This window comes from Pseudophryne corroboree, chromosome 4 (assembly GCF_028390025.1).
Source record: "Pseudophryne corroboree isolate aPseCor3 chromosome 4, aPseCor3.hap2, whole genome shotgun sequence".
NCBI lineage: Eukaryota > Metazoa > Chordata > Amphibia > Anura > Myobatrachidae > Pseudophryne > Pseudophryne corroboree.
Window position 1 is genome coordinate 596,637,191 of NC_086447.1, and position 288,358 is coordinate 596,925,548.

At 44.8% G+C, this 288,358-nt stretch overlaps 1 protein-coding gene and 2 pseudogenes across 1 annotated transcript; 2 read left to right on the plus strand and 1 right to left on the minus strand.

The window, feature by feature from the left end:
- Positions 1-66,813: 66,813 nt before the first annotated feature.
- Positions 66,814-222,885, plus strand: LOC134910968 (chitin synthase chs-2-like). The gene is made up of 19 exons (XM_063919359.1): positions 66,814-67,020; positions 75,407-75,589; positions 90,945-91,975; positions 93,845-93,934; positions 104,981-105,148; positions 117,444-117,621; positions 120,911-121,018; positions 151,641-151,815; positions 152,781-152,981; positions 153,973-154,257; positions 156,085-156,264; positions 167,120-167,498; positions 171,907-171,959; positions 195,468-195,517; positions 195,992-196,096; positions 209,643-209,753; positions 210,142-210,359; positions 211,189-211,244; positions 222,810-222,885. The coding sequence occupies exons 1-19, from the start codon at positions 66,814-66,816 to the stop codon at positions 222,872-222,874; spliced, it is 3,843 nt and encodes a 1,280-aa protein (XP_063775429.1). The 3' UTR covers positions 222,875-222,885.
- On the plus strand, positions 70,095-70,213 carry LOC134913714 (5S ribosomal RNA; annotated as a pseudogene).
- A 52,616-nt stretch (positions 222,886-275,501) lies between the features above and the next one.
- LOC134912467 (5S ribosomal RNA) lies at positions 275,502-275,620 on the minus strand (annotated as a pseudogene).
- Positions 275,621-288,358: the final 12,738 nt, after the last annotated feature.

Sequence of the window (288,358 nt, forward strand, 5' to 3'; positions counted from 1 at the left end):
TCTAGTGTAGTCAGTGTATTGTGCTGCATCAGTCCAGCCAGTCACAGTGTTGGTGTCCTCTTCTGCCAGTGTAGCTGTATAAAGTGGTGCTGTGTTGTGCTGTCCAGTCCAGTGTAGTCAGTGTATTGTGCTGCATCAGTCCAGCCAGTCACAGTGTTGGTGTTGTCTGCTGCCATATATCCAGTGTAGCTGTATAAAGTGTTGTTGTGTTGTGCTGCATCAGACCAGTGGTAGTGTCCTGTTCATCAGTCATTACAGTGACGATATACGCTGCTGCTATATGTCCACTGCTGTCGTATAATAATAACAACAACAACAACAACCACAAGTCCCTTACAGTGTTGTTGTGTTGTGCTGCATCAGACCAGAGGTAGTATCCTGTCCATCAGTCATTTCAGTGATGATATACGCTGCTGCTATATGTCCACTGCTGTCGTATAATAATAATAACAACAACCACAAGTCCCTTACTAGCGCTGGAACTTGGAAATTGGAAGGCAGGACTTGAAACTGAATAGTATTGCTGGAAGACAGTGGACCAGTGAGAACAACAGGAACAAGTAATGAACTGAGGGCCTTATTCAGGTTTGTTAGCAAACCAAAAAAAGCACACTAATGGCCAAAATAATGTTGCATTGCAGGTGGGGCAGATGTAATATGTGCAGAGAGAGTTAAATTTGGGTGGGGTGTGTTCAAACTGAAATCTAAATTGCAGTGTAAAAATAAGGCAGCCAGTATTTGCCATGCACAGAAACAATCTAATCCAACCAAATCTAAATCTCTCTGCACAAGTTACACCTGCCCCACCTGCAGTGCAACATGGCTGTGCCCATTTGTGTGCTTTTTTGGTTTGCTAACAAACCTGAATAACACCACCCTTAATCAGCTAGAACTGAGAGACTGTGGTAATCAGCCAGAACCGATGGTCTATGGTTTTTGGATGGAACCGGGAAACTGGACTGGATGGGACCAGGTAACTGGACTGGCTGGAATCGGGTAACTGGACTGGATGGAATCAGGTAACTGGTCCAGCTGGAATCCGGTAACTGGACCGGCTGGGACCAGGAAGCCAGAGGTGCTAGATGGAATTGCACAGGATTCACATTGAGGGCTTCACACAGAAATGCTTTTTCCTCATGTAAAAAAGGCTGTGGAAACAGTGGCACTGGTAGCTTGAGAGTTCCTGGGATGCCCTATTTATCCCCCCCTGGCCTGTCGGGATTGGCTGCTGAAGTCAGCTGATTCAGTGTCAGCTCATGATTGGCAGTGGCCGGTCAGCTGACTGAAACCAACATGGCTGTTACCATGTCTGTGTTTGGAGGGGACTCTGGCGTCCAGTCTGGCAGAATATACTTGGAAAGGGTGTCACAGAACATGAGGAATATAGTCAGAATTGTCACAGTATGCTTCTAAAGGGTCATATATAGGTCTGGGGACACACAGCATATCCTGTCATAGACTTTTTATTTCAGAGTTTTGACTACAAAAATTATTAAAATAATACAAAGAAGATATTTATAATATATTCTTTGTATTTTTTTATATTCTTTATATAGTCAAAATTCTGGTGTATACTGGAGTATGACAGGTAAGGATCTGAATCACCTCACCATATGTCACTGGTGTGTGCTCACCTTTACTTACATTTGCATGCCTTCTACTGAAAATAACTTCCGTTCCCAGGGAGGCCACAAGTACAATTGACCTTTAACTTTAAATCAGCCTTATTTTACCATGTAGATGCAATAAACAGAGCTGATTTTTAGCTGATTTTTAGGATCTACATTTGCATACCTCCCAACATCCAGAGGTTTGAAGTTGGGACCCGTACACCGCCAAAAAAGGGTCATGGCCTGTTGAAAAGGGATGTGGCTTCACGTGAATGCAGAGATCGCGAGCCATGTCCCCCATTTTCGTCACAGTGGGGCCCGGCCGGCTCTGTGCTGGCCATGCCCCCAGTCTCTCTGGTCCACTAGAATAGACGCTGTGCACATGCGCAGAGCATCTATTCACCACTAAAGAAAAAAGTTCCTGCGCACTTGAAAGGGTATATAGCACACCTTATTCAGTGTTATCAAATCATGAAACCAATCTTTCTAATCATATGAAAAATATATTCTTCCAAACAATTCTCTCCAAAAATAAAGAAAAGTATTCTCCTGCGTGTTTAAGAGGATATATAACACACCTTATTTAGTGTTTTAGAATTATGACACCAATCCTTCTAATTATAAGAGGATAGGTTTATGTGAGAAATGTATTCTTCCAAGTAATTTTCACCAAGCAAAAATCTCTTAATTATAAAGCTTAAAATGTCCAAATAAAGTCAGTCAGTCCAATAAGAATGGAATAAGTCTCTTATCTGGTCTCCTCCTGAATACTCCAACCACTGGAAATATCCGATAGTATTTAAGCTTGTAATAAGTCGTCCCCACCGTGTATGATTCTTTGTCAAGCTCTTCAGTTAAGGTACATGCAAAACAAATAAAGGGGAATCATGGTGCAGACTTATACAAGTTTATTTTAGAAACAATATTTTTACACTTAAAATGTGTACCCAAAATGACCTTCCAGGAAGGCACAGTATATCGCATATAGGGGTATTTATGAAGCTCCCCCTATTGAGCTGTACCTTCACCAAGTCCTGGGCAGCCAAAGAACACCAACGCGTTTCAACCGATAAGGTCTTTGTCAAGGTGTAAATGATGTTAGGAGGACCAGATATTTATAGACAGACAGTAAACACACCCACTTCCTGTTTGCTTTTATCTATTCACCACTGCTCTGCTCTGAACTAAGCAGAACAGCGAGTGGTAGGGAACCTTCCAACTGCGGGACAATGCGGCCCACGAGAGGGACAGAGGGACATACCCAAAAAAAACAGGACTGTTTTGCGAAGATCGGGACAGTTGGGAGCAGGGCTACCGTTAGAAACTGTGGGTCCCAGGACTGACAAAATAAACAGGGCCCCTTCTCCCCCACCAAAAAAAAAGAAAGATTCTACCGCACTGCTTCACCCCTATGTGATGTCATACAGTACATTGTGACGTTACATATAGTTGGATCATTGCGGACCTACAGGAACGGTTCACAGAGAGCTGATGCACAGATAAGGCTTGTTTTAAGAAGTCCTCTGTGCACATCAGCCTGCTGTTAGTTTACATTAGAGATGAGCGGGTTCGGTTTCTCTGAATCCGAACCCGCCCGAACTTCATGGTTTTTTTCACGGGTCCGAGCAGACTCGGATCCTCCCGCCTTGCTCGGTTAACCCGAGCGCGCCCGAACGTCATCATGACGCTGTCGGATTCTCGCGAGACTCGGATTCTATATAAGGAGCCGCGCGTCGCTGCCATTTTCACACGTGCATTGAGATTGATAGGGAGAGGACGTGGCTGGCGTCCTCTCCATTTAGATTATAAGAGAGAGAGATTTACTGGAGCTTAGGACTAGGAGGAGTACTGTAGAAGTGTAGAGAGTGCAGAGAGTTTACTAGTGAGTGACCACCAGACAGTGCAGTTTATTTAATATATCCGTTCTCTGCCTGAAAAAAGCGATACACACAGTGACTCAGTCACATACCATATCTGTGTGCACTGCTCAGGCTCAGCCCAGTGTGCTGCATCATCTATATATATTATATATCTGTCTGACTGCTCAGCTCACACAGCTTATAATTGTGGGGGAGACTGGGGAGCACTGCAGTGCCAGTTATAGGTTATAGCAGGAGCCAGGAGTACATAATATTATATAGTGAGTGACCACCAGACAGTGCAGTTTATTTAATATATCCGTTCTCTGCCTGAAAAAAGCGATACACACAGTGACTCAGTCACATACCATATCTGTGTGCACTGCTCAGGCTCAGCCCAGTGTGCTGCATCATCTATATATATTATATATCTGTCTGACTGCTCAGCTCACACAGCTTATAATTGTGGGGGAGACTGGGGAGCACTGCAGTGCCAGTTATAGGTTATAGCAGGAGCCAGGAGTACATAATATTATATTAAAATTAAACAGTGCACACTTTTGCTGCAGGAGTGCCACTGCCAGTGTGACTGACCAGTGACCTGACCACACTGACCACCAGTATAGTTAGTAGTATACTTATATTGTGATTGCCTGAAAAAGTTAAACACTCGTCGTGTGACTTCACTTGTGTGTTGTTGTTTTTTTTATTCTATAAAAATAAAACTCATTCTGCTGACAGACAGTGTCCAGCAGGTCCGTCATTATATAATATATAATATATACCTGTCCGGCTGCAGTAGTGATATATATATTTTTTTTATATCATTTATCATCCAGTCGCAGCAGACACAGTACGGTAGTTTCACGGCTGTGGCTACCTCTGTGTCTGCACTCGGCAGGCAGTCCGTCCATAATTGTATACCACCTAACCGTGGTTTTTTTTTTTCTTTATACATACATACTACTACGACATCTCTTTATCAACCAGTCTATATTAGCAGCAGACACAGTACAGTACGGTAGTTCACGGCTGTGGCTACCTCTGTGTCTGCACTCGGCAGGCAGTCCGTCCATAATTGTATACCACCTAACCGTGGTTTTTTTTTCTTTCTTCTTTATACATACATAGTTACATAGACATCTCTTTATCAACCAGTCTATATTAGCAGCAGACACAGTACAGTACGGTAGTTCACGGCTGTGGCTACCTCTGTGTCTGCACTCGGCAGGCAGTCCGTCCATAATTGTATACCACCTAACCGTGGTTTTTTTTTCTTTCTTCTTTATACATACATAGTTACATAGACATCTCTTTATCAACCAGTCTATATTAGCAGCAGACACAGTACAGTACGGTAGTTCACGGCTGTGGCTACCTCTGTGTCTGCACTCGGCAGGCAGTCCGTCCATAATTGTATACCACCTAACCGTGGTTTTTTTTTCTTTCTTCTTTATACATACATAGTTACATAGACATCTCTTTATCAACCAGTCTATATTAGCAGCAGACACAGTACAGTACGGTAGTTCACGGCTGTGGCTACCTCTGTGTCTGCACTCGGCAGGCAGTCCGTCCATAATTGTATACCACCTAACCGTGGTTTTTTTTTCTTTCTTCTTTATACATACATAGTTACATAGACATCTCTTTATCAACCAGTCTATATTAGCAGCAGACACAGTACAGTACGGTAGTTCACGGCTGTGGCTACCTCTGTGTCTGCACTCGGCAGGCAGTCCGTCCATAATTGTATACCACCTAACCGTGGTTTTTTTTTCTTTCTTCTTTATACATATATAGTTACATAGACATCTCTTTATCAACCAGTCTATATTAGCAGCAGACACAGTACAGTACGGTAGTTCACGGCTGTGGCTACCTCTGTGTCTGCACTCGGCAGGCAGTCCGTCCATAATTGTCCATAATTGTATACCACCTAACCGTGTTTTTTTTTTTTTCTTTCTTCTTTATACATACATACTACTACGACATCTCTTTATCAACCAGTCTATATTATTAGCAGCAGACACAGTACAGTACGGTAGTTCACGGCTGTGGCTACCTCTGTGTCTGCACTCGGCAGGCAGTCCATAATTGTATACTAGTATCCATCTCCATTGTTTACCTGAGGTGCCTTTTAGTTGTGCCTATTAAAATATGGAGAACAAAAATGTTGAGGTTCCAAAATTAGGGAAAGATCAAGATCCACTTCCACCTCGTGCTGAAGCTGCTGCCACTAGTCATGGCCGAGACGATGAAATGCCAGCAACGTCGTCTGCCAAGGCCGATGCCCAATGTCATAGTACAGAGCATGTCAAATCCAAAACACCAAATATCAGAAAAAAAAGGACTCCAAAACCTAAAATAAAATTGTCGGAGGAGAAGCGTAAACTTGCCAATATGCCATTTACGACACGGAGTGGCAAGGAACGGCTGAGGCCCTGGCTTATGTTCATGGCTAATGGTTCAGCTTCACATGAGGATGGAAGCACTCAGCCTCTCGCTAGAAAAATGAAAAGACTCAAGCTGGCAAAAGCAGCACAGCAAAGAACTGTGCATTCTTCGAAATCCCAAATCCACAAGGAGAGTCCAATTGTGTCGGTTGCGATGCCTGACCTTCCCAACACTGGACGTGAAGAGCATGCGCCTTCCACCATTTGCACGCCCCCTGCAAGACCCAGTCCAGTTCCTGATAGTCAGATTGAAGATGTCAGTGTTGAAGTACACCAGGATGAGGAGGATATGGGTGTTGCTGGCGCTGGGGAGGAAATTGACCAGGAGGATTCTGATGGTGAGGTGGTTTGTTTAAGTCAGGCACCCGGGGAGACACCTGTTGTCCGTGGGAGGAATATGGCCGTTGACATGCCAGGTGAAAATACCAAAAAAATCAGCTCTTCGGTGTGGAGGTATTTCACCAGAAATGCGGACAACAGGTGTCAAGCCGTGTGTTCCCTTTGTCAAGCTGTAATAAGTAGGGGTAAGGACGTTAACCACCTCGGAACATCCTCCCTTATACGTCACCTGCAGCGCATTCATAATAAGTCAGTGACAAGTTCAAAAACTTTGGGTGACAGCGGAAGCAGTCCACTGACCAGTAAATCCCTTCCTCTTGTAACCAAGCTCACGCAAACCACCCCACCAACTCCCTCAGTGTCAATTTCCTCCTTCCCCAGGAATGCCAATAGTCCTGCAGGCCATGTCACTGGCAATTCTGACGATTCCTCTCCTGCTTGGGATTCCTCCGATGCATCCTTGCGTGTAACGCCTACTGCTGCTGGCGCTGCTGTTGTTGCTGCTGGGAGTCGATGGTCATCCCAGAGGGGAAGTCGTAAGCCCACTTGTACTACTTCCAGTAAGCAATTGACTGTTCAACAGTCCTTTGCGAGGAAGATGAAATATCACAGCAGTCATCCTGCTGCAAAGCGGATAACTGAGGCCTTGACAACTATGTTGGTGTTAGACGTGCGTCCGGTATCCGCCGTTAGTTCACAGGGAACTAGACAATTTATTGAGGCAGTATGCCCCCGTTACCAAATACCATCTAGGTTCCACTTCTCTAGGCAGGCGATACCGAGAATGTACACGGACGTCAGAAAAAGACTCACCAGTGTCCTAAAAAATGCAGTTGTACCCAATGTCCACTTAACCACGGACATGTGGACAAGTGGAGCAGGGCAGGGTCAGGACTATATGACTGTGACAGCCCACTGGGTAGATGTATGGACTCCCGCCGCAAGAACAGCAGCGGCGGCACCAGTAGCAGCATCTCGCAAACTCCAACTCTTTCCTAGGCAGGCTACGCTTTGTATCACCGCTTTCCAGAATACGCAAACAGCTGAAAACCTCTTACGGCAACTGAGGAAGATCATCGCGGAATGGCTTACCCCAATTGGACTCTCCTGTGGATTTGTGGCATCGGACAACGCCAGCAATATTGTGTGTGCATTAAATATGGGCAAATTCCAGCACGTCCCATGTTTTGCACATACCTTGAATTTGGTGGTGCAGAATTTTTAAAAAAACGACAGGGGCGTGCAAGAGATGCTGTCGGTGGCCAGAAGAATTGCGGGACACTTTCGGCGTACAGGCACCACGTACAGAAGACTGGAGCACCACCAAAAACTACTGAACCTGCCCTGCCATCATCTGAAGCAAGAAGTGGTAACGAGGTGGAATTCAACCCTCTATATGCTTCAGAGGTTGGAGGAGCAGCAAAAGGCCATTCAAGCCTATACAATTGAGCACGATATAGTAGGTGGAATGCACCTGTCTCAAGCGCAGTGGAGAATGATTTCAACGTTGTGCAAGGTTCTGATGCCCTTTGAACTTGCCACACGTGAAGTCAGTTCAGACACTGCCAGCCTGAGTCAGGTCATTCCCCTCATCAGGCTTTTGCAGAAGAAGCTGGAGACATTGAAGGAGGAGCTAACACGGAGCGATTCCGCTAGGCATGAGGGACTTGTGGATGGAGCCCTTAATTCGCTTAACAAGGATTCACGGGTGGTCAATCTGTTGAAATCAGAGCACTACATTTTGGCCACCGTGCTCGATCCTAGATTTAAAGCCTACCTTGGATCTCTCTTTCTGGCAGACACAAGTCTGCTGGGGTTGAAAGACCTGCTGGTGACAAAATTGTCAAGTCAAGCGGAACGCGACCTGTCAACATCTCCTCCTTCACATTCTCCCGCAACTGGGGGTGCGAGGAAAAGGCTCAGAATTCCGAGCCCACCCGCTGGCGGTGATGCAGGGCAGTCTGGAGCGACTGCTGATGCTGACATCTGGTCCGGACTGAAGGACCTGACAACGATTACGGACATGTCGTCTACTGTCACTGCATATGATTCTCTCAACATTGATAGAATGGTGGAGGATTATATGAGTGACCGCATCCAAGTAGGCACGTCACACAGTCCGTACTTATACTGGCAGGAAAAAGAGGCAATTTGGAGGCCCTTGCACAAACTGGCTTTATTCTACCTAAGTTGCCCTCCCACAAGTGTGTACTCCGAAAGAGTGTTTAGTGCCGCCGCTCACCTTGTCAGCAATCGGCGTACGAGGTTACATCCAGAAAATGTGGAGAAGATGATGTTCATTAAAATGAATTATAATCAATTCCTCCGCGGAGACATTGACCAGCAGCAATTGCCTCCACAAAGTACACAGGGAGCTGAGATGGTGGATTCCAGTGGGGACGAATTGATAATCTGTGAGGAGGGGGATGTACACGGTGATATATCGGAGGGTGATGATGAGGTGGACATCTTGCCTCTGTAGAGCCAGTTTGTGCAAGGAGAGATTAATTGCTTCTTTTTTGGGGGGGGTCCAAACCAACCCGTCATATCAGTCACAGTCGTGTGGCAGACCCTGTCACTGAAATGATGGGTTGGTTAAAGTGTGCATGTCCTGTTTTGTTTATACAACATAAGGGTGGGTGGGAGGGCCCAAGGACAATTCCATCTTGCACCTCTTTTTTCTTTTCTTTTTCTTTGCATCATGTGCTGATTGGGGAGGGTTTTTTGGAAGGGACATCCTGCGTGACACTGCAGTGCCACTCCTAAATGGGCCCGGTGTTTGTGTCGGCCACTAGGGTCGCTAATCTTACTCACACAGTCAGCTACCTCATTGCGCCTCTTTTTTTCTTTGCGTCATGTGCTGTTTGGGGAGGGTTTTTTGGAAGGGACATCCTGCGTGACACTGCAGTGCCACTCCTAGATGGGCCCGGTGTTTGTGTCGGCCACTAGGGTCGCTAATCTTACTCACACAGCTACCTCGTTGCGCCTCTTTTTTTCTTTGCGTCATGTGCTGTTTGGGGAGGGTTTTTTGGAAGGGACATCCTGCGTGACACTGCAGTGCCACTCCTAGATGGGCCCGGTGTTTGTGTCGGCCACTAGGGTCGCTAATCTTACTCACACAGCTACCTCATTGCGCCTCTTTTTTTCTTTGCGTCATGTGCTGTTTGGGGAGGGTTTTTTGGAAGGGCCATCCTGCGTGACACTGCAGTGCCACTCCTAGATGGGCCCGGTGTTTGTGTCGGCCACTAGGGTCGCTAATCTTACTCACACAGCTACCTCATTGCGCCTCTTTTTTTCTTTGCGTCATGTGCTGTTTGGGGAGGGTTTTTTGGAAGGGACATCCTGCGTGACACTGCAGTGCCACTCCTAGATGGGCCCGGTGTTTGTGTCGGCCACTAGGGTCGCTTATCTTACTCACACAGCGACCTCGGTGCAAATTTTAGGACTAAAAATAATATTGTGAGGTGTGAGGTATTCAGAATAGACTGAAAATGAGTGTAAATTATGGTTTTTGAGGTTAATAAAACTTTGGGATCAAAATGACCCCCAAATTCTATGATTTAAGCTGTTTTTTAGTGTTTTTTGAAAAAAACACCCGAATCCAAAACACACCCGAATCCGACAAAAAAAATTCGGTGAGGTTTTGCCAAAACGCGTTCGAACCCAAAACACGGCCGCGGAACCGAACCCAAAACCAAAACACAAAACCCGAAAAATTTCAGGCGCTCATCTCTAGTTTACATACTGGTGCATCTCTACAGGTACTGGCGGTAGGAGCCAGGGGTGGGCCCCCTCTCTTTAAGGGCCCAGGACACCAGTCCCCCCCTCATGGCTGCTGTGGTTGGGAGGTATACATTTGGACTTAAAATCAAACTGTTTTCTGTTTTTTTATCATACTTATACTACTGTATCTATTTGTTCAGTAACCTATAAAGTTATCATGCCATAAACTATTTTGTATGTAGTTAAATAAACATTTGTAAAAGTTCCCCATCAGTTTGTTTACATTGTTTATTTAAAAACTCTTCCTAGAGCAGCCACACCTTGCCATGATGGCAATATAATGACTGCAGGACAGATAAACCAGTCCTCACATTACTGTTCTCACTCATGCATAAAACAAGCAGTTTGTACTTCCAGCAGATAAAAGACAATACAAATACAACACCAATGGATTTTGAGATTAACAATGCTAGAAAGGAAAGAGATAAGTATGTTTCACTGTCATATTTACCAAATGTCTTTAATCAATTGGATCTTTGTTTCTACTTATGGAATTTTCATCTCTTAATATGATTAAATATTTACAGTAATACTAGTAATTAGTAATATATTACAGTTAATTCATTATTTATTAAGTAACTATCTGTAATTGTCATTGAAACGTAGCAAATTCCAAACATTTTGTTCTTTTTATTTTTTATTTTTTTTTAGCTGAAGTGATCTATAGTGGGGCTACTTTTAAGAATTAATATTATCCAAATCTACATACCTTTATATTTAAACTCAACAGCACTTACAAGAGTATATCAGTAACAATGGACTTTTGTGTAGCCATTTATAAATACATATGTACTGTACTTGAAATTTTTAAATAAACTACATCCTCATTTTAATACATTCTTATTGCATAACAATACAATCAAATATGTATTAAACCAAAGACAGTAAACTGTAGATAAGACTTTGCCATATTATGACTATTTGATTTAAGAGGGTAAAAAGGCTGAGAAGCTGGCGTATGATACTACTGTAGGTGTAATACAGTACTTGCAATAGTTGTAGCATCCTGAAGTTGACAAACTGACTATGAAAGATACAGCAGGTTTACTGTACATTCTATGCGCATAATTATACAGTATTCACATAGATTAAGCACAACAGAACAGATGTCTAAGATATACTCACACAAGTAAACATTCTATAAGGAACATTTAGTCAAGGAAAACTATGTTAATAACAAGGTGAACATAGAATTCTCACAAGAAATCTTCACTCTACATTTATAAATGTATCTGTACAGAATGTGTTTGCTCTACTTTTCAAGTGTAACGATCAGCGTTGATCTAAGTATATGACTACTGTATTTGGTCAAAGATGTAACTTTGAGTATCTAATCTGCACTAAGCTTGCGAGCAGGGCCCTCCTACCTCAATGACTGTTTATTTTTACCCAGTTTTGTCTAATTGTGTCCAGTTGTAAAGCGCAACAGAATTTGCTGCGCTATATAAGAAACTGTTATTAATAACAATAATAATAATAATAATAATAATAATAATAATAATAATATTAATAAAATCATTATTTATCTCTAACCATATTTAACAACTTATTTGCCAATTTTTCCCAAAAACAAACACTCAGAAATTGTTGGTGTTTTTTTTCTGAGTGAATTAGGTAAAGAACATTGATTTTTACCTTATACAAAATGATTTTGGTAAAAAAAATAATAATTATTTTTTATTATATATGTGTCAAAATAAAAAAAAAATTCATTTATTTTTTTTAAATTCAATAATTTTTATTTGATTTTTTGATTTTGCATTAACAACTTACACAAAAAACAAACTTAAAACTACAAACATACACAAAATACACATAAACAGCTGTACATTTATAAGGCACATGGTACATCAGCGAATAAAATGTCTCATAAGTCACACAGTCGCAAAGCGTCTGTGTCTGGGAGTAACACAACCCAAACACGTCACTTCCAATATAAGCAGAAGCATAGCAGAGTAAGCACAGTATATCGAAATACAACATAGCAAGGCTGGCCACGAGGGTATCCACCCCCAGAACATCCCAGAGTACAATAAGGAAAGAAATACAAATCTAGACTTTATTTATCCTTAAAATTTCTAGAGTCCACCACCTGCCCCATATTGTAAACAATTTCCTCTCCACCTTCCTAGCCAGGAACACAAATTTTTATTTTTTTTAAACATCTGACCAATCAGCAATGATTGGCAGCATGGCATACACTGGGGGTGGGTGCGGGTAGGCAAAAGGATTATCTCTGCAGCTGCAAACACTGTTTACTTGACTGATTACATCCTGTGTGAGCAGGTCAGATAAAGCACTTGCTGGTGTGGTCGCATCTGATGTGACCATGCCAGGCAGGGGTTAAACATAGATTTCCCATTTATTACTCTACAATTAGGCAAAATACGACATTTAATTAATATATTTATTTCATTTAGCTATGCGTTTATGCAGTCCTGGATTAAGGGGGGGATGGGCGGGGGGTGGGGGTGGTGGCCAGAGGGTAAGTACCCAAGGACCAGTGGAGCCTTGAGAGTAGATTCATCCCCAATGCCTGCACCAGTGCACCTGTGTCTGTACAGTAGTACCTTCATCCCCTTCATTGAAAGTACCGTCCAACTCATTGTCTACACTCTGGTGTCAGCGGCAGCGACAAGCAGACATAGCACTGCGTGTGAGGATAAGATAAGTTTATGAAATATGTATGGGGTGAGGGAGGAGGGATAGTTAAATATATATAGAGCGCGGGTGAGGAAGGGATAATTAAATGTATAAGGGGTGGCTTGGAGGAGGGAGATGATTAAATATTTAATATGAGTGGTAAAAAGACCATTAAATATAATGTATAAGTGGTCAGGGGGTCATTAAATATATTATACAAGGGATGGAGGTGATGAGTTGCTGGGGATATATATATATATATATATATATAAAACAGGGGGATGGGTATGAGCGACCAATGGTTGTCAATGACAATATTATGGCTAGTACCATTGGTCGCTCATACCCCCATCACCCTGTTTTATATCAGATTATTTGCACTGATTGACCATCTCTGTGCACCTGGGGTGCAGCGGACGCCCTTACATACCAGGGAGTGTCTTTTTCTCACTTTTTTTTGGTATTTTTATTGAGTTGAATCGTGATTGCAAGGACTATTAATTATCTGAGATTATTAGGCTCTTTACAAGTGGCGCAGTACTTTCTCATCTATCTATCTATCTATCTATCTATCTATCTATATATCTATATACAGGTTGAGTATCCCATATCCAAATATTCCGAAATACGGAATATTCCGAAATACGGACTTTTCTGAGTGAGAGTGAGATATTGAAACCTTTGTTTTCTGATGGCTCAATGTACACAAACTTTGTTTAATACACAAAGTTATTAAAAATATTGTATTAAATGACCTTCAGGCTGTGTGTATAAGGTGTATATGAAACATAAATGAATTGTGTGAATGTAGACACACTTTGTTTAATGCACAAAGTTATAAAAAATATTGGCTAAAATGACCTTCAGGCTGTGTGTATAAGGTAGGGGTGGGCAACAGGCGGCCCGCGGGCCGGATGTGGCCCGCGGACCGATCCTGCCTGGCCCGCTGTGCCCCACCAGAGTGCAATGACAAGCGGCCCGACAGGCCACTTGTCATTGCACTGCTCTCAGACGCGGCGCCGCTGAGGAAATCCCGGTCACGTCACAGAGTCAGCTGACCGGGATTTCCTCTGTTAGCTGGGCGGCACGGGGAGCGGGCACTGCAGTGACCAGGAGCGGCGGCCTGTGAGGAGGAGATTAAGCGGTGGCCAGTGAGGAGAAGCGGCGGGCAGCGAGCCGGAGCAGGAGAGGCCACATCAGTGGTGACTCCGGCCAGCAGCAGCGCGGATCTTCGGACAGCGGGGATCGTTTGTCACGGTGACAAACAGGTAAACCCCCTGTCCAGCCAACCCCTGGATCAGTGCTTAAGCTGCCATATAGGTTTAGGGGTGGGGAGGGAGGGGGATTAAAAACTGCAATATGGGTTTAGGGGAGGGGAGGAAAGGGGGGTAGGGACTGTCTGCCTTAATGTGTAAAAATGGGGGATGCTGTCTGCCGTAATGTGTAAAAATGGGGGATGCTGTCTGCCGTAATGTGTAAAAAGGGGGACGATGTCTGCCGTAATGTGTAAAAAAGGGGGACGATGTCTGCCGTAATGTGTAAAAAAGGGGGACGATGTCTGCCGTAATGTGTAAAAAGAGCACACTGTCTGCCATAATGTGTAAAAAGGGGACGCTGTCTGCCGTAATGTGTAAAAAGAGGGACGCTGTCTGCCGTAATGTGTAAAAAGAGGGACGCTGTCTGCCGTAATGTGTAAAAAGAGGGACGCTGTGTGCCGTAATGTGTAAAAAAGGGCACGCGTCTGCCGTAATGTGTAAAAAGGGGACTCTTTTTGAGTATTTTGTGTGTGGCCCTCGAATATTCGCTGGAAGTGTTAAGCGGCCCCCCAGCTGAAATAATTGCCCACCCCTGGTATAAGGTGTATATGAAACATAAATGCATTCTGTGCTTATATTTAGTTCCCATCACCATGATATCTCATTATGGTATGCAATTATTCCAAAATACGGAAAAATCCGATATCCAAAATAACTCTGGTCCCAAGCATTTTGGATAAGGGAGACTCAACCTGTATTAGTGATGTGCACCGGACATTTTTTCGGGTTTTGTGTTTTGGTTTTGGATTCGGTTCCGCGGCTGTGTTTTGGATTCGGACGCGCTTTGGCAAAACCTCCCTGAAAATTTTTTGTCGGATTCGGGTGTGTTTTGGATTCGGGTGTTTTTCTACAAAACCCCCTCAAAAAAAGCTTAAATCATAGAATTTGGGGGTCATTTTGATCTAACCTCAATACCCATCATTTCCACTTACTTCCAGTCTATTCTGAACACCTCACACCTCACAATATTATTTTTAGTCCTAAAATTTGCACCGAGGTCGCTGAATGACTAAGCTAAGTGACCCAAGTGGCCGGCACAAACACCTGGCCCATCTAGGAGTGGCACTGCAGTGTCAGACAGGATGGGACTTAAAAAAATTGTCCCCAAACAGCACATGATGCAAAGAAAAAAAGAGGTGCACCAAGGTCGTTGGATGGCTAAGCCAAGCGACCCAAGTGGCCGACACAAACACCTGGCCCATCTAGGAGTGGCACTGCAGTGTCAGACAGGATGGCACTTAAAAAAATTGTCCCCAAACAGCACATGATGCAAAGAAAAAAAGAGGTGCACCAAGGTCGTTGGATGGCTAAGCTAAGCGACCCAAGTGGCCGACACAAACACCTGGCCCATCTAGGAGTGGCACTACAGTGTCAGACAGGATGGCACTTAAAAAAATTGTCCCCAAACAGCACATGATGCAAAGAAAAAAAGAGGTGCACCAAGGTCGCTGGATAGCTAAGCTAAGCGACCCAACTGGCTGACACAAACACCTGGCCCATCTAGGAGTGGCACTGCAGTGTCAGACAGAATGGCACTTCAAAAAATAGTCCACAAACAGCACATGATGCAAAGAAAAATGAAAGAAAAAAAGAGGTGCAAGATGGAATTGTCCTTGGGCCCTCCCACCCACCCTTATGTTGTATAAACAGGACATGCACACTTTAACAAACCCATCATTTCAGCGATAGGGTCTGCCACACGACTGTGACTGAAATTACTGGTTGGTTTGGGCCCCCACCAAAAAAGAAGCAATCAATCTCTCCTTGCACAAACTGGCTCTACAGAGGCAAGATGTCCACCTCCTCCTCATCGTCCGATTCATCACCCCTTTAACTGTGTACATCCCCCTCCTCACAGATTATTAATTCGTCCCCACTGGAATCCACCATCTTAGGTCCCTGTGTACTTTCTGGAGGCAATTGCTGGTGAATGTCTCCACGGAGGAATTGATTATAATTCATTTTGATGAACATCATCTTCTCCACATTTTCTGGAAGTAACCTCGTACGCCGATTGCTGACAAGGTGAGCGGCTGCACTAAACACTCTTTCGGAGTACACACTGGAGGGGGGGGAATTTAGGTAGAATAAAGCCAGTTTGTGCAAGGGCCTCCAAATTGCCTCTTTTTCCTGCCAGTATACGTACGGACTGTCTGACGTGCCTACTTGGATGCGGTCACTCATATAATCCTCCACCATTCTTTCAATGGTGACAGAATCATATGCAGTGACAGTAGACGACATGTCAGTAATCGTTGGCAGGTCCTTCAGTCCAGACCAGATGTCAGCACTCGCTCCAGACTGCCCTGCATCACCGCCAGCGGATGGGCTCGGAATTCTTAGCCTTTTCCTCGCAGCCCCAGTTGCGGGAGAATGTGAAGGATGAGCTGTTGACGGGTCACGTTCCGCTTGACTTGACAAGTGTCTCACCAGCAGGTCTTTGAACCTCTGCAGACTTGTGTCTGCCGGAAAGAGAGATACAACGTAGGCTTTAAACCTAGGATCGAGCACGGTGACCAAAATGTAGTGCTCTGATTTCAACAGATTGACCACCCGTGAATCCTGGTTAAGCAAATTAAGGGCTCCATCCACAAGTCCCACATGCCTAGCGGAATCGCTCCATTTTAGCTCCTCCTTCAATCCCTCCAGCTTCTTCTGCAAAAGCCTGATGAGGGGAATGACCTGACTCAGGCTGGCAGTGTCTGAACTGACTTCACGTGTGGCAAGTTCAAAGGGTTGCAGTACCTTGCACAACGTTGAAATCATTCTCCACTGCACTTGAGTCACGTGCATTCCCACTCTTTTGCCTATATCGTTGTTAGGTACCTGGTGCTCAGAACAAGGAAGATGTTGCGTAGTGAGTCCAGAGCACCAGAACGTGACGCTGAAATTAGGTGTGGTGTGGAAATAGCCCCTAGCACCCTACCTCCGTTGTTTCACCCGTGTGGTCCGTTCACGCCTGAGTGACTATGGTTTCTAGGGCCCACAGCAGCCGCGTTTGAAGGGCGGATTAGGTCTGCCCAACTCCGATGCCCCCAGGTCTTAGATTGAGACAAGGCGTGAACCGAGACAGGATAATACCAAGGGGACCTCTAGCTAAAACAAACAGAAGGCTAGGGGCTACTAACAACCCTAAACCTAAATATATGTGCGGCACGCCGCCAAAGGAAAAGAACAACAAAGGAAATGCTGTCCACTCACTGACAAAACACCGTTGTGTACCGGCGGTGACAGCACAAGCAGAACCCTCTGCAAAACACCAGAAACAAATTATAACCAAAGAATACTGCGGCCTGAGCCGACGGACGCGGCAAAGCCGCTACTCACGGAACCGGTACAAGTACTGGCAAACGGACAGGAACCCCCAATGTAGCCGACACAGACTCTCAGAACTGGAGGACAGGCAGAATCCCAAACGACAGACCGGTGGACACCAAGAAGCCAGATATTCGACCAGGCACAGACAAAGCCACAGGACTCCTGGACAGGAATGCTTCACGGCAGGACACAGGATCAGACACTGGAATCGACACTCAAAGCAGCTAGACAGACACTGCTAGACAGGAGCTCAGGAACTGGCAGGGACTAGCTCAGAACTCAGAACTCTGGAACCCAGGAAACCTGGAAATCTGGAATTATCACCAGCGTCTGTGAATTGCACTGAGCCAGCATATAACAGAGAGTCTTAATTAATTATATCGTGCAGCTGCCCTGCTGCACAACTGAGAGGTGCAATCAACAGACAGGTGCGGCTGAACACATGGGAACAAGCTGCAATCACACAGACTCACCACTGGCAGCAAACAAGAATCTTCTTAAACCAGAGCAACGGAAAATCCTTTCCTGCAAGACTACTTATAAACATAAAATAGGAATGAACCACTACCTGTGGTTCATAACAGTACCCTCTCTTTAAGGGTGGGCTCCGAACACCCCATGACACCCACGGGGAACAGAAACAGAAGTATAACATAAAATACATAACCAAAAATGCAAACAGGAATGAGCCACAGCCGTGGCTCATAACATTACCCCCCCCCTTGAGGAGGGGTCAAAGGACCCCAAAATTCAGACTTTCCAAAACAAGGGATACAAAAAAAACCTGACACACTGGTCTAACAGAAACAAGCTGTGACAACAGCTTGTAACGGTGCCCCCCCCCTTGACGGTGGACACTGGACACAAGACAAGGAAAGGAAAAAAAAATCTTTTTTTTTTTTTTCAACAAGGCAAGAGTCAATAATCATTTCTTTTTCTTCTTATTATTATTTTTACAAAGTTTTTGCGGTCTGACCAAGGTAATTCCCCAAACATTGTCTGAACTGATGGTACCTCCCAGCAAGGCTGGGTTCAAATCAGAGATTGGTTTCTTAACCTTGGGAGCTGAACTTTCAGGCAAAGTACTACTATTAGAAGAAGAGAGAAAAGCACATCCTGCAGTCAAAACAACGGGCTGAGACTTTTGTGCTGAATTTACAGAATACGGTGAACTCTCAGCAGATAAGACGGGTGACCTAGAGGAACCTGAACCAATTTCTTTGGAACCATATCTCTTAATAACTGCATCACTGAATGCCGGGGGATCCTGAAGAATGGGATCTTCAGCTTTCATTAGGCTAATTGCCCACTCAAAAGGCTCTCCTTAAAAGGAATATATCAGATAGAGCACACGGTTCTCTGAAGTGATGCCCAAAAATGGTCTAAACAACAAAATGGTGTAATAGTGTTTGTAAAGCGCCAGAAATTGGACTAAGTCCCCATCAAAGATTATAGATGTTGAGATATCAAAAGAGTCAGGATCTGCTTCCTTCCCATCTGACTGACTAGAGTGCTTTGCTAGGACCTGGTCACTATTGACCTTACTCGAGGCTAAGACTTTCTGAACCCCACCTGGGGCAGTGATTTTCTGAACCCCACCTGGGGCAGTGACCCTCGGAACCCCACCTGGGGCAGTGGCCCTCGGAACCCCACCTGGGGTAGTGACTTTCTGAACCCCACCTGGGGTAGTGACTTTCTGAACCCCACCCAGGGCAGTGACTTTCTGAACCCCACCCGGGGCAGTGACTTTCTGTACCCCACCAGGGGCAGTGACTTTCTGAACCCCACCCGGGGCAGTGGCCTCCGGGATCCCCGCTGGGGCAGTGGCCTCCGGGAACCCCGCTGGGGCAGTGGCCTCCGGGAACCCCGCTGGGGCAGTGGCCTTCGGGAACGCCGCTGGGGCCAGCACCTCGGATTCTTTTACTGGGACCGGGCCGTTGGCCTCCCTCACTGGGACCGGGCCGTCGGCCTCCCTCTCTGGGACCGAGCCGTCGGCCTCCCTCTCTGGGACCGAGCCGTCGGCCTCCCTCTCTGGGACCGAGCCGTCGGCCTCCCTCTCTGGGACCGAGCCGTCGGCCTCCCTCTCTGAGTCGATAATTATCGAAACTTATCCCGGGACTAAGACTTCCGGGACCTTTGCTGAAGCTATAACCTTCAGAACCTTCACTAACGCTATGCCTCTTGAGTCCTTTCCTGGGGAAGTGACCTCTAGACCCTTCTTTGGGGCTGTGTCTCTCGAGACCCCACTTGGGGATATTACTTTAAAGATCCCTACTGGGGTTTTGCTTCTCGAGTTCCCTTCTAGAACTATGGTTTTAGACACCTTCTCTGGAGTTGCGCTTTTCAAGTCTCTACCTGGGGTAACAGCTTCTGAGACCCCTTTTGGTATTGACACCTGAGCAATAATATTCGATGTCCCTCTATAACCTAGAGCATCGGGTACCGCTCCAGGACACTGGGCATCGGGCACCGCTCCAGGACTCTGGGCATCGGGCACCGCTCCAGGACTCTGGGCATCGGGCACCGCTCCAGGACTCTGGGCATCGGGCACCGCTCCAGGACTCTGGGCATTGGGCACCGCTCCAGGACTCTGGGCATCGGGCACCACTCCAGGACCCTGGGCATCGGGCATCGCTCCAGGACCCTGGGCATCGGGCACCACTCCAGGACCCTGGGCATCGGGCACCACTCTAGGACCCTGGGCATCGGGCACCACTCCAGGGGTTTGCAACTCTGCTTCCACAGGAAAATCAAGAGAGGAGAGAAACATTCTCCTTTTGGTTCCTGAATCTATAATGGGGCTCCCTAGCCCAAGGACCCCAATTATAGGACAGAGTGCTTTTTAGTGTGGGTTGTGTGACAAGTACCTCTGCCACAGTTGAGACAGGAGTAGGTCTTGTATCCTGACTCAACTTGGCCAGAGGGCAGGACTTGTTGCCACACTTTGGCTTGCGCAACTCACAGGTCTGCAGATAGTGGCCTAAACCCCCACAATATAGGCATAAATCTAAGTTTCTGCGACGCAGACGCTCCTCTTCTGAGAGCCTGGGCCGCAGAAAACTTTCAAACTTTTTCTCTGTAATTAAACCTGAGGATTCACTTGTCACCATACTGTGAACAAGAGTCTCTTTAGAGAATGAGCTCTCAAGAACTTCTGGCAAAATAAGCAAAATTTTGGTCAGAAGGTTTTGCAGTTGCTTTAAGGATTGCTGCAAAACTTCCAGCCGCTCAGGTTTCAAAGCACTGAAAGCAGAGTTCAGGGCTGAGAGAGACGCCTGCAGGGCTTGCATAGTTGGCATAGGAGGATTTTAAACTAGACAAGACAAGACTAGACTAGACTAGACTAGACTAGAAAAGACTGTACTGGATTTTTAAACTAGACAAGACAAGACTGGATTTTTAAACACCGGACTGGATTCTGCACACTGAATTCTAGACAGGACTGGATTCTAAACACCGGACTGGATTCTGCACACTGAGTTCTAGACAGGACTGGATTCTAAACACCGGACTGGATTCTGCACACTGAATTCTAGACAGGACTGGATTCTAGACAAGACACTGGACTGGGCCAAAAAAGAAAAAGTTTTATTTCTTTTTTGTTGTAGGGCTGGTGATAATGTTAGGTTCCTGGTGCTCAGAACAAGGAAGATGTTGCGTAGTGAGTCCAGAGCACCAGAACGTGACGCTGAAATAAGGTGTGGTGTGGAAATAGCCCCTAGCACCCTACCTCCGTTGTTTCACCCGTGTGGTCCGTTCACGCCTGAGTTACTATGGTTTCTTGGGCCCACGGCAGCCGCGTTTGAAGGGCGGATTAGGTCTGCCCAACTCCGATGCCCCCAGGTCTTAGATTGAGACAAGGCGTGAACCGAGACAGGATAATAACAAGGGAACCTCTAGCTAAAACAAACAGAAGGCTAGGGGCTACTAACAACCCTAAACCTAAATATATGTGCGGCTCGCCGCCAAAGGAAAAGAACAACAAAGGAAATGCTGTCCACTCGCCGACACAATACCGTTGTGTACCGGCGGTGACAGCACAAGCAGAACCCTCTGCAAAACACCAGAAACAAATTATAACCAAAGAATACTGCGGCCTGAGCCGACGGACGCGGCAAAGCCGCTACTCACGGAACCGGTACAAGTACTGGCAAACGGACAGGAACCCCCAATGTAGCCGACACAGACTCTCAGAACTGGAGGACAGGCAGAATCCCAAACGACAGACCGGTGGACACCTAGAAGCCAGATATTCGACCAGGCACAGACAAAGCCACAGGACTCCTGGACAGGAACGCTTCACGGCAGGACACAGGATCAGACACTGGAATCGACACAGGAACCGACACTCAAAGCAGCTAGACAGACACTGCTAGACAGGAGCTCAGGAACTGGCAGGGACTAGCTCAGAACTCAAGAACTCTGGAACCCAGGAAACCTGGAAATCTGGAAATATCACCAGCGTCTGTGAATTGCACTGCCCTGCTGCACAACTGAGAGGTGCAATCAACAGACAGGTGAGGCTGAACACATGGGAACAAGCTGCAATCACACAGACTCACCACTGGCAGCAAACAAGAATCTTCTTAAACCAGAGCAACGGGAAATCCTGGCCTGCAAGACTACTTATAAACATAAATTAGGAATGAACCACTACCTGTGGTTCATAACAATCGTAGGTAGCTGTATAGGCTTGAATGGCCTTTTGCTGCTCTCCATCCTCTGAAGCATATAGAGGGTTGAATTCCACCTCGTTACCACCTCTTGCTTCAGATAATGTCGGGGCAGGTTCAGGAGTGTTTGCTGGTGCTCCAGTCTTCGGCACGCGGTGGCTGAATGCCAAAAGTGGCCCGCAATTCTTCGGGCCACCGACAGCATCTCTTGCACGCCCCTGTCGTTTTTTAAATAATTCTGCACCACCAAATTCAATGTATGTGCAAAACATGGGATGTGCTGGAATTTGCCCACATGTAATGCACGCACAATATTGGTGGCGTTGTCCGATGTCACAAATCCCCAGGAGAGTCCAATTGGGGTAAGTCATTCTGCGATGATGTTCCTCAGTTTCCGTAAGAGGTTGTCAGCTGTGTGCCTCTTCTGAAAAGCGGTGATACAAAGCGTAGCCTGCCTAGGAACGAGATGGCATTTGCGAGATGCTGCTACTGGTGCCGCCACTGCTTGTCTTGCTGCGGGAGGCAATACATCTACCCAGTGGGCTGTCACAGTCATATAGTCCTGAGTCTGCCCTGCTCCACTTGTCCACATGTCCGTGGTTAAGTGGACATTGGGTACAACTGCATTTTTTAGGACATTGGTGACTCTTTTTCTGACGTCTGTGTACATTCTCGGTATCGCCTACCTAGAGAAGTGGAACCTAGATGGTATTTGGTACCGGGGATACAGTACCTCAAGCAATACTCTAGTTCCCTGTGAATTAACGGTGGATACCGGAAACACGTTTAACACCGCCCAGGCTGCCAAGGCCTGAGTTATCCGCTTTGCAGCAGGATGACTGCTGTGATATTTCATCTTCCTCGCAAAGGACTGTTGGACAGTCAATTGCTTACTGGAAGTAGTACAAGTGGTCTTCCGACTTCCCCTCTGGGATGACAATCGACTCCCAGCTGCAACAACAGCAGCGCCAGCAGCAGTAGGCGTTACACTCAAGGATGCATCGGAGGATTCCCAGGCAGGAGAGGACTCGTCAGACTTGACAGTGACATGGCCTGCAGGACTATTGGCGTTCCTGTCTAAGGAGGAAATTGATACTGAGGGAGTTGGTGGTGTGGTTTCAGGAGCTTGGTTACAAGAAGAAGGGATTTAGTGGTCAGTGGACTGCTTCCGCTGTCACCCAAAGTTTTTGAACTTGTCACTGACTTATGATGAATGCGCTCCAGGTGACGTATAAGGGAGGATGTTCCTAGGTGGTTAACATCCTTACCCCTACTTATTACAGCTTGACAAAGGCAACACACGGCTTGACAAATGTTGTCCGCATTTCTGTTAAAATAATTCCACACCGACGAGGTGATTTTTTTTTGTAATTTGACCAGGCATGTCAATGGCCATATTTGTCCCACGGACAACAGGTGTCTCCCCGGGTGCCTGACTTAAACAAACCACCTCACCATCAGAATCCTCCTTGTCAATTTCCTCCTCAGCGCTAGCAACACCCACATCCTCATCCTGGTGTACTTCAACAGTGACATCTTCAATTTGACTATCAGGAACTGGACTGCGGGTGCTCCTTCCAGCACTTGCAGGGGGCGTGCAAATTGTGGAAGGCGCCACCTCTTCCCGTCCAGTGTTGGGAAGGTCAGGCATCGCAACCGACACAATTGGACTCTCCTTGGGGATTTGTGATTTAGAAGAACGCACAGTTCTTTGCTGTGCTTTTGCCAGCTTAAGTCTTTTCATTTTTCTAGTGGGAGGATGAGTGCTTCCATCCTCATGTGAAGCTGACCCACTAGTCATTAGGAACATAGGAGAGGGACTCAGCCGTTCCTTGCCACTCCGTGTCGTAAATGGCATATTGGTAAGTTTACGCTTCTCCTCAGACGCTTTTAATTTAGATTTTTGGGTCATTTTACTGAACTTTTGTTTTTTGGATTTTACATGCTCTCTACTATGACATTGGGCATCGGCCTTGGCAGACGATGTTGATGGCATTTCATTGTATCGGCCATGACTAGTGGCAGCAGCTTCAGCATGAGGTGGAAGTGGATCTTGATCTTTCCCTAATTTACCCTCCACATTTTTGTTCTCCATTTTTTAATGTGTGGAATTATATGCTAGTAATATATCAATAGCAATGGCCTACTGTACCGTACTGCTATATATTATATACTGGTGGTCAACAAAATTATGCACTGTCCTCCTACTATATATATACTGCGCAAAACTTAAATGCACCACAGGTATGGATGGATAGTATACTTGACGACACAGAGGTAGGTAGAGCAGTGGACTACTGTACCGTAAAGCTATATATTATATACTGGTGGTCACCAAATTATGCACTGTCCTCCTACTATATATATACTGCGCAAAACTTAAATGCACCACAGGTATGGATGGATAGTATACTTGACGACACAGAGGTAGGTAGAGCAGCGGACTACTGTACCTTACTGCTATATATTATATACTGGTGGTCAGCAATATTATGCACTGTCCTCCTACTGTATATATACTGCGCAAAACTTAAATGCACCACAGGTATGGATGGATAGTATACTTGACGACACAGAGGTAGGTAGAGCAGCGGACTACTGTACCGTACTGCTATATATTATATACTGGTGGTCAGCAAAATGATGCACTGTCCTCCTACTATATATATACTGCGCAAAACTTAAATGCACCACAGGTATGGATGGATAGTATACTTGACAACAGAGAGGTAGGTAGAGCAGTGGACTACTGTACCGTACTGCTATATATTATATACTGGTTGTCAGCAAAATTATGCACTTTCCTCCTACTGTATATATATACTGCGCAAAACTTAAATGCACCACAGGTATGGATGGATAGTATACTTGATGACACAGAGGTAGATAGAGCAGTGGACTACTGTACCGTACTGCTATATATTATATACTGGTGGTCAGCAAAATTATGCACTGTCTTCCTACTATATATAAACTGCGCAAAACTTAAATGCACCACAGGTATGGATGGATAGTATACTTGACGACACAGAGGTAGGTAGAGCAGTGGAATACTGTACTGTACTGCTATATATTATATACTGGTGGTCAGCAAAATTATGCACTGTCTTCCTACTATATATAAACTGCGCAAAACTTAAATGCACCACAGGTATGGATGGATAGTATACTTGACGACACAGAGGTAGGTAGAGCAGTGGACTACTGTACCGTAAAGCTATATATTATATACTGGTGGTCACCAAATTATGCACTATCCTCTTACTATATATATACTGCGCAAAACTTAAATGCACCACAGGTATGGATGGATAGTTTACTTGACGACACACAGGTAGGTAGAGCAGTGGACTACTGTACCGTACTGCTATATATTATATACTGGTGGTCAGCAAAATTATGCACTGTCGTCCTACTATATATATACTGCGCAAAACTTAAATGCACCACAGGTATGGATGGTTAGTATACTTGACGACACAGAGGTAGGTAGAGCAGTGGACTACTGTACCGTACTGCTATATATTATATACTGGTGGTTAGTAAAATTATGCACTGTCCTCCTACTATATATACTGCGCAAAACTTAAATGCACCACAGGTATGGATGGATAGTATACTTGACGACACAGAGGTAGGTAGAGCAGTGGACTACTGTACCGTAAAGCTATATATTATATACAGGTGGTCACCAAATTATGCACTGTCCTCCTACTATATATATACTGCGCAAAACTTAAATGCACCACAGGTATGGATGGATAGTATACTTGACGACACAGAGGTAGGTAGAGCAGTGTACTACTGTACCGTACTGCTATATATTATATACTGGTGGTCAGCAAAATTATGCACTATCCTACTACTATATATATACTGCGCAAAACTTAAATGCACCACAGGTATGGATGGATAGTATACTTGACGACACAGAGGTAGGTAGAGCAGCGGACTACTGTACCTTACTGCTATATATTATATACTGGTGGTCAGCAATATTATGCACTGTCCTCCTACTGTATATATATACTGCGCAAAACTTAAATGCACCACAGGTATGGATGGATAGTATACTTGACGACACAGAGGTAGGTAGAGCAGTGTACTACTGTACCGTACTGATATATATTATATACTGGTGGTCAGCAAAATGATGCACTGTCCTCCTACTATATATATACTGCGCAAAACTTAAATGCACCACAGGTATGGATGGATAGTATACTTGACAACAGAGAGGTAGGTAGAGCAGTGGACTACTGTACCGTACTGCTATATATTATATACTGGTTGTCAGCAAAATTATGCACTTTCCTCCTACTGTATTTATATACTGCGCAAAACTTAAATGCACCACAGGTATGGATGGATAGTATACTTGATGACAAAGAGGTAGGTAGACCAGTGGACTACTGTACCGTACTGCTATATATTATATACTGGTGGTCAGCAAAATTATGCACTGTCTTCCTACTATATATAAACTGCGCAAAACTTAAATGCACCACAGGTATGGATGGATAGTATACTTGACGACACAGAGGTAGGTAGAGCAGTGGACTACTGTACCGTAAAGCTATATATTATATACAGGTGGTCACCAAATTATGCACTGTCCTCCTACTATATATATACTGCGCAAAACTTAAATGCACCACAGGTATGGATGGATAGTATACTTGACGACACAGAGGTAGGTAGAGCAGTGTACTACTGTACCGTACTGCTATATATTATATACTGGTGGTCAGCAAAATTATGCACTATCCTACTACTATATATATACTGCGCAAAACTTAAATGCACCACAGGTATGGATGGATAGTATACTTGACGACACAGAGGTAGGTAGAGCAGCGGACTACTGTACCTTACTGCTATATATTATATACTGGTGGTCAGCAATATTATGCACTGTCCTCCTACTGTATATATATACTGCGCAAAACTTAAATGCACCACAGGTATGGATGGATAGTATACTTGACGACACAGAGGTAGATAGAGCAGTGTACTACTGTACCGTACTGCTATATATTATATACTGGTGGTCAGCAAAATGATGCACTGTCCTCCTACTATATATATACTGCGCAAAACTTAAATGCACCACAGGTATGGATGGATAGTATACTTGACAACAGAGAGGTAGGTAGAGCAGTGGACTACTGTACCGTACTGCTATATATTATATACTGGTTGTCAGCAAAATTATGCACTTTCCTCCTACTGTATATATATACTGCGCAAAACTTAAATGCACCACAGGTATGGATGGATAGTATACTTGATGACAAAGAGGTAGGTAGACCAGTGGACTACTGTACCGTACTGCTATATATTATATACTGGTGGTCAGCAAAATTATGCACTGTCTTCCTACTATATATAAACTGCGCAAAACTTAAATGCACCACAGGTATGGATGGATAGTATACTTGACGACACAGAGGTAGGTAGAGCAGTGGACTACTGTACTGTACTGCTATATATTATATACTGGTGGTCAGCAAAATTATGTACTGTCTTCCTACTATATATAAACTGCGCAAAACTTAAATGCACCACAGGTATGGATGGATAGTATACTTGACGACACAGAGGTAGGTAGAGCAGTGGACTACTGTACCGTAAAGCTATATATTATATACTGGTGGTCACCAAATTATGCACTGTCCTCCTACTATATATATACTGCGCAAAACTGAAATGCACCACAGGTATGGATGGATAGTATTAGAAGGAAGGATGTCCAGCGCTCGTATATAAGAGTATCTTAAATTGTCCTCAGGCTGCAACCTCTTTTTTGAAGTACCTCTAACTTCAATCTAGATATAGGAAATTGCAGAGTCAGGTGCGCCAGATGGACAATTTTGGCTGAAAAAATGGGGATATGATTATAATAACACTCAGGCTAGTTGATTTTAAATAACAATTATGTTTTTTATTTAAACTAAAAATTACATCTGTATATACACAAACTGAGATCTTGCACAGTTGTGTCTGGATTGTTGTTAGTAGGTAGGGGAAGGGGATTGTGATATTGGGGGATGAGGACACTTCAGGTTGGTGGCGTCCCACCTCTGTAGTGTCTATGGTTTGTTTGAAATGTTCAGAGCCTATGGTCAGTGCTGGTATGTAAGTCCGTCTGGTAGAGAATGAAAAACAAAACAAAAAGCAAAAACAAAAGATAGGGGTACCCCCGGAGGGTCGGTGCGGCAAGGGATCTTATTGGTGGCTAATCGTTAGGTAGTGAGGGCTCTGGACATACCGTCCGCCCCTGTGCTCTGACAGTTCACTGTGTCGCTTTTCTAAGCGCACAGTGACTGTCTATGCGAATGGGGAAGCGGTCACCGTCTTGGAGAGGAGAGAAGACAACTGCTTCTAGCCCTGATGGGCTGTCTGCTGTGCCTTCTCCTCTCCTACAGAGTCCCTTACCTTATCTTCGTAGCCCCGTCTTGTATCCTCTTGCCGTCGGCCTGCTCCGTTCTCCTGCAGCGTCGCCGTTCTCCTCTCACTTCCGGGTTTGTTCAGGTCACGTGTTCAGGTCACGTGACCGCGGCGTTCTCCTTCTGTGGGGCGGCTGTTCTTCTTCGTCTGTCCTTGTTCCTCTCTCTCTTTAGGCTCTGTTAAAGTTGAAGTAAATAGCTGAAGTATTCTGCAAACAGTCTGGTGGTGTGTTTCCAACGCGTATCGGCCCGTTGCGGCCTTCGTCAGGGATTCCCTGAACAGCCGCCCCACAGAAGGAGAACGCCGCGGTCACGTGACCTGAACACGTGACCTGAACAAACCCGGAAGTGAGAGGAGAACGGCGACGCTGCAGGAGAACGGAGCAGGCCGACGGCAAGAGGATACAAGACGGGGCTACGAAGATAAGGTAAGGGACTCTGTAGGAGAGGAGAAGGCACAGCAGACAGCCCATCAGGGCTAGAAGCAGTTGTCTTCTCTCCTCTCCAAGACGGTGACCGCTTCCCCATTCGCATAGACAGTCACTGTGCGCTTAGAAAAGCGACACAGTGAACTGTCAGAGCACAGGGGCGGACGGTATGTCCAGAGCCCTCACTACCTAACGATTAGCCACCAATAAGATCCCTTGCCGCACCGACCCTCCGGGGGTACCCCTATCTATTGTTTTTGCTTTTTGTTTTGTTTTTCATTCTCTACCAGACGGACTTACATACCAGCACTGACCATAGGCTCTGAACATTTCAAACAAACCATAGACACTACAGAGGTGGGACGCCACCAACCTGAAGTGTCCTCATCCCCCAATATCACAATCCCCTTCCCCTACCTACTAACAACAATCCAGACACAACTGTGCAAGATCTCAGTTTGTGTATATACAGATGTAATTTTTAGTTTAAATAAAAAACATAATTGTTATTTAAAATCAACTAGCCTGAGTGTTATTATAATCATATCCCCATTTTTTCAGCCAAAATTGTCCATCTGGCGCACCTGACTCTGCAATTTCATGGATGGATAGTATACTTGACGACACAGAGGTAGGTAGAGCAGTGTACTACTGTACCTTACTGCTATATATTATATACTGGTGGTCAGCAAAATTATGCACTATCCTCCTACTATATATATACTGCGCAAAACTTAAATGCACCACAGGTATGGATGGATAGTATACTTGACGACACAGAGGTAGGTAGAGCAGTGGACTACTGTACCGCACTGCTATATATTATATACTGGTGGTCAGCAATATTATGCACTGTCTTCCTACTATATATATACTGCGCAAAATTTAAATGCACCACAGGTATGGATGGATAGTTTACTTGACGACACAGAGGTAGGTAGAGCAGTGGACTACTGTACCGTACTGCTATATATTATATACTGGTGGTCAGCAAAATTATGCACTGTCGTCCTACAATATATATACTGCGCAAAACTTAAATGCACCACAGGTATGGATGGTTAGTATACTTGACGACACAGAGGTAGGTAGAGCAGTGGACTACTGTACCGTACTGCTATATATTATATACTGGTGGTCAGTAAAATTATGCACTGTCCTCCTACTATATATAAACTGCGCAAAACTTAAATGCACCACAGGTATGGATGGATAGTATACTTGACGACACAGAGGTAGGTAGAGCAGTGGACTACTGTACCGTAAAGCTATATATTATATACAGGTGGTCACCAAATTATGCACTGTCCTCCTACTATATATATACTGCGCAAAACTTAAATGCACCACAGGTATGGATGGATAGTATACTTGTCGACACAGAGGTAGGTAGAGCAGTGGACTACTGTACCGTACTGCTATATATTATATACTGGTGGTCAGCAAAATTATGCACTATCCTCCTACTATATATATACTGCGCAAAACTTAAATGCACCACAGGTATGGATGGATAGTATACTTGACGACACAGAGGTAGGTAGAGCAGCGGACTACTGTACCTTACTGCTATATATTATATACTGGTGGTCAGCAATATTATGCACTGTCCTCCTACTGTATATATATACTGCGCAAAACTTAAATGCACCACAGGTATGGATGGATAGTATACTTGACGACACAGAGGTAGATAGAGCAGTGTACTACTGTACCGTACTGCTATATATTATATACTGGTGGTCAGCAAAATGATGCACTGTCCTCCTACTATATATATACTGCGCAAAACTTAAATGCACCACAGGTATGGATGGATAGTATACTTGACAACAGAGAGGTAGGTAGAGCAGTGGACTACTGTACCGTACTGCTATATATTATATACTGGTTGTCAGCAAAATTATGCACTTTCCTCCTACTGTATATATATACTGCGCAAAACTTAAATGCACCACAGGTATGGATGGATAGTATACTTGATGACAAAGAGGTAGGTAGACCAGTGGACTACTGTACCGTACTGCTATATATTATATACTGGTGGTCAGCAAAATTAAGCACTGTCTTCCTACTATATATAAACTGCGCAAAACTTAAATGCACCACAGGTATGGATGGATAGTATACTTGACGACACAGAGGTAGGTAGAGCAGTGGACTACTGTACTGTACTGCTATATATTATATACTGGTGGTCAGCAAAATTATGTACTGTCTTCCTACTATATATAAACTGCGCAAAACTTAAATGCACCACAGGTATGGATGGATAGTATACTTGACGACACAGAGGTAGGTAGAGCAGTGGACTACTGTACCGTAAAGCTATATATTATATACTGGTGGTCACCAAATTATGCACTGTCCTCCTACTATATATATACTGCGCAAAACTGAAATGCACCACAGGTATGGATGGATAGTATACTTGACGACACAGAGGTAGGTAGAGCAGTGTACTACTGTACCTTACTGCTATATATTATATACTGGTGGTCAGCAAAATTATGCACTATCCTCCTACTATATATATACTGCGCAAAACTTAAATGCACCACAGGTATGGATGGATAGTATACTTGACGACACAGAGGTAGGTAGAGCAGTGGACTACTGTACCGCACTGCTATATATTATATACTGGTGGTCAGCAATATTATGCACTGTCTTCCTACTATATATATACTGCGCAAAATTTAAATGCACCACAGGTATGGATGGATAGTTTACTTGACGACACAGAGGTAGGTAGAGCAGTGGACTACTGTACCGTACTGCTATATATTATATACTGGTGGTCAGCAAAATTATGCACTGTCCTCCTACTATATATACTGCGCAAAACTTAAATGCACCACAGGTATGGATGGATAGTATACTTGACGACACAGAGGTAGGTAGAGCAGTGGACTACTGTACCGTAAAGCTATATATTATATACAGGTGGTCACCAAATTATGCACTGTCCTCCTACTATATATATACTGCGCAAAACTTAAATGCACCACAGGTATGGATGGATAGTATACTTGACGACACAGAGGTAGGTAGAGCAGTGGACTACTGTACCGTACTGCTATATATTATATACTGGTGGTCAGCAAAATTATGCACTATCCTCCTACTATATATATACTGCGCAAAACTTAAATGCACCACAGGTATGGATGGATAGTATACTTGACGACACAGAGGTAGGTAGAGCAGCGGACTACTGTACCTTACTGCTATATATTATATACTGGTGGTCAGCAATATTATGCACTGTCCTCCTACTATATATATACTGCGCAAAACTTAAATGCACCATAGGTATGGATGGATAGTATACTTGACGACACAGAGGTAGGTAGAGCAGTGGACTACTGTACCGTACTGCTATATATTATATACTGGTGGTCAGCAAAATTATGCACTGTCTTCCTACTATATATAAACTGCGCAAAACTTAAATGCACCACAGGTATGGATGGATAGTTTACTTGACGACACAGAGGTAGGTAGAGCAGTGGACTACTGTACCGTACTGCTATATATTATATACTGGTGGTCAGCAAAATGATGCACTGTCCTCCTACTTTATATATACTGCGCAAAACTTAAATGCACCACAGGTATGGATGGATAGTATACTTGACGACACAGAGGTAGGTAGAGCAGTGGACTACTGTACCGTACTGCTATATATTATATACTGGTGGTCAGCAATATTATGCAATGTCCTCCTACTATATATATACTGCGCAAAACTTAAATGCACCACAGGTATAGATGGATAGTATACTTGACGACACAGAGGTAGGTAGAGCAGCGGACTACTGTACCGTACTGCTATATATTATATACTGGTGGTCAACAAAATGATGCACTATCCTCCTACTATATATATACTGCGCAAAACTTAAATGCACCACAGGTATGGATGGATAGTATACTTGACGACACAGAGGTAGGTAGAGCAGTGGACTACTGTACCGTACTGCTATATATTATATGCTGGTGGTCAGCAAAATGATGCACTGTCCTACTACTTTATATATACTGTGCAAAACTTAAATGCACCACAGGTATGGATGGATAGTATACTTGACAACAGAGAGGTAGGTAGAGCAGTGGACTACTGTACCGTACTGCTATATATTATATACTGGTGGTCAGCAAAATTATACACTATCCTCCTACTATATATACTGTGCAAAACTTAAATGCATCACAGGTATGGATGGATAGTATACTTGACGACACAGAGGTAGGTAGAGCAGTGGACTACTGTACCATACTGCTATATATTATATGCTGGTGGTCAGCAAAATTATGCACTTTCCTCCTACTATATATATACTGCGCAAAACTTAAATGCACCACAGGTATGGATGGATAGTATACTTGACGACACAGAGGTAGGTAGAGCAGTGTACTACTGTACCGTACTGCTATATATTATATACTGGTGGTCAGCAAAATTATGCACTATCCTCCTACTATATATATACTGCGCAAAACTTAAATACACCACAGGTATGGATGGATAGTATACTTGACGACACAAAGGTAGGTAGAGCAGCGGACTACTGTACCTTACTGCTATATATTATATACTGGTGGTCAGCAATATTATGCACTGTCCTCCTACTATATATATACTGCGCAAAACTGAAATGCACCACAGGTATGGATGGATATTATACTTGACGACACAGAGGTAGGTAGAGCAGCGGACTACTGTACCGTACTGCTATATATTATATACTGGTGGTCAGCAAAATGATGCACTATCCTCCTACTATATATATATACTGCACAAAACTTAAATGCACCACAGGTATGGATGGATAGTATACTTGACGACACAGAGGTAGGTAGAGCAGTGGACTACTGTACCGTACTGCTATATATTATATACTGGTGGTCAGCAAAATGATGCACTGTCCTCCTACTTTATATATACTGCGCAAAACTTAAATGCACCACAGGTATGGATGGATAGTATACTTGACAACAGAGAGGTAGGTAGAGCAATGGACTACTGTACCGTACTGCTATATATTATATACTAGTGGTCAGCAAAATTATGCACTGTCTACCTACTATATATAAACTGCGCAAAACTTAAATGCACCACAGGTATGGATGGATAGTATACTTGACGACACAGAGGTAGGTAGAGCAGTGTACTACTGTACCGTACTGCTATATATTATATACTGGTGGTCAGTAAAATTATACACTATCCTCCTACTATATATACTGTGCAAAACTTAAATGCATCACAGGTATGGATGGATAGTATACTTGACGACACAGAGGTAGGTAGAGCAGTGGACTACTGTACCATACTGCTATTTATTATATGCTGGTGGTCAGCAAAATTATGCACTTTCCTCCCTCTATATATATACTGCGCAAAACTTAAATGCACCACAGGTATGGATGGATAGTATACTTGACGACACAGAGGTATGTAGAGCAGTGGACTACTGTACCGTACTGCTATATATTATATACTGGTGGTCAGCAAAATTATGCACTTTCCTCCTACTATATATATACTGCGCAAAACTTAAATGCACCACAGGTATGGATGGATAGTATACTTGACGACACAGAGGTAGGAAGAGCAGTGGACTACTGTACCGTACTGCTATATATTATATACTGGTGGTCAGCAAAATGATGCACTGTTTTCCTACAATATATTTACTGCGCAAAACTGAAATGCACCACAGGTATGGATGGATAGTATACTTGACGACACAGAGGTAGGTAGAGCAGTGGATTACTGTACCGCACTGATATAATACTGGTGGTCACTGGTCAGCAAAATTCTGCACTGTCCTCCTACCTTATACTACAATGCAGCACAGATTTGGAGCGTTTTTCAGGCAGAGAACGTAGATATTTTCACTTCAGCACACTGAGCACAGATATTTGCAAGCACACTGAGCACAGATATTTGCAGCACACAAGATATTTGCAGCACACTGAACACAACTGAGAGAACGCTGGACACGTCCTCTCCCTATCATCTCCAATGCACGAGTGAAAATGGCGGTGACGCGCGGCTCCTTATATAGAATACGAATCTCGCGAGAATAAGACAGCGAGATGATGACGTTCGGGCGCTCGGGTTATCCGAGCAAGGCGGGAGGATCCGAGTCTGCCTAGGACCCGTGTAAAATGGGTGAAGTTCGGGGGGGTTCGGATTCCGAGGAACCGAACCCGCTCATCACTACTATATATATATATATATATATATATATATATTATATATGAAACAGCACTGGTTCAGGCTGCACTCTCGGGACTTAACGATATCACAACAGGTTGGTAGATCAACATATATATTTCTACGGTATAGTAAAAAAAGAGGGGATAGTATCTATTCAAATTTTTTTACAACAAGTTCATTTCTAAGAGACATGTAGGGATCCTTTAAAATTTGCACATAAACACATAAGCCATCGAAACATTTAAAATAAAAATGATTTAAGTAATAAAAAATAGTAAAAGGTAAAAAAAATATTTTTTAGAAGCTAAAAAAACTTTAAAAACTTTTTGTATAAGAGAGTTAGCTTATCTTAGTGTGGAGAGTCAATGAGGTACACCCAATGCGTTTTGTGAGTCAGACTTCATCAAGGAGTACATTTAAACAGCGTCTTACCCACGCTGAATATCTAGGGGTCAGCTGATGCCCTATAGACAAGGGATTGTTTGTAGTTTTCAGTACTTGACTGTGTATATTGTTTCCTCACACTCACATGTGGAGCTATACTTCTGTTGCTCATATACAGGTTGAGTATCCCATATCCAAATATTCCGAAATACGGAATATTCCAAAATACGGAATTTTTTGAGCGAGAGCAAAATTGTGAAATCTTTGTTTTCTGATGGCACAATGTACACAAACTTTGTTTAATACACAAAGCTATTAAAAATATTGTATTAAATGACCTTCAGGCTGTGTGTATAAGGTGTATATGAAACATAAATGAATTGTGTGAATGTGCACACACTTTGTTTAATGCACAAAGTTATTAAAATATTGGCTAAAATTACCTTCAGGCTGTGTGTATAAGGTATATATGTAACATAAATGCATTCTGTGCTTAGACTTAGGTCCCATCGCCATGATACCTCATTATGGTATGCAATTATTCCAAAATACGGAAAAATCCGATATCCAAAATACTTCCGGTCCCAAGCATTTTGGATAAGGGATACTCAACCTGTATATATATATATATATATATATATATATAGTAGAGATGTGCGGCGGGCACTTTTTGTGTTTTGGTTTTGCTTCTAATTCCACTTTCGTGTTTTGGTTTTGGCTTGGTTTTATGAAACCACCCTTTCATAAAACAGCTAAAATCACAGAATTTTGGGGTAATTTTGCTCCTACGGTATTACTAACCTCAATAACGTTCATTTCCACTCATTTCCAGTCTATTCTGAACACCTCACACCTCACAATATTGTTTTTAGGCCTAAAAGTTGCACCGAGGTGGCTGTATGACTAAGCTAAGCGACACAAGTGTGCAGCACAAACACCTGGCCCATCTAGGAGTGGCACTGCAGTTACAGACAGGATGGCACTATTCAAATACTAGTCCCCAAACAGCACATGATGCAAAGAAGAAAAAGAGGTGCAAGATGGAATTGTCCTTGGGCCCTCCCACCCACCTTTATGTTGTATAAACAGGACATGCACATCATCTTCTCCATATTTAGTGGAAGTAACCTCCTACGCCAATCGCTGACAAGGTTACCGGCTGCACTAAACACTCTTTCGGAGTACACACTGGAGGGGGGGCAACTTAGGTAAAATAAAGCCAGTTTGTGCAAGGGCCTCCAAATTTCCTCTTTTTCCTGCCAGTATACATACACACTGTCTGACATGCCTACTTGGATGCGGTCACTCATATAATCCTCCACCATTCTTTCAATGTTGACAGAATCATATGCAGTGACAGTAGACATAGCAGTAATCATTGGCAGGTCCTTCAGTCCGGACCAGATGTCAGCTTTTGCTCCTGACTGCCCTGCATCACTGCCAACGGGTGGGCTAGGAAATGTTATCCTTTTCCTTGCAGCCCCAGTGGTGGGAGAAATTGAAGGAGGAGCTGTTGACGGGTCACGTTCCGCTTAAGTTAACAATTTACTAACCAGCAGGTCTTTGCATCTCTGCACACTTGTGTCTGCTGGAAAGAGAGATACAACGTAGGCTTTAAACCTAGGATCGAGCACGGTGGCCAAAATGTAGTGCTCTGATTTCAACAGATTGACCACCCTTGAATCCTGGCAAAGCGAATTAAGGTCTCCATCCACAAGTCCCACATACTTTGCGGAATCGCACCATCTTAGCTCCTCCTTCAATTTATCCAGCTGCTTCTGCAAAAGCCTGATGAGGGGAATGACCTGACTCAAGCTGGCAGTGTCTGAACTGACTTCACGTGTGGCAAGTTCGAAGGGTTGGAGAACCTTGCACAAGACGGTAATCATTCTCCACTGCGCTTGAGTCAGGTGCATTACCCCTTCTTTGCCTATATCGTAGGTGGATGTACAGGCTTGAATGTCCTTTTGCAGCTCCTCCATCCTCTGAAGCATATAGAGGGTTGAATTCCACCTCGTTACCACCTCTTGCTTCAGATGATGGTGGGGCAGGATCAGGAGTGTTTGCTGGTGCTCCAGTCTTTGGCACACAGTGGCAGAATGCCGAAAGTGGGCCGCAATTTTTTGGGCCAACAACAGTATCTCCTGCACACCCCTGTCATTTTTCAAAAAATTCTGCACCATCAAATTAATTGTATGTGCAAAACATGGGACATGCTGGAATTTGCCCAGATGTAATGCGTGCAAAATATTGGTGGCGTTGTCCGATATCACAAATCCCCAGGAGAGTACAATTGGATTAAGCCATTCTGCGATGATGTTCCTCAGTTTCCGTAAGAGGTTGTCAGCGATGTGCCTCTTATGGAGAGCGGTGATACATAGCGTAGCCGGCCTAGGAACGAGTTGGCGTTTGCGAGATGCTGGTACTGGTGCCACTGCTGTTGTTGCTGCGGGAGGCCATACATCTACCCAGTGGGCTGTTACAGTCATATAGTCCTTAGTATGCCCTGTTCCACTTGTTGATATGTCCGTGGTTAAGTGGACACTGGATATAACCGCATTTTGTAGCACACTGGTGACTCTTTTTCTGACATCTGTGTACATTCTTGGTATCGCCTGCCTAGAGAAGTGGAACCTAGATGGAATTTGATACCGGGGACACACTATCTCCCTCAATTCTCTAAGTCCCACTGAACTAATGGTGGATACTGGACGCACGTCTAACACCAACATAGCTGTCAAGGCCTCAGTTATCCGCTTTGCAAAAGGATGACTGCTGTCATATTTCATCTTCCTCACAAAGGACTGTTGGACAGTCAAATGCTTACTGGAAGTAGTACACGTGGTCTTTGACTTCCCCTCTGGGATGACGATTGACAACAGCAGCGGCAGCAACAGCAGGCGTACCACTCAATGATCACTCAAGGATCCTACGGAGGAATACCGGTTAGGAGAGGACTCCTCAGTCTTGACAGTGACATGGCCTGCAGGACTACGGACGTTCCTGACTGAGGAGGAAGTTGACGTTGAGGGAGTTGGTGGTGTGGCAGAGGCAACAGATGGCTTGACACCTGTTGTCCGGATTTGTGGAGAAATAATTCCACACCGAAGAGGTGGCTTTTTTGGTTGTTTGCCCAGGCATCACAATAGGCTTCTTCGTCCCAAGGACAACAGGTGTCTCCCCCGGTGCCTGACTTAAACAAACCACATCACCATCAGAATCCTCATCGTCAACTTCCTCCTCAGTGCCTGCAACACCCATATCCTCATCCTGGTGTACTTCAATAGTGACATCTTCAATTTCAATATCAGATACTGGAGTGTGGGTGCTCCTTCCAGCACTTGCAGGGGGCGTGCAAATGGTGGAAGGCCCGCAGCCACGCTGATTCCTAGGAGTACTGGTGGCTGGACCGCGGAGAGATATACCGGCCGCTGAGTACACTGGAACTGGTGCAGCGAACTGACAGACTGGAAATGCCGGAGACACTGGAGTACAATTGCAGAGATCCTTGCTGGGAACGAGAGCGCTGGCATCTACGTCTGGGTAAGACGATACTCAGGCACTGAGGCTCCTTCCGGCGTCAGACTTTGAATTCCCCGCCACCGCTGGACTGGTGGAGCAGTCAGATGACGTCACCCGCTCCCCATCCACGTGAAGCCGGGTGTCATGGCGGCGCCCATTCCCCGGAGAACCGCCGGGAGCCGCGCCAGCCAGACGCCGGAGCCCGTGGCCCACCGAAGGCAGAGGCCGCAACACCGACCAGCAGACACGCAGGGGTAAGCACGGCGAACGCCACCTCTGGTTTGTGACACTCCTTGTGGATTTGTGATACCATCTCAGAGCGCACAGTTCTTTTCTGTGCTCTTTCCATCTTAACTCTTTTAATTTTTCTAGCGGGAGGATGAGGGCTTCCATCGTCATGTGAAGCTGAACCACTAGCCATGAGCATAGGCCAGGGCCTCAGCCGTTCCTTGCCACTCCATGTCGTAAATGGCATATTGGCAAGTTTACGTTTCTCTTCAGACGATTTAAATTTCTTTTTTTGGTTCTGTTTACTGAACTTTTGCTTTTTGGATTTTACAAACCCTCTACTATCAATCGGGCATCGGCCTTGGCAGACGACGTTGATGGCATTTCATCATCTATGTCATGGCTAGTGGCAGCAGCTTCAGCACTAGGAGGAAGTGGTTCTTCTTGATCTTTCCCTATTTTATCCTCAAAATGTTTGTTCTCCATAATTTTTTTGGAGTTATATGAGACAATATGCGGCACAGGAATGACTGGAATGACTGATGGACAGGACACTACCACTTGTTTGATGCAGCACAACAGGTTGTTGTTGTTATAATTATTATACTGCAGCAGTGGACATATAGCAGCAGCATATATCGTCACTGGAATGACTGATGAGACAGGACACTACCACTGGTCTGATGCAGCACAACAGGTTGTTGTTATAATTATTATACTGCAGCAGTGGACATATAGCAGCAGCGTATATTGTCACTGGAATGACTGATGAGACAGGACACTACCACTGGTCTGCACAACACAGCACCACTTTATACAGCTGCACTGGATATATGGCAGCAGAGAACACCAACACTGTGACTGGCTGGACTGATGCAGCACAATACACTGACTACACTGGACTGGTCTGCACAACACAGCACCACTTTATACAGCTACACTGGATATATTGCAGCAGAGAACACCAACACTGTGACTGGCTGGAGCTGAACTGATGCAGCACAATACACTGACTACACTGGACTGGTCTCCACAACACAGCACCACTTTATACAGCTAGACTGGATATATGGCAGCAGTGAATACAAACATTGTGACTGGCTGGACTGATGCAGCACAATACACCGTGTGACTACACTGGACTGGACTGAGCAGCACAACACTTGCCACCCCACTTTCCCGGCACCACACAGACACTGAACACTGAGGACACGTCCTCTCCAGGGCCGTAACTAGCGGGGGGCTAGGGGGGCACGTGACCTGGGCGCAGCATTCTGGGGGGCGCAGAGAGAGAGAGAGAACAGGTGGCAGACCCAGAAGCAGCAGCGGTATACATAACTTGGAGCTCGCGGCTGTGAGAGGCGGACCCGCGATGGAGCTGTGACACAGATGCCGGCTTCTCCTTGGAGCACTGGTGAAGCCGTGCCTCCCGAGTCTGCCTCTCACAGCCGTGGCTGTCACTCACCACCAGTCCAAGGTTCAGGCACTGCTGTGATGTCTCAGCTCTCTGGCAGCCTGCTGAAGTCACTAGCAGGCGGCCCGGCCAGAGAAGAGGAGGTGGCCAGCAGAGTGTCAGTGCAATCTCTGCTACGCCCTGCCTCCCGCCCTGCAATCTCTGCTACGCCCTGCCTCCTCTGCAAGTGACCTTTATTATATGGCGGCTGGTCCCTGCTCCAGGACCAGCCACCCGTGTGCTGCGCTGATGTGAACCAGGTGGCCCGCCCCTCTTCATCCACCGAGCCCACTCCATGCTGCCCTAATTTAAACTATGGATCTCCATAGTAGCACAGAGGAGCTAAGAATTAAAGACACACCTTACTCAAGGTAAGCTTATGTGGAGTTAGTAAGATGTTGTAATGTTATTGTAGGGAATGGGGGCTGTAGTGTTGTTATGTAGTGTAGTAGATATGGTATGTAGTCCAGTGTATAGGAACATGTAGTGTAGTAATGTAGTGCAGCGTATAAGGGGTTATAGTGTAGTAATGTATTACAGTGTATAGGGGTATGTAGTGTAGTGCATTGTGGCATATAGGGGGATATTTGTGATGTAGTATAGTGATGTAGTGTAATGATGCAGTGCAGTTACGTCGTGCAATGTATGGGGACAAACGGGGCATGTAGTGGAAGACGCTGTTAGGGAGGCCATGTGACAGAAGTTAAGCACATCTGGGGCACACAGTGGACATGTGGGGAACACGCTGCTGTGTGCCATATGACAGATGCTTAGGGCATCTGGGGCACACAGGGTTGCAATATAGTCTAATAGTATCCACTTTTTTCTAAATATATGGTCATTTAGTGTGATAATGTGTGTGTGGTGCGTTGGGGGGGGGCAAATTGCAGCCTTGCCCCGGGTGCCGAAAATCCTAGTTTCGGCCCTGTCCTCTCTATACACTCTCCGAGACTGGAGTGAAAATGGCAGCTACAGGCGGCTCCTTATATGGAATCCCGCGAGAATCCGACAGCGGGATGATGACGTTTTGCCGCGTTCAGGTTTTCGAGTCAGGTGACTTGGATCTGGGCTCGAGATGTGAAGTTCGGTAGGGTTCGGTTCTCTGAGAACCGAACCCGCGCATCTCTAATATATAGTATATATACTTATGCCATTGTAAAGCCACTATGTTCAGCTGCCAGGAGTGCCGCACATTTGCAATGTACAGTATATTGATTGTTTTATGTAGGCACCCTGTGCTATTGGTTATTATACTGGGATTCCAATATCAGTATTCTGACAGGTGCTGACATAAGGGAGAGGGCCCCTCTGTCTTAAGTGCCCTGGACTTCCCGAAGGCTTAATCCGGCCCTGCGTTTATAAGTAAAGTTTATTATATTTTATTTTATTCATTAGATCTTTTATTTTAAACTTAGTTTAATTGTACTTAGTATCTTAAAATATTCATTGATTTATGGGCAACCCATCAAAACTTTTATTGTTGCAATAATTACATTTTAGATTTAAGTCATGCTGTGGGGTATATCGAATAGTGTCTGAATTTTTCCTGCAGGACAAACTTGCACTTTCTTGCACATTTGAAAGTGCGAGTTTGTCTCACAACTTGCCAAATGTAATAGCCTACGAATTTGTGAGTTTGAAGCTACTAAATTATGCATGCACATGCAAGTTTTTTCCTATGTAAACTCACACCTTGTAATGTGAAATTCTTTACAAGGTATGAGTTACAGAACCAAGAACAGACCAGTGAGATCTGTGCACGTCTCTGTCGGGTAAGGTTAGGAAACAGGTTTTTTTTTTTAAACAAATTACCTGGGGTTCGTCTCACCCAAATCATAACCAGGGAAAAACCAGCAAAGGTGCTCTTGGACTGATCCTGGTTCTAAAAATATGGGGGAAAAAGATGTAGGGGTCCCCCCATAATTTTTAAATCAGTACCGGGCACCACTAGCTAGGTAGGTAATTCCACAGCTAGGGGATACTCTAATATTGGTCCCCTGGCAGTAACATTAACTCCACCTAACTAGTCAGTCCTGACTAGGGTTCCATGGAAGATTGGGGATTCCCACACAAATGGGTCCCACCTTCTAGATACCCAAGGCCAGGGCTAAAGCCTGAAACTACCCACTTGAACCCTGTGCAGTGAGTGGCAAGTTGATAGCAATTCAGTGTTAAAAGTGTAAAAGTTAGAACTAATATTGTCTTTTACAGGAGGGACTACAAGTCCCAGCAAGTCTCCCCAACAGCAACAACCTCTAGTCCCCATAGTATAAGTTTAATAAACATGCTTGCACACTGACACATACTTACCTATGAAAGAGACAGCATTATGCTAAATCAGCTATCAGCCATTTTGTATAATGACAGCCATTCTAGATGTATTTCAAGCTATTTTTTATAGGTTTATAGGTAATGCTGACATTTATCTGATATATGCATGAGACCCTTAGCCATAGCAACCTGTATAAGAAATATGCACTCCAACATATTGATAATGGTCAAGGATCAGCTCAGATGCAAATATGGGTTATTAATCTTACCTACCCCTTTAAGAGTTTATTAAGTGAATTTTTGTACTGCATAAACAAAACTTATTATATGATAAGATGTTAGTAGCTTGTTAAAATAATAATCTACAAGGGCAGCAACTCCCTTTTAGCTCGTTAGGCTAATAAGCCTAAAAGAATTCACACCTGCAGATTATAGGAGTTTTTTGGCAAGATTCCCAGATATTGGCAAGACGCCCAGAAAAATGTCCTTGAAGTATGTTAAAGAAATTTTAACAGTTTTAAATATAAAATCATCTTTATAATTGTTGTAAGCTTTGTATTTAATAACTAAAAGCACACATAATGCCATATAATAAGTTTCAACCCAATAAGCAGTTATGTGATTCTATGTTTCATAATTTGGTATTGATTAGAATGTTCATTGCAAATTGCAATAATCAATGAACATAGCCAGCTAATATATTTAATGTCCTTAAATGAATTACATAGATATTTCTGTGAGAAACTATTTTGTTAAGGGCAATATTATTTCTTCAGCTGCAGTCACAAGGACATTTAGTTAACTACCAGGCTAAGATAAAACTTTAATTGCGTATGAGAACATTAAAGGAGTATGTTTTGGAATGTCCAGGTGACAATAGAAGGCTTTCAAGATTAATGTCCAGATGGCGATAAGGAAAAGGCCTTCTCATTAAATTAATGAGCAAATACTGATAAGAATATACATACAGCAATGCTATAATTGGTTTCATTAAATCATTGTTTATCTTTGCACACGGTGTACTTTGGCTAACACACTGCCATATCTTTGCACACAGTGTACTTTGATTGGCTAATGCACTGCCATACCTTTATTCCTTTGTTCATTTGTGTATAAATAAAGGCTCCTAGAGCAACGAGTCAGATCAGAAATGACTTGCTGAGCTTCTACATATCTCCTGTGTGTTGTCTCATTATTTCTGGTCTCCAGCCGGCTGCTAAGTACAGAACCATTGACTGATGTTCAAGGGTATTAAACAGACGACCAAAGGATGTTGATATACGGACTCTATCTCCAACATCTACACTCCCTGTAGCTATTCACATCCTCTTCTCCTTTCTCTGAAGCATATAGAGTCTTGAATTCCACCTCATTACCACCTCTTGCTTCAGTTGATGGCGGGGCAGGTTCAGGAGTGTTTGCTGGTGCTCCAGTCTTCGGCATGCAGTGGCAGAATGCCGAAAGTGGCCCGCATTTTTTAGGGTCACCGACAGCATCTCCTGCACGCCTCTGTCATTTTTAAAAAAATTCTGCACCATCAAATTAATTGTATGTGCAAAACATGGGACATGCTGGAATTTGCCCAGATGTAATGCACGCACAATATTGGTGGCATTGTCCGATATAACAAATCCCCAGGAGAGTCCAATTGGGGTAAGCCATTCTGCGATGATGTTCCTGTGATACATAGCGTAGCCTGCCTAGGAACGAGTTGGCATTTGCGAGATGCTGCTACTGGTGCCACTGCTGTTGTTGCTGCGGGAGGCCATACATCTACCCAGTGGGCTGTTACAGTCATATAGTCCTTAGTCTGCCCTGTTCCACTTGTCGATATGTCCGTGGTTAAGTGGACACTGGATATAACTGCATTTTGTAGGACACTGGTGACTCTTTTACTGACGTCTGTGTACATTTTCGGTATCGCCTGCCTAGAGAAGTGGAACCTAGATGGGATTTGATACCGGGGACACACTATCTCCATCAATTCTCTAAGTCCCACTGAACTAATGGTGAATACCGGACGCACGTCTAACACCAACATAGCTGTCAAGGCCTCAGTTATCCGCTTTGCAAAAGGATGACTGCTGTCATATTTAATCTTCCTCACATAGGACTATTGGACAGTCAATTGCATACTGGAAGTAGTACAAGTGGTCTTCCGACTTCCCCTCTGGGATGACGATCGACTCCCAGCAGCAACAACAGCAGCAACACCAGGCGTAACACTCAAGGATCCTACGGAGGAATCCCGGTTAGGAGAGGACTCCTCAGTCTTGATAGTGACATGGCCTGCAGGACTACGGACGTTCCTGACTGAGGAGGAAGTTGACATTGAGGGAGTTGGTGGCGTGGCAGAGGCAACAGATGGCTTGACACCTGTTGTCCCGATTTGTGGAGAAGTAATTCCACAGCGAAGAGGTGGCTTTTTTGGTAGTTTGACCAGGCATTACAATCTTTGTCCCAAGGACAACAGGTGTCTCCCCCGGTGCCTGACTTAAACAAACCACATCACCATCAGAATCCTCATCGTCAACTTCCTCCTCAGTGCCAGCAACACCCATATCCTCATCCTGGTGTACTTCAACAGTGACATCTTCAATTTCAATATCAGGAACTGGACTGTGGGTGCTCCTTCCGGCAGTGTCAGATTCTTCCTTTGCCCCTTCCTCTCTGTATTATGATCCTCAGATTGCTGCTTAATCCAAGGAGATGTCAGCGAACAGTAGCTCAAACGCTGGCCCCCAGAAGCCATACCCTCAGTGCTCAGCCTCAGATCAAAACAGGAAGTGTGTTCACTTCCTGCCTGTGGATCTGAGCAACTGCAGAGGAACATAGGCAAATGCAGAGAGGTTTTCTAGTTGCTTAGAAACTCCCCTTCCTCACAGCCAGGCCAGTGGCCACTACATGCACTATAATGAGCAGAATGGAGCTGCTGCACATGCGTAGTGGCAGCAGATTTTCCTACCAAGTGTGTATCTGTGGATTTGAGTGCTCAATCATCGCACCAGAGAGAGAATCTGGTAAATGGCTTACCGTGATCACTGGGCCTGCATATGTCTGAAATACTGTATTACACTTTGTTGGGGCAGACCAATTGCATGCTAATTATGCATCCTTTATGGGCTGGTGACAATCGCTCTAAAATCAAACATTTGGAAACCCCCCTCCACAAATCCTTTGTTTGCTCCTGAGGATGCCGGATGGAGTGTGGAGCAGCAACAAGAGCTTGCCATAGGACAGAGCATAAAGGTAAAAGCTTGTTGAGTAAGGAGGCAATGAGATAGGTATTGTGCATGCCAGAAAGTTTTTGAGAGGGGGGCTTAAGTGCAATATAGCTACTGTAGACAGTATTTGTTGACAGAATGATTTAAAAAGAGGGGTCTCAGGTGGCAATGTGATTGCTATGGAGAGACATTGATATGGATAAAGGGGTGGTTCAGGGGGCACTGTGACTGCTATACAGGTGTGGGAAACAGAAAGATTTGGAGAGAGGGAGACTCAGAGGGCAATGTGACTGCTATGGGAGTTAGGGTGCAGAGAGATATGCAGCCTGGGTAATTTGATTGGGCCTTCAGTAAATCAGCTTTCAGAAATCCAAAGACCTCCCTCTTTCCCGCTCCCAGCATGCTCTGCGGCTGGCTTCTCTTCCTCTGCATTGTGGGCCACAGCTGTGGGTGGGCTCCCCATTCAGAAGTGCAAGAATTGGGAGGCTGGAGCATCTGCTTGAGGAGGTACCTGACTGCGAGCTATGAGGGCAGCATTTGTATGTGTGAGGCTTTGGGGGCAGTGTAAAATAAAGTGGGTGCACTTAGGTGATAAAACAGCAGATCTTTATTTGTGATAAAAAAACAATAATATATACTTTCAGTGACTGTAAAACTATTAGTACAGTATTGCACAATATAAAATCACCAGAATTGTTATTTTATATTTTGTAATACTTATTGTTTTACATTTCTAACTGGACTCAGTAGAGTCATGGAAAATATTTAATATTGTTTTTATAGTATAACTTGTCTTTCTAAAATAAATACATTAAATTATAATACTCAAACTCCTCTCACCCATTTATCACACATAGACAGTAGCTGTTTTTTAGCCACTTAACTTTACCCACTTAATTTTATATCATATTTGAAAATATTGTTAGCACCAGTGGTGGATTCTACCTTGGAGCTTCAGTAATGCCTACCACCACCCCGTTGAGTACAGGCTGTGAGGAGTGGACTGACAGGGGACAGTGGCGGATTTGAGGGACAGGACAGCAATAGGCAGAGACGGCCCTAGGCATAGGTAAACTAGGCAAATGCCTAGGGCACAAGCAGCGTCTGCTGATTAGAATGATATGCAGCATGCCTATATTCTGTGTGTGACTGCGGCTCTATTTGCATATGAAGTGCATTACTAAAGTGCGGCATTATGTGTATAAGGGGTACTACAGTACTTTGTGGCATAACGTATAGAAAGGGCACTTCTGTGAGGAGTAACATTGTACTACTGTGTGATGTAACATGAATAAGAGACACTATTGCATAATATAATGTGAATAAAGTTGCAGTACTCGGTGGCGTAATTTCAACTGGGGATATTATTATGTGGCCATGCTCCTTCCCAGCAAGAAGACGCCCTATTTTGCCTGCATACCGAATGTGCACTCTGGTCCTATTTAAAATATAGGGGGTAGGAGCACCAAAATGGGGACTGCTATAGGTGAGGGGTGATGGTGCTGGGAAAGGGGTACAGGGTCAGAGGCGGAACTAGCATCTGTGCAAGGGGGCACCGGCCAAAATCTTGTCTAGGGCATCATATTGGTTAGGGTCGACTCTGCCAATAGGCATAACATTATTGCCCCCACCCCACGTGTATGTAGCCCCAGCCCCTCAGCATGTCTGCAGCCCCAGTCACTAACCATCTCTGGCTGCTGCTCCTCTTTGTACAGTAGCTCCCCTGCTTTTAGGTTGACACCAGGATGTCACACACGCTGCACCACAATGAACAAACAAAAATAAAAATTATAGCACTGCAATAAAGTTTTTATTGTTAATTGCGGTGCAGCACATGTGATATCATGGAGGAGCTGGCACTGGAAGACAAAGCAACAGCAGCTGCCAGCTTCCCAGACCCTGTACTTTACATGCCTGCACCCTGCTGATCACTGCAGCAGTGCAGGCAGTTAAGATGAATATATCTGTGGGGGAGGCAGCCTGTCATGTTGCCCCCAACTGGTGCCACCCCTATGCATGTGTCTGACGTGCTTGGCAGGAAATGCACCACTGGCAGGGAAGTGAATTCCCATTGGTAGCACTCTCTGCTAATCACAGCCGAACAGACAGCCCCAGGGTGAGGTGTTTTCTCATACTGGGACCAACAGTCTGGACTGCAATTAGCAGAGAGAGTGTTTCCAACCAGAAGCCACTCCCATACTATTACGTCAGGCCAATCTCTAAGGGCTGCAGACGATGCACTCCCTAGAGCTTCTCCTGCTTCTTGATTTGTACACATGCACAGGATTCCAATCGCATTGAGACCAGTCTGGCAGTGGGCAGTGCACTTGATGCAGACCCAGATCCCTCAATCTTCTCCCTGTCACCCTGGCTCAGCTCTATCCACATCACATTAAACTCCATCTCCTACAGTTTCCACTCCTAGGGCCCGCACCTTCACTATACTCACATCACTGTTCCCCAAATTAACTTCACCCCCATGCTATTGTAACAGGCCTAGACGATGATGTAGTGCCTGCTGCCGTGCAGGTGTCGTCACTCCACCCACCTGTGCAACTCCCGTCACAGACGATACCCAGAAGCGTCAGGGGACTCCGCCTTCCGGACCAATCACCAGCGTGAACACCACCTTGCAGTGGGTGATGCAGAACCTAGAAAGAAGGAACGAACCGGTTGAGACGTGCGTATCGACCTCCGTCCGGAGTACGGGGCACGTCAGGGGTAGCAGCGATCTTCACCGGCTGGGCGGAAGGTCATCACTGGCCAGCAGGCCTCAGCTACCCAGTTCTCACACACTCGCACTCTCGCACGTTGTGTGGTGAGGGGGTGTTCCTCACGTCCGTGAGCAAACCCCCGACCGGTATACGGGGGCGATGACAAAACAGACACAGAGTAATACTCACTCCCAACTTGCTGGTCACCTTGATTGTCGCACCTCTCTGCTCCTGTTGGGGCAAGAAGAGCAGCCTCCCTAACTGCAGGCTACACTAATGGCTAACAACAACTACAGCCAACTACGCCTGCCTGAACAAACAGTCTTCGACAACTGAGGCTACTGGTTCTATTCCGAACTAGCAGAGACCGGACTAATTAAACACATTCACTAACCAACAAGCCAGTAGAACAATTCCCCGGCCCAACAGGTTAACCCCGAATAACCAGTTCTACCTACCAGATGCTGGTCACTGGCCACTGCCTTTCGCTCTCAACGGAGGACGGAAACGGGGGTCCAGAGCAGACGGTTGCCCACTCTAGACGATCGGGAGATAGCGACGTGTGGGACGGGAACGTTACTCCACACTTCCGAATCCCCTGGAGTATACACCGCGTGGAGCCGGTCGGCTCCTAGCACCGGCCACGGATACCTCGGAAGCTGCCGCACAGCCCACTTCCAGCCGATCCTGGCCGGTCCGCACAAAATCGCCCCGGGTCCCGTATGATGCAGTAGGCCTGGACACCTGGGTGAGGGCGCAGGTGTAAAAGCCTGGGTGAGGGCGCAGGCTTGGGAGCCTGGGTGAGGGCGCAGGCTTGGGAGCCTGGGTGAGGGCGCAGGCTCGGGAGCCTGGGTGAGGGCGCAGGCCGGAGGCCTGGGTGTGAGCGCAGGCCGGAGGCCTGGGTGTGGGGCCGCAGGCCGAGGGCCTGGGTTTGGGGGCGCAGGCTGGGGGCCTGGGTTTGGGGGCACAGGCCGAGAGGCCTGACTACTGGGGCCACAGGCCGGGAGGGCCTGACTGGGGCCACAGGCCGAGAGGCCTGACTGGGGACACAGGCCGAGAGGCCTGACTACTGGGGCCACAGGCCGAGAGGCCTGACTGGGGACACAGGCCGAGAGGCCTGACTACTGGGGCCACAGGCCGGGAGGGCCTGAATTTACCCGCAGGCCTAGCGCCTGTCCCTGGTGCTCTAGGGTAGGGTTATAGATAAGTATAGGTGGCCCAAGGCCGCCTACCTGCCTCGGTGGGAGAGGCTGCAGCGGGGAGCTTCGTTAGCTCTTTTGCTCTCCACACGCTGCAGCACTCTCCGCCGGACTTCTGGTGATGGGCGCCTTCCTCCGCCGACGTCTTCCTCCTGGCCGCCGGCTCCGTGGACTCCGCCTCCGTTGCCGCCGCCCGATTTTCCGTCTTCGGCGAGGGGTCTTCTTTCTTCCTTGGGAGCTCCTCTTCTGTCTTCGTCCGGCGCCCGACTGACTCTTCCCGCTCTGCAGTGTCTCTTATATGACGCTGGGAGCGGGCGGAGCTATGACGCCGCGAGCTCCGATTGGCTCGCCGCGCCGTCTTCCCATTGGCGGCCAAGGCGCGAGCTCTGATTGGCTCGCGCTTGGCGCGCCGTTCAAAATGCGGCGACTTGATTGGAGGGGCTTGAATCCTTACGGATGCAAGCCCCTCCAGGCTGGGGCCTGCCCGCCGCCGCGCCGAGGCCCGTCGTGTCGCCGTCCGCCGCGACGCACGGGGGAAGGGGGCAACCCCCTTCACATTCCCCCCTCCTTTGTCCTTTGTGGTCCCCACAAAGCAAGAGTCCGACCACACAAAGTTTGGATCAGCGTAGCGGGGGCCCGGGACACCCCTATTTGAACATTGAGAATGTCTTAGTAAGGGAGAAGCGACTACGTTGGTTGGGGGTTGAGTCCTTGATGACTCGTCCGGCTGATTCTCCTCGACAGGCAACCACCATCCTTCGTCTGGCAGGGGAACAGGAGCTTCCCAGGCAGGGGCTTCAACTCCGTCCTCCTCCTCGGGGGACCCAGCCTCAATAACCGGATCCGGGAAAGGACAAGGTCGCAGTTTACTCCGATGTAACGTGCGGAGACGCCCTGTTCCGTCAGTAGACTCCACTTGATATACTGGACCACCCGGGGACAAGCGACGGCGAACAAGGTATGGGGTAACCTCCCACCGTTCTGACAGTTTACCCCCCCGGGCGGACCTACCGCACCAACACCCGCTGGCCCATGGCCAGCGGCCCAGGTTCGTGGGACCTCGCAGGGACATGTTGGCGATCCGCGATAAGCCTTTTAGCCAGCTCGTGGGCCGTCTTCAGCCGTAGTCGGTGTTCCTCTACCCACTCGGCAGGGGCTAGGGGCATGTCCTCTTCGGTCCCGGACAGTTGTAAGTCGTGCGCCTCCCGCCCTGGTCGTCCAAACAACAAAAAAAAAGGGGAAAATCCAGTGGTGTGATGAACTCTGTTGTTATAAGTCCAGACCAATTCCTGTACATGTTCGGGCCATCGCTGCTTCTCGGCTCGTTCCAACACGCGGAGCATCTGCAGCAAAGTCCGGTTAAACCTCTCGCAGGCTCCATTTCCCTGCGGGTGGTAAGGCGTCGTACGGGACTTTTGAACGCCATAAAGCTGGCAGAGGCGTTCCATCAACTGCCCCTGGAAGCAGGCCCCTTGGTCAGAATGGATCCGCTCGGGGCAACCGTACTGCCGAATGAAATGCTCCATGATCGCTCGTGTTGCTGACTCCGCAGTCTGGTTTCGGGTCGGGACCACTACCGTGAACTTGGTGAAATGGTCAGTCATCACCAGGGCATACTGGTGTCCACTTACTGACTCCCCGATCAACACGTAGTCAATCATCAGCATCTCCAACGGCCGACTGGTCCGGATCGTCTGGATGGGCACATGCTGTTCCTGTGGCTTAACTACCGCACACCTCCTGCACTCACAACACACCTGGTCCACGACCGCTTGCAGCCGGGGGGCGAAATATTGGCGTCTCAGCCAATGGTATGTCTTATGGGGTCCCAAATGGGCCCCCAGCTCGTGCGCCTCTTCCACCAATGACCGCACCCGGACTTCCGGCACCACCACCTGCTCAACAGTACGCATTTCCTGCTCCAAATAGCATTGCCTCCGCAAGGTACCAGCACAGACCCGCAATTGGTCCCAACGACGCACCACCTTCCTACAGAACCCGGTCAGCCCATCCTGCTCTCGTCGAGATGGCAGATGACCCCTCTGTATCCACTGTCGAATAAGGTCCAAACCCTCGTCAGCCTGTTGCTCCTGTGCCCAGTCCATTTCCGTGTACCTGAGTAAGGCAGTCTGGGCGTCCTGGTGACACAACTTCCTACCAACGGGCTGCCGCACACGAGTTAGGTCCGGCATTTCCTCCCCGCAGTCATCTTCTTCCTCACCAGGCTCTGGGGTTTCCACTGGGAAGCGAGACAGGGCATCCGCGTTGGTATTACTCTTCCCCGAACGATAACGAATCTTGAAGGAGAACTTGGCCAACCTGGCCACCCACCGTTGCTCTAAGGCACCCAACTTGGCAGTCTCCAGGTACGCCAAGGGGTTGATGTCGGTAAAGATGTCCACGTGAGCGGCGGTTAAGTATTCTGCAAATTTCTCAGTTACGGCCCACACCACTGCCAACAACTCCAGCTTGAAGGAACTGTAGTTGTCTGGGTTCCTCTCGGTCTCTCGTAAGCTACGACTGCCGTAAGCAGTCACCCGCTCCTGTCCATCCTGAACTTGAGCCAAGACCGCACCCAACCCCTGCAGACTACCATCCGTGTGTAAAATGAAGGGCTTCTCAAAATCTGCATACCCCAACACCGGAGCTTCCGTGAGACTCTCCTTCAGTCGGTTAAAGGCCAGGTTTTGCGCTTCTCCCCATGTCTCCAGGGTGGCTTTCCTCGTGGTCGCAATCCCTCGAAGCAAGGCATGTAAGGGTTCCGCGATCCGGGCAAAATCTTTGATGAAGCGTCGGTAATACCCCACCAAACCCAGGAATGCCCGCAGCTCCGTGACAGTGGTGGGCACCTTCAACTCCTGGACTGCCGCCACCGTACTGGGGGTTGGGTATACCCCATCGTGGGACACCACATGCCCGAGGTACTCCAAACTGGATTTCAACAGATGGCACTTCCGGGGCTTGAGCTTCAGACCATACTCTTCCAACCCCTGGAGAACCATGTCGAGTCGAGCAAAGTGTTCTTCCAAGGTTGCTGCAAACACGATGATGTCGTCCAGGTAAATCAGTAATGCCTCAAAATTCAAATCTCCCAAACACCTTTCCATCATCCGTTGGAACGTGGCGGGCGCATTGTTCAACCCAAACGGCATGCGACAAAATTTGAACAATCCTATGGGAGTAACAAACGCGGTCTTCTCCCTATCCTGTGGGGCCACAGGTACTTGCCAGTATCCACTGGCCAGGTCCAGGGTTGAAAAGAATTTTGCATTGCCCAACGCGGCTAGTGACTCCTCGATCCTAGGGAGAGGGTAAGCATCACGGACGGTGCAACTATTCAACTTCCGATAGTCCACACAGAAACGGATGGTCCCATCCTTTTTTCGGACTAGAACTATGGGTGCAGCCCATGGACTCTTACTCTCCTGGATCACGTGATTGTCCAGCATCTGGCGCAGCATTGTCTTCACTTCTTGATACAAACGGGGTGGTATCGGCCGATACCGTACTCGAAACGGGGGGGAGTCTCCGGTGCAGGTCCTCCGTGTATCCGAAATCCTCCTCATGCCGCGAGAACACTTTCTGCCGATGCCAAAGCATCTGGTCCAGCTTGGCTACGTCTCCGGCCGCGCACTCTTCCAGCGACACGTCCATCTGTGTTCGGATAACCGTCCCGTTCCACTCGGGGCTGGCCCCTTCCAGCTCTTCCACTCGAACAGACAACGCCCATGCTTCTGAAGCCTCTGGCTGTAGGGAGAGTTTTTGCATCCCCTGAATACTACCTTCATGAATCGCCACCACCTGAGCGATGACTGTCCCTGCTGGGACTCGACAAAGCTGGTCGGTGAGGTTACAGAGACAGACGGAGACCTTTCCCCCGGTCACCACCGACACGGTGCGCGCCACTATTACCCCAGACCCTACCCCTAACACATCTGTTGGCTCTACCATTACCTCCATGCCATTTAGGCTCTGGTGAGTCCGTACCTCCAAAGGGATAAGGATCTCTTGGCGAGGGGGTAACTCCAGGCGCTGGTGGTGACCAACCTTCAAAAGGCCCAGGTGTTCATCGACAGCCCCTAGGCCCCTGGCTCCTTGTTGTCGTCCCACCTGTTGGAGGGCCTGTTGAACAGGACGTCGAACTCCCAGACTCTTCCAATATCGTGGTCCATTTTCCCGGAACAACAGCTGATCAAGATGTCGGAGCACATTCATCCCGAGGATCACTGGGCCATGGCTCAGCACGGGACTACTAACTACCAGCAGCCCCTTCCTGCCCAGGTTTTGGCCACAGACTTCTATTTCCATCCACACCACCCCCACCACGGGGATGGGCAGGTTATTAGCCGCCGTGAGGGTAATAAAGCTCTCGGACACCTCACCCTTGAGGTGTGCGTAGTGTTCCAGAAAACAGGCCTCAGACATGGTGGATACCTGAGAGCCGGTATCCAACAGGCAGGACTGATCTTTTTCCCCAAGGCGGCCGACTACTATGGGACACTCTCCTACCAATTCAGCTTGTTCGTTAACGGCTGACTTCCCCTCGTCGCTCTCCCTCACGGGTGGTCCCGTTACCGCGAGGGAGGTCAGTTTAACGGTGCCTCCGGGATCGCTTCCGTACAGATTCGGGCAATATGCCCGTACCGATGGCAGCGATAACAACGAGGGCCCCGGCCCTCTCCGGGATGGCTATCTGGTCCAGCGCTCTGTCCACGGGGCCGTCTGGTGTCCCTCTCTCGGGGCCTGGACTCCGTACCCTGGTGGTCCCGCCTGTACACTTCGTCCCGCAATTGGGCAACTTCTTCCCTCATCTCTTTGGTCACCCGGAGGAGGGTTTCTTTTAGATCTTGCACACAGGTTTCCAAGGGGTTAGTTTCCTTGCTAGCCACTGGCGCGGACACCGGTTGCACCCATTGAGGGAACACCGCGTGGGGTCCGTAATTGGCATTGCGATCCCTGGCTACGGCGTCAATTTCCACCTGATGGAAGGTCAAGGCGTCATCCTGGGATATTTTATCCAGCATGACCTGCCTCAAGGGCACATTCCTGAGCCCCATGGCAAACTGGTCCCGTAATATCTGGCTGGTGTTGGTGAGTGCCCCAAACCCATCGGGATCCTTTCGACGCACTTCTCCCATCATCTCCTGGAGTGCGTTGGCGTACTGGGGTATGGACTCGTCCTCCCTCTGGAACCGGCCAAACAGGCGCTGCCGGAGGGTTCCCGCCGAGGAGGTGTCCCCGTAGATATCCCCCAGTATAGTGTAGATCTCCTCCAGTTCCTCGCGTTCATCTTCGGGTCGTAAAAGGATCGTACGACGAGCCTCGCCTTCCAGGGAATTCAGGGCGAGGGGCACTTGCAGGTCGTCAGGCACCCGGTAGATAAGGAAAGTCGCCTCTAGTCGGGCCTTCCAGTCCTCCAAGGTCATATTACGCCCGTCGTACCGAGGTAGGTGGGCGAGGGCTGGTCCGAAGTTGAGTCGACGTGATGACCTTCGTCGCTCGTCGTCCGATCCCCTCCGGGCCACCTGAGTGGAACTGGCATCTGAATCTCTCCAAGCGGATCGTTTTGGCTCATCTCCCCACTCCTTCTCGGCTGCGGGGTGTGACTGATCTTCGTCCATCCTGCCGACTACGCCAAGTGTAACAGGCCTAGACGATGATGTAGTGCCTGCTGCCGTGCAGGTGTCGTCACTCCACCCACCTGTGCAACTCCCGTCACAGACGATACCCAGAAGCGTCAGGGGACTCTGCCTTCCGGACCAATCACCAGCGTGAACACCACCTTGCAGTGGGTGATGCAGAACCTAGAAAGAAGGAACGAACCAGTTGAGACATGCGTATCGACCTCCGTCCGGAGTACGGGGCACGTCAGGGGTAGCAGCGACCTTCACCGGCTGGGCGGAAGGTCATCACTGGCCAGCAGGCCTCAGCTACCCAGTTCTCACACACTCGCACTCTCGCATGTTGTGTGGTGAGGGGGGGTCCTCACGTCCGTGAGCAAACCCCCGACCGGTATACGGGGGCGATGACAAAACAGACACAGAGTAATACTCACTCCCAACTTGCTGGTCACCTTGATTGTCGCACCTCTCTGCTCCTGTTGGGGCAAGAAGAGCAGCCTCCCTAACTGCAGGCTACACTAACGGCTAACAACAACTACAGCCAACTACGCCTGCCTGAACAAACAGTCTTCGACAACTGAGGCTACTGGTTCTATTCCGAATTAGCAGAGACCAGACTAATTAAACACATTCATTAACCAACAAGCCAGTAAAACAATTCCCCGGCCCAACAGGTTAACCCCGAATAACCAGTTCTACCTACCAGATGCTGGTCACTGGCCACTGCCTTTCGCTCTCAACAGAGGACGGGAATGGGGGTCCAGAGCAGACGGTTGCCCACTCCAGACGATCGGGAGATAGCGACGTGTGGGACGGGAATGTTACTCCACACTTCCGAATCCCCTGGAGTATACACCGCGTGGAGCCGGTCGGCTCCTAGCACTGGCCACGGATCCCTCGGATCCCTCGGAAGCTGCCGCACAGCCCACTTCCAGCCGATCCTGGCCGGTCCGCACAAAATCGCCCCGGGTCCCGTATGATGCAGTAGGCCTGGACACCTGGGTGAGGGCGCAGGCTTGGGAGCCTGGGTGAGGGCGCAGGCTTGGGAGCCTGGGTGAGGGCGTAGGCTTGGGAGCCTGGGTGAGGGCGCAGGCCGGAGGCCTGGGTGAGGGAGCAGGCCGGAGGCCTGGGCGAGGGCACAGGCCGGAGGCCTGGGTGTGAGCGCAGGCCGGAGGCCTGGGTGTGGGGCCGCAGGCCGAGGGCCTGGGTTTGGGGGCGCAGGCCGGGGGCCTGGGTTTGGGGGCACAGGCCGAGAGGCCTGACTACTGGGGCCACAGGCCAGGAGGGCCTGACTGGGGCCACAGGCCGAGAGGCCTGACTGGGGACACAGGCCGAGAGGCCTGACTACTGGGGCCACAGGCCGAGAGGCCTGACTGGGGACACAGGCCGAGAGGCCTGACTACTGGGGCCACAGGCCGGGAGGGCCTGAATTTACCCGCAGGCCTAGCGCCTGTCCCTGGTGCTCTAGGGTAGGGTTATAGATAAGTATAGGTGGCCCAAGGCCGCCTACCTGCCTCGGTGGGAGAGGCTGCAGCGGGGAGCTTCGTTAGCTCTTTTGCTCTCCACACGCTGCAGCACTCTCCGCCGGACTTCTGGTGATGGGCGCCTTCCTCCGCCGACGTCTTCCTCCTGGCCGCCGGATCCGTGGACTCCGCTTCCGCTGCCCGATCTTCCGTCTTCGGCGAGGGGTCTTCTTTCTTCCTTGGGAGCTCCTCTTCTGTCTTCGTCCGGCGCCCGACTGACTCTTCCCGCTCCGCAGCGTCTCTTATATGACGCTGGGAGCGGGCGGAGCTATGACGCGGCGAGCTCCGATTGGCTCGCCGCGCCGTCTTCCCATTGGCGGCCAAGGCGCGAGCTCTGATTGGCTCGCGCTTGGCGCGCCGTTCAAAATGCGGCGACTTGATTGGAGGGGCTTGAATCCTTACGGATGCAAGCCCCTCCAGGCTGGGGCCTGCCCGCCGCCGCACTGAGGCCCGTCGTGTCGCCGTCTGCCGTGACGCACGGGGGAAGGGGGCAACCCCCTTCACACTACAACAAACCTAATAATCTCTCCTGTGCCCTCTGGATATCCAGATCTATCTGTAATAAACTGGTCCCTACCCATAACCTCTTCATCTTCAACTCAATGAATCTCCTAATTTCCAAATCCTAGATTTGCCCCTCTGACACCATGGGCTAAATGTAATAGCCTGTGAGAATCCGGAGGTGCGGGACTTTGTGCAAGAATTCCTGTGTTTTGAAAGCTGTTGCCTGGTTTTGTCTTGTAATTGATTGCCGCTTTCAAAATATTGGTATTCTCGTACAAAGTCCCTTGCCTCGGCTTCTTGCAGACTATTACATTAGCTCCATATGTCCTCTGGATCTCTTCTCTGTGGGCCTCACATACTGTACCTCGCACCCCCCAGCCTTAAACATCGGTGGTGGTAGTGGTGTTGGGGTGCTTCTATCCTCCAGTTACTCCTACCAAGTCACACCTTCTGGACCATCTCTTTCATTCTCTACATTGGAGGTTCATGATATTGCCCTCTTTCAACATGTTCACCTTCAAGGAGCTGTAATTTATTGTCCTCCTGACTCTCCCTCCAAAATCTTTGACAACCTTTCTTTCTTACTCCCCTGATACCTTTGTTTAGACCTTCCCTCCCTCATCTTATATAACGTCAATATTCCTATCAATGTCCCTATAGAATCCTTTGATTTTAAACTCCTTATCTTCACATCATCACTTGGTTGCTCCCAATGGACCTACTCACCCTCCCATGTGAGTGAATACTCACTTGGATCTGGTATCATCTTTGTGATAGCTCTGATTACTCCCCATTCCTCCTCTCTGACTATCATCCTTTCTTTTTTAACATTATGCCTCACCCCTTCCCCATCTCTGCTTCCCAAGGCTATCATCTCAAAGTGTAACCTTGAGGCTATTGACACCATATCCTTATCCTCCCTGCTTGACTCACTTGTCTATTCACATATTTCTCTCTCCTGTCCTGAACAAGCCATTTCCCGCTACAATGACTCACTTACTTCAGCTCTTTGTTCTGTTGCTCTGGTGATCACTAGTCACCGTTTTTGATCCACACCTTAAACCTGGCACTCCAAAGGCAGCAGATGAGTACTCATGAACTGCCAAGTGTCTCAACTGAGGGCTGGTGTTGGTAGCGGGAAGCCTCAGTTGTAGGGGCTGATGGGTACCTGAACTTAGGAGGTGAGATGGGACTCCTAGACATGCGCAGGGACTGCAGTACCAATGCCCGAAGGCGTGACCTTGACAACTGGAGGTGACTTTAAGATTTTTATGAAATAATAAAAGTCTTAGAAGGTGCAACAAAACAATAACCGTCAAAGAAAGTCTCTGAGTTCCTACTGGTTTGAGACCAGTAACTAGGGGTTGGCTTAAAGTGCTTTATGATGCTAGAGATCGTAGATAAAGCATTTAAGTGATGCTAGCGATCGTAGAGATAGCACTTGACTGTAATAGTGGATACTTGAAGACAGTGAGAGCAAAGTACCACTGGAGAAGAGCTGCTGGAAGCCGAGGCATACACTCTGCCAATGCAGGGTGCAATAGCAAGAGAGTCAGGCTGCACCACAGAGTGTAATCACAGGAGAGTCTCTATTGAAGCTGAAGACTGGAATCACTGAGAAGACAATTGAAGCACTAACAATTTCCTGGGTGCTGGGACAGGATATTTATACCTGCTGGGAAGCAGGCATTGGCTGACAATTACACACAGAAACCAGCAGCGCTGCAGATTGGTGAGAAGAGTGACATGTGATTTCATCCAACATGGCTGCGCCCATGACAGAGTTTGAAGGGGAAAGATGAGCTGAAGAACCATGTGCCAAACAGCAATGGCAGTGGAGGCCGCAGCAGCAGAAGACTCCACACTCTCCCACACATGCACAGCGGCCACAGGGATGATGGCGGCTTCCGCGGCACACAGAGGACGCCGCATTCAGCTTCCATGTGGCAAGATCACGGGTGCTGCGGTGATGGCCGCAGCGGGACTGAGAGCTCCATACTAGAGTTAAGTGAAAACGCTAAGAAGGCCGCTGAGCCAGCGCTGCGGGTAACACCAGATTAAATGTGAAACAAAACATAGTTATGACCCGGCCCTGGCACACTGAGCCAATCTCAGGAGACACCTAACTGGTAGAAAATGGGGTCCAGTTACCCGGATCGTGACACCAAGTAACAGTGGAAGAACTTGCACTCCTATGCACACTTTTAAATTTATGCTCTCAACGTACCGTGCTGCCCTCTCCCTTTCTGAACAGTCGTATTTCAAAAACCTTATCTCCTCTCAGCTCTTACAAGTAGGGCCCTCTTCTCTCATGTGATTCTCCTTATTATCAGTTACTCCATACTCACTACAACAGCACTTAACCCATGGTTGTTACGACCCTGCTGCTTATTTGAGTGAGACGCGGCAATAAACCTTGTCCTGCATTTTTTTTTTTACTGTGAGTCATAGTTTTCTTTAAATCATTTGTTTATGTACTTTGTGAAGGCACTGCGGAATCCTTGTGGCCCCAATATAACTAAAGGATAATATTAATACTGTAGCTATCATTTCTCTGTTGCATTCTAGAAAATAATATACATAATCTGATTGGTTGTTATAGGCAATTCTACTACCAGCTTTGTATATAAATGCAGCAGGAAGTCTCTATTACAGTAGACACCTCCTGCTGCAGTAGTGATCTGAGTTGCGTGCTAAGACGCAGCATCAGATCACTGCGACACCATTGGGCAGCTTGCATCACCCATAGGGTTGTGCAAGCTTCCCATCACAGTTCCTCGTAAGAGGTCAAGAAATCTCCATCCAACTACAGAGATCACTGGCCTATTCACCCAGGGGTGGGGAACCTTTGGTCCTATAGCTGTTGTTGAACTACACATACCATCATGCCCTACTACAGTTTTGCTATTTGGCCATGCTAAAACTGTTGCAAGGCATGCTGGGATGTGTAGTTCAACAACAGCTGGAGAGCCAAAGGTTCCCCATCCCTGAAACGGTGGCAACCCACTTCTGTTTGCACAAATAGAGGCCATTGCTATCCCCTCCCCGACCCCAAACAGCCTCAGACTGTTAATCACTGACAAATGGAAATTTAGGGAAGCAGCCCTAATGGGGCAGAGTCTGTTGAGAGTATGGGGTCTGTCAAGAGGGACAGGATCCCTTCTCATAAGGCCTGATTCTGTATTGGACACAATTACGGCCTACCTTACGCCTTTTGCTGCAGGTGAGTCTGCACCTTTATGCTAATACCCAGTGCCAAATTAAGGTACATATGGGCCTGGATCTGTCAGCTTAAACGTCTCCCCTCTTGCCTCTCAGTGCTCCCCTCACACTGCTCCGCTCATGCACTTGACTTCTCCCAGTACACCACTCCATTTCTCCTAATACTTCAACCCCCTCCCACCCTACAGACACAAAAGTCTAATGGTGCAGTGCTGATCCTGATGAAGCCTGTGTAGACAGCTAAAACTTGCGGAGATATCAATTGGACCTCCGACTCGTGGAAGCCATACATACTCAGTGTGTTCCTAAATCTGCGGCAGACACTTTGCTCTCCTCCCACTACATGCTACATAGTAGTTTAGAGCACAGCACTATATCATTACACTTAATCTGGCAACACTGGATGGGTGAGTGACAGTGCTATTTTGTGGACTTCTTGTTACCATGTCGGAGGTCAGTGCATAATACAAACTATTATACCTAAGGAACTCAGCACACACTGAACATCTATTTGGGGTTAATAAATCGCCAACAGGCGTGTCACCCAAACGTTTGTATCATTTTCATATTTTCCACAAGATCGGAAACAGACAGAATGAATGTTGAATGTTTGTCTATAATTATATTGTCATTGTATATCAGTATTAGGTGTGATTCATATTGCCTTTTATTTAGTATATTTGATAATTGTACCACTCAAGCTGGAGCATGTAAATAATAAACACCTTTATTTAATACCTTTAGAAGTTTATTCATGAAGCAGTGAAAAGCCCCTATCGGTGATAAAAGGACTGCTACCTCCTATTCACAGCAGGGGTTACCGTGGGGAAAGCTCAGATTTCTTCAGCCTTCCCGCAGCTCTGTGTCAGCATCGCTTCCCCAATTTGAAGTATGGGGAAGCGATCTTTCTGTTTTGCTTCTCAAAGAGTATTCGCATCTGAGGATAGTGTATAGAGCCTTCTGAGAGGAGAAGAACAGGGAATACTGCTGTCTCCCTCACGCCTCCTCCCTGCTCTCTCTGCCATCTTCTATACTAGCAGCCAATCAGAGGAGCCCATGGCATATGTAATTATATATATTATGCTGGGTCTCCTTCTCCTGACTGCCCAAATGCCGTCTTGCTGTGCTCTTACCCCCACCGCTGCTAGAATGTGACCAAACATATGCATATGCCCGGTCACATCCTCTTTACTGCCCTTACACCCCACTGCAGCTATAGCAAGGTGACACGATATATGCATATGCCGGGTGACCTCTTCCTTTTTCCACAAAAACTGCTCCAAAAGCCCTTTAATGGATTTAAGTTTTACTAAAATAATGTGAAAAGGGTGTGAAAATATTGGTAATAAATATGCCCCAGACATAAAAAGCTTATACAGTTTTGGGCCTTATAATGCAGTATAAGAGATTGTTTAGAAGGTAGCAATGCATATGTTACTGTATATCTACAGTATATTGCATTAAAGTTTAGAATGTTACCTACGTGAATGTGAATGTTAGAATAAGGGGAATTTATATAGATGTATAGTTTTATAAATCCTGTAAGGATTTATATTTAAACTGCGAAGAATCTGAGGTAGCTGGTCATTATACATATAGGGAAGTGACATTTTAATTTAAGGTAGATTGTTAACTGAATGCATACCATTTTTACTTGACAGTGGCGGTACAATGTGGCAATGCACCGGGGCCCCGCCGCTTTGAAGTGGCCCACAGCTGGAGGCATTGCAATGAGTCACACTGCAATCCGCCTGCCCTGGTGGCAGAATGAGCTCAGCTGTTTCTGTGGTCCTGCCGGAGGGGGAGGAGGACGTGGAGGAGAGGGAGGTGGGCCGTCCTCCCCTCTCATCCACGGCCCAGCTTTTTTTATTTTGCTACCAGCACTGGGGGAGCTGGGGACTAACATCATGTGACTGTCCCCACTCCTAATAGCTATTGAGTTGGCCGAGCAGTTGCATGGCAGCTCTTATTGGCCTTTGCATGTTAGGATGTCACTCACTGCATGGCTTCAGTCTGGACAGCACCTAATTTACTTCTACTGAAACTACTACAAGTGTGGTGTGCAGTATAGTGTTCAGAGGCAGTCAGAGTTTGTATAGGAGAGGGAACAGTGTCAGTCTCTGTGTGTGTAATCTGCAGTCCGAGTATGTTTGTGTAATCTATAGGTAAGTGTGTGTGTGCTTCATGTTGGAATACACCTATACAGTTTTACAGAATAATACATTACTAAAAACAATGGCCCTCATTCCGAGTTGATCGGTCGCAAGGCGAATTTAGCAGAGTTACACACGCTAAGCCTACGCCTACTGGGAGTGTATCTTAGCATCCTAAAATTGCGACCGATGTATTCGCATTATTGCGATCAAAAACTACTTAGCAGTTTTAGAGTAGCTCCACACTTACTCTGCCTGTGCGATCAGTTCAGTGCTTGTCGTTCCTGGATTGACGTCACAAACACACCCAGCGTTCGCTCAGACACTCCCCCGTTTCTCCGGCCACTCCTGCGTTTTTTCCGGAAACGGTAGCGTTTTCATCCACACGCCCCTAAAACGCAGTGTTTCCGCCCAGTAACACCCATTTCCTGTCAATCACACTACGATCGCCGGAGCGAAGAAAAAGCCGTGAGTAAAAATCCTATCTTCATAGCAAAGTTACTTGGCGCAGTCGCAGTGCGACTATTGCGCATGCGCACTAAGCGAAATTTCACTGCGATGCGATGAAAAATAACGAGCGATCAACTCGGAATGAGGGCCAATGTAAACACGTGTGTGAGGCATATGGGTGGCAATAATATCTATATATATATCTATATATGTGTGTGTGTGTGTGTGTGTGTGTGTGTGTGTGTGTGTGTGTGTGTGTGTGTGTCATAATGTATATATATTCAGCTCTAATGTGTGGCATAATGTGTGTAAGCTACGTGTATAAGGAGCACTACTGTGTGGCCTAATGTGTGTTAGTTGCTCTACTGTATGGCGTAACGCGTATAAGGAGCACTACTGTGTGGTGTAATGTGTATATGCAGCTTTCCTGTGTAGGATAACGCATATAAAGAGCACTACGGTGTAGTGTAATGTGTATAAACATACCTCCCAACTGTCCAATTGTCATGATTTTTTATAAATTGCACCGCTGTCCCACCCGCGGGCTGCAGTGTCCTGGGGTTGGGGGAGGGGGGCAGTTGGGGGGCTCCCTGTTACTCAAGCTTAGAGCAGCGGTGAATAGATGCTCTGCGCATGCGCACAGTGTCTATTCATGGGAGACAGAGGGGCAGGGCCAGCAGCTTGTATAGCACTGGGCATGCCCCTTTAGTGATGAAAATGAGAGGCATGGTTCATGGTTACGGCATTCCCACAAACCCATGCCGCCTTTTACCAAGACCATGCCCCTTTTCTGGGAGTCCCAACTTACTGGTCCAGGATGTTGGGAGATATGTATAAAGAGCACTACTGTGTGGCATAATTTGAATTTGGGGTACTATTGTGTGGCCACGCTCCTTTTCAATGGCATGTGTTGTTTCTGTTCGACTTATGGGGAGGGGGGCCCAGTGCATATTGTTGCGCCTGTTCCTAATACTCCCTAGTTCCGCCACTGTTACTTGAGTAATATCTATGCATCCTGTGAGGAACGAAGCATCAGCTAAACAGTTTTGACAAGTATTTCCAGCAAAATAAAGAAATGTTCTTTTGTAATGAAAGCATCATTATTAGTAAACAATAATTTGGTGTATACTATTTGCATATTCTAATTAGAGTGATATATTTAGTCTTGGATCTGCTACAAATAATCAGGGCTTTCCCAATAGACACATCTAGCAACATACCTTGGTGGCACTTACTAATTAATGTATGCTGACTAGACAGGAGTGCAAGGTAGGTTACACATGCAGCATACCTCCCAATATGACCCTCTCCAGGAGGGACAGAATGCTCTGCTCCTGGACTTCCCTTTTAATTTATGATTGCCATCACCTGTGCTGAAACACCTTTCTTATCCATTAACCTGTTTAAAACAGGTGCAGACAATCATACATTAAGAGAAAAGTCCAGGAGCAGAGCATTGTGTCCCTCCTGGAGAGGGTCATGTTGGGAGGTATGATGCAGTAAAAGACACAGCATCGGTCTTCTGTGCAACCATGTGTTTGCTCAAAATGACCATGAGATGCCAGGGCCAGAAGCACAGTTGCTCACTTACGTCATACCCCAAAAATGGTTGTGTCACACCAGCGTTTTAGTCTGCTCTACATGTTACGTCTCCCAAACAGTAACTGACTTTCAGTTAAACTGCATCTTGATCCACACTGTGACCGCCTATGCAATGCCATTGCAGCACGTGTGTACTGGGGCTCCAATGCATGTGCAGTAGACAAAACATGGAGCAGGCACATGACTTAATCGTACAACCACCATAGGCACTTATGTTTGTTCAATTATGAAATACTAACTAATATTAATTTGTTTAATATAATCAGTGATGTTATATTTTACAGTTATAGAAACAGCATGCACATCGTGTACCATGTGTAGAGTCATACCAATAATTGTACATAATACATGATGTCTTTATTGTCTCATATAGTTTTAAAAGAAGCTGGGATCCATTTCTGGTGCTACCTGTGGATGATAGAGAAGAAAAGACAGGACGATGCACTACTGTCCTTATATGGCTGACATGCATCACAGTTGGTCTCTTAGTTTTAACAACTGGATTTCTCAGCAAGGTACGTCAATACTTGGTATACAAACAGAGGGATTTGGTAACTTTCTGTGCGCATAAAGCAGCCAGTAGATCAAATGTCCTTCTAAGGCGTTTCCTGAACTCCTAACGAATTAAGGGCAATGTTACCCACTAGCGCTTAATACATGAGGCAAAGGCAAAGAATCAAGTTCAAGGTCCATATGTGCAGAAGTGACTGCAATCCTGCTGTCCTTTGTTGTGGTCTTACACCCTCATATCTGCATAGAGTGTTCACATGGAGTGTATTTAAAAAATATGGAAAGCAGATACATACAGTAGTGTAATTCCTTTTTTAATATAGGGCCAATGCGAAGGAGAGGGAGGGGAACAGTAAGAAGAGATGAAGAAAAGATGGGGGAGGGAGGAGGGGTAAGTTTAGGAAGGGGACGTGTTTCAAAGAGAGAAAATGGCAGGCAGGAATCACTGAAAGAATTACTACACACACCAGTAAAGACATACAAGTTAAAGATCAATGGGTGCTTGATTCATGAGGTCCAGGGAGACCATACTTTTAGGAGGAAGGCAGAGGATTTTCCCTCGAAGCTTGTGATGTACTCAACATGATATATGTACCTGAACCTGTTACAATCTGAGGTAATAGTAGAGGGCAGTGGATGCTTGATACGGTAGCGGTGCTCATGATATGATGAAGTAACATTTTGAGGCTTGTTTAGGACAGTCTGGGATAGAGAGAGGGAGGACTACGTAGTTTGAGTCACAAAATATGTGCAGATTAAGTATTTGGGAAGCTAGGGTGATGAGTTCATTTCAAAAGGCAGCTCCGCCAGATGTGCAGAAAAAAACCCTTGTTGACCAGAATTTCTCCAATAGGTGTCCCAAACATATGGGTAGATACTGTACCATGAAGCTGGGTGTGGACAATCTACCAATGATAAAGCAATTAATTAAGCATTTTCCTTAATGGAGAATTGACGGCTATAACAACTCTTTCAAAGATGTCAGCCCATTCCTCTTGATCGAACTGCTCTCCCAAATCAGATTCCCATTTAATTTAGAAAGGATCCTTTGCAGCACTAGAGTTGGGAACTAGAGAATAAAAGAGAGTGGAGATGAGGCCGTTGGAAGAGTGACCATGTAGGCCTGGATGTTCAAAATAAGAGAGAGGCCTGCAGTCAATGCAAGACTCCATGGAGTGGAAAAGGTGAAATTTCTGCAGATGCTGGTGGAACTGCTCTCTAGTAAACCCAGAAGTTTCATGAGGTTGCCATATGGAGAGAAAATTCCCACAGATGGGATGAAGTTCAGGAGTAAGAATGTGGGTTTAGAAAGACCCGGATGGAAAGTGGAGACAGTGAGGAAGATAAATTGGCCATTTTCATACAATGCAACTATATAGTCAGGGAGTAATGGAGTAAAAGGTGTGTATGGGCTACCTGTGGCCTGTGGTGTGATGGCAGTCAGAAAAGATAGCAGGCAGGATGGCCATCTAGTATGGGAGTCTCCATGTCCACCCAAACCCTGGTGTCTTGTGGGGAGTGCCATTGTACACACCGTGGCTGCATCTTTGTCAGGTCCCGGGGCGCTACTCACGTGGCTGGGCGCCGGGGAGTGCCAGTGCGGGTGTTGGAGTTCCTGCTGCAGGGTGTGCATGGATCCCAGTCATGGAGGGAGGCGTTGGGGGGTGGGTTGAGGCTGGTAGAGAGAGTGGCTGCTCTGTCGGGAGCTGGGAACCGGTGTTGTGTAAACAGCATGCAGGCAAGTGTCTGCAGTTCTGGGCGTTGCCATGCTGGAGACCAAGGGGGTCTCTCAGTTCACCAATGAATTAACAGCAGGAATTTTGTCCAATCCTCGCTCCCTAGCTTTCTTAAAAGGGGTTGAATCACAAAAAGATTTTGCCAGTGCTATATGTTGCAGTAGTTTCTAGCCCTGTGCTCCCAGTGGTGCTTGAAAGGTGCTCCCAAGGTGCTTCTTGGGAGCTTCTGTTCTTTTCACAGTCCTGCTGCGACTTCACAGAGTGTCTTTGCTCTCTCGTACCGGTGCTTTGCCTGGACCCAGCTGTGCTCCTGATCCATGTGGGATCTGCAGTCAACAGCCGCAACTCAGCCGCATCTTGGAGGGAGTTTCCCCAGAGATCTGGCTTCGCTGCGTTCCCTTACCAGGACCTGGAATGAGCCACTCCAGTTTCAAGCTCACTCCAGTTACGTTCAGACCAAGGATCTCTATCTTCAGCTACAGCTTCGTTCCCAATCCATTTCATCAAACCAATCCAGTGCCGCTCAACTAGTTCTCAGTCCCCTTCAAGTCTGCAGTCCCGACACCTCATCTACAGAAACTCATCAGATTAAGATTCCCTGACTCAGTTACTGTTCATGAGGAATAATTATATTAGACCACTTGCTTTAATATACCTGTGATGTCAACTGCTCCTACTCCGGTTACTTTGCCGGACTCAACTTCCAAGGTAGGTCTGACAATCTTTTGGCGGTCATGCATCAGTGACATTTTGCAAATGCTCCTATAAATCCCTTCCCTGTTGTACATCCATGTATAAGAATGTTCAAGGACTGAGAAGCCCACTTCGAGCATCTGCAGATGATGTACTGGTCTGTCTTGAGACGCTGCCATCAGCTGCACTATCAAACTATTCCCCAGCCCTATACCAGGAACAGATTTTCCATCTGGTTTGGCCTCCAAAGTGAACAATGAAGCGTCTGTGTATGCAAACACTTTAGTGACGTGCCCACGGCACTACCATAGACCATCTATGTGTGTCTGTTTTGCCACCTTCGAGATACTGCCCAGGAATGCCCAACACTTTTCCAAGACATTTGTAATCTCCCTATGTACTAAAGGGCTAAACCCTACAGGAGAGACCATTCACTGGGTTTCCCTATCAAAAGCTTCTCCAATCTGGAGAAACCTATTAAAGAAGGATTGAGAAAGTATATATACTGGGGCAATCTACTTATTGCTGTCTCCATCTCAGGTATTGGAGTAACCCACAGGAAAAAAATGCTTCATTTATTTAAATATAGTATTTCAATAAAACAATTTCAGCTTTATTATTATCTTATTATATCATATCTTGTTACTGTATTATCTTGTTGTTTCTCTATTCCAGTTAATGCCTGTTTTACATATGTGCAGATGATTGCAGTACTGCCTGTAAAAATCACAGACAGTGTACAGTAGCTTAGCTGCCTCTACAACATTCATTGTGCAAATTGTGGTGATTGAACATGTTCTATTGCTGTGATACAGAAATAATCAGTAATAGATAATCTTTGTGAGCTGTGCATCTTCATAAATAGACCTCATAGTGAGAATGGTGCTACATATTTATTTGAAAGCATTAAAGAAATTCCTAAGAAACATGTTTAGCAAAGATTCATACTGTAGTTTTAAGTTATATTATGTGGCAATGTAATTACTCCTCTTGAGAAAGAAAAGTTCTACCCAAAAATGTAATCGAGGAAGTGATGATGAAGTTCAGATACATGTCCACATTAGTATCCCTTAGATCCTGCCCATCACTACACATTTTTGTATCCATGATATTCAGTATGCTATGTTGAAAGCTGGAACCGAGGCAAGCCAGGGCCATAGGGAGGTTGATGCTGCTTGTGCCAACACCTGGGCTGGGATACCCTGTGGAAGTCATGGCCGCTGACCCATGCCTATGTAGTGCCCATTGACGGCCCGTTTCAATAAATTATACACCCTTGACAAGAAGAGCAGCAGGTCAGCCCGGATATTAGTATTCCTGAATGTGATCCTGGGAGGAGTACTTAGCCCATTCTCAGATGATTGATGCACAGTGTTTAAAGTCCTTTGGCAGATGGAGGCCCATTTGTCAAAGACTTTTAGCACCAGTTAGGATACTACAGACAGTCAAAAATTAACCAAAATGGTACAATATATGTGGACAGCCTGTATCCAATAAGTCCGCTTGGTGGTGCGCCCAGAGTCAGAAGAGAATATGCATACAACATAGGGAGAAAAAGAAGACTCTTTGTGTGGGCGCACTCTTATTAGTTCGGTAGATACCGTGAAAAGTGTATTTGAAATAAAATATAACTTTTAATATTACAACAATAAAAGGTTCTGTGACTCATAGACAGCAGCTAGGGACAATGCCTAAATTACTTGACAGAAGCATCGGTACAGACAATCTGTACTTTATTAACGTAATTGGACACTGTACATGTGATATGACCATTGAGTACACGCTATCTCATCTTCTTCTACCTGCACTTATTCAGTGAACCATCATCTGTGATCCAGGGATTCACCTGCCTAACATAGACAGCAGAATCACCACACTGTATATTCTGAGGACTTATCTAGAATCTGTACTCTCCCGATATATTTTCATTTCCGAATCTGGTGCGCTCTCATTAGTGTTTCATGAACCCAGTTCAATAGCTTTACTGTCATACCACACCAAATATGCCCAATCTCGTCTGATCTTGGAAGCCAAGTGGTGTTGGGCTGGGCCAGTACCTGTGAGGGAGACCTCCAGGGAATACCGAGTGTTGTAGAGATCCATGAACCATAGGATGATGCTACCAATCCAACACTAACAGCAGAAGCACCTTTTTCACTTTTTTCCGCTTTTCCTTCTTTTTCCCTCTATCATTTACCAGTATTCTCACATATCTTATATTAAGAACCTGTAATATGAACACTACCTAGATAGTACAGTTAGTGATACGTACCACTACGATTGGTCTGAGGCATTCCCGAATGCCGATTGGCCCATTGTGGCCTCATCTTTACAGTTTTATCTGTATTGGTCAGAGTGATAAGGGTGCAGTATTAATCAATGGCTGCATACCTCTAACCCACCTAACATTGACGGTGACCAGAACATATTCATTTTTTTCCACATAACAATTGTGTGTGGATGTTCTTTGTTTGAGTTTGCAAATTTTTTTGATAATGAATATCTAAATGTGAACTGAATTTGTATTATTTTGCTTCTGTCAAGTAATTTAGGCATTGTCCCTAGCTGCTCTCTGTGAGTCACATAACCTTTTATTGTTGGAATATTAACAGTTATATTTTATTTCAAATACCGTGAAAAGTGTATCTACCGAACTAATAAGAGTGCCCCCAAACAAAGAGTCTTCTTTTTCTCCCTATGTTGTATGCACCATTTATCATATGCAGTTAGTTTTAAATAGCTAAAACTCCCTTTAGTTCATTAATATATACAAATACACTAAAGTAAAAAAAAAATGTAATACATATAAATTCAAATACAAGCTAAAATGATACTTTCTTAAAATAAGAGAAAAGCAATATCATAAACACATTGTGAAATTAACTTCAGGGTCCTGGTCCACACAATCTCTGGTGAAGAGACATTTCTATGTAGTCATCTAAGAAACTGTAAGACCTGCAAACATTTCAATTAATTCTATTTTTGTTTTTAAATATACCCATTTTGTCTAAATAAAGCATTTTATATGTATTTGTAATATACATAATGAGTTATTTTTATTGAACCGCAACTAAAATGTAATTCAAGTTTACTCATTTACTTATAGTGCCCATAACTCATTATTGTATTTCATGCAAATAACTTCTCCATGATGAGGAGTTTGTTATTCTTATCTCCATATGTCCCTATTTTGAGGGCACATTTAAAGGCTGGGAGGCTGGATGATAGGCTGATTGGGTACAGGAAAGCATTCCAGAAGTAAGGAGCAATGCGTGACATATAGTTATAATAAAATTAGGTGGAACTGGTAGCGGACAATGTGAAAAGGGTTAAATTCCTTAAAATAGTAAGTTAATAAAAATTAGAGATGTGCGGCGGACACTTTCCGGGTTTTGTGTTTTGGTTTTGGATCTGGAACTCCGCTCGTGTTTTAGATCTGGATTTAAAAACCGCTAAAATCACAGAATTTGGGGGTAATTTTGATCCTACGGTATTATTAACCTAATAATAATAATTTCCAGACTATTCTGAACACCTCACAATATTGTTTTTAGGCCAAAAGGTTGCACTGAGGTTGCTGGATGACTAAGGTAAGCGACACCTGGCCTATCTAGGAGGGGCACTGCAGTGGCAGACAGGATGGCAGTTTTAAAAACTAGGCACCAAAAAGCACATAATGCAAAGAAAAAAAAGAGGTGCTGTATAAACAGGACATGGACACTTTAACAAATTAATCATTTCAGCGACAGGGTCTGCCACACGGGTTTCTTTGGACCCCTACAAAAAAAGAAGCAATTAATCCCCAACCAAAAAAGAAGCAATTAATCTCTCCTTACATAAACTGGCTCTACAGAGGCAAGATGTCGTCCTCATCCTCATCCTCCGATTCCTCACCCCTTTCAGCGTGTAGATCCTCATCCTCACAGAGTATTCATTTGTCCCCACTGGAATCCACCATCACAGGTCCCTGTGTACTTTTTGGAGGCAATTGCTGGTAAAGGTCTTCCTGGATTAATTTATAATTCATTTTGATGAACATCATCTTCTCCACATTTTGTGGAAGTAACCTCCTACGCCGATCGCTGACAAGGTTACCGGCTGCACAAAATACTCTTTCGGTTATACACTGGAGGTGGGAGGCAACTTAGGTAAAATAAAGCCAGTTTGTGCAAGGGCCTCCAAATTGCCTGCCTAGGAACGAGTTGATGTTTGCGAGATGCTGCTACTTGTGCTGCTGTTGTTGCTGCGGGAGGCAATACATCTACCCAGTGGGCTGTCACAGTCATGTAGGCCTTAGTTTGCCCTGCTCCACTTGTCCACATGTCTGTGGTTAAGTGGACACTGGGTACAACTGCATTTTTCAGGACACTGAGGACACTTTTCTTAATGTCCCTGTACAGTCCAGGAATCGCTTGCCTAGTGAAGTGGAATCTAGATGGGATTTGGTACCTGGGAAACAGTACATCCATCAACTGTCTAAATCCCACTGCACTAATGGCAGATACCGGAAGCACGTCTAACACCAGCATAGTTGTTATGGCCTCAGTAATCCGCTTTGCAACATATTTCATCTTCCTCGCAAAGGACTGTTGGACAGTCAATTTCTTAGTTGAAGTAGTACAAGTGGTCTTCCGACTTCCCCTATGGGATGATGATCAGGGGAAGCTTCAGCACTAGTACTAGGAACTGGAAGTGGTTCCTGATCTTCGACTATTTTTTCCTCCAAATTGTTGTTCTCCATTTCACAGGACAGCACCCCTTTATTATTACAGCACACAGAACAGTGCCCCTTTATTTTCGCAGCACCCCTGTATTTTTACAGCATACAGAACCAGTGTACTTTAATTTTAACAACAGTACCCCTGTATTTTTACAGCATACAGGACCAGTGTACTTTTATTTTAACAACAGCACCCCTGAATTTTTACAGCATACAGGACCAGTGTAATATTATTGTTACAGCAGCACCCCTGTATTTTTAAAGCATACAGGACCAATGTGCTTTTATTTTAACAACTGCACCCCTAAATGTTTACAGAATACAAGACAGGGCCAGCACCCCTGTATTTTCACAGCATACAGGACCAATGTGCTTTTAATTTAACAACTGCACCCCTGGATTTTAACAGCATGAAGGACCAATGTGCTTTTATTTTAACAGCAGCACCCCTGAATTTTTACAGCATACAAGACTGGGACAGCACCCCTGTATTTTCACAGCATACAGGACAAGTGTGCTTTAATTTTAACAACTGCACCCCTGAATTTTTACAGAATACAGGGCCAGTGTTTTTTGTTTTAACAACAGCACCCCTGAATTTTTACAGCATGCAGGGCCAGTGTAAAATTATAACAGCAGAACTCCTGTATTTTTACAGCATACAGGACCAGTGTGCTTTTATTTTAACAACTGCACCCCTGTATTTTAACAACATACAGGACCAGTGTGCTTTTATTTTAACAACAGCAGCACCCCTGAATTTTTACAGCAAACAAGACTAGAACAGCACCCCTGTGTTTTCACAGCATACAGGACCAGTGTGCTTTTTTTTTTTAACAACTGCACCCCTGAATTTTTACAGCATACAGGGCCAGTGTTCTTTATTTTGACAACATCACTCCTCAATTTTTACAGCATACAGCGCCAGTGTAATATTATTTTAACAGCAGCACCCCTGTATTTTTACAGCATACAGGACCAGTGTGCTTTAATTTTAACAACTGCATCCCTGAATTTTTACAGCATACAAGACAGGGCCAGCCTCCCTTGTATTTTCACAGCATACAGGACCAGTGTGCTTTTATTTTAACAACAGCAGCACCCCTGAATTTTTACAGCATACAGGACCAGTGTGCTTTTATTTAACAACAACAGCACCCCTGAATTTTTAAAGCATACAAGACTGGGCCAGCACCCCTTTATTTTCACAGCATACAGGACCAGTGTACTTTTATTTTAAACAGCACTCCTGAATTTTTACAGCATACAAGACTGGGCCAGCACCCCTGTATTTTCACAGCATACAGGACCAGTGTGCTTTTAGTTTAACAAAAGCACCACTGAATTTTTACAGCATACAGCACCAGTGTGCATTTATTTTAACAGCACCCTGAATTTTTACAGCATACAGGAGGACAGTGCCCTTGTCCCCTGTAGAACACAGTGACAGCCAGGACAGCAACACCCATGTACAGCTGCAGCACCACTAACAGCACATAAAACACCAGTTAAAGCCAGGACAGCACCTCTAACACAATAGGTACACCACAGTGACAGCAGCAGCACCCCTACAAGCATACATTGACCCTACCCGACACCACCACCCACAGAGAGACAGAGGTCTGTCTCTCTCACTCTCCAAGTCCGGAGTGAAAATGGCGGCGATGCGTGGCTGTTTATATGGAATTTTGCCTCGTTGTGGTTTCCGGGTCTGGCGGGAAGTCCCAAGAAGTCTGGGGTGTTCGGTTCTATGGGAACCGAACCCACTCATCTCTAATAAAAATAAATAATTGAATGCACCATTTTAGGTTTATTTCTATTTTTATTAATTTCCACCGTTGAAGATAATATTTTAATAAAGCACTAGTTTTCTGGTGAGAACCATAGATTGAGCCTCTTTACTCAACAGAATGCATACAAGAGGAATGGAGGTACAGTATGCAGGCCCCACATGTCTTGGAAATGGTGGGGTTGTCTGCAATCCACAAGGATGGGTAGTGATTATGTTTTAGCTTCCGACATTGGTTTTTAGCTGCTTGTTTTCTCTCAAAACTTTGATCCAAATGGCATATTTTGATTTGGGTTGCAATTACGCCAATCAACAAGAGGTTGCTAGATCCTGTTTAGCTGTTGGGCCAAAGGTTATAACTAGAAATCACAGCTGGGCAGGCTTCCTCTTGTCAGCCTTTTAATAGGGAGATGCTAGGTTCTCTCCAAACTTTGATTGATTGATTGATTGATATATGTATGTATGTATGTATATATAAATATATATACTGTATACACACACACACACACACACACTGTATAAACTGTATTTATATGTATATATTTAATGGTAGTCTTGGGGAGTGCCAAACACAAGGTTCAAAGAGTTCCCTTAATTCCTTGTTAAAAATAATTTTATGAAGATGAGGATGAAGGAGCAGATCTTCTTTCAATGTCTATAATGAGACCCTCATATCAGAGTACATAGATGCATCCTCTTACATACTCTTAAACACTTATAATTAAACTTTAAAAATTTTCTCAGAAAGTCTATTGAATTTATATTCTTATATTTCTATCTAGATGTGTCTTCTACTTCTAATTATGATGAATGGTGAAGATTCCAACATTGTTCCAAACAAACCATTATGTTCCCTGATCCTGGGAGCAGTGCTAATTGTACCATACACACTCACATTTGTCAAAAGCCTGTGGAAGGTGGCATTTACTCATTCTCCCAATCCAAGCAAATTTATGCTGTTGAAGGTAAGACTGTTGCTCAGAATTATCAAATACAGCTTGCATTTACTGAGAAACGTACCGTTCAAATTTTGGCCCAGATTTATCAAGCTTTGGAGAGTGATAAATTGCACAGTGATAAAGAACCAACCGACCATCTCCTAACTGCCATGTTACAGGCTGTGTTTGAAAAATGACAGTTAGGAGCTGATTGGTTGGTACTTTACCATTGTGCAATTTATCAAGGTTTGATAAATCTGGGCCTTAGTATAAATATTTAATTTGTCTAATCTGCATGTTCTTTCAACATGTACAAGAACAAGTGGAAGTTTTATATCACTGTAAAATAAATATTCCAAATGACAGCTTCCAGTGAGAGTATTGTTATTTGGTATATATGCTTATCCCACAGCAGGAGAGACTTAAGACCTCATTTACTAAGCTTGCTAAACTGCAAACATGGATGGAGCATGGATGTTAGCAAACCAAAAAAGCATACAGTACAACTGGGCAAAACCATGTGCAGTGCAGGTGGGGCAGATACAACACGTGCAGAGAGAGTTAGATTTGGGTGGGGTGTGTTCAAACTGATATCTAAATTGCAGTGTAAAAATAAAGCAGCCAGTATTTACCCTGCACAGAAACAATATAACCCACCCAAATCTATCTCTCTCTGCACATGTTACATCTGCCCCATCTGCAGTGCAACATGGTTTTGCATAGTTGTATGCTTTTTTTGTTTGACTACAAACCTGAATAACCCCCACGACTCAAAACAAAGGTTTCATTCTGTGGAGTAATATTTTTTTAATTACAATTAAGAGGTAGAGAGTGCATATTTTAGGGACACTTAGATATCCACAGCCACTTCTACTCTGCAAAAAGAATTTGCGCCATCTCTGGACTGGCAGAGATTATGTCTAATCCTGTTTTATAGGGGATAAACGGGGCAGCAGTAGACTGGGATGATTCATTTTATATGTGACACTTGCATATATGTATGCACACCGAGAGGAGCTGTATGGCGGAGCTGCAGCAGTGATGTATGAGGACACATCTCTAGTGTCACATTTAATATGCAGTCCTGATATCTGGTCATTGTATAGTATCTTAATTCATAGATGAGAATAGATGCAGTTAAGACAACCATGTAAGGTGTGAATCGCATCATTAGGGGGAGTCTAAGTGCCCTTAAACCCACTTCCAGTTCCATCTGCAAATACTTATATGACAGCCCAAAAAAAGTCATACCACTGCGAACATTTTCTCAAGAGTCCTACCACAAGCACTTAGCTTACCGCACCCCTCCATGGGTGGAGTTGAATGGAAAGTATGGTCAGCTTCTTTACATTGTGTATATCTATTGCAGCAGATCCTTATGAGGACCACCACTACATGCACCCTTATCTGTATCCTTACCCAGATTTCCTCCACTCTGCCCTGACTCTAAAGGCTCCATGGGGGCACTATGTACTTGCTGTAGCTTACTGCTCTGTAGATCCAGTTGCTCCATTGGAGATAATTGTGCTGCCAGTGAGATACAATTTATGGTTGGGAGAGATTCCGTGTGTGCCTAAAATAGAGTCAGACAGCATTGGTGTTCTCTTCATCCCCCATCCTTTATTGTACTTGGCTAGTTCATGGAGTTAGTGGGGATACAGCACTGATGTTGTCATTGGAACATCTAGTCATGCAGTTGACCACTTTGCATTTCCTTAGAATCCTTTGTGATGGCTTACTACTATGCTTCCTGTAATCTATTTTCATGGAGTACATGTTTAGCAGACCCTCAGTTCATATCTGAGGCAGATAACTCTGTTGTCCCCATCTGGGTGCCAAGTATCAGTGTATCAGGGGGACGCTAGAAGGACAACTGGGATGTAACTAGAATAATACAGATACAACCAGAGGGGCTGTGTACTATAGGTTGGCCCATACACTGTCTGTAGAATTAGAGAAGCATGACAAAGGCCAGGGCTGGTTCTAAGGCTTCCAGCGCCCCGGGCGGGCAAAAGGGGCGTGGCTTCATACAGGGAGCATGGTTAGTTACGCCCCCTGTACAGTAGTGAAATGATGTGCGGTGCGCGATGACGTCATCACGCACTGCACAGCAAAGGTCCTCTCCACAAAGGGAAACTAGACACTACGCGTCTAGTTCCCTTCGTGGAGAGGACCTTTGCTGTGCGGTGCGCGATGACGTCATCGCGCACCGCACAGTAAAGGTCCTCTCCACGATGGGAAACTAGACGCGTAGCGTCTAGTTCCCTTCACAGCGGGGGAAAGGGGGACAAAGCGGGCAGCGGGGGGCACAGCAGCAGCGGATCTTGCCATGGTGCGGCGCCCTCCGGAAGGCAGTGCCCCGGGCAAAAGTCCTGCTTGCCCGTGGCAAGATCCGCTACTGACATAGGCATGTACACAGGCTGCACAGATTGTCCAGGCTTCTGGACTGCACATGCACCCACTCCTGAGACTTCTGCTGATTCATGGTAGATATAGTCTTTGTTCTGTGTCCAAATAGTCATAGCTGAATTGGGCCACTGGAAAGCTATGATGCATGGGGACTGCTGTGCTGCCCCAGCTAGTGATGCCCCTCTGTACGTGTCTCATGCCTAGTGGCAAATCTTGCACTGTCTCTGCCTTTCTGCAGTAGTGCAACTGGTAAGAGAAATGGAGCACGGGATGATGGAGGGTGATAGAGAAGAGCTTGTACTTGACACTATGAGAAAGAGAAGGACGGGTGGAGGCTATGAGGCCTTGACTGCAGACAATATTTCACCACTGAGTATAAGTGCAAGAAAACTTTCTGATGTGCTAGTTTTTGACTCTGTGGGTGCTGTGACACTTTTTAAATAGGCATCACACAAGCACCTGGAGACCCATCTCTAGAAATCCTACAACAGCCCCTGGGTAGCCAACATGAAAATGCTACAGGGATATTTTCTGAACAGCCTACTTGGGACTAGACCTGTCATTTTCTTTACTTATTGTATAGCAACTGCCTTTTATTAGAGGTTGTAATGTATAAAGCTTGAAGTGGACCCTTAAGTCTGGGTCATAAAACAGGTTAGGTATATACAGTATGGGGTGTAGTATGTTATGCCGGCAGCCCGGGATCCCGGCGCCCGGCAGCTGGGAGAGCGCAAATGAGCCCCTTGCGGGCTTGCTGCGCTCACCACGCTGCGGGCACGGTGGTGCGCTATGCATGCCACGCTATTTATTCTCCCTCCAAGGGGGGTCGTGGATCCCCAAGAGGGGTAATAGTATTCGGTATGCCGGGTGTCGGCATTTCAGAGCCGGTATACTGAGCGCCGGGATATCTACAGCCGGCATACTGAATACCACCCACAGTATGAAATAGTCAGTTAAAGCACAAAACTTCTCTCATAAATGAGAAGACATATGAACATGAAAATACACAAATCCACCTATACACATATAAACTAATTGATCCATTCCATTTGTTCTATTTATTCCACTATTCGGAATATTCTTGACTAAGGCGTCTATATGAACACATCCAATAGCTGGAACTCACCAAGTGTCCATACCTCTCATAAGCCATCAATCTCTATTGTAAGATCTAAAGGACATACCCATCATTTCCATACATAAACTGTATTTGGACTCTGATACTGCAAGCACATGCAAACGTAGAATGTATTATTTAAAAAATAGAAGACGAGTTACAGATTTGTATCTGCAATTTATTATTTCTACCTTTCACTATATTCTAATACTAATATATTTAAACAAATATTTTGCTCTTTGGATGTATATATTATTACATTTGTCACATTTTTATTAATCAGTGCACCTTGCAGAGACTCTTCCCTCTATCTCTTCTCATTTGACTTGATTAGTCTGTGGTTCCCTAATCAACATAGATTTCAAAAAAACTAAAACGGGTTTTGTAAATTTGATCATTTTAATCATCAATTTCCTTGTTTAAGAGCATTCTCTTCTTTGTTTACAAGTGATTATTTTTAATTAGAGGTGTGCAGTTCAGTTTTTTACAAATCCACACTTATCCAAATTTAGGGGATATCAGTCAAACCAAGTTACGATTTGTAACTTACCTCATGTTGGAGCTCAGATTTAAGATCTGAATCCTGGGTTTTGGATTGCTTGTAAGTCCCTTCCTCATAATATAAGGTGCCATTTCAAACAACAGAGTGTGGTCAAAATTGACCGGAAATGATTGTAAATTAATATTATTTATGTTACAAATACTGTAGGAACAAAAATGAAGTCCAAATTACATGATTTTACCTGTTTTTATTAATTAAAAAAAAAATACAAAACCCAAACAAAATTAAATTTGAATCCAAACCAAAACAGTTGAGGGTGGTTTTTCCAAAACCGAAAAACAAAAATAAAACACTGAGGGTAGTGATGGCAAAACCAAAACAAAGCACAAGGGATCGCACACAACTCTATTTTTTTTATTGATACTTGAGGGGGAGATTTGTCCTAATCTCTGTAGAGGAGGACAAGTGGAGGGATTGATCATAGCAATTATGTAGAATCTACTGTAGCTATCATTTTACTGAATGTACCAGATAAAAAAGAGCTAGAACCTGATTGATTGATTGATTGATTGTTTGATTGCTATGGGCAACAACTCCACATGTCCTGTTTAGAAGGTCTGATAAATCTACCAGAAAGAAGAAGCCGTGAAATGAATTTAATGGGCATTACAATTAAGTACAATTGAAGACCAGCTCCTTAAGTTTCTTGAACATGTGGGCCTGATTTCGAGGTACACACTAACTGCATGCAATACTGATGTTCATGTAGTTAAACAATTATTTGCTATAACGCAAGCGCAAAATAATCTGAAAATCCCTACGGCACATGTGTTATTCACACATGTTCTCTTGCATATGGAACCAGATCTGTCTTATGGGTGTGTTATGGGAGTGTCGCGTCCATGCATTCTCAGATGTATAGCACCAAGGATAGTAATAATATACAGTGTGCACAGCAGCTAGTGATGCAGTGATCTAGTAAGAGTGACTTCCTGCCTCCACCATAAATATTGCACACAAGAAAACAAGATACCACTCCACCAGCACTTAGTAGACCGCTTAATGATTCGGTGTCTCCACTTTTCGTTGGCTATCCTCCGCTTTCACGGCCGTACTGACTCAGGTGTGTTATACACCATGGCAACGTCAGTTGGTTACCGGAAATAAAGAAGATGGCACAGCATAGTGTAATATTGTAGCAAGATACACATTTATTACACTTCAAAATTCCTAAAAAGCACATTTGGACATCCACAATGAAATTGAATCCCAGCATAGCAGAGTGAATGAACAATTACCGGATGTACAGTACATCCGGAAAGTATTCACAGCGCTTCACTTTTTCCACATTTTGTTATGTTACAACCTTATTCCACAATGGAATAAATACATTTTTCCCTCAAAAGTCTACACACAATACCTCATAATGACAAGATGAAAAGTTTTTTTTGCAAATTTATTAAAAATAAAAACTAATAAATCACATGTACATAAGTATTCACAGACTTTGCCATGAAGCTCAAAAGTTTTTTTTTTATATTTTTGCAAATTTAGTAAAAATAAAAAACAAAGAAATCACATGTACATAAAATATTCACTGCCTTTGCTCAATACTTTGTTGATGCACCTTTGGCAGCAATTACCGTCTCAAGTCTTTTTGAATATGTTGCCACAAGCTTGGCACACCTATCTTTGGCAGTTTCACCCATTCCTCTTTGCAACACCTCTCAAGCTCCATTAGGTTGGATGGGAAATGTCAGTGCACAGCCATTTTCAGATCTCTCCAGAGATGTTCAATCGGATTCAAGTCTTGGTTCTGGCTGGGCCACTCAAGGATATTCACAAAGGTGTCCTGAAACCACTCCTTTGATATCTTGGCTGTGCGCATAGGGTCGTTGTGCTGCTGAAAGATGAACCGTCGCCCCAGTCTGAGGTCATGAACACTCTGGAGCAGGTTTTCATCCATGATGTCTCTGTACATTGCTGCATTCCTCTTTCCCTCTCTCCTGACTAGTCTCCCAGTTCCTGCCACTGAAAAACATCCCCACAGCATGATGCTGCCACCACCATGCTTCACTGTAGGGATGGTATTGGCCTGGTGATGAGTGGTGCCTGGTTTCTTTCAAATATGACTTCTGGCATTCACTCCAAAGAGTTCAATCTTTGTCTCATTAGACCAGAGAATTTTGTTTCTCACGGTCTGAGTGTCCTTCAGGTGCCTTTTGGCAATCTCCAGGCAGGCTGCTATGTGCTTTTTACTAAGGGGTGGTTTCCGTCTAGCCACTTTACCATACAGGCCTGATTGGTGGATTACTACAGAGATGGTTGTCCTTCTGGAAGCTTCTCCTTTCTCCACAGAGGAATGCTGTAGCTCTGACAGAGTGACCATCAGGTTCTTGTTCACCTCCCTGACTAGGGGCCATTTCCCCCCGATCGCTCAGTTTAGATGGCCGGCCAGCTCTGGGAAGATTCCTGGTGGTTCCAAACTTCTTTCATTTATGGATGATGGAAGCAACTGTGCTCATTAGGACCTTCAAAGCAGCAGATATTTTTCTGTACCCTTCCCCAGATTTGTTCCTCCAGGCAATCCTGTCTCGGAGGTCTACGGACAATTCCTTTGACTTCATGCTTGGTTTGTGCTCAGACATGCACTGTCAAGTGTGGAACCTTATATAGATGTTGTGCACACCAGTGCCTGCAGGAATGTACTGGTGTCTGAACTGTTATGCACACCAGTGCCTGCAGGAATGTACTGGTGTTTGAACTGTTATGCACACCAGTGCCTGCAGGAATGTACTGGTGTCTGAACGGATAGGGATGCAAAACAAATGAACTCACAGACAGACTGGGGAATATGACATTACGTACACAGAAGGTGATAGGGTAACAAAATAAACACAAAGTGAACAGAGAAGCCCAGAGGCTAAGAAACTGGGTGTCTCCCTAGTATTAGTAATGCTCAGATGGAAAAAGCAAGATGTTGTGTTTAAATACGTAGAGAACCCGAAATGCTGTTGCTAAGGGCAACAGCAAAACCCTAAAGGGTTACCAACGGGTGTGGCAGTAAACTCCTTGGTCAGAGATGGAATGATAGACACAAGGAGAGTCTCCACAATCCTAATCCTCACTTGCAGTGCACAGGTTCAGCTTACTGCCACTAAACTGACCCCTGAACACCTTGCACAGTGAGACAGGATTTAGGCAGGCAATTCTGAGAATACAGCCGCAAACTTGCTAAGTTCACAGAGTAGCAAAAGAACCCCAGCAAGTTAAACGACTGACTCCAGTCTTACTGCTAGGTCTGGATTGGCAGAGTGTAATACCAAATCCCCAGGCCTATTTGCAGTAAGCAACAACAAATACAAAACTACACAGTACTGGCTAACTTTTAGGAACTGACTAACCAACAAAGATTCAGCAGCATCTGCTTAACCTGAGAAGAGGCCTTATATAGCAGGTGCTGTCCACGCCCCACTCAGACCTCACAGACTGTGAGCACAAAAACCAGCACCGGATCCCCTGCCGTGCACAGAGCCTGTAACCCCTGCACAGCAAAAGACCCGAACCGGAGTATCAGCTGCGCTCAGGTTACTCCGCTAGCACTTGTCTCCCGGTTGCCATGACGACGTGGCAGCACAGGGCAGGAGACCCTAACAGTACCCCCCCTCTGACGAGGGGTCAAAGAACCCCTACCACCGGGTTTATCGGGGAACTGCGAGAAGAAAGAGCGTATCAGTCTGGGGGCATGAAGATCACAACTGCGCACCCACGACCGCTCCTCCGGGCCATACCCCTTCCAGTGCACCAAAAATGACAGCCGACCCCGAACCATCTTGGAGTCAAGAATCCTTTCAACAACAAACTCCCTCTGGCCACGTATCAGAAGAGGAGAAGGTCTTCCACTGGAAGAAGGATTACTAATCGCCCGTTTTAAAAGGGAACAATGAAATGTTTTATTGATACCCAAAGAACGGGGCAGATCTAACTGAAATGCCACCGGATTGATAACCCTGGTGATCTTATAAGGGCCGATGAACCGGGGCCCTAACTTATGAGATGGCTGTCTCAACTTCAAATTCTTGGTAGACAACCAGACGAAGTCTCCTAATTTGAAGCTGCAGGGTCTTTTCCGCTTATCAAAAACCCTTTTGGTCACTAATGACACAGACACAAGGGCTTTCTTCACTTTCCTCCAAATACCTCTAAGGACCGAAACCACAGAGGAACCACCAGGCATGAAGTCCAGGGGGTCAAAAGAATTGGCCTTAGGATGATGCCCATACACACAAAGGAAGGGAGAGATCCCTGTAGCAGAGTGAGCCGCATTGTTATAGGCAAACTCCGCCATGGACAGATGAGCAACCCAGTCAGTCTGACACTTGGAGACATAACACCTGAGGAACTGCTCCAAGGACTGGTTCACCCTTTCAGTCTGCCCATTAGACTGTGGATGGTAGCCTGACGACAAGCTGACAGAAATCTGGAGATCGGAACAAAATGCCCTCCAGAATTTGGCCACAAACTGGGATCCGCGGTCAGAGACCACATCAAGTGGCAACCCGTGGAGACGCACAACATGCAGCATAAATAATTCAGACAGGCGTCTGGCCGATGGCAGCCCAACCAGTGGAACGAAGTGCGCCATCTTCGAAAACCTGTCAATGACAACCCAGATGGCTGTCATCCCCGAGGATTTGGGCAAGTCCACCACAAAATCCATTGAAATGTGGGTCCATGGCTTAGATGGATAGAGAGTGGATGTAATGGGCCAACAGGAACCCCTCTAGGAGTCTTATTTCGGGCACAGATGTCACATGCCCGAACCCACTGATCCACATCCTTAGCCACCGAGGGCCACCACACCGCCCTAGATAGCAACTCCCGAGTTCTGGCAATACCCGGGTGACCTGCCGACTTCTTGGCATGGAATTCCAGGAACACTCGCTGTCTTAACCTAGGAGGCACAAACAAAAGACCTACCGGAAGGTCTGGAGGAGCCTGCTCCTGTGCTCTAAGGACTAATGATAAGAGGTCCTGGGTAATGCCCACTTTAATACATGATGGGGACACAATGGGCAACGGCTCCTCGGTGGTCTCCTGGATTGGAGCAAAACTCCGCGAGAGCGCATCAGCCTTGATGTTTTTTGACCCAGGGCGATATGTTATCAAAAAATTAAAGCGAGCAAAAAACAAAGCCCATCGTGCCTGCCTGGCATTGAGATGCTTCGCTGACTCTAAATATGCCAGATTCTTATGGTCGGTGAGAATTGAGACCACAAACTTAGCCCCCTCAAGCCAGTGTCTCCACTCCTCGAGTGCATCCTTAATAGCCAACAATTCCCGGTTACCCACGTCATAATTCATCTCGGCAGGCGAAAATTTACGGGAAAAGTAAGCACAGGGATGAAGGCGATTATCAGACACTCCCATCTGAGAGAGCACTGCCCCAATACCCATCTCAGAGGCATCCACCTCCACCACAAAAGGACGCTCTGGATCTGGGTGTCGCAGCACCTTGGCCGATACAAATGCCCTTTTGAGACGGGCAAAAGCCGCTTTAGCCTCACAAGACCAGTGAGCAACATCGGCCCCTTTCTTAGTGAGTGCCACCAAGGGCGCCACTATAGACGAAAATCCAGCGATAAATCGTCTATAAAAATTTGCAAAGCCCAGGAAACGCTGAAGCGCCTTCAAACTAGTGGGCTGCACCCAATCCAGGACTGCCTGTACCTTGGAACCCTCCATTTGGAAACCTTCTGAGGAGATAATATATCCTAGAAATGCGATTTGCTGAACTTCAAATTCGCACTTCTCCAGCTTCGCCCCAAGCTGGTGGTCTCTGAGTTTCTGGAGGACAAAGCGTACATGCTTCCGATGTTCCTCCAGGGAATGGGAGAAGATTAGGATGTCATCTAAGTATACAACTAAGAATCTATCCAAATATTTCCTGAGTACATCATTCATGAAATCCTGGAAGACTGCCGGGGCATTACAGAGCCCAAAAGGCATCACCAAATATTCATAATGCCCTGAGTGGGTATTAAAGGCAGTCTTCCATTCATCCCCCTCTCTTATTCGGATTAGATTGTACGCACTGCGTAGGTCAATCTTAGAAAAAATGGTGGCAGTACGAAGCTGGTCAAACAAGACCGAAATGAGAGGCAGTGGGTATGAGTTTTTAATCGTGATACGGTTCAATTCCCTGAAGTCGATGCAGGGTCGCAACGAACCGTCCTTTTTACCCACGAAGAAGAACCCCGACCCAACTGGAGACTGTGAAGGTCTGATAAATCCCTTAGCCAAGTTCTCCTGAATGTACTCTGCCATAGCCTGAGTCTCAGGACGTGACAGGGAGTACAACCTGCTCTTGGGAAGCTTAGCATTTGGCAACAAATCAATGGCACAGTCATAGGGGCGATGGGGAGGTAGTACCTCTGCAACTTTTTTGGAGAACACGTCCGCAAAATCTACATAACACCCTGGCAATCCTGGCAAACTTAGCTGCGAGAGCCTGACTGGAAGGCTCAAGCAACTCCTGAAACAATCAGTACCTCAACTAAGAATCTCCCCAGAGACCCAGTCAAATTGAGGATTGTGGGCCCTTAACCAGGGTAACCCCAACACCAATGGGGCAAAAGTACAGACAGTCACATAAAAGGACAATTTTTCAGAGTGTGTGGCTCCAATAAACAAAGAAATCTGGCTAGTGCAAGAGGTAATTTTACCTTGGGATAATGGTTCCCCGTTTAATCCACAAATCTCAATTTCCGATGCCAAGGGTACTAAGGGAACAGAGTGTTTCAGGGTGAATTGGCGGTCCATAAAAACCCCGTCGACCCCACTGTCCACAAAGGCCTCAGTCTTGACAGTTTGACCGAGGATCTTCAAGGTCACCGGAATGATAAAAGTCTTCTTGGGAAATTCTGACTTCTGGCCTGACAGGATATTTCCCATCACCCTCAGGCCCTGAAGTTTTCCGGCTTTTCTGGGCATGATACTACCATATGACCTTTATTCCCACAGTACAAACACAACCCCTGCTGTCTCCTCCGCGTCTTCTCACGCGAGGAGAGGCGGGTAGCCCCAATCTGCATAGGCTCCTCGGAAAATTCCTCAGAGTCTGAGGTTCCCTTGGGAAAGAAGGAAACCTCGGTCTCCCTTTCATGCCTACACTCTCTCAGCCGTCTATCCACCCAGATGGATAACTGCATGAGCTGATCCAAGCTATCAGGCAATGGATATTGAACCAGTTGATCTTTTATCTGGTTAGAAAGACCTCTTCAGTACTGGTGTCTCAGGGCTGGGTCATTCCACTGGGTATCATGGGCCAACCTCCGAAACTCCGTACAGTAAACCTCAACTGGCCTTCGCCCTTGCTTAAGGATCGAAATCTGAGCCTCGGCTGAGGCCGTCTTGTCAGGGTCATCATACAGCATGCCCAGTGCCGTAAAAAAAACATCAACACTTTTAAGCGTCGGACAGTCAGGCTGCAACCCATATGCCCAGACCTGTGGGTCTCCTTGTAGCAAGGAAATCACTATGCCCACCCGCTGAATCTCCGACCCAGAAGACTGAGGCCTAAGCCGGAAGTATAGCTTGCAGCTCTCCTTGAAACAAAAGAACTGCGAGCGATCTCCAGAAAAACGATCCGGGAGATTTACTTTCGGCTCCTTAACCCCTGAAGGTGCTGCTGCTGCGGGAGCTCCGCCAGCGGCCTGGGAGGTGTGCATTTTAATGGACAAATCATTAAATTGTCGAGTCAGGACCTGCACCTGATCGACCACCTGTTGCAACGTATTTTGAGGGGTATGCTCCATATTCCCACAAAATTTCAACAGGAGTATTAGGCTGCTGAATATGTTATGCACACCAGTGCCTGCAGGAATGTACTGGTGTCTGAACTGTTATGCACACCAGTGCCTGCAGGAATGTACTGGTGTTTGAACTGTTATGCACACCAGTGCCTGCAGGAATGTACTGGTGTCTGAACGGATAGGGATGCAAAACAAATGAACTCACAGACAGACTGGGGAATATGACATTACGTACACAGAAGGTGATAGGGTAACAAAATAAACACAAAGTGAACAGAGAAGCCCAGAGGCTAAGAAACTGGGTGTCTCCCTAGTATTAGTAATGCTCAGATGGAAAAAGCAAGATGTTGTGTTTAAATACGTAGAGAACCCGAAATGCTGTTGCTAAGGGCAACAGCAAAACCCTAAAGGGTTACCAACGGGTGTGGCAGTAAACTCCTTGGTCAGAGATGGAATGATAGACACAAGGAGAGTCTCCACAATCCTAATCCTCACTTGCAGTGCACAGGTTCAGCTTACTGCCACTAAACTGACCCCTGAACACCTTGCACAGTGAGACAGGATTTAGGCAGGCAATTCTGAGAATACAGCCGCAAACTTGCTAAGTTCACAGAGTAGCAAAAGAACCCCAGCAAGTTAAACGACTGACTCCAGTCTTACTGCTAGGTCTGGATTGGCAGAGTGTAATACCAAATCCCCAGGCCTATTTGCAGTAAGCAACAACAAATACAAAGCTACACAGTACTGGCTAACTTTTAGGAACTGACTAACCAACAAAGATTCAGCAGCATCTGCTTAACCTGAGAAGAGGCCTTATATAGCAGGTGCTGTCCACGCCCCACTCAGACCTCACAGACTGTGAGCACAAAACCCAGCACCGGATCCCCTGCCGTGCACAGAGCCTGTAACCCCTGCACAGCAAAAGACCCGAACCGGAGTATCAGCTGCGCTCAGGTTACTCTGCTAGCACTTGTCTCCCGGTTGCCATGACGACGTGGCAGCACAGGGCAGGAGACCCTAACAATAGACAGCTGTGTGCCTTTCCAAATCATGTCCAATCAACTGAATTTACCATAGGTGGACTCCAATTAAGTGTAGGAACATCTAAAGGATGATGAGTGGAAACAGGATGCACCTGAGCTCAATTTTGAGCTTCATGGCAAAGGCTGTGAATACTTATGTACACATGATTTCTTAGTTTTTTATTTTTAATAAATTTGCAAAAAAAACTTTTCATGTTGTCATTATGGGGTATTGTGCGTAGAAATTTAAGGGGAAAAATGAATTTTTTCCATTTTGGAATAAGGCTGTAACATAACAAAATGTGGAAAAAGTGAAGCGCTGTGAGTACTTTCCTGATGCACTGTAGATGAGAATTGACACGCAATCAGTTCTTAAAAGCATATACTTCAAGAGTCCTCCCGGCTGCGGGTTTCTCCTGAGTTCAAGTCCATCTCCTAACACACCGGGTCTGTTTACATCAGTCGCCGTGCATCGGGTGTGAATTACACGAGCACCCATACGTTACGACCCTCCTTGGATCTTTTTCAAGGTCAGCTCAGCATGTATGTCCAGCTACACAAAAGCAGGGTATATAACCCGCCCAGTCCAATCCAAATGGTCATGGCACATCTGATCCCTAAACATATAATTATCCTATTTGTCCATGATCCTGTGTGTCGGGCTTCTGTGTATTTCCCCATGGGCATGGAAACCTGATTTCATAATCTCTATTCCCGGTCACATGATTCGGTATTCCTCGAATCTTGATGTTTAAATGTTACCATAGTAATCGGAGATGCTGTCATGCCTTTCCTTCAATGCGGACAGTCTCGTTGTACATTGACATGGCAGGGTTATGTAGATGTATCCAATATTTATAGATTAAAGCACCATTATCTTTCGTCAGGTCTCCTTTTCAGATCGGGATCTATATCTTAAGTTTAGATTTTATAAGATCGTCCCGGGTAGTTTGTTTAAGATAGAGCCATCCTCCACATACACTACAGACTAAAATAAATATAATTAAAATCACATATGTGCATATTTTTAAAGCTTCACAAAAACCATTTAACTTCAAAATCTAGGTTCAAGCCTCCTGGCTGTAATGTTCCCAACTCATAAATGGTCCTCATCTCTGTTTTAGCTAATTGACTGGCTATGTCTCGCTGCCGCCAATGTCCTTTAACCCATTGAATGCCTATAAAACGTATACAATCGCAGCAGTTGAGCAATTATGGTCTTTTTGGAAATGATCAGAGAGGGCATGGGTCATCCCCTTCTGATGTTCCTCAAGTGCAAACCCAGGAGCACTTTAAGTTTTAAGAAGTTCTTCCTATGTAAAATATATTACAATCAGACTCAATTGCATATATAATTTTTTTTTGTAGCACAAAAAAAATAGCGTCTCCAAATAGCGTCTCCGATTACGATGGTAACATTTAAACAGCAAGTGCCGGGGAGAGCCGGATCATGTGACCGGGAATAGAGATGATGAAATCAGGTTTCCATGCCCACGGGGGAAATACACAGAAGCCTGGCACACAGGATCACGGACAAGTAGGATTATTATATGTATAGGGATCTGATGTGCCAAGACCAATTGGATTGGGTTGGACTGGTTGGGTTATATATCCTGCTTTTGTGTAGCTGGACATACACGCTGAGCTGACCTTGAAAAATACCTGAGGATGGTCGGAATGCGTAGGTACTTGTGTAATTGACACCCGATGCACGGTGACTGATTTTAACAGACCCGCTGTGTTAGGACACAGGCTTCAACTCAGGAGAAACCCGTAGCTGCAGCCGGGAGGACTCTTGATGTACATGCTTTTAAGAACTGATTGCGTGTCAATTCTCACTTACATCCGGTAATTGTTCATTCACTCTGCTATGCTGGGATGCAGTGTCTAAATGTGTTTTTTTTTTATAAATTTTCAATTATAATAAATGTGTATCTTGTTGTAACACTATTACACTATGCTTTGACATCTTCTATATTTTCGGTAACCAACTGACCTTGCCATGGTGTATAATACACCTGAGTCAGTACGGCCGTGAAATCGGAGGACAGCCTACGAAAAGTGGAGACACTGCATCATTAAGCGGTCTACTAAGTGCTGGTGGAGTGGTAACTTGTTTTCTTGTGTGCAGTATTCTCAAATGTATGGCCAAATTCCACAGAGGCCATATTCAGATGGAGACAATGGTATGACAATGGTGGATTGTCTAAAATCACATGGGATTATAGCGTGGCGGGGGCGGAAAAAGTGGGTGTTTCAGGGCATACACATTCAGGTGCACTAAGGTAAGGCTGAAACTAGCATTTGCATTTATCGCACCTCTGAGTCCGGCAACAGGCACTAGAACGGATGCAGCAGCGGTATCCTCTGAGTCAGGCCACTTACATTTCAATGTCCATTTAAAGATGAGTTTACTACACTATTCTGCATTTTTGTATTTATGATTTTGTTCATAATGAAATTCAGTTATATAATGAATCATATTTTAAAACTGTACAACTCTCTTTTTTTCAAACAGGTTTTTGTTGTTGAGTTTCTTGTTGCCCTTGGATCCTCATTGCTCATCATAGTGGCCATGCCTCATTTCACCCTATTTACCAACATCACAGTCCTTTGCAGTGTTTACTTTCTTCCCGCAGCTATACAAATATATAATCAATTCAAAAAGAAAAATTGCAGATGGTTTATGGCGATCTGTTCTTTTGTTTTCCTTCTAACTGGCCATATACTATTCTTTTTTATTTATTATTGGGGTGAAGATTCCCATAACATTACATTTTATATAGCTGCAATTATTGGAACAATTTTAGTATCAATAAATTGGTATGAAAATGTTACACCCCAAGGAAATGCAGGTTGTGATATAAAACCGGAACACGATGAAAGGAATGTCCTCTATATGTGTGGCAGCATTGTAAGAATCATGGTGACAGTCGCTGTGGTGGGAATTTATGTTCCACTACAAGGACAGAAGTGGGATGCCATAACAACTACAACCTTGCATGAACGATACTTGGTACTTAGCCTCTTTGGAATCCAGGCTGTGAGCTCTGCACTCTGTCATTGGTTTGGAGTTGTTGCATGTAAAATGCGTAATGTTAAAAAAGGCTTTTATTTTCCTTTGATTTCTTCAACGATAACAGTGATCTTAGCCTTGGTCTTAACTTTCATTGCTGAGTACCAGAAAGAACAAAGCAAAATTGGTACTCATACATTTAACATGTCCTATTTTTGCCAAAATACTATATTGTACGACAGAGGCACAGTGATTGAAAATTTGTTTTTGGAAATAACCTACCATATGTGCCAAAAAGTAATGAATATTAACACTTCAAATCATGCCATAGTCATGTTTATAAGTGGCACATGTTGGTATATTGGATCCCTGTTTGCAACTTATAAAGTCTGTAGATTAAAGGTTCAAAGGATTGAAAGAACAACTAAACTGTTTGGCCGTCGCTTGTATGAGGCTGCCTTTATTGATCAGTCCTCGCTCCTCAACATAAGAATTAAATTAAACAAGAACACGTTGGATTCAAGAAAAGTAAGGTAAGAAATATAGTGTTTACAAAATGCAATTTCAGTACTATACATATAATATCAAAGTCCTATAAATCTGTTAATTAGTTATAATTAAAGAAATGTAATGTAGAACTGTTACAAGTTAATGGTTTTCAGTATATGAATATTGCACTATACAATGGGATAAAGAGCACAATAGACATTATATACTGTATATTGTACTAATGTCACAGAAGTGTATTAGTCTGGCCAATTTTCTCTACCCCTAAAATTACAAGTGCTGTAAATCCCGCAGAAAGGAGTGGAAGACACAAAGGGGCCCATTTATCATAGATTGCATAGTCAGTGTGATCTGGGTGCGATCTTTTTCACCCAGGATCGCATTGCAATATACAGTCACATTGAGCGGATGTATTAATCAGCATCTGCAAGGAGCCCGTCCCTGCGATGTGCTGTGAGAGCTGCTGGTGGGTGCTGCGCATGTGCATTTAGCCTTACCGCATATGCACAGCAGCCACCTCCGGGGAGGGCTCTGGAGGGACACTCTACTGGCTACTAATGCGGTAAGTAGCCCATAGGCTACAATGGGTTACCACCATGTTGCAGGGGCCAATATCGGGGATGCTGTGCATTCTGGATATTGGTAAATTGGGCAGCATTGCATCTCCTATAGAAACCTATGGGGAATGCGGCTGCGGGTGGGAATGGAGGGATCACGGCAGGTATCAGAGATACCTGCAGTCCCTCCTACATACATTCAAGTGTTTTGTTTAGAGCCTCCATGGCCACACTGCAGCCCAGCACTCAGTAGCGTGTATTCGGCTGAAGAGGAGAGCTGCTGCCAGGTAAGGGGGAGGGGGCCCTCACTGGGCCCCTGTATCAGACTTGGCCCAGGTATCTCGGCACCACTGGTTGCACTCTTGTGGGTTTGGGCCTCATTCAGCTTTAGTAGCAGTTTTGATAAAAAAAAGCAAAACTGCTACTCTGAGGGCCACACAGCATGTGAAGTGCCGCCCAGCGATGTGATCGCAATTCAATTGCAATCCCATCACAGAAATCGATAAATAGTGGAAGCCCCCTGCATACGTAACCAGGATGCGTATGCAGATGCCCCGTCACAATGTCTCCTATAGCAAAAAATGCATGCGACGTCATTGGGCACCCACGAAAACCCCTGCGCTTGCTGCTGCCCTCCCAAACACCGCTGCATCACTGTCCCTGAATGCCCGCTGCCTTCTCGGATGGGATCACAAAGTGTAAGTCTGCTCACACGCGCTTCGGACGCTGTGCATGCGCAGATAGCTGAAACACACCTGTCTGTGATTTTTTTTATAACAACTGATATTGAATAAGGCCCTTGGTCCACATTCATTCTGTGGGTTGTATAGACATGCATGCATGTGTTCTGCTCAAAGGGTGTCTGGGAAACGAACAATCACAGAAATAGCATTTTTATGATCATTTTAAACAATCTGCTATATTGACAAGTAATAGTTTGTACTAACACAGTAGGTCTACCATAATATATTTGCAATCCACCATAATTATACTGGTTATTTATGTGTATTTACTGTTAAGGTATTAGGGGGATGCCATGAATCTTGTTATTTTTATTTTAATGACAGATAGAAATTGCATATTTTCACTGATAATTAGGTTATTTACTTTGCTAATATGCATGATTCATTAAAAAGAAAGCAATAACGGAGAGCTGTTTGATAATAGAAGAGCACAGCATAATAAAATGCATGTACAGTACTCTGAAATGATTTTTTACCAATACATTACTTTCACGCTTGTTGCTATATATATTTCCATTTTTGCTGCAGAATAACTATTACACTTATTTTACACAGAGAAATGTAATTTTAGATAATTGTTTATATTTTCTTCTAGCTCTATGGACAATGTGATGATCTATTTATGTGCCACAATGTGGCATGAGACATTTAATGAAATGCTGAAAATTCTCACATCAATATTCAGGTATTTCAGAAGGACATTCATTTTTCTACATTGCTGATATTAAACCAGAAGAAGGCAAAAAAACTCCTCTATCCTGGTGCTCTCAAACTGTTTATTGCTGCCATTCATATATTGTTTTCAGTGCTGCTAAAAATTGTGTTAGTGGTCTAGTGATACAGGCCCAAATGTATAACTATAAAGCATCAAAAAGTGATAAAGTGGAGATGGATAAAGAGTGATAAAGTGGGAGATGTACTAAGCCTTGAAAAGTGATAAATTTCAGGGTGAAAGAGTGCCAGCCAATCAGCTCCTAACTGCCATGTCACAGGCTGGGTTTGAAAAATGACAGTTAGGAGCTGGTTGACTGGTCATTTATCACTCTTTATCCGTCTCCACTGTATCAATTTTTAAGGCTTAATACATTTCAACCTTTGTATGTTATGACATATGAAGTAGTGATGAGCGAGGTTCGGTTTTACTCGGTTTTACTCGGTTCTCAAAACGGCATCTTATTGGCTATCCAAAACACGTGACATCCGTGAGCCAATAAGATGCTGTTTTGAGAACCGAGTAAAACCGAGTAAAACCGAGTAAAACCGAATCCGCTCATCACTAATATGAAGGTGTGTCTTTATAGTCTAAAACAGAAAACGGTATGAAACGGTGTTAAAAAAAATATGAGGGGGTATCATAAAGTTTTAATTATCACCATAAAGTCGTTGAGATATCCAGATGTAATTTGATCAACATAATCATTGATTGTTATGTGCATGATGTTTTCAATTACAGCTACTTGTTTTGTTTCGCGAGCTGGTAAATGCCAGAAACCTGAATGATGGACAAAATTGAAGCCTGCACTGTTATTAAGTTCCTCCATTTGAAGGGTAACAACGCCCACCAAATCCATGATAAAATGGTGGCTATTTATGGTGAGGACATTGTGAGGTAGAAAAGAAACGTTGAAACTGGACATATTTCCCTCTTAGATGAGCCTCAATCCGGGAGACCATCAATCATGGATGATCTTGATACGGTGAAGAATGTGGAGGCTCTTGGCCTCGAAGACAGAGGACTAACAATTGAAGTGATCATAAAAGAAGTTGGTCTTAGTTATGGAAGTATGTGGAAAATTATGAATGAGCAACTGCACGTCTAAACTGTCATCATGATGGGTTCCCTGCTTGCTGACCCCATTTCACAAGCAAACGCGATGTGAACATTTGCAGCAGATGTTGGCTCTGTTGAAGCAGGATGAAGAGAATTTCTTTGCATATCTCATGACTATGGGTGAATGCTGGGTCTACCTGGATGATTTGGAGACCAAAGAAATTAGCAAGGAGTGGAAACACCCCCTCCCCCTACCAAAAAGGGTAAAATGCTGAAAGATGTAATTTCTTTTTGGGGTGTAATCCTAACAGATTATCATCATCCGGATTAGACCATCATCAGTATTTACTACTGTACACTTCTGCAGAACCAGCAAGATGCTGTGAAAGAAAAACACTGTTGTATGATTAGCAAAGGCATCCGTCTCCTAGCCAACAAAGCACCCACATTCACCTGATCTCGCACCCTACGACTACTTTCTCTTCCCTGAGATGAAGAAGTCAGTTCAGGGTAGGCGATTTGACAGCACAAATTATGTCATACTGGAAATGGAACAGTGGTTCTTGAGGCAATCTCAGGACTTCTATAATGATGGACTGTGGAAGGTCACAAAACACTGGCAGAAATGTGTGGCTCTGCAGGGCTACTATGTGGAGAAGACTTAAGTTCAACATGCCACATTTAACTTTCTATCTCATTCTGTTCATGGTGATAATTGAAATTTTATGATACCCCTCGTATATTAAATAAGGTTATATAACTCCGGCAGGGCAGTAAGTGTCAAGACACGTTCTTAATATACTGTAGTAATAATAATAATAATAATAATAATAATGATAATAATATAAATTTAATATCAATTATTTAAAAAAAAACGCAATATTATCTATCTATCCATATTTTTTATATATATATATAAATATATATATATATATACAGATGGAGCTGCACTCATCTGAGGCGGCTCCATCGCATGCGTGCACTCCCGGCGTGACTAGGCGATCCATCTACCTAGTCACGCTGGGAGTGCACAGAGACGCTCCCATTCTGAGCATCTCCGTCCGAGCGCGTGGTGGAGACGCTCTCCCATTCCAGCCAGACGGAGATGCTCTTGGCGTTAGGCGCACCCAGGCACAGATAGAGCCATGACTACACAAACACACCAATAACAGCGCTGATTTAAAACATATGTGTGCTTTTTATTTTACACAATTAAAAACAATAATAAAAATCACATTTGAATAACTAGATCCTGAATACCGGTTAGTCCTGCAAAGCATAACATAATTGGCATAGTTAGCACAGTGCAATTCTGAACCTTTATACTGGTGTTTTTAGTCCATGAATAAATTCAAGCAGATCTGATATGTTTAAGCTCTTTCTAACGTAACAGTCTCTTGCAAAGCAGTGGTTAGTTAGCAGTGAAAGCTGATCAATTAGTAGCAGCAGGTGAGACAGTGATTGGCAGTTCCCACTGTGACAAGCTTGTCAATTAGTTGCAAAGAATATTCAAAGCAATAGTGGTGAATTAGTGCATGCTGTACTTTAGACTGTCAGACTTATAGAAAGAGTCTGTGTTACTAATAAATACAACCTGCTTTAAGGGTCCAGAATTGACCCTTTATGGTCCAATAGTTGGTGTCTCCCGGCTCCTGGTGCTTTTAATAACCGTTTTCGTGGGCCTTATCCGGAGTATCCCAACAAGGGTTAAGGTATGAGCAGGTGAAAGAAACGTTACACTTCCGGTACCGGACAACTGGTGAAGACTCTTACGCGTTTCTCCGCCTGTCACTTATTCAGCGGCTTCCTCAGAGAAATATATCACTGTCTCTCCGTGCTTCCATTTAAATAGCAGACGTTCTCCCGCCTGCAAGGGCGCAATGCGCATCACGTGTCTCTACCAAGCCTCATTTTCAGAACGGAGCGCATACGTCAGCGGGCTCCAGCATACTAGTGACGTCTCATAGTCACATGACTGCGTCTCACACCTCGATTAGAGATACAATGTTGCTTTGTTGATGCAGTATTAAAGAACTTAGATGCGTTCCACTTAACTTCCAGAGAGGGAGTAATCAAAAGTCCGCTTAATACCCTATAATCCTAACAGAATTCAGTTGCACGAAGTTAAAGTTCCAAAGAGTAAATTATTATATTATACTCAATAGAATTAGACAATCATATACAATATAAAAAATAAATAAATGTATATATATATATATATATATATATAGTAATACCTAAATGCACACACTACATATACATTTCTAAGGACCTACTTGTCCATATTTTTAATCATAATAGTTTTAAAATAATTTATTTCATGTAAATAATTTTGCATATATATATTTTTTATAGTAATTTATTATTTGTTATTTTCTATTATTTACACCACTCAGATGTTTCATAAAGAAAATAATATTTTCCCTCACTCTTTAGCATTCATTTTAAGTATATCTAGAGAGTGTAAGTGCATTCGCACATAGAAAGAGGAGATATTAAATAATCCAAAAGACTTTAACAGATAAGACACCAATCATTACCACCTAAGACTAAATAGATGTCTCTAGCAGCGTCTATATCTCTGTAGTACAGATCAGAATAAATATACGGACCTAGAGTATTCGCCTATATTTTCGATACATTATATTTCGTACAAAGTAATTTTTATTTTTATTATTATTATTGTTAATATTACCATTGTTATTATTAGAAATATTATTAGAAATATTAGAAGAGGAGACATAAAGAGCGATAAATAAAGTGAAATAAATAAAAATAAATATAAAATAAAATAAAATAAAAGTAAATGAATGAGACCATTCATATTAAATGTTATTCAATTCAACCATATCGTTTAGACCACCTGGTGTCAAGGTTCCTAAAACAAAAATCCAATAGGCCTCTCTTTTACATAATAGATTAAATCTATCTCCTCCACGTTTAGTTACCCCTACCTGTTCTATTGCTTTTATTGACACTTCATTCATACCTTGTTTTTGGCAACGTGATATATGGAGCGAGAGGGGGTGTGTATTGAGACCCTTTTGGATATTTCTCCTATGTTCAGAGAATCGTACATGGAGGGTACGTGTTGTACGTCCCACGTACTGTTTGCCACATCCACATGTAATTAAATAAATCACATAGGTTGAATTGCAATTAAGAAATTTCTTTATTTGGTAGGTTTCCTTCGTGGAATATGAGTTGAAACTTATACTCTTTCTAGGGGTGCACATACATGTAGTACATGCATTTCTTCCACACTTATGAAACCCAACTGGTTTTGACGGCAGCCATGTTTCTACCGAAGTGTTAAATGTTTCTGGGTTTGTTAAATGACTGTGTACTAACTTGGATTATAAAGTTTTCTGATTTCCTAAAAGTAACTTGTCCCAAAGGGTTAATATGTTCTCTTAGTATCTCATCCAAACATAGCAGATTAGTGTTCTTTTTAATGATCTTTTTTATTTCCCTCGCATGGCTGTTATATTGGGTAGTAAAGGTGACAGACCTAAATGTACCTTCTTTATCTGTTCTAACACTTTTTGTCACTAATAACGAATCCCTATCCATTTTTTCTACTTCTGTTAGTGCTTTTTGTAATAATTCACGAGGGTAACCTTGTTCCTCAAAAGATTCCAATATCCTATCCGCCTGTTGTCTAAACTTGGTACTTGATGAACAATTCCTTTTCAGCCTAACCAGTTGGCTTTTGGGAATATTCTTTTTCCACCCCTCCAAATGTGAACTCTCATAATGCAAATACCTATTTTGATCCACTGGCTTAACATACGTATGTATTGTTGGGATACTCCGGATAAGGCCCACGAAAACGGTTATTAAAAGCACCAGGAGCCGGGAGACACCAACTATTGGACCATAAAGGGTCAATTCTGGACCCTTGAAGCAGGTTGTATTCATTAGTAACACAGACTCTTTCTATAAGTCTGACAGTCTAGAGTACAGCATGCACTAATTGAATATACTTTGCAACTAATTGACAAGCTTGTCACAGTGGGAACTGCCAATCACTGTCTCACCTGCTGCTACTAATTGATCAGCTTTCACTGCTAACTAACCACTGCTTTGCAAGAGACTGTTACGTTAGAAAGAGCTTAAACATATCAGATCTGCTTGAATTAATTCATGGACTAAAAACACCAGTATAAAGGTTCAGAATTGCACTGTGCTAACTATGCCAATTATGTTATGCTTTGCAGGACTAACCGGTATTCAGGATCTAGTTATTCAAATGTAATTTTTATTATTGTTTTTAATTGTGTAAAATAAAAAGCACACATATGTTTTAAATCAGCGCTGTTATTGGTGTGTTTGTGTTTTCTGTGACTTTGAAGGGTAGAGTACTCTCCCTTTATTTAACAGCTGCGATTGAAACAGAGTGTTCTTTTATTAATTAAACTACATGCACACACATTCTATTTAGCGGTTAGCGCCAAGCTGTTTGTTTGTTTGTGAGAGCCATGACTAGCATGACTCCTTCTGTATATATATATTAGAGATGAGCGGGTTCAGTTCTCAGAGAACCGAACCGTACCAAACTTCACCATTCGAGTCCGGTTCCGAGCCAGGCTCGGGTTTTCCCGCCTGACTCGGAAACCAGAACAAGGCAAAACGTCATCATCCTGGTGTCGGATTCTCACGGGTTTGAATTCCATATAAGGAGCCGCGCGTCTCCGCCATTTTCACTCCGGCATTGGAGAGTGTAGAGAGAGGATGTGTCTCTGTCCTCAGTGTCCTCTGTGGTAGTGTCTTGTGCTGTATTTGTCCAGTCACAGTGTTTGTGTCCTCTTGCTGCCATATGTCCATTGCTGCTGTGTTGTGCTGCATCAGTTCAGTGGTGGTGTATTGTGCTGCATCAGACCAATGTTAGTGTCCTGGCCATCAGTCATTCCAGTGACCAGGCAGTCACAGTGGTATACGCTGCTGCTATATGTCCACTTCTGCCATAATATAATAATAATAATAATAATAATAATAATAACAAGTCCCTTACAGTGTTGCTGTGTTGTGCTGCATCAGACCAGTGGTAGTGTCCTGGCCATCAGTCATTCCTGTGCCGCATATTGTGTTATATAACTCCAAAAAAATAATGGAGAACAAACTTTTGGAGGATAAGATAGGGAAAGATCAAGAACCACTTCCTCCTAGTGCTGAAGATGCTGCCACTAGCCATGACATAGATGATGAAATGCCATCAACGTCGTCTGCCAAGGCCGATGCCCAATGTGATAGTAGAGGGCATGTAAAATCCAAAAAGCCAAAGTTCAGTAAAAAGACCCAAAAAAAGAACTGTAAATGGTCTGAGGAGAAACGTAAACTTGCCAATATGCCATTTGGGACACAGAGTGGCAAGGAACGGCTGAGGCCGTGGCCTATGTTCATGACTAGTAGTTCAGCTTCACATGACGATGGAAGCCCTCATAACTGAGGCCTTGACACTTATGTTGGTGTTAGACGTGCGTCTGGTATCCGCCATTAGTGCAGTGGGATTTAGACAATTCATGGAGGTATTGTGTCCCCGATAGCAAATCCCATCTAGAGTCCACTTCACTAGGCAGGCGATACCAAGATTTTGCCATTTAATTCCAGTGATTTGGACGTATAATTCCAGTAATTTTGCCATTTAATTCCAGTGATTTTGCCATTTAATTCCAGTGATTTGGACGTATAATTCCATTGATTTTGGAGTATAATTCCAGTGATTTTGCAGTATAATTCCAGTGATTTTGCCATTTAATTCCAGTGATTTGGACGTATAATTCCAGTGATTTGGGCATATTATTCCAGTGGTAATTGTTTGTGTCGCTTGGCTTAGTCATACAGCTACCTCATTGCTCCTCTTCGACATCTCTGCATGAGGTGCTGTTTTGGGCCTAGTTTTTGAAAAGTGCCATCCTGTCTGACACTGCAGTGCCACTCCTAGATGGGCCAGGTGTTTGTGCCGCACACTTGTGTCACTTGGCTTAGTCATACAGCAGCCTAGGTGCACCTCTTTTTCTTCTTTGCATCATGTGCTGTTTGGGGACTAGTTTTTGAATAGTGCCATCTTGTCTGCAACTGCAGTGCCACTCCTAGATGGGCCTGGTGTTTGTGCCGCACACTTGTGTCGCTTTGCTTGGTCATGCAGCCACCTCGGTGCAACTTTTAGGCCTAAAAACAATATTGTGAGTTATGAGGTGTTCAGAATAGACTGGAAATGAGTGTAAATAAATGTTATTGAGGTTAATAATACCGTAGGAGCAAAATTACCCCCAAATTCTGTGATTTTAGTTGTTTTTATGTTTTTTTCAAAAATCATCCAGATCCAAAACCATAACCAAAACACGAAAGGGTGAAGTGCCAGCCGCACATCTCTAATATATATATATATATACAGTATATATATATATATATATATATATACACACACACACTATCTTCTACCCATGGCTTTGCCTGTGTGTATTGTGTATCTAATGCAGTTTGCAATGTTACTGTAGAGCCTCCTTGCATACAATATTTGTTGTTTAGGCAGTCTTGCTTTGAGTGCAAATACCTGTAAAAGATTTCTGCTTGTACTGTCTCGAGAACAGCCTACCATTCAGTTGTCAGGTCCAACCCTACTTTACGTAGAGTTTAACCTTTGCGACTTGTTAATTGTCATAGCTAAGCAGATATTTACTGGGAATTGAAGTCTCTTAAATTGGAAGGAAACGTTATTGGGAATTAGAGGAATTTAAGAAATACATTTTCACCTTTACCGCATCCTCTCAACATAGTGGCCTCTACAGAGCTGGCCCTAACCAATATGATGCCCTAGGCAAGATTTTGGCTGGTGCCCCCTAGCACCACCGCTGGTTCCGCCACTGAGCTTGCACCTCTTTCCCAGCACCATCACCCCTCATCCATAGCAGTCCTTATTTTGGTGTTTGTAGCCCCCTATATTTTAAATAAGAACAGTTCGTACATTTGGCGCACAGCCCCAAAAAGGGGTGTGTTTTTGCTGACAAGGGGCATGGCCACACAATAGTAACCCCAATTACGCCACACAGTACTGCAACTTTATTCACATTTGATCATGCGATAGTGTCCATAATTAATTTTACATCCCACAGTAGTATCACTTTACCTTATAAACGTTACTCCTCACAGTAGAGCCCCTTAATCACATTACATCACAACACACTGAATTGCTCCTTATTCACATTACACCACACCCTATTGCTCTTTATTCACATTAGATGACACAGTAGTGACCTTTCTATATGCAACACCACATGGTAGAGCACCTTATACACATAATGCCACACAGTAATGCCCCTTACACATATGAGACACATTATTAATGGCCTTATAACCATAATGCACCTTACACATTATGACAACCTTTATTAATGCCCTTTTACACATAATGTCCCTTACACATATGCCGCACATTATTAATGCCCTTATACACATAATGACACACATAGTGCCCCTTACACATTATTAATGCATTTTTACATGACAAACATAAAGCTCCTTACACATATTCTGAACACTACTGCACAACCAACCCACTCACATGCACACAGCACTCCCACTGCCATTAACACTGTGACCTCTGCTTGGCTACAGATATGTCCTCATAAATCTTGCCTCAATGCTAACATCTGGCACCTTTTTTTAATGAAAATGCATCTTATTTGCATTGGTATGTGGCTAGGATGCACAAGCAGCTTCTGCTGATTAAAATGATATGCAGCATGCCTATATACTGTGTGAGACTGTGGCTGTATCTGCATATGAAATGCTACACACAGAATATAGGCATGCCGCATATCATTTTAATCAGCAGAAGCTGCTGATGCCCCTAGGCATATCAAATGCCCTAGGCAATTGCCTAGTTTGCCTATGCCTATGGCCGGCTCTGGGCCTCTATAATGTTTCTTTGTAAAGATTTGAGTTTCAGTCATGTCCCAATACACAATTTAGGTGGATTTAAGCTTCTCATCAGTATTATTGGCACATCATCTTTCAAGGTTATAAAATGTGTGGGTAATCCTGACAGTGATAGATTATTTAGGAATTCAGGAGGATAGTGAACTGCATCTTCTACATTCATGACAGTGGGGGTAATTCCAAGTTGATCGCAGCAGGATATTTTGTAGCAGTTGGGCAAAACCATGTGCACTGCAGGGGAGGCAGATATAACATGTGCAGAGAGAGTTACATTTGGGTGGGTTATTTTGTTTCTGTGCAGGGTAAATATTGGCTGCTTTATTTTTACACTGCAAATTAGATTGCAGATTAAACTCACCACACCCAAATCTATCTCTCTCTGCACATGTTATATCTGTCCCCCTGTGCAGTGCACATGGTTTTGCCCAACTGCTAAAAAATTTCCTGCTGCGATCAACTTGGAATTACCCCCAGTGTTTGTAAAATTGTAAACTCTTATCCCCCTTTTGGAAACCTCTCCAATATATAATTGTTAATAGAATTAATAAACTTGTTTTTGTGTCTTTATATTATGACATGGAGGGTGAGTAAATTAATTATGACGTAGAAGGTGTGTCTGTGTATTATGATATATTGAAGGAGTTTCTGTACATTATGACATGGAAGCAGTGTCTGTGTATTATGATATAGTATATTGAAGGAATGACTGTATTATGACATAAAGAAGGTGTGTTTTTATATTATAACATGTAAGGTGTGTCTTTATATTATGACATATGGAAGGTGAGTCTGTGTATTTAGATATACAGTATGGAATGAATGTCTGTATATTGTCATGAACTATGAAATATGTATCTGACATATTATGTTTGGCTTGGGGCTGAATAAAATGGTATTGTGGGGGTAGAGAAAAGGTACATTGTTGACCTTCCAGTGCTATCAGGACCTTTGTCAAGACTTTAGAGCATATCAGCCAGGCCTGGCTGATATGTACTAAGGTCTTGACAAAGGTCCCGATAGGACCGAATCATTGACAATGCACTTTTCTCTGTTGGTAAGTGAACAATAAATGTGCACCTCTTTTCAGCTAGTCTGGTGAGTGCGCTCTTTTACTGAATTTTTATATGTACTGTCCTATCTATCTATCTATCTATCTATCTATCTATCTAAGAATAAACTTTGATTTTGTAAATGTTAATCAAGACTAATGAATGCTTTCATTTTATCTGTGTCTATGAAATAGTCTTTATTATATGTATACAGAGCTCAGTTTTTCGATGAGCACCCCAGCAGATTTTGTCCTACATACAGTAAGTCCTGTAGTATTTGAAATACCAGAAAATGAGAGATACCGAAATTGAACTGCCACAATTAATTTACAATCTAAGGGGTATATTTACTGAAGTGCCAGTTTATAGAAGTGGAGATGTTGCAAACAGCAATCAAATTCCATTTATTATCTTCTAGAACATGCTAGATAAATGATAAGTAGAATCTGATTGGTTGCTTTGGGCAACTTCTCCACTTTTATAAACCTGCAGTTTAGTAAATATACCTTTTAGGTCGGGTACACATTAGAATGTCGGGCAATTGGGCCGATGGTCAGGAAGATTTTTCTTCATCCCTGACCATCTCTGACTGCCTATATACGTATGCCCAATATAATAAACAATGGAATGATACATCATTCCGTCCTTCCTTAATATGCACCGTGTCACATACGATAACTTCCGGTTAGCTGTGCAGCACGGCCGATCAGAAGATGTCGCATGTGATCCACGGGAACGCGCAATCGCATGTACACACTGCATAATGTAGACGATTTGTCTTGCTGATAAGGCAAATTGTCCCAACATCGTCCTGGTGTGTACCTACCCAAAGATAACAGTGGACAATATCCAGAATTAAGGAGTGATAATATGAATTATAATTTGGAGGAATAAGTCATTTTATTAATGCAGGATGTGCATTTTAAGACTTGTCAAAAGCATTATTTCCATTTTATTCTTCCTCTACCAGGCTGGACAAATACAAGTCTTCAATGGAGGATGACACTGTCAACTTTGAGGCACACATTTATTTTGATGATGCTTTTGTTGATGATTCTGAGTATGAAGATGGTAAAAAGAAAAGATGTGTCAACAGATACGTGGAAGACCTGGTTGCTGTAATTGAGGACGTCTACAGGTGCAAATTAACTTTAATGCTACTTCTTAAAGTTGTCCATGCAATTAGGATCCAGTGTACGAAATCGAGTTTTTATCATGAAACTTGCATACATTGCGTGAATGCGGGCACCCGAGAAATTTGAGCTTCGATTAGAAATGCCAAATTGTCGTACTTGCGGCAATGTTGTGCAACATTTTTTACAAACAGAGAACAGGGAAAAGTGCATGAATAGGTGGGGAAACCATCCTGGACCCCAAAATAGTGACAACTGAAATAGCAGGACCATATAGCAGGCTGTTAATACCCATAAGGAAAGCACTTAAAAAGTGTCAAATTGCTGACTTTTGCACTTTTAAAAAAATAATAGTAAGCAAATGTTTTTTTTTTTAAATTAGTGTATTTCCAGCATTTTGGGGTGAAAAAAAATGTCTGCAAAATTATTTTTTTGTGTTTTAATAGAAGTTTTTAAAACACTTTTTAGCTCCAGTCTGTAAGTTCTAAAACCCATCTCCCATCAATACAACAGCTCCACGTATCTGCCCCATATCATTTAACCCATTATTGAGCTTTTTAGAGAAATTCACATGAACACTGACATTGGCAAAATTAAGCTATTTAAACCCCTCCTGATTATTTTTTGGGAAGGGCGTAACGGATGCGCACAATACAACAAGAAATTCCTCAGAAAAAACAATATAAGTATGGATGAGAATTACAAAGGCCATTTGTAGTGTGAGTTCACCCTGAGGACAGCTTGTCGAACCCAATTTGCACTTAAGTGAATAGACCCCTAAATGTTATATTAAATTATGTTCATTAAATAAATCGCTTAAATGTATCTTCCCCTCTTCCAGCCATTGGACCTGATTCTATCCAATGTTTTATTAAAGTATGTTCATTTAATAAACACATCAAATGTTTCTTCCCCTCAGGGCCAGTGCAAGGTTTCTGGACACCGTAGGCATAGCTTTGTCCTATTGCCTCCCAGCACCCGAGTGTATAAATATTGTCCTATTGTCGGGGACATTAAAAATAAATAAAAATTTACAGGTTACATTCCAACTGTTTGACCAACTGGTCACTTTGCAGAGTTTGAGTTCTCACAAATAGTATGAGTTGTGTTGTATACTGTACATTATCTGTAGTGATGGGAGGCAGCAGGGACTGTATACTGTACATTATCTGTGGTGATGGGAGGCAGCAGTGACTGTATACTGTACATTATCTGTAGTGATGGGAGGCAGCAGGGACTGTACACTGTACATTATCTGTGGTGATGGGAGGCAGCAGTGACTGTATACTGTACATTATCTGTAGTGATGGGAGGCAGCAGGGACTGTATACTGTACATTATCTGTGGTGATGGGAGGCAGCAGTGACTGTATACTGTACATTATCTGTAGTGATGGGAGGCAGCAGGGACTGTATACTGTACATTATCTGTGGTGATGGGAGGCAGCAGGGACTGTATACTGTACATTATCTGTGGTGATGGGAGGCAGCAGGGACTGTATACTGTACATTATCTGTGGTGATGGGAGGCAGCAGTGACTGTATACTGTACATTATCTGTAGTGATGGGAGGCAGCAGGGACTGTATACTGTACATTATCTGTGGTGATGGGAGGCAGCAGGGACTGTATACTGTACATTATCTGTGGTGATGGGAGGCAGCAGGGACTGTATACTGTACATTATCTGTGGTGATGGGAGGCAGCAGAGACTGTATACTGTACATTATCTGTGGTGATGGGAGGCAGCAGGGACTGTATACTGTACATTATCTGTGGTGATGGGAGGCAGCAGGGACTGTATACTGTACATTATCTGTGGTGATGGGATGCAGCAGAGACTGTATACTGTACATTATCTGTGGTGATGGGAGGCAGCAGAGACTGTATACTGTATATTATATGTGGTGATGGGAGGCAGCAGGGACTGTATACTGTACATTATCTGTGGTGATGGGATGCAGCAGAGACTGTATACTGTACATTATCTGTGGTGATGCGAGGCAGCAAAGACTGCATACTGTACATTAGCTGTGGTGATGGGATGCAGCAGAGACTGTATACTGTACATTATCTGTGGTGATGGGGCAGCAGGGACTGTATACTGTACATTATCTGGGGTGATGGGATGCAGCAGAGACTATACTGTACATTATCTGTGGTGATGGGAGGCAGCAGGGACTGTATACTGTACGTTATTTGTGGTGATGGGATGCAGCAGAGACTGTATACTGTATATTACCTGTGGTGATGGAATGCAGAAGGGACTGTATACTGTACATTATCTATGGTGATGGGATGCAGCAGAGACTGTATACTGTATATTATCTGTGGTGATGGGAAGCTGCAGAGACTGTGTACTGTATATTACCTCTGGTGGCAGGTGTGTTGGCGGCCAAGGCATCGACTACGTTCATCCTGGCTCGCCGTATTCTGTGGTTGCGGTCATGGAAGGTAGACCTGGACTCCAAAAAGACCTTGGAGGTACTCCCTTTTAAGGGAGACATCCTGTTTGGGGAAGACCTCAATAAAATTGTGGCTGACTTGGCGGCTGCTAAGACTGCCTTTCTCCCTAACACTACTCCTTCTGCACAGAAGGCAAAAGGTACCACTTTTCGCTCCTTTCGGCCTCAAGGGAAAGCAAAAGGTCAGGCATACCCGAGACAATCTCGTGCTTCCAAAATCACAAAGCCCAAGGCTAAACAATCCTGGGCATCCCGTCAGCCTGCTTCTAAACACGACAAGCCTGCTGCATGACGGGACAAGCCTCCCCCTGGGGGACCCCCGGGTGGGAGGCCAACTTCTCCGATTCACCCAGGTCTGGTTAAAGACCACTTCAGATGCATGGGTGCAAGAAGTTGTCTCTCACGGGTACACAGTCTCTTTCAAGAGGCATCCTCCTCGCCAGTTCTGCACAACGGTTATCCCTTCGGATCCATTACAGGCGCAATCTCTACAAATGGCTGTGAATTTTCTCCTAGATACAGGAGTGGTGGTACCGGTACCTCTATCCCAGAGAGGCAGAGGATACTACTCGACCCTGTTTCTAGTACCGAAACTGAATGGGTCTTTCCGGCCTATACTCAACCTCAAATCACTGAACAAGTTTGTGAGCGTATCCAAGTTTCGTATGGAAACATTGCACTCAATTGTACTGGCCATTGAACCCGGAGATTAGATGGTATCCCTGGAAATACAAGATGCTTACCTGCATATACCTATTGCCATATCGCATCAGCAATATCTGCGGTTTGCTATTGGTAACCTTCACTATCATTTCCAGGCTCTGCCGTTTGGACTGGCCATGGCCCCTCGGATCTTCACCAAGGTTATGGCTGTGATGACGGCTCATCTCCGTTGCCAGGGAGTAAGGATCCTGCCCTATCTGGAAGACTTGCTGATCCTGACAAACTCCCATGATGTCCGCCTCAGTCATCTCCAACTGACTGTAAAGTTCCTACAAGCCCACAGATGGCTCATCAACTGGAAGAAGTCCTCGCTGGTCCCTGCTCGGAGCATGGTGCACCTGGGGGCACTGCTGGACACACACAGTCAACGGCTGTTTCTGTCTCCAGAGATGGTCCTGAAGCTTCAGGACAGGCTAAGATACTTCCTCTCTCACCCAAGAGTGTCGATACATTCGAAGATGCAAGTACTAGGCCTGATGGTGTCAGCTTGCGACATGGTAGAGTACGCTCAATTTCATTCCCGCCTTCTGCAGAGGTCAATCCTTTCCAAGTGGGATGGCCTACCTCATCAAATCAGGTCTCACATAATCTCCTTGACACCGGAGGTTCGTCTATCGCTGACCTGGTGGCTACAGGACCAGTAGTTCAACAGGGTCTGTCCCTTCTGGATCCCCAACTGGGTCTTACTGACTATGGATGCCAGTCTGAGGGGCCGGGGTGCGGTGTTGGAGCAACACTCTTTCCAGGGTCGGTGGACCAGGAGGAATCACTCCTCCCGATAAACATTCCGGAATTGCGGGCAGTGTTCAATGCTTTGTCTTTCGCCCTGCCTCTGTTAAAGAACAGGCCTGTTCAAGTACAGTCAGACAACGCCACCACGGTGGCATACATAAACCATCAAGGAAGCACTCTAAACCACATGGCACTGATGGAAGTGTCAAAAATCCTTCGTTGGGCGGAACGCCGTCTGCCAGAAATATCGGCAGTATTCATTCCAGGAGTCCTCAACTGGGAAGCGGATTTCCTCAATCATCAGGACCTGCATGCCGGAGAGTGGAGTCTTCATCGGGAAGTCTTTTAACTCCTAGTGGACAAATGGGGGCTACCAGATGTAGACTTGATGATGTCTCGACACAATCACAAAGTTCCGGTCTTTGGATCAAGAACCAGGGATCCTCAAGCAGCGTTCGTGGATGCACTGGCAATTCCATGGAACTTTCGGCTGCCCTATGCATTCCCTCCAATGTCACTCCTGCCCAGGGTACTATGGAAGTACACACAAGAAGGCAGAATACTACTTTTAGTCACTCCAGCATGGCCCAGACAGCATTGGTTCGCTATCAATAGACCTGCAGGGTCTATCGATAGAGCGCCCTCTTCTACTTACTCAATGCCCAGACCTCCTCATTCAGGGCCCTTGTGTCTACCCGGACCTGGCCAGACTGGCTTTGACGGTGTGGCTATTGAAGCATCACTCCTGAGGGCCAAAGGATTCTCCAAGGCGGATATCCAAACTATGCTAAAGGCCTGAAAACCGGCATTTGCACGGATGCAGTATATTACAGGGTCTGCAAATCTTTCTTCACCTGGTGTGGTGCTAAGAATTGCGATGCATGCAAATTCGGAACTTCCAGACTTCTGGCTTTTCTGCAACAAGGCATGGATTTCGGCTTTCGTCTGGCCTCCCTCAAATTGTGTCTATTCCTGATGTTCATACTTTCACTCAGGGTGTTTTATGGATTCAGCCTCCCTATGTACCTCCTGTGGCTCCATGGGATCTGTCTGTTATCCTGAATGCCCTAAAAGAGTTTGCATTTGAACCTCTTGAGTCAGTGGACATTAAATGGCTCACGGTCAAGGTCCTGTTCCTACTGGCTATTGCCTCTGCTAAGAGGGTGTTAGACCTAGGCGCTTTGTCCTGTCGTCCCCTTCCTGATATTTCACCATGACCGGGCAGTTCTTAGAACTTGCCCCGGTTATTTACCTAAGGTAGTTTCATCTTTTCACCTAAGCCAAGAGATTGTGGTTCCGACCTTCATCTCTTCTAATTTGTCCTCCAAAGAGCGTTCTTTGGATGTGATACGGGCTCTCCGTATATATACGTGGAGAGGACTGTCTCTATCTGGAGGTCAGATTCCCTTTTTGTACGGTTTAGTTTTCACAAACGTGGCTGTCCAGCGAATAAGCAATCCCTGGCCAGATGGATTAGAATGGTGAATGCACAAGCTTAACCACAGGCTGGACTCCCAGTTCCTGCTACTATTATTGCCCATTCTACTCGGTCTGTTGGACCTTCTCGAGTGGCCCACCATAGCACGTCCGCTGAACAATTGTGCAAGGCAGCTATGTGGTCCTCAGTGAACACGTTCATTAGGTTCTATGCCTTTGATACTTCCACCTCCCAGGATGCTTCCTTTGGATGCTGAGTTCTCATACCCGCTAAGGCACGTCCCGTTCCTTGAGGAACTGCTTTAGGACATCACACAATGTTTCCCTGTGGAAACCAATGTACCCTGCTGCAGAAAAGGATATTTATGGTAGACTTACCATTGTTAAATCTCTTTCTGCAAAGTACATTGGGTTCCACAGGGCGCCCACCCTGAAGCACCTAGCTTCTATGGGTTTGTATGTCATTAGCCACTGGTCCCTTCTCCTGTCGTGAGAATGTGGTTCTATGTGACTAACATCTGCCTTCTCTTTTGCCTGCTCCAACATTGGACTGGTTACTAAAACTGATCCACAGTGCCTGGAGGCTAGGTTTATAGAGGAGGTCCCACAATGCATGGGACAGCCTAAAGCTATAGCCTGTTGGTGCCTCTCTGGATCAAGATCCACTCTACACTCGATGTTTCCCTTTGGAACCCAATGTACTTGGCAGAAAGAGATTTAACAATGGTAAGTCTACCATCAATCTCCTTATCATCACATGTATGACAGACGTTATCATCAACACTTCTTTGGGGGTTTGCAGCCTTCTTATGATGTTGAACACAAAATGGCTCCACATAGCATAAAGCCTTAACATTTAATTGATAACATATAAAAAAGACCACATAAAACATTGGGAAAAGCTTAGTACCGCGTGAGGACTTTTAGTCTAAAGGCATGGATAATTGCACGATGGCACTACAAGGATCAGCATACCTTCCAACTACTAATCCAATCCATGTTGCTCAAATTTATGGGTCCATCACAGGTGCATGTAAGGGATGGAGTTAATATAGACTATAAAAAAACCAATTCCCTCAGCACACTGCAATGGACCAGCAAAGAAACATACATACAGGGCAGTAAGGAGCCTGGCTGGGGCCAGGTACTTTTCAGGGTGTGTGGCCTAATCACAGAAAGCGTGGCCATGTACCCTTAGAAAAAAATACAGAAAAATGTTATTTTAATGCCTCTCTGGCCACATTGCAGCCCAGCACACTGGGCCCCTCCATCAGACCAGGGCCTGGGTAATTAGTGCCCTCCCTTCTCTCTGTGCCACTGCATACATCCTATATGATAATAACAATAATGCACAAATGTGAGTTACATACATTTGCAAACATATGGTAAGCCACCACGGCAAGGCATCTCTGCTCTGGTGGTTAAACACTACATGATAATATAGCACAGAACTCAAGTTACATGCACAGGACACTCCTAAGGCATTCCCACAACACAAAACAGTTCTGTCTGATCCTATTTTTGCTACCCAACAGCCTCCCGAAACGTCCATTTCACAGAAAAGCAGATATGACAATGATCTAACTCGGAATATGATGGATATATACAAACCATCATTAGTATATGGACTTCACTCTCCCCTTGCTGCGAATAAAAGATCCATCTGAAACAAGTGTCCAATTTCCCTCTCCAATTGAGAACCAAAGCTGGCATACACACCCATAACACTCCCATGACACTTCCATGGGACAGGAGAGTTCTGTGCATCTGCATGGCCACCACCCTGTTACTGCCCAGAAATGCTTATTTCACAGATAGGGTGGTATTCATTTATTTTCTCCCCCTTCCACACCCATGCTATTTCTGCTGATGGGCATGGTATAATCATTTCAGCTCGCTACCCCTGTGGTAGTGAGGGCACCCAACCTGTTACGCAGCTAAACCTGATTATTATAGGCGTGATATGTGCTTTAAGGCGGATCACTTTAGAAAGGAAATTGGTAGTGATAAATCATTTGAATACCGCCCATAGTGTCCGCCATTGAGAGATCAATTCATACGCTATATTGTATTCTGTTCATGTGCTAATACTTGATCATCCAGCACATGCACAGAAGCCAATTTCTTTCTTCAGACCATGTGCAGTGTGCAACAGAGAATTAGGCCCACTGAGTGTATCTGATATGACCAGTAATGGAATGGACTTAATGGCCGGGATGTAATGGAGCAGAGTTTTGCCTCTGGGAAAAAGTCAGATAAACTGGACATTATAATGTGCAACCTTTTCCCGGAACTCTGGCAATGTAATGGCGTGCATCTTTTATGCTCCCAATGCAATTCAGACCTGACTTCTCATGGGACTTTTAGACCAGGAACATCCAATTTTTTCAGACCAACCAGAAAATGTCTTTTAGTATAACAGTTGCATAGTGTGGGAGGCACTGGGCCAACACATTGGCACCCAAAAGTCCCATGATTGAATCAACACACACCCTATATAAACCCCAATCCTCCAGGATGCACAAGCAGATCCTGCTGATTAAAATGATAGCGGCATGGCTGGATATATTCTGTGTGTAATTACGGCTGTATTGGCATACCAAATTATTTTACAGTGTGTGTAATTGCGGCTGTATCTGCATACGAAATGTGCAGATAAAGCCGCAATTGCACACAGAATATAGCCATGCCGCATATCATTTTAATCAGCAGGAGCAGCTTGTGCATCCTATTGTATACTGTAGTGAATAAGACGCCTTTTCCTGGGAAAAATGTGCAAAAATTACATGTACAGTACATGGACTTTTTTGAGAGATCAAAGTATTTTTGCAAGCAAACACCAGGCCAGCGCTTAATTCCAATGATGTTCCCAAACGTATATTAAAAAATCAATTTATTAAACAAGCCGAAAAAAAGAATATAAACAGTTTAAAATTAATAGACCAAGATATATTAATCATATCAAACTGAGGTATATAATACCTCTCATATAGACATTAATACATATATGATGTTGTAAGTTACACTAATTGTTAAAAGATAAGAGGTCGTTGCTGAAACTTATATAGAAGAGACTCTCAATTTTGATTTAGTCAGTCTCTCGTGCTTAGTAAAGAGCCCACAATTTGTACAAGGATGAATCCTTCAGCTGGTATGTTTAGCATTTAAAACCATACATGAGTGCGTCCTGAATCAGTATGGATTTAATCACAGCTGGGAAGTGTCCATCAACTGAATTTTCCACTAAGTAGATGGATATGCAAAGATGTAAAGCAGATGAACAATTGCCGGCAAATGGAGAACAATCAGCTGATTAAAAAGTGAGGTATTCTTCTTGTGGGCACTGTCAGTCTGAACGACCCCTTCTCTCTGTACCCTCAACGCGTTTCTCCGCACCCCAGGCGGCTTTTTCAAGAGGCATTTGCCGGCAATTGTTCATCTGTGACGAGACTGCATTATTCATCACTCTCGCTGCACTGGGAGCTCCCTACACCCTGTCCTGCTCAGCACTATTCTAACAGTGCCGGGGGTGTTGCACGGCGGCTCGGTGCACTCAAACTGTGCCGCACGGCGGAGAGCGGTTCCCCACCTGATTGTGCCGCTGACGGATGTCTCACCCGTGTACAGGGTGATATAGAGCGGCTTTGAACAAATCTATGCTGTGCAGCAAGGACAGTCCTAAATATACAGTGAGTAGCAGCAACTATACAGCTTTACATCTTTGCATATCCATCTACTTAGTGGAAAATTCAGTTGATGGACACTTCCCAGCTGTGATTAAATCCATACTGATTCAGGACGCACTCATGTATGGTTTTAGATGCTAAACATACCAGCTGAAGGATTCATCCTTGTACAAATTGTGGGCTCTTTACTAAGCACGAGAGACTGACTAAATCAAAATTAAGAGTCTCTTCTATATAAGTTTCAGCAACGACCTCTTATCTTTTAACAATTAGTGTAACTTACAACATCATATATGTGTTAATGTCTATATGAGAGGTATTATATACCTCAGTTTGATATGATTAATATATCTTGGACTATTAATTTTTAAACTGTTTATATTCTCTTTTTAGGCTTGTTTAATAAATTGTGTTTTTTTATATCTGTTTGGGAACATCATTGGAATTAAGCGCTGGCCTGGTGTTTGCTTGCATTTGTTCTATTGTTTGAGGAGGCTGGCTACCTCCTCACCAGGTGGCTGCTAATCCCAGGGTGTAAACCCACACAGACCTACTCAGCGCCAACAAACCTATTTTTTTTGTTTGTATCAAAGTATTTTTGTTTGATTTCAAGATTAGAAATAATTTTAAAAATGTTTATTTGTTGTAAATATGCTGTAATTGTGTACTTGTAATTGATTTTCAACATTGACAAATACAACTCACCCCCAAAAAAGAGCTGTATTTCTGTATAACTTTATAGAGCTGTTTTGTCTGAGATTTACAAACTTGGACTTCATTACATCGGCCGAGTTGTATGTTTAGCATGGGGAAAACATCTAGATCCTAATTTTTACCGGGCGCTCTTGTTCTGAGTAGAAAACATCCAACTTTTCATGAACTTGGACGCTATTACATTGGCCAAGTTTGCAAAATATCCGACTTTTGCAGCAAAATCGGACATTTCACAAACTCGGATCAAACTCGGCTCCCAGTACATCTCGGCCAATGTGTACATTTGGGTCACATAAGAGCTGCAGCAGTCATGGACAAACTAGCATGACAGGCAATTTAACATTATATTTTCCTTAAAAATCTGCTGGGTCCATGGTCTTTTGTGACTATTTGGTTCTAAAGAATTTTTCCCCTCAAAGATTGTTAAGCATACCATGCCCAGTGTGTTTTTTGGAAATAAATGTTTAAAAAAAACATATTTTCCTGTGCTCTACTGTTACCTGCAAGCCTTTTTAGCAATAACTACAAGTGCCAGTAAACCCATGGCTACTAGATCATGCTACCCCTTGTAGAACTGCAAGTGCCAGCATGTCTTTGGACCCAAAGGCCTATTGTACACCAGCAAAAACTGCTGAATAAAAACTCTGACGCCCTATTATGATCATTATTAGAATCTGCTCTGTATAGAAATATGAAATCTTCCATTTAAAGCCATCCAGCCTGTCATTCATGCCACAGCTCCGCAAGGAGATAATCTTCATAATTTATACAGTCTTTTATTTGTTTCCAATGGCGTTACAAGCCAGTATTGAGCCATTTTTAAGGGGAGGAGGGCAATTTTTATTTGCGGGCCCAACTTCCCTAGGGAAGTCAGCCCCACACTGTACAGGCTGGGTCTGGTTGGTATTATGACAGGAAAATTCTATGCTGTAATGCAGTCTTCAGTCCAGCTGTCACAGCCTACTGCTGGTAGAACCTCACAGTGTTTATCCCCCCCAAACTGCCACTAGCTCCACCTAAAAATCCACAGAAATCAGGCTCAAATCTCCTATAGAAACATAATACTTATGCAGTGATATAATCACAATCACATCACTCTCAAAAACTCATGACCGTTGTAAATGCAGTCTATTTAGGTCACAACATACTTGCCTACAATTTCTGTCTCCTCTCCAGGAGAAGATAAGAGAGGAGATGCTGCTGGAAGCTTCTGGGGGCAGGGCCGGAAATACACAACATTAAGCCCTACCTCCAACCTGAGAAAACGGGCGCGATTTGTGGGTCCGCGTGTAGTGGGTGGAGCTAAATGCAGTGATTGGTGCCACTTTGGCCCACCCCCTCATGCTGGCTCTGCTATTTTAGTGACTTTCTCCCCATCCTGCCTGCTTAACTATAAAGAGGTTTGGATGCAGGAAATTTACATATTTCTGAATTTTTGGGTTATCCCCTACAATTTCTGGGAAAATAAGCAAGTATGAGTTGCAAGCTTGCAGGTGGATACCATGAGAATTGGCATGCATGTGATATTGAATAGCAAATGCAGTCTCTATTGAAGAAAATGTCTCTCAAAGCTTAGGCTACTACTTCAAACTTTCTAGAAGTTAGGCTGAGCAGTCTCAATATCTTTCCTATTATGCTGTACACTAAAGGGATAAATATCATTAGCTACAAAATGATGCTGGAAAAGTAATAATCACTCTCTAATACAGTTCACAACTCGCCATGGTAGATCATGGGGATAAATATATCTATGGATGCATCACTTATCTACACTGTACGCAAAATACAATTTATAGTCACCCCATTCTTATTGACATTCACCCTGAACTGGAGACTTCATCTCGGATCAAAGACTAGCTTAAAATGCCCAACTCTGTAAGTACTAGGTGGGCTCTCTGAAGGGCTCAGTTTCACATGGCTCTCCGCCCTGTCTATACAGCTCACATCTCTCACAACAGCACACTCTCCAGTCACAGCAAGGATTGACAGCTCTGTCTATCGGCTCCTCAGTGGTCATGTTCTGGCAGCCACGTGCCCAGGCAGGCATAACTGCAGACTCCCAATCAGCCTCCTAGCTCAGTTTCCTCTCCTCTCTTGCAGGAACACTGTTTCACACCAAACTAGCCCCTTTAAAGGCTCTGCTCTTCCGTTTTCTGGCTCTGTCCCCTTTCACATCAATCACACTCAGTTCTCTTCCAGATGGAACTAATGGTCATCTGGCAATCCAGTAGCCACCATCTTGTCTTAGCCCATGCAGCAGCTCTCCATCTTAGTGGGTCCGAGGGTATATAGCTCCTGGATCTCTGGAACATTACTGGCCAGGACAGCAAGGGAACTACACATAACTTAAGTAATACCAAAGCCTCCACTGTGTTAAATTCCTTTATGTTTGGTATCCCTTATATTCCCAGGTGTTTCCATTGTATTTGTCTTTCACCTCTATATAAGGATGAGAGATGGCAAAACACACATTAAACCTGCTGAAGCCTATGTGAATTATGTTTTTTTATTTCATCATCTAAAATATTAAAATGTCTATTCTTAGTTATTTCACACTCAACAAGAAGGAAGTATATGAAAGCAGAACAGCAAAATACAAAATACAAACTATTGTATCTACGCCGTATGGTGGCAGGCTGCGGTACACACTTCCTTGTGGAAATCTGCTGTATGTTCACCTGAAGGACAAACAGAGAATCCGAAATAAAAAGAGATGGTCACAGGTAAAACAGATACTCATCATTCTTATAATCATAAGAAGCTATTCTCATTGTTTATTGAAAAATTTAATAATTTTAATTGTATTCAATGTTTTACAAAGATGCAATGCTTAATTTTCACCAAATGTTTAACAGTTGTAACAATAAAATAATAATAATAATAATAATAATAATAATTATTATTATTATAATTATTATTACTATTATTATTATTATTATTATTATTATTATTATTATTATTATTATTATTCAAGTATGCTGTATGTAGTTTATTGTTTTTTCAGTACAATTAACAAATAAACAAATATTTGTTTTTATTGTTCCTTAAATTATATGTTAATTTATCAGACCTGACATCTGAATGAGGGTAGCTTGCAGGATTACAACTAGATTATGGGGTATATGCAATTGCGGTCGAATTCCCGAAATTGTCGAATTTCGGGACTTTTTCGCCCCAAAAAAAAATCGCCAATGCAATTCAGTACTTTCCGTCCAAAAAACGGACTTTCAAAATTCGACTTTTTGAAAATCGACTTTTGTCAAATTCGACTTTTCTGCAATGATACAAGTGCTGCAATTCGACCAAAGTGTATTCAATTCAAGTTTGGAAATTCGACAACAGTGCTTTTAGACAGTAAATTCGACTTTTTCAATCCGCCACACTTTGGTGGATGAAACTAATAAAAAAAATTTAAAACATGTTTTTTTTGTGTTTTTTTTATTGATAATAGCATATCTATTTATATTAGAAGGGATTAGGTACTTGGTTTGTCTTTTTTGGAGGCACAAGTATTATTTATATATTTTTTTAAATAATATTTTTTTTTTTTTTTAGATGGAATGGTAAAATTCAGAAAAAAAAATGGCGTGGGGTCCCCCCTCCAAAGCCTAACCAGCCTCGGGCTCTTCGAGCTGGTCCTGGTTCTAAAAATGCGGGGGGGAAATGGACAGGGGATCCCCCGTATTTTTAAAACCAGCACCGGGCTCTGCGCCTGGTGCTGGTGCAAAAAATACGGGGGACAAAAAGAGTAGGAGTCCCCCGTATTTTTTACACCAGTATCGGGCTCCACTAGCTGGACAGATAATGCCACAGCCGGGGGTCACTTTTATACAGTGCCTAGTCACCCCTGGGGGAGTGGGGACCCCTTCAATCAAGGGGTTCCCCCCCCAGCCACCTAAGGGCCAGGGGTGAAGCCCGAGGCTGTCCCCCCCATCCAAGGGCTGCGGATGGGGGGCTGATAGCCTTGTCAAAATTGAAAGAATATTGTTTTTTCCAGTAGTACTACAAGTCCCAGCAAGCCTCCCCCGCAAGCTGGTACTTGGAGAACCACAAGTACCAGCATGCGGGAGAAAAACGGGCCCGCGTACCTGTAGTACTACTGGGAAAAAAATACCCAAATAAAAACAGGAGACACACACCGTGACAACAAAGTACAACTTTATTACACACTGCCGACACACACATACTTACCTATGTTGACACGCCGACTGCCACAGTCTCCGACGATCCGAGGGTACCTGTGAAAGAAATTATACTCACCTGCCAGTGTCCAGAGATAAATCCACGTCCAGAGATAAAATCCTCGTACTTGGCACAAAAAAAAAAACACGAACACCCGTACCATGCCGGACTGAAAGGGGTCCCATGTTGACACATGAGACCCCTTTCCACGAATGCAGACACCCCCGTGACAGCTGTCACAGAAGTGTCTCTTCAGCAAATCAGCGAGTGCAACGTCCTTGCACTCTGCTGATTGGCTCTGTGTGCGTCTGAGCTCAGACAGCGCATCGCAAAGCCTCTCCATTATATTCAATGGTGGGAACTTTGCGTCAGCGGTGAGGTCACCCGCGGTCAGCGGCTGACCGCGGGTAACCCCACCGCTACCCGTAAAGTTCCCACCTTTGAAAGTAATGCAGAGGCTTTGCGATGCGCTGTCTGAGGTCACACGCGCACAGCCAATCAGGTGAGCGCCACGGAAGTAGCGCTTCCTGATTGGCTGAAGGGACCACAGTGACAGGAGTCACGTGATGTCCCGGCATTCGGGGAAAGGGGTCCCATGTGTCAACATGGGACCCCTTTCAGTCCGGTGGTACGCGTGTTCGTGTTTTTTTTTTGCCAAGTACGAGGATTATCTCTGGACGTGGATTTATCTCTGGACACTGGCAGGTGAGTATAATTTTTTTCACAGGTACCCTCGGATCGGCGGAGACTATGGCAGTCGGCGTGTCAACATAGGTAAGTATGTGTGTGTCGGCAGTGTGTAATAAAGTTGTACTTGTCACGGTGTGTGTCTCCTGTTTTTATTTGGGTATTTTTTTCCCAGTAGTACTACAGGTACCAGCGGGCCCGTTTTTCTCCCGCATGCTGGTACTTGTGGTTCTCCAAGTACCAGCTTGCGGGGGAGGCTTGCTGGGACTTGTAGTACTATTGGAAAAAACAATATTCTGTCATTTTACTCAAGGCTATCAGCCTCCCATCCGCAGCCCTTGGATGGGGGGGACAGCCTCGGGCTTCACCCCTGGCCCTTGGGTGGCTGGGGGGGGACCCCTTGATTGAAGGGGTCCCCACTCCCCCAGGGTACCCCGGCCAGGGGTGACTAGTTGGATATTTAATGCCACGGCCGCAGGGCGCTGTATAAAAGTGACCCCCGGCTGTGGCATTATCTGTCCAGCTAGTGGAGCCCGATGCTGCTGCAAAAAATACGGGGACCCCTACTCTTTTTGTCCCCCGTATTTTTTGCACCAGCACCAGGCGCAGAGCCCGGTGCTGGTTTTAAAAATACGGGGGATCCCCTGTCAATTTTTTCCCTGCATTTTTAGAACCAGGACCAGCTCGAAGAGCCCGAGGCTGGTTATGCTTTGGAGGGGGGACACCACGCCATTTTTTTCCGGGTTTTTCCCGTTTTTTTAAATCGCGGCAAAATCCAGCAAATCTGCCATTTTTCGCCCGCGGGACTGTCGAATCCGTTTTTCATTGAATATGGTGAATTCCGGAAGCCACCAGCCGGAATTCACCTGTCGAATTGTGTCGAATTAAAAAACGGCGATAATTTGCCGCGATTCGCCGCTAATTGCATATACCCCTAAATCATTGAGGGAGATCAGAATATATTACCTGACTCACTGATTCTTTTTCCCCTGCACTTTTTTGCTTATTTTTTATATGCACCCTCATTATAGAAAAGTATTTTACAAAATTTTTACCTTTAAAATATATATTATTTCAGTATAATGTTGCTGAATATAATGATTAACGTGATAATATAATACATCCACTCTGTTTTACTTACAGATAATGTATTTATATTATCTGCTGGGATGGAAACTAAATCACAAATATGAAATATTAGCTGGAAAAAGAGATAAAGATGAAATTGATGATATAGAAGCAGAACTGGAGGTAAGTGAGACACCTTTATTAACTAGTACTTTTTGAGAAATTGCGAGATTAGGCTATTTGAGACACTAATCAGAAGTATGGTAATCTTGGTTTTTATTAAGTCTTTTGAAAAACACAACAAATATTTGAAAAAAAATATTTAGACATTGATTTAGACTGCACACTATTAAAAATAATAACTGTTAATACTTGCTACAAGAACACTATACTACATTTTTAAAACCAGCACATTGGGGGTCATTCCGAGTTGTTCGCTCGTTATTTTTTTGTCGCAACGGAGCGAATAATCGCTAATGCGCATGCGCAATGTCCGCAGTGCGACTGCGCCAAGTAAATTTGCTATGCAGTTTGGTATTTTACTCACGGCATTACGAGGTTTTTTCTTTGTTCTGGTGATCGTAATGTGATTTACAGGAAGTGGGTGTTTCTGGGCGGAAACTGGCCGTTTTATGGGAGTGTGTGAAAAAACGCTACCGTTTCTTGGAAAAACGCGGGAGTGGCTGGAGAAACGGAGGAGTGTCTGGGCGAATGCTGGGTGTGTTTGTGACGTCAAACCAGGAACGAAACTGACTGAACTGATCGCAGATGCCGAGTAAGTCTGGAGCTACTCAGAAACTGCAAAGAAGTGTCTATTCGCAATTCTGCTAATCTTTCGTTCGCAATTTTGATATGCTAAGATTCACTCCCAGTAGGCGGCGGCTTAGCGTGTGCAAAGCTGCTAAAAGCAGCTAGCGAGCGAACAACTCAGAATGACCCCCATTATGTATATTTGTTACATGAAGTGACAATAAACATTTATCCCGAGGTACCACCAAGGGAACCAAGGAGGGGATAGGTACTAATTACACAGGTACGGACCAGTTGGGGTGTCTGGGCCAGCTCCGACAGTTTGGATATTTTACATGTTTTATTTCAGAGGTGTTATGACTACCCATGCCAGGCATAGGCGCCGACTCTGTGGGTGCCCCCGGGCCCGAGCACCCATGGAAAATGATGAGTATCCATAGGCGTGCTCACACACACCATGCCTGCCGCTGCCGCTTAGCGCCCACCAGGTCTCAAGGGTCAGGGTTGGATTAAGGACCAGAGCCAGATTAAGGGCGCCCCACGTAGATCGGAGGTCCACAGTGCTCCCGGCATCTCTCCTGTAGGTTGCTTCGGCAACCTAACAGCTGCGGCAGCGGCGCAGCATAGAAGTACAGGACAACTGAGCGATGGCATGAGGAACGCGCTCTCCTGTGTCACCAGCAGCCTCTGTGAGCAGAACAGCAAATAGTAAGCTGGCTGTATTTTATCTTTATCATGCTGCAGTATATACATATATATATATATATATATATGTATAAATAAAGTCTGGCGCTCCACAATGTCACACTAAATGCTCCGGTGCCCTATATGAAATACTTGCATAATATAACAAGAGCAGCGGCACTCAGAGTCTGGTATAAAGTCGGGTGTCTTGATGGGTTAGGTAGAGAATGCCGACGGTCGGGATGCCGGTGGTCAGAATTCCAACCTCGGCACCCCGATGCTCATAATCCCGACAGGGGCAGGTAAGTATACTTACCATCCCCAAATGCTTCCCTAACCCTCCCTCCCCGCAGCCTAACCCTGGCCCTCCATCATGAAGGTGTTGGAGGTAAGCCTCCTACTATCAATCCCCTTCAATTGTCTGTTCGTTACCCTTTGTTTACCAATCGATTGGGAATCCCAGAAAGCAGACACCACACGCCCGTTATGTCCAACAAAATGAGACTGGCTCCACTTTATTCAGCAGGGCGTTATATAGAAAGTTACTTGCATGAATACTTGATACACGTAATACTTCAAAACAATAATGCATCTCTTCTCATAACTCCTCTCAGGCTGACACCCTCCTATGTGTCCTTCACGGAAGTCTAAACACACAGAGGCTGTCTAATAACATGTTTTCAAGACTTATAGCTACGACCTTGCTTCGCACAGAATGTACTAAGTGAAATGTCAGCATTATTATGATTTAACCAGTAAAGCATACTTAGACTGTCTACATCATGGCTGCTGCTTAACAAAATGGCTGACACTGCTTAAGCTCAATACATCTATCTTCCTCAGTCCCTCCTTTCATAATAAAATGACATTACAGTTGAGCTACAAGGCATCACACAAACTCTACCTACAAGAGACTAAGCAAACAGTCTAGCTATAATGGTGCTAAAGGCTATGTTCCCATAGGACCGTGCTTGTCACTCTATCCCACGGAAGGTAAAGAACCGTTTTTAATAAAAACATCACTAACCAATTAGCTGGGTTTGACATTTCTCTAAACTACTTCTTGCTATTTGTTTCATTAGTAATAAATATACAACACATTCTTGGAGTTCTCTTCATAGATATTTTAAAAAATATTACACTCTATTTAGTAGTATGTATTTGCTTTAAACAAATTAAAACCCTTATATGCTTATATGTAGTGGGGACAGATGTCCATTCCCCTCCTTTTCCAGATGTGGGCCCATGTGAGCCCAGCATTTCTTAATTAACTGGTATCTTTGAACTTCTAGAGATTTCATGATCTTTACTTTAACTTGACTAAGACAAGCTCTAGTGTGATACCACACTTCTATTATACTATATATATAAGAAGCACATACTACATATACTACATATATAAAAAAGTATATACTTATATACTAAACACTGGTACATAACTTTGGATTGGCGGACATGCTAGTCCCTGCCCTTTCCTGTGAGAGATATAGAGTATATTATGACAACAATGAGTACTGAAGTTCCCAATATAATGACCCATAGTGCCCAATTAGCCTTTGTATGTTTGTGTATTTCATTGTTCAAACTTAACTTGAGCAAATTTGCAGTGGAACCCAAGTCTCTCTTTCCTTAATTGACACAGAAGTGGGCATGGTCAGCAACACTCGATATGGACCTTCAAATCTGGGCTCAAATGACTTTTTCACGTGTCTTTCAAGATATACCCGATCTCCTGGTTAAAGCTTGTGGGGATTCAGATTTGCTCCTGAATCTGGGAGAAAGGCAAACTAGAAAATACAGAAGTGTCAGTTTCTTCAGTAAGACTTTTTAACATATGCAGTCAAATTACCATATTTATGCTGTAACTCTTATGAGTAATAACATCCTATCTTAGGTATGCTATCAAACAATATTTCATAAGGTGAATAACCTATGGTTTTACTAAATATGGTTCTACTATTAAACAGTACTAAAAATAAACACTTAAGCATCCCTTTCTGGCTTCTGTGACACACCCACTAACCTGTGGGGGATACATGGAATGCCTGTTGTATTCCCACATCATACCTTGTGTACTACATTATTTCTTTAATGAAATAAATACTGCTATCTGCTTCTATAACTCTTGGTACTCCATATCTACACATAACTTCTGAAACTAATTTTCTAGCTATTGATTTTGCTGTGGCTTTTGCCATTGGCAAATAACGGAAAATGTCTGTGGCTACCAATACATCTTTGGCAGTTATAGTCAATTTGCAGTCTTTCAAATGGAAAATAACTTTTTTTGGTATTGCTCCAAGGATTGACTTGACCTTCTGTCCTGGATTGTACATTTCCAGTAGGCCTACATATCTAGTAGGCTTGTACAAACTTGGTTACGGCTGGATAACATCCTGGAGCTATCCATCTTCCATTAACTACATTTTCCATTTGATCCTCTCCCAGGTGTGTGAGTCCATGGCTGACTTAACACCTATGTTGATATAAGCTTCTGGGTAAGTATAACTTCTCTTCTAATTTTCATAAGCCAGTGTCTTCTTCTTGTCTGGCTCTTCTTCTTTGCCATGTTGCTTTTTCTTCAGGACCTGCTTGTTCCTGAAATTTCTTCAAATCCTGTAGACCAGGCATTTGAGGCTTTGCTTCTTTCTGTTTCTTCTGTCTGTGTGGTGTAGATGGCTACCTTTGCTGGTTGTTTGGTTGCTTTCTCTTTATCCACAGGCTACTTTCTCACTCTCTCCTGCTTGATTCTGTGAAGTTCAATTAGCGTATCTAGTCTGGCACTGGAATGGTTACTGGATAGACTTGCCTTTCCTGCTGGGGGCATCTTGCTGCCCTCTTGGCTTCAGCATCTTGCCAGATTGTTGCCTCTTGTTTCAGGAGTGTCATTTCTTGCATGTGCCTGGATCTTCATTACTGCAACCTTTTCTGTGGCCCTTGCAAAGCTCTGAACTGGTGTCTGATCAGGGAAGCATGTTGTATGTCTTTGCCACTTGCCTTCTTGAATCCTCTGCTTTTCCATATCTGGCCCACACTCTTGTACTGGGATGGTAAGGATCCTGAATCCACAACTCCATGTTCAGTGGTCACTTACTCTTGTATAAGGAATTCCATCCTCATGGTACCTTGATCCATCCACATATAGCTCATGCTGAGCATTAGGTAGGGCTGTGTATGTAACATATGGCAAGTTGAGGTTCTTGTTCCATTAACGCCACACAAGGAAAAGGAAAAAATTTTGATTACGAGAATTATTCTCTTCCTCTTCTGGACCATCCCTCTGGTCCTGCATCCATGATGATCTGTCTGTATCTTGCTCTTCTGGACCACCTTCCTGGTCCTTATCATCAACTTCTTGCTTTCCGATTCATCAGTAGATAATCTGTTTTCCCTCCTTTTGAATCTTGAGATTCAACACCTTTATTGATTAAAGCTGGAAAAGGGTTTCTGGGTTGAGGGTAGTACATCTTCTGATGGTTACGTTGTTGGGCTTAGCAGTACTACTTCATACATGGTCAGCCTTGTCACTGACAGGTGTTTGGTTCTTGCTTGCTGAAGCTTTTCTGTACCTGCATGTGGTACCTGGATGATAAGTTCATGATTCAGCACTATACCTGTGCTCTTGTCCTCTTCTAGGACTGCTGATTCAGCACTGTGTCTGTGCTCTTGTACTCTTCTAGGACTGTTGCTGCTGCCACTGCTCTGATGCCGGTAGGTGCTTCTTGAGTACTGCTGTCAAGCTTGCTTGAGTGGTAGGCCACTGGTCTTTGCCTCAGTCCATAATTTTGCATAAGGACTTTTATGTATAGCCTCCTTCTGCAATAGTCAGGTAGTTCTAGGGCTTGAGATGAGGCTACTGCTGCTTCCAATTGTTCAATTGCTTCATTCATCTGTTGCTGTGTGTAGGATATGGACCCTCCTCCCTTTCAGTGTTGTCATACAATGCTTGCATGTAGAGTGGAGCTAGAGGTATCCGTTCTGTAGTATCCTACTAGGCCCAGGAATGATCATCTGACTTGCTTGACACTAGTTGGCATCTTAGCTTGCAGTATGAATTTCACCCTTCTTACTTTTGTTAGATGTCGGGTACCTTGGGTGTCCTAGGAAGATTACCTCTTGCTTGGCTAGCTGCAATTTCTCCTTCTGAGGCTCTGCAGTCTTGTTCTTCCAGAAACTTCACTAAGGACACTGCGCCCTTATTGGTACTTTTTCCAGTGGTTTTGGCAATCAGTAGGTCATTCGCAGACCGTATTAGTTGTGTCTTCTGGATAAATCACTTGGTGATGTAGCCCCTCCCTGGGGTATCCTGGTCCAGTAGTATTGCTTACTTTCTTCTACAACTGGTACTGCGGGAATGAGCCAATACTGAACTTCTGTTCTAACTTGCTTCTTAATGGTTCTGTTCTTTCCTTTGATAAGTTGCTGGAAAGTTCAATTTCTGCTGGTGTGTACTGTATTCTCCTTGGATAAGCTTCAGTACATTGTGCTCCAGCAAAGTCACTGGACATGTACTCCGAGGTCAAGAACTGGGCTGGTATTGGTGACTGTAGTTCTTGCATCTCCTGTCCTTTTAAGTATTTCTGATATCATCAGTTCTTGTGGTATCTCCTTCTGCTGTCTTCTGCGTGTGCTGGCTCCAGTATGCATTAGACACAACACAATTATGCACGTCCTGCTCCAATGGGCAAGGTGACTGCAATTATACCTTCCATTGTTTCTTCTGGAGACATTATGTTCACTGGGGAGTACCTGAAGAAGCTTGTACTTCATATTGTCAGAAGGAGCATCATTCATTTGTCTTCTGGGACTTTTTCTGTCTTGTTCCTTATTATTTGCTTTAAACCCCGGAGCTGCTGGTGCTTTAAATCTTCTAATCATGGCATCATCTCTGTAATCTTGCCATGTAGTACTGACCACTTGTCAGATGTCTTTCTTTGTCCTTCTTAAAGCAGACTTACTTTAGTCTCCAAACTTTCATGCGACCTTCATATTGCTTCTCAACTTTTCTTTTTCCAATCACCTCTCCTTATGATTCATCCATTATCCTACATCCTTTGTCCTTTCTTCACTTGCATATTCTTTCCTACTGCTGCTGGCATGTCATCTCCTTAGTCCAAGTCCACCCATGCTGGTGTTCAACATAATGATGTCCATGCTGGGAGTTGTTGTTCCTCTTTGTCTTACTTTTCCTGTGAGAGGTAGACTTGTATAGCAACTTGTATTTCAGGTTACATCTTTGCTGGAATGTTGTAGGTACATCTTGCTTTCTTGCAGGGGTAGGGCTCAACTTCCCAATCCAGATGTTGCGATGGCCTGATCTGTAAGCAAATGTGGAGGAATCTGGTTGTGCATAAAAACAGCTCTTGAAACCCTTGTGTCCCCTGTGAGTGAAGTCACTTGCTGCTGACACAGGGGCTGCACACCCTCACATTCTATCATCTCGTGTGTGCTGCCGGCTGATAAGAAACCTGCTGCCGTGCTTTTAAAACCTGTTCTAAATTTACTTAACAGGGGGTATATATATATATATATATATATATATATATATATATATATATATTATATATACATATATATCATACATCATACACGTATTTACTAAAAGAATGCAGCAGGATTCTATTCTCTCATATCTGTCAACTTTTTTACAATCCCCAACACATTTGACTTACACCAGGGACGTGCAGTCAGGGGAGGCAGTGCCTCCCCTGTCATTCTCCCCTGTCATTAATGATTATCATAATATAAAGAAGATACTTATGACACATATTCTGTGTCATAAGTATATGCTTTATATGATTATAATCATTTTTACAGGTTTGGATCTGTGTTAGAGGCACCGATAGCGGTGCCTCCAGCGGCTAATTACAAAGGGTTGGAAGCGGGGGGCGGACAGGGGGCGGGGCCAAGGAGAGGGCTGTAAAAGCCCATTAAGAAAAGACGTACAGGCGGCACTGGTATGAGTGCCTCAGTGACAGGGGCGTGCTTTCAGCACATATGAAAGCACGCCCCTGTCACTGATGCAAATATGATTGGGCCACAGATCCTGAGCCCACCCTGGAGTCCAGCGTACTTTCAACAATGTCCGCTCACCAGTCTGCTTTACTCCTTCCTGACTTGACTCCCAGCGGCATAGCCAGGGCGGCGTCAGTGGAGCTCATGGTCCAGCCAGGCACCTCTCTCAGGCAGGGGCACCGCAGTCCCGCCGGCCAGTAGCTCGGCGGCCGCGGCGGGATGGGAGGCATGAATGCTCTCCCCAGCGATCCCAGGCAAGCAAGGGGGTCCGGAGACCAGACATGGGAGGGGGAGAATCAGCCATGGGGAGACAGGGGAGAAAGGCTGTCATGCGGGGACTCTGCGGGGGGGGGGGGGAGGGGGGCTATGCTAATACCCGCAACAGGTGCATGGGGGAATATATACTAGAGCTAGCAATGGCACTCTCCATTCTGCTGCCTCTAACCGTCCGCAGCAGTGGCTAGGATGTTGGTGTAACATTTCCCTGCACAGGGCTCCGTGCAGGGCTGACAGGCAGATGTCTCCTCGGCTCTTAGTCAGGACAGCAGGAGCAGCAATTTTGGGGGAGGCTGTAATCTATCACAGACAATCCCCTCCTCCCCCTCCTTCCAGGACGGATAAATTAAGTGAGTACAGAGGGCTGGGGAAGGGAGGATATAACATTTGACTGCAGTGGTCATCAGGCTGCATTAAGTTACTGTACAACATTGTTGGTAGATCTGAAGTATCTCTCCCCATGCCCTTATTTCTCTCTCTCCATGCACCCCCCCTCCCCTCACTCCATGCCTCTATCTCTCTCTCACCACACTCCCCCTTCCCATGTCACCCTTGCGTGTGCGTGTGTGTAATATATATATATATATATATATATATATATATTGTGACAAGAACACTGGGATAGTGTTTGAGGGCAGGTATATTTGTCCCAGGTTCTTGTCTTACATGTTTTAGAAAATGTTAACTTCTAGGAAAAATGCTTTTTGTTTTGTCTGAACCTTTTCAGTTTGCTGTAAAAGCTGGGTAAAGGCTCTGAGAGAGAGATAAGGCGAGTTCTAGACATTGGGCCCAGTTCGGGTCTTTGGCCTCACAGAGGGCTAATCAGGGTTTCAGCTGTGTAAGTGTGTTATAGTGCTGCTAACCTGATTAGTATGGGCAGACTGCCTGGGAAGGCTGAGGGATCTGTGTGTGAGAGACACGCTTTCTGATGCAAGTGAGCTATACAGTATGTACTGAAGAACTCTGTGTTTTGTTTAGTGACAGTTAGGAATATCTTATGTTTAGTTAGTGCCGGACAGGCAAGGTATTTTTATTTTGGGGTTTGTTTTATTTTCTGTTTCAATAAAACTGGCCGGGGTCAGTTGTACCAGAAACTGGACTTGTGTTGTTCCTCAGCTGCTGCGTGCTACCATATTCCCCAGGAAAAGGCGCCTTGCACCCCTACAGTGTTACAACTTGGTGGAGAATGCGAGCAACCCCGTTCTGCGCATAAGTGAAAGCAGCAGCTTTGTGAGGCCTGCAGAAAACGGTGGTTTATGCAGATACAGCCCAGTGTGAAGTTACTGAGACTCACCCCTGAGGGTTTGATATATGTCTTGGGTGAAAGCAGCTACAAAGCCGCCTGAAAAATCTGTCGACATGGAGGATCTGCTTAAAGCCTTGCTGCAAGCTACAGCGGCTCAGCAGGAGGCCAACCGACAGCAGCAGGTGGCAATGGAGGAAAATAGGAGACAGCAGCAGGTGGCTATTGACGAACTTTACCGGCAACAGCGTCAGGATAGAGAGGCCTTAACAGAAGTGGTGCAGAGCCTTGCAGCCCGGATTGGAGATGTGGCCGTCAGTGCTCCGACCAGCTCTAGTTCTATACGGGCCAGTCACTTCTTGCAGAAAATGACAGAGGCTGACGATGTGGAGGCCTACTTGACCACGTTTGAAAGGACTGCAGAGCGTGAGAACTGGCCAAAAGCACAGTGGGCCAGTCTGCTGGCACCTTTTCTGTCAGGTGAGCCCCAAAAAGCGTACTTTGATTTAAGCCCTGCTGAGGCTCGGGACTATGATAAACTAAAGACTGAGATCCTGACCCGCCTGGGAGTCACGCTGTCAGTACGAGCACAACGGGTGCACCGTTGGGTGTACGCCATGGAGAAGCCTCCGCGCTCTCAGATGCACGACCTTATTCAGCTAACAAAAAAATGGCTACAGCCAGAGACATTAACTGGTCCCCAGATGGTTGAAAGAGTCGTCATGGACCGCTACTTGAGATCTTTGCCCATGGTCCTGCGCAAGTGGGTGAGCCATGGAAACCCGGGTACTGCTGACCAATTAGTAGACATGGTAGAGCGGTATTTGGCAGCAGAGGAACTACTGATGACCACCCAGCAACCCATAGATCCTCGACAGCGCCCTTCAGTAAAGACTGGTAAGACTGTTCCGTGGGAAAACGTTGCTGGGCGGTTAAGAGAACGCAAGGCTGGAGAGACTGTAAACACTGGCCCTGGAGACAGGCCAATGGGGCTAGAACGGTCTATGTTGCCCAAACGGGTTGATAATCGTGTGGTTAAATGTTTTAGATGTGGTATGCCAGGTCATGTTGTTGCCAATTGCCCAGTCGTGCAAGAACCCATGCAATGTGATGCTGCCTTTGAATGTCGCAGAATGTCTTTCTTTGCTAGGTTAGCCTGTACTGTGGTACCTTCACCTGAGCTGGAAAAACAAATGTGTGATGTGTTCTTAGAGGGTAACCGGGTAGAGGCCTTGCTAGATTCAGGAAGTTTAGTTACCCTCGTGAAAGCTGGGTTAGTGAACCCCTTAAAGGTCCAGCAAATACCTATTGGGGTAACTTGCATACATGGGGATACCCAACATTATGCCACTGCTGAGGTGAATATAGAAACTTGTTGTGGGTCAGCAATGGTTAAAGTGGGACTGGTCCCTACCTTGGTGCATGAGGCCATAATAGGGAGGGATTTTCCTAATTTTTGGAAACTGTGGGAATCACGGTTATCAACAGATGTGAGAAGTAAAAAGCCAGTTGATAATACCGGTGATTTTATGGATGTACGTGGGTCTTCGGAACTTTCTGGCCCTTTGCCTTTTGCTAGTTTGGCTGGGGAAGTGACAGATGGGGAGTCCAGTGAGGACCCTCTTGCCGGGAACAGAGACATAGTAGTTAGAACTGAAAGCGTGCCTGACCTGGAGGTAAAGAAGGATCTGTTTGCGTCTGAACAGTTAAAGGATCCTACCTTAATAAAGGCTAGAGAGAATGTTAAGATTGTTAATGGGGAACCTGTGGTACCAGGTGACAGGGTTACGTATCCCCACATGGCCATCTGTAATGAGCTCTTGTACCACATTGTCAAAAGGGGTGAGGATGTGGTAGAACAGCTGGTAGTTCCCCAGCCTTATCGGAGAACGGTACTAGATTTAGCTCATAGTCACGTTACCGCAGGACATTTAGGGGCAGAAAAAACCACTGAAAGAGTTTTACAAAGGTTCTTTTGGCCAGGGGTTTATAAAGAAGTGTCTGAATATTGTTCTTCCTGTCCTGAATGCCAGTATCATGCCCCTAGACCCCATTTCAGGAGCCCACTAGTTCCCATGCCTATTATAGAGGTCCCGTTTGACAGAATAGCCATGGATCTCGTGGGGCCCTTGTTAAAGTCTGCTCGGGGCCATCAGTATATCCTGGTAATTATGGACTATGCCACTCGATATCCTGAGGCTGTCCCTTTACGCACTATCACAACCAAGGCGATAGCTAAGGAGCTGGTGTAGGTATTTAGTAGAGTGGGAATACCAAAAGAAATTTTGACTGACCAAGGTACTCCATTTATGTCAAGGATCATGAAAGAATTGTGCAAGTTATTTAAGGTCACTCACCTCAGGACGTCCATCTACCATCCCCAAACTGACGGGTTGGTGGAAAGGTTTAATAAAACATTAAAAAGTATGTTAAAAAAGGTTGTTGAGAGAGATGGGAAAAACTGGGATTGTTTGTTGCCCTACTTGTTAATGGCCATCAGAGAAGTTCCTCAGTCCTCTACGGGGTTTTCTCCATTTGATTTGTTGTATGGTAGACACCCCAGAGGGCTGTTGGATATTGCCAAAGAGACGTGGGAAGGACAGCCCACTCCTTATAGAAGCGTTATTGAGCATGTAACACAAATGCAGGATAGGATTGCAGCCGTGGTACCTGTTGTCAGAGAGCACATGGAACAGGCCCAAAGTGCTCAACAGAGGGTCTATAACCGGAGTGCCAAGATACGGGAATTTGCTCCTGGAGATAGAGTTCTTGTTTTGGTACCCACTGTGGAAAGCAAATTCCTAGCTAAATGGCAGGGTCCATTTGAGATTAGGGAAAAAGTGAATGAGGTTAATTACAAAGTATACCAGCCGGGAAAGAGAAAACCCGAACAGATTTACCATGTTAACTTAATCAAACCCTGGAAAGATAGGTTGTCTCTGTCAGCGGAGCCTTGCCCTTCGGTGTCTTCACCCCGGTTGCTTCCCGCAGTGAAGGTGTCAGAGACATTATCAGCTGATCAGAACAATCAGGTTAAAGAATTTCTCATCCAAAATAGGGAGGTATTTTCAGAGCTGCCTGGCCGAACGACCATAATAAAACATGACATTGTCACAGAACCAGGGGTCAGGGTTCATTTAAAGCCATATAGGATTCCTGAAGCTCAGCGAGAAGCTATTTCTAAGGAAGTTAAAACCATGTTAGAACTTGGAGTCATAGAGGAGTCTAACAGTGAGTGGTCCAGTCCCATAGTGCTCATCCCGAAGCCCGACGGTAGCATACGCTTCTGTAATGACTTTCGTAAGTTAAATGAGGTGTCCAAGTTTGACGCATACCCCATGCCCCGTGTGGATGAGCTTGTAGAAAGGCTGGGAACAGCCAGGTTTCTCACCACATTGGACCTGACCAAAGGTTACTGGCAAATACCTTTATCTGATAGCGCCAAAGAAAAAACAGCCTTTTCGGTTCCGGAGGGGCTGTACCAGTATAAGATGTTACCCTTTGGGTTGCATGGGGCTCCAGCAACCTTTCAACGGGCGATGGATAAAATTTTGAGGCCCCATAGAAAATATGCAGCTGCCTATTTGGATGATGTGGTAATTCACAGTACAGACTGGGGGTCCCATTTGGTTAAAGTACAAGCAGTACTGGACTCAATCAGAGAGGCAGGGTTAACTGCTAACCCAAAGAAGTGCTGCCTCGCAATGGAGGAGGTCAAATACTTGGGCTTCACCATAGGCAGAGGTCTGATTAGGCCCCAATTGAATAAAGTTGATGCTATTCAAAACTGGCCTCGTCCAGTGAATAAAAAACAGGTAAGGGCTTTTTTGGGAATTACTGGGTACTATAGACGGTTTATTCCTAATTTTGCGACCACAGCGGTGCCGTTGTCAGACCTTACCAAAGGGAAGCAGTCAAATGTGGTGAAATGGAACCCTGATGCAGAAAAGGCGTTCCAAGCGTTAAAAGTGGCTTTGTGTTCACAACCGGTGTTGATAACACCAGATTTTTCAAAAGAATTTGTGGTACAGACAGATGCCTCAGAGGTAGGGATAGGTGCTGTGCTGTCCCAAACCAGAGATGGGGACGAACACCCTATCATTTATTTGAGTAGGAAACTCAATGAGCATGAAAAAAGGTATGCCATTGTGGAAAAGGAGGCTTTGGCCATTAAGTGGGCACTAGATACCTTGAGATATTACCTCTTGGGTAGACAATTCAGACTAGTGACAGACCATGCCCCTTTAAAATGGATGTATGTAAATAGAGGCAAGAATGCTCGTGTAACTAGATGGTTTCTAGCGTTGCAGGACTTTAAGTTTACTGTCGAACATAGACCGGGAACACAATTGGCCAACGCAGATGCATTGTCTCGCATCTTCTGTTTGGGGGCTACAAGTGTTCCGGCCCCTAGGTCGAAACAGGGGAGGGGGATATGTGACAAGAACACTGGGATAGTGTTTGAGGGCAGGTATATTTGTCCCAGGTTCTTGTCTTACATGTTTTAGAAAATGTTAACTTCTAGGAAAAATGCTTTTTGTTTTGTCTGAACCTTTTCAGTTTGCTGTAAAAGCTGGGTAAAGGCTCTGAGAGAGAGATAAGGCGAGTTCTAGACATTGGGCCCAGTTCGGGTCTTTGGCCTCACAGAGGGCTAATCAGGGTTTCAGCTGTGTAAGTGTGTTATAGTGCTGCTAACCTGATTAGTATGGGCAGACTGCCTGGGAAGGCTGAGGGATCTGTGTGTGAGAGACACGCTTTCTGATGCAAGTGAGCTATACAGTATGTACTGAAGAACTCTGTGTTTTGTTTAGTGACAGTTAGGAATATCTTATGTTTAGTTAGTGCCGGACAGGCAAGGTATTTTTATTTTGGGGTTTGTTTTATTTTCTGTTTCAATAAAACTGGCCGGGGTCAGTTGTACCAGAAACTGGACTTGTGTTGTTCCTCAGCTGCTGCGTGCTACCATATTCCCCAGGAAAAGGCGCCTTGCACCCCTACAGTGTTACAATATATATATATTCACATATCTGGAAACCCCCCCTTAAAAATCCTGCGTTTAGGGAGATACAGGGGGGAGGCAGACGCTCCTAATTGGCTGCCGGTCCGCAGCAGATATGAAATAGTAGCACCTCAGTCATAGGAGCCCCAGTGCCGCCGACCACAGCCTCCTCCTCCTTGCACCACCGCCGCCCTCTGCCTCCTCCTCACTACACCGCCACTACCCTCATCCGCACCCCGCCGTCGCCCTCAGTTCTTCTCTGCACCAGGCCGACCACAGCCTCCTCATCCACCGCACCGCAGACCACAGCATCCTCAGCACCGCCGCTGCTAAAAAGGTAATCTTACCCTGCTGCCTTTCTCCCTAGTCCCTACTGTATCCCCTTGCTGTCCCTCTCTCTGTCACTCTCCCTGACCCTATGTCCCTGCTGTCATTGTCCCTGTCCCTATGTCCTTGCTGTCACTTTCCCCGTCCCTCTGTTACTCTCCCTGTCCCTATGTCCCTGCTGTCACTTTCCCTCTCTCTCTTCCTGTACCTGCTGTCACTCTCCCTGAATTTCGTCTCATTCAGGGTGCTATAATGTGAATTTCGGTTCATACCGTGTGGTAAAATCTGAATTTCGACTCATACCGTGTGCTGTAATGTGAATTAAAGCTCATACTGTGTGCTGTAATGTAAATTTCAGCTCATACTGTGTGCTGTAATGTGAATTTCGGCTCATACTGTGTGGTAAAATATGAATTTCGGCTCATACCGGGTGCTATAGTGTGAATTTCGGCTCATACCGGATGCTATAGTGTGAATTTCGGCTAATACCGGGTGCTATAGTGTGAATTTCGGCTCATACCGGGTGCTATAGTGTGAATTTCGGCTCATACCGGGTGCTATAGTGTGAATTTCGGCTCATACCGGATGCTATAGTGTGAATTTCGGCTAATACCGGGTGCTATAGTGTGAATTTCGGCTCATACCGGGTGCTATAGTGTGAATTTCGGCTCATACCGGGTGCTATAGTGTGAATTTTGGCTCATACCGGGTGCTATAGTGTGAATTTCGGCTCATACTGGGTGCTGTAATGTGAATTTCGGCTCATACTGTGTGCTGTAATGTGAATTTCGGCTCATACCGTGTGCTGTAATGTGAATTTCGGCTCATACCGTGTGCTGTAATGTGAATTTCGGCTCATACCGTGTGCTGTAATGTGAATTTCGGCTCATACCGTGTGCTGTAATGTGAATTTCGGCTCATACTGTGTGGTAAAATATGAATTTCGGCTCATACTGGGTGCTATAATGTGAATTTTTGCTCATACCGTGTGCTGTAATGTGAATTTTGGCTCATACTGTGTGGTATCAAGTGAAAGGGGCGCCAGTACTAGATAGTATAAGGGATCCTACTACACTGAAGAACACACCCCTGTTTGAGTGACCACACCCCCTTTTCCGGAGGCGCGCGTATAATTGCAACCTTCACTTTTCCATACCCCCACTTCAAAATTTCCACTTTGACCACTGTATGTATGTGTATATATATGTATATATGTGTGTGTGTATATATATATATATATATATATATAAATCTCAGTGCCTCCCCAGCCAATGACCTCACCGCACGTCACTGACTTACACCATGGTATGTAATGCTCCCAATCAATATGTTTGGAGCTGTCATGTCTAACTAATTTTTCCCCTGTATCAAAAACTGCATCACAAAACTTTTAGTATTGTATATAATAATAATAATAATAATAATAATAATAAAGCACTGTAATAATGATCCCTATGCTTACTATCCTTCAGCTACATGACAGCTGATAATTATTCTCTAACCAAAAACTAAAATACACATTGCATATGTGAAAAAATTACTTTATGGAAATATATATACATCTGCATAATTATGCATAGTCTCCCATTAATATACTTTGCAGTAGCATGTTCTATAAAACTTACTGCTTTCTAATTATCTTTAAAACATTCTAAGGCCTTAAGGAATAAAATGACAATTATTTTTCTAATGCAATTTTTCTTTACTGTTATGTTATATATATTATATTATCCATATTCCATAGTCACAAAAATTTGTACATCCGCATGTCATTAGTCACACAGAACTAACAGTTGAATTGTTACCTTATTTCCCATCCCCAGCCTGTATATTTACAGAGCACATAGAACAACAGATTATACTTGATAATGTTACTATTACGATAAACCTTGATATATCAGTTATCTATTGTTCAGATTTTGTAATATTTTGGATTTACACACTAGTACTTTGCTCATATGGAATCAGCTTCTGTGGTTTCCCTGAGGGATTTACAACATAGACGGGCTGTAGCGGTTCCTTTCTCTTTGCTATTGCAGTCTAGACGATGTATTGCTATTCATAACTTGGTCTGAGAACATTCACATTTCCAGGAACCTAGGGAGTAACCCTTAGCTTTTTCTTATTACTGCTTCTAGCAGTACGTGCTGTGGGCAGTATTCCAGAATTGGAGGTTTGTTCTGAACTGTTTGCCCGTGTGGCGCAATGCAGCCCGTCCACTACAAATGCCAAAGTAAAAATCACCAATTTTACAAGAGCAATATACAATGTGAGATATGGGGTGGTATCTGTCTATGTACAGGGCGCATAAAGAATATTTATAACGTGGAATACATCCCTTTTGTTAATGAGAAGATGGTATATCCTTCGTGTGACAACTTGATGGTTTCTCTGATCTCTTCTTCCTCCTCTCGTAGAGTCATATAGTGATCCCAATGATCATATAAAACAGAAGTAAAAACAAAAATGTGTAGAACAGTTTTTTCACCAATTAGTTATTTCCACAAGTTTAGGAAATAAAAGGGCGTACCCCACTCACAAGTGAGTGGAAACCCATAAAGGTATCTTTCAACCAGGCAAATTTCTTTAGAATGTTTGAAGACTAAATTTCAGGAGCATACCCAAAACTCACAATAGTGAAATGATGAGAAATCACATAAAGGTATCTTTTTAAAATCTTTTGATCTGTCAGATGCGTACCCCAACTTACACAGTTTTCAGTTGGAACATATACATAAAGGTATCTTTTAAGTTTTCCACCACCAAGGAAAATGCCTACCACAACTCACTGGATATGGAGGTATTCAACTCCTATCATTGTATCTTTATCCTCGGTCTCAGGAAATTATATCACACAGGATACACGAAGAAAACAGGGAAGAATTCCTCTTTGTTTAGTTAAAACGGAGGGTTTATTTCCCAAATGCATTAAAAAGTCAAAAACATTTCTTCTTATGAACAGATGTCGAAATACACATGGCAAAAATAAAAAAATAAAAATTCAGAAATGAATCCAAATCTGGTCGTCCCAGGCTACTCACAGTACTGTTTGTTCAACGCGTTTCGGTCTTGATAAAGAGTTCTTGATAAAGGTCCTGTTAAAGACCGAAACGCGTTGAACAAACAGTACTGTGAGTAGCCTGGGACGACCAGATTTGGATTCATTTCTGAATTTTTATTTTTTTATTTTTGCCATGTGTATTTCGACATCTGTTCATAAGAAGAAATGTTTTTGACTTTTTAATGCATTTGGGAAATAAACCCTCCGTTTTAACTAAACAAAGAGGAATTCTTCCCTGTTTTCTTCGTGTATCCTGTGTGATATAATTTCCTGAGACCGAGGATAAAGATACCATGATAGGAGTTGAATACCTCCATATCCAGTGAGTTGTGGTAGGCATTTTCCTTGGTGGTGGAAAACTTAAAAGATACCTTTATGTATATGTTCCAACTGAAAACTGTGTAAGTTGGGGTACGCATCTGACAGATCAAAAGATTTTAAAAAGATACCTTTATGTGATTTCTCATCATTTCACTATTGTGAGTTTTGGGTATGCTCCTGAAATTTAGTCTTCAAACATTCTAAAGAAATTTGCCTGGTTGAAAGATACCTTTATGGGTTTCCACTCACTTGTCTCTGTGTGAGTGGGGTACGCCCTTTTATTTCCTAAACTTGTGGAAATAACTAATTGGTGAAAAAACTGTTCTACACATTTTTGTTTTTACTTCTGTTTTATATGATCATTGGGATCACTATATGACTCTACGAGAGGAGGAAGAAGAGATCAGAGAAACCATCAAGTTGTCACACGAAGGATATACCATCTTCTCATTAACAAAAGGGATGTATTCCACGTTATAAATATTCTTTATGCGCCCTGTACATAGACAGATACCACCCCATATCTCACATAGTATTCCAGAATTATTAGGTCTGCATTTTTCAGACCTAGGGACATTACAATTTTGACAATCTCTATTTGTACATTTCCATCCTGATACTTTTGTATAAACCAGGGAACAGTTTGGACCCGCTGTTCTTGTCGATGACACAATAAAATTATTCTGGAGGTTGGATACAACCAAACCATTAAGTATTTTAACATTTAACACTTAGGTACTTTTCCAAGTATCAATATCCAGGATCTAAAGGATCGTAGGATATGCAGCTATGTGCAAGATTTCCTGACATAGCAAGGAAACTCAGCCACACTCTACCGATATCACTTGGTTTTGGAATAAAGTGACATCCCATCAATATATAAACACTTTCTACTGTGTCCGTAGTATTTCTCCACACTCCTGGTTTTGCACAACAAAACAAAATGGTTCTCAATATAAAAGGACCCTGCCCTTTCTTTTCTATAAATGCCACACACAAACATTCTGAGCATACGTCTTCTGTCAACATGTGTATACGCTTTTAACTACTTATTCATACAGGTGATGTATTAAACCTTATGCCCCTGAAACAGTTTGTCAAATTCTTTACAGTGTCAGTAAAACATCATTTATCAATTCAGTGTTTGTTGTTTGCTTCAAATCTCCCTCATTAGTAAACACTTCCCTTCCTCTAGGAAGTTTGCCCCTTACACAAATTGTGCCTATTTTTCCTTCCCTAGTACTGACAGGGGCTCACTGTGTGGTCCCTTCGCGTGATTGATCAATTCACTTTGCGAAATCGTTCAGGCCTGCACCTTTATTTGTACTGCGCAGTATCAAAACAACAAGTCAGTATATACCTCAGCTTAAAAGAATTAACTCCTTCAAGCATCACACTTACAGTAATAAGTGTCTCCTAGGAAACTCTCAGTTTAGAAAACTTAGAATTCTAAACATCACACTTGGATTAAATGTATTCTCAGGAAAATACCTCAGTTTAAAAGACTTAAACGTCACATGTATGTTATTTAAGTGTTTTCTGTATTCATCAACAATGTGGGACCAAATGAAGCAAACCACTTGGATTTTGAATCCTCTGACACAACAAACCAAAATCTGTCATTACTGACTTAAAACCATCTAGTTCACAAAGACCTCCCAAATCATGGAGTCATATGTCTTCTCATATGCAAATGAATTACCTTTGGCAACAATAGATTTAACGTTTTTTCTTCTAATAATGTTAAACTCTTTGAACACACAGGAATAAATTCTGGTGACAAGTGATTAATAGATGGACAAGCATAGACAATATACTGCAATATATCAGCTAGTGCACTTTTCTATGAAAAACTGACCACTATTGCCAGATCTTATATGTCAAACCGACTGCAGTTTTCTTGTATTAACAGAGACACACACACACACACACACACACACACACACACACACACACACACAACACCCTGGCTGTACTAGATTGCGAAGACTGAGTATGTTTTGAAAATGACTTAACCTAAGTCTATGTAATCTGGTTAAACGTTGTTTATAGTCAGTAGGATTTCCTTCACCAACTATAGCTCTGGAACCAAGGAGTATATAATTAACAGGTATTTAATTTATCAAGACAATACAGAAATTTATCACCAATAAATTTTTCTATCACCACCTTATCAACATGACATCCCACAACTGTTACAGCATCTGTGCATGTATTAAACACACATTAATGTATGCCTTCTCCCCCCCCCCCCTTCTTTTTTAGTATATCCTAATAAAAGTTACATTTTAACATAATCACATTTACATTTTCATAAGTGTGCCCTGGAAAAAATATATAGTCCCTTTTGTCTTTTTGCTTCTCAAAAAGACCATACCCTTCTCATAGTTTACTGAACTATCTTCTGGGAGCACCACCAACTTATTGCTGAACTTATTATATCAGTAGGCTTGATGTTGGTCAATAATAATGTAACAGATAAATAAATATCACATATATCCTGTGCAGATTTATATCTTCTTAGTATCCCACAACTGTTGCAAAACTTGTCTTAAGGTTCCCCACAAAACTAAAATCACTATATTACAATATACCTTTATATTCACAATATTCAGACTCAATAGTAGGATTATACCACAAAAATTCTGAACATTTGCAGTTATGACACATTATCTAAAAATAAACCCAAATTTTTCCTTGCAAAAGTGAAAGTGAAACTTATAACTAAAATAAAACCACATTTTTTTCCCTTGCAACAGTGAACCTAAAATTTATCAGCGCACACAGACAAATAATGAATGTTTATCAAACAGACAGACAATTGGGTCCAAAAAATCGAGTATTGCTTACCTAATCAGATGAACAGACCAGATGAATGTATATACAAGTACTGAAAAGCAATCCGGTTGATATATAATGATCAAGCTTCAGATTACTTACCCGGGTATGTCAGCAGTTGCATACACATCTAGCAGTCACGTCGTTATCTGATATTGATAAGCTCATCGATCCCGGAACAATAGCCCCCATGTAACTGTTGGAGATAAGCCTCCTACTATCAGTCCCCTTCAATTGTCTGTTCGTTACCCTTTGTTTACCAATCGATGGGCATTATATAGAAAGCATTACTTGCATGCATACTTGATGCACGTCATATTTCAAAACAATAATGCATCTCTTCTCATAACTCCTCTCAGGCTGACACCCTCCTATGTGTCCTTCAAGGAAGTGTAAACACACAGAGACTGTCTAATAACATGTTTTCAAGACTTATAGCTATGACCTTGCTTCGCACAGAACGTACTAACAGTGAAATGTCACCATTATTATGATTTCTCCAGCAAAGCATACTTCTTACTCACTACATCATGGCTGCTGCTTAACAAAATTGCTGACACTGCTTAAGCTCAATACATCTATCTTCCTCAAAGGCTACTTCACAAGGCTTATCATGGGGGTGGGGCATTTAAAAGGCTTGAGCACCCACCAGCAAAAACATAAATCGGCACCTCTGCTCCCAGGCCACATCTCGGTATCACCAGGGTCCTGCAGATATCTCAACGGCACTTGGTCCTCCTTTAATTCAGTCTTACCTTTGCAAATTCTCTATTTGATGATAGACTGATATGGCTACCACTAGCAATTCAACATAATATTATATGTATATATTCACATTGCTTTTCCTTTTTTCTTACTTGTAATATTTTGTGATTCAGTTTTCCTTGTTATTTTAGTAAAGGTTTGATATATTTTAGTTTTTGAGTTTACATAATCAATTATTTTATTTTTTGCGTATCTTTGGTGCTTTTTGGTGTGCAGCTACTTTTTGCCTTTATAGGTTAGAAGATTATTACTTCCATACAATCTATGGTCACATTTATTTTCATTTACATTCACAATGTCTTCTCCAGCCTCATGAATCATAGATAGTGAACATACATTCTGTTGTGCCCTTTGAAGATCTTTACTTGCTTCTTGGCCCAACTTCTTTTGACCCTACCCCACCAATGAGAAAATACACTATTGTTCTGTTGTTTGACCATATTTGAAGGTGCTTTTTGAAAAATTTGTCCTGGAAAGTTTAGATCCCATTCCAAGGGGACTTCTTGTCCATATTCCTTTAGTGAGCAATGATTTTTCTTGGATATGCTTTTGACTGATGACTTGACCTTTTCAATTATTACTTTAAGGTAGTGAAATTGACCTCTTACTCCCAGATATCACCTTCTTGTAGATCAGGCATGTCAAACTCAAGATCCCAACTGGGCCGAATTATCAAGGTCTAAGTCTTGTGTTGGCTGCAAGATAAAAATAAATAAATAAATAAAATATATATATATATATATATATATATATATTGTTCAAGGTGCTTGGGACCAGAATTGTTTTGGATAATGGATTATTCCATATTTCGGAATAATTTATTTTGATGCCCCCACTATGGTCCCAGTTACTCATAATGACCCTAGTATAGTGCCAGTTACACATAATGTCCCCAGTTTAGTGCCAGTTACACATAATGTCCCCCAGCATAGTGCCAGTTACACATAAAGTCTCCCCACATAGTGCCAGTTACACATAATGTCCCCTAGTACAGTGCCAGTTACACATAATGTCCCCTAGTACAGTGCCAGTTACACATAATATATTCCACTATACTGCCAGTTACACATACTGTCCCCCAGTATAGTGCCTGATACACATAATTCCCCCATTGCACCCCCATCCCCTGTGCAGCATGCCCCGGAGACTTACATTTGCAGGATGCTCCTTCATGGGCATGTTGCTTCAGAGGTCTAGGCTCCAGCTGTAAGGTGTCCAACTGTAAGGACTGCAGCTTTAAGGGCTGAGGTTGGCTGTGAGGGCTCAGCAGCTCCTTAATGGCTGCTTCACACTGCTGCTGGTCATGACTCGTGGGTGGCGGTGGGCGGTGCAGATGCTCAAGCAACATCATCATCCGTGAACTGAGGTGGAACGCTGGGAATGCAGTTCCACCCCAAGTTAACCACTGCAAACGTGGCCGCAAATGGTACCCTGCAAGCGGGCCGCAAAAGGATATGGTAAGGGCCCCTGTTGTAGATTAAACTAGCTGGCTTTTACCCTTGTTGTTTTGCCAATTTTTTTTCTAATTAATTTACCTGTAGGTTTTCAGACTTGATATCAAGACTATTGGGTAGAATTACTAAAGCTTCTAAAATAGAGGTGGTGGTGTTGCCCATATCAACCAATCAGATTCTAGCTATCTTTTCTCTATTGCATTTTAGAAAATGATAGAATCTGATAGAATACCACCAGTTGTCTGTTTTATAAGCTTTAGTAAATCTACCCCAATACTCACCTCTTCATAAAAGCCCTCTTCTTTACTCTAACTCCATAATTTACCACATACTCTCTTTCCCAGTGCACACTCCAGGTTGCTCTCCTTCCTATTGGGCAAGTCTTCATGTACTGTACAGGGACACAATTGTTTATTCTCTCCTCCTGACACTAGCACTGTCACCAATGCATTTCTATTCCTCAATTTCCCTTCCCCCATCAGTGACTCATAGTAACATAGTAACATAGTAACATAGTATCTGAGGTTGAAAAAAGACAATTTTCCATCGAGTTCAACCTATTTGTGGTCTCCTATGCATGATGATTTGACTAAAATTTCTGACTGATGTTGCTGTCAGCCGTTGCATTTTATCCCTATTTATAGTAACTATAATGCATGACTATGCACCATACCCCTGGATATCCTTATCCATTAGGAATTTATCTAACCCATTCTTAAAGGTGTTGACAGATTCCGCCATTACAACTCCCTCAGGCAGGGAATTCCAAACACGTATTGTCCTTACCGTGAAAAAGCCTTTACGCCGTATTGTGCGGAATCTCCTCTCCTCTAACCTGAGCGAGTGTCCACGAGTCCTCTGTGTTGATCTAACCAAAAACAGGTCCCGCGCAAGCTCTGTGTATTGTCCCCTTATATATTTGTAGATGTTGATCATAGCCCCTCTTAGTCTCCGCTTTTCCAATGTAAACATGCCTAGTCTTTCAAGCCTTTCCTTGTATTCCATCGTCTCCATGCCCTTAATTAGTTTGGTCACCCTCCTCTGTACCTTTTCAAGCTCCAGGATATCCTTTTTGTAGTACGGTGCCCAGAATTGTACACAGTATTCAAGATGTGGCCTCACTAGTGATTTATATAACGGGAGTATAATACTCTCGTCCCTAGCATCAATACCCCGTTTTATGCATGTTAATATCTTATTAGCCTTCTTTGCTGCAGTCCTACTTTGGGTACTACTGCTTAGCTTGCTATCTATGAGGACACCTAAGTCCTTTTCCAGTACAGAATCCCCTAATTTTACCCCATTTAGTAGGTAGGTGTAATTTTTGTTCTTGTTACCACAGTGCATTACCTTACACTTGTCTGTGTTGAAGCGCATTCTCCATTTGGCTGCCCATGCTTCTAATTTAACTAAGTCGTTCTGAAGAGACTCGGCATCCTCCTCTGTATTTATAGCCTTACACAATTTGGTATCATCTGCAAAAATTGACACCATGCTCTCTAGACCTTCTGTTAGGTCGTTAATGAAAATATTGAACAATAGCGGTCCTAATACTGAGCCTTGCGGCACACCACTTAGCACTTCAGTCCAAGTTGAAAAAGATCCATTAACCACAACGCGCTGCTCCCTGTTATCTAACCAGTTTTTGACCCAAGTGCATATTGTGCTTCCTAGTCCTGATTCTTGTAGCTTGTAGATAAGTCTCATGTGTGGTACAGTATCGAACGCTTTGGCAAAGTCTAAAAAGATTACATCCACGTCTTTACCCTGATCTAGGTTTGCGCTTACTGTTTCATAAAAGCCAAGTAAGTTGGTTTGACAGGATCTGTCCTTCATAAACCCATGTTGATTCCTTTTAATGACCTTATTGACTTCAAGGAACTTCTGAATACTATCTCTTAGAATACCTTCCAATACTTTCCCCACTATAGATGTAAGACTAACTGGTCTATAATTACCTGGTTCAGCTTTACTTCCCTTTTTGAATATAGGCACTACTTCCGCTATACGCCAGTCTTTGGGAACCATACCTGATATAACTGAATCCTTAAAGATCAAAGATAGCGGTTTTGCCAGTTCAGAGTAAAGCTCCATTAGAACCCTTGGGTGAATACCATCGGGCCCTGGTGATTTATTAATCTTTAAATGTTTTAATCGGTCACAGACTACTTCCTCGCTTAAATAAGTACCTATCAGTGGGATATTCTCATTATTGAGATTGTGTGTCAGTCCCTGAAATGGGTCCTCTCTAGTGAATACTGTTGAAAAAAACTCATTTAGTGTGTCCGCTATGTCATTATCATTTTTGCTTAAGACTCCCAACTTGTCTTTTAAAGGGCCTATACTCTCCTTCTTTAATCTCTTGCTATTAATGTATTTAAAGATTTTTTGGGGGATTCGCTTTGCTTTCCTTTGCTACTAGTTTTTCAGTTTCTACTTTAGCCGCTCTTATTTCCTTTTTGCAAATTTTGTTACATTCCTTATAGTGCTGAAATGACTCTGCTTCCCCGTCAGATTTGTATTTTTTAAATGCTCGCCTTTTCTTGCCCATAAGTTCCTTAATCTTTTTGTTAAGCCACATCGGTTTATGATTTTTATTCCTTTTTTTGCTACTCATAGGAATAAATTTGAGTGTATTTTTAGCTAGCAGGAATTTTAGTACCTCCCATTTCTCCATAGTATTTTTTCCTAAAAACAAACCTTCCCATTCAATATCCCTGAAAAATACCCTCATCTTTTCAAAATTTGCTTTGCTAAAGTTTAGAGTCCTAGTTGAGCCAGTATAGGGCTGTTTATGGAAACTGATATTGAATGTGACCATATTGTGGTCGCTGTTTCCTATGGGTTCCCCTACTATAATACCTGATACCAAATCCCCATTGTTTGTTAATACCAGGTCTAAGATTTCATTGTACCTAGTTGGTTCCTCAATTAGTTGGACTAAGTAGTTATCATTAAGTGTGTTTAAAAACATATTGCCCCTAGCAGTATCACATGAATCGTTTTCCAGTTTATCTCTGGATAGTTAAAATCTCCCATCACTACTATGTCTCCTACTCCTGCTGCTCTTTCAATTTGCTTTAGTAACAATTCCTCATCAGATGCGTTGATACCAGGCGGCCTATAGCATACACCCAATACTAACTTTTTTATTCCTTTTTCCCCGCATGCAATTTCTACCCATAATGTCTCAACAGTGTCTACAGTCCCCTCCTGAATATCTTCCCGTATATCAGGTTTTAAAAACGGCTTTACGTAAAGACACACCCCTCCACCCTTTTTATTTAGTCTGTCTCTCCTAAACAGTGTATAGCCCTCTAGATTGACTGTCCAATCATGAGATTCATCCCACCAAGTTTCAGTAATGCCTATAATATCATACTGTTTGCTTGCTGCAAGTATTTCTAGTTCACCCTTTTTACCAGTAATGCTTCTGGTGTTTACATACATACAACTAAGATAAGTATTTTCCCTTGCGTTAGGGACATCTTTCACCTTATGTAGCAATGATGACCTGTAATCGTCATTGGTTAGTGCTTTGGTAAAATCCCTTTTAGTACCCATGTTAGTAACCTTACCGCCTGCTCTTACCCTCCCCCCAACTTCTCCCCCATTTCGTTTACTACCACCATCCCCACTATTCTCACTGCATGACCCGTAGTTTCTAGCTAAACCCTCCCCCCAGGCTCCTAGTTTAAAATCTCCTCCAACCTTCTAACCATCTTTCCCCCCAGCACCGCTGCCCCCTCCTCAGTCAGGTGCAATCCGTCACGACAAAAGAGATGGCGCCTGACTGAGAAGTCCGCCCAGTGTTCCAGGAACACAAACCCCTCTTTCCTGCACCAATCCCTAAGCCACACATTTACCTCCCTAATCTCCCTCTGCCTCCCTGGACTAGCGCGTGGCACGGGTAATAATTCCGAGAATATTACCTTAGATGTCCTTGCCTTCAGTTTCTTTCCTAAGTCCCTATAGTCTTTCTTAAGGACATCCCACCTTCCGCTAACTTTGTCATTGGTGCCAACGTGCACCAAGACCGCCGAGTCTTTCCCAGCCCCTCCCAACAATCTATCTACCCGGTCCGCGATGTGCCGTACCCGAGCACCCGGGAGACAACAGACTGTACGGCGATCACGGTCCCGGTAGCAGATTCCCCTATCTGCCTTCCTGATGATAGAATCCCCTACCACCACCATCTGACTAAGTACCTCTCTATCTTTTATCCCAACCGCGCCAGAGGGACTGCTCCTCTGGATGCTAGAGGGAGCAGTCTCCTCCGGCACCGTAATTTCTTCACTATCATCCTCCGATTCCTCGTCCAATCGGGCAAATTTGTTCAGGTTTGATAGTTCGGAGATGTCGAGCCTCCCCCTCTGGCTACCTGATCATCATCCTCTTCTACCAGTGACCCCTCCCGCAACTCTTCCACCGTTCTGTCTAAAGTACGCTCGAGATTGTGAATCTCCCTCAGTCGCGTAACGGTTTGCTCTAGATCAGTTACCTGGGCTTCCAGGGCAACAGTTCGCACACACCTCGTGCAGATGTAATCACACTGGGCCGGTAGCTCCAGGTGTGCATACATCTTGCACGACATGCACTGAGTGAGGTCCCCAATCACAGCCCCACCCATATTGTTTGTAAGGTCTAACTCCCTATTACTCTCAAAGAAAAAGCAGAAAAAATAAAAAGTAGAAGACAAGCAATCTCACTTATACAATAATTAAGCTGGTTTATACTTATCTATCTTTGTGCGGTTCTTGGTCCTTCACTTTTATGCAGCCGTAGTACTCTCTCCTGCGGCACCTATACTCCACTTAGCAGTTGCAGTTGTTCCAGCTCACTGCACCTCCTTTTCACTCAGCTTCCAGCTCAAAAAAAAAATGCCCCTCACACACGCACAATCACAGCCCCTCTGCTACTCCAAGTAAGAGACCCTCTCACTCACTCACAAGGTCAGCCCCTTGCAGCCTCACCAGAAGTTTAATGGTACTGCAAATGTGTGTTCCTGATTGTGTATTATAAAACTCACCTTTTTCTGTATTCTAACTCACCTTTTTGCTGTTTAAAACTCACACTTAGAAATCCAAGCAGCACTTAAAAGAGACAAGCCTTTACACAGAGCAAGCTCCAAAGAGTCTAATCACTGCTTATATAGGCTCAGCCAGCTGCTTTAATCAGCCCCTCCTCCTCCTGATTACTCACACCTGAGTTAACCACTCTGGCTTTTCACCTCACACTTTTTTTTTTCCTCCAAAAAACAACAACCCAGTACAGATATATTAAAACAAAAAAGAAACAGTATAGATACAAACAATCAGATTCAGATTAACTTTCTCTCACAATATTACTATCCCTATATGGATAGACAGAGATTAATCAGAGTTCACCTTTTTGCTGTTTAAAACTCACACTTAGAAATCCAAGCAGCACTTAAAAGAGACAAGCCTTTACACAGATCCTGCATGTTCACCCACTTGTAAATAATTAGTAAATATTGATTTACTTCTTCTTCCCCCATCCCTCTCCCTTACACAAATACCTGCTTTTACTATCCATAAGGAAATACTCTACCATTCTCCTCACTTTCTCCATACCCTCCAACCACAGATTGGCTGCATCATTTAGTTAAAAGTTAAGTATTGATGTACCATTGTATTGTTAATCTTGTATGGCATTGTGGACTGTATCCTTTAGACTGTACCATTGTGGACTGTACCATTGGGCGGTATCCTATTACCCGTAACGAAGCATCGGGAGCAAAAACTTAATTTTTCTTGAATTTTCATGATGTTTCACCAATATTTCTTTTACGATCTATCCAGTTAGATCTCCTGTAAAAATTAAAAATTAAAAGATTTTTTTTGTGCGAAAACACACAGGTTCAGTGAAACCTGTGTATTTGAGTTTAGGTGAAAAAATCCCCAAAACCTAAAGCGACCCCTTCAGTCAGTGTCCCTGGCCCGCCGCAGCAGCAGCAAGCTGGGACTGCAGGGATTGCGCCCGGGGCAGTCATGTGATGGGGGAGCGTTCATGTGACCGGGGAGCCGGAGCTGTCTGCAGTGGGAGTTGTCAGAAGCCAGGAACCCGGTGCTGCAGCTGGTAACGGCACCCCCAAAAGGCCACAGCTCGAGGTGGTTTACCAGGGCTAATAGGATAGCCCCGGGCGATATCATTACCCACGGTAATGTAACATGCAGGGCTTAAACATAACAGGGCTTAAACCTAACTGTATCAAACAACTACACTTACTGCAAAAATATCGCCCTCACCCTTACTGTGTGTGTAGTGAGGCATATCCTTCAACAGACAAACAGTTGTAACATATTTACCCTGCATGGAAAAGCATCCACAATGGCAATCAGATGGTAATTATATGACACAATACTAAATCACACCTGCCTAGGCAGAGCTGTTCGGTAAACCACTACCTACATAGAGCTAGCCAGTCCTTTTTTATTTCTCGGGTTATGGCGGAAAACAGATACAGTATTTTAGTGGGGGCCTGACAGCCCTCCACCTGAGGGAAGATGGTAATAGATAAGTGTGGGGAACTAGACCACTCCTCCACACAAGGGATGTACTGTAACTAAAGGTTGGGAGCCACACAACTACACCACACCTCAACACACAACGCACTTTACCCTGGGCCTAATACACAATGTAACTCATCGGGCTTAGTTACGGTTTCTCACTTCAGGACCCCTTCAGAGCCACTTTATGTATACAGGGGCTAATGCCCAATTGTCTGCCTAACTCAGGGGCACTTAATGCCCAAAACTCTTTATTTAAAAAGACTCTTTGGCCTGCCTAACTATATACAGTGACCTGGGCCTAATGCCTATGGTCACTTTTAGTGTGCTCATTGAAGTGACCTGGGCCTGGTGCCCAGAGTCATCCTGATTATGAGGCTCAGGCTTAGAGCCTGCCTACTTGAGGGCACTTTTCAGTGACTTGGGCCTAGTGCCCAGGTCACTGTATTTACCAGGAGGGCACCTAGTGCTCTAGACTGTGAACCAGGCCAAGGGTCCCACCTACTGCACCACAGGCTTAATGCCCGACTATGCACATGGGCCTAGTGCTCAATCCCTGGTGGTCTAGGGAGGGGTTAATCACAGGTGGGCCTCACAGAGAGCCATTGGGAGAAGCAGCAGTGGGGAGCTTCATTAACTCTCTTGTATCCCACCACTGTCAGCACTCTCTGGTCCTCAGCCGCATTCTTCTGCCGAACTGACTCTTCTGCCTGGCGGCATCTGACATCAGAAGCTAGGGACAGGCAGAGCTGTGATGCAGTAAGTATTGATCGACTCACCGTACACGCTTCCGATTGGCTGACAGTACGTGAACTGTGATTATGTTGTGGGTGGCACCATATTCAAACACCCACCGCCACCGTTTTCTATTTGCTGCTGAACAAGCGCATTGTTTAAACTTCCACATCGCTGCCTATCACCATTGTAGGTCCATCGATGGACGCAGACACGCTCTCCCAGCGCCGGTCTGTGATGTGTCTGAAGCAGGATACATATCCACATTAGCAATCAGGTTGCAACAAAATCACTTCAAGAGACTGCATTAATTTCATATGCTTGTACATCTGTGTGCAAGTAAGACTGAATTTGTATATGAATCAATGGCTGCTGATTTTTTTAAGTTCCATTGTGTTTTATCTACGCCTTTGTACATACTGTAAAATCTAAAATCTAATTGCAGTTCAGTTAAAATTGCAGCTCAGTGTCTTTACGACAGACTGAGCAGTGTTTTACTGCATCTGTGCTGAGGATAAGATGCCAGCTTAAAAATAAAGTCACTAGGCTGGTCCGTTTGGATCGGCTCACTCGCACAGGGCATCTCGTGCCAAATTGAAAGTTAAACAAGGTTATTTTCTTTTAAATAATTGCCTCTTTAAAAAATCAGGAACATGTGCCAAAATCTTGTGGATGCCTGAATATTGCTGGCTATTACATTTCCACCAACATGTGTCACAGCTTATCTATGGTCATAGAGAGCGCTCCAACATTCTGCAGTAAGCAAGAATGATTTACCTTTACATATAATAAATACATTAATTTCAGTTGTCAAAGGCAAATAAAGTTATTTCTCAACAGAAGGCAAAATCAAATACCTATATTTTGGCGCTGGATGGAGACACAGACTTTCAGCCATCAGCACTGATGCTTCTGGTGGATCGTCTGAAAATGTATCCTCATGTTGGAGCAGCCTGTGGAAGAATCCACCCAACTGGAACAGGTATAAGAAAACCCAAATGCAGTTTTATACTAAAGAATGTAAATACATGGAGGCTTTGGGACTGATGCTGAATTTGCTTAGAGTAAAATATGCAAAACAAATTGTTCACCTACATCCATCAGCAGAATTAACAATTGCGCCTCTTTTCATTTGGAAAGGTGTCAGACTACAGAAAGGGTGTTTGAGGCAGACCTACTCCAAGCTGCAGGCCAGATATAATGAAGTTGGAGTTTGCAGGAGGTGCGGTTTCCTGGACGCTTTTTTAACGCGACAACCATGTATAAGGCTAAACCACGCTGGGAATCCGCACCTTCTGCCAACTCAGATTTCATTACATCCGCCACGACTTTATGGAAATGCCACTACAAACTTCTTACTTTGTGTACATCTGTGGGTATAAATATGCAAGGCCTGGATTACAACTTTTAGTGTCTGTGTATGCTTTAATACTGATTGGTGCGTCCTTATACAGTCGCACCATCCCATAGACACTCCCATAGCACATCCACTGAATGGTCAATTTTTGTCAACATTTCCTTTGTTTTATTCTTAAACATGTATTTCTTACTTTATACTGCATATTTAATTATTTTCATTGATCCAGATGCTATTTGGATTTGGCATTTGTCTGGCCCATCTATTTTATTTCTTTTAGGCATGACATACATATTTGTACAGCAGTTTGTACGCTTGTGTTATCAGCAGAAATGAGGCAGCTGACCTCATGTTACTGCACCATAACCTGTTTGAGTATTTAATGTGTTTATTTCTGATTACTTTCAAGTGTTTTTATTGTGTGTGTGTGTGTGCGTGCGTGCGTGCGTGCGTGCGTGCGTGCGTGTGTGTGTGTGTGTGTGTGTGTGTGTGTGTATTTTGATTTCAGTTCTGTCTGCTTTATTTAGATTTCCTCATTAATAAATTAACTTTTAATAATCTAAAAACCAAAGACCGTTTTCTCTCCTTAGGACCTATGATCTGGTACCAGAAGTTTGAATATGCTGTGGGCCACTGGTTGCAAAAATCGTCCGAGCACGTCATGGGTTGTGTCCTATGCAGTCCAGGATGCTTCAGTTTATTCAGAGCATCTGCCTTGATGGATGACAATGTACTGAAAAAGTACAGCACAAAGGCGAGAGAAGCTTTGGAATATGTTCAGTATGATCAAGGTACCACTTACTAAGTGTTTTCTGTCTTCATTTACTATTGATACATGATGCACAGAGCGGTGTCACTAAATCTATGCGTGGTCCAACTCTTCACTGTCTCTAAACTGCTCGGCTACAGCACTAAAAGAGTTCATTACAAATGCAGCTAGGGGAATTAACTGCTGAAACCTTGCTCCCAGTGAGTCTTCCTGGGCGTGAGAGGTGCAATGTAACTACATGCCTCCAAGGTCTACTAGCGCTTACACAGTACCACGCTCACTGTTGCCGGCTAGAGAGTAGGGAGCCTTGATGGAGACTGCACACAGTAGCTCTCCTCTCCTAATACGCCTCTGGTAATATGTTTACTTAATATTTGCAACTCGATTATTTGGATTTCAAGAACTTCAGCAAATTAATTAAAAAAATTCTTAATGGAAACATTCCAAGCACTATAGTGCCAGCAAACCATCATGGATCTCAGCAGCATTCCTCTCCACTGTGCATCTTCCTTGGCAGGAAATGTTAAGATGGTTTCAACAGCTGTGTGGGAAATACATTTGTGAGGGATCTTGTATAAGGCAAGTTATCACAGTGGAAGGGATCAAGAACATTCCCAGGTCAGTGCAGGCAGTCATAACTGGACCAGAGTTACACAAGCCAAATTCAACACAAACAGCTTTGGTACACAGATAATAATAGTAGGATGAGCAAGGTAAGGCCACAGGTATATAGCACAAGGGAAATGGGTAGGACATGGACATCAGGCAATCAGAATCATGTCAAACAAATAGAAGCTAGTCTTTAGATTTACAGATCATCACCACAGACCACATGGAATGTCTATTCGGGAAAAAGATACATTGCAATATTAGATTATTTGCAATATCATGACAACTAATTATGGCTTAGTACATATATTTTTGATGTAAGGTGTAAATGACAGTATGTGTGTAATTTAGATTCCTTGTTTTCACAAGCGTCATTCATGCTCTCCAATCCTTGGTGCTACTAGGTGAGGATCGTTGGCTTTGTACATTACTTCTCCAACAAGGGTGGCGTGTGGAATACAATGCAGCATCTGATGCCTATACTAATGCACCTCAGGAGTTTCAGGAGTTTTATAATCAACGCAGAAGGTGGGGACCTTCAACCATGGCAAACACTATTGACTTATTGCACAGTGGAAGAGAAACATCAAAGAAAAATCCTTCCGTTTCTAATGTCTACATCCTGTACCAGACATTGACAATGGCAGCTTCTATTTTAAGTCCTGCTACAATGTGTTTAATGATCGCAGGTGCAGTACAATTTCATTTTATATTTTATTTCTTCAATAATAATTTACTACCATAAAGAATTATACTGCATTTTTGTTTACATTATGTTTATTTCATGCCAATCAAATTTAACCAAGAGAACTATGATATGAAGTGGCAGCAGGGTAGGTCTAATAGTTTTGGTGAGAATGCTTTAATAATGAAGTTGTGTTCAGTATCACAGAGGATGCCATTTGTTTTGATTGTGCCATTTTGCTCTACCTGTTTAAGTGAAATATTTAGCAATAACCTTCTAGATTTTAGTTTGATTTACAGCACTTCATAGAATGTGATCGAATAAAAGAGTGTAGATTGGTGTCTCTAGGGTCGAATGAAGACTTGGGTGTACCCGGGGCACTAAAGAAAAGGGGGCCCTTGTGGAAGAGGGGGTGTTTATTAGATTGTGCATACCTCCCAAGAAACCCATTCCAGGAGGGACAAAATGCTCTACCTGGACTTCCCACTAAATATATGATTGTTGTCACCTGTGTTAAACTATTTAATTGATAAGAAAGGGAATTTCAACACAGGCTATTGCAATCATACATTAAGAAGGAAGTCCAGGTAGAGAGCATTTTATTCCTCCTGGAATGGGTCATGTTGGGATGTATGGATTGTATATATTAAATTTAAAACAATGAACCAATGGTGTATATTAGATTTACATTAATAGTTTAATTAATGCCTGGGTACTGTTTATAGAACCACTTAACTGAAAGACAACTATTGTATATAATGTTATAACTTAAAATATACATAGGAAAATAAAAACTACAATTTATCTTGTCACATGCAAGAATAGCAGCAGCCTCTGTACTACTTACTCTCTGGGACAGGACTCAGGAAGACTCTGTATGTCTCTCTCTGTAGACCCTCATTAGATAAAAGGTTACACAGGACCCGGACACCCAGGTGGGGAGGAGGAGAAGCTGGGATCCCTATGTCACTTACAGCTCTCTCCACCCTCCTATCTCTCCTCTGGTTGGAAAGCTGGTAGCTCATGAAACCTGATACTCCTTTGTCTCTGCCTGCACTGCACACTGTCCTGTTTGCATTTTGGCTGACTGATTCTGCTGCTGCATAAGAAGGAAAGCTAGTGATGCCAGTGTGCTCCAACTGGGGATCCCCTGATAAAAAAGGGGGCCGGGGTTCAGTATGCCTTGCCCCTCCCCCCTTAATCTGGCTATGGGTGCCTCTGTGTATTAGTATGCATAGGCATCTGTTAAAAGAGGCTCCCAGAAAATATGCTGGGCCCTGGTACTTAGGGGGACATGATTAGTCCATGAGGTATATGTATACCTACTTACTGGAGGAATGGCCACAGCAACTTGGGTTCATGGCCATGTCTCCTTGGTAGATCAAGGCCCTCGAACAGGCCAGGGCCCCAGCAATTTGTACTTGCCCACCCTTCTTAGTCTCACTGGATGTTTAAGGGGTCCATCAGGGAACATCATCTGGGTTCCCATACATGCTACTCAAGCTGCTCTGGGAATTAATTCCCTATGCAATCTCTACTGAATGATGCAGCTCATTGGAGAAGAGTGGTGTGTCCCCAGTAGGAGGATTAATTATAGCATTATAGGTATCCAATACTGACTGATTAGAGTGGAGGAGCTGTGATGTTCCTTACCTCTGTGAAAAGTAGGAGGAGAAGGGCAGCTGGCCTGGTTAGTAAAGTGATCTGAGGGTGTTTTTTCCCCAGAAACTTTTGGGGACCCTTCAAATAGTTGTTGTAGAGGCCACGCAATTCTTTTTATACCTCTTTTTACTATGTATTGACAAAATATTTTATTGGTTATTGATTCTAGGTTCCTTCTCATTTCTTTTTCAATGGACTGCCAACGTCAGCATTGTGATAGCAATAATTCCTCCTACTCTTTATATAGGAGTGTGCTATTTGACAAAACCTAGCACCCAAATCAATATTGCTGCATTTCTCAGCGTGTGCTATGCATTTTTGATGACAGCTACATTACTATGTATTATTGGTAAGTGAACTTTTAAGCAAAGACATATAAACTAGTCTTAAGTCATTTTTACCAATATTGAAAGTAAGATAGCAAAATATTATTTGGAAAGTCACTTGATATCCTTTCCATGGAAATAATGAAAAAAATAAATGTACTGTATCATGGATGATTTTTGTTAAGTATATAAATTATGCCTATACACCAACGCAGTGGGAAACCTTTTGTAGTTTAATGTATAAATGAATCCCTATTTTAATCTAGTATAGGAATATGAGTGACAATGTAAAGGCATATAAAAATTTTTTTTATTTTGTATGAATTCATGCCCTGTAGTTTTGGACCATCTCATGACGGGTCCCAGTCTGCCCACATGCTGTCTCCATCCTTCGTCCTTGTCCCTTGTGATGGGTTCTTCTTTTGGCTATCATGTCTTTGTCACCGCAGTGGGAGCCATTGGAGGGGGTATACATGTCAGAGAAATAACAGCCATTATCAATTATTTTATAGATCACTAGTAAATAAATGGATCTAGCATATGTGACCTTACCAACAATAGTTCTATGGGATAGATATATATATATATATATATATATATATATATATATATATGAATGCAGGTCCTTCATACAGTTCTCCAATTGTGAAATGGGGGATAGCTCCTTCATGTTCTCAGCATACATCCATGCTCACCAGTAGCAGCCCAGATGGGACAAACTTCTAGTAATATCTTTGGTATGAGCTTGAGGTCAGGCTTGGACTGGGCCACAGGGGTACAGGGGAAACCCCAGTGGGCCCTACTGCCTGGGGCCCACCTCCTCCTCTAAGGATCAGGTTCTAGACTGTGCACTTGAATTATACATTATACATATGTTACCTTATACTGGACTATGGTGTATTTTCTACAGTGCATTGCTGTTATTAATCTGTTATTAATCTGGTACATTGTCGTGCATGCAGCAGCTGAATTTACTGTATATATTTATGAAGGGGCCCAGACGTTGCACTCTCTAATGGTTAGTCAAACGAATGAGATGGCAGGCCACACACCCTCAGCAGACTGGCCACACCCCTAAACATGGGCCCCTAACACTGCATTCCCCCAGTGGGCCCTACATGCCCCAGTCTGACACTGCTTGAGGTTGACTACTAGATGGCGTTTACAAAAAAGTGAATGTACACATGATATAAAGGCATCATTTAAATCCTCAGAGGATAACCGCAAGACCAACTCAGGTTCTAGTCTAAGAAACAACTTGATCTTACCCTGCATATCTTTCCATTGTTGCTTAGGAAAGTTTTGGTGACAAGACTTGAAGGCCACTCATTGTGTTGTGATTGGCAATATCCAACAAGAACAATGTCACCAGGTTTTAAGTTAGCTTTTGCAGCTTGCAACTTGTTCCTAGTCTGCAAGGTAGAAATACTGTTTGCTTTCTCTACTACCTGTCACAAAAGGTGTTTGCAAGGCTTTGCACTTGTCTTTATTGGTGCTCGAATAAATCTTTGGTGTTGAATGAACATGGATTGACCAGGTTTGCTGAGTAAGGAGAGTGGCTGTAATAAGCAGAAATTGATCTTCTGGGTTATTAGAAAATGAAGTAATTTTTGATGGTAGATGAGAATTCACCAATGAAAGCTACAAGACTCTCTTGAGTGATTCTTGAAATTCCCGGATGGAATCAAGAATTCTGCAAATTATGACAATCATTCTTTCGCATGTCCCTCTGATGTGGGAAGAATGAGGTGGGTTGACAAATGTGGCATTTTTGGCATCGATGTTCAAACAGATTTGCCATTCTTTGGCTGTCCCAATGAAGTTAGTGCCTCTGTCAGAGCGGATGGGTTTATTGTGCCTCAGATGGCTATGAGACATTTTTGAAGCATGAAGTTATCCGTTGATTCTATTACCTCAATCTGAACAGCACTGAGGGCCATACAAGTAAATACTGTACAACTGTCCAATACTTAATGTTGGCATGGGCTCCTCTAGGATGTCGGGTGATGAAAGTCCAGGGATCAAAGACATTTGAGCCAACATTGGTAAAAGGAGGATCTGTTCTAATTTTATTTGCTGGGAGATTGGCCAGTGTAGTGTTTGAGATGCACCACAAATCTAGCCACAAATGATACATGTCAAGATTATGCTGCTTATACATTTCTTAACACCAAAAATACAGAACCCAGGTGCTTGTAGAGTCCAATTTGTAAATAATCATCCCTGCTATTTGATTTGATGTTGATAGCGTTGTACAATTGTTAGAACTCTGTTTTGCTGTGTTTCCTGGTAATATGTGTGTCCACCAGCAGGGGTCACCAGGGATCCTGTTGTACTGTACTGGTCCACACAAGTGGAGCTGCTCTCTGGACCCTCTGTCCTGCACCCAGGTGTTAGGTAATTAATGATTCAATTACCAGCATGGACTAGACTTGACTCCTGACTATTAAGTCTGCTTGGACCAAGCACTCATGGCTGGTTTATTGATAGTCATGTTTTCTGGATTCCAGCTCCTATTAATATTACATGTTTCCATTTTCTGGATCTGCTGAGCCAATGAATTTCTGTTTGGATTATTGTTTCATGTTTTGCCTTGCCAAGATTCTGCCAAACCAAGGAACTTTTTTGGACATATGTTTCATGTTACGCCTTGCCAAGATTCATGGATACCTGCACCTATTTATATGCCTGGTGATCTGATGTGCTAAGTATATCTGCCTGGTCAAGTTAATCTGCCATGAATGAATAGCTGTACTGTCAAAGTAATCAGCATCTCAAGTTGAATATTTATCTTATCAAGTATTTGTCTGCACGTCAAGTTTACCTGCACCCTCCTACCATTGAAATATCACACAATAAATATCATACTGAATTTATTGCTACATTTCTGTGGCTTGTGGCTTAACCAGCACCCAAGGGGCTCATAGCAACAATGAGAGGAGTAATGTGGTGATTTCCAGATCCTAAGTTTGCCTCTATGAGAAGACCTCTTACTTTCATCACACTGGCGTATCTATACGCCCCCACCGCACGCGCTGCACCCATTTAATACTAACCCCTCTGTAGTCCTGCGCCGACGTCACTGGCCCTGTTAAAAACCCTGTGAAAATGGCGCAGCGGCCATTTTCACAGAGTTCTGCCCATGCGCAGTAGAGAAATCACTTGGAAAATGGCCGTTGCGCCATTTTCCCAGAGAACTGTGCATGGGCAGTAGAGTCTGAGCCCTCTAGTGCTTAGACTCTCCCGGCAGAGAGGAGGGTTCCCGAATGGAGGAGGTTGGACACAGGCCTCCTCTTCTCTTGAAAAGCCCCTGTTTCAGAAAGTTATTTTTATCAAGGAATGGGAACAATTTCCAAATTACACTGTCTAGGAATATGATTTCCACTAGTAATAAAGTCAAGCCTTAAGTTTCATGCTGCACAACATGGACGGTTATATTCTTGAATCTTTATGTTTCTGCTAATGTGTATTTTTACAGTGGTGCAAACCGTTGAAACAAACCAATCTTAAGAAATTCCTGTCTTTTTCCTTTTTCATGCTGAATGGCAGCAGTGAAGTCAATAGAGTCCATTCAGAAAAGGACAAGTACTTTGAGAATTTGTTATTAAGTTCTGGACCTGCCAGAAGAACATCATTTAAGGAGATTCCTTTGTGTTAGGACTTTGTACTGTTTGACCTGTGTAGCACCAGTAGGAGCTACTATCTGGAATCAACTCATTCTGTTCTGGACTATTGGCCCTCTAGGAGTTAATCTGCCTGATAAGTGGCACATGTGGTGCAGGCGTCCCTGACACTGACATGCCCACGACATGCCCACTGATGAAATCCAGCCCCCAATCACGGACCATGAACCCCTACTGAAATTGCATGGATCTCCATGCATTTCCAATATTTATCCGCCGGCAGTAACCATCTGGATGCATGTGCAGATTTAAAACATCAGGCACTCCTGGGGTCTCGCTGCTCACTCCTCTTTTTGGTAATCCTGATTTCCCCCCCCCCCCCCGGGCCTCTCAGCCCCCTCCCTATCCAGTTGGTCCTCAACAGGTGTTTCCGGCATATCTCACTTAGTTGCTGAGAATGGTTTGCGATCCTTTCTGGATCTTCAACAGACTTATCACCTTCCTGCCCGGTCATTCTGGCCCTATCTCCAGCTCTGAAGTTACATTTTATCATTTCATACTGATAGTCCTCAATAGACTCCAACCAAATTTGAACTATTGTGCTTGACAGAAGCCTCACCTAGGCATCTTGTTTCTTTGCTATACCAGTTGTGTCTGGAGGCCCTAACTACTGTTACATAAAAGCCTGGCAGAGAGAATTAATGGGAGAGTTGTCGAACAAACACTGGTATCAGATATTTCAATATACTTTTGCTACTTCCTCCTCTATCCAGTACAAAATCCTGTCCAGGTGGTATCTGTGCCCAGTGCGTATTCACCAGATGTTTCCGAATTTATCTGATCTATGTTAGCGGTACAAACTGATAATCGTCCTGTACCAAAACGAGATGTCCCCTCTAGAGTCACACAGAAATACACGTTTTAAGACAACCTGGGATAACGGGTTCGGGGGAGCCACCTGTCTAGGCAAACCTTTGTACCAGTGGTGAATTTGGAAATAATGCAATAATTCTCCACTGGGGAGATTATATCGAGACTGGAGTTGAGAAAACGATAGCATAACATTACCATCCATAAGGTCCCCCAAGACAGTCAAACCACAAACAAACCAGGTAGAGAGATTTAAATTAGGGATTAATTTAGCTATGGCTCGTAGTGAGATAGTAGAATATGGAAATATCAATTTTTCTTAATTTTTTTTTCCAGGCAGGCGAGTCACCAATATATCCCAGATTTGTAAAGATGTTTTAGTGGCGGGGAGGAGGGACAATAAGCGGGGTCTAGAGTTTGGGTGTATCTTAAAAAGGTCTTCTAAGGGAAGGTCCAAACTCCCAGTACGTTCAAGAGAAACCCATCCCACTACAGGCGCCCCACTCAAACAGTATTTAAACTGGGCCAGCACACATGCCTCCTGGTAAAGGACCAGGTCGGGCATATCTAGCCCTCCCTTTCTACGAGGGAGAATCATTTTGGACCGAGCCAATCAGGGTGGCCGTGCCTTCCAGACATAGCGTATCATTATAGCACGACATCTATCAAGGTACATTTTAGGGAAAAGAAAAGGTATGGTTCGGTATAAGTACATGAGTATAGGTAAGAGAGTCATTTTGAAGGCTGCTAGGTGGCCAATCCAAGAAATATCATAAGATAGCCAGGACTTAGTCAGGTCTAAAAAACTATTAATGAATGGGGGTAAGTTAACATCAAAAACAGAGGCTGTAGAAGGTGGAATTTGGATCCCCAAATACTGAATTGAAGCCGAACGCCAGTTATATGGATAGTGTGATTGAAGGGTGGACACTATGGGAGCTGGGATATTAATGGGGAGAGCATCTGTCTTTGTCGTATTAATTTTATAAAAGGAAGCTTCACTATACTGTCCCAAGATAGCATGCAAACAAGGAAGGGAGGATAGCAGGTCCGTGACAAACAGAAGGACGTCTTCCGCAAAGAGGCACAACTTGTGAGTAGTAGTGCCAATAGTCACCCCCGGGAAGCCCCCAGACATCCTAATCTTCTCAGCAAGGGGTTCTATGCCCAACGTAAATATTAAGGGTGATAGAGGGCAACCCTGTTGGGTTCCATTCGTAATAGGAAATGTTTTGGAGAGGAAACCGTTACTAAATACCCGTGCAGAGGGGGAGCCATATAGAGATAAAACCGAAGAAAGAATATAGCCACTAAAACCAAACTTGTCTAGAACCGAGGACATATATTGCCAGTTCAGTCTATCAAACGCCTTCTCCGCATCTGAAGAGAGCAGGAGAAGGCCAGTGTTAGAGGGAACAATATCAATCAAGTCAAAAACCCTACGGGTATTGTCAGATGCCTGTCTACCAGGCACAAACCCAACTTGGTCGTAGGCAATGAGAGATGGAAGAAATACATTTAAACGGAAAGCGACAAGTTTGGCAAAAATTTTAATATCGCCGTTCAGTAGTGCAATGGGCCTATAATTTTGACAATGCGCTGGGTTTTTACCTGGTTTGGGTATAGTGATAATTTGAGCCTCCGGCATTTCTGTAGGGAAAGCACCAAGAGAGGAGATTGAATTATACAAGGAGGTCAGGGTGGGCGATAGTTGATCACAGAGAGAAACATAAAATTCATTTATGAAGCCATCTGGACTGGGTGCTTTATTATGCGGGAGTGATTTCATTACTTGAATTACCTCGGAGGGGGTCCACGGGGCATTTAATGTCTCGAGCTGTTCCGCAGAAAGGGAGGGGAGTTTGACGTCGGCTAGGAAGGATTGTATAGAAGCAGGGGTGGGTTGAAAAGTAAGGTGATCAGAAGAAAGGTGGTACAGCTTTGTATAATATCTAGCGAATTGATTCGCTATGTCATATGGACTGGACACTTTACCACCCTGAGGAGAAATCAGATGTCTAATCCTATTATGAGCCTGGAGAGCACGGAGCTTGCGAGCCAGCATTTTCCCCGGTCTATTACCAGTCAGGTAAAATTTCTGTCTCAACCTATTTAAAGCAAACTGGGTCCGTCTCATAAGGAGTTTCTGAAGTTGGCCTCGGATATCCTTTAATTCCCTACGTAGGGCCCTAGAGGGGTGGAGCTTATTCCTATCTTCAACCTCCTTAAGTTTAGATTCCAAGTCTTGTTGTTGTTGGATAGCTTGTCGTTTGAGTCTAGCACCGGCTTGGATCGGAGTGCCTCACACAACTGCCTTAAGGGCACACCAGAAAGTCGTGACAGAAGTATCTGAGGGGGAATTAGTTTCCGTATAGAGGGCAATGCAATCATCAATCGCTTTTTTAGATATAGGGTCCGACAGCAGGTGGGCAGATAGGCGCCACGGCCGAGGGGGGGTAAATTGGTGGCAAATATTCCAAGACCATAGGAGAGGAGCATGATCGGACCAGGAAATAGGCAGAACATCCACCTGTGCTGAGTGCTGCAAAGTCCACTTATCGCAAAAAATAAGATCTATGCGAGAGTAGGAATTGTGCACTGGAGAGAAATACGTATAATCTCTCGAAGTTGGGTTCTGAACTCTCCACAAGTTATACAGGTCATATTCTGCCAGCAAATTACGGAAGGCTAGTGACGGGCCAGCCGGAGCCGCAGACATCTGGGAAGAAGAGAGAGGAGATCTATCTAATTTAGGATCAAGCACTAAATTATAGTCGCCCAACATAAGCAGGGCACCCTGACGAACCCTCGCAATAGTCGAGCAAACTTTTCTAAGGAAGGGGACTTGGTTAGAATTGGGAGCATAGAGAGATACAATCGTAACCATCTTATCCTCCAATTTTCCAACTAGAATGAGGAAACGTCCATTCTTGTCAGCTATCTGGGACAGCAGTTCAAACGAAACAGAGCTCCGAAAAAGAACAGCCACTCCATTGCGCTTGAAGGGGCCATTTGCAAAAAAGCCAACTGGGTATCTCCGGTCTCTCAGAACCGGGGGACCTGCTGACGAAAAATGCGTTTCCTGCAAGGCTCTGTGTTTATGAAAGGTGGACAAGGCAAGCCTGCGTTTATTGGGGGAGTTCAACCCTTTAACATTCAATGAATATATTCGTACCATTTAAAATATAGAAAAAGCAAAAACAGCTGACATCCCAAATTGGGGGAGGAGGGGGGGGGACAAACTAGGGAAAAAAGAGGAAAGGACAGGCAGGAAAAACCAAAAGGGCCCATTATATCGGGACCGCATTGCTACTGCAGGGGAAAGGTATGCAGTAGAAAAAGTATGGGGTGGTGGCGGTAGTATCACCACCCGGGGTACAAAAAGCACATGTATACCTGGAGCAATAACATATAGCCAAACTACAAGTACCAATAAGGGTACCAACAGGCACATCAACAAATAATGTAAGTGACTAGTGAGATACCCTCATGTGTACAGTAAGAAGAAAAAGAAAGATAAAAGAGATAGAATCAGAGGAAAATGCAGGTACACATAGTAATATAAACAGCAAATGAAGGAACCAAAAGCATACACATATATAACAGATAAACTCACGTATCCGGTATGCATTATAAGGGGGACAGAGTCCCCAACCAAACATGAAGATCAACCAGGAACTACATTAATTGGAACATTGAATACTCAGTCAGGTCGCAGACCACTCACGGGTAAGTGGCAGGCGAGGTTTCAATGTAGAGGGCACTTTGACCGAAACATCCCAGTCATTAAGCAGCTTAACCCCAGCATCCAGAGTGGCAACTACGTAGGAGGAATTCTCATGGGAAATCACCAATTTCACTGGGAAGCCCCATCAGTATCTAATGTCATGAGAATGTAGTGCCTCCGTGATAGGAGCCAGAGCTCTACGTTTAGAGATGGTCAGTGCCGAGAAGTCAGGAAATATTTGTATGCCACTAAGAGTATCCTAATCAGACGCAGATCTGGCAGCTTGCATTATCCGTTCCTTGGTCGTGAAGAAGTGAACACGGAGGAGGGTATCCCGAGTGTAGGAGGCGGAAACTGACCGTGGTTTCGGAAGCCGGTGAATGCGATCGATGAGAAGGTCTCTGTCGTCCGCCCCAGGTAGCAGTTTGCGGACGAGGGACATAGCATAGTCCAGAAGTTCCGAATTGGCCACAGAGTCTGGGATACCTCGGATTTTAATATTATTTCTCTGCGACCTGCCCTCTATATCCGCCATTTTGTTTTTATACGTCTCCATCTCAGCTTGTTGTCGGTCATGGGCCGAAATAAGGTCATTATGAGAGGACACCAGTTCCTCCATTTTACGTTCAAGATGGTCTGTGCGATCACCTAAAGCAGTTAGCTCCACTTTAACTTCACGGATAGCCAGAGAGAGGTCTTGAGTGAGCTCAGATTTAAAAGCCGCAAGGATTTGACACAGAGTCTTGACAGTGAGAGGATCCGTAGAATTAGAGTCCACCCCAGGGACCGATAAGGAATGGCCAGAACTCTCCTTAGGACGGCCAGGTTGGCTCGATGGGATGGAGCTCCCGGCAGGAGACGAGGAGATACGAGCCCCTTTTTTATTAGAGAAAGCCACCGGGGGCGGGAGTGCATCCTTAATTTTTTTAGGGGGCATCGTTAGAGGGCTGCAGTAGAAGGAGTAGACGAGTGAAACTGGAAGGCCAATGCGTCGCAGGCCCTGGAGGCAGAGTAGTATGCTGGTTCCAAACAGAAGCTACTATGTATGCATGAGAACCCCGGGTGGAGGCGTAGAGAGGACAGAGCACATCACATCCCTATTCAAACATTATTACATGCAGAGAGATCTTTGCAGGGTCGGGGAGAAACAACAAATATGAGACAGGCACAACAAATCCCAGCAAGGGGGTACTCACAGATCCAGTACAGGGGATTCCAGCAGGAATTGGCAGCACTACCACATAATGGAATATACACCCCAAGGGAGATGTAGTAGAAAAAGCTGGAGGAGAGCCCCAGGCAGATATCACTGGTCCTGGTCTAGCTCAGGGTTCAGTTTCAGCCTCAGAAGGGGACAGAGCTGCAGAGATGCACAGACTAAAGAATCCAAAATGGGCGCTGGCTGTGAATGTCTCCTTCCCAGCTGGAGACAGAGGTGGATCCCAGGCACACAGGAGTAAAAGAACAAGGGCCCACTGGTCCTCTGCCTCTGGGAGCCCCCAGAGACCTCCCCAGGAGCCTGCAGGGAGAGGTAGGAGCCGTCCAGCGGAGCCACGTCCCGTTTACCCGGGTCCCGGAAGTCCAGCCCGGGTAGGCTTGAAAATTTAGTCCCCGGCTTCAGGGCAGAAGGTAGGCCGCAATCTGCAATTCCGCGGGCCTCACCAACCTGCCAGCGCACAGCAGCAGGATTGGGGAAGAGGGCACCAGGCTGAAAGGAGCATAAATGGATGTGCAGGGAGGGAGAGAAGTGCCAGAAATCCTGGAGCTCTGCTGAGACACTTCCACTCACAGCAGCAGCTAGGCCACGCCCCCACCTACACTGCTTTTAAGATGGTCCTGTCGGGATCTTCAACATTGACATGCCGGCATTGGTATTCTGACCGCCAGCATCCCATCTGCCGGGATCTCATACTCAACCTGCTCATACAGCAGGGGTCATTTATGAAGGGAAAAATTATTCTTATCAGTTCAGCACTGTATCTGTACCTCAGTTTCCCAGAGGAAGGTTGGAACACTCCCCAACCTACAGTACATGATGGTGGGAAAAACAGGATTTCTTTTTTTCATTCTTCTTGCTTGATTGTTTATTGATCAATGATACACAGCTGTAAAGGGGGGTAAACACAGAGCGATGTTCAGCTAATTTCTAAGCAATCTGACTAGATTGCTTAGAAATTAGCTGAACATCGGTCCATGTGTAGAGGTGCCGTCAACAGTGATGCATGGTCCTGCGCGTTGCTATCACCGGTGCTAGATTGTCCTGCATGCAAGCACAATCTAGCCGGTCGCTCATTTCACCGCTTTGTGAAATGAGCGGCCCCCCGTTTCTGTCGTCGGCCCCTTCGCTCACCACATTGCGCTGTGCTGAGCGGGGGGAGAGATGTGTGCTGAGCGGTCTGTGCTAGGATGCTCAGCACACATCTCTGGGGAAATCTCCCCGTCAGTACGGCCCTTAACACTTTATTTGTTACTGTGTAAAAGATAATAGAGTATCTGACATTTTACTACACTTTCTTCTATGTTAGTTAGCCATAACTACAATACAATGTAATTTCTTAATAGCAGTATAAAAACTCCACAATAACTTGTAAATATTGAGCACATAATAAGTACAAGGTGGTCAAGTAACCTGCAGTTTTTTTGTTTTATTTTTTCCAGCTGACATGGTGAAACAGCAAACTTTTGTGACACCTACTGGTTTGTTTCTAATCTCAATGATTTTCATCTATTTAATAACAGCTCTGCTACACCCTAATGAATTCTTCTTGCTGGTATATGGACTTGTATACAGTATATGCGTCCCAAGTGGCTACCTTCTGTTAACAATATACTCTTTAGTTAACATGCACATAGTGTCCTGGGGTACTCGAGAGACTGTGGTACCAAAAGATAAAACAAAGCAAAGTAAGAAAATAGTCAAATATCAAAAGACATGCAATTGTTTTTGCTGGGATGTTGAACTACAAGTCCATGACAAGAAATGTGAGGATAATATGGAAACAGGAGATATAAATGAAGATCCTATAAGCCCTCAAAGGTAATGTGTGACTCAGATCTTTTCTGAAAGAAATTTGTTGAATTTGTTGAGACTGTGTTTGTCTGACAAAGTCCATGAATTGATGTTCTGCATGGAAAATAATCTATCATCATTAAACTGGTCGCTGCATGAGCTATTTGACTTTGCTTGGATTATGATTGTGAAATGTATTATTTAACTGTGTCAATTGTGAAGCATCATTTGGTTACATAAACCCTCTAGCATACTGTATCCAATAGTGCCTGAAAATGGTGAAATTAGAGACTCCTTTTATGAAGGAGATGCAGACATTCCGACCCCCTATTCCACATCATCTGCTGTATGAAATTCTCAAACTCCAAAGCAACTGTATAAAGCAAACTGAAGGTCAAATGGTCTGAATGTCTTAAGAAAAAACAAAGTTCCATACTGTATAGTGGGAAGATAAGGTGAGGAGGATGTCATGGGCTGGCAAAAACACATGAGTCTTGCCACACCTTCATGGTCCATTTACAGGGTTTTCCCCAAAAAAATATTATTGTCCTTTGTTTCTGGTCAACATGATGAATAATTACTCTAGTGCAGTTCTAAATTCTGAATTAAAATATGTGCTTATAATTTTTCATTCAGGAATAGTGTGTTTGTGACAGTTACTTTTATTTTTTCAGATTTGAATGTTCTTTATGGCCTGTCATACACACACACAGACAGACAGGCAGGCAGACAGACAGACAAACAATATGTTCCCCTGTATTCCCTCCCCATTCTCCCCTGTCACCTTTATGTGGAGCCTCCAACAGCTTCCTCCTCCTCCATGCAGCCTAGCTTTCCGGTGTAGCCCTGACCCCCTGGTCAGGTCAGAGAAGCATGTGTGCTGGGCTCCTCCATTCTGGACTTAAACATTGGCCCTCATTCCGAGTTGTTCGCTTGCTAGCTGCTTTTAGCAGCATTGCACACGCTAGGCCACTGCCCTCTGGGAGTGTATCTTAGCTTAGCAGAATAGCGAACGAAAGATTAGCAAAACTGCTACTAAATAATTCTTTGCAGTTTCTGAGTAGCTCCAGACCTACTCACAGATTGCAATCAGCTCAGTCCGTTTAGTTCCTGGTTTGACGTCACAAACACGCCCTGCGTTCGGCCAGCCACTCCCCCGTTTCTCTAGACACTCCCGCGTTTTTTAGCACACTCCCGGAAAACGCTCAGTTATCACCCAGAAATGCCTATTTCCTGTCAATCATTCACCGATCAGCAGTGTGACTGTAAAGCGCTGCAGAAACCACAGCAAATCTACTACGTTTTTCGTTAAATAACTAAGCGCATGCGCCCTGCGTGCCTTGCGCATGCGCATTTTGCAACAATTCGCAGCATAGCAAAAATCGGCAAATGAGCAAACAACTTGGATTGACCCCCATTGTCCTGTGACCCCAGGGTGTCTCTTACCATAGAGCATATTTGTTGTATTAGTTGTTAGAATGTTTTCAATAATGCCAAGAAAGTGTTTAAATCATCCAGACAATTATGTGTGTGGTGAAGTAACCTTCAAATCTCAATGGTGAAATTTCATGCCACTTGTAAAAAGTGTTATGAACTCTGCTTAGGGTGTAAAGCTGATGATCTGCCTAAGAACTGGGCCCCACATACAGTATATGCTATGTGTATCATGTGTTAGGCTTCTCACTGGCTTTTGTAATTCTTATGATTTTAAGGGAACTGAAAGACCATTCAACTGATCGCTCTTTCTACTTAACTAAAATTAGAGGAATTACATCTAAAACAAAATATACAGATAGCTATCCTAACTTGCCATCTGCAATGAGGCCTGGCTTACATAGTGAAGGGTTTCCTGTATGCTACAAAAGTGTCCGGATTTTGTGACCTTAAGTGATAACTCAGGGCGGTATTCAAATAATATATCACTCCCAATCTCCTTTCTAAAATGATCCCCATTATTGCATATATCGTGCCCATAGTAATCAGGTTTAGCTGCATAAAGGGTTGGGCGCCTCGCTACCCCGGGGGTAGTGAGCTGAAATGATGATACCACTCCCGTCAGCAGAAACAGAATGGGTGGGAGGGGGTGGAAAGAATTGAATACCACTCTCTGACTCTGATCTATTTCATACTGAAGAAGAAACACATAGCAATTTAAGAAGTGATCCTTTATTCGAAGCAAGTTGTTTATCAGCACCTCACTCATTATCTCAAGGAGATCTTAATGATCTTATTTGGGATTTAAACTTGTCTAAACAACAATCTGAACTTATAAGTTCCAGGCTCAAAGGATTGAATCAAAGATATAAGAATATGCAGTTATTGCACCCATTATTGTGATTTCAAAGACTACTTCTTTGTTGAAAAAGGTGTTGTTTTTTGTAAGAATGTTTGTTCTGTTATGGAGGCCCTTGGATATCAACATAGGAGAGATGAGTGGCGATTGTTCATAGACTCTTCAAAAGCTAGTTTGAAGGCTGTGCTTCTACATCTCAGCAATAAATTACCATCAATACCTGTAGCGCATGCCACTGATATGAAAGAGAAGTATGAAAATATGAATTTGCTGTTAGAAAAATATTCAGTATGAAAAATATAAGTGGAGTATCTGTGGTGATTTGAAGGTCACTACTTTATTGCTTGGTTTGCAACTTGGATACACTAAATTCTGCTGTTTCTTGTTTGAATGGGAGAGCAGGGATAGAAGTCTCACTACATCAGACAACAATGGCCTAAGGGGCTAATTTGGGTTGGATCACAAACCGCGATCTAACTGGAATTATCACGAACCCCCCGGGCACATGCGCAGCGCCTGTACTGCGCACTTTCTGCGGGGGGGCAGCAGAAAATGCAATCGCCTCTGCTTGTCAATCAGGTAGTGGCGGTCATGGGGTGGGAAGCGGCAAAACTCAAGTGCGGAGATGGGGCATTGCGGTGCGAATGGGCAGCGGTGTGCAGTGAACGTGGGCATGTTGGGGGCGTGATCGCGGTGGCTGCGTGATATCACATGCATCCGCTGCGACTGGGAAGATGCTACGCTGCACCAACAGGAGGCATCCTCTATTTCTGCTAACAAGCAGAAATTGTGATACGTTTGCAATTTCTGCTTGTTGAAGGAGGGGGAGGCAGTGGTCAGCATGCTGGGCGGCCTTGCTCTGCGATTGGCGGCCCCCAGAATGCTAGCAAAAGGATTGCAAATTCTGCTAGTTTGCAATCCTTACTGAATTAGGCCATAAATGTGAATCTGTTATTCCTGGGCCGAAAAATGTGTTAAGTACCCCTTCAATGGATCCTCAAAAAGTGTATTTATTTCCACTGCATATTAAACTAGGACTGATGAAACACTTTGTAAAAGCAATTGATGAAAACTCTGCTGCATTTGAAATCTAAATTTGCAAAAGTAAGTGATGCAAAACTGAAAGAAGAAATTTTTCTAGGCCACAAATAAAATCAGTAATAGATGATGAAAATTTTCAGGATCTGCTAAATTCACTGGAAAAAGCAGTCTGGTTGTCATTCAATATTTGTTCTTATTTTCTTGGAAATCATAAAGCAGAAAACTATTGTGATATAGCGAGTAGGGAAAAATGATCAATCCCTCGATCCCCGGGATAGGCTTGTTGTTTTTAAATTTACATTTTTTAATGTTCTCCCACCCAGCCCAGCCCACACATCTCCCATCCTCTGGGCGGACGGGAGAGAGGGTCCACTTGCTATTGGCAGTGAGGTGAGGTCCAGGCGGCTGGTATCACGTCACACTGCGCAGAGTGCACAGCTGGGGGCAGGGGGGGCTGGGCAGTGTCAGAGCCTCCTGAAGATGCTCAAGGCTGCCCGGCATTGAAATAAAGGGGACTGGCTAATCCCAAAATCCCTGGGATTGGAAACTCCAATCCTGGATTTGAATCCCGGACAATTTTAGACCTAAATCCTGTGATCCTGACGATCCCGATCCCAGAATTGGCCACCATAATAGTGAGTGATCTAGTGAATTCATACATAACTACAGGATGCAACATGTCTGTAGAACTTTACTGCTTGGACTCCCACCTAGACTTCTTCCCAGAAAATCTTGGGTAAAAGAGGTACCAAGGCAACTGGAGTTCCAGTATGCTGGCTGACTATTGCTGGACCATGAAGAGAGACATCACAAATTCAAATTAAGATATGGGCAACATCTCCACTTCAAAAAGCTCACACCTTGGTAAATATACCTCTGTTTTATACAAAATATTATTGTTGTATTGTGCTTCAGGTTTGAACAACCCTCTTCAGGCTTTGTTGGGTCAGACTAGATGATTCTTTTTGGTATTTATGTGCTATCACCATTATGTTTTTATGCCACTGGAAACCATGGAAAGATACTCTGCTGTGTAGTGCTATATTAAACTTCAATTATTTATTTATTTATTTATTTAATACTTTATTTTTTATTTTTTAGTGACCAAACCAAAAATGACTTAGAAGATAAAGAAGATGTTACTTACGAAGAAAGTAAGTTTCTTTTCTGGAAGTTGCCAAAAAATAATTAAAAATTAAAAAAATGTGGACTATGTGAAAGGTATTTATGTGAATAACTATAATTTAACACTGCATTAAAATAGGAATAAAAAAAGTAATGTAACATCTATTTCTGGGGATTTAGGGCCTGAGTCAGGTTAGTACTTAAACCTAATGGTTTATGTACTATAACCCTGTAGTGGTGAACTGCGCATGTGCAGAACAAATCATGTGTTATTGCTCGCCTTAGCCGCAGCATCATGGTCATGTTGTGACATTTGGGGATGGAGGGGGATAGCTCCGGGGACCTTTCACTATTCTACAAATCAGGCACAGACTTCCTGGCCATGGCAGAGGAGCACCGACGGCCTGCCTGACGCTTATTCACATTGCTGATGGCTGCGGACATAACGACCAATAGTCACAATGATGATCTTATGCTGTGTCATCGGACGCAGCACCCAGATCTGCGATGCATGCATAATAGTTGTGCATTATTGCCTAGCCACTTTCCTGTGGCTGTGCAATACCATACATCTCTGAATCAGGCACATAATTACGTACAGTATTAAGTATAATTTTTTCCAATATATTTTACAAATTATACAACCCACCATAGGATTGGCAACCAATAGTTGAAATTATATACTGTATGTACTAATATTTATCATGGCAAAATTAGACTTTGTAGTGTATGGGCAACTGATATTTGCATACCAATTACTGTAACTTCAGCAGGACAGTACTTATTTAAGGACCTTGAATGGGGCTTGTAGGAATGTGGGCGGGCTTCCTCAGAAAATGGATATGATTTCCTGGGTTACAGTTAGTTAAATTGAGGCAAGGTTGCTCAGATTTGGTCAGTGCTTGCTTTGTCCTGATTATATCTGGATAAATGTAGGAAGGAATGCTAGGCGGGAGGAGTGGTGCACAAGGGTGGGGAGAAGGGGCAAATACAGGATAATTAGAGGGGGGATACCAAATCATAAATTTTGGAGCAATGCAGAAAAAATGGATATTATTTGTAAGCATTTGATTTGATATAATTTGTAAATTATTTTAAGCCAATGGGTGGTCTTCAGTTTGCCGCCTGTCGGGATCCTGGCGACGGAATCCCGACAGCCGGCATATGACACATATTCTCCCTCTTGGGGGTCCACGACCCCCCTGGAGGGAGAATAAATAGCGTGGCGTGCGTAGCGCGCCACCGTGCCCGCAGCGTGGCGAGTGCAGTGAGCCCGCAAGGGTCTCATTTGCGCTCGCCACGCTGTCTGTATGCCGGCATCAGGGCTCCCGGCGCCAGTATGCTAATCGCCGGGAGCCCTGGTCGCCGAGAGCCCGGCCGCCGGCATACCATACGACACCCATAAGCAATAAATAATCAATTGCTAGAAAAACAATCAAGGATTTCAAAGGGGGTGATTCAACTGTCTTTGGGGTGCCCAAAGTAACAGACGTCAGTCGGAGTACTTCAACTGTTGCTCAGATCAGACGCCCATTACTTCTGATGAACACAAAGGCATTTCACAGTTAAACCTGACTTAAATACTACCCCGCAGCACACATTTCAGTTTGCCATGTATTCAATAATGTTGGGTAGGCCACTCAAAGGTAATAAGGCCCACTTAAAGGTAATAAGGCAATACAACATTACAGCAGGTGATTTTCAATATTTATGATGCAATCCCAACTAAATAAAGGAATAGTCGATAATCACGTTGAACAGGGCTTCTCCTCAGCATATGCACTAAAAGTGTGGAGGATGAATCCCACTTTGTACAGCAGGAATCAAAGAGGGGGCATACAGTATTTACAGTAGTTACTGCCTAAGAATGAGGTTAGGCCAGGGAGGATTGATGATATCAGGTCCTGTCTTTTCCTAGCCATATCACACAGAAAATTCTTAAAATACAGGTATGATGGAATAAGGGGAGTGGGCATTAAAAACACTTCCATATTTTCTAACCTAGAAACTTGATGGTGTCACCATTTAAAAAGGGGAATCCTGTGTTTCAAACTATGACAAACCCCCTCCCTATACTGCAGAAATCATTATGAAGTCTAGACAGTAGCGTAACTACATGGTGGCAAATGATCACCAGTCACTATCACCCTGAATTACAAAAACACCAGTAGAGCCAGATATTGGGTTAATTGTTAGGACATTATATGTGCCTAATCTCCCCAATTTGGCGCTCCAGATACTTAAGGTAACCAATGATTGAAAGAGGGGAGTGCCCACATTAAAACAGAATTCCATCCTAGTAGTTACTACTGGTGATCCCCACATAATAATGCTATATTGTATTATAAAAAAACATTAAGAAATCCAGAGATGGGTGCTCGTAATTTCCAGATCTCCTCTGTCCTGGCATCAATAAACTCAGGGTATCCTTTTTTAATATATTAGGTAGTCTAATTTTTAAAATGGTCTGACCAGGGCCAGTGCTACCATTAGGCATCCTTGGGAGCACCACCATGGTCAGAATTTTTTTAAAAAATCTATTGCAGGCTGACTTGTTGCGGCATTGCTGACATGTGCAATGCAAATCTGAGCTGATCAGTCTCTCACATTCCTGCTCCTCACCTACCTTCTCCCATTCTGCATCGGCTGAAGTGGAGGTCAGTGTCCTGTAGTTAGCAAAATGGAGCACATCGTAGTGTATATGTGTGCTCCGTGCAGCTTAGATGATGTCTGCACATCCCAGAGACATTGGGACATATGTACCAAGCCTTTAAGAGCTATAAAGTGGAGAGAGATAAAGTACCAGCCAATCAGCTCCTAACTGCTATGCTACAGGCTGTGTTTGGAAAATTACAGTTATGAGCTGATTGGTTGGTACTTTTGGGGGTTATTCAGGGTTGTTAGCAAACCAAAAAAGTTAGCAATTAAGCAAAACCATGTGCACTGCAGGTGGGGCAGGTATATCATATGCAGAGAGATTTAGATTTAGGTTGGTTATATTGTTTCTGTGCAGGGTAAATACTGGCTGCTTAATTTTTACACTGCAATTTAGATTTCAGTTTGAACACGTAATTCAATTGCACCGCATCACTGAATTGTGGATGCCCCCCTGCACGAAGGCAGGTGCAGAGTGTCCATTTTTCGGGTCGCAGCGGCCATATATAATACATTTATAATACAAAGAATCCCCGCACAACTAAGGGTTGTGCCCAATCACAATGTCTACACCTGCCCAACACAGGAAAATATACAACATACACACAAAAAAAGACAAATAGATCAAAGACGATGGAGACCACGTGTTCTTACGCAGAAGTTTTCTCTCTTTTTCTCTTATTCTTAATAAATCCTTTTCCAAGGGTCGAACATGTGAATATGAAACAAATAAAAAACCAAAATGTGTTGTATTGTCTCTAAAATTGCAGTTCTTATGACTAAAAAAAAAAGGGGTGAAAATCAAAATAAAAAAGGAATCAGATGACATCAGGCATACTAGAACTCACTTGTTGAGAGGTTTATTTTAAAATAGGCAAAGAAATTCACTCAAACATAGGAGCTTAATCACAATGGTACGCGTGCCAAGACACTCACTGAATCAGGGGTTGTAATATCCTCATAAAGGTATCTTTTAGGTTACAGGGTCCCTCCTTTTCTCGTGATGAAATTCCTCCAAATTAGTGTATGAGAGAAAGTAAAAATCATACAATGTGTAGTAATGTTTCAAAAAACAATCTAATACACCCTGGTGGGATGAATGTGGGGTATATGAAAGAGTGAGGGATCTCTTCACCAATCTTCGTACCTAAGGACTCACTTCAAGAGAGAGTTGAAAATACATGTAGGGGTTTCTTTATGAGATCAATATGAAGTGTACCCAAAACTCACACTCAAGGGGATTGGTATCCTTATAAAGCGGTTACTTTTTCAAAAGATGTTCACAAATCTCATTCCAAATGATAACAAAATGTATTTCTTGCACAATAAAAATGTATAAAAGTACATATCTAAAAATTCAGTTTTAGGAAAAGTTCTTACAGGTCACAAGATGTTAATCCCAACTACATATAAGATGTTGGTCTGGACCACAATCATATAACTGATGGTTATTAGTGTACCTTGTAGGAAAGTTCCAGGGGATCCTTAGAGGGTTTCCACAATCTCCTTACTGATGCATTTCGATCCTGAAATGGATCTATGTCAAGGTGTGGAGAGAGTGGACAGAAACAAGATATTTATACCCCTTGACAGGAAGTAGAATCCACTTCCTGGAGGTGTTAGACAGTTAAAACATCTATGTGCTCATCTTAAATTTATATAGAGTGCACAATAGTATAAAACAAATGATATCTTCTATTTTCACACCGTAGAGGGCTCTTAAAAACTATATTCAATTTGCGGGCCGGGAATTTCTGCGTCCAAATGCATTCCACAGAAACGCTGACCAGAAGTTCTGCGTCCCACGGCACGACGCTGACCAGGAGTTTCCTTTATACGTGGTACCACAGTCCAGGACTTCCATGTTACTGGAAGTGTCTATGCATAGACTATACTTTCTAGCAACGGTGGATAAATACAAACAGGGCACAATTTATGGATCTTAATATTTAAATATAGTGCATTTCCTAAAATATTAAAAAACACATATGGTGTACTTATCATTTCCAAAAACAGGGACTAAAAGTTGTGCGTTCCAATTGTGTTCCATCGCTGTAAGAGATGTGTGTAAAGCAACCACACATTCCGACAGCGGTGTAAACGAATACCTCAAAAAATTCACAGTATGGAATATTAGTGAACTATCACTAATGACACACAAATAATGTATAGAGTCTGTTTAGTAGATCAAAATATAAAAATTTTGTCATGTAAAGTATAACATATAGTATCTTATACATAGACCAAAGTGATTATAAAAACTATTTCAGTTCAAAGTCTGAATTGAGACCTGCTGGAAGTAAGGTTCCCAGTTTAAAAATCCATTGCATTTCAGCCTTAGCTAAATTGCCTTCAATATCACGGTCTCTCCAGTTGGCCTTTATATGCTGGATACCTATAAATTTGACCATATTTTTTATTGAACAATTATGTACTGTTCTAAAATGATCCGATATGGTATGGGTGGTAAGGCCCTTTTTTCTATTCCTCGTGTGTTCAGATATGTGGGTTTTAAGGGCTCTGCTGGTCCTGCCTACATAGCAGAGGCCGCATATACATTCCAACAGAAATACTACATTGGTGGTGTGGCATGTGATAAAATCTCTAATCTAATAAACGGTAGCATTTACTTCAAAATCAATGTATTTGGAGACACTTGAGCTAATGTTTCTGCATGCAATGCACACCGGTGGATTATTTATTTTTATTTATTAACAGTTTCTTATATAGCGCAGCATATTCCGTTGCGCTTTACAATTAGAACAACAGTAATAGAACAAAACTGGGTAAAAACAAACAGATAAAGAGGTAGGAAAGCCCTGCTCGCAAGCTTACAATCTATAGGGAAATAGGCATAGATACACAAGGATTGATGCTACCTATTGCATAATGGTCCACCAGATTGCTAGGTTCTTCATGGGTTGTATGATGATACCCCACAAAGTTGGCCAAGTGTCAGGAGGGTGTGAGACTAAAGAAAGACAAGATATGTTATGTTATGAATTCTCTACAGAGGATGTAATTAGATAGGGAAGCACTGAAGGTTATGTGGGTGGGTCTGGAATTTGATAGGCTTGTCTGAAGAGGTGAGTTTTCAGGGAACATTTAAAGGTTTGGAGACTAGAGGCGAGTCTTACTGTGCGTGGGAGGGCATTTCACAGAGTGGGTGAAGCCCGGATAAAGTCCTGTAATTTTGAGTGTGAACAAGTAATGCGTATGGTTGAGAGACGTAGATCTTGTGCAGAGCGGAGAGGTCGGGTAGCGGGATATTTTGAGATGAGTGAAGAGATGTATGTTGGTGCAGTTTGGTTAATAGCCTTGTATGTGAGTAAAAGTATTTTATATTTAATACGGTAGAATACCGGTAACCAATGGAGGGACTGACAGAGCGGATCTGCAGACGATGAACGTCTGGCAAGGAAGATTAGCCTTGCAGCTGCATTCAAAATGGATTGTAGTGGTGAGAGCCTATGTTTGGGAAGACCGGTCAGGAGACTATTACAATAATCAATGCGGGAGATAATGAGAGCATGGATTAGAGTTTTTGCTGTGTCTTGTGTAAGATATGGTCGTATTTTGGATGTTTCTTAGATGTATGTAACATGATCTTGAGACAGATTGAATGTGGGTAACAAAGGACAGTTCAGAGTCAAGAATGACACCAAGGCAGCGAGCTTGTGGGGTAGGGATGATTGCCGAGTTCTCAACAGTGATAGAGATATCAGGTTGGAAACTACTATTGGCTGGTGGAAATATAATTAATTCTGTTTTGGAAATATTAAGTTTGAGGTGGCGAGATGTCATCCAAGATGAAATGGCAGAAAGGCATTCAGTGACACGGCCCAATACAGATGGTAACAAATCAGGGGAGGATAGGTAGATTTGAGTATCATCCGCATACAGATGGTACTGAAATCCGAAAGAGTTGATTAGTTTGCCAAGAGATGTGGTATAGATAGAGAAAAGCAGAGGACCTAGGACTGAGCCTTGCGGTACTCCAACTGAGAGAGGTAGCGAAGGAGAGGTGGAATCAGAGAAACGAACACTGAAGGAGTGATTAGATAGGTAGGATGAGAACCAAGAAAGGGCTGTGTCCTGAATACCTAGGGATTGTAGTGTTTGTATGAGAAGAGAGTGGTCAACAGTGTCAAAAGCAGCAGAGAGATCAAGGAGAATAAGTAGAGAGTAATGTCCTTTAGATTTAGCAGTGACCAAATCATTCACTACCTTAGTCAGTGCTGTCTCTGTGGAGTGTTGGGCACTAAATCCTGACTGAAGTGGGTCCAGTAGGCTGTGTGAGTTAAGAAAGTGTGTGAGGCGAGTGTAGGCAAGTCTCTCAAGTAGCTTGGAGGGGCATGGGAGCTGAGAGATGGGACGATAGTTAGAGAGAGAGTTTGGGTCAGAGTTTTGTTTTTCAGAATGGGAGTAATCACTGCATGCTTGTATAGAGAAGGAAAGATACCAGTAGACAGGGAGAGATTACAGATTTTCGTTAAGGCTGGGATGAGCACAGTAGACAGAGCTTTACTAATTTGTGAGGGTATAGAGTCAAGGGGAGAGGTATTAGAGTAGGCAGATGAAAAAAGTGCAGATACTTCATCTTCATTTGTAGGATCAAAGGAAGAGAAGGTGTTAGAGGGTTCAGGCAGGGAATTGAGCAGGTCACTTGCTGTGGAAGAGCATACCATTTCATTTCGGATCTTGTCAATCTTGTGCTTGAAATAGGAAGCAAGATCTTGCGCACTGACAGTGGCTGGTGGGTTAGGTGAGGGAGGGACAAGAAGTGATTTAAATGTATTAAAAAGTCGCTTGGGGTTAGAGGCTTGAGCAGAGATGAGAGATTGAAAATATGTTTGTTTGGCAGTGTCCAGAGCATTACGATAAGAGTGGTAGGTGGTCTTATATGTGAGAAAGTCACTTGAACTACGAGATTTACGCCACTGGCGTTCAACTTTACGTGAGAGTTTTTGTAAGTGTCTAGTGTATTTAGAGTGCCACGGTTGACATCTAAGTCTATGTGGAGTGTGATGGGTAGCTGGAGCCACTTCATCAAGTGCTGTTTCTAGAGTTTGGTTAAGGTGTGACACAGCAGTCTCTGGAGAGGTGAATGTAGAAATTGGTGAGAGCAGTGGTTGCAGAAAGGTAGATAGTTGTTGAAAATTAATAGCGTTAATATTTCTGCGGGTAAGAGGTGTCCTTGTAGACTTTATGGACATTGAGTTTGAAGTAATGGAGGAGAGCATGCAGGTGATAAGGTTGTGATCTGAGAGAGGGAAAGGAGTGTTAGTGAGTTCAGAAACAGAGCATAGTCTGGTGAATACAAGATCAAGGCAGTGGCCCTCCTGATGAGTAGGGGAGTCAGTCCATTGGGAGAGGCCAAGAGAGGAGGTTAGAGAGAGTAGTTTAGAGGCATGGGGAGATTGTGGACTGTCAATAGAGAGATTGAAATCGCCCATAATGATGGTGAAGATGTCAGAGGATAGAAAGTGAGGGAGCCAAGCAGAAAAATCTCCCAGAAACTTCTTGGGTTGCCCAGGTGGGCGATAGATAGCTGCAACACGCAGAGAGAAAGTGGTGAAAATCCTAATAGAGAGTACTTCAAAGGATGTAAATGTTAGTGAGGGAACAGGTGGTAAAACGATGTGCGTGTAAGACTTGGACAGTAATATTCCAACACCACCTCCTTTAATGTTACCAGGCCTGGGGGGGGGGGGGGGGTGTAAAGTGGAGGCCACCATGTGACAGTGCTGCAGGGGAGGCAGTGTCTGATTGTGTGAGCCATGTTTCTGTTATGGCTAACGATCCCTTTACTTCTCATGGGATTCATTGTGTCTTGTTGTAAAGAACTTCATACCAGACTATTTTTAAAATTTTGAGATTTCCTGTAGATGAACACAGGATCTTTTGGCATGATGTCCTTCAGAATAGGATCCCTCAACAGTAGATGCCAGTGTTTTCTGATGATTTTTTCCTGGTCTCTATAATTGCTTCCAAAATTGGTTATGAAGGAACATTCCATATTCTTATTGCACCTAGGATTCTTAATCCATGTGAGAATGGTCTGTCTATTTTGTGCACTTCCATTTTAGCTGGTTCTATACTGTGTGCATTGTAACCTTTTACCCTAAATTTATTTTGCAACGATTCAACTTGTTTCTGAAAATAAATATCCACACTGCAATTCCTTTTAAGCCTCAAAAATTGTCCTTTGGGAATCCCTTTTAACCAATGGGGGTGATGCTGACTATTGAATGGAATGAAACTATTAGAATCAGTAGGCTTAGTGGAGCCTTTTGTTTCCACTCTTTTATCTTTAGACTAAATGGTCAGATCTAAAAAGTTGACACTTTTCTTACAAGAATTAAATGTAAGTTTTATATTGATGTCATTAGAATTTAATTTTTCACAAAATTTATCAAGGTCTTCTTGAGTGCCCTTCCATACGAATAGAATGTCATCAATGAACCTAAACCAAGACACCAAGCCCACACCCAGCACTCCACCCATCCTTACACAGTCGTGTTCTCAACGGGACATGAAAAAGTTTGCGTAACTGGGTGCGAACTTGGTGCCCATGGTGGTTCCTATCTTCTGTAAATAATACTCTCCTTCGAAGTAGAAGTTGTTTTCTAAAATAAATTGAATTCCCTCCAAGATGAAATTAAATTTATTTGGCTCCATATTGGTTTTATCTAAATGCCATTTTACAGCATCAAGTCCATCTTTACGTTTAATTATAGTATAAAGGGATATGACGTCCGCGGTAACAAAAAAACATTTCTTCATCCCATTTGATATCCTTAATCTTGTTTATTGTGTCTGTAGTGTCTTTCAAATAAGATTTACTTTGTACCACTAATGGTTGTAAAAAGAAATCAATCATTTCTGAAAGACCTCCTGTTCCAGAAATGATTGGTCGTCCATGAGGGGCAGTGGGATTCTTATGGATTTTGGTAATGTATAAATTGTGGAAGTCTTGGGGTTATGAGTATCTAGGAATTCTAATTCCTTTTTGCTTATTGTTCCTAGATCTTGATTTTTTTTTACAAAAAATGTTGATAGTTATTTCTAATTCTATTTGTGGGATCCATTTTGAATTTTTGATATGTTCCATATTTATTAAATTGTGACAAAATGTATTTTATATAATCTGGCTTATCTTGAATGGTAACACCACCACCACCTTTGTCACAAGGCATGATCACAATGGGTTTATCATCCTTGAGACTCTTAATGGCCGCCCTCTCCTTCTTTGTTATGTTGGAATTAATTTTGTTCTTCCCTGGTTTCATTTTCTTAAGGTCTTCCAAACCCGCTTTCGTGAAGCATTCCACCATACAACCCTTTGCATGTGATGGATACAAGGTTGATTTTTGTCTCCTTGGGAGTCCGCAATTTCGTTTTCATTCATTGCAAAAAACCTTTTTAATGTTAGTTTTCTTGAGAATTTTTTGTACATCGATGTGTGTTTTAAAAGGTTCTGTCAAGGAGGTTGGGGTGAACTTCAACCCTTTTCTTTAATATTTGTTTCTTTTCCTTAGATAGTGTTTTTGAGCTTAAGTTGAACACTTTTATTTCACTCCTGGCATCTTCTTCAGTGATGTTTTCCTTAATGTTCTTTTTATATTTTCTCCTAGACTTCTTTTTTAAACCCCCCGTGTGCCTCTTTTTTGTTTTTTATTTTTAGAACCTCCTGTTTTTGTTGTGATTATGATACCCTAAAAAAGGTGACTGAGAGCCTGAAAAGTCATCATATAGAGGTTCATATCTATTATTAATTGGGATTGGGGGTCTTCTTTCCCATCTTCCAGGTCTACGATCATTTCTATAGAATCTCCTTGGATGTTCCCATCTTTGGTATGGCTCAAAACGTGTATTCCCAGGATTGGAGTATGTGTTCATACCATTTCTCAAGTTCCTTCCTGGTTTGATATTGTAACAATATCTTGTGTCTGTTTCCCTATCTCTCCTATTATAATTTTCAAAGTGGACTCGATTTTCATTTTCTGGGGAACTATTGACAATTTCTACATCATTATCTTCCATATAATTAGATTGTTTATCATGTTTTTTCTCCTTATTATGTTGTTTATGCTTTTTACCCTTACTAACCCCTCCATTTCTATAGAACTCATGATCACGTTTTAGTTTTTTTTGTATTTTCTCTACTAGATCTTTAGAATGCTTATTTATTTTTAATTCTAATTCCTTATCTAGTATTACGTACTCTGGGTGCTGTTCAAAGGGTTGTACCAATAATTGTAGTGCTTCTATTTTTTCTGAAATAATCAAAAGTTTGTGTCTCCTTTCCTGTACAATTAGATTAATAAGAGAGAAGGAACAAGTCTCTAGAATTTTTTTCCATTATTTTTTGAAATGTTCACTAGCATCTTGAAAGGAAGGTACTTTTTAAATTCTAAGACCTTTTGGAATAATTTCATCGGCCAAACATTTTTCTAAAGTGGCTATTTCCCACCATAATGAATTTTCCTTTACTAGTAAAGAGCCTAATTTATCCATTGCCGTTTGAAGATCATCATCAGATATTTCCTCATGATTGGTACAGCAATCTAGGCTAAAGGCTTCCTTAATCAGTTCTTTTCTATTTTTTAAATGTTTGAACATAATGCAGCAGGAATTCTTAACTTAATTGGAATAAGAGAAAAAGAAAGAAAACTTCAGCATAAGAACACGTGGTCTCCATCATCTTCAATGGTTGGGTTTCCTTTGATCTATTTGTCTTTTTTTGTATGTATAGCCATATATAATGTCCTCCCCATTTCCCACAGCATGCCTCTGAAATGACACGTCACCACCCCAGGCCGCCCTGCAAACGCGCAGAGGTGTTCAAATAAGTGAGATGCAATTGCATCTCACTGTGTGTGAATGCGCAGTACAGCTCCTGTAGTACAGTGCACTGGGCATAAATGGTTCAGTATGCGATCTGAATAAGGCCCTTTTTGTCAACTGCAAAAATAGTTGGGAGGAATGTTCATGCTTGACTCTGAGCAGCAGTGGGGTCTGGACAGTGTTCTGCATCAGACACTAGTGCATTTGGACTGCACTCTTGTGAGGGGCTAAACTTTTGCCTTGGGCACCAATAAACCTGCCCTGGATATGCCTTGTTAGGCTACCACATTGTTTGTACACATTTTATGCATTTCATTCATAATTTTTTTTTATTTTTTATAAAATTTATTATCACATGTGTTCTCAACCAGTATCCTCGAGAACCACCAGCATGTTATGTTTTCTGGATTTCTCTCTGGAGAAACAAGAGGTATAATTATTAACCCAGCAAAACAGACAAACTCACCTGTGCATGATTAATTAAATTATCAGAATATGACATGTTGATGGTACTGTAAATAAGGATTAGCTTTGAGAACTCCTTCATTATCATATTGAAGTGTAGATTTTATTATGTAGACCTCCTTTTAAAATCTTGCTGTTTGCCCATTTTGGAAATGTAGATTAATGCCGTAAGAAGAACCACAAAGCCTTTCTTAGTGTTTGAAAAGAATCTCAACATTTACTTTCAGTTTACCCACTTGCAATTAAAAAAAATATTTGTGTATTGGTATTGGATATATTTTATTTGCTGTGTCAGTAGCATAGTTGCCTACCCTCCCTATTTCTACAGGAGAAATAGCAGCAATCTCCCTGACTCCATGAATAGTGCATCAATCTCCCTGATTGTACGTTATCCCTATTATGCAGCTGTTACATTCTTGGGGAAAAAAAGAAATCAGAGATATATACATTCACCAGTGCCATTCCCCTGCATTGGTTATAGGGCACAATGATCCCTATGGCTACATGATTTTTAAATAAGGTTTCTCTTGGCCATTTACAGTATATGGAACCTCTTGTAAAACTCAATACACGGACAAATCCTGAAAAATATCAGTGTCTTTTCTTCAACAAGTAGATCTTACTAACTTTGGGGCTCATCCACATTTGGATGTAACTCATTTTTATGACACTCCTCTCAGATGTAGCAGTACACGACCACACTGATAGGTGTTACTGTCACAATCTGCCTGAAATGCGTTTTCAAAAGTAGGCAAGTATGGTCAGTAGGAGTAAGCAAACTAATGCAATGTTCTGAAAATGTAGTCTTCTGAGCCTACTCAAGGTATACTTTCTGCGGTTACTGCCTAAAAAAATGACTGATGTTGGTGGTGGAATGTGAGCATCCCAGCCAAATCAAAGGCTTAGAATACAGTAAAGGGGGGTACACACGGAGAGATCCGTGCTTAAAATCTAAGCAATCTTGCTAGATTGCTTAGATTTAAAGCACGGATCTGCCGTGTGTATGCCCCCCAGCGATAGCGATGCGCGGTCCCGCGCATCGCTATTGCCGGTCCTAGATTGAGCCTGCATGCAGGCTCAATCTAGCGGGTCGCTCACTTCACCGTTGTGTGAAGTGAGCGGCCCCCCGTCGGCTTTCCCCCTCGCTCAGCACATCGCGCTGTGCTGAGCGGGGTGAGAGATGTGTGCTGAGCGGTCTGTGTTAAGATCGCTCAGCACACATCTCTCCCGTGAGTACCCCCCTTAAGGAAAGCCTCAGTTGTGAAGGGGATTAACAGATAAAATATAAGACCTTACATAATATACATAATATCATGAATTATCTATTAATTTAATACGTGATTAGTACAGATAGTAGATTACAAAGTAAATTAAATATGTTTTATTGCTGAGCAAAATAAATAATTTTACATAATCCAGTTTCAGTCCTTCGTAAGAGAATGTGCATTTAATGAACATGTCCCTTTTCAAGAAACCAGTACATTATGTAATGTCCTGCATATTCTTCTATTTACTAGATATGACTTTAATTTCCATCATCTCATTTAAGGGCCAATGCAGAGTTGGAAGGAAACAGCCCGCTTCTGAATAGGCTGCAGTCAGATCCTCTCCATCTGAGAGGATCTGACTGCGATTGAATATAGCCCTAAGAAGGAATTGCTGCAATTTTTCTTCACTGCATACCTTTATACCTCCTAGCCGGTGCTGCAAGTATGGCGATATGTGGCGGTATTGCGGTACTAGAGCACAGCATGCTCCTCTCCTGCCCAGGTTTCTCTTCTTCCAAGTCTGGCGGCAGCAGGGGAGGAATTACAATCAAATGCCGGTTCATGAGCCAATCATAGCTCACAGACCGGCAACCAATTGGGAGCCGCCGCTGCTGGACCACGAGCTCTGATCGGCTCACAGACTGGCGCCTGCGCTGCGGGAGATAGGACTGAGGGCAGGAGAGGCAGGTGCTGTGGTCTCCTCTCCCTGACACTGAGGAGCCGGCTCCAGGCAGCAGCAACGGTGGGCTGCACTGCTGTGGGCATATGTGTATCTGGACTATTGGGGGGCATATGTGTATCTGCAACTACACTACATAAATGTATCTGGCACTGTGGGGCAGATGTGTATCTGGCACTATTGGGGGGCAGATGTGTATGTGGCACTGTGGGGGCATATGTGTATCTGACACAGTAGTGGTATATCTGGCACCATGGGGGCATATGTGTATCTGGCACCACACTGCTGTGGGTATATGTGTATCTAGCACCTTTGGGGCATATGTGTATCTGGCACTGTGGGGGCATATGTGTATCTGGCACTGTGGGGGCATATGTGTATCTGGCACTGTGGGGGCATATGTGTATCTGGCACTGTGGTGGTATATCTGCCACTGTGGGGGCATATGTGTATCTGGCACTGTGAGGGCATATGTGTATTTGGCTCTCTGGGGGCATATATGTATCTGGCACTGTGCGAGCATATCTAGCACTGTGGGGGCATATCTGGCACAGTGGGGGCATATCTGGCACCATGGCGGCATATGTGTATCTAGCACTGTGGGGGTATATTTGTATCTGGCACAGGGGGGCATATCTTGCACTGTGAGGGGTTATGTTTATTTGGCACTGTGCAGGCATATCTGGCACTGTAGGGGCATATCTGGCACCATGGCGGCATATGTGTATCTGGCACTGTGGGGGCATATTTGTATCTGGTACTGTGGGGGCATATCTGTCGTATCTGGCACTGCACTACTGGAGGTAAATGTGTATCTGGCACTATTGGGGGCATATGTTTATCTGACACTGCACTATTGGGGTCAAATCTGGTGTATCTGGCACAGTGCGGGCATATCTGGCACCCTGGGGGCATATGTGTATCTGGCACTATTGGGGGTATATGTGTATCTGGCACTGCACTATTGGGGTCATATCTGGTGTATCTGACACATATCAGTGTATCTGGCACTGTGCAGGCATATCTGGCACCCTGGGGGCATATGTGTATCTGGCACTATTGGGGGTATATGTGTATCTGGCACTGCACTATTGGGGTCATATCTGGTGTATCTGGCACATATCAGTGTATCTGGCACTGTGCGGGCATATCTGGCACCCTGGGGGCATATGTGTATCTGGCACTATGAGGGGATATGTGTATCTGGCACTGTGTAGGCATATCTGGCACTGTGGGGGCATATCTGGCACCCTGGGGGGGCATACGTGTATCTAGCACTGTGAGGGCATATGTGTATCTGGCACTGTGGGGGCATATGTGTATCTGGCACTGTGGGGGCATATCTGGGAACCATGGGGACATATTTGGATCTGGCACTACACTACTAGGGGCATATGTGTATCTGGCACTGTGGTGGCATATGTGTTTCTGGTACTCTTGGGAGCATATGTGTATCTGGCACTATTGCAGGCAAATGTGTATCTTGCACTATTGGGGCATATGTGTATCTGGTACTGCAATATTGGTGTCATATGTGTATCATGCCCCCATTTTCATTGGCCACGCCTCATGTGGCCACACCCAGTTTTTTGCATGCACACACACAGTACCACTAAGAATTTTTTTTCTACTTGCACCACTGCTCCTAGCAGAGACATTTGTGAATATTTGTAGGGCTGCATGGCCCAAATATGTATGAACACCCTCTCACTGATCTATGTGATAATGCCTGTTACCGTTCCTGTCCCGCTTCTTTGGTCTTATGGGTACCTGCCCCCTAATTATGACTCTGCATAGCCACCTTTGTGTGTGCTCATTTTCTGATCTTATGGAGGGTAAATTCACACAAAATCTGTAAATAGGTGTAAATTCAACTAGAGATGAGCGCCTGAAATTTTTCGGGTTTTGTGTTTTGGTTTTGGGTTCGGTTCCGCGGCCGTGTTTTGGGTTCGAACGCGTTTTGGCAAAACCTCACCGAATTTTTTTTGTCGGATTCGGGTGTGTTTTGGATTCGGGTGTTTTTTTCAAAAAACACTAAAAAACAGCTTAAATCATAGAATTTGGGGGTCATTTTGATCCCAAAGTATTATTAACCTCAAAAACCATAATTTACACTCATTTTCAGTCTATTCTGAATACCTCACACCTCACAATATTATTTTTAGTCCTAAAATTTGCACCGAGGTCGCTGTGTGAGTAAGATAAGCGACCCTAGTGGCCGACACAAACACCGGGCCCATCTAGGAGTGGCACTGCAGTGTCACGCAGGATGTCCCTTCCAAAAAACCCTCCCCAAACAGCACATGACGCAAAGAAAAAAAGAGGCGCAATGAGGTAGCTGTGTGAGTAAGATTAGCGACCCTAGTGGCCGACACAAACACCGGGCCCATCTAGGAGTGGCACTGCAGTGTCACGCAGGATGGCCCTTCCAAAAAACCCTCCCCAAACAGCACATGACGCAAAGAAAAAAAGAGGCGCAATGAGGTAGCTGACTGTGTGAGTAAGATTAGCGACCCTAGTGGCCGACACAAACACCGGGCACATCTAGGAGTGGCACTGCAGTGTCACGCAGGATGTCCCTTCCAAAAAACCCTCCCCAAACAGCACATGACGCAAAGAAAAAAAGAGGCGCAATGAGGTAGCTGACTGTGTGAGTAAGATTAGCGACCCTAGTGGCCGACACAAACACCGGGCCCATCTAGGAGTGGCACTGCAGTGTCACGCAGGGTGTCCCTTCCAAAAAACCCACCCCAATCAGCACATGATGCAAAGAAAAAGAAAAGAAAAAAGAGGTGCAAGATGGAATTATCCTTGGGCCCTCCCACCCACCCTTATGTTGTATAAACAAAACAGGACATGCACACTTTAACCAACCCATCATTTCAGTGACAGGGTCTGCCACACGACTGTGACTGATATGACGGGTTGGTTTGGACCCCCCCCAAAAAAGAAGCAATTAATCTCTCCTTGCACAAACTGGCTCTACAGAGGCAAGATGTCCACCTCATCTTCACCCTCCGATATATCACCGTGTACATCCCCCTCCTCACAGATTATCAATTCGTCCCCACTGGAATCCACCATCTCAGCTCCCTGTGTACTTTGTGGAGGCAATTGCTGCTGGTCAATGTCTCCGCGGAGGAATTGATTATAATTCATTTTAATGAACATCATCTTCTCCACATTTTCTGGATGTAACCTCGTACGCCGATTGCTGACAAGGTGAGCGGCGGCACTAAACACTCTTTCGGAGTACACACTTGTGGGAGGGCAACTTAGGTAGAATAAAGCCAGTTTGTGCAAGGGCCTCCAAATTGCCTCTTTTTCCTGCCAGTATAAGTACGGACTGTGTGACGTGCCTACTTGGATGCGGTCACTCATATAATCCTCCACCATTCTATCAATGTTGAGAGAATCATATGCAGTGACAGTAGACGACATGTCCGTAATCGTTGTCAGGTCCTTCAGTCCGGACCAGATGTCAGCATCAGCAGTCGCTCCAGACTGCCCTGCATCACCGCCAGCGGGTGGGCTCGGAATTCTGAGCCTTTTCCTCGCACCCCCAGTTGCGGGAGAATGTGAAGGAGGAGATGTTGACAGGTCGCGTTCCGCTTGACTTGACAATTTTGTCACCAGCAGGTCTTTCAACCCCAGCAGACCTGTGTCTGCCGGAAAGAGAGATCCAAGGTAGGCTTTAAATCTAGGATCGAGCACGGTGGCCAAAATGTAGTGCTCTGATTTCAACAGATTGACCACCCGTGAATCCTTGTTAAGCGAATTAAGGGCTGCATCCACAAGTCCCACATGCCTAGCGGAATCGCTCCGTGTTAGCTCCTCCTTCAATGCCTCCAGCTTCTTCTGCAAAAGCCTGATGAGGGGAATGACCTGACTCAGGCTGGCAGTGTCTGAACTGACTTCACGTGTGGCAAGTTCAAAGGGCATCAGAACCTTGCACAACGTTGAAATCATTCTCCACTGCACTTGAGACAGGTGCATTCCACCTACTATATCGTGCTCAATTGTATAGGCTTGAATGGCCTTTTGCTGCTCCTCCAACCTCTGAAGCATATAGAGGGTTGAATTCCACCTCGTTACCACTTCTTGCTTCAGATGATGGCAGGGCAGGTTCAGTAGTTTTTGGTGGTGCTCCAGTTTTCTGTACGTGGTGCCTGTACGCCGAAAGTGTCCCGCAATTCTTCTGGCCACCGACAGCATCTCTTGCACGCCCCTGTCGTTTTTTAAAAAATTCTGCACCACCAAATTCAAGGTATGTGCAAAACATGGGACGTGCTGGAATTGGCCCAGATTTAATGCACACACAATATTGCTGGCGTTGTCCGATGCCACAAATCCACAGGAGAGTCCAATTGGGGTAAGCCATTCCGCGATGATCTTCCTCAGTTGCCGTAAGAGGTTTTCAGCTGTGTGCGTATTCTGGAAAGCGGTGATACAAAGCGTAGCCTGCCTAGGAAAGAGTTGGCGTTTGCGAGATGCTGCTACTGGTGCCGCCGCTGCTGTTCTTGCGGCGGGAGTCCATACATCTACCCAGTGGGCTGTCACAGTCATATAGTCCTGACCCTGCCCTGCTCCACTTGTCCACATGTCCGTGGTTAAGTGGACATTGGGTACAGCTGCATTTTTTAGGACACTGGTGACTCTTTTTCTGAGGTCTGTGTACATTTTCGGTATCGCCTGCCTAGAGAAATGGAACCTAGATGGTATTTGGTACCGGGGACACAGTACCTCCAACAAGTCTCTAGTTGGCTCTGCAGTAATGATGGATACCGGAACCACGTTTCTCACCACCCAGGATGCCAAGGCCTCAGTTATCCGCTTTGCAGTAGGATGACTGCTGTGATATTTCATCTTCCTCGCAAAGGACTGTTGAACAGTCAATTGCTTACTGGAAGTAGTACAAGTGGGCTTACGACTTCCCCTCTGGGATGACCATCGACTCCCAGCGGCAACAACAGCAGCGCCAGCAGCAGTAGGCGTTACACGCAAGGATGCATCGGAGGAATCCCAGGCAGGAGAGGACTCGTCAGACTTGCCAGTGACATGGCCTGCAGGACTATTGGCATTCCTGGGGAAGGAGGAAATTGACACTGAGGGAGTTGGTGGGGTGGTTTGCGTGAGCTTGGTTACAAGAGGAAGGGATTTACTGGTCAGTGGACTGCTTCCGCTGTCACCCAAAGTTTTTGAACTTGTCACTGACTTATTATGAATGCGCTGCAGGTGACGTATAAGGGAGGATGTTCCGAGGTGGTTAACGTCCTTACCCCTACTTATTACAGCTTGACAAAGGGAACACACGGCTTGACACCTGTTGTCCGCATTTGTGGTGAAATACCTCCACACCGAAGAGCTGATTTTTTTGGTATTTTCACCTTGCATGTCAACGGCCATATTCCTCCCACGGACAACAGGTGTCTCCCCGGGTGCCTGACTTAAACAAACCACCTCACCATCAGAATCCTCCTGGTCAATTTCCTCCCCAGCGCCAGCAACACCCATATCCTCCTCATCCTGGTGTACTTCAACACTGACATCTTCAATCTGACTATCAGGAACTGGACTGCGGGTGCTCCTTCCAGCACTTGCAGGGGGCATGCAAATAGTGGAAGGCGCATGCTCTTCACGTCCAGTGTTGGGAAGGTCAGGCATCGCAAACGACACAATTGGACTCTCCTTGTGGATTTGGGATTTCAAAGAACGCACAGTTCTTTGCGGTGCTTTTGCCAGCTTGAGTCTTTTCAGTTTTCTAGCGAGAGGCTGAGTGCTTCCATCCTCATGTGAAGCTGAACCACTAGCCATGAACATAGGCCAGGGCCTCAGCCGTTCCTTGCCACTCCGTGTGGTAAATGGCATATTGGCAAGTTTACGCTTCTCCTCCGACAATTTTATTTTAGGTTTTGGAGTCCTTTTTTTTCTGATATTTGGTGTTTTGGATTTGACATGCTCTGTACTATGACATTGGGCATCGGCCTTGGCAGACGACGTTGCTGGCATTTCATCGTCTCGGCCATGACTAGTGGCAGCAGCTTCAGCACGAGGTGGAAGTGGATCTTGATCTTTCCCTAATTTTGGAACCTCAACTTTTTTGTTCTCCATATTTTATAGGCAGAACTAAAACGCACCTCAGGTAAACAATGGAGATGGATGGATTGGATACTAGTATACAATTATGGACGGACTGCCACGGTTAGGTGGTATAAAAAAACCACGGTTAGGTGGTATATATTATAATAATAATACAATTATGGATGGACGGACTGCCTGCCGACTGCCGACACAGAGGTAGCCACAGCCGTGAACTACCGCACTGTACACTGGTTGATAAAGAGATAGTAGTATACTCGTAACAATTAGGATGACACTATGACGGTATAAAGAATGAAAAAAAAACCACGGTTAGGTGGTAGGTATATAATAATAAATAATACAATTCTGGTCGGACGGACTGCCTGCCGTGTGCCGACACAGAGGTAGCCACAGCCGTGAACTACCGCACTGTACACTGGTTGATAAAGAGATAGTAGTATACTCGTAACAATTAGGATGACACTATGACGGTATAAAGAATGAAAAAAAAACCACGGTTAGGTGGTAGGTATATAATAATAAATAATACAATTCTGGTCGGACGGACTGCCTGCCGTGTGCCGACACAGAGGTAGCCACAGCCGTGAACTACCGCACTGTACACTGGTTGATAAAGAGATAGTAGTATACTCGTAACAATTAGGATGACACTATGACGGTATAAAGAATGAAAAAAAAACCACGGTTAGGTGGTAGGTATATAATAATAAATAATACAATTCTGGTCGGACGGACTGCCTGCCGTGTGCCGACACAGAGGTAGCCACAGCCGTGAACTACCGCACTGTACACTGGTTGATAAAGAGATAGTAGTATACTCGTAACAATTAGGATGACACTATGACGGTATAAAGAATGAAAAAAAAAACCACGGTTAGGTGGTAGGTATATAATAATAAATAATACAATTCTGGTCGGACGGACTGCCTGCCGTGTGCCGACACAGAGGTAGCCACAGCCGTGAACTACCGCACTGTACACTGGTTGATAAAGAGATAGTAGTATACTCGTAACAATTAGGATGACACTATGACGGTATAAAGAATGAAAAAAAAAACCACGGTTAGGTGGTAGGTATATAATAATAAATAATACAATTCTGGTCGGACGGACTGCCTGCCGTGTGCCGACACAGAGGTAGCCACAGCCGTGAACTACCGCACTGTACACTGGTTGATAAAGAGATAGTAGTATACTCGTAACAATTAGGATGACACTATGACGGTATAAAGAATGAAAAAAAAAACCACGGTTAGGTGGTAGGTATATAATAATAAATAATACAATTCTGGTCGGACGGACTGCCTGCCGTGTGCCGACACAGAGGTAGCCACAGCCGTGAACTACCGCACTGTACACTGGTTGATAAAGAGATAGTAGTATACTCGTAACAATTAGGATGACACTATGACGGTATAAAGAATGAAAAAAAAAACCACGGTTAGGTGGTAGGTATATAATAATAAATAATACAATTCTGGTCGGACGGACTGCCTGCCGTGTGCCGACACAGAGGTAGCCACAGCCGTGAACTACCGCACTGTACACTGGTTGATAAAGAGATAGTAGTATACTCGTAACAATTAGGATGACACTATGACGGTATAAAGAATGAAAAAAAAACCACGGTTAGGTGGTAGGTATATAATAATAAATAATACAATTCTGGTCGGACGGACTGCCTGCCGTGTGCCGACACAGAGGTAGCCACAGCCGTGAACTACCGCACTGTACACTGGTTGATAAAGAGATAGTAGTATACTCGTAACAATTAGGATGACACTATGACGGTATAAAGAATGAAAAAAAAACCACGGTTAGGTGGTAGGTATATAATAATAAATAATACAATTCTGGTCGGACGGACTGCCTGCCGTGTGCCGACACAGAGGTAGCCACAGCCGTGAACTACCGCACTGTACACTGGTTGATAAAGAGATAGTAGTATACTCGTAACAATTAGGATGACACTATGACGGTATAAAGAATGAAAAAAAAACCACGGTTAGGTGGTAGGTATATAATAATAAATAATACAATTCTGGTCGGACGGACTGCCTGCCGTGTGCCGACACAGAGGTAGCCACAGCCGTGAACTACCGCACTGTACTGTGTCTGCTGCTAATATAGACTGGTTGATATTTAAAGAGATATTAGTAGTATACAACAATACTATACTGGTGGTCAGGCACTGGTCACCACTCCTGCAGCAAAAGTGTGCACTGTTAATTAATATAATTGTACTCCTGGCTCCTGCTAACAACCTGCAGTGCTCCCCAGTCTCCCCCACAATTAATTATAAGCTTTTAATTTATACATTGATGACTGTGCAGCACACTGGGCTGAGCTGAGTGCACACAGACTGAGTCACACTGTGTGACTGACTGTGCTGTGTATCGTTTTTTTTTTCAGGCAGAGAACGGATATAGCAGAGAGAAGTGAACGGATATATTATATTAAATAAAAGTTAACTAGCAACTGCACTGGTCACTGACTGTGGTAAACTAACTCTGTCTGCGACTCTGCACAATCTCTCTCTCTCTATCTAATCTATCTCTATTCTAATGGAGAGGACGCCAGACACGTCCTCTCCCTATCAATCTCAATGCACGAGTGAAAATGGCGGCGACGCGCGGCTCCTTATATAGAATCCGAGTCTCGCGATAGAATCCGAGCCTCGCGAGAATCCGACAGCGTCATGATGACGTTCGGGCGCGCTCGGGTTAACCGAGCAAGGCGGGAAGATCCGAGTCGCTCGGACCCGTGAAAAAAAACATGAAGTTCGGGCGGGTTCGGATTCCGAGGAACCGAACCCGCTCATCTCTAAATTCAACTCTGTATCAGGACCTTAGAGTTAAAATCTTGAAGGAGTTATTGTTCAAATAAACTTTGCCATGACCCTTCTTATCTCAAGGATAAAAAAAGTGTTAATCATGGCAAATATGGAAGTCTGGAATGCAACAAGTCTATCATTAAAATGCATTTGGTTAGAGCTGGCCCTAACCAATATGATGCCCTAGGCAAGATTTTGGCTGGTGCCCCCTTGCATAGACACTAGTTCCGCCTCTGACCCTGCACCCCTTCCCCAACACCATCACCCCTCACCCATAGCAGTCCTCATTTTGGTGCTCCTACCCCCTATATTTTAAATAGGAACAGTTCGTACATTCGATACGCAGCCCAAACAGGGAGTGTTCATGCTGGGAAGGGGCATGGCTACACAATAATACCCCCAGTTGAAATTACGCCACACAGTACTGGATCTTTATTCACATTATATCATGCAATAGTGTCTCTTATTCATGTTACATCACACAGTAGTACCACGTTACTGCTCACAGTAGTGCCCCTTATTCACATTACACCACACCATATTGTTCTTTATTCACATTAGACCACACAGTAGTGCCCTTTCTATACCTTACGCCACAAAGTACTGTAGTACACCTTATGTTCTATAATGGACTGATGCAGAGTTGAACTTGAGTCTTTTTTATGAATTATCTTGTGATGTTTAGCACAGTGCATTCTTTGTAGCCAAGCATATGTATCCAAAGAGAAAACCAAGGTATTGCACATCTTAGTCACAGCTACACATGATTCTAAATGGGCATAACTGGATGGCAACAGGGCATTGATGCATAGGCTAAGTTTATTGGGTGCATGTTGAGGGCGTGTTGTCAGAATTGCGGGCAGTGCTGAGTTGTGCATTCACACGGATCTCATTTACCAGGTATAGGGCCAGTGTAAGTTCACTCTGATAATTGTGACAGCTACACTTTTGTACAATTGTACAAAAGTGGATGGACAATACAGAGGTTCCCAAACGCGGTCCTCAAGGCACCCCAACAGTAAAGGTTTTAGGTATATCCATGGCTCAGCACAGAGGGTTAAATCAAATTGACTTAGGTGCTAATTAAGTCACCTGTGGCCAAGCATGGATACATTTAAAACCAGGATTGTTGTGGTGGCTTGAGGACCACGTTTGGGAACCACTGGGATAAAGGATAATTTGTAAAATATGTGTATCTAATTCCCACAGCACTTAAATACAGCTTTTCTCCCTCTCTTTCTATGTTTAGGTTGGATCTCACAAATACACATGAAAACAAGTCATACTGTACTACAAATGGAGATTCTGGAGGAGGTGGGTAATGGTGGCTCTATGTCCAAAAATATAGAAAAAACTTTTTGCCTTTTTTGGCAAATGATTTTTGTCTCTGAAGTAACAATTCTTTAGGTGGCAGACACACTGTTCTCACTCTGCTGTACCTACCAGATTTGCCTGGATTTATCTGATTTATTAATAATGTAAAATCAATATATAGACTTCTCTGCAGATACTTATATATAATTGTATAACCCTAAACATACAGAGATAAAATTATGTTTACATTATTAAAAATAAAAATCTAAACACTGGTGTAAAAAGTGGACATATAGCATTAAATAACTACCATGAAAATATAGTAATTCAGCAACAAATTACGTCAGTATGGATGGTGTAATGGTTAGCATTACTGCTTCACAGCACTGAGATCATGGGTTTGATTCCCACCATGGCTTTAACTGTGTGGAGTTTGTATATTCTCCCCGTACTTGCGTGGATTTCCTCCGTGTACTCTGCTTTCATCCCACAATCCAAAAATATACTGGTTGGTTAATTGGCTTCTGACAAAAATTTACTAAGATGGGAGTTCTATTTAAGATGGGATGTTGCCCATAGCAACCAATCAAATTCCAGGTATTATCTTCTAGAAGGTGCTAGATAAATGAGAAGTAGAATCTGATTGGTTGCTATGGGCAACATCCCTTCTTAAATACAACTCCCATCTTAGTAAATTTACCCCTAGTGTGAATGTGAATGCGTATAAAAGTGCTAGGGTGGGGCAGGGACTGATGTGAATGGCCAAATATTCTCTATAAAGCGTTCTGGAATATGTGTGCGCTATATAAATAACTGGTAATAAATAAATTATAGCAGATCTTTATGATAAAAATAGTAAATAAACCATAGAAGTCATGAGTATGAGGGGTTGGGTATGCGTGACTGGCAGTAAGGATCCCGGCGGTCAGCATATCGACGCTGAGATCCCTGCGACAGGGTGGCGAGCGCAACAGAGCCCCTTGCTGCGCTTGCCACAGGTTGTATTCCCACTCTATAGACCCTGTATGTCAGGATCATGCATGTCGGCGTCAGGATCACGACTGCCGATAACATAACCGCATCCCAGTATAAGTACAGGAATCAATGAATATACATTTACACCATAACCTGCGACAATTAGGGATATGATCTGCAGTTAGTCACAGATATTAAGCAAAAATAACAGGGTGCAGTGTCATTAAGGAACTGAGGGTCTTATTTAGCATTAGTGGCAGAATATGACACTGAAAAATATATTCCTTATCACTGCATACTGCAGCAATGTGGCATGAGCTTTCAGGTCAAACTGTCAATTTTATCGTGTAAGGATCCTGGCTCCAGTAAGAGCCCTATCATGGCACAAAGCGAAAACTTAAGTGACAGCTCCACTGGCTGGTTCAGACCCAGCTTCCATATTGCACATGTGCACATATAGGATTCTAAGAGGAGTCTGTGGCAGAAAAAACTCATTGAAGAGTCTGTGGCAGAAAATCATTGAAACTGTGTGAATACTTTACTCCTGGCTAATACTAATTTTGGCTGAATAGTTCCCTCTTGCATTGCTGGGCACTTCTTAATATTCCTTTTAGTTCTGGTTCGCCTATTTGCCTATTGTTGTGCAATCTTCAAGTAAATCTTCAACAGAGCTTAGCAGTATAGTTGGCCAAACACAGGTACTGCAACCTGCATTGGAGAGGCTAGGTGCATTTATACTGTGGCTTCAAAAGTACTCTTTTCTCTCACACTCTCTCTCTCTCTCTCTCTCTCTCTCTCTCTCTCTCTCTCAGGCGGAGGTACTTCTTCCCAGATACGTATCCCCTTTTCTATGAATGAAGAGTGGGATATATAATTTAAATTTAAAAATAAATACCTTCCCCACCACTTTGGACTATCAGTCAGAATCATATATTTTTTTGGGGGGGCTTCTGACAGATTTTGACAGATTCAGTCAGAGAACAGAATGCCACTGCTCTGACCACATGGCTCATTGCCATTGCACGCCAGTGGGCAAGTATTCATTTGGAGTGCAGTGTGGTGCTCTTTGTGGATTCACAAATCTATGAAGTTCATATAGACATCTTTATGCAATCTCTGGCATAGAACTGGACCAGTCTCACAATTTCTGTAGTTTCCTGCCATCCTATCTGGAAATAAGAGAGACCAGCATCATACCTCCCAACTGTCCTGATTTTCGTGGAACAGTTCAGTTTTTTTGGAACTGTCCCGCCGTCCCACCCGCGGGTCGCAGTGTCCGCCGGTGGGGTGGGGCAGTTGGGAGGCTCTTGTAGTCAGAGCGGTGAATAGACAGTGTGCGCATGCGCACAGATGTGTCTATTCACTAGAGACGGAGGGACAACGGGCATGCCAGCAGCTCAGAGAGCGCTGGCCATGCCTTCATAGTGATGGAAAACAGGGGCGTGGCTCGCAATCAAGGCTCTCCCGTGAAGCCACGTCCCCTTTCTGGCAGATGTTGGGAGGTATGCAGCATGATAGCCTGTTCTCTTTATACGAGCTTTACTCAGTTCCTTAACTGACACAGTTCCTTAACTCAGTTCCATAAATATAAATAAATACTTGAAATCTGCAGAAATGCTAGGTGGGGTTTGTAACAAGGCATCCAAGTATGATAGAGGAGATTGAGTCACTCAATGGGGCAAGGTTTGTCTGGGCACGTCCAATTTATTTCTGCCTAGGAGTTCAAAAAGGACAGCAGCGTACCAGGGCACCAGTGCTCCCTGTGCCAGCCTGAGTGCATGATATCATGACACTGCACAGAGGGGGGCAGGGCAGCCAGCACCTCAAAATGCAGCACTGACCAAAAATGCAGCACTGACCCAAGTGATTTGAGGTGGCTGGACAGACTGCAGTGTGCGTGCTTGGAGTATCCAAATGACGCTTCAGATGGCAGTGTAGCAGCAATAGTAAAGGGTAAATTTACTAAACTCCGTGTTTGCCTGAATTTGCAAACACAGGAGTGTTTGACCATTTTTACAAACACAGAAATTTACTAAAGTACAAACATGGGAGTGTTGGCTCACATAGAACTTCAAAACTCAGGAGAACCTGCAAATTTAGTCAAATACACCATCGGCTAAACTCAGAAGTACGTCCCATAGAAAACTCTCAAACACAGGAATTTACCTAAAATTGTGGGGAACTACAAGTACCAGCATGCGTGGCATTAAGGGCCTGCTGGTGCCTACAGTCCCCTTGTAAGTGAAACATTAAAATAAAGACAGTACACACACACCATTAAAGTACAACTTTAATAAACACCCTCACAAATACTTACTGCACCTACACTCCCTGTAGCCATTTGGTCCTAGGATCCTCATTTGCTGTAAAAAAAAAATAAGATTTTACTCACCGGTAAATCTATTTCTCGTAGTCCGTAGTGGATGCTGGGGACTCCGTAAGGACCATGGGGAATAGACGGCTCCGCAGGAGACTGGGCACATCTAAGAAAGATTTAGGACTATCTGGTGTGCACTGGCTCCTCCCCCTATGACCCTCCTCCAAGCCTCAGTTAGGAACTGTGCCCGGAAGAGCTGACACAATAAGGAAGGATTTTTGAATCCCGGGTAAGACTCATACCAGCCACACCAATCACACCATATAACACGTGATAGGAACCCCGGTTAACAGTATGATAACAAAATGGAGCCTCTGAAGAGATGGCTCACAACAAAACCCGCTTTTTGTAACAATAACTATGTACAGGTATTGCAGACAATCCGCACTACGGACTACGAGAAATAGATTTACCAGTGAGTAAAATCTTATTTTCTCTGACGTCCTAGTGGATGCTGGGGACTCCGTAAGGACCATGGGGATTATACCAAAGCTCCCAAACGGGCGGGAGAGTGCGGATGACTCTGCAGCACCGAATGAGAGAATTCCAGGTCCTCCTCAGCCAGGGTATCAAATTTGTAGAATTTTGCAAACGTGTTTGCCCCCGACCAAGTAGCTGCTCGGCAAAGTTGTAAAGCCGAGACCCCTCGGGCAGCCGCCCAAGATGAGCCCACCTTCCGTGTGGAATGGGCTTTTACAGATTTAGGCTGCGGTAAGCCTACCGCAGAATGCGCCAGCTGAATAGTGCTACAAATCCAGCGCGCAATAGACTGCTTAGAAGCAGGAGCACCCAGCTTGGTGGGTGCATACAGGATAAACAGTGAGTCAGTCTTTCTGACTCCAGCCGTCCTGGAAATATAAATTTTTAGGGCCCTGACTACGTCCAGCAACTTGGAATCCTCCAAGTCCCTAGTAGCCGCAGGCACCACAATAGGTTGGTTCAAGTGAAAAGCTGAGACCACCTTTAGGAGAAACTGAGGACGAGTCCTCAATTCTGCCCTATCCATATGGAAAATCAGATAAGGGCTTTTACAAGACAACGCCGCCAATTCTGAAACCCGCCTGGCCGACGCCAAGGCCAACAGCATGACCACTTTCCACGTGAGATATTTTAAATCCACAGTCTTAAGTGGTTCGAACCAATGTGATTTCAGGAATGCCAAAACCACATTGAGATCCCAAGGTGCCACTGGGGGCACAAAAGGAGGCTGAATATGCAGTACTCCTTTGACAAAAGTTTGAACTTCGGGCAGTGAAGCCAGTTCTTTTTGGAAGAAAATCGACAGAGCCAAAATCTGGACCTTTATGGACCCCAATTTGAGGCCCAACGTCACCCCTGCTTGCAGGAAGTGCAGGAATCGACCCAGTTGAAATTCCTCCGTCGGGGCCTTCATGGCCTCACACCAAGCAACATATTTTCGCCAAATGCGGTGATAATGTCTTGCGGTGACATCCTTCCTGGCTTTGATCAGGGTAGGGATGACTTCCTCCGGAATACCCTTTTCCTTCAGGATCCGGTGTTCAACCGCCATGCCGTCAAACGCAGCCGCGGTAAGTCTTGGAACAGACAGGGTCCCTGCTGCAGCAGGTCTTGTCTGAGCGGCAGAGGCCAAGGGTCCTCTGTAAGCATCTCTTGAAGTTCCGGGTACCAAGCTCTTCTTGGCCAATCCGGAACCACGAGTATGGTTTTCACTCCTCGCCTTCTTATTATTCTCAGTACCTTGGGTATGAGAGGTAGAGGAGGAAACACATAAACCGACTGGTACACCCATGGTGTCACTAGAGCGTCCACCGCTATCGCCTGAGGGTCTCTTGACCGGGCGTAATATCTTTTCAACTTCTTGTTGAGGCGGGATGCCATCATGTCTACCTGTGGTTTTTCCCACCGGTTGACCAGCATTTGGAAGACTTCTGGATGAAGTCCCCATTCTCCCGGGTGGAGGTCGTGCCTGCTGAGGAAGTCTGCTTCCCAGTTGTCCACGTCAGTGCTAACACATGATTCTCTGCCCATCTGAGAATCCTTGTGGCTTCTGCCATCGCCATCCTGCTTCTCGTGCCGCCCTGTCTGTTTACATGGGCGACCGCCGTGATGTTGTCTGACTGGATCAGTACCGGCTGGTTTTGAAGCAGGAGTCTTGCCTGGCTTAGGGCATTGTAAATGGCCCTTAGCTCCAGGATATTTATGTGAAGAGAAATCTCCTGATTTGACCACAGTCCTTGGAAATTTCTTCCCTTTGTGACTGCCCCCCAGCCCCGAAGGCTGGCATCCGTGGTCACCAGGACCCAGTCCTGTATTCCGAATCTGCGGCCCTCTAGTAGATGAGCCCTCTGCAGCCACCACAGCAGCGACACCCTGGTTCTGGCCGATAGGGTTATCCGCTGTTGCATCTGGAGATGGGACCCGGACCATTTGTCCAACAGGTCCCACTGGAACGTCCTTGCGTGGAACCTTCCGAATGGAATTGCTTCGTACGAAGCTACCATTTTTCCCAGGACTCGTGTGCATTGATGTACCGACACTTTTCCTGGTTTTAGAATGTCTCTGACCAGAGATGACAATTCCTCGGCTTTTTCCAGTGGAAGAAACACTCTTTTCTGGTCTGTGTCCAGAATCATTCCCAGGAACAGAAGACGTGTCGTCGGGACCAGCTGTGACTTTGGAATGTTTAGAATCCAGCCGTGCTGTTGTAGCACTTCCTGAGAAAGTGCCACCCCCACTATCAACTGTTCTTTGGACCTCGCCTTTATCAGGAGATCGTCCAAGTACGGGATAATTAAAACTCCCTTCTTGCGAAGGAGTATCCTCATTTCGGCCATTACCTTGGTAAAGACCCTCGGTGCCATGGATAACCCGAACGGCAGCGTCTGGAACTGATAGTGACAGTCCTGTACCACAAATCTGAGGTACTCCTGGTGCGGAGGGTAAATGGGGACATGCAGGTACGCATCCTTGATGTCCAGGGATACCATGTAATCCCCCTCCTCCAGGCTCGCAATAACCGCCCTGAGCGATTCCATCTTGAACTTGAACCTTTTGATATAAGTGTTCAAGGTTTTTAAATTTAAGATGGGTCTCACCGAACCGTCCGGTTTCGGTACCACAAACATTGTGGAGTAGTAACCCTTTCCTTGCTGAAGGAGGGGTACCTTGACGATCACTTTCTGTGAATACAGTTTTTGAATAGCCACCAACACTGCCTCCCTGGCAGAGGGAGTTGCCGGCAAGGCAGATTTTAGGAAACGGCGGGGGGGAGACGTCTCGAATTCCAGCCTGTACCCCTGAGATACTACTTGAAGGACCCAGGGATCCACTTGTGAGAGAGCCCACTGTGTGCTGAAAAACCTGAGACGTGCCCCCACCGTTCCCGATTCCGCCTGAGCAGCCCCAGCGTCATGCTGTGGACTTACCGGACGCAGGGGAGGACTTCTGCTCCTGGGAACTAGCTGTGTGCTGCAGCTTTTTCCCCCTTCCTCTGCCCCTCGGCAGAAAGGATGAGCCTCTAGCCCGCTTATTTTTCTGGGGCCGAAAGGACTGTACCTGATAATACGGTGCTTTCTTTTGCTTTGGGGTAGCCTGTGGCAAAAAAGTCGATTTCCCAGCAGTAGCTGTGGAAACGAGGTCTGAAAGACCTTCCCCAAAAAGTTCCGCCCCTTTATAGGGTAAAACTTCCATGTGCCGCTTGGAGTCGGCATCACCTGACCATTGCCTAGTCCATAACCCCCGTCTGGCGGCAATGGACATAGCGCTTCAATCGTTAGCAAAATATTGTCCCTATCCATGGTATCAATGTTTTCCGACAGGGAGTCTGACCACGCAGCAGCAGCACTGCACATCCAAGCTGATGCAATAGCGGGTCTCAATATAATGCCAGTGTGTGTGTATATAGCTTTTAGGGTACTTTCCAGCTTTCTATCAGCAGGTTCTTTTAGGGCGGCCGTATCCGGAGACGGTAGTGCCACCTTCTTTGATAAGCGTGTCAATGCTTTATCTACCCTAGGGGGTGTTTCCCAGCGTGACCTATCCTCTGGCGGGAAAGGGTACGCAGCCATTAACCGTTTAGAAATGATCAATTTCTTATCTGGGGAAGTCCACGCTTCCTCACACACCTCATTTAATTCGTCAGATGCAGGAAAAACTACTGGTAGTTTTTTCTCACCAAACATAATACCCTTTTTTGTGGTACCTGGGGTATCATCAGAAATGTGTAAAACATTTTTCATAGCCTCAATCATATAACGGGTGGATCTATTGGAGGGTACACTCGTCTCATCATCGTCGACACTGGAGTCGGTATCCGTGTCGACATCTGTATCTGTCATCTGAGGTAGCGGGCGTTTTATAGCCCCTGATGACATTTGAGACGCTTGGACAGGCACAAGCTGAGTAGCCGGCTGTCCTATGTCGTCAAACCTTTTATGTAAGGAGCTGACACTGTCACGTAATTCCTTCCATAAGTCCATCCACACTGGTGTCGACCCCGCAGGGGGTGACATCACATTCACAGGCATTTGCTCCGCCTCCACATCATTATCCTCATCATACATGTCGACACAGCAGTACCGACACACAGCAGACACACAGGGAATGCTCTTACAGAGGACAGGACCCCACAAAGCCCTTTGGGGAGACAGAGGGAGAGTATGCCAGCACACACCAGGGCGCTATATAACACAGGGATATCACTATACAGAGTGTTTTCCCCTATAGCTGCCTATAATATATATATACTGCGCCTAAATTGTGCCCCCCCTCTCTTTTTTTTACCCTTTCTGTAGTGCAGGACTGCAGGGGAGAGCCAGGGAGCTTCCTTCCAGCGAAGCTGTGAGGGAATAATGGCGCCAGTGTGCTGAGGGAGTTGGCTCCGCCCCTTTTTCGGCGGGCTTTCTCCCACTATTTTATCGTTTCTGGCAGGGGTTAATATACACCTATATAGCCTCTGGGGCTATATATGGTGTTAGTTTTGCCAGCCAAGGTGTTATTATTGCTGCTCAGGGCGCCCCCCCCCCAGCGCCCTGCACCCATCAGTGACCGCAGTGTGTGGTGTGCATGAGGAGCAATGGCGCACAGCTGCAGTGCTGTGCGCTACCTTGGAGAAGACAGAAGTCTTCAGCCGCCGATTTTCCGGACCACCTTCTTGTTTCTGGCTCTGTAAGGGGGACGGCGGCGCGGCTCCGGGAACGGACGACGAGGTCGGGTCCTGTGTTCGATCCCTCTGGAGCTAATGGTGTCCAGTAGCCTAAGAAGCCCAAGCTACCACCACTTAGGTAGGTTCGCTTCTTCTCCCCTTAGTCCCTCGTTGCAGTGAGCCTGTTGCCAGCAGGTCTCACTGAAAATAAAAAACCTAAACTATACTTTCTTCTAGGAGCTCAGGAGAGCCCCTAGTGTGCATCCAGCTCAGCCGGGCACAGAAATCTAACTGGGGCTTGGAGGAGGGTCATAGGGGGAGGAGCCATTGCACACCAGATAGTCCTAAATCTTTCTTAGATGTGCCCAGTCTCCTGCGGAGCCGTCTATTCCCCATGGTCCTTACGGAGTCCCCAGCATCCACTAGGACGTCAGAGAAATATAAATAATAATCATACCTTATCCCTGGTGTAGATCAGGTCATCTCCATTTCAAGCAAAAAAGAAGCAAAAGCTGCACCATGCCAGACATGAGGAAGTGTATGTGTTAACGCATACACTTCCTCAACCATGATCCTCATGTGTTCTATCATTATAAGTTCCACCAGCCAATCAGCGGGCGCCTCCGTAAAAGCGCCATTGCGCACGCTGATTGGCTCTGAGCGTCCAGACTGTCAATCAAACCTTCCCCCATTGACTTTAATGGTGTGGAACCGCTTCATTGAAGTCAAAGGTGGGAACCAATACATTGTAGTCAATGATGGGAACCGCAAGGTAATTAGAGGTTACCCTTGAGACTTCATGTTCGGGAGTGTTTGACTGCCAGCAAACATAGCAGCCAAACACAAATGCATACATCATCAAAAAACACAATCCACTAACACACAGAAGCATAGTAAATTTCCATATTTCATTTAATAAAAAACACTCTTGTACGATCGCCCACATCTATGTTTAACCTTGATCAAATATGGGCAAAACAAGAATCTTAGTAAATTTACCCCTCAGTAACAGCCCATGTTATTGTAACTATTTCCTTCACTGGGTTGGGTTCGTGTGACCAGTGGTTGTGAGACCGCCGGTCACAATACTGACGGCAGGATCCCAGCTTTTTGATGGGCATCGAAGGGGGCGGGGGGGGGGGGAGGTAAGCGCAAAGAAGCCCCATGGAGGCTCGCTGCGCTCACCACACAGCAGCGGGCTTGGTGGCTCGCTGCACCTACCACAGGTTCTATTCACATTCATCTCCCGACCGTCGGTTACATTTCCCTTCACTAATGGAGACTTTTTTCAGTAACATTGGCTGACTGTTTCTGAGTTCGACAGCATGTGCAGATCTCCATATAAGGGTTAATGTTAGCAAACCTATGCTGTGATCATTAACTCTAAAGTTTAAATTTAAATCTGTTTATGTTTCTTTGAGAGAACATATTATATTCACAACAACTTGAGAAAATGCAGTAATTCAAGAACAAGTTGCACATCTGTACTTATTAATCCGATGATGAGGTGCTTGCTTGCGTATGTGCAGGATCTGTTCTGCATATGCACAGTGCCCCAAGCTACAGTCTTACTGGCAGAGTGCCAGCATTAGGGAACAGGCAGAGCTGGCAGCCAGGGTCGGACTGGCCCACAGGGGTACCAGAGAAACCACCGGTAGGCCCCACTGCCTGTGGGCACACTCCTTCCTTTAAGGATCAGGTTCCAGACTGTGCACTTGTATTATACATGGTAGATAGATATGTTGCATTACACTGCACTAAACTGTTGTGTATTTCAAGTCTCTGAGGAGGCTGGCCGCACCCCCTTTGTAGACTGGCCACACCCCTAAGTATGGGTCCTATCACAGCATTCCTCCGGTGGGCCCTTCATGCCCCAGTCCGACACTGCTGGCAGCAATCCCAAAAGTGGTGGCATGTCATCCCCATTTTCTGGGAGTTGCGAGGCCAGAGTCTGCTCTTCAGATACAGTTTTCTAGCCCCATGAGCATAAACAGCCTGGCCAATCCTGACAAGTGGCTCACACATGCCACTTCCTGACACTTCATACAGCAGCTGCGTCCAAAAACTGCACGAACTGCATCCATTTTTGAAACAGGCCCCAAGTTTTTCGCTGACAGGTAGATAAATAATCTTCTAACCAATAATAATAGTACAGTTGATATAGAATTTATTTTGGTAAATGTCAGTATACCAGGATCTGAATGTTGCATGTGCTGTCTGCAGTTCTGTTCGGTCTGTTTAATTGCAGCTCTATTATGTCTGCTTAATTGCTGTAGCAGCAAACCTGTTGGGGAATGCTTTGTAACCTGACTCCAGCCTGTTTCTTGTGAAAGTCAGGAGTCTAGGCCAGTACTGACGGGAGAGATGTGTGCTGAGCGATCTTAACACAGACCGCTCAGCACACATGTCTCACCCTGCTCAGCACAGTGCGATGGGTGCTGAGCAAGGGGGGAAGACGGGGGACGGGTGCTCATTTAACCCATAGGGTGACATGAGCGATGTGCTAGATTGAGGCTAGATTGATGTGATAGATTCAGGCCAATCTAGCACCGGCGATAGCGACGCGCTGGGCTGTGCATCGCTATCGCTGTGGGGGTACACACGGAGAGATCAGTGCTTGACATCTTAACAATCTAGTCAGAATGCTTAGAATTTAAGCACTGATCTCTCCATGTGTACCCCCCTTTAGGTGGATGTGCAGCAGTATAGCTGCAGAGAGTTGGTAATTAGGGGAGGCTGCCTGTGCTGTGACTCTCATTGGCTTTTTTCTCCTGCATATGTTGCGTCTGTCTCTCACTCCTTGCTGGTCATAGAATTGGGTTGCAGCAGAAGCCTTTGTCTCTGTGCCAAGTCCCAGTCCTGTTGGAACACAGCTTCCATTTTTTCTTAGTTTCAGTTCTGCAGAATCCTTGTTTGTTTGTCCCTGCAATCAATCCATCATTTACATCCCTGTTTCACGTGCTGTATGTAGGAGTTAATGGTGTGGTTCCTGCTTGTTGTGAGAGACTGCCAGTTCTGTGTGCTCTCGTGTTAAATAATCTTTTCCAGACCCAGTCCTGTCAGGATCTTGTCTGCCTCATCATCAGGTGCAGTGTGGATTCTTTCACACAATACTTGTGTCTTTGTCTTATCCATATCTTTGGTCTTTCTGCTTGCTATTCATTATCATTCTATTTGCATACAGCTACTTTCCACATAACCATCACATTTGCCTCTATTACCACAGTCCCATTCCACTACAGTCTCTCTCTGGCCTCTTAACCGTGTACATAGTCACAGCCATATTAGTCTGTCCTCAGACCAATTCCTGGTCTCAGTCTTTCTCTGTCTGTCCTTGTCTAAGTTTCTTCTACAGTAGTACTGCGCCTCTGTGTTGGTACGGTGGTTGCCAGAAGTAACATCCACTGGCCTGGAGCATTCTGTGTTGTTTGTATGTCTGTTCTTCTTTCCCTGTCTGAGCTATATTGTCATGCATTTCAGTTGTTGACAGTAGCTACCACTGCTGGTTCAACGCACTCCTTGTCATTTATATACCAGTTGATTTATGTTTCTTGCCTGTCTCTTTAATTAGATTACCCTGACTGTCAGTCAGTTATTGCCATCTCTTCAGAATACTTCCTCATTGCTATTACCATTGGTGCACCACTCCTTCTGTGTCTCTCAATATCCAGATGTCTTGTTAGTACCTTTACCCTATTACCATACCTTGATATTAATTCAATATTCTCTTGTGTTCTTGTCTTTTGGTATTCTTGGTCTTGTCCTTGTTGTCTTTCCTACCAGCATTGATTCACTCAAGGGTTGAACTCATACTACCGCCAGTGGTGTAAGTCCTGGGGGGCATCTCCGCCGTATGGGAAAAGCTGCTCTTAAAGGCAAGAAGACCTGCTGAGTGCGTTCTTTGAGTCTCAACCCCGGGTGTAGAGGGGTCACTGCTAGAAAATCATCAGAATTCTCACAAGAAACCAAAGGAAGACTCTCTAGTGGTAACAGTCCTGCAATGAACCTCAGGTTCATTCATAACACTGAATCAGAGTTACTCAGTGTTTGCGCATGAGCAGCTGCAAAAAAACAGCTTCTAGGGCTACACTGTCTTTTGGATGGTGATTTAGCATAAATTTGACATCCAGCTGGAAGCTCTTACTGCCTATCACACTCTGGACTGACAGTCCCACCGGGGGGGAGAAGTTTACTTCCCATGAGACTTCTAACCTTGTGGAAGATTGGCAGGACGTTCTTCCAACTGGAAGCCACTCCAGAGCCAACTATGTCTACTTCTCCCTGCTTGATCATACTCACTGAGTGGTGGAGTTAAGTTCTTGGAGCCAGACCGGAGTACACTGAGGGTGGCTGCGCAGTTGCAGATTTTTACTGCAAGGGCTGCAGTTCTGCAGCCCATAGGTGAAATCTGCCACTGGTTATTTCAAACTACCATGCATCACAAAAAAGCCATTTGACACATTGTGTTTTGCAATTACAAACTGCCTCAAATAGTAAACATCACATCTGTAAATCTATCTCAAAATCACTTACAGATGTAGCCTTGCTCCTCATGGTTTTGCTGCGGCAAAATGTGCACACCCTGAGCACCTAATTGCAACTGCTCCCAGACGCACCGGGCTGTGGCAATTGCTGCTCAATTCATTCTTAATGGGCACAGATGCGACTAATGTATGCCAGGCGTGCATGCGTTTGCTGCAAATGGGGGGCACTTGCGCCTAGATGTAGCTACGATGAGCTTTCATCTTAAAAATGTACCATCTGCCTTGAACTACTTTTCTATAATACCAATAATTGGTATTCAATAAAAAAAAACTTTATTGAAAAATACAGAGAGTTCCAAGAACACAATTTCAGGTGGAAATATTTAAAAACTGGGATTTTTTTTCTTGGAAAATACAGTAGCTAATTGGGGAAAAGAGAGAGGGAGTGTGGAAAGAAAAAGAGAGAGGTAAACTCTTCTGGTGACTATTGATTGTTAGTTTTCTTTGCCTGTTTGTTGTTTTACAATTCGCTCATATTTCCTGATATGCACTATAATCAACTTTCTGAATTCATTCATTTTCTAGGAGGAAATAACATTTTGGGAAGACCTGATTAAAGACTACCTAGAGCCCATCATTGAAGACAAACAAAAGCAAGCCGGGATTGAAAGAGAATTAAAATCTTTAAGAAATAAAGTAAATACTTCAAGATTTACTAAATTGGCTGTGCAAGATGAGCTACCTTAAAATAAATATCCATGTGTGATACAAAGAAGCTCTTTACACCCAATGCATGCACCCAAACATTAGGTGCTATCTCTGGAGAGAGATGTCTCTAGCTAAATGTTGTTTTCTTAAGGATATAGGCCATAATATAAATCTGTTATACAATTTATAATTCTATTTTTTATTTAATCAATTATGTCTGCTCTGAGAACTGTTTTTACTTGCATGACCACAACACGTTATTAATAAAAGCATATTGCAAAGTATTTATCTTGTGATGATATTTTTTGTATATTAAATTAAAAATAATTATTACTAGATTTACATTGCCCTGATCCTATGCTGTTTTTATTGGCAGGCAACCTTTCTATTCTTTCTGATCAATTTGCTGTGGATAGTTGCAACATTTATCCTGCAGATCATTGGCTCATCTGTGAGCATTGTTATACCCAAGGTTTATCCAAATGGGACTGTTTCACTGACAGATAAACTGTATGTGGAGCCAATCGCATTCATGTTTGTGCTGTCATTTGCCATTTTGCTCCTTGTGCAGTTCGGAGCCCTTCTCTACCATAGGTAAGTAATAAATCACTTTATGCTATAATAGGAGTCCATTCTTTTACTAGATTTTGTTTTGTTTTTGTAGCAGAGAGTGTTTTTTTATTTTATTGTTTTTATCGTATTGTTTTTGATTTGTGAGGAACCACATACTTAGAACATAGACATACAAGATAGATTAAATAATATGCTGTCATGAAAACAAATAGCTATGGAAAAGAGCAGCACTGACACAAGAGGAATGGCTACAGTGTTTTTTGATAGATTCAGGAATTCCCACAATTTCATGGAGTGTGGCTCAGTATGGAGTTTGTGACAGCGGCAGGAGTGTACCAGTGTGAGTAGTGTAAGTGTGAGTAGGATAGGTTTTGGTAAAGAGTTTGGATTTCAAGGACTACAATCAACCCAAAAAATTAAAAAATACAGCAGTTCATATTGATCCTTATGGTTTACATTCGGTCATACTGTGTATCATGTCATTTCAGTACTGTAATTGTATAATTAGGTATATTAGTAAAAAGTTTGCCTATCTTAGTATTGCATTTACCAATGTACATTGCTACGTTTTACTTCTATATACGGTGCTACAGAACCGCACCATATAAATAAAAGATAATAAAAATAATAAATGCTGTCACATGAGAAAGAAAGCAGTTATTGCCCTTGGATTCTATAATTGTAGCTGCATAGATGACTCCCCATGTGTTCTAAGCACACATAAAATACCCTTAAATTATGCAATTTTATATGTCTTATCCCATTATAAATAACTTGTTTTATAGGTTGCATAGTCTTAGTAGAAACAAAGCGTTTATTAATAACATAAAAATATTTTTAATCTCCATAGAATCTACACTGGAATTCATTTTATTGCCTACAACCAGAACAAAAAGAAACAATCAGGTAAGTTAATCATGTATATCAAAGCCTTTTCTTTCTTTGTTAAGATCATTGAGTTTCATGCATAAACATTTTGTTTTCACATAAATACTCCATAAATACCTTTCAGTACTCACCGTACATTTTATTTAGTATACATTTTGAATTAGTTCTCGAAAAATCACTTGGTACTACAAAAAACCTGAGGAAACCAATTGGTGGGACGAGCAAAGAACACATTGGACAACAACATGCCAAGTAATGAGAGAGGGGGTCATTCTGACCCGTTCGCACGCAGCGGTTGTTCGCTGCAGTGCGAACGGGTCAGAACTGAGCATGCGCTGCGTGCACATTGCGCGCGCAAGCTGCTGCCCGGCGACAGACATCACCAGGCAACGGAGCGCCTAGCGTGAAGAAAAGACGGAAAGAAGATCGACAGCAGAGAGGCGGTCCAGGGTGGATACTCACCGTTGGAGGCCGTTTTCGGGGAGTGGTAAGAAGAACGCAAGCGTGTCCAGGCGAACGGAGGGCGGATGTCTGATGTCAGGACCGGGACCTTCATCGCTGGATCCGTCGCACTGGGTAAGTAGCTGCAGGGCTGGTCTTGTTTTGCAGGTAAAATTTTAAGCATAGCAGGGCTTCACAAGCGATCGTAGCCTGCTTTGCTAAAATACACTCACCCATAGGCAGAGATTAGTTGATCGAAGCAGCAGCAGCAAAAAGTTGCTGGCTGTGATCAACTCGGAATGACCCCCAGAGTAGCTACAAAACCTGACAAGATGTTGATTTTCTTCTGTTAGTGCTGCAAGGGTCTGCTCACAGACACCTGCTGTGGTGGTACTGGAGAACATGGGAACATGAATTCCCTGGCAAGGCCATTTTGTTTGGGTGCCTTATGTCCCTCATATACAATATATTTTGTATTTACCGGTAAACAGATAGAAGAAGACTCTAACCCTAACATACACAAAATATGGCCATTTATTCCCACTTCAACAAATGTTTTGCCAAAACTTTGACCCCGGTGTAAATGTCTCTTTTGATGAAAGTCTGCTGATATACAAAGGCCAGGGTCGGCTCCAGGCCTACTAGCACCCTGAGCGAGAAAATGTAAAAGCGCCCCCTCACCACGCGCTCCTGGAAAAGTGGGTGTGGCCTCCTGGAAAAGTGGGTGAGGCCCTGTAACTTCATATCATCAAACTATAAATAAATATATTTTCACACCCCCTCTATATATATTTTAGACTAGATAAGCCCCACTTTGGATGAAAGTTATGACTCACTGTGTCAGGCTATTCTTGAATACCAGTCACTCTAGATATTAAAGGCCAGTATAGGGTTAACAGCTCCTGAATTCACATGTATAATGGTATTTATTGAATTAGTTCCTGGACTTATACTGGACCGTTACAGCTGCGTTCTGAAACGCCCTGTGTGTTGGAATAAACATGACATACTATGACTGCTAAAAGTTTGTCCAAAGCTTCTGGAAAACCACATCTTCTATTCCTTCTCCTACTGGGCGCCTCATTGTAATTATTGGTTGTCAGTCTCCACCAACAAAGCAAAAAGCGAACCTATTTTTTTCCTAATAAGAGCATAAGCAGAGTTCCAAGGTCATTCCAAATGGCCAAAGTGTCATCCATCCTCGTTAGACACAGAGACAGGGACATAAATTACTATTAAACACACACGCCAGACACATATTGGACAGGGTGGTGATAAAGCGATTACATAATGCAGTAGTTATTATTCAAAGGCTATTTGTCCACAGCACATATTGGGGGTAATTCTGAGTTGATCGCAGCAGGAATTTTGTTAGCAGTTGGGCAAAACCATGTGCACTGCAGGGGAGGCAGATATAACATGTGCAGAGAGAGTTAGATTTGGGTGTGGTGTGTTCAATCTGCAATCTAAATTGCAGTGTAAAAATAAAGCAGCCAGTATTTACCCTGCACAGAAACAAAATAACCCACCCAAATCTATCTATCTCTGCACATGTTATATCTGCCTCCCCTGCAGTGCACATGGTTTTGCCCAATTGCTAACAAAATTCCTGCTGCGATCAACTCAGAATTACCCCCATTACCCACTACTCTGCGTAATGTGTATGACGAGCAGCAATTCTCCTTGTATCAGGAAAAAACTACATACTTTATTTACAATATAAGCGACTACCAGCTACAAATACATATTAATTGAACATTAACACATAATACAATAAAAGCTTGTGAATTTTGATGAAACTATATTCATAGAGGTTTATACACAAATACACGCATTTACCCAGTCTACACACTAGTATCTTAGATTGTACCCGTGTTAGATAGCAACACTGTTTCTAAAATCACTGAGAATAACCAATTTTCAGGGAAAGCCATTTTATTTAATACACTATAATAGAAACACAGCTGAACGTATTACCCCTATGGTGATTGTGACCAAGATAGTGGAGCGTATGCATTTTATTTAACTATAATCCTGTATAGCAAACCGATCGCCCTTTACCGACTCGGACAGTAGCCAGTGGTCACTAGACACATGAAAGCGCAATCCATATATCAAGGGACAATTATAAGGGGGTAGATAGGTGCTCACTATAATAATAAATTGATGGATGGTTGGGTAAATACTAATAGGGGGCAGATAGATCATGAGCATACAAATGATAATGAGAGTTTTGGGGCACAGTGGTCCTGGCTATTATTATAATAATAAATAATAATAATAATAATAATAATTGAGCTGAGGGGCAGATGGGTGCATTTTATAATAAGAATGATGGATAAGGGCATACTGAGGATAACAGGGGCAGATGGATGGTGGGGTAACAGTACTACTAGTAATAACAATATTAATAAGATGGCTGAGTAATAATACTACTGCTACTAAGATGCTGGAATAATAATAAGACGGGCAGATGAATGGTGGGGAAATAATAATAATAGTAATAATACTGGATAATAGTAATAATGATGGGTGAGGAAACAGCACTAATTCTTCCAAACCTGTGTGACCGGGAAATAAGGGTGAGGGGGGTATATAATAGTAATAATAGTAATAATCCAGGAGCCGCTCTCATTGTTCAGGGCGGGTAGCCCCATCGCACCTGAGGAGAGCCCGGAGGGGCCCCGTGAGCCCTCACCCCCTGACTGGCCGGGCAGCTCCCCCCTCCGCAGCGGGCTGGGTGAGGGCTGTTGCCCGCTGCCAGCCTCCTCTGCCTTCTATAGCTACCCAGAATCCGGTGTATTTGCCTCACACCCGCGGTAATTATAATAAGCCGGAGGACTAATAAATTATGCTAAGTGGCGGCGCGTGTATGAATTGGATTACCTGCTGCAGCCGCCGCCGGACTCTCATCCTAGGCGCCGGTCTGCAAGCCAATCAAAGCTCGCGGTCCGGCAGCCAATCAGCCTCAGCTGCCGGACCGCGAGCTCTGGTTGGCTCACGGGCCGGCGCCGGGCTTTGCATGTAGTGCACGACAGACACTGCAGTGTTGAAGCGAAGCTGTAGGGACGGCTCCAGGCTCCAATATGGCGGCCAGAGCTAGCGGCGCCCATAAAGTGCGGCGCCCTGTTCGGCCGCTCTATTGGAACATGCCTGGAGCCGGCCCTGACAAAGGCAGACTGAGGATGACACATAACTTATCTTAAAAGGGGCTGTACTCACCATGTCGGCATTCAGAATGTCAGCACCATAATGTTGACATGGTCTAAATGTCAACTTTTTCAAGATGTTGACATGATCAGAATGTCAACATTTAAATGTCAACATTCATAATATTGACACTGACATAAGGTCGACATGTTCAAATTGATGACATTATGCTGTTGTTAGGGTTAGATGAAAATAGGGGTATCTGACTGACATGCATAATGCCAATCCATTTAACAGGTAAACATCATATTATTGACATCCTGAATGTTGACCTACAGATCATGTTGACATCACAATTTATACTATAATGTCCAAAAGAGCTCGTTTTGGAATCAAAATCTACATGCTGAGTGAATCCATATCCAGCTATATATAGTCCAATAATATATATATATATATATATATATATATATATATAAAACAAACAACAAAAATACCCTTCCTGCGCTGAAGTTCAGCAGCACTACTGAAAGATCCCCTGTCGGTAGGATCTTGGAAATAGAAACAGACGACAAGTAAATACAGAGTGCGCTAATATTCCGACTGGTTGAGAATTGATCAATTCCAGATTCAGGGGCGGGACTTCTCTTGAGTCCTTATCCCCATTGGGGCCTACAGAGAAACCCTCTCACCAAATAAATCACCCGACAAAAATTCACAGTTTAATTACACGAATTCTTTATGTAAAATGATCTTTAATCCATAGTCATAAAATTGACATAATGTAAAATAAAATAAATTTGGACACACACCGAAATGCTTTAGATGTTACAAGATAATCCCCCTCACCTTAACACTGTGAGCTCTCAGAGGAATAATCAGAGCAAAGGGATAGTGTACAATAATTGATAAACCCTACGCGTTTCATCCGCTCGGACTTCTTCAGGGGTAAAAATATGTCTAAAATTGTAATAATAAGATTTTACTCACCGGTAAATCTATTTCTCGTAGTCCGTAGTGGATGCTGGGACTCCGTAAGGACCATGGGGATTAGCGGCTCCGCAGGAGACTGGGCACAACTAAAGAAAGCTTTAGGACTACCTGGTGTGCACTGGCTCCTCCCACTAAGACCCTCCTCCAGACCTCAGTTAGGATACTGTGCCCGGAAGAGCTGACACAAATAGGAAGGATTTTGAATCCCGGGTAAGACTCATACCAGCCACACCAATCACACCGTATAACTCGTGATACTATATCCAGTTAACAGTATGAAATATAACTGAGCCTCTCAACAGATGGCTCAACAATAACCCTTTAGTTAGGCAATAACTATAAACAAGTATTGCAGACAATCCGCACTTGGGATGGGCGCCCAGCATCCACTACGGACTACGAGAAATAGATTTACCGGTGAGTAAAATCTTATTTTCTCTGACGTCCTAAGTGGATGCTGGGACTCCGTAAGGACCATGGGGATTATACCAAAGCTCCCAAACGGGCGGGAGAGTGCGGATGACTCTGCAGCACCGAATGAGCAAACTCTAGGTCCTCCTCAGCCAGGGTATCAAACTTGTAGACTGTTGCAAAAATGTTTGAACCCGACCAAGTAACAGCTCAGCAAAGTTGTAAAGCCGAGACCCCTCGGGCAGCCGCCCAAGAAGAGCCCACTTTCCTCGTGGAATGGGCTTTTACAGATTTAGGGTGCGGCAGTCCAGCCGCAGCATGTGCAAGTTGAATCGTGCTACAGATCCAGCTAGCAATAGTCTGCTTAGAAGCAGGAGCACCCAGCTTGTTGGGTGCATACAGGATTAATAGCGAGTCAGTTTTCCTGTCTCCAGCCGTCCTGGAAACATATACTTTTCAGGGCCCTGACTACGTCCAGTAACTTGGAATCCTCCAAGTCCCAAGTAGCCGCAGGCACCACAATAGGTTGGTTCACATGAAAAACTGATACCACCTTAGGAAGGAATTGGGAACGAGTCCTCAATTCCGCCTTATCCATATAAAATACAGATAAGGGCTTTTGTATGACATAGCCGCCAATTCTGATACATGCCTGGCCGACGCCATGGCCCACAGCATGACCACTTTCCACGTGAGGTATTGTAGCTCCACGGATTTAAGTGGCTCAACCCAATGCGACTTTAGGAAATCCAACACCACGTTGAGATCCCACGGTGCCACTTGAGGCACAAACGGGGGCTGACTTTGCAGCACTCCCTTAACAAAAGTCCGAACTTCAGGCAGTGAAGCCAGTTCTATTTTGGAAGAAAATTGATAGAGCCGAAATCTGGACCTTCATGGAACCCAATTTTAGGCCCATAGTCACCTCTGACTGTAGGAAGTGCAGAAATCGACCTAGCTGAAGTTTCTCCTTTGGGGCCTTCCTGGCCTCACAGCACGCAACATATTTCCACCATATGCGGTGATAATGGTTTGCGTTCACTTCTTTCCTAGCTTTAAATAGCGTAGGGATAACTTCCTCCGGAATGCCCTTTTCCTTCAGGATCCGGCGTTCAACCGCCATGCCGTCAAACGCAGCCGCGGTACGTCTTGGAACAGACAGGCCCCCTGCTGCCGCAGGTCCTGTCTGAGCGGCAGAGGCCATGGGTCCTCTGAGATCATTTCTTGGAGTTCTGGTTACCAAGCTCTTCTTGGCCAACCCGGAACAATGAGTATAGTTCTTACTCCTCTCCTTCTTATTATTCTCATTACCCTGGGTAAGAGAGGCAGAGAAGGGAACACATACACCGACTGGTACACCCACGGTGTTACCAGAGCGTCCACAGCTATCGCCTGAGGGTCCCTTGACCTGGTGCAATATCTTTGTAGCTTTTTGTTGAGGCGGGACGCCATCATGTCCACCTGTGGCCTTTCCCAACGGTGTACAATCATTTGGAAAACTTCTGGATGAAGTCCCCACTCTCCCGGGTGGAGGTCGTGTCTTTTGAGAAAGTCTGCTTCTCAGTTGTCCACTCCGGGAATGAACACTGCTGACAGTGCTAACACATGATTTTCCGCCCATCGGAGAATCCTTGTGGCTTCTGCCATCGCCATCCTGCTTCTTGTGCCGCCCTGTCGGTTTACATGAGCGACCGCCGTGATGTTGCCTGACTGGATCAGCACCGGCCGGTGTTGAAGCAGGGGTCTAGCCTGACTTAGGGCATTGTAAATGGCCCTTAGTTCCAGAATATTTATGTGTAGGGAAGTCTCCTGACTTTTCCATAGCCTTGGAAGTTTCTTCCCTGTGTGACTGCCCCCCAGCCTCGAAGGCTGGCATCCGTGGTCACCAGGACCCAGTCCTGTATGCTGAATCTGCGGCCCCCTAGAAGATGAGCACTCTGCAGCCACCACAACAGCGACACCCTGGCCCTTGGAGACAGGGTTATCCGCCGATGCATCTGAAGATGCGATCCGGACCACTTGTCCAACAGATCCCACTGGAAAATCCTTGCATGGGACCTGGCGAATGGAATTTCTTCGTAAGAAGCTACCATCCTTCCCAGGGCTCGCGTGCATTGATGCACCGACACCTGTATACGTATTAGGAGGTCTCTGTCTAGAGACAACAACTCCTTGGACTTCTCCTCCGGGAGAAACCCTTTTTATCCTGTTCTGTGTCCAGAACCATACCCAGGAACAGTAGACGCGTCGTAGGAACCAGCTGCGACTTTGGAATATTCAGAATCCAGCCGTGCTGTTGTAGCACTTCCCGAGATAGTGCAACTCCGCCGAACAACTGCTCCCTGGACCTCGCCTTTATAAGGAGATCGTCCAAGTACGGGATAATTATTTTGGCCATTACCTTGGTAAATACCTCGGTGCCGGGGACAGACCAACGGCACCGTCTGGAATTGGTAATGACAATCCTGTACCACAATTTTGAGGTACTCCTGGTGAAGAGGGTAAATAGGGACATGCAGGTAAGCATCCTTGATGTCCAGTGATACCATGAAATTCTCCAGGCTTGCAATAATCGCCCTGAGCGATTCCATTTTGAACTTGAACCTTCGTATATAAGTGTTCAAGGCTTTCAATTTTAGAATGGGTCTCACCGAACCGTCTGGTTTCAGTACCACAACATTTTGGAATAGTAACCCCGGCCTTGTTGAAGGAGGGGTACCTTAATTTCACCTGCTGGAAGTACAGCTTGTGAATTGCCGCCAGTACTACCTTTCTCCGAGGGCAGCAGGCAAGGCTGATGTGAGGTAACGGCGAGGGGGAGTCGCCTCGAACTCCAGCCTGTATCCCTGTGATACTATTTGCAGAACCTAGGGATCCACCTGTGGGCAAGCCCACTGGTCCCTGAAGTTCCCGAGACGCGCCCCTACCGCACCTGTCTCCACCTGTGGAGCCCCAACGTCATGCGGTGGACTCAGAGGAAGCGGGGGAAGATTTTTGATCCTGGGAACTGGCTGCTGGTGCAGCTTTTTCCTTCTTCCCTTGTCTCTGTGCAGAAAGGAAGCGCCTTTGACCCGCTTGCTTTTCTGAAGCCGAAAGGACTGTACCTGAAAATACAGTGCTTTCTTAGGCTGTGAGGAAACCTGAGGTAAAAAATTTTCTTCCCAGCTGTTGCTGTGGATACGAGGTCCCAGAGACCATCCCCAAACAATTCCTCACCCTTATAAGGCAGAATCTCCATGTGCCTTTTATAGGCAGCATCACCTGTCCACTGCCGGGTTTCTAATACCCTCCTGGCAGAATGGACATTGCATTAATTCTGGATGCCAGCCGGCAAATATCCCTCTGTGCATCCTTTATATCTAAGACGACGTCTTTAATATGCTCTATGTTAGCAAACTATTATCCCTGTCTTAGAGTATTAATATTATCTGACTGGGTATCAGACCACGCTGCAGCAGCACTATTTATGCTGAGGCAATTGCAGGTCTCAGTATATAACCTGAGTGTGTATATACAGACTTCAGGATAGCCTCCTGCTTTTTATCAGCAGGCTCCTTCAAGGTGGCCGTATCCTAAGACGGCAGTGCCACCTTTTTTGACAAACGTGTGAGCGCCTTATCCACCCTAAGGGATATCTCCCAACGTGACCTATCCTCTGGCGGGAAAGGGTACGCCATCAGTAACTTTTTAGAAATTACCAGTTTCTTATCGGGGGAACCCACGCTACTTTACACACTTCATTCATTCATCTGATGGGGGAACAAAACACTGGCTGCTTTTTCTCCCCAAAAATAAAACCCCTTTTATGTGGTACTTGGGTTCATGTCAGAAATGCGTAACACATTTTTCATTGCCGAGATCATGTAACGGATGTTCCTAGTGGATTGTGTATATGTCTCAACCTCGTCGACACTGGAGTCAGACTCCGTGTCGACATCTGTGTCTGCCATCTGAGGTAACGGGCGCTTTTTTGAGCCCCTGGTGGCCTTTGAGACGCCTGGGCAGGCGCGGGCTGAGAAGCCGGCTGTCCCACAGCTGTTTTACGTCATCCAGCCTTCTATGTAAGGAGTTGACATTGTCGGTTAATACCTTCCACCTATCCATCCACTCTGGTGTCGGCCCCACAGGGGGCGTCATCCCATTTATCGGCCTCTGCTCCACCTCCACGTAACCATCCTCATCCCACATGTCGACACAGCCGTACCGACACACAGCACACACACAGGGAATGCTCTGACTGAGGACAGGACCCCACAAAGTCCTTTGGGGAGACAGAGAGAGAGTATGCCAGCACACACCAGAGCGCTATATAATGCAGGGATTAACACTATAACTGAGTGATTTTTTCCCCAATAGGTGCTTGTATAAACAATATTGCGCCTAAATTTAGTGCCCCCCCTCTCTTTTTAACCCTTTGAGCCTGAAAACTACAGGGGAGAGCCTGGGGAGCTGTCTTCCAGCTGCACTGTGAAGAGAAAATGGCGCCAGTGTGCTGAGGGAGATAGCTCCGCCCCTTTTTCGCGGACTTTTCTCTCGCTTTTTTATGGATTCTGGCAGGGGTATTTATCACATATATAGCCTCTGGGGCTATATATTGTGATGATTTTGCCAGGCAAGGTGTTTATATTGCTGCTCAGGGCGCCCCCCCCCAGCGCCCTGCACCCATCAGTGACCGGAGTGTGAGGTGTGCATGAGGAGCAATGGCGCACAGCTGCAGTGAAGACTGAAGTCTTCTGCCGCCGATTTTCCGGAACACTTCTTGCTTCTGGCTCTGTAAGGGGGCCGGCGGCGCGGCTCCGGGACCAAACATCAATGGCCGGTTCCATGCGGTCGATCCCTCTGGAGCTAATGGCGTCCAGTAGCCTAAGAAGCCCAAGCTACCACCAGTTAGGTAGGTTCGCTTCTTCTCCCCTTAGTCCCTCGCTGCAGTGAGTCTGTTGCCAGCAGATCTCACTGTAAAATAAAAAACCTAAAATATACTTTCTTTCTAGGAGCTCAGGAGAGCCCCTAGTGTGCATCCAGCTCAGCCGGGCACAAGAATCTAACTGAGGTCTGGAGGAGGGTCTTAGTGGGAGGAGCCAGTGCACACCAGGTAGTCCTAAAGCTTTCTTTAGTTGTGCCCAGTCTCCTGCGGATCCGCTAATCCCCATGGTCCTTACGGAGTCCCAGCATCCACTTAGGACATCAGAGAAATGATAAATTCCACAAGGATGAAGGAATACTTTGTAATGCGAACGTAATCTACTGGAATCCAGTGTATCGCATATAAATCCAGAAGTTTTAGGATATGATGAATCCCACTAGGAATATTTGTAATATAAGCGTGATCTGCTGGAATTCAATATATCTCACAGGGATTTTTGGATCTAAGAAATGGATACAATTCGCATTTAAGACAATAGGGATATTGGCTGACTGAAACCCTGGGAAATAGAATGGACAGTTCGCCACCATTTAAGGCAATAGAAGATCCATAATGGCTGACAGCGACCAGGATCAAAAGATTAAAACCGAAAAAATAAGGTCTGAAACCTCTTCCTGACACGGCTTGATTAAACTGAATTGCATACAGGACGAGTGGTATGTGATAACAGTCCAGTGATTAACACTTGGATATAGTATTAATTCAGCACACCGACTGAGTGTATGTTTGCAGCATCCAGGAATGGAGATTATCTCCCTTCCTAGATGCTGCAATGCTTTTATTTTATATTTAAAAAAAAGGCGTCAACATCTATCAACAATAGAATTAAAAACATAGAAATATAGAATTTGAAAGCAGATAAGAACCACTTGGCCCATCTAGTCTGCCCTTTTTTTATCCTTTAGGTAATTGGCAGAGTTGCTGAGAATTTTGTATAGCCCTCCACATGAAGACACTGTCATATGGCTAACAGAGAGGCAATCGCCAGAATTAGTTCAGTAACAAAGAGAAACAATCTAGCAACAAAATGTGCTGTTTACTGGCACCTACCCAAGTGACGCCACTGGTGTGCTGTGTACATGGGCCCCATTCACTAAACTTATCTACTGCGGTGGCTGTCTCCAACTCAGAACAACTTTCTGTGAAAATTGAGCAGGCGTCACTTGTCTGGAGATAGAGTAAATACAATAGAGAAATCACTGGGGAAATGGTCCAAATGGGTGTCAGCATGAACACTGCTCTACGCGGACCCTCTCCCCTCATGAGACACATCTGTGTACTGTGTATTATTTGTGTATTGCAGTTTTTCTACTCTATGCATCTTTTCCTGTTACTTGCATGAGGAGAGAGACGCATTTGCAATTTTGCATATCACATTTGTGTTGAAATATGCATCCTTTTTCTGAGTGTGCATTTAATGTATGTTTTTGCGTCCAGGTCTGAATAAGGTCCTGTATGTCACTATAATAGATATTTATCAGAGACCAAAATGTTCATTAAATCACTATCAGTATGTATAGAATTATTATGCTATGGGCTACAGTTTTTGGTATTATATTGATACTATTGATGGTGTAAGTCCGCTATTAATAACTGCATTTATGGCTGTGAATTTTCCATGGGATAGTTTATTAATATGCATTATTTTCTTTGTACTTTTTCAGAGTCGAATAATGAAACAAGAGAGAACATTTATGAAAATACATTTGCAGAAGAATCAACTGTATGACATTAGTTTTTAATATAATTAGAAATAAAATGAAAAATATTCTCAGTTTATTTAAATAATTCAAACTATATTCCAGGGTTTTATTGATGTATTTATTCTTCAGTATTCTGTCACTTCTATATATTACCCTAAAATTCAGCTTTATCCAATTAACAATATTTAAAATTATTTTTGTATTGTTATGTACAATTTTGTTAACCACCTCCTGTCCACGACAAGTAATTCTCTTATAAGATTACTGGACTAGAACACTATTTTGTGGCTGTAATCTTAACACTGTACATTCCTATTGTATCTACTCCTATGTGTGTACATTGTTCACGGTGTGCTTGTATGCATTTACCATCAGTTTCAATATAATGTTAAAGTTCTGTCATTATTTAATAATCAGATCTTACTCGTTTTATGTTCTCAAACAGCAGGCACATAAAACCTTTCTACATGCACAAGAAATGAAAAACACTTCTATCAGTATTATGCTCACAATCAGCCAATCAAGTGGTTCATTAGTGCTAACACCTGCCCTTGACCACCTGCAAACAAAATGGCTTTCGCACTCATATATGTTGGTGTTTGCCTATCAGGGGAAGGAAGATGGGGGGGGGGGGGGGGGCAGCCCTGGATATGCCTATATAGTTTTCAGTGCACAAATTAATTTATACAGTGTAGCTCTCTAACCCAGATATGTTTATATTTAAATTGAATCAAAATTTTAATACCTATATGTTTTGTGAATTTATTTAATATATGTAATTAGAATGCAAAAATAAGTTTTACCAAATGCATTATATACATATGCTATTATTATATTCATGGTTATATATTCAAATGTGTCTGTTTGTTCCAAGTTAGCGCAAAAACTACTTAACTGATTTCCATAAAAAAACATCTTTTTGTATTGGAAATTCCTAGAAATAATCTGCACTTTGTTTCATCTCGATTCGTCAAGTTAAAGCTGAGCAAAAACAGAAACAGAGGCCCTCATTCCGAGTTGTTCGCTCGCAAGGCGAATGTAGCAGAGTTACACACGCTAAGCCGCCGCCTACTGGGAGTGAATCTTAGCTTCTTAAAATTGCGACCGACGTACGCGCAATATTGCGATTACAAACGAGTTAGCAGTTTCTGAGTAGCTTCAGACTTACTCTGCCTGTGCGATCAGTTCAGTGCTTTTCGTTCCTGGCTGACGTCATAAACACACCCAGCGTTCGCCCAGGCACTCCCACCGTTTCTCCGGCCACTCCTGCGTTTTTTCCGGAAACGGTAGCGTTTCCAGCCACACGCCCCTAAAACGCCGTGCATCCGCCCAGTAACACCCATTTCCTGTCAATCACAATGCGAACGTCGGAGCGATGAAAATGCCGTGAGTAAACTTACTTTCATCATAGTAAAGTTACTTGGCGCAGTCGCAGTGCGAACATTGCGCATGCGCACTAAGAGAATTCTCACTGCGATGCGATGAAAAACTCCGAGCGAACAACTCGGAATGAGGGCCAGAATTTGCAGTATTAGCATCATGAATGCAAGAGATAGATGTGGCACCATACATGTGGCCGATAAGGGGTGAGCACATAATGAGAAGATCTGTAGTGCTGACAGTCGCACGGCCATTCACACATCAGTGCAGAGGCGGATTTAGACCTCATGGGGTCCTAGGCAAGATACTGGCTTGGGGCCCCCTCCCACACACAATCCATAGCACTATATTTTTGTTCCTGATTGCAAGCAGCATCGCAAGAGTGTGTTGGCGTGTACGCAGTACGATCACGGCATGTTGCAGTCTACTGACTATTGCTCAATTGCACAAACATTGACATTGGGTACAAATCTGCATCAGGCACTAGGTCTTTGGAAGTAGACTTAAAACTTGAGTCACATTTAAAGTAAACCGACTGCCCACATACCCTGGATGAAATTATTTTGTATGTCCAGACATTTCTCATCCTATTGAGAGAACATCAATTAACAACATTGTCACTAGTCCCTAGTAAGGCGACAGGCTGCATTCTCAGGATTATGGGTTTAGGACCTTATATTTCTTGGACTGGACTGGATCTGTATAGATGAGTGTGTAAGGAAACTGCAATTCCACCTCATACAGCGGTTGCTATCTGTTTACTATGGGCCTGAATCTACACAAATATATTTAGATTGGTAAATCCAGGACATATAGCATCCCTGTGAGCGGCCTAACAAGGATGTACTGCCTGCCGCTGTGCAGGTGTCGTCACTTCACCCACCTGTGCAATGCCGTCACAGACGATATCCAGATGCGTAGGGACTCCGCTTTCCGGACCAGGCACCAGCGCGAACACGACCTCACCGCGGACGACGGGGGTCTGGAAAGAGAGGGATATGCCGGTTGAGACGTACGCCCGACCTCCGCCTCGAGTACGGGACACGTCAGGGGTAGCCGCGACCTTCACCGGCTGGGCGGAAGGTCATCACTGGCCAATAGGCCTCAGCTACCCAATTCTCACACACTCGCACTCTCGCACGTTGTGTGGTGAGAGGGGGGTCCTCGCGTCCGCGAGCAAACCCTCCCGACCGGTATACAGGGGGGGGAATGACAGACAGACAGGCACAGGGTGATACTCACTTCCAACTTGCGGGTCACCTTGATTGTCGCACCTCTCCGCTCCTGTTGGGGCAAGAAGAACAGCCTCCCTACCTGCAGGCTACTCTACGGCTAACAACGATACAGCCAACTACGCCTGCCTAAACAAACTAACTTAAACAACTGGAGGCTACTGGTTCTACCCCAATCAAACAGAGACCGGATTAATTAATCACGTTCACTACCCGGCAAGTCAGTGGAACAATTCCCCGGCCCAACAGTATACCCCGATTTACCAGTCCTACCTTCCAGATGTTGGACACCGGCCGGTGCCTTTGGCTCGCAATGAAGGACGGGGGTCTGGAGCAGACGGTGGCCCACTCCCGACGGCCGGGGGATGGCGACGTGTGGGACGGGAACGTTACTACTTCCAATCCCCTGGGCCATACACCGCGTGGGGCCGGTCGGCTTCAAACAACAGCCACTGATCCCTCAAGAGCTGCTGCACAGCCCACTTCCAGCCGGAGGGGGCGCAGGCAGGAGCCTGAATGAGGGGCGCAGGCCGGAGGCCTGGGTGAGGGGCGCAGGCCGGAGGCCTGGGTGAGGGGTGCAGGCCGAGGGCCTGGGTGAGGGGCGCAGGCCGAGGGCCTGGATGAGGGGCGCAGGCCGAGGGCCTGGGTGAGGGGCGCAGGCCGAGGGCCTGGGTGAGGGGCGCAGGCCGAGGGCCTAGGTGAGGGGCACAGGCCGGAGGCCTGGTGTGGGCACAGGCCGGAGGCCTGGTGTGGGCACAGGCCGGAGCCTGCCTACTGGGCGCACAGGCCGACAGGGCCTGACTCTCCCCGCAGGCCTAGTGCCTGTCCCTGGTGCTCTAGGGAGGGTTTATAGATAAGTGGAGGTGGCCCAAGGCCGCCTACCTGTCGCGGAGGGAAAGGCTGCAGCGGGGAGCTTCGTTAGCTCTTTTGCTCTCCACACGCTGCAGCACTCTCCGCCGGACTTCCGTCGCTGGTCGCCGTCTTCTGCCTTCCTGCTGGGCTCCGCCGACGTCTTCTCCCGCACCGCCGATGTCTTCTTCTGCTCCGCCGACGTCTTCTTCCGCTGCTCTGCCGACATCTTCTTCCGCTGCTCTGCCGCCACCGCCGGACCCGCTGTCTCCCGCTGGAGCTCTTCTCCCGTCGCCGTCCGCCGCTCGACTGCCTGCTCCCGCTCCGCAGCGCCTCTTATATGGCGCTGGGAGCGGGCGGAGCTATGACGCGGCGAGCTCCGATTGGCTCGCCGCGGCGAGCTCCGATTGGTGGCCAAGGCGCGAGCCCTGATTGGCTCGCGCTTGGCGCGCCGTTTGAAATGCGCCGCTGTGATTGGAGGGGCTTGAATCCTTTCGGATGCAAGCCCCTCCAGACTGGGACCTGCCCGCCGCCCGTCGCGCCGCCGGGGAGAAGGGGGCAATCCCCTTCACATTTCCCCCCCCTTTGTCCTTTGTGGTCCCCACAAAGCAAGAATCCGACCACACAAAGTTCGGGTCCGCGTAGCGAGGGCCCGGGACGCCCCTATTTGAACGCAGAGAGCGTCTTGGTAGGGGGGAGGCAACCACATCGGCTGGGGGTTGAGGCTCCGATGCCTCCTCCGGCCGATTCTCCTCGACCGGCGACCACCATTCCTCGTCTGACAGAGGGGCCGGAGCTTCCCAGGCAGGGGCCCCCACCCCGTCCTCCGCTACAGGGGACTCAGCCCCGCTCACCGGATCCAGGAACGGACAAGGTCGCAGCTTACTCCGATGTAACGTGCGCAGGCGTCCCGTCCCATCAGTAGACTCCACTTGATACACAGGCCCACCTGGGGCCAAGCGACGGCGCACAAGGTACGGGGTAACTTCCCACCGTTCTGACAGTTTCCCCCCCTGGCGAACCTCTCGCACCAACACTCGCTGGCCCACGGCCAGCGACCCAGGCTCGTGGGACCTCACAGGTGGATGCTGGTGGTCTGCGATCAGCCTCCCAGCCAACTCGTGTGCTGCCTTCAGCCGCAGGCGGTGGTCCTCGACCCATTCGGCAGGGGCGAAGGGCGTTCCCTCCTCAGTCCCGGACAGTTGTAAGTCGTGTGCCTCCCGTCCTGGTCGACCGAACAGCAAAAAAAAAGGGGAAAATCCCGTGGTGTGATGGACTCTGTTGTTATAAGTCCAGACCAGTTCCTGAACATGTTCGGGCCATCGCTGCTTCTCAGCTCGTTCCAACACGCGGAGCATCTGCAGCAGAGTCCGGTTAAATCTCTCGCAGGCGCCATTCCCCTGCGGGTGGTAAGGTGTTGTGCGGGACTTTTGAACGCCATAAAGCTGGCAGAGGCGTTCCATCAGCTGCCCCTGGAAACAGGCCCCTTGATCCGAATGGATCCGCTCGGGGCAACCGTACTGCCGAATGAAATGTTCAACGATCGCTCGTGTTGCTGACTCCGCAGTCTGGTTCCGGGTGGGGACCACTACCGTGAATTTAGTGAAGTGGTCAGTCATTACCAGGGCATACTGGTGTCCACTTACTGACTCCCCGATCAACACGTAGTCGATCATCAGCATTTCCAGCGGCCGACTGGTCCGGATCGTCTGGATGGGCACATGCTGTTCCTGCGGCTTAACTAACGCACACCTCCTGCACTCACGACATACCTGGTCCACGACCGCTTGCAGCCGGGGGGCGAAATATTGGCGTCTCAACCAATGGTATGTTTTATAGGGTCCCAAATGGGCCCCCTGCTCGTGCGCCTCTTCCACCACTGACCGCACCCGGCCTTCTGGCACGACCACCTGCTCAACAGTACGCATTTCCTGTTCCAAGTAGCATTGTCTCCGTAGGGGACCAGCGCAGACCCGCAATTGGTCCCAACGACGCACCACCTTCCAACAGAACCCGGTCAGCCCATCCTGCTCCCGGCGAGATGGCATATGACCCCTCTGTACCCACTGTCGAATGAGGTCCAAACCTTCGTCGGCCTGCTGTTCCTGTGCCCAGTCCGTCTCCGTGTACCTAAGTAAGGCAGTCTGGGCGTCCTGTCGACACAACTCTCCGCCCACGGGCTGCCGCACACGAGTGAGATCCGGCATTTCTTCTCCGCAGTCATCTTCTTCTCCACCAGGTTCGGGGGTTTCCACTGGAAAGCGAGACAGGGCATCCGCGTTGGTATTGCTCTTCCCCGATCGATAGCGAATCTTGCAGGAGAACTTGGCCAACCTGGCCACCCACCGTTGCTCCAAGGCGCCTAACTTGGCGGTCTCCAGGTACGCCAGGGGGTTGTTGTCTGTAAAAATATCCACGTGAGCGGCGGTCAAGTACTCCGCAAATTTCTCGGTCACGGCCCACACACCGCCAGCAATTCCAACTTGAAGGAACTGTAGTTGTCGGGGTTCCTTTCGGTCTCTCGCAGGCTACGACTGCCGTAAGCAATCACCCGCTCCTGCCCATCCTGAACCTGAGCCAAGACCGCGCCCAACCCCTGCAGACTTCCATCCGTGTATAGAATGAAGGGCTTCTCAAAATCTGCGTACCCCAACACCGGAGCCTCAGTGAGACTTGCCTTCAGTCGGTCAAAGGCCAGGTTCTGCGCTTCTCCCCAAGTCTCCAGGGCAGCTCTCTTCGTGGTTGCAATCCCTCGAAGCAAGGCATGTAGGGGTTCCGCAATCCGGGCGAAATCCTTGATAAAGCGTCGGTAGTACCCCACCAAACCCAGGAATGCCCGCAATTCCGTGACAGTGGTGGGCACCTTCCATTCCTGGACGGCCGCCACCTTGCTGGGGGTTGGGTACACCCCATCGCATGACTCCACGTGCCCGAGGTACTCCAAACTGGATTTCAACAGGTGGCACTTCCGGGGCTTGAGCTTCAGGCCGTACTTCTCCAACCGTTGAAGAACCATGTCGAGTCGAGCAAAGTGTTCCTCCAAGGTCGCGGCGAACACGATGATGTCGTCCAGGTAAATCAGCAAGGCCTCAAAATTCAAGTCTCCCAAGCACCTCTCCATCATCCGCTGGAATGTGGCGGGCGCATTGTTCAACCCGAACGGCATGCGGCAAAATTCGAACAACCCCATGGGAGTAACGAATGCGGTCTTCTCCCTATCCTGGGGAGCTACCGGCACTTGCCAGTACCCACTGGCCAGGTCCAGGGTCGAAAAGAATTTTGCATTGCCCAGTGCAGCTAGGGACTCCTCAATCCTAGGGAGAGGGTAAGAGTCCCGGACGGTGCAACTATTCAACTTCCGGTAATCCACACAGAACCGGATAGTCCCGTCCTTCTTCCGGACTAGGACAATGGGTGCAGCCCATGGACTCTTGCTCTCCTGGATCACGTGGTTGTCCAGCATCTGACGCAACATGCTCTTTACTTCTTGGTACAACCGGGGCGGTATCGGCCGATACCGCTCCCGAACTGGGGGGGCGTCTCCGGTGCGGATCTCATGCTGTAGGTCCTCCGCATACCCGAAATCCTCTTCATGCCGGGAGAACACCTTCTGACGATTCCAGAGCATCTGGTCCAGCTTGGCTACGTCCCCGGCCGCGCACTCATCTAGCGACACGTCCATCTGCGTACGGATAATTGTACCGTTCCACTCTGGGCAGGCCCCCTCCTGCTCCTCCACTTGAACAGACAATGCCCATGCCTCGGAAGCCTCCGGCTGTAGGGAGAGTTTTCGCATACCCTGAATGCTATCCTCGTGAATCGCCACCACCTGAGCAATGACTGTCCCAGCCGGGACTCGGCAAAGCTGATCGGTGAGATTACAAAGGCGGACGGAGACCTTCCCCCCGGTCACCACCGACACGGTACGTGCCACCATCACTCCAGACCCCACCCTCAGCACATCAGTGGGCTCTACCATCACCTCCATGCCATTTAGGCTCTGATGAGTCCGTACTTCCAGTGGGATCAGGACCTCTTGGCGAGGTGGCAACTCCAGGCGCTGGTGGTGACCGACCTTCAAAAGACCCAGGTGCTCATCGATTGCCCCTAGGGCCCTGGTCCCCCGTCGCCCTACTTGTTGGAGAGCCTGCTGGACGGGGCGCCGGACTCCCAGATTCTTCCAATAGTGTGGCCCATTTTCTGGAACAAGAGCTGGTCGAGATGTCGGAGTACATTCATCCCGAGGATCACTGGGCCATGGCTCAGCCCCGGGTTGCTGACTACCAGCAGCCCCTTCCTACCCAGCTCTCGGCCACAAACCACCATTTCCATCCACACCACCCCCACCACGGGGATGGGTAGGTTATTAGCTGCCGTGAGGGTAATGAAGCTCTCGGACACCTCACTTTTGAGATGGGCGTAGTGTTCAAGGAAACAGGCCTCGGAAATGGTGGATACTTGAGAGCCGGTATATAACAGGCAGGACTGGTCTTTCCCACCGAGGCGGCTGACTACCACGGGACACTCTCCTACCAATTCAGCCTGTTCGTTAATGGCTGATCTCCCCTCATCGCTCTCCCCCACGGGTGGTCCCGTTACCGCGAGGGAGGTCAGTTTAACTGCGCCTCCGGGATTGCTTCGGTACAGGTCCGTGCAATATGCCCGTACCGATGGCAGCGGTAGCAACGAGGGCCTCGGCCCTCTCCCGGACGGCCGTCGGGTCCCGTGCTTCGTCCACGGGGCCGCCTGGTGTCCCGCTCACGGGACTCCGTGCCCCGCTGGTCACGCCGGTACACCTCCTCCCTCAGCTGGGAGACCTCTTCCCTCATCTCTTTGGTCACCCGGAGAAAGGCCTCTTTCAGGTCTTGCACACAGGTCTCTAATGGGTTGGTCTCCCTGCTAGCCACGGGCGCGGAGATCGGCTGCACCCACTGGGGAAAGACAGCGTGTGGCCCGTAATTGGCATTGCGGTCCCTGGCTACGGCGTCGATTGCCACCTGATGGAAGGTCAGGGTGTCATCCTGGGATATCTTATCCAGCATCACCTGCCTCAGGGGCACGTTCCTGAGTCCCATGGCGAACTGATCTCGCAATATCTGACTGGTGTTGGTGAGTGCCCCAAACCCATCGGGGTCTTTCCGACGTACTTCTCCCATCATCTCCTGGAGGGCGTTGGCATACTGGGGAATGGACTCGTCCTCCCTCTGGAACCGGCCAAACAGACGCTGCCGGAGGGTCCCCGCCGAGGAGGTGTCCCCATAGATATCCCCCAGGATACTATAGATCTCCTCCAGTTCCTCGCGTTCATCGTCGGGTCGTAAAAGAATCGTCCGACGAGCCTCGCCTTCCAGAGAATTTAGGGCGAGGGGCACCTGCAGGTCGTCGGGCACCCGATAGATGAGAAACGTCGCCTCTAGTCGGGCCTTCCAGTCCTCTAAGGTCATATTGCGACCGTCGTAACGGGGTAGGTGGGCGAGGGCTGGTCCGACGTTGAGTCGACGCGATGACCTTCGTCGCTCGTCGTCCGTTCCCCTCGGTACCACATCAGTGGAGCTGGCAGTCGAGCCTCTCCGAGTGGGTAGTTTCGGCACATCTGTCCATGGCTTCTCGGCTGTGGGTAGTGACTGATCTCCGTCCATCCTGCCGACTACGCCAAATGTGAGCGGCCTAACAAGGATGTACTGCCTGCCGCTGTGCAGGTGTCGTCACTTCACCCACCTGTGCAATGCCGTCACAGACGATATCCAGATGCGTAGGGACTCCGCTCTCCGGACCAGGCACCAGCGCGAACACCACCTCACCGCGGACGACGGGGGTCTGGAAAGAGAGGGATATGCCGGTTGAGACGTACGCCCGACCTCCGCCTCGAGTACGGGACACGTCAGGGGTAGCCGCGACCTTCACCGGCTGGGCGGAAGGTCATCACTGGCCAATAGGCCTCAGCTACCCAATTCTCACACACTCGCACTCTCGCACGTTGTGTGGTGAGAGGGGGGTCCTCGCGTCCGCGAGCAAACCCTCCCGACCGGTATACAGGGGGGGGAATGACAGACAGACAGGCACAGGGTGATACTCACTTCCAACTTGCGGGTCACCTTGATTGTCGCACCTCTCCGCTCCTGTTGGGGCAAGAAGAACAGCCTCCCTACCTGCAGGCTACTCTACGGCTAACAACGATACAGCCAACTACGCCTGCCTAAACAAACTAACTTAAACAACTGGAGGCTACTGGTTCTACCCCAATCAAACAGAGACCGGATTAATTAATCACGTTCACTACCCGGCAAGTCAGTGGAACAATTCCCCGGCCCAACAGTATACCCCGATTTACCAGTCCTACCTTCCAGATGTTGGACACCGGCCGGTGCCTTTGGCTCGCAATGAAGGACGGGGGTCTGGAGCAGACGGTGGCCCACTCCCGACGGCCGGGGGATGGCGACGTGTGGGACGGGAACGTTACTCCACACTTCCAATCCCCTGGGCCATACACCGCGTGGGGCCGGTCGGCTTCAAACAACAGCCACTGATCCCTCAAGAGCTGCTGCACAGCCCACTTCCAGCCGGAGGGGGCGCAGGCAGGAGCCTGAATGAGGGGCGCAGGCCGGAGGCCTGGGTGAGGGGCGCAGGCCGAGGGCCTGGGTGAGGGGCGCAGGCCGAGGGCCTGGGTGAGGGGCGCAGGCCGAGGGCCTGGGTGAGGGGCGCAGGCCGAGGGCCTGGGTGAGGGGCGCAGGCCGAGGGCCTGGGTGAGGGGCGCAGGCCGGAGGCCTGGTGTGGGGCGCAGGCCGGAGGCCTGGTGTGGGCACAGGCCGGAGGCCTGGTGTGGGCACAGGCCGGAGCCTGCCTACTGGGCGCACAGGCCGACAGGGCCTGACTCTCCCCGCAGGCCTAGTGCCTGTCCCTGGTGCTCTAGGGAGGGTTTATAGATAAGTGGAGGTGGCCCAAGGCCGCCTACCTGTCGCGGAGGGAGAGGCTGCAGCGGGGAGCTTCGTTAGCTCTTTTGCTCTCCACACGCTGCAGCACTCTCCGCCGGACTTCCGTCGCTGGTCGCCGTCTTCTGCCTTCCTGCTGGGCTCCGCCGACGTCTTCTCCCGCACCGCCGATGTCTTCTTCTGCTCCGCCGACGTCTTCTTCCGCTGCTCTGCCGCCACCGCCGGACCCGCTGTCTCCCGCTGGAGCTCTTCTCCCGTCGCCGTCCGCCGCTCGACTGCCTGCTCCCGCTCCGCAGCGCCTCTTATATGGCGCTGGGAGCGGGCGGAGCTATGACGCGGCGAGCTCCGATTGGCTCGCCGCGGCGAGCTCCGATTGGTGGCCAAGGCGCGAGCCCTGATTGGCTCGTGCTTGGCGCGCCGTTTGAAATGCGCCGCTGTGATTGGAGGGGCTTGAATCCTTTCGGATGCAAGCCCCTCCAGACTGGGACCTGCCCGCCGCGCCGCCGCCCGTCGCGCCGCCGGGGAGAAGGGGGCAATCCCCTTCACATCCCTACCATAATCCTGCCAATAACCATAACCCCTAACCCTAATACCCTAACCCCTAATACAAACCGTTAAACCCTACACCAACCCTAATACCCTACGCCCATGTTGGAGGGTATGTTCTTAATGTCACGGATTTCTAATGCTCAGTGGAGAAAACATAAAACCCAGAAAGCAGGGACATAAATGCAGACAAAATCTGCATATTCTGTATTTATTTATGATATCACCATAAAAGGAAAATGTTAGTTTGTTTCTACATGTTTTTACTATTGTTCATGTAGGTTTAAGTTGGTAGTATATAGTCTACACAGACCTTACCAAAACAAAAATTATTAATAAAAAAAGAAGAAGAAATATTTCCTATTAAAATAATGTTCATCAACAAGGTTTTCTTTATAGACCATTTGCAGCTACTGTATGTTGGCATCAGGGAGAAAATGTATTATGCGGCGTGGTATCAGCGCACGTTATGTGCACAGTGATAACGCTTCTCCCCCATGTATTATTGCGGAGGAGCGGGCTCAGTGACAAGGGTGCTATACTCCCCTGTCCATATTGGTGCTGCAGGTGGCGATTCCCATACACCACTGTCCATGGCTGTGGCGGGTGCTGGCTCCGGACTACGCAGGCGATCTCGCGTGAGTACCGAGATCCCGCGCATGTGCAGAGGAGCCGGCTGGGCAGGGAGACACAGCTCAGGGGTGCATCGCTGGAGGGGGGAGTTTATACATCTTGTCGTTGTCCCTTCCTGCTTCGCCTCGGTAATGAGGCGAAGCAGGAAGCGTTATTGCGACACGATCCGTGCCTCTATAATACATTTACCCCCAGAGGCTGTGTAATATACTGAGGTTGCTGGTACATAAATCAGTGTACAGATACATGCGGGGCCGCACTGGCCAGGTACCTTGATGTATGGCACTGGTCAGCTTTCCTGCAAGACTGAGACATGAACCTCTCTCTGTCTGCAGATGTCATGTGCAGTCAGTCACTCTTATCATTTTTGCTACGATTTCCGAGCAGTGAAGAGACTCCAGCTCTGGTTGCCACTTGCCACGGACAGTAGGCAACATCCTGTAGTGCTGAGGTGAGTTTGAGTTCTCGCTGTGGCCCGGCCAGGGATAGTGGGGTCATATAACACACAGTAACATTTGCTGTCTGTGTAATCTGGGCTCCGATGCTCAGCTCAGACAGTGGGATGGTCCACAGTGTGATGTCTGCTGCACGCACACAGCAGTGCTCCTCTGGGATCAAAGACTCGATTTTGCGGCACTTAGGTTGCCTTGAAGGAAATCTGGTCCTAGATAGATAGATAGATAGATAGATAGATAGATAGATAGATAGAGCAGAGAAAGATAGATATAGATCAGGGGTGGGGAATCTCTGGCCCGCGGGCCATATAATGCCCGCAAAGCCGTTTGTTCCGGCCCACTCGCTTGTTTGTCAGCGAGACACACCGCCGCTCAGTCTGGTGGCCGTGTGTCTTAGCTGTCAGGGCAGGGAGGAGAGCGCAGTTATATGTCCGGCGGCAGCGGTGGGTAGGATCTCAAACCAGCTACCGGTTCGTGAGCAAATCAGAGCTCACGGACTGGCAGCCAATCAGGAGCCGCCGCTGCCAGTCCGTGAGCTCTGATTGGCTCACGAACTAGCGTCTGGTTTGAGATCCTACACGCCGCCGCCGCCCGAAATAGCCACGCTCTCCTCCCTGCCCTGGCCCCATGACAGCTGAGACACGCTGCTGCCGGACGGAGCAGCAGCCGGACGGACGGAGCAGCAGCAGTGAGCAGCACAGTGCGGTGGGAGGGCATGTGTGGGGCATTTGTGTATTTTGCACTGCGGGGGCATTTGTGTATCTAGCACTGGGGGCATTTGTATATCTGGCACTGTGGGGGCATTTGTGTATCTGGCACTGTGGCTGCATTTGTGTATCTGGAACTGCACTATTGGGGGCATATGTGTATTACGTCCCATTTTAATTGGCCACACCCAGTTTTTTGGCGCGTGCACTCAGTACCTCTAAGGGGAATAACTACTGGGGGCATAACTACTGGGAGGCAGGGTCATTTTTAAGTTAATAATTTTTGCATGGCCCCCGAAGGATTTTATAAATATCCAAATGGCCCTTGGTAGAAAAAAGGTTCCCCACCCCTGATGTGGATGCAGTTAATATCCTGATGGTCTGGATCCAGGCACCAGAATCCCAACACACAACGGAAATCCGATGCCGAAATCCCAAAGGGGTACAGGACACCGACGCCAGATTCCCGATTCCAATCATACAGACAGCGGACTGGGTAAGTACTATGATGGGTATGGGGGGAGGGTAAGTTTATGCAACCCCTGGGGCACTCAGGGTTAGGGTGAGGGGGGGTTTTAGGTACCACTGGGAGGGTAGTTTTAGGCTACGGCCACACATAATGGCCAAGCGGGTCTCGTTTAGGAGAGTGTACATGGGCGCTATCACATGCAGCCTATGCAGGAGCCCACACATGTGCGCCAGTCCCGCCGCCACCGGGTCTGACCACAGCATGCTGCAGTTGGTCCGGATGGCAGGACAATGGGATTTCAATGTGAACACATACATTTCAATGTCAATGTGTACAATAATGGCCCTCATTCCGAGTCGTTCGCTCTGTAATTTTCATCGCATCGCAGTGAAATTCCGCTTAGTACGCATGCGCAATATTCGCACTGCGACTGCGTCAAGTAATTTAACAATGAAGATAGTATTTTTACTCACGGCTTTTTCTTCGCTCCGGCGATCGTAGTGTGATTGACAGGAAATGGGTGTTACTGGGCGGAAACACGGCGTTTTATGGGCGTGTGGATAAAAACGTTACCGTTTCCGGAAAAAACGCAGGAGTGGCCGGAGAAACGGGGGAGTGTCTGAGCGAACGCTGGGTGTGTTTGTGACGTCAAACCAGGAACGACAAGCACTGAACTGATCGCAGATGCCGAGTAAGTCTGAAGCTACTCTGAAACTGCTAAGTAGTTTGTAATCGCAATATTGCGAATACATCGGTCGCAATTTTAAGAAGCTAAGATTCACTCCCAGTAGGCGGCGGCTTAGCGTGTGTAACTCTGCTAAAATCGCCTTGCGAGCGAACAACTCGGAATGAGGGCCCATATACCTAGAAATAGACCTGAGAAAGAGCAGACAGGGGTAATAGAAGTAAACGGTAACAGTGATCTTAGGTGTATTCCATCTCTGGGTGATCAGGAGAGCTTCCTGGTCTCCATCGTGACAGTTGGACTTTATCCAAAGTGAGACCCAGAGTAGAGTAGAAGTAAGATACAGTCAGACAGATTGTGGAGGGAGTGTGTTTTACTGGAGAATGTCACTTAAAGTGGAATGGGAAACTCCATCAATATTTAAGTTGGCATTTGCATAGTTCATCTGTTAATGGTAGTAAGGGGGTCATTCCGATTTGATCGTAGCTGTGCCAAATTTAGCACAGCTACGATCAGGCACTCAGACATGCGGGGGGACGCCCAGCACAGGGCTAGTCCGCCCCGCATGTAAGTGCCAGCCCAAGTGCAAAAGCATCGCACAGCGGTGATGCTTTTGCATTTCAGGAGTACCTCCCGGCCAGCACAGCTCCTGCGGCTGGCCGGGAGAACCTCTTCGCTGCGTGATGTCACGCAGCCGCCGCAGCCCGCCCCCCTCAACGGTCCACACCTGCGTTGGCCGGACCGCGCCCCCTAAACGACTTAACGCCACCGTCCAGCCCCCTCTCGCCCAGCAACCGCCTCTGCCTGTCAATCAGGCAGAGGCGATCGCTAGGCAGCAACGGCCTGCGGCCGTCTGGCATGCGCCGGCGCACTGCGGTGCCGGCGCATGCACAGTGCTGACCCGATCGCACCACTGCGATAAACTGCAGCTTGCGATTGGGTCAGAATGACCCCCAAAGTCTCTACGCAGTTGCAGAGTGTGCCCGGATAGATCCTGATAGATATGAATAGTATCATTGTTGATGTCCACACCATCCAATTGCCTGGCCTTCTGCATTATCTCCTACTTTTGGGAGAAATAGTGGAGTCGACAGATGACATATCTCGGCCTGTTGGAAGAGGGACCACGAGGAAAAAGGGCCCTGTGAGCCCTATTGAAGACTATTTTATCATTTGGGTTGTTACCAAGGATTTAGTTGAACATTTTTTGTCAGGGCATCACTTAGATTAGAGTGCTGGACATCTTCAGGTAGAACTCTGATGCAGATTTTGTTCTTTTTCCCTCTGTTGTCTAGATCATCCATCCCAGTCTTCAGAGACTGTAATTCTGCATATTGGAAATATATATCATCTGTCAGTTTAGATAAGGTGGTATCTGTGGATTCCTGACTCTGATTACTGTGAGGCAATCAGAGAATAGTAATAAGTCAAGTTTAACAGATGCCGTCTCTTGCTGTATAGTATATTGAAGGTCTTGTTTAGTCATCAGGGTTTTAATATAGGTCAGGATTTCTTTCATCTCATTTATCAATTTTAGAAGATGGGTGAAAGGACAAGTCTCCCAAAGAGGAAGGGCTTGGAGTATTGGATGGAGCCGGAGAAAAGTCAGAGGTGTCGAGGGTCGAGCCATGATTGTAAGGAGATGGCAACAGGAAAGGCCTCATGTCTGGTTGGGATGCTTCGTTCCTAGGATGAGGATTGTCTTTTTTGTGCACAGATTTCCTGGTCTTGCCCATGCTTTAGGAGAACTAGCTCATATAAGAAGACCAGTTAGGAGTAGAATAGTGTCAGGATGTCCTGTTTAAGGAGCACAAATTAACATTGACCCACAGAGGCCAATGGTTAGGTGATCATCACGGAACTAGTAATCACGTTTTCATTGTGGAGATGAGCATCAAGACAGCCCAGTGGTTTTTATTATTTCCTTTCCTGTGTCCTGTGATGCAGGCACAGGTATCATCCAGAAGGTGGAGCTCCAACACAGCACAAAGAGCAGAGAAGGCACAGTGTCTTTGTTATGCAGCAGAATAGGCAAGAAAACTTAAACAAGTGGAGAAGGCTGAATATAAATGAAATTACAAGAGTCTTACAATCCCACCCCCGACCCCGAGAAAGCAAAAGAAGGCAGAATAGGTTGAGGCAGTAAGCAGTGCCTTTGCTAATAAATGGCTGTAGTGTTTTTCCGTGGCAGGGCTAGGCACTGTGGGAAATGGAGACTTCAATGCTTAGTCCTAGGTTGGGTATCACTGGAGACATCACAGAGTACGGTAGATGTGGGGGGTCCAGTGGATTGTATTATGCGGTGTGCGGTGCCCAGCAGGGGACAAGGAAGTAGATGGAAATAATGTCCATGAGTCCTTCTGCAGTATACTGAAAGAAAGGTTTTTTTGGGGGGAAATGGTGCACTGGGTTACACCCTCCAACGCGTGAAAAATATATATGAAAGACCAGTATTATAAGGCGTTTATCTATTGATCAACATTTAACAATCAATCTGATTCATAGATATAGAACAATGTACTTATTAGAGAAGAGAGAAAGACAACTCTATTTTTGGGGCACTCTTGAAAAAGGTTAAAACGTAACTTTTATTATAACTGCAAAGACTCACAATGACATACAAAACAAAAAACACATAGTAATAAAATATCAAGCATAATGTTTTAGAGGCACAGCAATAAATGTTACACTGAAGCTATGTATATATTATATTCCCCAGCTGTATATGTGAATTGTTGCTGGCCGATGTATAACACCTCTTCAACAATTAGAAAAATAACAACATTTTTAATTACTTCAATAAAGGTAACAGTATTGAGTGTGAATTGTTACTGAAATTAGAATTTACCTTTCTGGTATAGCAGTATGTCTGTTATTGGATTGTAACTTAGGGTCAGTGTTAGAGTGGGGCATGAAGGGCCCACCAGGGAAAAAAACACTCTTAGTGCAGCGCCTAACGATAGTATAGATAAAATAATAAACTGCTGAGACACTGCGCTTGCCTTGACCACTATGTGAAGAATGGAGAGAGTAGACTGAAACAACAAGAGAGGCTGCGCTGTGTGTCAGTAGTTAAGTACAAAAAGAGCAAACGTGTACTATAAAGGTATTAAATTTATTAAAAATGACATGTGGTTAATAAAACAAACTTAAAATAAAAGCACACCTGTATCTGTCTCAAAGGTATATGGAGTAGTGATAACTGGTATATGGTATATGGCAATAAAGGTCCAATATAAAGTTCAGAAAAAAGAAACTCAATGCGGTGCAGTCCCAGAGAAATGGTTACCTCGTATATGTCACCCGGCAGATGGTGATGTGTGTGTATAGTACCTCTCCGATTGGGCTGGTATAAATTTCGGCCGAGCGTCCCCGGCCAAAACAATCCTGCTTTGCCCAAATTGTTGCACAGCGGAGGGACGATATCTAGTAGACAGCCTGTCAGTAGTCACTCGTCGCGGTGAGGAGATGGTATAAGCTTGCGGCTGGATGGAAGCAAAGTCCGGTAATGCTCACCAGTTGCAGTGGTGAGATGGACGGCAGCCTGTACGGTGACGAGCCGGTAATAGGCTGAAATTGGAAACCAAGGAGGGTTTGCACGGCAGTGTAACACCTTGGACCAGGTGTGCTAGTTTGGAGGCGGAGTCCTGACGCGTTTCGTCACGATCACGTGACTTTTTCAAAGGTATGATCCTGCCTCCACATTTACCAGTATTTAAAGCCTGAGCTACTGATGACATGCAGATATCAGTGATTAACAATTAAGGCAACTGCCCTATGAAACACATTACATACACGTTCGCTCTCAAAATAACACAGTTTAAAAAACACATTGTTATAGAAAACAATCGAAGCATATGGCAGAATTGACCCGTGAACAGAAACAATATAAATCCACAGATTAAACCTCTGCATAGGGATTGCAATGTTGTGCAGAAGGTTTTCTAATGGACAATTACTACAATGAGAAGCAGGAGCTAATTAGCCGTCACCTGTGATGACATTTAAACATAGTTTACTTATTTGATGTTGACAATCTACTATAGTTCTGAGCAGAGGACATATATTATCTAATAGAATAGGATAGAATAAAATAAAGCAGACGATGAAACATAGTTTCAAAAATAATAATAATAAATCAAGAGTAAAAATAAATAAAATAAAAAATAAAGAATAAATGAATAAATGATTAAACTGTATCTATCTGACCATCATGGATTCGAACTGGGGTCTGTGGAGGGATGCTATTCAGTGATCTAACTCAGTGTGCCACTGGCCCTGCTGTGTGTGGAAGAGATTCAGACCTGTATTTGTAAGCTGACAGACACTCGGAAGTACATGTAGAACTTGATATTTAATATTATCTCCATAGCTAAAATAAAATAAATATAGGAAAAAAGAAGAAAGAGAGACACAAAAAGTGGTCAAAGTAAAACAAACGTCAGGATGAAGGTCATGAGTAACCTATATTCTTGTTAGCTCATAACGTCATGAGTCCTTATGTCGCTCGTGTATAAACGTGAGGAATAAAATAAATTTATTCTCTATTGACTGCGCACTGGTGACTGCCATGAGTTCGTATCCCACGTCCAACTGAGGCACCAAATAGTGTCTCAACCCGACGTGCCACTGACCTCACTACAACACACCATAGCTGCAAGAAGACTATTCATTATGGGTAATCTTAAAATTTCACAAAAAAACTTAGAGAAAATATCAAAATATAGTACCCATCTATGACCTTCATTAATAGAGATTGTGTAAAGGGTTTAAAGCAGAAAGAAAATGGGTACCCGAAACCTCTATAGCATGATTTTTTTGATTAATAAATATTGACTTTTCTCATCCTAGGTCGAATTCAATGCATTCATTAAGGCCCTCCGGCATTAGGGTCCTCAACTTGTGGATCCAGTAGTTCTCCCTCAGGCATAACTTTCTATATCTATCTCCTTCGCGTGCTGTCGGTGGTATTGTCTCAATACCAATTAATTTTATATCTTCTGGATTTTTTTGGTGTTTGTCTGAAAAATGTCTAGAGACGCTATGGAACACAAAACCTTTTTGAATATTGCGTCTGTGTTCAAGAAACCTAGTTCTTAATTTTCGTGTCGTCCTACCCACATAGATAAGACCACAATTGCAGCTCAATAGATATATCACAAAAGAACTGTTACAATTGATATGTGAGCGGATCTCTACCTTAAGGGAGTTAGGAGTATTGAAAACTTTAACATTGTTTAAAATATATGAGCAGGTGATACATTGCTTGGCTCCACATCTGAAACATCCTACAATTTTGGGGAGCCATTGAGCCATATTAGAGGAGTTGATATTCGCCTCTGTTTTTCTTTTGTCTATAAAAAGACTAGGTGCAAGAAGATGTTGTAGATTGTTAGACTTTTTGAAAATAACAGACGGTTTATCTTTCAACTCTGTTTTTAAAATCTGATCTGTCAAAAGTATAGTATAATTATTATTAATGATATTCTTGACCTTGTATGAAGAGCTATTAAATTGTGTTAAAAAGTGTGGTTGATCTGAATCAAACTTGCAGTGATGTGCTTTATGTACCAATAAATCCTTCCTGTCTATAGAGTCTGCCCTATCTCTGGCTGATTTAATCAGGGATTCAGGATATCCTCGGTTCTTAAATGCAGTTGATAACTCATCTGCTTGTGAATGATAATCTGTTAAACTGCTGCAATTACGTTTAATACGTCTTAATTGTCCAAATGGAATATTGTTTAACCATGGTTTGTGGTGGGAACTTTTGTAATGTAAAAAATTCAGAGTGTCAACCTCTTTACGAAAAGTTTTGGTAATAATTCTACCATCCACTATATTGAGTGAGATATCAAGGAAAGAGATGGATGTATTACTAGACTCACCAGTAAAACATAAATTAAAATCATTCGAATTTAATTGTGTGATCAACTCAGAAGAAAGAGAGATATCACCATCAAAAACAAAAAACATGTCATCTATGTAACGGCCATAGTAGACGAGGTCCGCGCCAAAGCTCCGCCCCCACACATGGCAGTCCTCAAAGGCACCCATGTATAAGTTAGCGAAGCTCGGCGCGAACCTCGTCCCCATGGCCGTCCCAAGTGTTTGTAAATAATACTTCCTGTCAAACACAAAAAAATTGTGTGACAAGATGAAAAAAATGGAGTCCACTAGAAATTTTTGTAACTCAGGTTCTACATAATTGCTCTTTGAAAGGTGATCTGCTATAACGGATAAACCCTTCTGATGTGGAATATTGGAGTATAGTGCCTGTACATCACAGGTCACAAAGAAAAAAGAGCTTTTCCATTTGATCTTAGAAATGGCATTGAGAAACATAGTTGTGTCCTTTATATGTGAACGTAATGACGATGCAAGTGGCTGTAAAAAGAAATCAACAAATTGTGACAAATTAGAAGTGAGGGACCCAACACCAGAAATAATGGGACGACCAGGGGGTGCAGTGAGAGATTTGTGGATTTTAGGTAAATGATAATATGTGGGGGTGATGGGATGTGATGGAATGAGGAACCTATATTCCTCTTTAGTGATAATATCTTTATCCAGTGCTTCCTTGACTAAAATGGTCAAAGATCTGTGAAAATTCTGAGAGGGGTTATTGAGTAATTTGGTGTATGTATTACTGTCATTAAGTTGTCTGGAAGCCTCCAATAGATAATCATCTGTGTTTTGTATGACAATGGCCCCTCCCTTGTCAGCCGGCTTGATAACAAGGGAGGGGTCATTGACCAGTTTTTGTAAAGCAAGTCTCTCTTGGACCGTGAGATTTTGTCTAAATTTAAATCTCCTATGTTCCCTCTGACAGAGAGTATTCAGATCATCCAAAGTTTTCTTATAAAAAATTTCTATGGGTGGGCTTCTATAATGCAAAGGAAAAAATTGTGATTTGTTCTTGAATTTAGAGAGACGTTCATTCTTATGGTCTAAACTATAAATGGGAACAGTGGAATCAGAAGGAGGATTTTCCCAGAGGAGGGATTCTAATGTCTCTATACTGGTCCTATCATGATCATCCAGTACAATAGGGAATCCATCTATTTTACGTTGTGCTAATCTTTTGGTAGCAAAATATCTCTTTCGTGTTAATGTGCGAATGTAAGTGTTTAGTTCAATGAACAGGGTGAAAAAAGAGGGGGGTTTGGAAGGCGCAAATTTTAGACCTTTGGCTAAAAGACGTATTTCTGAGTCTCCAATAGTAGCAGAGGATAAATTATAAATGTTGTCAGTGCTTATGTTCTCAAATCTCTCTTTTTTTCTTTGTAACCTACGGCCTCCTCTGCATCCTCCCACCAGGGAAATGCAGTGGTAGGGGCCCATGCTTAGAGGCTTGGCTAACTATTAGTGCATGGTCTGGGCTCTTGAGAAACATATATAGTAAATACGGCTAGTGTTTGGATGATAATGTACCATATTAGTAACAGCAATGCAGTGTAGAAAATACACCTTAGTCCTTTGCAGTATAATGTAACATATGCATAATCTATAATTCAAGTGCAAAATCTGATCCCTAGAGGAGGGGGTGGGGTGGGTGGGGTGCCGCTCCCCCTCCCAGGCAGTGGGGCCTATCGGGGGTTTCCCCTGTGCCTCTGTGGGCCAGTCCAACCCTGTTTAGGGGTCTATGGGGGGTCATTCCAAGTTGATTGCTCTCTAGCAGTTTTTAGCAGCCGTGCAAACGCATTGTCGCTGCCCACCGGGGAGTGTATTTTCGCTTTGCAGAAGTGCGAACGCTTGTGCAGCAGAGCGCCTGCAAAATCATTTTGTGCAAAACAAGACCAGCCCTGTAGTTACTCTTCGTGTGCGTTGATTCTACCAACGGAGGAACGGCTTTTGACGTCACACACCCGCCCAGCGAACACCCAGCCACGCCTGCATTTTTTCTGCCATGCCTGCGTTTTTCTAAGCACTACCTGAAAACAGTCAGTTGACACCCAGAAACGCCCACTTCATGTCAAACTTCCTGCGTTCGGCCGTGCGACTGGAATGTTCGTTACACTCTGTGCAAACCCACAATGCTCATTGCACCCGTATGACGCGCCTGCGCATTGCGGTGCATATGCATGCGCAGAAATGCCGATTTTTAGCCTGATCGCTGCGCTGCGAACAACAGCAGCTCGCGATCAACTCGGAATGACCCCCTATGTACTAAGCTTTTCAAAGAGATAAAGTGGATTGAGATAAAGTACCAGCCAATCAGCTCCTAACTGCCATGTAACAGGCTGTGGGGGTACCTGTACTGCACATGGTTTTGCCCAACTGCTAACAAATTTGCTGATACGATCAGGTCTGAATTACCCCCTGTGTTTGAAAGATCGCAGTTAGGAGCTGGTTTCTGGTACTTTATCTCCGTCCACTTTATCTCTCTCCACAGCTTAGTAAATAAAGCCCTTAGTCCTCAGGAAGAGTGATACAAAAATAGATTTTAAAAAAAAAGAAGATAAATATAACTATTACTCTGAAACATTGCAACTATTTCTGTGGATTTAGGGCCTAATTCAGCTTGGATGGCAAGTTGCGATCCAACCGGAATTTTTGTATTCGCTCGGCGGGTGCATGCGCCCGCATTTACTGCTGGTGACCCACAGTAAATGCGAACGCCTCTATATGATTGACAGGTAGAGGCATTGGCAGGGCGAACGGGGGGCATGATGTGGGCATGATCGGGCATCTGTGTGACATCACATGCAGCCACTCCAATCAAAACAATGGCGGTGGGCCTCCTGCCGTCACAGCCAGGCTGCCCCAGCATCAGCCATCCACAGTCTCAGTGATCACGCTGAAATTCCGGTGCAATCTCAATCGCAGTGTGATTGCTGATGGTGGGCTGTGGGCTGCGCGCTGCATGCTGGGCGGCCTTGCCCTGCGATAGGCGGCCCCCAGCATGTGAGCAAGCATTCTGCTAAACAGCAGAATTTGCTATCCTTACTGAATAGGGTCCTTAAGCCAGTAAGATTTGGCCGGTGTTTCAGCCAGTTAGTGATTAACTTGCTGAGGGCCCAAAACAAAAGTTCTCCAGCAGCGTGCGTTGTCTCATGAATCAAAAAGGTGGTTCACCAGAAGGGTGAGTATTCACTTCACCTCAGTTCAGTAAAAAAAATAAAAAATTGGCAGGATGGTGGTCGCATGATGTACAGTGACTCATTACATGAGGAGCCACCACTAGCCACATTGTGTTTGCGCTAGGGATCTCACACTATCAACGTTCTGCCAGGTAATCCGTGAGCGTAACTCGTCTACTTATATTAGAGTGCCTGCCTGCACTTAATAATTGTACAACATCATTAAGGTATAATTCACAAATACACGTTTAGTGCACAGTTACACAAGAAAGTTAGCAATTGTTAATACAGCATTTGAAATGAAGGCATATATCTCTGTATCGTAGTTACACAGATACTGGTTAAAATGACTTTATTACAGTTGCATTGATGCATAGTTTGGCAATAAATGTTGTTAAATACTTTGTGGGTAATTTGATGGACACTTGACCCACCCCTGTTGTACTGTTCTAAAAGGAAGTGATTATAAAATGGACCCTCATTCCTAGTTGAACGCTCGCTAGCTGCTTTAAGCAGCAGTGCATATGCTAAGCCGCCTCTGGGAGTGTCTCTTAGCTTAGCAGAAGTGCGAACGAAAGGATCGCAGAACTGCACAGGAAAAATGTCATGCCATTTCTGAGTAGCTCCAGACCTATTCCTATCTTGCGATGACTGCAGTCTGTTTAGTTCCTGGTTTGACGTCACAAACATGCCCTGCGTTCGGCCAGCCACTCCCCCATTTCTCCAGCCACTCCTGCGTTTTTGCCTGGCACGCCTGCGTTTTTTAAGCACACTCCCTGAAAACGCTGAGTTGCCACCCAGAAACACCCACTTACTGTCAATCATATTACGAACACTCGAGCGACTGAAAAACGTCACTCGAGCTTGGGTAAAACTACAAATTTTTGTGTGAAAGTACTTATCGCATGTGCGCTGCGTACCGTGCGCATGCACAGATTTGCCGCTTTTTCACTTGATCGCTGCGCTGCGAAAAACTGCAGCGAGCGATCAACTCGGAATGAGGGCCATAATCCTGAAGCTGGCCATACGCTAGGTCGATATCGCGTACGAATGTATGCTTTTGCTGCATCGTTTGATGCATTGTGTGCACATTGTGTATGTTTTGGGTACGATTAGGACGCAATGCGCAGCCTCGTGGGTTGAATGTCGCATCAAATGATTATACGTGCAGCCCATATTATCCGTCATAGTCGTATGCACATCGAACCACGTTTTATGCATGTACGATGCGTCGCACACTGGAACATTCGATCAGTGTCATTTGAGTGGCATTTCCCTGGACAGTTCCACCCACCATTTTGCAGCTCCACTGATGGCAGGAGAAGAGCGCGCACAGCACACCACTGATTCTTCAGCTGAGGATTATACAGCATCTGGTATGTATAATTGTTTTTTAACAATGCACACTTTCCACCAATGGTTGTTGATGCCTAGAGACAGTAGCGGATCTTGCCACGGGCAAGCAGGACTTTTGCCCGGGGCGCAGCCTTCCAGAGGGCGCCGCACCATGGCAAGATCCGCTGCTGTGCCCCCCGCTGTGTCCCGCTGTCCCCCCCCCGGTTGTCCCCCGCTGTGAAGGGAACTAGACGCTACTCGTCATTTCCCTTCGTGAAGAGGACCTTTGCTGTGCGGTGCGCGGTGACGTCATCGCGCACCGCACAGCATTGTGGGACTGACAGACGCTAGGGGTCATATTTGACCTCTAGTGTCTGTGTATGTTGTGCTATGGGAGAGACATCATGACGTCTCTCCCATAGATCCGAGGAGAGGAGCGGCGCCGGCGGAGGTCTGCAGCGGTCAGGAGCTGTAAGTGTTATTATTTTTTTTTGGTGTGCAAGCGGCGCTATGCTACAGGGGGCACAACTCTACAGGGGGCATAACTGACCATGCCCCCTGTATGAACCCACGCCCCTATTCTCCGCCCGGGACGCCAAAAAACCTAGAACCGGCCCTGCCTAGAGAGGATGTTTTTAACCCCTGCAGACTCTGATCTGTTTGCACACACACACTGACCACTAATGTTTTTATTATGCAGTTTTGACACCCTATATACTGCTAGTGTCCACCTTTTATTTGTGGTGCAAATATGCAGAGACTGTACCAACCAAAACATATTATTTGCTAGTGTCTTCTCATGTGGTTTTCCTGTAGAGAGAAGCAGCGTCTATTCAGTGGAAACAGGAGGAGAGGGGGCATGCCAGCAGCTCACAGAGTGCTGGGCATGCCCCCTCAGTGACAAAAATGGTGTGTGGTTCGCGATCACAGGTCCTTCGCAAAGCCACGCCCCTTTCATAGGTCACGGGCCCGCCGGCAAAGTGTGTCCCACTTTGAACAAGGACAAAGTTGGGAGGTATGGAGATGTGTTTTTCAAAGGTGATTTTGCTACTGCACCAGAAATGCATATTACCGGCTAGTGTCTTGTCATGTGGTTTTCCTATGCAGATGTGGTGTAAAGGTGATTGTGCTACTGCACCCCAAATGCATATTACCGGCTAGTGTCTTGTCATGTGGTTTTCCTATGCAGATGTGGTGTAAAGGTGATTGTGCTACTGCACCCCAAATGCATATTACCGGCTAGTGTCTTGTCATGTGGTTTTCCTATGCAGATGTGGTGTAAAGGTGATTGTGCTACTGCACCCCAAATGCATATTACCCGCTAGTGTCTTGTCATGTGGTTTTTCTATGCTGGTGTTTTTCAAATGTGATTTTGCTACTGTACTCCAAATGCATATTACCTACTAGTGTCCTCTCATGTGGCTTTTATATACAGATGTGGTGCAAAGGTGATTTTACAGATACAATATCCCAAAACTAGTCATGTACATACTGTATATGTGCACTATATGCCATTAAAGTACCAAATATGGATTTCATTAACACAAATTACACTGCTTGTTAATTTTTGTTTCATTTTTTTTTTTTTAAATGTCCTTTGTGTCAGTGAAATTTGATTTGACACTTCTATACAAAGGCAATCATATGCATTTATAAAAATGCACATGTGTGTGGGGGAGGCCAGAATAATAATAGTCCAGTTAGGCCCCCATTATTTGGGGGCCACATTTGTCTAATGATACGGCCACCTCCACTGTTGGGGGTACCCAGAATAATAAAGTCCTTTGTCTTCTCATGAGTTTTTTTTACTATGCTGATGCTTTTCAAAGGTGATTCCACAAATGAATATCCTCTGGCCACCGCCACAGTATTTGGGGACCACAACAGTCTAATGATCTGGCTGATGGGGGTGGAACAGTCTAATGATCTGGCTGATGGGGGTGGAACAGTCTAATGATCTGGCTGATGGGGGTGGAACAGTCTAATGATCTGGCTGATGGGGGTGGCCAGATCATTGGTTGGTGTTCCCAAACGCCGGACACCCATACCCAATCCGTATTGTACGTGACCAAGGAAATATATTGGTACTAATAATAAGTCCATTTATGCAGCTATATATTGCTGCCATTTACATAGGGTATGTTGTTAGTAATCAGTCATACAGTTGGAATTGCTGCGATATCAAAGGAAACAATGGTGGTCATTCCAAGTTGTTCGCTCGTTGCCGTTTTTCGCAACGCAGCGATTAGGATAGAAAATGCGCATGCGCATGGTACGCAGCGCGCATGCACTAAGTAATATAACACAAAACTTTGGAGATTTACACAAGCTCGACCAACGTTTTTTCAACGCTCGAGTGATCATAGTGTGATTGACAGGAAGTGGGTGTTTCTGGGCGGCAACTTGGCGTTTTCAGGGAGTGTGTTAAAAAACGCAGGCGTGCCAGGCAAAAACGCAGGAGTGGCTGGAGAAATGGGGGAGTGGCTGACCGAATACAGGGCGTGTTTGTGACGTCAAACCAGGAACTAAACAGTCTGGAGCTACTCAGAAACTGCAGCAAATTAATTAGTAGCAGTTCTGCTAATCTTTCGTTCGCTATTCTGCTAAGCTAAGATACACTCCCAGAGGGCGGCGGCCTAGCGTTTGCAATGCTGCTAAAAGCAGCTAGCGAGTGAACAACTCGGAATGACCACCAATATACAGTGCATCCAGAAAGTATTCACAGCGCTTCATTTTTTCCACATTTTGTTATGTTACAGCCCATTCCAAAATGGAATAAATTCATTTTTTTCCATCAAAATTCTACACACAATACCACATAATGACAACATGAAAAAGTTTCTTTAAAGATTTTTGTAAATTTATTAAAAATAAAAAACTAAGAAGTCACATGTACATAAGTATTCACAACCTTTGCTCAATACTTTGTTGATGCACCTTTGGCAACAATTACAGCTTCAAGTCTTTTTGAATATGATGCCACAAGCTTGACACAGCTATCTTTGAGCAGTTTCGCCCATTCCTCTTTGCAGCACCTCTCGAGCTCCATCAGGTTGGATGGGAAGCGTCGGTGCACAGCCATTTTCAGATTTCTCCAGAGATGTTCATTCGGATTCAAGTCTGGGCTCTGGCTGGGCCATGCAAGGACATTCACAGAGTTGTTACAAAACCACTCCTTTGATATCTTGGCTGTGTGATGAACCATCGAGGTCAAGAGCGCTGTGGAGCAGGTTTTCATCCAGGATGTCTCTGTACATCTTTCCCTCTATCCTGATTAGTCTCCCGGTTCCTGCTGCTGAAAAAACATACCCACAGCATGATGCGGCCACCACAATGCTACACTGTAGGGATGGTATTGGCCTGGTGATGAGCGGTGCCTGGTTTCCTCCAAACATGACGCCTGGCATTCATGCCAAAGAGTTTAATCTTTGTCTCATCAGACCAGAGAATTTTGTTTCCCATGGTCTGAGAGTCCTTCAGGTGCATTTTGGCAAACTCCAGGTCGGGCTGCCATGTGCTTTTTTTTAAACTAAGGAGTGGCTTCCGTCTGGCCACACCATCATACAGGCCTGATTGATGGATTGCTGCAGAGATGGTTGTGCTTCTGGAAGGTTCTCCTCTCTCCACAGAGGAATGCTGTGTCTCTGACAGAGTGACCATCGTGTTCTTGGCCACCTCCCTGACTAGGGCCCTTCTCCCCCGATTGCTCAGTTTAGACGGCCGGCCAGCTCTAGGAAGAGTCCTGGTGGTTCCGAACTTCTGCCATTTATGGATGATGGAGCCACTGTGCTCATTGGAACCTTCAAAGCAGCAGATATCTTTCTGTACCCTTCCCCAGATTTGTGCCTCAAGACAATCCTTTCTCGGAAGTCTACAGACAATTCCTTTGACTTCATGCTTGGTTTGTGCTCAGACATGCACTGTCAAGTGTGGAACCTTATATAGACAGGTGTGTGCCTTTCCAAATCATGTCCAATCAACTGAATTTAGCACAGGTGGACTCCAATTCAGCTGTAGGCACATCTCAAGGATGATCAGTGGAAACAGGATGCACCTGAGCTCAATTTTGAGCTTCATTGCAAAGGCTGTGAATTCTTATGTACATGTGATTTGTCATTATGGGGTATTGTGTGTAGAATTTTGAGGGGAAAAATGAATTTATTCCATTTTGGAATAACGCTGTAACATAACAAAACGTGGAAAAAGAGAAGCACTGTGAATATTTTCCGGATGCAATGTATGTACTGCGAAGTCAGGTAAAAGCTGATATTCTAAGAAAGAAGTTTCACATGTAGGTAAACATTGAGGATTTCTACTGTCCTCAAACGTATCCTAAGACATCGAATTGCTGATGAGAGGGTACATTAGCGTTTCTACATGGAAAAACTGTGCTTCTGCTGATGAGATAGCCGATGAGAGAGCACAAAAGGCGGAAAGAGAAATGAATGATACCCATTTGTGCAGTTGATTCTAATAAAGCCTCTGCTGCCGAGCGCTCATGTAAGAGTACTATATATACCGGGACCCCACCCAACGGCAAATTGTCTGCTCCATAAGCTTCAATGCCTGGAGTCCACAGTGTGTCAATTACTGACATATACAGTACAGTAGTTGTGGCATGCATGTCTGCTACCCGACACCATATGAGTTGTGAGTACAGCAGGACTACCTGGTGTGGCTTATTTTCCAATGCATGTTCCTCAAAGGCAGGATTCCGGATGCTGTTTGATTCAAGCACTTACAATTGCGGTCGCAGCATTCATGCACGCTGTCCTACGTTCACATTTTGCCTGGGCGGCTTTCTCAGCGACTGAATATCCCTAACCTAGGGGCTGTGACTATAACCTTTTTTGCAGTGTCGATACTGGCCAATCCCCAACCAAAGTCTCCTCCAATAGGGTTGAGGCGGGGAAAGGTAAACTGAATCATGGGAATTGTAGTACTGCACTGGTTAAGATACGCGCATGGCTATTGTTATCTTTCAAATAAGATTTTAAAATGTTTCTGGGGAATTTGATATAAAATTCGTATGCCCCCACTGTAACGGACAATTGATAACAAAATAGCTAGTGGGTTTGGGGAGATTGCAACGCTAGAATTTGCTTTTAGACAGATGATGTTAGAGGACAATGTTGAAAGGAGTCCTAGAGGGAGATGGATCCTATTAATGATGTACACATCAAAAATACAGTATATGGTTCCTGATAAAAAAGTCCTGGAGGAAAGTGGACTCCATTAATTATATACAGTATATGAAAATATATGGGTCCTGATAGAAAAACAATGTCAGGGTAATTTGGCCTATAGATGGCCGGTGTTTGTAAAATGTTAATGAACAATGGGGAAATTGTAGTTGTATATAGATATGTATGTATTAGAATATAAATGTAAGTTTCCTTTGTATATATATTTTTCTTAATGAGGAATTCTACGTATTAAGTATTATCTGTAGGTAAATAAAGTTAAAGTGATAGCTGTAATTGTATGTGTACTGTATTATATAAAGAATTTAGTATTTAGCTAATGTGTTGAGAATTATTATGTACATAATTAGGGGATTTTCTATTTGACTGGGTATAGTTGTGTTAAAGAGAAACTTCAATTAGTGGTTCATGTGAAGTGTACTGTGATCTGTGCAATTAAGGATAAAGACTGTATGGGGAGATTCAATTGTTTGAAAAGTCAGTTGGGTGTCTGTTTTTTCCTATCTAATAGGAAGAAACAGACACCCAACCGACTTTTCATACATTTGAATTCCCCCCAATATGTCTTTTCATTAATGCATTATTATATGTATAGTGATTTATAGAAAAAAGTAAAAGTGGTAATTGATGCTGAATGTCATAATATATGTGTTTGAAGAAAATATTTTGCATTATAAGAATGCCCCCAAAATTCTGATTCGCGAGTCCCGTTGGGCTGAGGGTTCCGAGTTTGAATATCTATTTGCTCTCTTGTTTAAGGAGGGTTCTGTTAGCATTGACACCTCTGATTCCAAGTTTTATCTTCTCAAGTCCAGATGCTTGGAGATTTTTGCATACACCACCATCTTTGTTATAGATGTGTCTAGCCACGGAGGAGATCTTGTACATCTTTTTCAGGTAAGAGGTGATGTTCCTTATGTTTTCTATGTGTTCGAGAATCCTCTGTTTGAGAGCTCTAGATGTCATTCTGACATATCTCATTCCACATTCACAATGCAAACAATATATTACTCCTATTGCATTGCAGTTGATAAAAGATCAAATTTCCACTTTTGTGCCTTTTCTATCAAATATATGATCTGTTTTAATCATACATATCCCGTGGAACCGGTGCCGGAGGGGACACTTTGTTTCAGGCCACAAGTATGCCTGCCGGTATGTCTGTCTGTCGGGCGTAAGTGTAAAGGCTGCAGCTACTGTGGTATCCCAGAGAAGGCCTCTGCTGGCTAGACTGTGCAACATAGTAACATAGGGGGTCATTCTGGCCCGTTCGCACGCAACGTTTTTTCACTGCGGTGCAAACGGGTGCGGAATGCGCATGCACGGTGGCCGCTGTAAGCGTCGTTGTCCGGCGACAGGGGTCGCTGGGTTACGTCGCGGCTACCGATGGAAGCGGTCGCAGTGGCGACCGCTAAAAAGATTGACAGGAAGGATGGGCGGATCTGGACCGTTGGAGACCGTTTTCGGGAAGTGGTGAGTAAAACGCAGGCGTGTCCAAGACAACGGAGGGCAGAGGTGTGACGTCAAATCCGGGCCCATCATCGCTGGATCCATCGCACAGGGTAAGTATGTCCAGCCCTAGTCTACTTTTGCTTGATTTTTTTTTAGCTTAGCAGGGCTGCACAAGCGATTGCAGCCCTGCTAAGCTAAAATACACTCCCCCATAGGCGAGTTCAACCTATTTGTGGTCTCCTTTGCAGTATTATTTTTGGACTAAATTTTGTTTGATGCTGATGTCAGCCATTGTGTTTTATTCCTCTTTTTTTAAAATTTTAATAACTATAGTGCGTGACTACGCACCATAACCCTGGATATCCTTATCCATTAGGAATGTATATTACCCATTCTTAAAGGTGTTGACTGAGTCCGCCATTACAACTCTCTCAGGCAGGGAATTCCAAACACGTATAGTCGTTACTGTGAAAAACCTTTTCACCGCTTTGTGCGGAATCTCCTCTACCCTAAGCGAGTGTCCACGTGTCCTCTGTGCTGATCTAACTAGAAACAGGTCCCGCACAAGCTCTGTGTATTGTCCCCTTATATATTTGTAGATGTTGATCATGTCCCCTATTAGTCTTCTCTTTTCCAGTGTAAACATGCCTAGCCTTGCAAGCCTTTCCTCGTATTCCAGCATCTCCATGCCCTTAATTAGTTTGGTCGCCCGCCTCTGAACCTTTTCTAGCTCCAGGATATCCTTTTTGTAGTATGGTGCCCAAAATTGAACACAGTATTCAAGATGTGGCCTCACTAGTGATTTATATAATGGGAGTATAACACTCTCGTCCCTTGCATCAATTCCCCATTTTGTGCATGCTAATATCTTATTAGCCTTCTTTGCTGCAATCCTACTTTGGGCACTGCTGCTTAGTTTGCTATTTATGTGAACACATAAGTCTTTTTCCAGTACAGAATCCCCTAATATTACCCCATTTAGTATGTAGGTGTTATTTGTGTTCTTGTTACCACAGTGCATTACCTTACACTTGTCTGTATTGAAGCTCATTCTCCATTTTGCTGCGCATGCTTCTAGTTTAACTAAGTTGTTCTGAAGAGACTCAGCATCCCCCTCCATATTTATAACTTTACACAATTTGGTATCGTCTGCAAAAATTTACACCATGCACTCTAGAGCTACTGTTAGGTCATTAATGAAAATGTTGAACAATAGTGATCAAATACAGACCTTTGTGGCACACCTCTTAGCACTTCAGTCCAATTTGAAAATGATCCATTAACCACAACGCGCTGCTCCCTATTATCTAACCAATTTCTGAACCAAGTGCATATTGTGCTCCCTAGCCCTATTTCTTGTAGCTTATAGATAAGTCGCATGTGTGGTACTGTAAAAAAGATTACATCAACCTACTTACGCTGATCAACGTTCGCACTTACTGTTTCATAAAAGCAAAGTAAGTCTCCAGGGACAGGGAAACTCCCAGAGCCTATGGAGTGGGTTCATCAGGTGGTCCACACACTCAACAGGGCTGGTGGTAGTAGGAGGCTAGGAGGAGCAACCAGGTAGTAAGGATGGGGGGTTCCAGAGTGGTGGACCCCAGACCCTTAACTGCACAGCATGACCAGCAAAGTTTAAGGCTGTACTTGTAGGCAAATTAAGAAAGGAGAAGACAGTAAGAGGATGGCTGGTTTTAGGGCACACGTATCTGCCTATCCATGAGTGAATGTCAAACGTGCAGGGTAATACAGGAGAAGGAGGGAGAGGAGGAGGGAAGGATAGCCCCCAGTCAGGCTTTTTGAAGCAGAGAATACAGAGAGTAGCCTGCCTCTGAATGATCGGGCATTGTTTGCTAGATGCTGCTCCTGGTGCTGGAGGAGAGTCATCCATCCAGTGGGCTGTCACAGTCATGTAACCTTTAGTTTGCCCAGTTCCACATGTCCACATATCTGTGGTTAAGTGGACAGTGGGTACAATGGCATTTTGTAGACCAACATTAGGGGGTTATTTTACCACCCTGAGACATGCAAGGAATTGCTTTTCTAGTAAAATGTGTCGAATACATGATGAAGCACATTATATATTCTATACAGGTTGAGTATCCCTTATCCAAAATGCTTGGGACCAGAGGTATTTTGGATATCGGATTTTTCCGTATTTTGGAATAATTGCATACCATAATGAGATATCATGGCAATGGGACCTAAATCTAAGCACAGAATGCATTTATGTTTTATATGCACCTTATACACACAGCCTGAAGGTAATTTTAGCCAATATTTTTTATAACTTTGTGCATTAAACAAAGTGTGTCTACATTCACACAATTCATTTATGTTTCATATACACCTTATATACACAGTCTGAAGGTCATTTAATACAATATTTTTAATCACTGTGTGTATTAAACAAAGTTTGTGTACATTGAGCCATCAGAAAGCAAAAGTTTCACTTTCTCACTCTCGCTCAAAAAAGTCTGTATTTCGGAATATTCCGTATTTCGGATATTTGGATATGGGATACTCAACCTGTATAGTCAATTACAAGTATATCCAATATGAATCAATACTACTGTATATGAAACACATAAACCACACATTATAGGACGTCATAATCATGCAAAATTGTTGAATGAATTTTATAGACAATCTAAGTCAGAGGTTCTCAAACTCGGTCCTCGGGGGCCCACACGGTGCATGTTTTGCAGGTCTCCTCACAGAATCGCAAGTGAAATAATTAGCTCCACCTGTGGACCTTTTAAAATGTGTCAGTGAGTAATTGATACACCTGTGCACCTGCTGGGTTACCTGCAAAACATGCACTGTGTGGGCTCCCGAGGACCGAGTTTGAGAACCTCTGTTCTAAGTAGAATCAGCTTTTACACATTTTTGGTCAAAACAAGTTACATTTTAAGAACATGTACACAGAGCATCCGATATGCTCATGAGACTGGGGATAAATTCCAAAGACGGTAACCCCCTACACAGGGTTGCGTATCTAAAAAGGAACTCTATTGTGTTTCTCTTCCATTACCAAGGCCACAGTAGAAAAAGGCAATAATAGCCCTTGTCATGTGTTTAATTGATGTTTGCTGTATTACACCTTGCCAAATGTCCTAATATGTCTATGAAGTTGGGATAAAGTATCACATCAGAGGGAGTGTTAATGAAATTAAGAGAAGATATAATTGAATTGCAGACAACATATTGGGCTGTTCCCACTTGTGATATAGCCCTGAGAGCATGTTACTCTCAGAGGGTGATCTGTTACTTAATAAATAATTACTTTAAGAATTGGATTGAAGACTATTACTTGCATCTGCACATCAACATCATAAGTGAGATTGAGTATTTAACAAATTAAACCAAGATGATATTTGGTAGTAAGGACATAGGACCTCAATTAACGGTCTAAAACCCGCTGCATTAATAGTAAATATTAAATGTAGATCTAATACTAGCATAGCCAACATGGCGCAAGTAATCTGCTGAGCGACTGGTTAACAGCTGTCATACTTGCTTTCTCTTGCAAAAGATTGTTTAATAGTAAATTGTTGTTTGAAGCTACTATTAGTTTTCTTGGTTCCCTTCTGGGATGAAGATCCACTTCCAGCAGCAACAGGCCTAGCACTCAAGGATTCTTCTGAGGAATTCTGAATAGGGGAGGAGTCACCTAGCCTTATCAAATTGCATAAAGGACTACCTCCGATCATTAGTGAAAATATTGATGATGAAGGTGTTAGTGGTGGAGATTGCAGGTGCTGGAATCTAGCCAAGTAAAGAGAGGTATCTGATGCTAAACTGCTTGTTGGTATTTGTTTGAGATAAGTTTCTGATTTTCCCCAAAACGTATCAATGAACTCGCTGCACATGATGTAACAGGGAGGAGGTTCCCAGATGTTCAGGTCCGTATCTCTACTTACTATGACTTTACAAACACTTTAGATGGCTAATCAACTGTTGTCAGAATTTGGGGAAAAATAATTCCACACATAAGAGGTAGATTTTTTGGTCTTATGCCCGGCCTTGACAATGGTCTTCTTCTAATGATGGGCAGAAAATGCTTCCACTGGTGCCTGAATTACACATAAAAATCCTCATTAGTGCCGGTGTCAGCTACACAAATATCCCCTCACCCTGTTGCAGTTCCACAGTGGCATCCTCAATTTTTATGTCACCAGCTATACTTGCGCTGCTCATCACCACAGTTACAAAGGGTGCAGAAATGGTGGAAGAAGGCTTCTCTATGAGTACAGAATCAGAAAGGTCCTGCTCACACATAGCACTTGTGGATACACTTAGACTCTCCTCATTGATTTGGAATTAACAGGTTGTTATACTGCCTTAGTGGGTTTTTTTTTCTCAGCATTGATTTTCCGGTTTTCATTTTTTTGGCACCTCTTCTACACTCTGAATGAGAAGGGCTTGCTTCATCATGAGAGGCAGAAGATGCCTCACTGACAGTTGCAGATGCACCACTCATAAATAAAGTACAAGGCCTGAGTCTTTCCTTGCCACTGCGTGTGTGAATGCATGTTGGTAATTTTATGGGGATTTTTTTTCAGTAAACTTTCCCTTTATTAGAGGAGTTTTTTTTCTTTTACTCGATAAAAGTTGTTGTTTTTTTTTCATTTCAGATGCCCTGACTTAAACCCTCCATGCCCTTGGGCTTTGGTTTTAGTAAATGATGTCATCATGACTGGTGGCAGCAGCTGCAGTGCTAGTATTTGGGTGTTGCTCCTGCTCTTCTCTTGACTGATCATTATCCATGTCGATGGACACACAAGTCGTACAAAAAAAAATATTTTTTCTTAACTTTTTTTACAAATGAAAACTCACAGTACAGGGAGTCACATTGCTTATACTGTATTTATGTGAACAAAGTTGCAGTGGGGTACAGTGCACACAAGAATCTGAACCACAACACTTAAGGGTGGTTTTGACAAACCCAAAACACAATGATGAATTAAAAGCAAAACCAAAACACAAGGGTCAACGCACATCTCTAACCTGAAACCACCTACTTCTGGGTATGGGTAGACGAACTCCAGCAATAATGGCGTAAGACCCCTAGAGCCCCTTAAGGGGGACTTCTGCCAATAGCAACCCCCGTTCCCTTGGTGTTCGATATGCACACTGGTACTTAAGGGGTCTCCTGGACTTAAACCTACGGCAGTAGGGGTTCCCACAATAGACTGGAGACCACAAGATAACAAACCTGGAGTGTAGCAGCTGGTCGGGCAGGGGTTAATTGCAGGCAGACTGGATACAGGAAAGGTAACTACAGATAGGCTTAGCAAGATATGGTGACTGAAGACTCCTGGACTGGATGTGCACTGGTTACAAGACAGGACAATGATTACTGGATACACATCAATGCAGGAATTAACTGTAAGAACAATCTGGAGCAGATTGTTTAGTAGAATCACAGCAAGAACAAATGTTACTGAAGCAATGAGGTGGTTAACTGGGAACAACCAGGTGCTGTATGTGTGCTGACTGAAAGCAGAGTGCTGGTAGCTTGAACCTTGTAGTAGAGAGACATGACTAGACTGCAGTCATTAATAACACACAATGGCTAAGATGTAGCTTGGGTACAGAGTCAGGTGTGCTTTAATAGAGACTTGACAGGAGCTTTCAAAAGTGACCAAAACATCAGCCAGAAAGCATAGGAGCTGAGAAGTGGTCTGTGGTCACCACCTGCAGAACAACTCCTTTATTGGGGGTGTCTTGCTAATTGCCTATAATTTCCACATGTTGTCTATTCCATTTGCACAACAGCATGTGAAATTGATTGTCAATCAGTGTTGCTTCCTAAGTGGACAGTTTGATTTCACAAAAGTGTGATTGACTTGGAGTTACATTGTGTTGTTTAAGTGTTCCCTTTATTTTTTTGAGCAGTATATATAATAAGAATTTACTTACCGATAATTCTATTTCTCGGAGTCCGTAGTGGATGCTGGGGTTCCTGAAAGGACCATGGGGAATAGCGGCTCCGCAGGAGACAGGGCACAAAAAAGTAAAGCTTTACTAGGTCAGGTGGTGTGCACTGGCTCCTCCCCCTATGACCCTCCTCCAGACTCCAGTTAGGTACTGTGCCCGGACGAGCATACACAATAAGGGAGGCATTTTGAATCCCGGGTAAGACTCATACCAGCCACACCAATCACACCGTACAACTTGTGATCTAAACCCAGTTAACAGTATGACAACAGAAAGGGCCTCTTAAAGATGGCTCCTTAACAATAACCCGAATTAGTTAACAATAACTATGTACAAGTATTGCAGATAATCCGCACTTGGGATGGGCGCCCAGCATCCACTACGGACTCCGAGAAATAGAATTATCGGTAAGTAAATTCTTATTTTCTCTATCGTCCTAAGTGGATGCTGGGGTTCCTGAAAGGACCATGGGGATTATACCAAAGCTCCCAAACGGGCGGGAGAGTGCGGATGACTCTGCAGCACCGAATGAGAGAACTCCAGGTCCTCCTTTGCCAGGGTATCAAATTTGTAAAATTTTACAAACGTGTTCTCCCCCGACCACGTAGCTGCTCGGCAGAGTTGTAATGCCGAGACCCCTCGGGCAGCCGCCCAAGATGAGCCCACCTTCCTTGTGGAGTGGGCTTTTACAGTTTTAGGCTGTGGCAGGCCTGCCACAGAATGTGCAAGTTGAATTGTGTTACAAATCCAACGAGCAATCGACTGCTTAGAAGCAGGTGCGCCCAACTTGTTGGGTGCATACAATATAAACAGCGAGTCAGATTTTCTGACTCCAGCCGTCCTTGCAATGTATATTTTTAAGGCTCTGACAACGTCCAACAACTTGGAGTCCTCCAAGTCGCTAGTGGCCGCAGGCACCACAATAGGTTGGTTCAGATGAAATGCTGATACCACTTTAGGGAGAAAATGCGGACGAGTCCGCAGTTCTGCCCTATCCGAATGGAAGATTAGATAAGGACTTTTATAAGATAAAGCCGCCAATTCAGATACTCTCCTGGCAGAGGCCAGGGCTAGTAACATAGTCACTTTCAATGTGAGATATTTCAAATCCACCTTTTTCAATGGTTCAAACCAATGGGATTTGAGGAAATCTAAAACTACATTTAGATCCCACGGTGCCACCGGAGGCACCACAGGAGGCTGTATATGCAGTACTCCCTTGACAAAAGTCTGGACCTCAGGGACAGAGGCCAATTCTTTTTGGAAGAATATTGACAGGGCCGAAATTTGAACCTTAATGGATCCCAATTTGAGACCCATAGATAATCCTGATTGCAGGAAATGTAGGAAACGACCCAGTTGGAATTCCTCCGTCGGAACCCTCCGATCCTCGCACCACGCTACATATTTTCGCCAAATGCGGTGATAATGTTTCACGGTGACTTCCTTCCGTGCCTTAATCAAGGTAGGAATGACTTCTTCTGGAATGCCTTTCCCTTTTAGGATCTGGCGTTCAACCGCCATGCCGTCAAACGCAGCCGCGGTAAGTCTTGAAAAAGACAGGGACCCTGCTGTAGCAGGTCCCTTCTCAGAGGTAGAGGCCACGGTTCGTCCGTGAGCATCTCTTGAAGTTCCGGATACCAAGTCCTTCTCGGCCAATCCGGAACCACTAGTATTGTTCTTACTCTTCTTTGCCGTATGATCTTCAATACCTTTGGTATGAGCGGCAGAGGAGGAAACACATACACTGACTGGTACACCCAAGGAGTTACCAGTGCGTCCACAGCTATTGCCTGTGGATCTCTTGACCTGGCGCAATATTTGTCCAGTTTCTTGTTGAGGCGAGACGCCATCATGTCTACAATTGGTCTTTCCCAACGGTCTATTAACATGTTGAAGACTTCTGGATGTAGACCCCACTCTCCCGGATGAAGATCGTGTCTGCTGAGGAAGTCTGCTTCCCAGTTGTCCACGCCCGGGATGAACACTGCTGACAGTGCTATCACGTGATTCTCCGCCCAGCGAAGAATCTTGGCAGCTTCTGCCATTGCACTCCTGCTTCTTGTGCCGCCCTGCCTGTTTACATGGGCGACCGCCGTGATGTTGTCCGACTGAATCAACACCGGCTTTCCTTGCAGGAGAAGTTCCGCCTGGCTTAGAGCATTGTAGATTGCTCTTAGTTCCAGAATGTTTATGTGAAGAGACTTTTCCAGACTCGTCCATACTCCCTGGAAGTTTCTTCCTTGTGTGACTGCTCCCCAGCCTCTCAGGCTGGCGTCCGTGGTCACCAGGATCCAATCCTGAATGCCGAATCTGCGGCCTTCTAATAGGTGAGTCTTCTGCAACCACCACAGAAGTGACACCCTTGTCTTTGGTGACAGGGTTATTCGCAGGTGCATCTGCAGATGCGACCCTGACCATTTGTCCAACAGATCCCTTTGGAATATTCTTGCATGGAATCTGCCGAATGGAATTGCTTCGTAAGAAGCCACCATTTTTCCCAGGACTCTTGTGCATTGATGTACTGACACTTTTCCTGGTTTTAGGAGGTTCCAGACCAGATCGGATAACTCCTTGGCTTTTTCCTCTGGAAGGAAAACCTTTTTCTGAACCGTGTCCAGAATCATTCCTAGGAACAGCAGACGAGTTGTCGGGATTAAATGGGATTTTGGAATATTCAGAATCCACCCGTGTTGTCTTAGCACCTCTTGAGATAGTGCTAAAGCTGTCTCCAGCTGTTCTCTGGACCTTGCCCTTATTAGGAGATCGTCCAAGTATGGGATAACTAATACGCCTTTTCTTCGAAGAAGAATCATCATCTCGGCCATTACCTTGGTAAAGACCCGAGGCGCCCTGGACAATCCGAACGGCAGCGTCTGAAACTGATAGTGACAGTTTTGAACAATGAACCTGAGGTACCCCTGGTGTGCGGGGTAAATCGGAACGTGTAGATACGCATCCTTGATGTCCAAGGATACCATAAAGTCCCCTTCTTCCAGGTTCGCTATCACTGCTCTGAGTGACTCCATCTTGAACTTGAACTTTTTTATGTAGAGGTTCAAGGACTTCAGATTTAGAATAGGCCTTACCGAGCCATCCGGCTTCGGTACCACAAATAGAGTGGAATAATACCCCTTTCCTTGTTGTAATAGGGGTACTTTGACTATCACCTGCTGAGCGTACAGCTTGTGAATGGCTTCCAACACCCTCTCCCTTTCGGAAGAGACGGTTGGTAAGGCAGACTTCAGGAAACGATGAGGAGGATCCGTCTCTAATTCCAACCTGTACCCCTGAGATATTATCTGCAGGATCCAGGGGTCTACCTGCGAGTGAGCCCACTGCGCGCTGTAATTTTTGAGACGGCCCCCCACTGTCCCCGAGTCCGCTTGAGAGGCCCCAGCGTCATGCTGAGGTTTTTGCAGGAGCCGGGGAGGGCTTCTGTTCCTGGGAAGGAGCTGCCTGTTGGTGTCTCTTCCCTCTTCCTCTGCCTCGTGGCAGGTACGACAAGCCCTTTGCTCTCTTATTTTTGTAGGAGCGAAAAGGCTGCGGTTGAAAGGTCGGTGCCTTTCTCTGTTGGGGAGTGACTTGAGGTAAAAAAGTGGATTTCCCGGCAGTAGCCGTGGCCACCAAGTCTGATAGACCAACTCCAAATAACTCCTCCCCTTTATACGGCAAAACCTCCATGTGACGTTTTGAATCCGCATCGCCTGTCCACTGTCGTGTCCATAAGGCTCTTCTGGCTGAAATGGACATAGCACTCACCCGAGATGCCAGTGTGCAAATATCCCTCTGTGCATCACGCATATAGATAAATGCATCCTTTATTTGTTCTAACGACAGTAAAACATTGTCCCTATCTAGGGTATCAATATTTTCAATCAGGGATTCTGACCAAACTACTCCAGCACTGCACATCCAGGCAGTTGCTATAGCTGGTCGTAGTATAACACCTGCATGTGTGTATATATTCTTTTGAATAACTTCCATCTTTCTATCTGATGGATCCTTAAGTGCGGCCGTCTCAGGAGAGGGTAACGCCACTTGTTTGGATAAGCGTGTGAGCGCCTTGTCCACCTTAGGGGGTGTTTCCCAGCGCGCCCTAACCTCTGGCGGGAAAGGGTATAATGCCAATAACTTTTTTGAAATTATCAACTTTTTATCAGGAGCAACCCACGCTTCATCACACACGTCATTTAATTCTTCTGATTCAGGAAAAACTGTTTGTAGTTTTTTCACACCATACATAATACCCTGTTTTACGGTATCTGTAGTATCAGCTAAATGTAACGTCTCCTTCATTGCCAAAATCATATAACGTGTGGCCCTACTGGAAAATACGTTTGAATTTGTCTGGGTCTGTGTCGACCGACTGAGGCAAAGGGCGTTTTACAGCCCCTGACGGTGTTTGAGGCGCCTGGACAGGCATTAATTGATTGTCCGGCCGCCTCATGTCCTCAACTGACTGTTTAAGGGAAGATAAACCATCACGTAATTCCACAAATAAAGGCATCCATTCTGGTGTCGACCCCCTGGGGGGTGACATCTGCATATTTGGCAATTGCTCCGCCTCCACACCAATATCGTCCTCATACATGTCGACACCACGTACCGACACACACCGCAAACTCACAGGGAATGCTCTAATGAAGACAGGACCCACTAGCCCTTTTGGGGAGACAGAGGGAGAGTCTGCCAGCACACACCACAAAGCGCTATATATACAAGGGATATCCTTATATTAAGTGCTCCCTTATAGCTGCTTTAATATATATATATATAGCCATTAATGTGCCCCCCCTCTCTGTTTTACCCTGTTTCTGTAGTGCAGTGCAGGGGAGAGACCTGGGAGCCGTTCTGACCAGCGGAGCTGTGACAGAAAATGGCGCCGTGTGCTGAGGAGATAGGCCCCGCCCCTTTTTCGGCGGGTTCTTCTCCCGCTATTTTTCCAGTCAGGCAGGGGTTAAATATCTCCATATAGCCCCTATGGGCTATATGTGAGGTATTTTTAGCCTTGTATAAGGTTTATATTTGCCTCTCAGAGCGCCCCCCCCCAGCGCTCTGCACCCTCAGTGACTGCCCAGTGAAGTGTGCTGAGAGGAAAATGGCGCACAGCTGCAGTGCTGTGCGCTACCTTATGAAGACTGAGGAGTCTTCAGCCGCCGGTTTCCGGACCTCTTCACGCTTCAGCATCTGCAAGGGGGTCGGCGGCGCGGCTCCGGGACCGGACTCCACGGCTGGGCCTGTGTTCGATCCCTCTGGAGCTAATGGTGTCCAGTAGCCAAGCAGCAAATCCACTCTGCATGCAGGTGAGTTTACTACTTTCCCCCTAAGTCCCACGTTGCAGTGATCCTGTTGCCAGCAGGACTCACTGTAAAGAAAAAAACCTAAACTAAACTTTCTCTAAGCAGCTCTTTAGGAGAGCCACCTAGATTGCACCCTTCTCGTTCGGGCACAAAATCTAACTGGAGTCTGGAGGAGGGTCATAGGGGGAGGAGCCAGTGCACACCACCTGACCTAGTAAAGCTTTACTTTTTTGTGCCCTGTCTCCTGCGGAGCCGCTATTCCCCATGGTCCTTTCAGGAACCCCAGCATCCACTTAGGACGATAGAGAAATATATATATATATATATATATATATATATATATACACTAGCCAAGCAAGTTGGCTTTCATCTGTTTTAGCATACCACAGTCTCCTTCATTAATACCATCTCCCAGGAAACTGCAAAATCCAGGAACATCATCTGGAGTGCACTGACCACAATTAAAGGCCTTGTGATTCCTTATACCAGAGGTTCTCAAACTCGGTCTTCAGGAACCCACACAGTGCATGTTTTGCAGGTAACCCAGCAGGTGCACAGGTGTATTAATTACTCACTGACACATTTTAAAAGGTCCACAGGTGGAGCTAATTATTTCACTTGCGATTCTGTGAGGAGACCTGCAAAACATGCACTGTGTGGGCCCCCGAGGACCGAGTTTGAGAACCTCTGCCTTATACAGTCGTACAGTATAAGTGCATTTTACTTTAAATAATATATTTAAACACTTTTTGAATATAAATATATTTTACCATGTTACTGGCAATTACATATACACTGCTTTATACACCAATGCACTGAGGATCAGCTGCAGTGCTTTGATGCAATATACAGTACTTTGCAAAGGTTTTAGGCAGGTATGAAAAAAAGGCTGCAAAGTAAGAATGCTTTTAAAAATTGAAGTGTTAATAGTTTATTATTATCAATTAAAATGTAAAGTGAATGAATAGAAAAGAAATCAAAATTAAATCAATATTTGGTGTGACCACCCTTTGCCTTCAAAACAACATAAATTCTTCTAGGTACACTTGCACACAGTTTTTTGAAGGAACATGGCAGGTAGGTTTTTCCAAACATCTTGGAGCACTAACCACCGATCTTCTTTTGATATAGGCTCACTCAAATCCTTCTGTCTTTTCATGTAATCCCAGACAGACTCGATAATGTTGAGATCATGGCTCTGTAGGGGTCATATCATCACTTTCAGGACTCCTTTTTCTTCTTTATGCTGAAGATAGTTCTTAATGACATTGGCTGTATGTTTCGTTGTCCTGCTGCAGAATACATTTGGATCCAGAAACCTCCCTGATGGTATTGCATGATGGATAAGTACCTGCCACTGATGGTATTGCATGATGGATAAGTACCTGCCAGCATTGAGGACACCATTAATCCTGACCAAATCCCTAAATTCCCAACTTAATTTGCTGAAATGCAGACACAAACTTGCAAGGAACCTTCACCATGCTTCACTCATTATTGTACAAATGCATACCTCCCAACATGACCCTCTCCAGGAGGGACAGAGTGCTATGCTCCTGGACTTCCCTCTTAATGTATGCATGCCATCACCTGTGCTGAAACACCTTTCTTATTCATTAACCTGTTCAAACAGGTGCCAATATTCATACATTAAGCAGAAAGTCCAGGAGCAGAGCATTTTGTCCCTTCTGGAAAGGGTCATGTTGGGAGGTATGCAAATGCGTCCTCACACATCTTAGTTTAAAATACCAGGATAGCATGATGCGCACTTAAACATTTCCTTTATCCTGCTTTTATTTATAGGTGCGTGCTTACGCACACGCCCGCGAATGCCACCGTAGGCACCCATATGAAACTGCGGGCAGTGGGAGAATAACTTCCCACTGCCCGTGCTCATACTGTAGTATGACCCTGAATCCACCGCAATATGCAAGGCAGCGGGAGCGTCTTACTCCCACTGCCTGTAAATGCAGACCGAGTCCTTGTATTTATTCATGGGCACGTGCATATACACACACCCGAGAATGCCACATTGTGACGGGAATCCATGCCTGTGATGCGTTCGCAGCACACGCAAGGCTGCATAAGAGGACACATCTGTACCACTTTCCACCCTTCGGCAAACAAACTGCTTTGTTACAGCCCAATTTTTAAAATTTTTACTCATCGGTCCAGAGCACCTACTGCCATTTTTCTGCACCCAACTTCCAATGTTTTTGTGAATAGTTGAGTTGCGTGGCCTTGTTTCCACATCAAAGCTATGGCTATTTGGCCGTAATTATTACATGAAGACCACTTCTGGACAGACGTCTCCAAACAGTTGATGGGTGTGCCTGAGTCCCACAGTTCTCAGCTGATGGCACAGCTGGACATCTTCCGATTTAAAAGGGAAGTAAGCATGATGAGTATTTCATCTGTTTCCTTTTCCGATCAATGCGTCTACAGTCCTCAACATTGCCAGTTTCTTTATGCTTCAGTGCTGAGAAATACAGGAAGGTACTTATCCATCATACAGTACCATGTCTGATTGGCTCAATTACTCTGCAGCAGGACAACAACCACACACATACACCCAATGTTATTAGGAACTATCTACAGCATAAAGTAGAACAATGTGATGATATGACCAGGGGTGGATTGGGTTGTAAAACCAGCCCAGGAAATTCATAGCAGCCATAATGGGGTGGGGTCTGTTGAGGGGGTGGGGTCTGTTGAGGGGGATGGGATCCCTCCTCATAGGGCCTAATTCCTAGTTGGACGAACTTGCAGTTTCCTTACGACTTTTGCTGCACTTGTTTTTGCGACTTTATGGTAATGCTGCTTTAATGCACCTCCCTGGTGTACATCCGTGTGTGTCTGAATATGCAAGGACTGAGACACCACCAACGACCATAACACTGAACCTTTCACCAGCCTATGTTATTATTATTATTATTATTATTATTATTATTAACAGTTTCTTATATAGCGCAGTATATTACATTGTGCTTTACAATTGGAAACAGTGCTTCACAAAACTGTGTAATAACAGACAGACATAGAGGTAGGAAGGCCCTGCTCGCAAGCTTACAATCTATGCTACATGCAGATCATCTGTGTATGACCTCCAATGTGAGCAATTCAGCACCTCTATATGCAACCACTTTCAGCAACGCACCCATTTTACATTACACCTGTGTCTGTAATCACACAGTAACGTTTAACACATTTTTAATACACTTCTTGGTGTGTGTATCTGGGTTTGTACTGCACCTTTGGGATGCATGCGCAGATGAAAAACACTGCACAAGAAAAAATACATAGGCCCCCAAAGGAAAACAAACAGAGAGAAAGCAGAGACAGCAAGAGAGCAGCCGAGATAACCAGAGAGCAGGAGAGAGACCGAAAACAAGAGAGCAGCGGAGCTAGCAAGAGAGCAGTAGAGAGAGATGGACAGCAGCAGAGAGAGATGGTAATAGAAAGTATACAGACAGCAAGAAAGCAGCAGAGACAGACACACAGCAAGAAAGCAGCAGAAAGAGACACTTAGACAGAAGTAGAGTAGCAGAGAATTAGCAAGTGAGCAGCATTGACAGTCAGAAGTGCAGAGAGAGAGACAGATAACAAACAGTGGAGAGACAGCCAGCGCCCTGGCTCACCTTCACCTGTAAGTGGATGCCGTGCTGCAAGGCTTTCTCACTGTGCAGGGGGACCTGGGAGTCACATCCATCATCTATCAGGTTTAACCTATCCACTCAAGGGGGGGTATGCTCCTGGACTGTACAAAGGACCTTACGCTTGAAGGCAGTGACATTTGGAGCCAGGAGTCCAATGCCTAAAAACCTGACAAAGGTCAGAGCAGAAGTCATGAGGCTTCCCTGCAAGTTGTGCAACAGGGGCCCCACTGGAAGCTGCCCCAAAGAACTCCAAGCTAAACCAGCAGAAGGCGAAAACCCCCGCAGGGGACATAACCCAGCAAATGGGTAATAGAGCAATCTGGCCCAAATCTGTAGAGAAGCTGGCCAGCCCCGTTTGTGGGAATCCAAACAGTGATCATCCAGAGGTCTGTTCATAGGCCTGCAAAGAGTCTACAGAACAACCAACAAGGATACTGTTAGGAATGTCTGTGTTTGTTTTGCCTTGCATTATCTCATTCCTGCCTCTAGGGGTCTCACTTGCTGCCTCAGGTCCGAATGGCAGTTGCACACTGTCTCTGCAGGTTAATTACCTGATTGTGAGCAGCTGGGGCCAACACCTGGTGCTGCTATTTAACTCCAGCTCACCAGCATCTAGGTGCAGATCATTGTGGTTCCGTCTGGAGTGCGACTGGGCTCTCTCCAGTAATCCTGTCCTGATTCTGCCTTATCTACATCTTGGAGACATTCCCTGCAGTTTGCCGTTTCATATACCTAGCTTCAAGACTTCTAACCCTGCCGGTTCAGCATCTGCATTCCTGGACTATTATTTGCAGTCTGTTTCCACCCCTGCCTGATTACTACGTTTTGGTATGTTATTTTTCCCCTGCTTGATTTAAACCCGGATATCTTCATGTTTATTTCACATCTGTGTTTAACCTGGACTATACCAATATTCAAGCATAACCTTCCTCCTTGTTTCTATTACCAGCCATTACTATTATTTGGAAATATCGTGTTCGGTTCCATGTAAATCAAGGATCCAGTTTCTGTATGTATATATTTTTGCTACTTCTTTTTCCACAATAAACCTTACTTAATTTTCACCCGGCTTCAGCTGACCTCATTTCAAGTATGCACACACAGAGAACCCTAGTAATCGTAACAGAATGATCTGCCAAAATAAACGTGTGCAGGAGTTTGAGGTATAGCTGAATTTCCTAAAATGGCTTCATATCAGAAAAATTCCCTGCCTCTCGAGTTTTTGCCGTTTGTGGGTTCTACATTGCTTGTGGATTTCAGGGAGAAACTGGAGAATATTCAAACTCTGTCTTCAGAGATACTGTCTGCTCTGCCTGAATATTCATTAAGATTACCAGTTCCCTTTAAGGAGACTCAGGGGAAAAAGGGAAAAGATGAGTCTGATGCTCTCAATTCTGGCCGCTGTTTTCCAAGCCCAAGCAAAGGCAAGTTCTGGAGCTTTCCACGACCCAGCCTCTCTGAGGAAGAAAAGAGACATAGAAGGGATAAGAAGCTCTGTTTTTTTTGCGGCAGGTCGGGACATTTTATTCAGTTATGTCCTGCTCGCAAACCTAAAAAGAGCTTTCCTCATTCTGCCATAGTGCCAAATTCTGCTCAGTTATGCCACTGTGGTGCTCAAATTTCGAAAGGAGGGGTGTCCGGCCAAGCGACCCCAGGAGGGGTGTCCGGCCAAGCGACCCCAGGAGGGGTGTCCGGCCCAGCGACCCCAGGAGGGGTGTCCGGCCCAGCGACCCCAGGAGGGGTGTCCGGCCCAGCGACCCCAGGAGGGGTGTCCGTCCCTGCTGCCCTTGCCTTCAGGCATGAGGTCCCTACTGCCCTTGCCTTTGGGCATGAGGTCCCTGCTGCCCTTGCCTTTGGGCATGAGGTCCCTGCTGCCCTTGCCTCACGGCATGAGGTCCCTGTTGCCCTTGCCTCACGGCATGAGGTCCCTGCTGCCCTTGCCTCACGACATGAGGTCCCTGATGCCCTTGCCTCACGGCATGAGGTCCCTGATGCCCTTGCCTCACGGCATGAGGTCCCTGTTGCCCTTGCCTCACGGCATGAGGTCCCTGTTGCCCTTGCCTCATGGCATGAGGTCCCTGTTGCCCTTGCCTCACGGCATGAGGTCCCTGTTGCCCTTGCCTCACGGCATGAGGTCCCTGTTGCCCTTGCCTCACGGCATGAGGTCCCTGTTGCCCTTGCCTCACGGCATGAGGTCCCTGTTGCCTTTGCCTCACGGGTCACTCAGTCATCCAAGTCCGCCTTGCCAGAGGTCCGAGAGGTGTCCGCCTTGCCAGAGGTCCGAGAGGTGTCCGCCTTGCCAGAGGTCCGAGAGGTGTCCGCCTTGCCAGAGGTCCGAGAGGTGTCCGCCTTGCCAGAGGTCCGAGAGGTGTCCGCCTTGCCAGAGGTCCGGCCAAGGTCTGTCCAGCCCCGGGAGGGGGCTCTGCCTGTCCAGCCCCGGGAGGGGGCTCTGCCTGTCCAGCCCCGGGAGGGGGCTCTGCCTGTCCAGCCCCGGGAGGGGGCTCCGCCTGTCCAGCCCCAGGAAGGGGCTCCGCCTGTCCAGCCCCAGGAGGGGGCTCCGCCTGTCCAGCCCCGGGAGGGGGCTCCGCCTGTCCAGCCCCGGGAGGGGGCTCCGCCTGTCCAGCCCCAGGAAGGGGCTCCGCCTGTCCAGCCCCAGGAGGGGGCTCCGCCTGTCCAGCCCCAGGAGGGGGCTCCGCCTGTCCAGCCCCAGGAGGGGGCTCCGCCTGTCCAGCCCCAGATCCAAGATTTGCCCGAGGTGTCTGCCCAGCCGGGGCCATCTGAGACTTCCTTGTCTAAGGTGCAAGAAGAGTCCATCTTGTCTGAGAGGCCACGGTTGTCTATCCTCCCTGATGTAAAATCTAATTTGGAAAGCCAAGTCGTTGAGGAACTGCCTTACTTTTATGGAAATATCTCTCACTGTTTAGCTCTCTTCAAATATTATCTGAGTTTTGATGACTTGTCCCCTATTGATATCATTGCTAACATGTGTATGAGGTTCAGAGGGAGGGCCTTGAAGTGGGTAAATGGTCTTATAGATGCGGAAGATCCAGTTTTACGAGATTTGCCCGCTTTCCTCAAGGCAGTGTCCGAAAGATTCAGTCCACCAACTGTCCTCACTCTCCTAGATGAATCTATTAAAGTGTGCCCGTCTGAGAACCTGCCTTTGCAGTCTGGGGAGCACCCTCAGTTTTTCAGATGTGGGCAGGTATCTTTAGGTGTTCACGCAGATTGCTCGGCAAGTTTGGCTTCTACAAATTTACCATCCGCTCTTGATTCCATCCAAGAAAATAAGAGGTCAGTTCTGCCGCTGGGTTGTGGCTCCGATTCTGAGAGCGAGCTTCTGGACGATCCTAGACTCATTATTGATGGACCTGTATTGCCAAGTAGTGTCTTTGTGACACCTTCAAATAGGTCTAGGCAACCCAAAAAGAGGAGAGGGAAAAAAGAAGAGAAGGTGAACTTTTAGTCGTCTGGAATCCGCCTGTTTAAGGGGGGGATAATGTTAGGAATGTCTGTGTTTGTTTTGCCTTGCATTATCTCATTCCTGCCTCTAGGGGTCTCGCTTGCTGCCTCAGGTCCGAATGGCAGTTGCACACTGTCTCTGCAGGCTAATTACCTGATTGTGAGCAGCTGGGGCCAACACCTGGTGCTGCTATTTAACTCCAGCTCACCAGCATCTAGGTGCAGATCATTGTGGTTCCGTCTGGAGTGCGACTGGGCTCTCTCCAGTAATCCTGTCCTGATTCTGCCTTATCTACATCTTGGAGACATTCCCTGCAGTTTGCCGTTTCATATACCTAGCTTCAAGACTTCTAACCCTGCCGGTTCAGCATCTGCATTCCTGGACTATTATTTGCAGTCTGTTTCCACCCCTGCCTGATTACTACGTTTTGGTATGTTATTTTTCCCCTGCTTGATTTAAACCCGGATATCTTCATGTTTATTTCACATCTGTGTTTAACCTGGACTATACCAATATTCAAGCATAACCTTCCTCCTTGTTTCTATTACCAGCCACTACTATTATTTGGAAATATCGTGTTCGGTTCCATGTAAATCAAGGATCCAGTTTCTGTATGTATATATTTTTGCTACTTCTTTTTCCACAATAAACCTTACTTAATTTTCACCCGGCTTCAGCTGACCTCATTTCAAGTATGCACACACAGAGAACCCTAGTAATCGTAACAGATACCACCTGAGATGCAACAGAAAGGCCCGAAGGACCATGCCTAGGTGACCCTGGAACCTGGAAACCACCGAAGACAAGAAGTCCAATCAGTGCAAGGAACCACCCTACCTGTAGGAAACAGTAGCAAGGGGGGAATAAGGTCCACCAGGGGAGCCAACGCGGCTGCCCTGTGTCCAACGGGTCAAAAGGAGCTGAGAGGAGGGCCCGAGGAACCTGGGACACATCCCCCAGAGCAAACGGCGCTATCAACAGAAGCCAAACAGGAAGACAGGCCTGAGAAGGATCAGATGATTAAGAATTGATCCTGATGACATAGAAAAATGGACTGACAGAGCCAAAACTCTAGAAGATGAAACTTGTAGACCCATGTCCCAAACTGTCTTGGTAAAACCCACCAGACCTGAAAAACTGAATGAACATGGAGCAAAACCTTTGAGAGATCCTTAACAATGAAGGATCACCAAGCACCATAACAAACATCAGGCCGAAGTCGTTTCCTAGGCTCTGTGGAAAAACCCCTGACTGTAGGACAGAGGTCACCAGAGCCATCCCTTAAAAAAGAGATGGCTGACCAGCGGTAGAAACCCTTTTGTGTGCGGACCGTCAAGGATAGAGACTGAGCCAAGCAATCAACAAACAGTCTAGAGCCCCAAGATCTGGATGGAGAGCTGGCGAACTGGTGGTGTACTGTCCTGATACCTGTGACCAAAGGAAACCTCCGCCCCAGCATTGAGGACTGGCATCAGAGGTAATCAAATCCCCATCTTGAATACCGAAGGACAGGGACAGTAGTCCAGGCCGTACTTGAGCCACCCTACTGCGAAAGAGTTGTAAGAGGACCAGGATCCTGAAATTGTATGTGCCAATAAGACCTGGTCCAAGCTTAGAGGACAAGGGTGGAACTGAGCCGATTCCCCCCTGTGAACATTGCTACCGCGGAGCCCAGGGTCCACTTGTAGTCATGGATGAACACTCTCCAAGGACTGAAGATAGCCTGAAGTCTGTGACAGCAGGGCTCGCAACCAGTCCTATAGGAGAAAGATTACTGGACAGCTGAACTCTGCAATGTAGCCTATCTTGTGAAAGTGGGAAGATAAATCTGCCTCTTGAGATTCTAGTCCCTAGGCTGAAGAGGCTCTACCATCTCCTGAATGTGTGCTGTCAAGAACTGTAGGGACTAAGCTCAGAGAAGGAAGTTGACCAACTGTGGAGACTAGGACAATAAGTGCTGTGCAACACTGAATGTAACACAGGGTTGCTGCAAATAGCCCCCACATAAGGTATGGGAAGCCGGGACAATGACCCTGTAGCCCAGGAGGGAGTCCATTGACTCCTGACGAGCTTCTGCCTAACCACGATCCCACAGAATATAGAGGCTGAAACCACTGATGAGGGTCTACCCTAAATTCAGAGCGAATCCCTGATAGACTCCCTATCTGACTCAAGCGTCCGGAGAGGTCCTAATCTGCTGCAGAGACGTAGGCCCCCATTCCCGTGAACCTCCCAGATGAGGACATGCCCATCACACAGTAAGGCTGTAGCTGGTCTGAGTGCTGGATGTCTGGCTACCTAGGGCCCTCAAGTGCAGGGCTGCGAACCCCCTGGCTGGAGGGAGGTACCAGAAAAAAAGCCTGATCTTAATCCTGCTCTGCAGGCAGAGGAAGTCCAGGACAAAACTGATGCCGCTAAAGTATAAACATTGTTATGGAAGCTGCAAGCATGGAATCCATTTTGTCCGGATCCAGCCGCAAAAAGGTATTGTCTCCTGCCCTGCATGTGGCACAGGGAGAACCATCCAAGTTTTGGTAGTGGTGGAGTCCATATGCCCAGAAAGGAGGCATAAGGTGCTCCCAGTCACTACCATGGCAACCAACCCCCTGAAGGATAACCCTCTAGTGTCCAAACCTACAGCACCTGGTATGCTCATGTGATCTTACATCCACGCACTTACCAGGCCCAACCCTGCTTGGCTTCCAAAAACAGATGAGATTGTGCATGCATAGTCTAGTGTGAATGCCTTTCTAGATGTAAACCCAGAGTGTGCAACTCTGTCTTACTGGCCTCATAGGTAAGGAGCACCAGTGTTACCACCTAACTACATAGGACCTTAACTACCTAGGCCCTAGAAAAGAGGGCGTGGTATAGGATAAGACTTGGAAGCACAGCCTGTGTCCCTAAGAGGATCGGTGAAGAGTTGCATGGAGCCTTGTAAGGAGGGGGCAAGGTCTGTCCCCTATCAATGGCCACTCCCCTGTGTTAGAATTTCTGCTGACTAGACCTACAGCCCCTGGTATTCTCAGGTGGTCTCCCTTCCAAGAACTTACCAGGCCAAACACTGCTTAGCTTCCAAGATCAGATGAGCTTGGGCATGTCCAGTGTGGTGTGGTGTACCTGAAATACAGGGCCCTGCCCGATGAGTAGGAGTGAACTGACCCCACTTGCTGTGCAGCTATAGCCCCCTAAGCTTATGGGGACTATACCCCCAGAGGAGTAGTCCATCCCTAACCTTTGGGAGGCTGTGTCAAGCAGAAGCTGCACAGAGGTGGTCCAGCATGTACCATGCAGAGTACTGCCTCCACAGCTGACTCCCATAGCAATATGATTTACAGCACCTGGTATTTCCAGGTGGTCTCCTATCCAAGTACCAACCAGGTCAAATATTGCTTAACTTCCAAGATCAGATGAGATTGGGCATGTCCAGTGTGGTGTGGCTGTAGGTATTGCACAAGGCCAGCAAAGAGTGTCAACCCATAGCTGGGGGAGGGGGGGGGGTGTTGACACTCAAGTGAGTTGTCAGTCCCCTTGGGAGAGAAAGGGAAAGTGGAACCCAACTCGAGGCACTAACTTCCCTGGTAACTGGCATCTGAAAGACATACAATGCAGTGCCAAACCAAGTGTCAGACACTAGTGAAACAACATGACAAAGTGCATGACAAATTAGTGCATGACAAATTAGGAGTACAAGGGAGTAAAGCATAACTCAACAACAGTTAGTGGGGTAGTGGCAGGATATCCAAAGGTTATGTACAAATGGATATTAACATTCAGACCCTAGGCAATTACCCCCAAACACGGGAGAACATACAAACTCCACACCAAAACAATGTACTAATAGTGGGCAATTATACTCAACTGTCCAGCTAAAGATAGCAGGAAGGAGTGACGCAAGGACCAGGCTCCAAGAGCAGGGTACAGAAGAGACAGTGCCAAAACCTCCCTCTCCTTTAGTGCTGGTATAGTAATGTGGTAAATTCCACCAACACAGTACTCCTGCTAGTAAAAAGATCTTAACCTACAGAATCTGCTTTAATTATTAGGTACAAGAGAGATGGAGGAGAAGTAATCCCGAGGCAGACAGAAAGCCTGGCTTCAAGCAAGCCTCAGTGGCGGGGGAGGGGCTACAGCCTAGGCTCACCTCCCCCCAGATGCAAAACCCCAGGTACCCAGCTCTGACCTGTGGCAAATGCCCTGGTTGTCCAGTGGAAAAAAGGCACAGTTTACCCGGGTCTCCACTGCACCTACCCCTCGCCATCTCCCGCTAGCGGGGGGGAATCGTAGCTATGTCGCTGCTCCCTGCAAACAGGGAGCCGGTCTTATTCGCCGGCCCAACTCCGTTTGCGGCTGCAGGTCCTCCAGAGGCTCCGCGTTCCTGGTGGTCACCGATGCTGCCGCCATCAGCGCCGGGTGTCGGAGCGGCTTTGTGGGCACTTGCAGTGTCCGCCCGCCCCGCTGCTCATCTTGTTGTAAGAGAAAAAAAAAAAATTAAAAGAAAGTAAATCAGGGCTGATATACAGCCTCCTCTTTTAAAAGGTGCCTCCTGCCTGGCACCAAATAAAAACCTAGCAGGCCTTGGGTTGGGGGCAGGATATAGGGGATAGGGAGGCTGGGGCATGCTGGGAACAAAAAAGTAACTTTTTGGTGCCTGCCTCGCTCCCTATCCAGCCTATTCCCAGTGTAATGAATCCTGTTCCCCCTAGTGTACAAAAAGAAAGAAGAGTTCTTGAGTGCCAGATTTACCTTTCTCCAAATCCCCTTCAGATATCTTATTGAATTGGAAGAAACAACTTGGTCTTGCTGAGGTTTAAAGGCGTTGGCTTTGGGATGAAATCCGTATACACAGAAAAATGGAGAAATCTTTGACGTTGAATAGCATGAATTATTATAGAAGAACTCCGCCATAGGTAAGACACTGAATCAGTCATTGTGACATTTGGAAACATAGCAGCAAAGAATTGTTCCAAGGACTGGTTCACCCATTCAGTTTGTATGTTAGACTGCGGGTGATACCCAACCGAGACACTGACATGAATACCTAGACTGGAACAAAATGATCTCCAAAATTTAGCAATGACCTGGGTCTCACTATCAGAGATTAAATCTAGAGAAAGTCTGTGAATTTTTAAGATGTGCTGTATAAACAAAGATGAAAGTTCTTCGGCACTCTTACTGAAGTGATCCACCATAAACCAAATAACTGTACATCTGGCTGAAGATGGTAAGTCAACAATAAAATCCATAGAAATATGGGTCCACGGTTTGGTAGTAATGGAGAGTAGAAGAAGTTGTCCAAAGGGAGATTTTTGAGGAGTTTTGTTCTTTACACAAACTAGAAAAGCTGGCACAAAATCTCCATTATCGTTAAATACAAATATAATTGTCCCCAGGACTTTCACGCTCCCACCTTCAATCTATATTCCCTATCACATGTACACACAGACACATTCACACTACGGTTAATTATTATTATCATGATCGGGACGCTAACCTGAGTCTGGACCTTTATTGTGGAACGGCAGTAGAGTTTCAGTGTTTCTGGATTTTAGTCTAGAAGTACAGAAGGATCGGGCACAATTTGTTCCAATTAAAAGATGTTTTAGGAAACTTAATCTGCAATTTGCGATGCTGTTTCCATCTAGACTGTGGGTTGTGGCTGAGAGAGAGAGAGACTACATTTTTTGTTACACCTCGTGAGGCTGCACTCGGGCTGGATTGCTGGGCACCATCACAAAGGGCATAGCAGCAGATAACTAGGGGATCCTAGCTGCCTATTTTCTTAAAGATTAATGAGCTAAGAATGACCATCGTATGAAGTTTATATTTAAATATGTAAATGTGGTAATGTTTTGCTTTTCTATGTTTACTTGTAGGCTCGGGGAAGTCTGTGTACCTATAATAATGGATGGAGAGCGGCTTGGGCCTTGTCTTGTAGTCGCTGAATATTTTGCCGATTGTGGTTAGTATGATTTTTTTTAGGTAAGAGACTAATAGCCTTAGGGAGGGTGTTAAGGGAATTGGTACACCAATGTCTGGGCAGGTACACAGGGTGGGGGGTGGTAGGGGTGTGGGGGAGTGTTTGTTAATCTTTATGTATCCTTACTATATTATAACTTGCACAATATATGCTGATGAACTTGGAGTTTGCAGGTTTGAAAACGTGTGACATACTGGACAGATTTTATACCTTGGTTAAAGTATGGTGATGACCCAACTTAAAATGTTATCCTGGAATGTAAGAGGCCTAAATGCTAAAATTAAAAGATCCCTGGTGATACAGCATTATAAACGATATATCGCAGATATTATATGTCTTATGGAGACGCATTTAGTGGGGCTAAAGTGCTGGGTCTTAAAAAATCATGGGTGGGTTGGGTATACCATTCTACATATACGTCCCATGCTAAAGGCTTCTCCATATTGGTACGAACATATATCCCGTTTGTCTTGGATCATGCTCGGCTCAGATTGATCAACGGGGTAGATTTGTTTGTTTTTTGAAATGTCAGATCTATTCTATGTCACTGCTTACACTAGCTGTTTATATTCCACCTCCTTTTTCCCCTGAAGTCATGAGAAAAGTGTCTGAATTTATGGCACTATATCCTAATATTTCTACAATATGTATAGGCGACTTTAACATTGTTATTAATCTGGCCCTAAACAGAGTGAGCAATTCGGTTACTAAATTACATACCAGACAGGGGAGTTTCGCATTGTTATTGGAGAGCTTAGATTCATTGGATGTATGGAGGGTACGTCATCCAAATATGTGTCAGTTTTCATGTTTTTCCAATACATACTCATTTTTTTCTAGGATTGACCTAACTTTAACATCTAGATGTTTATTACCTAGGATCAAAAATGTTCAATATGAAACCAGGCGTATCTCAGATCATTCACCAATAGTTTTGGATTTGGGAGGTCCTAGAGGTACAGTAATTCATTCTGGAAATGTAACTACTTTTGGATGACACAGTTGAGTAATGGAGTTGAATTGGAAATAGCATGGAGAGAGTTTATGGAAATAAATGAGGCTATGGCACCTATACATGTTTTATGGGGTGGCTTTAAGGCATTTTTATGTGGTACGTTAGTTAGAGCTGTTTCAACTCTTAAAGTTATTTATAAACATTGGGAATTGGAGCTGGAGGAAACACGTAGATCCTTAGAAATACAGTATTTGAATGACAAGCTTAGTTCTTCTAAGGAGACATGGTTGAGAGCCCAGAGGGAATGGCGTGATTGTTTGGAGGATAAAGCTAAATATCGTCTTTTATACACACAACATAGGTATTATGCAGCCAGGGGATAGACCAGGAAGTTTTTTAGTGAAGTTGGCAGGTGCAGATAAGGCCGCTAATACGGTGATAGTGATTCGTAATGCGGAGGGCACTATTTATACAACAACCGCCAAAATAGTGGCGTAATTTGTGATTTATTATAAAAACCTGTATAGTACAAGATTACAGAAAACTACACTAGGAGGTCCAAGATTATTTATATAGCTCTGATTATTGTGTTACTGAAATCAGGGAAGGACCCGGAAAAGATGGATTCTTACAGGCCAATTTCATTGCTGTCTACAGATGTCAAGATCATGGCGAAAATCTTGGCGATTAAGTTAAGTTCAGTGATGCTACAATTAGTTCATGAAGATCAGACTGGTTTCGTACCTGGGCAGTCCACTTTATCTACTCTAAGACGTCTTTGTACACATTTACAGGTCCCCCGCAGGGACGTCTGCTCCTCTGCAATAGTTTCACTTGATGCTGCTAAAGCGTTTGATTCGGTGGAGTAGGCATTCTTGTGGGGGACACTGGACCGCTTTGGTATTGGCCCACATTTTATTAGATGGGTCAAATTATTATACTCCGCCCCATCAGCAAGGGTTTCTATAAATGGTCATGTTTCGTCAGCCTTCTCTCTTAAAAGGGGAACGAGACAGGGGTGTCCGTTGTCCCTGCTACTCTTTGCCATAGCAGTAAAGCCCCTGGCTTGTATTATATGTTCTTCCCCACAGGTTAGAGGGTTTCAATTGAGTGGCAGGACAGACAAAATTGCCTTATACGCGGATTATTTTATTTGTTTCGGATCTTTCCAACACTTTGCCATACATGTTGAATATTATTAATATATATGGAGGCTATTCCGGTCTGTCCATTAACTGGAATAAATCTTCCATTCTTCCCTTCAGGGGTTGTTGTTCTGCCAATCCTTTTGTGGCCCTTACGCTTTGTTGGGTTGACGCATTTAAATATCTGGGTAACCAAAAGTCCCTCACAATGTCAATTTAAATATAAAACCACAGATAGAATACTTCAAAAAACCATATTAAGATATAAGGAAAACTTCCCCTTACTGTTACAGGTAGAGTTAATCTTGTTAAAATGGTTGTGCTGGCCAAACTATTGTATGTATTACAGCATTCCGCTGTTTATCTCCATCAAAAAAATCTTTAGTAAAATAGAAGGCATCTTATCGTCTGGTGTGGTTTAGCCATAGGGTTAGAATTAAATTAGATATGCTGACAAGAACGCAAGATTCTGGAGGTTTATCCTTTCCTAAATTTAAATTGTGCTATAGGGCAGCTCAGATGTCTCATATGATTACCTGGATTAATGATGTTAATGGTGATACTTTGAGGTCTAGAGTATTGGCTAGCAGGAATATTGGTATTACCCCTGTACAATTACTATTGAGTGATAATGAAGCTATAATTAATATGCCAGTGGTTAAGCAGGCGATCATGATTTGGAGACAGGTTCACCGTTTGCTGCAAGGTGAGGGATGGGACCCTGGTACACCACTTGCCTATACTCGTACTTTTCATGAATTTTCACAATTAGATTGGACCTGATGTGAACTACTGGATATCTTTGATGAATAGCGTAGTGTCCCATGAAAAGTTTGTATATACATCTAGAAAAGCAGCAGATAAACTCTACAAAATTTGGTATAGATGGTTGGTATCCCCATATAGATAGGCGTGTCTGGACCGTTTTCATGGCGGCTGCATGACATCACAAGCAGCCACCCTGAGAAAATAGAATTTTGGTTACCTACCGGTAAATCCTTTTCTCGTAGTCCGTAGAGGATGCTGGGGTCCACATTAGTACCATGGGGTATAGACTGGTCCACCAGGAGCCATTGGCACTTTTAGAGTTTGAGAGTGTGGGCTGGCTTCTTCCTCTATGCCCCTCCTACCAGACTCAGTCTAGAAACTGTGCCCGAGGAGACGGACATCTTCGAGAGAAGGACTATACACAGATAGTGGAGAGAATTCAAACCAGCTCACACATACAAGGCACATCAAGCTAACTTGCTTGAAAACTCTCAGCAACTGCTGAAACATTACTTACCAAGTAACAATACAGTACATAACTAAACAAAGATGTACTGAACCAGATAACGATTGCAGGAAATCGAAGCGCTGGGCGGCCGCCCAGCATCCTCTACGGACTACGAGAAAAGGATTTACCGGTAGGTAACCAAAATCCTATTTCTCTTACGTCCTAGAGGATGCTGGGGTCCACATTAGTACCATGGGGTTGTACCAAAGCTTCCAGAAAGGGAGGGAGAGCGCGGAGGCTCCTGCAGAACGGATTGACTGAACTTCAGATCATCAGAGGCCAAAGTATCAAACTTGTAAAACTTTGCAAACGTGTTCGACCCAGACCAAGTTGCAGCTCGGCAAAGTTGCAATGCCGAGACGCCGCCCAGGAAAACCCCATCTTACGAATAGAGTGGGCCTTAGCAGATTTTGGACACGCCAATCCTGCCATAGAATAAGTGTACCAGATAGTGAACCTAATCCAGCGAGAGATCGTCTGCTTAGAAGCAGGACACACAATTTTCTTGGGATCATATAGGACAAACAGAGAGTCCGACTTTCTGCGACGAGAAGTTCTCTTCACATATATCTTCAGAGCCCTCACAACATCCAAGGACTTTGATGTAATTGAGGAGTCAGGAGTCAGTAGCCACTGGCACCCCAATAGGTGGGTTGATATGAAATGCCGCCACAACCTTCGGAAGAAACTGTTGACGTGTCCGCTGCTCAGCTCTATCTTCGTAGAAGATCAAGGAAGGGCTTTTACAGGATAAAGACCCCAATTCGGACACCCGCCTAGCCGTAGCTAAGGCCAACAACGTGACAGCCTTCCATGTAAGAAATTTGACCTCAACCTCCTGTAGAGGCTCAAACCAATCCAACTGGAGGAACTGCAACACCACGTTAAGGTCCCAAGGCGCCGTAGGCGGTACAAAGGGAGGTTGGATGTGCAGAACCTTCATAAAAAAAAAAAGTCTGAACCTCAGGGAGGGCAGCCAATTCTTTCTGGAAGAAAATGGATAAGGCCGAAATCTGGACCTTCACAGATGCCAACCTCAGGCCCACATCCACACCTGCTTGCAGGAAGAGGAGAAAACGTCCGAGTTGAAACTCCACCGTAGGAAACTTCCTGGATTCACACCAAGAGATATATTTTTTCCAAATACGATGGTAATGTTTAGACATTACCCCTTTCCTAGCCTGTATCATGCGGGGGACTTTGGCATAACCTGAAGCAGGCTTTTGTTCTTGGGAACCTGCAGCGGCAGGTTTCTTGGACTAAACTCGACCTCCCCTAAAGAAGGTATTGGACGGTCTGGCCTTTCTAGGCTTGTTAGGCCAAAAGGACTGTGTTGCTGAAGAAGAGAAGGATTTCTTCGGAGCAGGTGCAGCCGAGGGAAGAAACTGAGACTTACCCACACGTCTAAAGCTTCCCCAAAGAGTGCCTTACCTGTATAGGGTAGGGACTCCACACTCTTTCTGGATTCCGCGTCTGCCGACTACTGGCGCAGTTATGAGTTCATAACTTGTAACGCAAAGAATGTAATTTATGCCATAGAGTGCAAGTGTGGGCTTGTATATGTGGGAAAGACCACTCGTAACTTTAAACTGAGACTCTCTGAACATTTGTAGAATAGTAAAAAGGGTTTGGCGTCTCATTCACTCTCGGCCCATTTTAAAAGGGCACATGGTTGTAATCCAAATGGCATCAAATCATTTTGGGGTATTCAATTAGTAAACCCAACATGGCGCAATAAGGATGTAGATATCCTTTTTGGCCATATCAAAGATGCGATGGATATATAAATTGGGTACATTAGTACCTTCAGGTTTAAACAGCGACTTTGAACTCAAATGGTTTTTAAAGTTTTAATATACTTTCTGAGATTACATAAGGAGCCTTTTCTACCTTCTCGCTATTATAAATATTTGATTGAAAAATTGATAACACACTTAAATCAATGTATAATCAGCCAGCTCCTTTAAGGCGGTAGATCCTGGAACAGGTAAAACCACCTTCTTTGAGAGTCTGGACACAGATGCGTCAACAATCGGTGGGTTTTCAATTTTTTAAATCATCCCCAGGGAAAGGAAACGCCACCTGTACCCGTTTAGGGATCTGGAATTTTTTCTCAGGGTTTTCCCATGCTTTCTCAAATATAGCATTCAATTCCTTTGACGCAGGGAAGGTTAGCGAGGTTTTTTTATTTTCAGTGAAAAAAAGCCTCCTCAACCTGCTCAGGTGTGGTATCATTAACATTTAACACATCCCTGATAGTCTCTATCAACAATTGCACCCCCTTTGCAAGAAATGCAGACCCCCGCAACACATCCCCATCACCGTCTGTGGTGTCAGAATCGGTATCTGTGTCATCCTGCATGACATGCACACGTTTGTGGGGTTATATCGCGGAGCGTCCTGAGGTACCAGAATCGGGCCATACTGCCATAGAGTTCTGTAATACCTGGGTTGCAGATTCATTACTTGCAATCCTGTCAGAAATCTGAGAAATCCAAGATTTGATAGAGGAAAACCCCTCAGGCTCCCTTGCTTTGCTAAACTAGTGCTATCCTGAATACATGGAATGGGATCATCCTGGGAGGACAAATCCTCTGCAGCATATGACAGTGTCCCTGGACATAGCTAAAGGAAACCACCAAACACTCCACACACAGGGGATGGCAGACAGAGTTTCCCCCCCAAGAATGGCAAGAGAGACACAGAAATTGGAGCCAACCCAATCACAGCGCTTCTATACCAATGGGAGACTCCTTTTCAGCACTGACTGTGTACCATAATAGGATACACAGTGGTATTGCAGCCTCCCCCCCCTTCTACAACCCCAACCCCCTGGTACCGTTTGTAGATAGCTGGAGTTGCTGTGGAGGGACCTGATTCTCCTGGTCAGTGCTGTGCAGGCAGGAAAATGACGCTGAACACTGCTAGGTCCGCTCTGAGAAGCTCCGCCCCCTTAATGGCGCTGTCTTCCCGCTCTTCATCAGATTATACTGGCCTGAAGATTTAGTGCTGGCTGAGATCCGGGGATCCCGACAGGCTTCTGGACCAGTGTAGGGTGCCGCGCTGGCTCAGGGAGCCCCTCATAGCGCCGCACCATGTACCGCTGAGCCATCCCCGGCTCCTACCCTGATGCCGCCATCTTCACACTGACCCCCGCTTGCTAGGGGGGGGGGGGGTTGGTCTCTCATTCGCCACAGATTCTTCAGCTCTGGAAGGGGGTGGCGGCATGCTGCTGGGGCGAGCGGTACCCTGTGGCGGAGAACGATCAGACCCCTCTGGAGCTCGGTGTCCAGTAAGCGGAGACAGTGGCTCAGACCCCGCAGGGCGGATACTGCTCCCCCCTCAGTCCCTCACTGCAGGGAGGCTGTTGCCAGCAGCCTCCCTGTTAAATAATAAACTCTAAAAAAAACCTTTTTTCCAGAAAAACTGTGGAGAGCTCTCCTAGCTGTGACCAGCTCCTCCGGGCACATTTTCTAAACGGAGTCTGATAGGAGGGGCATGGAGGGAGGAGCCAGCCCACACTCTCAAACTCTTAAAGTGCCAATGGCTCCTGGTGGACCCATCTATACCCCATGGTACTAATGTGGACCCCAGCATCCTCTAGGACGTAAGAGAAAAATAAATGGCGCGGGCCAGCCTGCTAGGAACTGGGACTGGATTAAATAATCATGGACCTTTAGCAACTTGTGCAATTTTTTTTTTTTAAGCTAAATGAGTTTTGCAGACACTTCGCTTTTACATGATATAATTTTCATAAACTATATGCATTTCAATAGATAGATGCATTCACCAAGCAATTAAGCACAAGCAAGGGCCCAGAGATGCACATATAAAAGAAATACAGTGTATGGGCGAGACCAAGTAAATTAAAGGAAGCACCATTAGGAACATGGGGTTATATGTACTAACGAGCAGTCTGTCAAAGCCAGTAGTTTTGACTGCTCATTTTAAAAACAGAATTAAGGGCCTGATTGCGGTTCAGATGCAAAAGTGCTGAAATCGCTATTTGGCAATTTCAGCACTTTTGCGCATGCCGGTGCGCACGTGCAAATTCCTAAACTGCAATCATATGTGATTGCAGTCTAAGACCTGGAGGGGGCGGGACTGGGTGCCGACACCACATTTTGTGGGAGTCAGCGCTGTTTTAGGGGCACGGTCCAGACAATGTATGGTCAATGTAATAGGCAAAACCAGTGCTTTTGGCTTCAAATCATAAAATATGTGGACAAACAGAAGCAAATCTTGTCCCTCACTGTATAACTGACCCTAAGGATGACATATACATACAAGTTAATTTTGTATTTCTAAATTTCTCAATAAGAAAAACTATTTGCTTAGGGGTGTTGTGAAAAAAAAATTCTGAAACTCTAGGGCACAGTGATTTAAAAAGGTTTGGGAACCACCGCCATAGTGTCAACCAGTAAAACAATTGGACAGTTGGTTTACAAGCAGATTAAGACAAGTATTTTTATGGTGACCTACAGTGAAAACAGGTAAATGCAAAGGGGTCAAAATTGCGCTAGTCAAAACTGTCATGAAGTGCGACTGTTGCCACACTAACTCACGGGGGCAAAAACATAACCCCCACATGGAATAAACCCTTAATCTTCTGGACCAGAGTGATGCCTGGATGCAGCAAGAAAGATAGTAACTTGATAGTGTGAAAAAGTGACTGGACTATTGGTTTTAAGTACTGATAAGCATTTAATGTTCATCTAAAGTACCTAATTTATCAGTTTTTTTATTATTTAGTTTTAGTAATGATACACTACTTTTTTTTTTTTTTTTAATCACACAGACACGTTCATATTACTCTACAATGGGATGGTATCGGAATGCTACCGCTTGGTATGCCAGCAGTCATAATACCGACAGCAGCACCTGACGCTCAGGATGCCGACACCTAGTAGGTAAGTATTGTATGCCTAATGGCTAACCTCCATAATCCTCCTCTCCTGCAGCCTGAACCTAACCCTCCTCCCCCGCAGCCTAACCCTCCTTCAGTGATGCCTAACCCCCCCCTTCCCCGCAGCCTGAATCTCCCCCCATACAGCTAACATCTCTGCAGCACCGGCAACCCTTCGTTTGAGATCCTGGCGCCGGGACTGTGATCCATGTAGGGATCATGGCACCTGTATTCCGACTGCCGGGTTCCTGAACACAAAAGATCCCGACCAGTTCCACTTACAATAAATATGCAAGTTTCACATCTTGGAAGTAAACTAGAAACTTAAACAATGAATTGGTATTGTTTTAGTACAGAAATTATTCTATAAGCAAAGTATTGTTCTTGAGAATACTGACACTTTATGCAGTAATTAGGTTTATTTTATATTCTGACACAGACACTATAAAAATTTAGAATATTTGTTTAAGCTTATGTTTCATTTGGTATTTAATTGTGCATCACATAAGGTTTGGCAACTACAAGTTAACAGGATACTGAGAATTAATTCACAAAAATGGCAGGAGAGAACCGTCCAACTTAGGATGAGTTCAGACATACTGTAAAGTACATGAAACAAAAAAGCATCTCATGGCAACAGCAACGGTATAATATTTCACCAAGAATACTTCATAAATCAAGAGATAAGAAGTAGGGACAACAGACGTTCCCTGAAATTCTAATGTGAAAAACAGATCTGCACACTGCAAATACTGCAGCAATGACTACTTATGGACAAAGTACGAGGGGCTTTGATAAGTCCCCGGCGCAACCCATTTTCTGTAATCGTAGCATGATTTTGTCGTCATTGCAACTAGAAAGAGCATTTTTTTTTTTAGTTTAAAATGCCAATTTTCAGACTAATAGCATTTGTTTGACCTTCTAAACTGAACAATGTCAATGCAAAGCATTGAAATTTCATGAAGTTTCTGTTCCTGCGGAAGAAAATTGCAATGGAAATTCATAGGTGTATGATGCGAACATTAAGTGACAAGCGCCCTTCTCATTCCACTGTGGAAAAAATGGTGTGCAAACTTTCAGCACAGAGATTAAGATTTAGAATGCAGCAAGATCTGGGAAGCCTAGAACAGCGACCACACCCAAAATTGTGGCTCGTGTTCATGACTTGATTTTGACAGATTAGCAAATCCTGGCTATAACAATAGCAGAGAGACTGAAGATATCCAGGGAATGTGTTGGGTTCATAATTCATGAGCTCTTGGATATCCGAATAGGTCAGCCGAGTGACCAAAGTTTGAACGCCAATGAGAAACGAAAATAAGTGAACACTTCCAAGTTGGTTTTGTAGTATTTGAGAGATATGGTGATGATTTGTTTACAACAACTTGTCACTGTTGATGAAACATGGTTACATAACTAAGTTCCAGAGACGAAACTGTCCACACAGTGGAATAGATATAGAAATATACACTTGGCGCTGTCACCTACAATGTGAAAAGCCGCTGGTCTCGGGACACTGATCCCAGTTATCCCAAAAGTTAAAGAAACCAAACAAAGAAAGAGACAGCGCTATTCACGTTGTATATAAAAAGTAACCTTTACTTTATATTTTATGCAAAGTACATATATAAATCTTACACATAAATAGCACACCATGATACCGGCCAGTATCAATTTATCTAAAATATACAATGTATTAAGACCAATTCCACCATTAAGAAAAATTATCCAATTTTATCCAGCTGAAATAACCGATATCTTGTAACTCTATAGATCTCTTAATGAGGCTCTAAAATAAGATAATCTATACTCTTAATATAGCATGATATGCGTAATTAGTAAGCAGGTAAGTATTTCAGAAGCTCCACATGCAGATGTTAGTCAAGCAAATCAGATTTTGAAACAAATAGATATGTCCATTAGT

Coding starts and splice junctions, on each gene's coding strand:
- LOC134910968 (XM_063919359.1), top strand. CDS start 66,814: ATGTTCAAAATAAGAGAGAGGCCTGCAGTCAATGCAAGACTCCATGGA. Junction 93,935..104,980: donor ATTCTCACATCAATATTCAG/GTATTTCAGAAG, acceptor TTCCTCTACCAG/GCTGGACAAATACAAGTCTT. Junction 171,960..195,467: donor AGATGTTACTTACGAAGAAA/GTAAGTTTCTTT, acceptor TGTGATGTTTAG/CACAGTGCATTCTTTGTAGC.